Below are 272,060 nucleotides of genomic sequence, written 5' to 3' on the forward strand. Positions count from 1 at the left end.
AAATTAATTTTTGGCAAATATTTTTAATTCTCTGTTTCTGCAGCAGGCCGGGACATAAGAGAGGCTTACACAGTTAGAGGTTTTTCTCTTTTTCACCAATAATTTCTATTAAATCTGTTAAAAGTTATTACATTTATGTACAAGTCTTCCTTTGCTAATTTAAGGGGGAACACTTAAATCATAATAGCCAGAACACCGCCACTACCAGTCAAAGATATTAAACTGTAGTCACAAAAGAGGAATAGACTACTTCAAAAAGTTTCACCTCAGCCACTTTTAACATCTGTGCTAGAATGAAATAAATTTAAAAAAAAAGTTTCACCTCAGCCACTTTTAACACCTGTGCTAGAATGAAATAAATTTAAACTCCTATTTTTTAAACTCATAGTTCTTAATACAGAAATCAAACGTGGATTCATGAACAACTCTGTCATGAAAGCTAGAGTTTGATTCTTTTTATCCTTTTGAGAACATTGCACCAGCAATTGAATAACAACTCTAGCACCAACAAAGTGAGCCCTGGTCTTTCAGCCATTAGTTTTCCACAGGCGGTGTCCATTCCACTCATAAAATGTCAAAATGCACACAAGCCACAGTGCAAAACAGCTATACTGAAAAGCTATTATTCATCCTCTCTGGAAGTATAAGAACATGGACAGAGAGGAAGAGAAATAAATCTTTGTTGCATTTCTTATAATAACAGGCATGTGTTACCAGGGAAAAAAAAAAAAAAAAGGAACAAATCACAATATTGCATGTGGCCTAACAAGAAAATATGTATTTGTAGGGCATTTGTGGGACAGGAAGAGTTAAATAAATTAGCCTGGATGGCAGTAGCTTCCATTCTGTTTTCTTTTTCAAATAAAGTGGTGTCAGGAATGTCTCCCTACTTATTTCATTAATAAAATATATAAGCACTTGACTGTACTCGAATTTCAGTGGTTTGTAATTAAGGTCTGACAGTGAGAGTTAGAGCAGATAACCAGCACAAACACAGTTTGAAGTTTAAAAAATAAAAATAAAAAATTAAAAATGGCACTCAAGATAAACGTATACACATGGAAGATTTTACTGTCTGGACCTCCACCAGCTATTACATATTTACATATAAGCAATAAAAGTCTTAACAATAATTCCTTGTTAATACATAATTTCAGTTATATGCATTGGGTTTTGATGGCAAGGCTTCAGAGGCAGTGGGTCTACAGGCATGGCTTCTGTGAAAAGCTGGTAGAAGCTTCCCTGATGTCCAAATAGAGCCAGTTCCAGCCAACTCCAAGATGGAGCCATCAGTGGCCAAGGCTGAGCCCATCAGCAATGGTGGTAGCACCCTTAGGGTAACATATATAAGAAGGGGGGAAAGTTACAACTGGTGAGAGGATAAAGAATATGTCAGAGAAATAATCTGCAGATAGCAAGATCAATGCAGAAGGATGGTAGGAGGTGCTCCAGGTGCCAGAGCAGAGATTCCCCCACAGCTCATGGTGCAGACCATTGTAAGGCAGGCTGTGCCCCTGCAGCCCATGGAGGTCCACTGTGGAGCAGATACTCACTTGCAGCTCATAGAAGACCCCATGCTGGAGCAGTCTGCTCCTGAAGGACTGCACCCCATGAAAGGGACTCACAGTGGAGCAGTTCATGAAGAACTGCAGCCTATGGGAAGGACCTCTACAGTTCTCCAGAAAGTCTCCTGTGGGAGGGACAGCACACTGAGGCACGGAAAGAGTGTGAAGAGTCTTCCCCTTGAGGAGGAAGGAGTGGCAGAGACAACCTGTGATGAACTGACCACAACCCCATTCCCTGTTTTCCTGTGCCACTGGGGAGAGGAGACAGAGAAACTGGGAGCAAAGTTGAGCCTAGAAAGAAGGGAGGAGGGAGGGAAGGTGGTTTCAGGATTTGGTTTTATTTCTCATTATCCTCTTCTGATGTGATTAGCAATAAATTAAACTAATTTCCCCTAGCTGAGTCTCATTTTCCCATGGTGGTAATAGGCGAGTGATCTCTCCCCATCCTTATCTCAACCCACAAACATTTTGTAATACTTTCTCTCCACTGTCCAGTTGAGAAAGGGAGTGATAGAGCAGCTCTGGTGGGCACCTGGTATCCAGTGTCAACCCACTACATTATGATTTATATAAGCGTAGTCTAACACAATATATACCCATACCAACACATAGCTAATATGGATTGCGTGTTGAGATAACCTTGTCATTGATAACAGCATTTGGCCAGTTCCTGTCAAGAACATTTCCAACCACTCACCAATTTCATCCACGGAAAACCTGAGAGAGGACTCAAAAAGTCTAGGTCTCTAAAACCTTTTTGAAAACAGCTATGTTGCTTATAGTATCTTTATTGTTGCCTTCATTACACATCAAAGAACATGTGTGTGTGTGTCAGGGTACATTTAAATGTAATGTTATAAATTCCATAATAACAGTAAAAAACTTCAGAGTCCAAACACAAGGCATAAACCATTGGTAAGGAAGTTTGATGGAACTACTTATTTACTTTGGTAAATTACCAAATATTTTCTCATTCTTAATGGGAGATCAAGAAATTGTATTTTGGCTTTGAAACAAAAAGTAAGAATGATCAAAAGGCAGAGGAGAAAAACTGTAGAGGAGAAAAATTGTAATATAAACTGGGAAAGAGCTTGAAGAAGATTGACTTGAAAAGTAGGTTTACAAAGAGCCCAGGTTGAAGTAAAAATAGTGCTAGAGACATGGAGGGTGGGCAGGGCACCAGTGCTAGGCTGGTGAAAAGAATTATTGGGGCAGCAGCAGAAGAATCATCTTAAGGTGCTAAGGCAAAAATCTAAGAAGAGCTTTAGAAACATGGAGGGTGACTTTGTATTAGGTTTTGGAGTGAATACTTGCTGCGTTTTGTGGTCACATTTAATACAAGTACATGAAATGTAGAAACCAGCATTATTCTCACCCCAGTATCGACAGAAAACAATTTTGAAAACAGGCTACGTAGTAGTTTCACTAGTCATAGAATAAAACTTTACTTTGACAGTAGCCAGTGAGGTTTTTTCACACTACAAGGGGAAGATTTACGTGGGGCAGACGGAAATAAAACTATGATGCAAGATTTAGTGGTGTTGGATGCTTCAGGAACATCTCTGCCTGGAGGACAACAGATACTGGGACTGAAACATAAGTCATGAAAGAAATGGCGAAGAGGTTCAAGAGAACGCCACATTTACAGTGTGATGGTAAAGACACCTCGGGAACAAGAGAGAGGATTCTTGAGTTAACTATCTGCCTCTTGAAATACCTGGCAGAAAGAGGAAGACTGAAAGTTACATGTTAGCAATACTCTTGCATATACCCAAGGAAAAAGCTATACGTGATAATTTAGAAAAATCCATTTCTGTAATAATTTATTAATGAAATGAGAAAAAGTGATTATGGAAGCAACAGAAAGGCTGTTTCTTAACTGCAGCTAAACACAGGGAACTGAGACACTCTTATCTGCCTGATTTAGCATTTTCAAATTTTCTACTCTGCTTCTACAGACTATACAGGATTGTTCTTTGCTCTTTGTACACTAAATCACCAGTCATATTGTGAATGATGAAGATTTTCTCTGTGCCACAGTAGGTACTGTACACCTTGTTTTTACACAGCCTTCAAAGCTGAATAGTAATAGCAAAATTACTTATACAACTCATTAGTGTTCAAATACTCCCGTGAATCTCATTTCCTGTTTCCATCCTTTCCCCCCGCTCTCTTAATTTCCTAGGCAAGATAGTTATTATACATTGCCAAGAGATGGCACATCTTTTTGAACCTGTAAGTTATGAAATAGTCATGCTATCTCTTTGGAAAATGCTAAAAGCCCCTGATGTTTCTATGTCACATGTAGTCTCCTTTCCCAGTATTTAATAATCAATATTATTTCACTTTTACTAATTCAGTAGAAAACCATCTCTGGAATTAATTTCATCTTTAAGTCCAAAGCTGCTATGAAAAGTAATGCAATAACAGAAATCAGACTTTACTACCATTAAGATGTTAAGATTATACCATATCAACAGAGGGCAGTCTTTGATAACTTTCTATGCTTGGTGAAAAGTAAACTTCTGCTTGACTTACAAGGGAACTGAGTTGTGTGAGTGTCAATAAGTAATATAAATCTGTGATCCATCATCAAAAGCAGAAGGCAGATGCCCTCAGAAAGGGTTGCATTTAAAATAAGAATAAATTTGAAGTCATTTCTAAATAAACAAATGTCTTACAATACAGATTTATCATGATGAAAATCACAGGTAATTTATTTCAGAAGAAAAATTCATCACTAGATTTCCATAAGCACACATTTATTAATACTTTATTATATGAGCAGGTCTTCTTTGTTTTAAAGATTTCTCTTTCTGTTTAGACTCAGAAATATATAGTAGTAGTACAGCAGAGCTGCAAGGATATGCAGACTCTGTTTTTCCCCATGTCAAATACCAGTTACTTTATTCACCAAAAATTTATTTTAAAAGATCAATGGACTCCTTATTGGGCCCAATTCATATTTGTTACATTGAATTCAGAGACAATTGGTAGAAAAACGCTCTGGATTTACAGCTATGTCTCTAAATCAGAATTTAGCCAAGATGAATTTTCTGCAATTACAATCTGAACACAAATGTTGGCACAAGCCAACCAGTCAGAAACTCAAGGAAAATTTGATAAAAAATCTTAGCAGCTTTATAATCTGGAGCATTTTTAATTTTATGCTGCGCTGTGAAAAGAAAAAAACCCTACGTCTTGCACTTTGGACTTGGAGTGTGGCACAAGAGCTCATTGACTTGTTTGATAAGACAGCAACTGCCAAAAATAGAGGACTTCTGCTGTTTGTACCTGGAGATTTATTAATTGATGATGGTGATAACAGAGATCAAACAACCTGACCATGTATCTACCAAAACCAAGAAATTTCTGTTCTGTCAAACCCATCCCTTCAATACTATACTCTTGATCTTTTTTTCTTCCAGTTAAGAAGCTAAATATCTCAATAATTTATTTGTTCAAATACATGGCTTCATTCGCTTTCAACAGTTATTTCAAAAACTATTCCTTCCAGATTTCTACAACTCTCTTTACCAGTTGAAGAGATGTCCCAGGTATGATCTCTTGATAGACATCACAATAAATACTGGACTGACTTTAACAGAGGAGAGATCGCTCTGTTACGAACGTGGTTCAAAACACATCATCATTAGGGACAAAATATTTTAAAAGTACATGTTTACCTGCTATCTCTAACAGTCCAAGAATATAACAATCTTTTTTTTTCTGTTAGAACAACAAATTAAAAAAGCAGATATGATGTGTAACAGATGCGTTACCCTTTTTCACCAAGTCTCTCTACACACACGGATATTTGCATGTGCACACATGGTTTGAGTGTCAAACTCTGCAAAATGGAGTTTATTCTGAAAAAAAGAAAGATTTTCTCCCCTGAAGTGAATAAATATGAAGATTTGTCCTATTCTGGAATCAAGCTTAAATTGTATATGTTCCTTTAATAAGTTAAATTATGAGTCACCCCAATGGTACCTTCTAATCTCTGTGCTAGATCACTTGGTTTTGGTTGTTTTTTCCATTTTGGTTGGTTGGTTGGTTGGTAATAGAATCACTACCTCCTGCAGCAGCATCCAACTCGGTAATTCAGTATAGACATGTTTAACAAAATAGCTTTCTGCAGTTTTCCACAGTGTGTAGGCGAGCCTAACACGTGAGGTAAAGGTCCCTGGTGGCTCCCCATTTAGCTCCTCCCTGGAGAGTCCTGCTTTGGCTGCTCCCTAGAAGGTCCTGCTTTGGCTCCTACCCAGAGAGTTCCGCTTTAGAATTTCCCAGAAAAGTCTCGATCCTTGGAGACCTTTCTAGGTATTGTTGGCCACTTCTTCCGATGTAAGCTGGCCCCCTGCGTCAGAATGAGTGTGCATTTTTGTCAGTATAAAAGCCCAAGCCTCATGCGATGTGAGAATGCAGAACTTCATACCATCCAGGTCAACGTTGCCTCTGCAGGGACACCCGCCACAGTAGAGCCTGCCTCCTCACACTGCGATGATGATCCTCAGAGCTGGTTTCCTGATAGTCTTCACAGGGTCCTTGGGGTTGGTAAGGTATACACTCTTCGGAAATATCCTTTACTGTATCTGTTAAATTCTCTATATTTTCCTATATTAATAAACTAGTTGAGAGTTTTCTATTTGTCTCTCTTTTTCTCTTACCTGGAATCCTTGAACTCTGGAGCACACGGGTAAGTGAATAACAGAACAGAAAAGTAAGTCTTAAATTACAATAATCCAGTGTTGTGGAATAGATGTCCACCAACATTCCCCTCCTCTGAACCAAGCTGAATTATTCGTTGGAATGAATACTTATACATAAATGTGGTTGATTGTGCCCACACCTGAAATAGCGAATTTGGGATTTCCATACAGGAAACAAGATCACATGCCATAATGTTACTCTACCATCAAAGGACAATTTCATAGAATCACAGAATAATTAGGGTTGGAAAGGACCTTAAGATCATCTAGTTCCAAGCCCCCCTGCCGTGGACAGGGACACCTTATGCTAAATCATATCACCCAAGGCCTCGTCCAACCTGGTCTTGAACACTGCCAGGGATGGAGCATTCACAACCTCCCTGGGCAACCTACTCCAGTGCCTCACCACCCTAACAGGAAAGAATTTCTTCCTTATATCCAATCTAAACTTCCCCTGTTTAAGTTTTAACCCGTTACCCCTTGTCCTATCACTACAGTCTCTAATGAAGAGTCCCTCTTCAGCATTCCTATAGGCCCCCTTCAGATACTGGAAGGCTGCTATGAGGTCTCCACGCAGCCTTCTCTTCTCCAGGCTGAACAGCCCCAACTTCCTCAGCCTGTCTTCATACGGGAGGTGCTCCAGTCCCCTGATCATCCTCGTGGACTTGTTCCAACAGTTCTATGTCCTTTTTTCTTTATTAATTATTTTTATTTATTTATTTTATTTATTAATTTTTTTTGTTAATGAAATATGATCCACAACCTGCTTTAAACAGGTTCCTAACAATAGAAAAGCAAAAAATACTGAGAAGGAGCATACTCAAAGATGACCCAAGGCTGTTTGGAAATGACTGTGTAAATTTGTGATGCCTTCTTTTAAAATAATCTTTGAAATAGCAAAATCTTGGAGCAGATTCTCCTGGAAGGCATGCTAAGGCACATGAAAAACAACAAGGTGCTTGGTGACAGCCAGCATGGCTTCACTAAGGGGCAATCCTGCCTGACCAATTTGGTGGCCTTCTATGATGGGGCTACAGAACTGATGGATAGGGGTAGAGCAGTTGATGTCATCTACCTGGACTTGTGCAAAGCGTTTGACACTGTCCCACATAACATCCTTGTTATAAATTATAACATGTTGGATGTTATACATAAAGGATGTTATAATTATAAAATAACTAAAAAAAAAATAAAATAAATAAATAAAAATAATTAATAAAAAAAAAACAGGACATAGAACTGTTGGAACAAGTCCACAAGGATGACCAGGGGACTGAAGCACCTCCCATATGAAGACAGGCTGAGAAAGTTGGGGTGTCCCTGCCCATGGCAGGGGGGTTGGGACTAGATGATCTTAAGGTCCTTTCCAACCCTAATTATTCTATGATTCTAACAAGAAAGAATATTAGCAGTTGTGAGAGAAGACGAATAAAAAGTCAGAGCCTGCCATTAGGAACTCTAAAAGGCAATTAACTCCCGGAAACTTAAGCTGTTAGTACGCTTTTAACTGCAGAGAGAAGGTGGCAGACACGCTGTGAGGCTTTTATTCACTCACTGCTGCGACTACTCACGTTAGAGGAATAGAGCTGGGTACTAACTAGGGTGTTTTGCCCCGGAGCTATTTATCCCCTTTCTTTCTGGCTCAAAGACAGGAGGTGCCGGCAGCCGGGTCTCTCCCCGTCACCCGGAAGCAGCCCGCCGATCCGGCGTCAGCCCCTTCTCATTGCGTGACCGCCCCCGGTTGCCCTCAGGCACTTTCCTCCCTCCCCGGTAACCCGCCTCGGCTGTCGGACAACCCCGCTCTAACTGAAGGGGACCGGGTGCGTCAACCCGCTGCCACCGCCCCGTGCTCCTGTCCCCTGAAGGGAAAGGGAGCCCGAGCCACTCTAGTTCTGCCCCAGGGCGCCAAGGTTTAAAGCGACAGCGGGGAGCTTCGGTGCAGGGGGGGGGGGGGGGAGGGGAGGGGGGCAGGGGGGCGGCAGAGCGCTCCCGCTTTCGGCAGAGGTGTGCTTCTCCGCTGTGGGCAAGCAGTACCGCCCTCCTCAAGGCACGGCGCCCGCGGTGGCTGCCGGCAAAGCGATCGCGCCTCCCGCTTCCCCGTTCTCCCCACTCCCGCACACCCAGAGCTCTCCCCCGGTCCCCCTACCACCCTCTCCTCAGCAACCTGCTGAGGGCCACGCTAGAGACGAAGAGGCTGTCTCGCTGTAGCTTGCAAGATTGGCAAGCAGTTCTGTCCAATCGCGTCTGGCGGGCTCGCCCCCCGAGGCTGCCTACTGGCAGCTTGTAGGCGCAGGGCGGGTCTTCGCAGCTCGCGGAGCTCCCCTCCGGAGCGGAGCGCGCTCTACTCAGAGGGCCGCGTGTGCGTGACGGGAGTACCTGTGGACTGGCCGCGCCGGTGGCGGGAGCGGGGCTGCGACTCGGCACCTTTGGGAGCTCCCAGCGGTTCGCTGTGCCCACAGCAATGATGCAGGCTCTCCCCGCCGCGCTGCGGCGGCTGCTGGCCGGCTTGCTGCTGCTGACCATCTGCGTCTGGGTCGGGTTGTCGGAGCCGCCGCCAGGCAGTGCCGCAGTCGCCTTGCCCTGGGCGCCGGAGGCGGACCCCGTCGTGGTGGCCAACCGCGGGCTGCGGGTGCCCCTGGGCCGTTCTGCCTGGCTGGACCCCACGCGGGACCTGGTGCTGCAGGTGCAGCCAGGTGACCGGTGCCACCTCACCGTGCTGGACGAGGACCCGCTGTGGCAGCGCCCGGGCCGGCTGAGACCCCGGCGCTTCCCCTGCGACTTCGGGGCCCGTGAGGTACAGTACTCCCACCTGGGCGGCCGCAGCCCTCCGCGGGACCGCGTCCGCCTGCAGTTGCGCTACGACTCGCCGAGCCGCGCCCTGGTGCTGCCCCTGGTGCTGGAGGTGGAGGTGCTCTTCACCCAGCTGGAGATCGTCACCCGCAACCTGCCCCTCATCGTGGAGCGCCTGCGGGGCACCAGCAACCCGCTGGACGCCCGCAGCCTGGAGTTCGCCTTCGAGCCGGGCCGGCAGCGCTGCCGGGTGGGCCTGCTGCCGCCGCTGGCCGGGCTGCCCCGCTACGGAGAGATCCTCAACTACCCCCAGGCGGAGGTTCCGCCGGAGGCGGCCGCCGCGGGTGAGGAACCGGCGGCGGGCGGCCCCGTTCCCGCCTCGATGTGGGACTGCGAGGAGTTCCTGCGCCTGGGGCTGCGTTACCTCCACACGGCAGCTGGCGGCTCTCCCAACCGTGACCTGGTGCCGCTGGTGGCAGAGCTGCGGGAGGCGGCAGGTGGTGGGGCACTGCTGAAGCGTGAGTACTTCCAGGTGCTGGTGCGGATCCAGGCCGGGACTGAGAATGTGGCCCCCAGACCCAGCTTCTTTGCCATGCTCATGATGGAGGTTGACCAGTTTGTCCTCACTGCACTCACACCTGACATGCTGGCAGCTGAGGATGCTGAGTCACCACCAGACCTGTTGATCTTCAACATCACCTCTCCCTTTGGCCCTGGCCAGGGCCACATGGTCAGCACAGATGACAGGAGCCTGCCAGTTTTTTCTTTCAGTCAGAGAGATGTGAGGGAGCTACGCATTGCCTACCAGCCCCCCATGGAGGACTCAGATCAGGAACGGCTCTTTGAGCTTGAGCTGGAGGTATTGGACCCAGAGGGTGCTGCCTCAGAGCCCTTCACCTTTGTGATTGTGGTGAAGCCCATGAACACCCTGGCACCTGTGGTGACCCGCAACACTGGCCTTGTGCTCTATGAGGGGCAGTCACGGCCTCTTTCAGGCCCTGGTCCAAACCCCAATTTGGTGATCAGTGATGAGGATGACCTTGAGCAGGTGCAGGTGAGTGTGGTGGCAGGGCTGAAGCATGGCCACCTCACTCTCCTGGAGGACACTGCAGCACCTGCAGCCCCTCGTAAGCACTTCACAGTGGCTGAGCTGGCAGCAGGCCAGGTCATTTACCAGCATGACGGCAGTGAGTCTCCACTCAATGACAACTTGGTGCTGCGGCTGGAGGATGGTGGATCTCGCCATCGTGTTGAGTTCCTTTTCCCTATTACCCTGGTGCCCACTGATGACCAGCCACCCCTACTCAATGCTAACACAGGGCTGGCCATGGCTGAGGGTGAAACAATGCCCATCACCGCCCGTGCTCTTAGTGCCACTGACATTGACTCTCAGGATGCCATCCTGCTCTTCACAGTGGAGTCTGGCCCCACTGCAGGGCAGCTTCTCCTCCGTCAAGCACAACCACCTCCTGGCTGGGAAGAGGAGGAAGAAGATGAAGGATTTTCTTGGAGGAGGGTGCCAGGTTTAGGGGGGAGCTCTATAATCTATGAAAAGACAGTGAGAGAGTGGCTGCAGCAGGACATTACTGAAGGGCGTCTCTATTACCACCACTTGGGGCCTCACAGCCCTGGCCCTGGGGTTGTATTGGACCAGTTCATATTTAGAGTTCAGGATGACAATGACCCACCCAACCGCTCTGGACCACAGACTTTTGTGATCCGGGTTCAACCCATAGACAGATTAGCCCCTGAACTGCATAGCAGCAGCAGCCTGCACTTAATAGTTGCAGAGCAGCAGGTGACCCCCCTGCGGAGGAAGCACTTGTGTTACACAGATCAGGATTCAGGGGATCGTGAACTCCGCTACACAGTAACTCAGCCCCCCACTGACACTGACACTAACCATCCGCCAGATGGATATGGAGCCCGCCTTGGAGCCCTAGTGCTGACTGAGGATCACTCTGTGGAAGTTACCCACTTTACCCAAGCCCAGATCAATCATCACAAGATCTCATACCGTCCCCCACAGGAAGAACTGGGGGTGGCTCCTCATTTGATTCAGTTTCAGTATCAAGTGCAAGATGCAGCTGGCAATGCAGCTGAAGGGACTTTCACCATCTATCTGCAACCTGTGGATAACCAGCCTCCTGAAATCATTAATACTGGCTTCACTTTGCCTGAGGGAGGCAGCCATGTCCTTAGTCCAACTGAGCTGAATGCCAGTGACACGGACACTGAACTTACCCATCTCAGATTTATCCTGACCCAGGCGCCCCGTTATGGCCAGTTGCAACTTTCTGGATACAGTTTGATTCCAGGAGGTGTCTTTGGCCTGGATGATATCAGACAAGGGAGGGTGGTGTATGTGCACGGTGGAGCTGAGACCAACAGTGATACCTGTAGGCTTGATGTGAGTGATGGGGTTCATTTTGTGCCCATCACACTGAAAATGAACGTGCACCCAGTTGATGATGAGGTTCCTACACTACGGTTGCCCCCAGGCACTCTTGGTTCCTACCTGGATGTGCTGGAGAATGGTGCTGCAGAAATCACTGCTAATGTCATTCAGGGCACAGATGAGGATACAGATGACCTAATGCTGACTTTCATTGTAGAGGATCCTCCTCAACATGGAAACATCCTGGTCCAAGGAGTACCTGCAGAGAGATTTTCCCAGAGGGATCTGCTGGATGGTGTTGTGGTATATGCTCACACTGGTGGTGAAATAGGCCTTCTGCCCAAAGTAGATACCTTCAATCTTACCTTGTCTGACCTGTCTGAGAAGTGGAACGTCAGGGGCAATGTTGTTCAAGGAGTTTCGGTCTTGGTGACCATTCTTCCTGTTGACACTCAAGCCCCAGAGGTTTTTGTAGGAGAGCAGCTCATGGTAACAGAAGGTGACAAACGGGTCATTACTCCTGCTCACCTCAGGGCTGAAGATGTGGATACTCCTAATGATGATATACTTTGCACCATTGTTGCTCAGCCTGCATCTGGGTACGTAGAGAACATATCTCCAGCCCCAGGATCTGAAAAATCCAGAGCAGGTGTAGCTATAAGTGCTTTTACCTTGAAAGACCTCCGTCAAGGACATATTTTTTATGTCCAAAGTATACATAAGGGTGTTGAGCCTGTTGAAGACAGATTTGCTTTCCGCTGTTCTGATGGCATTAACTTTTCTGCAAAGCGTTTTTTCCCCATTGTTATTATGCCAGTCAATGATGAAGAGCCTGAAATATTTGTGCGAGAGTTTGTTGTGATGGAAGGCATGAGCCTGGTTGTTGATACTCCTATTCTCAATGCAGCTGATGCAGACATCCCTGCTGATGAATTAATGTTTGCAGTCGTCAGGCTTCCTAGGCATGGCCACATTGTGAACCAGCTGGTGAATAGAACTGTCCTAGTGGAGAGCTTCAGTTTGGATCAGATAACAGAGAGCTCCAACATACTCTATGAACATGATGACTCTGAGACAAAGGAGGACAGTTTTGAGGTGACACTCACAGATGGTAAATATACCATTAGGAAAACAGTACTCATCATGATTATTCCTGTAGATGATGAGACACCCAGAATGGCCATCAATGATGGTTTGGAGATTGAAATAGGAGAAACTAGAACTATTCATAACAGAATATTGAAGGCTACTGACCTGGATTCTGAAGACAAAACCTTGACATACATTATAAGATATGGGCCAGGACAAGGCCTCCTGCAGAAAATCAAGCCTTCAGGTGGAGTTGAGAATATCACCCTGGGGATGAATTTCACCCAAGATGAAGTGGATAGAAACTTAATTCAATATATGCATTTTGGCCAAGGAGGAGTTCGTGATCTTATCAAGTTTGATGTGACAGATGGAATAAATCCACTCATTGACCGCTACTTTTATGTCACGATAGGTAGCATTGATATTGTCTTCCCAGATGTAGTCAGCAAAGGGGTTTCTTTGAAAGAAGGAGGGAAGGTAACCCTAACTACTGATTTGCTTAGCACCAGTGACCTGAATAGTCCAGATGAGAACTTAGTTTTCACTATTACCAGAGCACCTGTTCGTGGTCATCTTGAATGCACAGATCAGCCTGGGGTACCTATCTCAACTTTTACTCAACTCTTATTAGCAGGCAATAAAGTCTATTACATTCACACTTCAGAAGATGAGGTGAAAATGGACAGCTTTGAGTTTGAGGTGACTGATGGCTATAACCCTGTATTTCGTACTTTCAGGATTTCTATCAGCGATGTGGACAATAAGAAACCTGTCGTCACAATCAACGACCTGGTGGTGAGTGAAAATGAATGCAAACTGATAACCCCATTTGAACTGACTGCAGAAGACAGAGATACACCTGATGCATTGCTAAAATTTATCATCACTCAAATACCAGTTCACGGTCAGATCGTGTTCAATAACTCCAAACCCGTCACCAGCTTCACTAAGCAAGATCTAAACGAAAATCTAATCAGCTACAAACATGATGGCACAGAATCAGTTGAGGATAGCTTCTCTTTCACTGTTACAGACAGCACTCATACTGATTTCTATGTCTTCCCCAACACTGTGTTTGAAACAAGGAAACCTCAGACTATGAAGATTCGAATAATGGCTGTGGACAACAGTGTACCTCAAATTGTAATAAATAAGGGTGCTCAGACTCTCCGTGCTCTGGCCACAGGTCACATCGGGTTTCTGATTACCAACAAAGTGCTCAAAGTGGAAGACAGGGACAGTTTACATGTTACTCTTAAGATCAGAATCACAGAGGGTCCACGCCATGGCTTCCTGATCCATCTGGGGAAAGGCAACCATAGCATCAGCCAGTTCACCCAAGGTATTACAATACTCCATGCTTTCTATAGATTGCTGGAAATGTTTTCATGCTAAACTCTAATAATTGATGGGAAAAACTTTTCAATAGTGAGCTTATTTATAATGGCTGCATTATTTTTCAGTTCTGTTTATTAGTTATTGTACCTGTGACAGCTTTAAACAGGAAAGAGTGTCTGCTGGATAAACATCAAATAAGGAGCATCTTTGTTTAGGAAAGCTTACAGCCCAAAGAACTGTGGTTTAGACTTTTTATCGATAGAATTTTGGATAACAGAATTGGGCTGCATGTGGTTTCAGATCTTTAGAGTCTGTGTGCCTTGTTTAAACAGTTTTATTTAGGGAATGCGATGGGACTGGCCAAGTTATTATTAACTAACGGTCATACCACAGCGAGGATATCAGTTGCTATACAGTCTGAATGCAGTTAACTGTAAAAGCAAAATCACTTCCCAAACATGGGGAAATAATGTATTACAAGTGCATTTGTTGACTTAATTACACAAATCTTAACCACAAAGTGTTTGTGGTAAATTAAAAGGTAATGTAAATGTTTTAAATTTATATCAGTGCTCCTTTGTATATGGAACTAAAATACTGAGTGGTATAAGTAGGATGAAAACAACATGTGCTGTATGTTCTAAAATAAAGCCTCAACACAAAGATATAATGTAACTCTAATTGAAAAGAGAACATTAGCTATTCTCCAGAGAATTTTCCATGTTACTTTGCAACAAGTTAATAGCAGGTTGATTAACAGTGAAATAAGGTTTCTTGGAGGCTTCTGCAGCTGTGGAGAGAGCAAACAGCAGAACAGTATGAGGACTCAAAACTAAAGGTGCCCAGACAGGCTGGCCTGTGTAGGTGGTAAGGCTGGAGATGAATACTTGTAGTTGACTGTATTTTTTCACAGAGCCCATACCAGTATGTATTCCATGTTACAGTCTTGGCTGTAGTGATGTCCTTGTCAGATACACCAAACCTTGCGAACAGGCATGATGAACTTCTGAATGGCTGGACTGCTGTAAGTTTTGCAGCATTAATGCTATGAAGAGGATGAGAAGGGACCAAACAATGTCTAAACTTTGGGAACCACCAAGGTTCCTTAAGTGTAAGGCTTCAGTAGGGAACTGCAGGTAGTATTAAGAGTGTTGTCAGAATATGTGAAAAACAGAAGAGAATGGGAGCGAGCAAATAAGCAGATTATCACTTTTTCAGTGGGTTTTCTCTTACATTGGAGGATGTAGAATTATTATTATTGAGTGGATGGTCCTTGAAAGCAGACCACTGCATAGCACAGTGATATTCCTATTTTTTTTTTTTTTTTTTTTTTGAAAGGGGGTCTCTCAGTAGAGGTACATGTTCCATTCTCTTTTTTGCCATGTGGCACCACTGAGGCTTTCAGTTGGCAGTCTGACTATGTGTCAGGCTCACTGGTCTCCACACAGGGTGTCTTAATATTCTGGGTATGCCTGAGCTGGATGAGAAGCTTGCAACCCTTAGGAAAGGAATGGTTTGAAAGCTAGTGAGGATCTCTATAAAGTGATACAGCTTCACAGGTCCTCTGACAGTACTGGCACAAGCGCTCTAATTAATGCTGAACTGAAGAGTGTTTTTAAGAAGTACACATTTCTTCAGTAATTTTGTCCTTTGGTCTCTATAAGCAAATACCTCCCGAGCATCTGTGTTATTTCTGTGAAATCTGTCTTCAACTTCCTGAATGCTTATGCTATACTAAGACAAATAATTAACTAACATTTAAGGCAGAAGTGAACAAGACCCTTTTTTGTAATATCCTTAATGATACTCATCCGCTTACAACCATTGCATATAAATCAGATTTTGTAGTCAGTCATGATTAATAGTATTGATTTTGGGATGCACCTATATTAGGACTTGCTGTTACACACTTGCTTTTTTTTGTTTTGATCTCCCAAGTTTTTAGGGGTTTCATCCTGCCACGTGGGGCAACCTCTTACAAAATGCTGAACAGCTCTAGTTTCATAAACATTGTTACAGTCCTCCAATTTATGTTGGAAGAGACCTCTGAAAGTTGTTTGATCCAGCCCCTACTCAAAACTTGGCAACTTTGGAGTTGGATGAAGCTGTTAAGGGTCACATGCAGGTGAATTCTGAAAGCTACTCAATAGCTGGGGAAGTCCATCCTAATACTTTTCCATCTCACATTCCCTGGGTTTGGGCTTGTGGTTGTACGAACAGGCAGCCGAATCATAGAATCATAGAACAGTCAGGGTTGGAAAGGACCTTAAGATCATCTAGTTCCAACCCCCCTGCCATGGGCAGGGACACTTTGAGTTAGGTTAACATTGATGAAATAAGATCCATTGTGTGCAAGCAGCTTGAGCAGTCTGGTTTTTCAGATTTGCCGTAGTGGAAAGAGTGGGCAGAGTGATTGTGTAGTAAACAGCTTTCTGCTTCATGCTTGAGATTGCTTTTCAGTATCTGTCCACAAAACATTATCAAGTGCTAGGAAGGAAGTCATCCTAGATTTGCAAGATGAGCTAAAAGCCTCCAGTCAAAATGTGGTTGTGCAGAATGTAGTATGTCCATGCGATTTTTTGTGTAGTTTGTTCAGGAACAATCAGTCTGGGTCTTCCTAATTAGCATGCATTAAATACTTATGCCACAAGTACAGTAGAAAATCTTTTGCTTCTGAGACTCCTAGAGTTAATTGGGATTGGTCAAAGGGGGTATTAGAGTGTGGAAGGATTAACTTCTTGATAAAAGGTCCCCAAATACTTCAAATAGTTGGTGCTTTTTATTTATTTTTATTTAATTGTTGAAATAATCTGAATGAGAAAGAGGCAGGCAAATGACAGTAACAAAATAAAATACTCTTAAAATATGTTAAGCAGTTCCTGAGATTATTCAATTCCTATCTGTCATTTCATGTTACATCTGAAAGCAGCAGTGTTAATTATTTCTTTGTGCTTTGTAGTTAGTAATAGTAAATGCAGAGAAAGCTTAAAGAAAAATGCTTGCCACATGGTAATTTCTTGTCTAATGCTGTCCTAGAACAAAGCAAACATACAAAGGATATTCTATGCATAATTGTACTGCAGTTGTCTCTGCAAGTCAGGGCTGGAATTTCCTCATAGCAGATATCCATTAAGATTAGATAATTTGTTTAAAAGTGAAGAGAGTCTGCTAAGGAACTGGCAAGTCTTTCACATTTGAAAAATTTAGTGGTATATAACAGATAGCTGATGTTTGTATGATGTTTTGAATGTATAAAGTGTGACGGACTGCTGAGCACTGTTTTGTGACTCCCAGGTCCCATGTGGGTAAGTTTGTGAGTAAGGGCCAGGTCACATCCCAGAGTTGTGCAGGTGTGCTGAGGAGCCGGGAAGAAATAGTGGAGAGTAAGCCTCTGCCTTGGCAATAATACAGCTTGGTCAATGTCTCAGCACTCATGTAGACTCCTGAGGCCAAAAATATCTAAATGGCTGCTTCAGCCAAATATGCAAAACTTTGCAAACAGTGATTTTATTCAGCATTCACCTTGATAATACTTTTTTTCTTGTTTTTCAGGCAGTTGTTTTCAGGGAGATGAGTGAATTATGTTGCAAAGTGCATTTGTTTCTTAAAGAATATGTGTAACCTTTAATAACCACATCAGTTTTGCAGGTTTTTCAAACAGGAAATCAGTGCCTTGATCCAGCGGAGATAAAATTATTTTTTTGATAGGAATTATGTTGGATGGATTTCAAAATTATGCTGGAAAATTTCAGTATCATATCAATATTTAGCAGGCACTGTAGTTATACAGCAATGAATTGTGCTTACAACTAGGCAAGCTCTAATATAACTTGTATAACCCGAATCAACCGTGGAAGGAAAGTGTAGAATTGCTCAAGTGACTGTGAACGTGTTCTTAGTGAACAGAAAATAGGTCATTCCTTTGAAATTCTTTTGACAAAATTTAGGTGTTTGGATGTCAAGTGGCTTTTTCTGATGTGGTGGTCCTGGTCTGCCAAACACTGGCTCAAGAGCGTTGAGCCAATATATCTTTATATGTATTGGAACCATAGATTTTGAGAAGGCTGCCCTCATCGGCAGAGCTGAGCACTTGTATGTTTGCAGGATGAAAGATTTATTTGCTCCGCTGACATGAAGAGGTATTTGTTGGCATCCTCTTTATAGCCCTGTGAATTTTTGATCTTTAACTGAAACATTTATGGAAGAGATTCTTCAGGGACATGTATTTGCTGATAATGCTCTTAACTTGTTTGCCCTGGAAGATGTCTGGCTGCTTTTGGAACTCAAGATTTTGAGGAGCTCTGACAAAAGTGCTTTTAGCTTCTTTTTACTAATGCATATGCCCTAACATGAGAGGAGAACTTGGATGGTACTTGAGTTCCACTTTAATGCTATTAATTTATAGCACTTTTTCTTTAAAAAACTATCAGACATGGATTTTTTCCGACAGCAGTCTTTCAAAGAAAATGTCAAAAAGTATTTTTTATGTATTACATGTTTCTTATCACTGTTCAAGGAAACCAGAAAGCACAATATTAAGAAATACTTTTTTACCTTTTACATACTTTTTTATGCAACTGATTATTCAGAATTGTGCATTGAATTGCTTCTTACTGAAGTCTTATCTGTCTACTTACATTGCATCTATTTGAATTCCTAAATCAGCCAATCACTGTGTCTGAGCACTATTTATGGCAGTTCATATAGATTATATGTCATATCCTTTGAAAACATGCTGATAGGAGGGATGGTCTGGTGGAGAGGGCATTTTTGTGGGGGACTAAAGACACTGAGAGCTCTCTTCTGCAGAATGTGTAAAGATATCCTATCCTAGGGGTAGAAAACATGCCAGAAGTAATCTAGTTTGGGGGTGGGGAAGTAGGGTGGTATGAGTGTGAACTAATTTGTCTTGCCTCTTGAATGAAGGGTAGAACTTCACATAGAAAATAGCCTGGGGTTTGCTCCTGTTTCAGCCACAGGTTTTATGTGGTCTCTACAGTACTACTCGGGATGAAGAATGACAGGATCAGTATCTTAGAGGACGTACACCTCTATTTACGAAAATACATCACTAAATTATGACATAGATCTGACTGTTGAGCCCACGTTTTTACACTTCCTTTCAGTTGCTTTTGTAAATACATCATGAAAGAGGGCACTGGGGAGGGGGAAGTAAAGGGAGGAAGAACAAATGGTATCCGTAAAACTTCAACACTGTTAATACTGAAATTCCTGAGCTCTGCTGGAAATCTTGACTTCTCTCTGTTGAAGATAAACAATTTAATACATGTTTGGTTTTTTTTTTAAACTAAAAACAGTTTCATGCCTTCAACATTTAAAATAAAATCTGTTTTTTTCCTCACGCTTTCTAGCTGATATTGATGACATGAAGATATGCTATGTTTTACGAGGGGGTGACAATGCCACCAGTGACATTTTTCATTTCATGGTTGAAGACGGAGGTGAGTACCTATAAGATCTGTGCTTTTGCTGCTCTTGAAAGAGAAGGAACTTAAGTATACTTTGGGAGTTTAAAAACATTGAATTTAATTGAGGAAAGTCCATGTTACATCCTGGAATGTTATTTTTGTTATGAATTTCTTATATTTTGAAGAATTTCTGGTGATTACAGAGGCCTGTTGATAAAATGGTAATTGCATCTAATGAAAAAACACTCAGCCTATTCTAGTGAGAAAGTGACATTCTAGAAGCTCACACAGATACCTGGGATCTCTGTATTTTTACTTTTGTATTCCTTGTCCAGGCTCTTGACGCGTAATTTCTCATAAGCCTTTTATCTTGAGATACTTCCTAAACTTTGATTTGCATGTATAGGTGCCTACACCTTTAAAGGTTCCAGGTAAGAGGCTATTCATGTGAATGCTTTGTCTAATGTACATATTTCATAGAAGTCAAGTTTAGACTCTACCTACTTAACAGGATCTTTAATGGTTTGTCAAAGATCTTTGTCAGGTGACTTATGAGAATTCTCCTACTGTTATTTTGTAGGATTGTGGAGTATGAACAAGGAAAGAATAAAACCAAATTGAAAATACTGGCATATACTCACTTAAGGAAAAATATATGTAGGGGTTTTTATTGTTGTTGTTTTTAAAGAACAACAGAAAAGAACAGTTTAAGGAGCTAAAACCCCACATTAACAGGCCTATTTTTTCCATCCAAAGTCTGTACTTAATGTGGATATTCCTGAGTGTAGATATTCCTCTGTGTGGTAACAGGTGGCAATATTATGTTATTTTAATACCTTTTTTAATATGTGATATATAGCTGTCTGAGTAATTGGAAATTAGTTTTATTAGTTGATTTAATAATAAACTTCTTAGAAAAAATGTTTCAAGTTAGTTTATTGTCGGCTTGTGTGCTGAGCTTCTGTTAGTGTTTCATAAGAAGCACACCTAATCAACAGTATTATGATCAGTGAACAGGGATTTGTCCTGTCTGTCACAGATTGAATAGTTTTGTCACCATCTACCGTTGCTGGGAGTGGGATATTAAAGCATGTTCTCCTTATAATTTTTTTGGACAAGAGCAGAAGAGAGAGTTCTTCTAGGGACTCCTGAGAATGTCTTTGCAAATCTTTGTTTCATTAGAGAAGTAGTGAGATAACAGTTTGTAACACTTGACTTACTTTCCTTAAATGTTTTATTTTAACCAAGATATAGGTTAGAGAAATTTAAAGCTAAGTAAAGGTAATGGATCACAAGGTGCTATGTTTTCTTAGTAATAACATAATTTTCTCATGGCAGGTGTCACGAAATGGTGACATTCATGATTTTCTGTTGTTCTTCTAGTAGGTGAACAAATACTCAGTCTTGATGTTTCAAGGTTTCATGTGATGGGAATAATAGAAGCTGAAGAAAGTTTGTTCTTTGTGAACTGATTAACGTCAGTTCTTAAAATTGAGTTGTTCCTTGAGAACCCAATATTTGTGAGACTTCTCTCCATGCTATTTGAACACTTTCTAGTGGCAAATGTGTATGTAGAGCAAATTGCACTTAATATATTCTGACTTCATACCAAGAAATTTGTCTTTCATTGGAAAGCTTACCTGCCACATCTGCTTCTGCTTGGCAGAGTTGTAACAGCCTGTCCATTGTAACAGCATGCTGTTTTTTGTAATGCAAAGAACCTTTGCAATAACAAGGTGCTTGCTGATTTTTTTAGAGCCTTTGGAACTTGCAATGTTATCATTTTGCAGACTACTTAGCTAGATGGTCTTTGCTTTCCTGAGGCTAACTGTTGACACTGTGAAAAATGAGCTGTATTGCATTACAGAGTATTTCTGATTTTCTGCTTGACTGAAGGTGGTAAAACTGCATTTAAAGGGATGAAATTATGATCAAAACATTAATATGAGCTCAAATTTCCTAGCATTGTCTTTAGCAATGGGTGAAAAATCCAGCAATATAATCTAGCTATATTTCCACCCTCTTCAGAAAGAAATCAAAGCTAGTGTTTTTCAGCTCAGGTGTATTTGGGCAGAATTTCAGTGGTATCAGGACTATTGTTTTTGTGGTTTTAAGTCTGATCATAATAGGAGATTGCACGCAAGATCTGACAGAAAGATGCAGCATAGACTACCAACATCCACAGTAGAATGGCACTCTTCAGACCTCTGTCTTGTGTATTGGGAACTTTGCAGTAGTTACAAGTTTGTAATGGCTTACCACGCAGTGCCTAATGCTGTAAATGAGATAAGTGGGCACTTAAGCTGAAGAATTGTTCCATAATCCATAAGTGATCCTGTTGAAATCAAAATTAAGAGGGGTTTCAGAATGTGATTCCATTAATGAATATGTGTTCATATTATTCAGCTGAAGTTATTTCCAACCAGTAAAAAACAAACAAAGAAAAAAAAACAAACCAACCCAAAGTACCCACTTATTTTATATCTTCCAGTCTTCTCATGCCTTAGAGAGGGGCAAATGCAACACCAGTCCCTGCTGTCTTCAAATAACATGAATTAGAATGTTGATTTTGCCCTATACCTCTAGTGTTGCCTGCAAAATACTTTTTTTTGTTTTTGGAATATTTGTTCATTGCCTATGAACTGCAAATAGGAGAAGAAGAGCATGGCTTTATCTCCATCTTCGGATACTCATTATACTGCCACTCTTGTAGGCCTCTTCTGTGGAATCACAGAATCATAGGATGATTTGGGTTGGAAAGGACCCTATGATCATCTAGTTCCAACCCCCATGCCATAGGCTTGGACGCCTTGCCCCAGACCATGTCACCTAAGGCTCTGTCCAACCTGGCCTTGAACACTGCCAGGGATGGAGCATTTACCATGTCTTTGGGCAAGCTGTTCCAGTGCCTCACCACCCTCACAGTAAAAAACTTCTTCCTCATATCTAACATAAACTTCTGTTTTAGTTTAAGCCCATTACCCCTTGTCCTATCACTACAGTCCCTGATTAAGAGTCCTTCTCCAGCACCCTTGTAGGCCGCCTTCAGATATTGGAAGGCTTCTAGAATATATAATATATATGATATATGATGATAGTCTAATTGGGGCCCAAGTCTGTTATCTCAGGCAATTGCCTGAAGATCAAGCTCAAAGAGTCATCAAACTGCATGGTGTGTATTTTGTTGTGGATCTAGAATTCTGTTTATTTTCTTATATGTAGATAGCATTTATGGTAAGCAAGTTAGGGCAACAGCCTACGAGGTGGGTAACATGAAAAGAAGCAAGTCAGTGCTCTGCCAGCTCTTGGCCCCTTGCCTGCTTGGTTTCTCACCATGGGAGTGAGTGTGCCATGCTGTGTACCAACCAACCAAATCATGAGCTGGGAAAGCATCGAATATGGTACTGGGACAAACTTGTTTACTTACTGGCCAAGGGAGAAGACTGCAGTCTAGACAAATGGAGAATAGCTCAGGGATTACAGCTGCCTTATGGTAACTTGCTGATTATAATTAAAGAGAATAGAAATGGGCTCAATACAAAGAGAAAGGAAGGCCATTTAAGAATAAAAGAAAGCACTTAGAACTGTAATTAACAAGTGAAAGCATATGCCTGCTGTATTCAAACCAAAATTGGAGATTTCACCAGATATACTGGTTGAGGTTTTAAACTCTGAGAGAGCCTTACTTTCAGGATCAGCATATGTATGGCTGTAGTACTTTTCTGGCTTTGAATGTCATATTTCATAAGAGTAATTAAAAGGTGAAATAAAGTGAACACAATTAAGCTGTTTATCACACAAATAATTTTTAAAGGTAGAAATGTTTTTTATTCCTCATGTTAAGGGATTTTGCCTCAAGATGACTCACTATAAAGTTGGGCGAGCTCTTGCATTTTTGTCATTCTTAGAACAAGAAGACACTATAGAATACTTGATGCTGCTGAGTTAGCTGTGTAATGTTTTGAAAGAAACTATTAACTTTTTGAAATTAACTATTTGAAACTTCATATTAACAATCTGCTTTCTTTATGTTTTGATTTTTGATCTTAAAATAATCCTGTGGAGATCTGTTGATACTGAAAAAGTGTTATGAGTCCATTTTAGCAAAACCTTGAAGAAAGTGTGGGATTTTCTTTTTCAGAAAGTTTGCAAAATCACATCAATAGAATCTCTTTCCTCAGAAGTGGACTCCACATTCCATTAACAAGGTGAAGAAAAAAAACATGCTTAGCAAGTGCAAGCATGTGATGCTGGTGAATCCTGATGTTTATATTGCTAACTTCTTAATGCAGTGGTCAGTAAAGGAACCAATACTATCAGAAGGCAGGGAAAATGGGATTTTTTTTTTTTTCCCCAGTGGCAAAGTAAAAAAAAACCCAAGGAAATCCAGGCTGATAGTTGAACTCCTGTGTATATTTATGATATGTAAATTTGTATATTATTGAGAAACTCACTAGACTGAAGAAAAAATCCAGCTGAAAATGATTTGGCCTTTTAATTAGTGAAAGGCTCACAGAATAACTTAAATCTGATAAACTTAATGAGAAGCTGCAATGTGTGTGGCCACCTTGTATTACAGAAAGCTTGAGGAAACTGGATATGTATGGCACTGCCAAATATATGCATAGAGTCGGTGCTTCAGCTATGCAAAATAGCATTAATCTGTGTGGAATGAAAGTTGACACAGAAATCAGCTCCAGTGTGTTAAGCTCTTGTGCCTGCTTCAGAAAACTGCATGCTACAATTTCATGCTTCATCCCTTGTGGTTTTTTTGAGGCATTTTTACTGCTTACATGAGAAACTAGCACTGAAAATGCAGTTAAAACTGAAGTCCGTCATTTACCTTCACTTTATGCTTTGCTTGGCTAAGATTTTTTTTAATGTCACTGTAGTAAGTCCTAATAATTGAATAATAATATGCATCCAAATGCACATTTGTCCGGTCTGTAGGAGGTATTTTCTCATGAATTGTGCTGCTTCAAATAACGTGAAACTGGTTGAACTGGTTTAAGGCAAATTTTTGGCCAGATTCTGCTGATTATATAGAGTAAAACAAACACACCCAAAAGCCAGCACTAACATGAAACCCCAGCGCAAACCCCATACCTCCAGAGTCAATATCAGAGTCCAGTATATTCCTTTGCCCAGCAACGGGTAGTGGGACTGGGGTAGGAGGTACTAGAGCAGTGTGCTGAATACCAGTTAAAAAAAGAAGAGCTTCTGTGCAAAGGATTGTTCTATTTTCATTTTTCTTCACACAAGAAAAATGGTTGTATTCAGGTGTTAGGGATAACTCTGAAATGTTCGAGTTCAGATTGTGTAAAGTCAGTGAAGGAATGTTTATCTCTTCTAAATAGTGATCTGCCCCCAGATATTTTTAAAATACAACCTTGCTTTTGACTTACTTGTTGCTTGGCTAATACTCTTATCCCAGTAGTCTGCCTTGCTTATTCTTCCTTCTCCCCTGTCTGTCTTCTGAAGCTTGGGAAACTGTCAACCAGGGTTGCAGCACCCATGGAACAAATTTGGTATGTGTTTCAGTATTTTTCTATTACAAGAGGCTGGCCCCATATTTATAGTGTTTTGCATTGGAGTCAGTTTTACTAAATTTTCCAGTTTCGAGGAGAAAAATGAGATAAGACTTAAAAACCCCCAAAATAATAAAAAAATTGTGTAATAAGGAAACATATTTCCTGTTCAACCTAAATTTGAACCATAATCTGTCCCTCCCTTACCTAACTGCCTTCTCTGCTCCAGTGCTTAACTGGAGTCCTCCAAACTGCTTCTTTAGGACTGCTAAGTGGTATCTTGCAGTATAGTGCCTCAAGGGTAGAATGCTTTCAAAGGGGAAGTAATGACAGATTCTCATGCCTGGTTTAGGAATGTGAGGATCACTAGGGAAGGAAAGAAACAGGATTTTGTTTTTTTTTTCCCCAGGTTATTTGGGCAGCTTTTCTGAGTTAAAGCCAAAGTGTTGCAAAGCCAAGTCTCACTGAAACTGGTGATTTACATCATTAGCTAAATCTCATTTAAATTTTTCATTACAGATCCCTAAATGCCTGCATTTTCCTGCACTAACATTTGGTTAAATCCCCACTGAAGCAAGAATCTTTGAAAAACAATTCCCTGATGTTAGCCTTTAAACCTAATTTCTGGGAAACATCATAGACTTTTCCCAAATATTTTTTTTTTTGCAATAGATTATGTTAAAGAGGCACTGTTCTACTGCTTAGAGAAAACTTCGAGTAAGTTTGTGAAATATAATTATTTCATCTGTCATCCTTCATTTTACTAAAAAAAAATATATATTTTTATGAATTTCACCATTTATTCATTTCTGAGAGAACAATATTACACTCCTGAGTATAATCATTAAATGATAACAGTTGTCAGTGCTGCTTTTCAAAGCCATAACACTGATGTATTTTCCTGGTGAGCTGTAATAATAGTGTAGGAACAGACATTTTGGACTTGATATGTGATGGTTCTTAAAGAAGCAGACTGCTAAAATATCATTGGGAATTATTTGCCGCATCCTTGTTTGACCTCACATATGGTATTTGGGCACACTAGTCTTGGCAAGAAACATCAGCTACATTTATCTTTGGCTTAAAAATGAGGGCATCACATGTTGACGGTACTTTTGCCATCATTTGCCAAGTACTGCATTGGATTCTGGTTTGTTGCCAGGCTTGTTGCTGCTGTTTTGATGTACTCTAGATTGGTGCCCAAACAATTTTTCATATGTCAAACTTCTTACTGTAAGTATTGTCAGGGGATTTAAATAGTAGTTTGACACTACAGTTTATAAAATCCCCCAAGCAAACTGAACAAAAAAAAAGCCTTTCAAAATAAACCTTTCTGTAAATAAAACAGACATTGTTGTATGTGGCTGCAAGGTCACAGCAAAGTTAATGTCTGTTAATGTATACAGGAGCAAGAGGTGATTATAGGGGACCTATAGAAAGTCTAGTACAAGCCATACTAATCTCAGTGGAAAGACTTTCAGTGTCTTTTGTACCAGTTCTATTTGTTTCTTTGTACTAGCATTTTAGACTGGCTACTGGAAATTATTGAATTTTCCATTTCTAACTTGCATATCACCTTATCCTCTAAATATGTCCATAGAAAAGGTCAGCTTTATCTAGATAAAACAAAATGGTTTCTGGAGAGGAAAAAAAGTAGTTGTTTAATTTGGCAAGAGAATTTTTGTTTCTTCTAAATCATTTGGGTGTAATGGTGATTTTAATGGTCCCGAAAGTAAAGCTTTTCTCTGCTCCTGAATTCATTTTTTTTAACAAAAGCAAAACAGCATAATTGAAGAGGGTGGATTTAGGTACTAGGGATCAGGAAAGGATCTAATTGCCTTTTATATAGAAGTTAGGGTACTTTGTCCAAATGTGAAAGTCTTGGATGTAATTCCTTCCTTCATTTGAACCCTCCTTCATTGTTCCCTCACTTATATTCTAGTTAGTTTTGTATTAATTTTCTGTTTGCTGTCCATGTATGCAAGTTCTTAATTACTCTTTGGAATATAGCCTGGAGTGCAATGTTCCACTTTCCAGCTAAGTACTGTTATCAACAAATCCTGTCTCATTTTTTGTGTGGGTTCCTCCTCCCTTCTTTCCTGTATATTTCTCCTTTTCTGCTAATACTTTTCATGTTCCGCAGAGTAAGATGGCTAGAACAGGCCAGTTAAGAGCAATATGTTCCAGAGTAACACTTAGGCCGATGGTTTAGATCAGGGTTAGGGCAGGGAGGTTTTGATTCCAATTCTCTTAGAGTCAGAGCCAATAGTCTTGTCTTCCATGCAGAAAAAACACCCTGACTACTGTATTGGTTTGATAGAAAGGAAATGTCTCCAACATCATAGATATTTTTCTACTTTTAAGCTGAGATCACTTGCTGAATAATCAAACTTTTACAGAACAGTGTATTCACAACAAAATTCACCAGCTCAGCACCTGGAGCTGAATCCTGCTTGCTTTACCAAGCTGAATAGTGTCATTGATTTTATTTGACCTGACCAGGTGAGAGGCAAGGAAGATAATGCTTAAGATAGCCCAGTAAGTACTTAGCAGCCCTTTTTTTACTTAAAAATAATCCATAATTTAGCTTTCATATTCTTATGATACAAAGTCAGGTGCCGCTAGCAGCAAAAGAGGCATGACTGAGTAGTAAAATTAGCTCAAAATGCAAGAAATAAAGAGATTAAGAGGACACACTAGGTATTGAGATCTTTCAGGAGTAACACTGATTGCCAGTGACATGAGAACCTGCAGAATGACACTAATTCCTAAAGTGAGCTATAATAAGTGTGTGAAATTATATTGGTTGTTGGTTGCAAATATTTTTGATTTGGACAGACTAAGGAGGGCTAGAGAAGAATGAAACGAGAGAAGGGACCCTGGCTGCTGTCAAAGAACCCTGGTTGCAGGGTTTGTTTTCCCTACCTGTTTACACAGAGGGGTTCTAAAGAGCCCTGAAGATGAGTTTAACATTTATCACTTCAGTTGCCAATTAACTGTAAAGTCTCTAGAATTCCCATAAAGGATCATCTGATCAGTGTATAAAATATATCTGGGAAGTTCCTAGATTTCTTTAAAAATTAGACTACTGTTTATACAAGAGGGATAAATACTTCTGAAACAAACTACAGATATGTGAAAACCAGTACTCTAACAAGAAAAGTTAGTGAGTCTTTACCTATGGAAATATATTAGGAATAAAGTTAAATTAGAAATGGAGGAAATATAATGATGGCATATATTGTAATAAAATTTTTGCAATTTGTGCTTCTTAATTTACAACATTCTTGCTATTGTAAGATTCTGTTTGCCTTGCTAAATCTTAGAATATAAGGACCACTCTTGCCCCATTAACCTCTGTATACTTTCTGGAAAAATGAAGATATTTGTTTTATTTCATAAGCCCAAATTGTGTTTGGATGCTGTTCAAATTTTCCCTGATATTATATGTCCTGTTCTTTATAATTGGCACTGCAGTATGCTAGGGAGTGTTTTGATTGTCTAGAGCTTGATGGTGGTGATGAAAAGATTGAGTGTTTATGGGTAAGAATCAGAGAGAAGGCTAACAAGGCAGATATCATGGTGGGAGTCTGTTATAGAACATCCAACCAGAATGAAGTGGCAGACAAAATATTCTATAAGCACCTGGGAGAAGTCTCACAATCTCCACCCTTTGTTTTCTTTGGGATTTCGTCTTAGTGGATGTCTTCTGGAGATACATCAGAGAGGGAACAGTCTAGGAGATTCCTGGAGTGTGTGGTAGATAACTTCCTGATACAGTTGCAGAGTGAGACAAGGGAAGGCATCCCACTGGATCTGTTGTTTGTGAACAGAGAAGGACTTATGGATGATGTGATGGTTGGAGGCCGACTTGGGACTTGGACGTAGTGATCATAAAATGGATGATAATAAAGTAATGGTAATAAAGGAGACAGGCAACAAAGGCTTTATTTATCTCTACAACTACCTGAAAGGAGGTTGTAAGGAGGTGGACATCGGCCTCTTCTCCCAAGTAGCAAGTGATAGGACAGGAGGAAATGGCCTCAAGTTGCACATGGAGGGATTTAGATTGGCTATTAGGAGAAATTTCTTCACCAAAAGGGTTGTCAAGCACTGGAAGAGGCTGCCCAGGGAAGTGGTGGAGTCACCATGCCTGGAGGTATTTGAAAGATGTGTAGATGTGGTGCTTAGGGACATAGCTTAGTGGTGGATTTGGCAGTGCTAGGTTAAGGGTTGGAATTGATGATCTTAAAGGTCTTTTCCAACCTAAGCAATTATATAAGTCTGTGAAGTTCAGAACCAGGAATAATACAAGAAGAGTAAAAATCCTGTTAAATTAATCAGTTAATTTGACTTGTATTTATTTTTGTTTGTGTTTGGCCAACATGAGAATTTCTAAAGTCAGAATGTTGTGGCTTGTTTTCTCTGGGTTTTTTTCATTTAATCTTTTGCAAATTTATCTAATTAGTTTTTGGTTTTAGAGTAGAATTTCATTTAGCAGTAGACCCTTAGGAAGCTTTTTGAAAAGACAGAATATATCTTTTTTTTTTTTTTTCCCTTTCTGAAGAAGGATTTTAGCTTGTTTAAGTTCAAGTCATTAGTAAAACATTAATTGAGCCAGTTTGATACAGCGCTGCCCTGAATGTTTGCCAGGATTTCAATCTCAGTAACTTTTAACTGAAGTACCAGTGTAGCACTTCTGTCACTCTGCTCTATAATGTGCATTTTCTTCAAGGCTGTAGGAATGCTGTTACCACACACCTTGCTGCCTCTTTAAAGCTTTGTAGTTAGGGTATAACACAATAATTAGAGAGGGAATTGTAAGGATGCCTTTAAAGAAATACTTGAAGCCTAATTCAAAGCCCAGTGCCTCCAGTGAGGCTTTTTGTGCCTAGAGGTTTGTGGTTTGATCCTGCGTTAGTGAAATCTGTGAGCATATTTTTTTTCACTTAGTACTACGATGTTGGAGAGCAGGTCATGCAAGATAAGATTTTCATAAATAAAAGCATGCTAGTATTCTCTGCCCCTAAAACTATTTTACCTTAAAAAGCTTTTAATTTAGGACCCTCAAAGTATTTGATTTCTTATTTTGATGCCTCCTCTTTAGGCAGAGCTTGTGAGCTCAAAGTCTGAGACACTGTAACCAGTTTAAAACCCACTGCACTACTTCGTGTAGTATTTTAAGACCTTCCTGGGCTTTGTGCTGAATTAATTCCCTGTCTACACTCTTTAATCTCAGTAATGCCCTTTTAAGATGACTTATCATTACAGTAGAGAATTTGTAGTACAGTGTGCTCAAATACATCCTTCCTGAGGGAACAACTGAGTCTTTTGGGCAGAGAGCCTAATGAATAGGAAAATAGTAATTACCAAGTTGTTTTTTCCTTTTCTTTTCTTTCTTTTTTTTTTTTTTTTTCTGGCAGATACACAAGAGCATCACTCTCAGCTTTCTCATCAGGGACAGGTCATGCATTTAAGATCCAAACTGCAGAATTTATCTGGTGGGACCTTTGAGTGAGATTATGTCCTGGATTCATCTTAATCAAGTGGAGGTCCCTAAAGTGCTAGATTTTTAGCCATAATCAATTTAGGTTCCTTCCATAACCAGTAACAAAATGAGAGACACCTTGAGGATGAGTAGATTTAGATGTGGCACAGGAGTGATTGCTCTGAATTCTAGTCCAGTTTTGCCCTTCACTTTTCATGTGTACTTAAAATTGCATAAAACGTACTAAGCGGGGCAGCCCTGGCAAGATTTACAGGTCAGTTGGTGAAGTGGGCATTTTCTAGCTTGTTGACTGATTTGGGCATTATGCTAAACAAATGAAACTTCATGAGATTGCCAGCTCACTTTTACTTACATAAGTCACTGCATGCTGTATTCACTGCTGATATTTGTGAACAATTTCCTCTGCTGCCCAAGGAAGCTTAAATAGATTCCTACACATCTGCTGTAGCCTTTAGGCTATAGGAAATGTGAGGTGAATTCCTCTCAGTGAAGCAGAGTAATTTTGTGTGGAATGAATAACTTCACTATCGAGCACAGATCAAGCTTCGTGTCCCACTGCACCGAAACCAGGTCCTTTTGGGCTGCTCCTCAACTCGTGAGTTCTGTGCTCTATCCAGCGGTGGAAAAGCCTCTTCTATTCCTTCATAATTTTTGCGTATGTGAAAGCCTAACTCCCTATTTATCCTGGACCCTAGGAGTTTCTGCTTATGCCTGTATGGGGTTTGTCCAGTTATGTTTTCAGTTCTCTGCCCTCCATCTCCATCCAATCAAACTTTTTTCCTTCCCCTTGGTTGTATCATAGCTTGGTTGTATCAAGAACCATTGACAACTAATCAGATGGTTATCAGATTGCTAGATCTGCTAGGGACAGAGGGCCTAGCAGGAACTGGGAAAAATTGAGTTAGCCTATGATCCTGTAGTCCTATTGTTTGCACACCAGTGGCAAGTTGGAACGAAATAGAGCAAAGCCTTGCTTTTGGCACTGTTTTGCCATCAATTAAAAACCATAGGCAAAATACAGAGAGCTGTGCCTGATCCTTTTGAACATATTCTGAAGGGACTGAATCTTTTACCCTTCAGAGAAGTTGGAATAGACAGACCTTAGGCATTACATTGAAGCTATGTGGACTGCAGTGACTGAGTTAGCCTGAAACTGAGAGATTTTAATCATGGCATTGGGAACTATCAGTCAGACAATATATTCTCATATAGCTCTTATTTTTTCCCCACTTAAAGGCAGGCATAAGATCATTTAGTCATATGTCATACAGGTATTATAGCCAACTGTATATACAAGTATTATAGCATAGAAGAGTCCTGTGTGTCAAGATGCACAATTTCTACATACTTTGTGCTTATTTTCAAATATACTGCTTCAGATCCATAGAAAGGTCACAACTGAGCTAGATTCAAATAAGCAGGACAATTTTCACCAGCAGTGGTTCAGCCTAAATCATCTAATGCATAATTCTTGGATTTCAGATTATGAAGAACAGAGGAACAGATCACAAATGATTTTTTTTTAAATTTTTGTTTATTTAAAGGAAAACAAAATGCAACTCCAAACAGTATTAATGCACTTGCTGCCTCTGAAGTACCTTACTCTGTGTACCTGTTCCAATTCAGTACATACATGCACAAACCTACAACTCTACTTCAAGCTAGTGACCCTGCAGTGGTTCCTGTGTCATGCCTCCGTCACCTTGAACAACGCTGCTATTTGAACTCCTTTTCTGCTCTGTTAGGTTCATAACACAAGTAGATTCAAGACGATATGATTTATTTGATAATTTATTGATATATTTATTTTGAAAATATGTCAGTGCCATGTTCCAGCTAATGACCAGCAAATGTTACTTACACTATAGGAAAGAGGATGAGCAAAAAAAGGGAAATTTTTTTTGTTAGTCTTTTTTTTTTTTTTCCTTGAATCTCCTCATGGCATTCCCTGAAACAGCCTAGATTTAAGTGATCCCTCTTTTCTGTCATCAGAGAGCTGCTCCTGAGAAGTACTTTTTGGTACTCTTGGAGTGCTTGCCAATTGAAAGAAGCCTCAAAGGTATCAACAGTTGAGAAGCACACATTTGTTAATTGAAATATTTAATTGAAATGTTTATTTTAATGTTGTTTGTAACTTCAATGTATTGAGTAATAAGTAATGTAGTTTTGGATTATTAGTCTTTATGTAGTTACTGCTACTATTTGTAGTAATTTAATAATCATCAGTCATAGGAATTCTGCTAGGAATCATATGATAAAATCGTGTCCTCCTCTTGTTTGCTACTATTACTGCCAATTAAAGCAAACAATTCTAAATATGCAGCTTCTGATTTTTCACAGTTCTTTACACTTCCCTCAATTACAAATGTAAATCAGACCTTATTAATTGTTTGGAAGTCCCAAATTCAACTAAATATCTGAGGAGTGTAGTTTAAGAGTACAGCCAGCCCTGAGACAATTTCAGATTACTGAATTGCTGAGTAATCTCAAGTGACTGTATTAACTTCTGGAGTTGCCTGCTTATAGGGTAGCCTCACTCATCTCAGGTACCTCAGAAATAGCTCTTATGTGTAATGAATCTGTTCTTTATTGAACAGTCTTCCCTTGGTTTCCACAACTGAAAGAGAGTAAATGAAGATTTTCAGTGGACTTGACTTATGTTTTTAGTAAGAGTGTGTGCAAATGTATGTTTGCTCTTTGGGACAGAGCTGCATTTCCTACCTGGGACATACTTTTGCAAATGCAGATGTACCCTGATTTGGCCACATATGGCTTTGCTTAATTATCCTCTCACCAAGAGGCAGTGTATTATTTTGGTAAAAAAAATAGCTTCTATGATGTTTTATCCTGCAGTACTTGTACTTTGTTCTTTGCATGGAATAGATGCATGTTGTAAGACATCTGCAGATTCCTTGGTTAAATGTCTTTTTTCATACCTTTTGAGTACTTTGAAAAGCAATAGTGTAATTTTTTCTTTATAGTATTAATTTTGACTTGTTGGGTTTTCACACAATGCTGTTCATGTAGCTTACTTCAGATTCATTCAGTGAACAGTTGCAAATACTTACAGCTAAAGTTCGCTTCTGCCTTTTTTTCTTTTTTTTTTTTTTTTTTCCCTGTTTGCTGACTCTGGAATGAGTAAAGCTATGGTGGGATTGAATATTAGGCATGAATATAATCACAAATACTTAATACAGGCTTTCTTTCACAGCATTTGATGTTGTAACACGTGACAAAGTAATTTTAAAAATTTAGACACCACAAAATTTGGACATTCATAAAATGACAAGTTTGGACAGCTTGAAATGTTTTTTTTAAGGGATCTTGTCAACTTTTACAGAAGCTGGGAAGTGCAATTTCCTGAGATGCCTTGTTTAATGAAATTTAACAGTAACGGTGATTTTGCTAAGCAGTCTAAGCTGCTTCTGGTCTACTGGCCATTTTTGAATGCTTGATTTCTATATTTCACCCATGGTAGGAAGTTGGCATAACAAGTGTCAGTGGTTGGAGGTTGAATGCATCACAATTCAGATTAGAGATGGGAATGTAGTCTTTAAGAGTGAATGCTCTGACCTGGTAGCAGATTTTCAAAGCAAGTGGTGAATTCCCTGATGTGTTCCGCAACAGCTAACTTATGGGAAAAACCCCTCACCTGTTAAGCTACATCCAACACAAAGTTACTGGATGGAATTTTATGTCCTCTTAATACAGAAGACCAAGTTAGTCATAAATGATGGCATTGGCCTTGAAATCTGTGCAGCAGGAATTTATAGAAACTCTCTACTATTACTGACTTTGCACGGAACTAGAGTCAGCAGCCGAGCTTGCCTGCAGTTCAGTGAGTTAAAATTGGAAAGAGACTATATGATTTGCAGGAAATTCTTATCAGTGCCATTCTTCCAAGTTGTATATTTAAGAAACAATTCTTACTCCTCTCCAATCTCCCTCCAAGATCCTTAAGGAAATTAAGAAGTGCAATTGTGAAAGCCATAGAAGAACCTTTAAATCACATAGCTGAGAAGCCAAGAATTTAAAGAAGATAAAATGAAAGCTGAATGGTACAGCCCTCAAAATCTGTGAATTGTTATGCCTTTTCATATAGTCACTAGTAACATTATTTGCTTAGTATTTCAACATACAATCTTATCTTTCTCCCACCCACATTCTTGTAAAATATATCTTGTTGATCTTAATGTTATCTTCACATTTTTTACCTCTGGGAAGTTTTTTACAAAAAATTCTAAAAGTAAGCAGCACTTAAAAAAAAACAAACAAAAAGAACACCCAGACGTAAATAACTTTACCAATCTTGGAGAATTTTAGAACTACCTTTTGTATTTAACAGTTAAAAAGCTGGCACCAAATTTTAGATATGTTTTTATGTTTAAAACCTCATAATGTGCCAGCTTTTCATAAAATAATATTATATATAAATGTGGGTGCAATATTTTTAGAATTGTATTGTTTATCCTGTTCTTCTTAGCTAGATCAGGGTTATTCTGACCTAATCAAGTGAAATAACTCTATCCTTATGTAATTGAAAGTAGCACAAGACTCATCAGCTCTCCACCCCCTACTGGACAAAATTATTCCCACAGAGTTATCCAACATACATTAGTATGTTGCTTGGAAGAATTTAAACAGATGAGAGTGGGATTTCATGTTCATCACACTGCTGGCTTTTTTATGGATGCGCTGTCACATGATACCAAATGTGGCAATATGAGTGTCCCTAGCAGATAAACCTCAGGTGTAAAGGGTGGGGCCAGTTCTGCGCATGTTGTGCCTCACCTAAAAAATCCACTGCGCAAGCCCGAAGGGTTTACTCACACTTGGAAAGCCCTGTAACGACAGGTGAGGGATGAAACAGCAGGTGATAAGGTGCACTGGAAGCCACAGACCCAACCCTGCATGCAGGCGATTCAGGACATTGGTTGCTTGAGATTGACCCAGGAGATAAAAGTCTTGTTCAGAAACATCCTGAATGACCAAGCAGCTTTTTCTCCAACTGGATTTGCTTATCCCTTTTAGTCCTCATCGCGCTTGTAGTAAGCGTGGGTAAAGCCCTTCCCAAATCTTCATTCACGAAGCCAAGCCATCATCATCATCAGATTGCATAACTGCCCACTCCTATAGCTGTCCAGTGGCCCAAACATAGTTACTTCACTTTTGTTTCACTATGCTGACTTACATGATTGCCTGTAAGGTAAATGTTTTATAGTCTACTATAAAAGGACTATATATGTGTGTGTGTGTGTGTGTGTGTATGTGTGTGCATCTATATATAAAAAGGATGGTATGTAGTCCTTAAACCATCTAGCCTCTTTGAATTTACATAACAAGTACATATTCTAATGGGGTATCTTTCTTTCCTGCTTCACTCCTTTTTTTTTCCCATGTTACACTGATTGCTTTGGTGAGTAACATAGTTCACAATTAAGGCTTGAACTTTGAATTCTTGACATGCCTGAACTGGCTTTCTACCTGAAGAAAAGCAAGTATTCCCCTTTCAGTGCTTAGCTTTGCATAAACAGGTCTTTACTCTGACCTTTGCTTATAGATATTGTTACCCAGTCAGCTAGTTACACTGGAATGAGACAGAGCATACTGTTTCAAGCAGCAGACAGATTTGAAATATATAAAAAATATATATTTCTTTTCCATAGGAAAGATTTCAGTTTTAATGAAAAATAATTATTTGGGGTCGGGGGAAGATGGTCAGGAGTTATTTTCACACTTCTACAGAATACTTTTTAGGCCAACTTTTAACTCTCGCTGTTCATAGTATCTGAAACGACAGCTCTCAGGCCCAACCCACCTTCCCAGTGTAGAGCTGATAAGATTGGTTAAGAAGCTGATAAACATAGTCAAGGATTAAGAGTAAAATGAAACATTTGGCGTGTGCTTTCAGTGCGGAGTGGTGTCCGTTAGTCAATTCAGATTATTTTGTTTTTACTTACATATTTTTAAGTAGCTCTTTCTCTGAGCGTCTTTTAAAAATCTTTAATTGCTTACTGTGCAGTTCAGTAGTCCTTGCCTTATTCCCTGCTAAGGTAAAAAAAATCACTTCTTTCACCCACCATAAATACATTCCCTCTGAGAATTTCCCTTTGGGCAGTGTTGTTCAGCTCCATTCCAGAATACAAGGCTGTGTGATAAATGTCATTGAATAGGATACACAGGAGGAAGAAAAGTATGATTAATTGTATGTGATGACATATTTGTTTTACTTCAAGCTGGCTGCATAGCTTAGAGTAGCAGAAGCCACAGCATGAATTCTAGCATATGGTAATCCAAGCACAAACTCTCTATACATTCTGGATATACATGCTAAATAAATTACAGACAATGATGAAACCCGCATTACAATCCCTTAATGACTAATGTTTCAGTGCTAACTAAATCAAGCTAGCACAGGTACACTGTCATGTAATTGTACTAGTATCTTAATTTTTATTTTAGATATGTGTTCTATTTAATAAGATTTGGCCAAGTTTGGAGGGGGCTGGTCGCATACTTTCTTGGGCAGCTTTGTTTGGTTGCATTTTTTTAACGGAAGGTCTAAAGAGGCAATATATTTTTGCAGTCTATTCATTTATGACATCAAAACAAAACATTTTTCTCTTCAATGTACAACCAGATTTCAAATTCAGAAAGAAAATAAAAACAACAGGAATTATTAGTTTCCAAATATATGGTTCCAAATCTAGTTATAATTTTGAGATCCTTTTATAGTTGAGTTGTTAATCTGATAAAGTAAGGGTGATTCATCTCTATCTAAGAGACAAGCTATTAGAGTAATTAAATTTCCCTCCTGGGGTGCTTATTTCTTCATATATGGTGAAGGGGGCCTGGAACAATTAGAAAGATATTAGGCATCTAAAGATGAAACAGGTGAATCTGGCTCCTAAAAGTTAAAACTATCCTTTTGTCACTGAAAGGCATATTGCTGTTCTTTATGTTCTCTGGGGGACGATGACTGGTAAAGCTTGCTCTAATATATATATATTATGGTTGAATCAGTAGTTAAAAATAGAGTATTTAAAACATCAGATGTTTTTATATAATAGTAATACAAATCAGCAGAAATTCCTTAATCCATGAGGATACTCCTGATATTAGAAAAGATAATGAATTTGTTAGGAGTCCAAATCAGGTATATCAAAATAAATCTTTCTCAAAGCCCTTCCCAAATGGTTGTTGCAGTAGGTAAATAGTCATTGTACATCAGTGAGGTAAGGTGGGTTTGTGCTTTAGATATGGGTTGGGCAACAGTAAAGATTAGTAGAGATTAACTTTTAATTACCTGTTTTGTATTTTGCCTTTGCTGGTGCTTGGAGTTGCTCATGCTTCCACTTTATTTCTCTATGAGCTTAATTACTGTAACATATGCAGTAGATACTGAGAACAGTTATAATGAGTTGATGGAATTAATAGGATTAAGACTGTTATCTTCACTGTAAATTTGGCAAACCACATTCATTTGCAGTGGCCATTGCTTTTATCTAAATAGTTGAGAAAGAATACAGAGATAATTTTTGGTGGAGTGAAATACCAAGAAGTCGTGATTCAGATAAAATGCTTAGAGATGCAAGTAACATTTTTATCTACTATTGATGGCTTGGCTTTGCGAGCAAAGTTTTGGGAAGGGCTTTAACCACGCTTACTACAAGCACAGTGATCCTTTAATACACCAAGCGATTAGAGAAAATATGGAATTGTTTAGAAAAGATTATACTGCAAACACTTCTTTATAAATATTTAACAAAATTTTTCTAAGTACTTGTGTGAGTATGGAGTGTCTTGATCATATTATGTTCATGTGCATGTGTATACAGGAAATGCAGTGGAACTATTAGCTGTGAAGTTAAGGAAATAAAGACATTATGTTTATATTGAATATTCTGAATATTCTCAGCTTTTAGGTTCAAATAAATAACATGATTAGAAAATAATCTACTACTTTCCTAGTATTTTTGTTTCTCTAAGTGGAGAAAGGATGTTTTTGAGGTGAAGTTGCTAAAATGGATTTTACACTTGGTATGTGACTTCATGCAAGCCATAGAATCAGAGAATAACAGTGTTTTTAAAGCGCCTCTGAAGATATGTAATCTGATACCCCTGTGAAGAGCAACAACTCTTCATTCCCAGGAATGAGCCCAATCAAGTTTTGAGTGTCTTCAAAAATGGAGACTCTACAACCTCTCTGGACAATCTGATGCAGAGCTTGAACATCCTTACAGTAAGGAAGTTTTTTCGCTTGTTTGAATGAATCTTGTAATTCAGTTTGTCCCCATGGTTTCATGTCCTGTTACTGAGCACTTATGAGAACAGTGTGCCTCCCTCTCATTACACCCTCCTTTCAGGTATTTATAGGCATTGATAAGTTTCCCACCTGAGTGTTTTTTTCAGGCTGAACAATCACAGCTCTCTATTTCTCCTTGTATGTTAGGTGCTCCAGTTCCTTAACTGTCTTTGTGAACTTCACTGGACTTGCTCCAGTATGTCCATGTCTCTCTTGTGTTGGGGAGCTCAGAACTGGGCCCAGTACTCTACATGTGTCTCACCAGTGCTGAGCTAGAAGTGAAGGATCTCCTATTTCAACCTACTGGCAGTCACCCTAATGTAGCCCAGGGCACTGCTGATGGTCATGCTATAATGTGTCAACCTAAATAAACCCTAGGCTTGTATAACGGCAGTAAGAAAAAACTCAATTCCATTATTTCATTCAGCTGTGAAAAAGCAAGACTATTTCAAGTGTACAAACTGTCATGAATGTGAGTGTCTTACAAGTTTTATCTGCAAGAAGCATTTCCAAATTAGTGTGAATCATTGATAGTTGAGTTAGGGCTAGAAACAGGTTTCCATATTCACCATGAAAATGGAGTATAGTTAGAAACTCATCTGTAAGAAGAAAGTACATCTCAGTAAGATTGTGGGGCAATCACATAAAAAGTTGCATAGGCAACTCCCAGGATTTATTACCTTGGCTTATGCTGAAGAACTTGCAAGCTGTTAATTTCTCTCTTCTCTCTTTATATGAGGTAAGTATTATACATTAAAGTATAGACAACCCTATCTACAATGGCTGGTAAAAGCAGAAAAAACACAGACACCAAAATATTCATGTGTTATGAAAGGGTATTCTGAACTATGATAAAAGTGTACTGCTTTGCAGCTCGAATTAAGTGATTATTTTGATGTCCCCCAACTTTAGAGAGTTAAATTGAAAGAAAAATGAACACTTTCAAGTTTTCCTCTTAACTCTGTGATTTTTCTACTTTTACCAGCCATTGTAGACAAAAAAAATTAGGTTAATGAATCAGATAGTGTTTGGCTGAGGGGAGCCGGAGGGAAAGAGAGAATCCATAATCCATGCTACCTAGATCTTAACACTTGTGAGCGATGCTTCCAAAGCTTTAGGAAATGTTGAAGGCATTTCAGGTTTTATGCAGTGTACCAAAAAAAAAAAAAAAAGTGCAGTAGCCCTCTGGAGTTACTTGATTCTCTCCATCATCTACAGAGTTTACAGGAGTTGGGTTCCTCCCTTAAAATGTAGTTCAATGATACAGTGAAATTGACTTGATGACCTGCTGCTGCCAAAAGAGAGCCCCTTTCCCTCCATCATCATTTCCTATCTCAACGCTAGTTTATAGCGTGCTAAGTTGATTCAACTAACTGTCCTGGCAGAAAGCCAGTAGCTTTTTAGGCAAAGTGAGTGATAAGGGCGTTGAGTTGGTTTAGCAGGCAGGTAGTGATGAGCAGCATAGAGACCACATAGCTAGGAATGGAGGGACCTGAGGAGGTGAAAGAAATGGGGCTTCCTGAGTTGAGGGCTTTGAGCTGTTGGATTGGTTCAGCTCAGTTGTCTAGTTATGCTGCTTCACGCTCAGTTCAGGTAGGGCTTCACAGACTGCCTGAGGTAACCTGAAACTGTGCTGCCTACCTAAGGGGAAGTCCCACCTCTTCTTCGCATCTGGCTGTATCTGTTCTCCTTGTGCTGGCACTAGTGGTGGTGCAGCCACACACAAAGGCATGGGTTGCCCATATCTACAGCATCCTATAATTAATCAGTTAAGCCCATCTTGCAAACATACTCTTGGGCTCTTCAGGCTAAGAAGATTAAATAGTTAAATAAATAAACAGCTCTCTAGCCCCCATTATAAATATATTATTATGGATTTTACCGACTGGTGGCTTAGCAGCAGAGAAAATATGATTTATAAAATAATATGAGTCCATTTAGTCTGTAGAATGGCATTCCATCCCATTAGCATGTAGACAAATTTTTCTTGAAGTTTTGAATATGCCATAGATATTGTACTTTTAAAACAATAATCTAAAATATAAAAAGGAGAAATAATGAGTAAAACAGGAAAAAAAGATGGAAAATGACATACATATCTCATATGAGAAAAAATCTTAATCCATACATAAGGAAAAAATATGTTGTGTGTAGCATTGCACACAAAATAACATGCATTATGTCTTAGAATTTGTAATGTTCTAATCACTTTTATTAATTTTTTAAATAATTTTAATTTTTCAATAAAGGAAACTTCTGATTTTCTTTAGAATGTTGCATCCATGTTGGTGATGGACTTGGCTTGGAATTGAGGTAACAAGTGATGAAAATATAGGTTAATTGGTCCTGTGTAAGGAACATCATGCTACGAATTCATTGTCACTAAACCAGAAGTGGATTAAACATCCAAAGTACATAACACAAGATGGTGATTTGTGTGCTGTAGGACATATGCAGTTTGATTATTGAAATGATAGGTCATGCACCTCTATGTTTTGGCTTTATAATCCTATGAAACTTGTGCAATAGAAAGATCCAGCTGGCTATGTCTTGTGTTCTACCATGATAAATGGCATCTCTTACATCAATTGTTTGATTATCAGGTTGAATGTGTCCCCCATACAATGAATACATCATTGAAACAGTATCTCTTTTGGAGACATCAAAACATACAAGGAGTGATGAACCAAAGGTCATCAGGCAAATGCTTCAGTGTTGGATTGAGTAAAGGCTACTGGAGAACTATAACATCATGGGATTTTTCAAAAGTTGGTTCATTGATTTTGTTTCTTCTTTTAAAAAGAAAGAAAAAAGTGCTTCTTCATTTTAAAAGGTCTTGTGAAGTCCAGAATGCTTACGTGTTCTTTCTGAATGGCTTTGAAACAGTGTGTAATTGTTGCTATTGTGCATGTCAAAGTAGCCTCCATCTAGTACTGAGTCAGCAGCTTTCTAATGCTGAGGATGAAGTCAGGAGTCCATACTCATAGGCTTGTGCTCTGGAAAAAGAAGGGCTTCTTCAGAAAGCAGCTGAGAGTACTTAGCTTCTGATCTGAGTTTGTGCTGAAGCGGCCTTTCTCTCCTTGCAGGAGCTTCAAGGGAAGTTAAAGAGATTCGTCTCCTAACCCAGATATCTTAACTTTGCTGCTCAAGTTGGGCTGAAACAGCCCCTCAGTGTGTGTGGGGGGTAGCCCTGTTTCAGACTTCCAGGTAATTTGGGTTAAGGGAATCAGTGTTACTCACATTTATCAAAGTATATTTTTAAATGAAGAATTCAGTAAGCAAGGAAAATGGTTAGTAGAAGCTCTGAGCAGTCTCATTTTGCACAAACTACTGTTCTGGTGTGACCTCCTTGTCAGTCAATAACTGTCCATTGCTGTTTCTGACTACTGGGAGAAATCCAGAGATGATGTTGTAGTAAAACAAGAAATTGCAGCATGTTTGTTCAGACATGCAGTGTCTGTAAAGATGCCAACTTATTCTGATATTTTACTGTTGTTTTGCGTAACAAAGAAAATGTTGCCTCTGGAGATTTCTTTCAGAAGACATCTCTGTTTAGAGCCAGTGCATGCAAATGCATGCCAAATTTCCTGTTTGTGTTTGCTCTTGGTGTTGCAATTTTTTAATCTAATGTAATCTCATACTGTACCACAAATCACTGTACTTTACATTTTCATATGTAGTAGGGATGAGGTGTTTCTAATTTCCCAAATAGTATAGTGATGAGCTATTTAATGGCTTAAGAGAGATGATTTTGATGAACAGAGGATCCAAAAATATTACGTCAGCATTGCAGTTAACCAGATAATTTTTGCATGGAAATAAAATGTAATCTTTTTGCACTTCTAGAGAAGGTGACATGGTAAGCTGACTTTGAAAACTATATTGTACATTCAGGATGACTCTGAGCTGCATCAAAGGAGACCTAAAGCTTCTATTCATAATTGGTTTTGTGTGTAAATCACAGCAGGCTAATTGTAAGGCAGAGTAATCACTGTAGAGTTACCTGAGCTGACTTTACTATCTGGAGCAGGTACCAATAATAATGTAGCTTCAACAGTTTGGGATTCAGCTTGACCTGCAAAAGCAGTCTGCAGTAGTAAGGTGCAGCTGTTCATGCTGAGTTATGCTTTGTCACTGCCATATACATTCTTTAACTAAGTTTAAAGCCAGGTGCCATGAACCTAAGTGCTGCAATTGCTTATTTGGATTGCAGACACAATGGCAATGCACGGTACGAAAAGTTGGGAATTGTGCTACCCTCACTTTCTTTGTGCTCAGAACAGGGTATGTTGTAGAAACTGCTGTTCCTCTGCAGCATGGGAGTGTTCTGCTCCAGTGGACTGACTGGGATATGAGAAAGGAAAATGAACCTTTGTGAGGGCAAAGATCTGGACATTATTTTGATGCATTGACCTCTTTTCTGGTTAAAAGCTTGCATTTTTGCTTTTAATCAAATGTATCTAAGTTTGCTAACACTACTTGCCACACCTTTTGTCCTTATGCTCTTCTTAAAGATAGTGGGAGGATTTCTGGAATAATAACCACATTGGAAAAAAGAAAAAAGTTTTTACTGTCATTTAATGAGGGAACAGGTGTGGTGGTTTAATATGTTACTATATCCCCCTCTGCCAGCGGTAGCTGCCTTTTTTCAGAGTCAGCAGAATGGTATGCATATGTTAGTAATGCCAGCGTTAGTTCAGCTCTGTAGCGCAGCTAAGATACTGAACTATGAATGAGTGTTTTAGGGGAAGGTACACATACTCTGCTTCACTAATGCTGTCACAGGCCTGCCAGTAATATAGGAAAGGGGTGGACAGCTGTGGAGGCAGTGTCTTAAAGCTGATATGGCAAGATTTGCCAGGGGTTGCCTGTCAGGTACGGACATGAGGTCAAGATTTGTATCAGAATGTACAGTATCATGCAATTCATTAATAACTTTTATTGGCTGCTGATTTGAAGTACATGTTGGTGTGTCTGGCATGTCTAAGTTTGTACCTGCTGCCTAGAAGCCTATCTTGATGTACACAGATTTAAAACACCCCATTGACTAATTGTCATCGAATGCACCACCCTCTTAATTGTACTATTTCTGTATTTTTATTGCAATTATGGGTATTTGCATGTTAGTACAATGCAGATCACAAATAACATGTTATGAAAAGCAATCCTGTGTTTTAATAAGCACTACACCAAAAATTTCAGGTTTTTAACTAGCTTTTAAAAATACATAGTTGTAACAAAGTAAAATAAGTTTAGGTTCACCTATGGGTGGGTTGTTTTCAATTCTGCCTTCTTTGGTCTCTGGGCTTTGTATATATTCAGATGGATGGCTGCTTAACCAGATCAGTTCCCCCAGACTGCCCTTTTGGTAGTGCTCTACCAAGTGATTACAGTATTAGGCATCCCTGGTACAAATAATCCATGATAATTATAAATTGTACATAAGGAAATAGATCTAACTGGAGCTTTCTGAGAATCTGCCATGAATGCTATTTTGCACTAGTCTGCCAAGAGCTGTGGCTGATCAGATTGTTATTGTCGAGTAAAACATAGGTGTTCTGTGTGGAGCTGGGGGCTTGGGAAGTGTTTGCTCTTTTGGATGCTGTGTTCTTTGGCATATGCTGAGTCACTGAGCATGAGGCCTAGAGCTTTTGTTACACAGTTGCAAGGGCAATTGCGTACTGATTTCTACGGCCACTACGGAGGTTAGGAAAGTACTGTTGTCATCACATAGTCTGATTCCAAGCAAGCAAAGGAAGTAACGAATGCTTTGCACTTCACATCTCTTCATGGCAGGAGGAAGAGAAGCTGCTGATCTGTGATGCTGTTAAAAATGTGGCCATTTAGATGCTTTTGTTTTTTTTTTTATGGGATTAGAAGAGATGATGATAATTCATAAAAATTTAGAATAAGATCTTGTTTCTTTTCCCATCTTATGTCCATATAATGAAGAAAAAAAATGCCCAGTAAATTTTGCTTCAAATAAAATGTTGTTGAAATTAGAAGTGCTGCACTGAAATTACGAAATCATGTAAACATAAAACCTGGGAATAGTGCAACCCCTTGCGAGACAGGTAGACTTCTTCATTGTCCTAGAAAGATAAATTATTTTTTTGCCTTCATACCACTTGAATTCTGCTACTGAAACAGTCATCTCTTCTGGGCTTGTCAGCTCTGTGCCTCATAAAGTGGAATTGACACTTTGCTGTATAAGATCTTGGTACTGATCTTCTAATCTCTTTGTACTGGAGATGCATGTGAAGTTTCACCAAAAAACAGTGGCTCCTGAGTCATTCAGATGTTTTTGAAAATGTTATCTAGTAAGGGAGAACTTCGGAGAGGAATTCAGGATTAATTATATAAGCAAACTCACAGTTATTTGTGGGCGGAACTAATTGCTTCCACCCTGTGCTAAACTTGACCCGATGCCCTACAGGGTTGTTTGCCTATCTGCACATCATCCTCCCCAGCATGTCTCATAATTCCTTTGTTTTTATTTTTCCCTTTTTTTCTGGGATTTCCCAGGCCCCTTAACCTTAACCCTGGATAATACAGAGTTAAGTGTAATTCTGTGTTGCTAGAACTGCACTTCAAAATTTACAGGAAAGAATATAATGCTGGTTTTACACAGTCCAAAGGCTTAAAATTTTATGCCATCTGATTTTAATCCTGGTGAAAGAAATGTCAGCAAACTGGTCTTTTGTCACAAGAGTGTATACAGTTACATCTGTTCTTTGTAGGACAGGATTTTTTCAGGGATCCAATTAAGGAGGCATTTAAAAATGCTTTTTTTCGTTTTAATAGAAAACTGCTTCTACTTTAAAAAACTGAAATCAAAGTGTGGTCGCAGAGACATGTATAAAAATATTCTGTTGTAAGCCTCTCCTCATCTCCTTCTGGCTTCTCTTCAGAAGATCTTTATCTGTTGTGCTTGAGGAAAAAATAGGGGTTGAACTGCACAACCCTTAGTCTTTCTGTAGCAGTTCACATTGGTAGGAAAAACCCTCTATCCCCTTTTCATTGTCGTTCTTCAGCCTACAACATCTTTAGACTGTCTTTCAAGGGAGGGATTTATTTCATCTAACATACATTTATTTTAGATACCTGTTTTGAGATGAGATGAATCCCTGACTAAAGACAGATCTTTGAAGAACTAAAGCATGATGTTTACCTGCAGATTTCTGCATTTGTTCTCACCCTTAAAATAGGTATGCTACAACATCCTGGTGTATCCAAGAATAAAATTACTTGGGTTTTAGAATATGGCTAATGAATACGTCACAAACAGAGACTGATAGCATCTATGCAAAACATATTTACATTGGTAAAAGATGAGCCTTTTCAGATTTTCTTGGACTTGCTGGATGTGTGGAATTGATTATTCAATCTAGTGTAATTCAGTGGGGGTAAACAAAAAACACCAAAAGTAATGATTGTAAAATATAGTATAATATTCCTCAGACTGCTTGCAGTGCTGTGCCTCACATACTGACTAGACTGACAAGTGTCTTGGACTTGTATCGTAAACTTGTGTACATAAAAATCATGGAGTTGCCAATACTGGTACGATCTGTGGGGAAAAAAAACAGTCAGATCAGATATGAGGTGCTGCAGGCTGGAAAGCTGCAATTTGTTATCTAGCAGTGGAAACAGAGTTGCTATGACAAACAGATGGGCTACCTGGAGGGGTTCAAAAAAGGTGACCAAAATGGAGTGAGCTGTGTGTAGAAGATCTGCAGAACGGTGCTTTACTGGATCTGGAGGGGAACACAGAAGGCATAGAGCCAGGGTAACCTCACCTTTGTACTCCTGCGCAGGACTGCCCTCAGGAACTGCATCAGGAATATATGAGTTTGATTTTTTTTAGTGGAACTCTTAAGGGCTGTGATGAACGTGGTTATACCTTTTATTACTGGCAGGTCTTGCAAAGGAATTCTCATTTTATTTGGAATCCAGGAGTGGTTTGGGGAATTGGTGGAGGGTTAATACCTGAAAAGCTACAAGGTATGTGAAGTGCTCACAATCCCTGCTCACAATCTAATACACAGTTTGCCAATGGTGTGTGTCATATCACTTGATGGGACATGCGAAGTCCTGTGATGAAAGCTGGGCTGTGACACTAAGATGTTGCTGAAGAACTTACATTTTTGCAGTGCTCTGATCACACGTCGCTTATAGGTTGTATATTTGTGGCTATATAGCAACCCCTCTCTTGCACTAACAAACAAGACAAACTTAGTTCTTGATTGCAGCTCACCTCCGGGACATGGTACTGCAAAGTGGACAAAGAGCCGGGGCACAGTACTGCAGGTGTGCAAGATACAGGCTCAGCCATGGGGATCATGGAATAAGATTTGCATGTATTTATTTGCTTCTCATTTGATAAGATATGCACTCACAATAAACCACACTTCCCAAAACAGCTAGGAAGCTCACAACAGCCTTCTGAAATGAGGTTACAGTGAAAAGAGATTGTGTTGGTTTTGCACCAGGTCTGGCACATTAACAGTATACTTTCGTATTGTCTCTCTCTCTCCCCATATTTTGTTTTATTTGGTGTGTTTGTCTGTGGCCACTGGAAAGGGAACTTTAAACTTACAGCGCTGTGCTGTGTTCAGAATCTAGTATGGGATGTTTCCTATATTTAGGACAGAGTTTTAAGCAACTAGGTAAAATGAAGGAGATAAGCACCCAATTTTTATAAACCTGAGCATTGCCACCTTTTTTTCTCAGAGTCGTAAATGTCAAATGAACATGGTAAAGCACTGAAACAGAAATTATATGAAAGTTTTTTGGCTTTGTAATAAAAATTATACTTAAATTCTCTTAGAAGCCACATTAACAATACTTTTTTTTTTTTCCCCTGGGTGATGGCATTAGCATAAGCATCAAAAATATTTGTTAGCAAACTGACATATTTTGTGATTAACACCATTTCACACATTTATTCTAGCGGATGTAGGTTAAACATAAAGCAAGGAGTGGTTTTAGTTCACTCTTTTTTTTTTTTTCTTTCTTTTTTTTTTCCCCTGCTCTTTCTGGCATAAAGTACATAAACCTTGAAAGATAATTTTTAACCTAGGAGTTACCGATTCATTAGGAGAGTTGAAAGCAGGATACATTAAGTAGCTGTTTCCTGACCTCAGAGAGAGCTGCCTGTGCGCTTTCAGATCTGTGTCCAATAATTGGTCCTACCTAGGGGGAAGAAAAGAAGAAAGAAACTACGCAGACTGACTGAATGATCACTGAAGGGTGCTTCCAGAGTAATAGCTGGCTTCTGGCAATGCTCCTGTTCATGTGACATAGGTTGAAACACCTTTTATGTTACCCAGGGATATCTCCTACCTTAAGCCTTTAAAAGGTCATTCTTGAAAAGGAGGAATATCAATTAGTTAGTGGACTGAATCTTTAATCTTAGTGTCTATGTTATGATCAAAAAAAATGTATGTTAAAGACTTTAAATAAATGAAAATGTGAGAAATGTGAGAGATTTAATTTTCTGAACTCTACAGGTATACCAAACTGCTAATAGCAAACTTCGCCCTTAAATTACATTACTTAAATACTTTTCCTGTGAGTTAGAACTCTAATTGTCTTTAGTGTGAATCTTCCCTATGTACAAAATCTGCTAAATCTGTCAGGTTAATGCTTTTACCTTGAGATGGCTGCCTTGGCAGGGGAGTCCATTCTAACTCCATTTAGTGCAGCTCATCAGCTACTAATATAATGCCTTTGCTCTGGAGACTCATTCCAGAGCGGCTTTGGTTTTGTCCATTTTCACTTAGCTTAAACTGACTTGAACAAGTGAACTCAATTATAATGTGAATGCTATGTAAAGGGAGAAAATAATCTTAACAACTATAAGGAATGATGCTTCTGGAAGGTTTAATATGTTATTTTAAAAGGGATGTTTGATCAATCCTTTGAATGACATTCATTGAATGTTGCTCCTGTGAAGTTAATAAACTCCAAGGTAAGTAGAAATCAGAGCATCTGACAAATCTAAGCTTTTTTCCTTTATGTAATTTGTTTGTATTTTACACTTCAAGTAGCTTGATTGGCAAAGCAAGACTTGGGTTTTTTGTGTCCTCTCTGTATAACTTTTTCAATTTCCCTACTCTCCTTGGTGTTATTTCTGAGTTTCTTCTGCTGTAGTGAAAATGCCAGGGTGAATGCTGTGAGCTTTAGCTCATACTACAGATAATGAACTCATGGAAATGTATTGAGAATTGGCATTCCACCTCCTTGGCAGTGTATCGTTATCATCACTGCTGAACTGATGGAGAGCAGGAATAAAGAGGGGCTGATATCTTATGTTCCAGCACACTCTGCAAGGTCAGTCAGCTGGCAAGGGGGTTACTGTCTTTCTGCATCCTGAACTGAGCCAGGGGTTGCACTATGTCTGTACCAAGACTGAGAGCAGGCTGTGCTCTTTCAGTCTTGGACTGGTAAAAGAGAAGAGAGCAGGTCTACCGCAATGGGCAAAGTTGAAGGGAACTGGGTTGTGGTGGCAAGAAGCAGTTTTTGTGCCAGAGTCACACAAGGACCGGGTATCCTGATGACACTTTAAATAAATCAGCTCTTTGGGGCCTTTAGTGCTGGTAGGAAGTGTGTGCTATGAAACATGTGCTGGGAATTAAGGTGAAAAGTGAGTTTGGGGTGGAGGACTGGCTAAGGAGGTCTAATTAGTTTAGTGAGTGAGGGCTTGGAAGAAAAAGAAACATGCAAGTGTGCTCTAAAACTGCCACATAAGAGGATAGTTTAGCTTCTACACATTTTGCAGATTAGAGATGGAAGTTAAGATGAAAGCATTCATGTAGAGAGGCAACCACAAGCATTCTAGAAAGGTTTCGTGCTTACAGAAGGGAAGGTAAGACTAAAGGAAAGCAAAGCTAGAAAGCTGCTATAGTAGTGAAATCTCTACCTGCAATACATTCCAAATACAGCTCAGCATATGTATCTGTTTTGCTTTTCTGTTCTATGGGAGAAGACAAGATACATAGTCAGAATAAGCATCAGCAGCAGAGGTAATGTTTGTCAATGGGTCCTTTTTTTCCTTGCTGTTTTAACCTCTTTCTGAGGTTAGATGTACGTTGTACCTAAAATGTTCAGGAATGGAAAATGTTGGAATGAGCTTCCCTACAGGTGAGTTGGTGCCTTTCTGGTTAGCCAGTAGATGTCATTGCAAGACTGAGCCTCTTTGTCCAGGAGCTGTGTAGCACCCTTCCCTAATCCTTCACATCCTTGCCAGCTCATGACTGGCAGAAACTACGTTGCAGCACTAGAGTGTGTATTTTCTGGCTGACAGGTCATGTAGGCTAACAAAGTGGTTCAGTCATTGTACAGAGGAAGTTCCACTTGCTAAAACACCTTTCCAATGAACCAATTCTTCTTGAGCTCTACTGGCAGCACTTAAGAAGTGTTTGAAAGACCTTTCAACAGAGGAAGGTAACAATCATGCCCATAGGAATTAGGAAATAGCAGGGACAATGTACTCAGTAACATAAAATTGTGCCTTATAAACAAGGCTGCAGATATTCCATATACCTTCAGCTGCAGTATCTAGCCTGTATATTATATTCCAGAATGGAAGGGTATGATCTGCAAAAGCATCCAGTATTAAACTAATTCTGTCCTTGCTGAATAGGAAAAGAAATTTAGCAATTGATCTTACCAGGGAGTGTCCTGGGATCAGGACAGGGAGAAAGAACTATTAAAAAAAAAATCAAAAAAAAAAAATCTTCTGAATTTTTAATTTTAAGAACTTATCCTTATCACCAAGAACAGTGTTTTAAGAATGAGTTCCTAAATGTATGTGTCTTATAATAGTGCAAGTAGGGTAGAGCCATGAGGTAGTCATCTGGCCTCTAGTTGCCCCTTCACAGCAATGCAGGTTTTCCATAGGTCCCAAATGATACCTGCCAGTCTGCACTGACATCTGGTTTCCATAACCATCTTAAATTGCACTAGATGCCAGTGCTTACCACATCAATATGGTATTTTTTTCTTCTGAAATCTGTAAGCATGCTGTAGCAGTTAGCATATGTCTGACCTTGCCCATGTATGCATCTCAGTAAGTTAACACTGAGGCCCTTTTAGACAATCATAACAGAAGCAGCTGTGGGGGTTTAAGATATCATTGTTCTTCAGCTGTTCATTACTAAACCTCTGCTGAAGGCTGCAATCTTACAGAAGAGACAACAGAACACCATCTTTCTCTGTTTCAGCAAAATGCTACCTGAGTTAATTTAACTTGCTGATGAAGGGGGTTTAAATTAAGCTGGCTAATTTAAACAGATGAGAGAGGTTCATGAGATCTATTCCTTTCCATTGCTAGAGGGATGACAGCCTCTAGCAGAGAAGAAACAAGCAGCCAAAGTATATTAGCTTATAATACCATTTAATTAGTTAATTTCTTGCTGCAGCCTAAACTTGAATATAACAGTTTTGTTAGCTGCAGTGATAGAGCTAATCTCCTTCATATGCTTGCTCAAGTAATTTAAAGTATTGCCCCCATCCAAGACTAACTAGACACCAAAATCTCTGGCTTGCCATTTGCTCATCTCAGGATTCCCAGCTGCTCCCGTCTGATAAATATGTGAACACTGGAGTGTTACTTCAGTGCCCTGAAACTGGAAATGCAGATGTAACATTAAATACTCTGCATTTTACATCATAGCTGTATAAAACAGGAATTGTATTGATTCTCACCAGAGTTTGCTTGAACTCGGGAAACTCTTCAAGACTTTTGACATGTAGCTGCATCTGGTGTGGAAGTTTCATCTGTCCGTAGTAATTCTGGACCTGCCTATAACATTTGAGTTCAGTTTCCTTTAGAGTGTGCAGTGTGAGCTTTTAGATGTGAGCTTTTGGAGATGGCAAAGAGAATGTGTTCCTGATAAAGCACAGAGCAGAGAAACAGTCCTACAGAACACGTTGGAACATGAGTGATGGTGTGGCTGTTCTCTTCTATGTTGGTTCTTACTGCACTCCCCCTACACCCTTCCTATAGTATCCAAACACCTTTCTGTAGTACATGAACAAACACGATTAGCATCTGTCACAAAATGTTCTTTCTTTCATCCTCTCCTTGGGGTAGAATTGTGTGTGCAGGGTAACCTAGCACTTTTTTTTTTTCTTTTTTAATGTATATGTTACTTGTTTGTTAAAGAGAAATCAAAGGTGTATGAGCTGACTCAGATTGGAAGATTAGTGATGGTTCTTCATTCCAGGGAGAGTTAATTTCATAACCTCAGCCTAGCTCCCAGGCAAGCTGTGTTTCTTGCTCAGACAAGCTTTACCTTCAGGAGAAAAAAAATAATCTATTATGCCTGAGGAGTATTGCATTGAAGTGGAGCTTTAAGCAGTGTTTTAAATATGCTCAGTCCACAATAATGAGCCCCTTGAAGGACTGATTTTTTGGTTTAAACTTAAGTCAGAGTTCAGTATAAAGTAATCAAAAAGAGTGTTTAGCAAAAGACTGGACAAACCCCTTAAAGTCTCTGTTGGTCAGATGGATGGAAGATTTGCTATTATTTGGCATTCACTGTGGGTTGAAGGCCACGTGTTAAAGATGGATCACATCGCTGTGACCATGAGAAAACTGACAAAAACAAGTATAACCATTTTTTTATGTAATTACAGATAAAAGCAATGCCTTGCTTAGTGACATAATCCTTCCTTTTGGCTTCAAACATAAACCAATCCAAGCTTTTTCTGGGGAAACCTATTCTCGATGCATCAATTACAACCAAAATTAAGTCTTGTGTACCTAAGTTACAATCATCAACATCAGAAGCAGGCCAAGCGCACATTCATTTTTCAAAGCTAGACATCTTAGACATGATAAAATTTAGATTCAGTCCTGGCCAACCATAATACCTAATTTAAAGCTTGCACTTACAGTGCAGCTTCTATGGTTAAAGCACTTGCTCCCAAATGTTCAATGCAAATTGCGCTTCCACTTTCTTTAGAGATGCCGCATCTTGTGCAATGATGCCTACAAACCGTGCTTCCTACCATCTGCCTGCTCATAATAATTCCCTGTTCCATTCCTTCAGCATGATAACCTGTCACCTGATTTAGAGGAATTTTTAAGACAGGTATGTTGTGTCACGTACTAAATATATCTGTCTCCAAAGAGAAGCTGGTTAGCATAGAGATTTAACTCTGAATTAGGTGAGGAGATTGCCATTCATGATTTCATAGTTATAAATGGCCAAATTTTCAGGCTTGACTGCTGTTGTCTGCTGATATCCATAAAATTAAGAAGGATGACATCAGATTACTTTCCACTCACTGAACATGCAAGGAGAGCTATTTTGCATATGCAGTCTGTTCTTAAAAAACAGATATTCAGGAACATAAACTAGATTTGAAAGTATACTCCAGAACATTTCAACTACAAAGCTTTTCACTTCTGTTAGACAACTGCAGTTTTGAGAGATGTCTGTTGTATTGCACAGAGGTAGGGCCTGCTTTAGCAGTGACAGTTTCTGCAGAAAAAAAAAGAAAAAGAGAAAGAAAAAAAAGTATTTTCTTTTGTCCTCTATTGATATCTAGGAGTCACAGGGATGTTACTGGAGAGAAATTTTGTATATCCTAAGTGGGAAAGCACAAAAGTTTTGACTAGCTGCTCGCCTTACTGTTCTGTTTGTTCCAGAACTGACATATCGCCTACAGTGCTTTTACATCGTCATGTTTCTTATTCATTAGTCTGCTTATCAATTAGTCAGTCAGCCCCCAACCTGTATTTTTGCCTGGGGTAATTCCTCTCCAGGGGCAGGACTTGGTTGAAATTTATTTGCTTTCTGTCAGCCTATTTCTCTAGCCTGTCAAAGTGCCTCTGAATAGCATCAACCGATCTGATAAATCAGCCACTCCTCCCAGTTCTGCATAATCTGCAAACTTGCTGAGGCTACAGTCTGTCCCAGCACCCAGGTCTTTAATTATCCAGGTTAGAGAGTATCTGCCCCAGTATTAATGTACCCTTGGGGTAAGCCATTTGTGACTGGACTTCGTGCAGCTGATCATAACTTTAAACCCAGTTATTCATCCAGTTTTATTGCCCACTTATCTAAGTCCGTAATTCTGCAAGCATCATTTCATCTTCATAACTCCATACTTATCCTCCCTGTCACCTGTCACCTTCTTGTCCTTCATGTGTTTGGAATAGGTTTCGAGGATTATTTATTCCATCACCTTCCTACTGACAAAAGAGAGGTTGACCTGCCTGCAGTTCCCCACGTCCTCCATTTTACCCTTCTTGAAGATAAGCATGATTTTCTCATGTAGACTGAAATTCTGCTTGAAAATGCATTAAAGCAAATTAGAAAATGATGCTAAGAAAGCAAACTGAAGCGAAGTTACTCAATACTGCTAATCCCTGAAAGCACTTAATGTCACTATAGCAAAAAATCTCTCACAACTTCTTTGTACCATTAGGTTAACACTCACCTGATCTTCTACAATAAAGTAACCCACCTGGTTGATGAGGGAAGGCCTGTGGACATAGCCTGTTTTTGTGGACATAGTCTGTTTGGCACTGTCTAACTTTCCTGGAGAAATTGGCTGCTCATGGCCTGGATAGGTAGATTCTTCGCTGAGTTGGAAACTGGCTGGATGGCCAAGCCCAAAGAGTGGTGTAAATGTCATCACATCTAGTTGGTGACTTGTCACTAGTGGTGTCCCTTGGGGCCAGTGTTGTTTAATATCTTCACTGATGATTTAGATGACAGGATAAATTGCACCCTCAGTAAATCTGTGGATGACACCAAGTTGGCTGGGAGTGCTGATCTGTTGGAGGATAGGAAGGCCCTGCAGGGGGTTCTGTACAGGCTGGGTTGATAGGCTGTGGCCAGTGATATGAGGCTCAACAAGACAAAGTGCTGTGTCCTACACTTGGGCCACAATAACCATATGCAATGCTCCAGGCTTGGGGAAGAGTGCGCTGGAAAGCTGCTCAGTGCAAAAGGACCCAGGTGTGCTGATTGATGGCTGAACATGAGTCAGCTTTTGCCCAGGCAGCCAAGAAGGCCAGTGCATCCTCTCCTGTATCAGGAATAGGGTGGCCAGCAGGGCCAGGGCAGTGATCATCCTCCTATACTTGGCAGTGGTGAGGCTGCACCTCGAATCCTGTGTTCAGTTCTGGGCCCCTCACTACAAGAAAGACACTGAGGTGCTGTAGCAGGTCCAGAAAAGGGCATCAAAGCTGGTGAAGGGTCTAGAGAATAAGTCCTGGGAGGAATGCCTGAGGAACTGGGGTTGTTTAATGGAGAAGGCTCAGGGGGTACCTCATCGCTCTCTACAACTACCTGAAAGAATTAGCTGGGTAGGAGTCAGTCTCTTCTCCCAGGTAACAAGGGGTAGGACAAGAGGTAATGAACTCAAGCTGTGCCAGGAGAGGTTTAGATTGGATATTAGGACAAATTACTTCACAGAGAGGGTGCTCAGGCATTGGAACAAGCTGCCCAGGGCAGTGGTGGAATCACCATCCCTGGAAGTGTTCAAAAACTGTGTAGATGAGGCCCTCAGTGACATGGTTTAGTGGTGGACTTGGCAGTCCTGGGGTAATGGGTGGCCTTTATGATTTTAAAGGTCTTCTACAACCTAGTTGATTCTATGATTCTATGTTACTGATTCTGATTTTGAAAGCTGCACTTTGCCTGCAGTTTTACATCTACATGCTACCTGCTTGATGGATATGATGTTAATTACATGAGACTACAGCACTTGGGCTTCTGGAAGTGAGGCATTTTCATTTTCTCTCCATCCTTGTTCAGGTGACAGCTGAGATTTTTACACTTGTATTCCCATCACAAGCCTGTTGTATAAGACAAGGAACATTCGTGTGGTCTGAAAATTGCCAAAAGCAAGTAAAAAATTACCCATTTAAAGAAGAAAGGGAACAAAAAGAAATCGTATTTAGAGAGGTTGTCCTTGTTAGCTTGTTAGTATTTTGTGTTTACTATTTGGATTACTAATATAAACCAGAAAACATTTCATAAGATTTCTTGTATTTACAAATAAACAATTTATTTTAGTATGTATGAAAGAAACCAAAATCAAAATATGGTACTGTAAGCTATGGTTTTACAAAATTTATCTGTATTTATGGAATAGAGAGACTGATAAATGCCTGATGAAGTTCTTGCAACTGAAAGAGCCAGTGGGATGCTAAAATAAGAAATCTGTTGGTCCAGGTGTTGATTATTGTGTTTCCTGTAGTAAGGCACTGAAATGCCATGCTGGAGCCCCTTATGTAGTGCATGAATACACCTCCTTCAGTTTTTTCATTATGGACCTATTTTTCTGTGTGTCTGGAATGATTACCATCACCTTTTGTATGCAGATTGCACATGTTTTAAAGATGGACTTTCATGTGTCCCTGCTGATACTGTGTGAGCAGGAAGCAAGCCTTGTTTTACTGTAGGCTCAGATTAATCTAAAAAACAGTGAAATTTAGTCAGATACAAGGTTCTTTGTATACTGTGATCTTCATGCAAGAGAATATGGTGATTATCTTGCATGCACTGTCATGTACTATTAAAACATCACCACATTTATAATGAACTTGAACGAACATGAAACATTGAGGTAGTTTAATTGGTGCCAGAGGTTAATGTGAAGTTTGTGTATGTGCGTATTAGTTACATTTACTGTAGTACGACCAAGAAGAACAAAAAATATTAAAGAACACATTGTTCAGATTCATTTTAACTGAGAGTGCATTTTCTTCACTGTTTTTGCTCTGGTGTCTGTTACAGTCAGGCAGATCTGTTTAATTCTCTAATATGCAAATAAACAATGAAAAAAAAGGATTTTTCAGCAAACATGTCATTGGCTCTGTTGTTCACATAGTTATCTATATGGATAGCTTTAATATCCATAAGATTACCAGATTTTAAAAATTCAGTTGTGTTTACAGGGCTAATACGTGTGGAAGGGGCACTCACTTGAAGTATTGCAGAAGGGAGCAACTAATATACAGATCTTAATTTTCAGATAAGAGCCATATTCTTCATCTTTCATTCTTTTGTGAGGTCAAGATGTTAAATGGCTTAGTAAAGAGAATATATGTTGGCATAATTCGTATATATATATATGTTAGTATACATTCAGAAGTGACTCCCTTAACACATTTCTCAAGATAATGAGGTCTGCAAAAGCAAGGGATATATTTTGTTTCATAATATGTATCTAGTTTTTTGTATTTAGCACATTGTTACAAGTGATGGGTATTAATCAGACAAATTCCTGAAATTCCTTTTCTTTATTTTTTTCCTTGGTCTTCTGCAGAGCAAACAAACCATGCTTCTGTCCATTTAGTTTCTTTTTCTAATCATACATTCACTTTGGAATTCATTCTTATGAGTGCTTTACATGCTGTATGTTTGCCTGTGGTAGGTGGGTATATATGTAAAGCGTAAGCTTAAGGGGATTTATTTTTAGACAGAATGTTTTTTTGTGTGAGCTTTTCCTGTAAATCTGTGTTTTGTGGAGTGACTTCTTACCTTGAAAGTGGATGCTGGTTGGCAGTTAGATGCAAGGTAATGTCTCACAAGTGATCAAAAGGAGCAAGCTGCAGCATTTCAAGAGACTGTGCTTTGTCACATTAGTGTCCTGGCCAATGGGTTTGATGGAAAAAAGCCTTAGCAGAAAGCCTTAGCAGAAAACTCTGTAGGCTTTTGTTTTTCTTGGGAAGCATACTAAGGCTGGACCTTCATGACCTCTTTAAATAGTTGCTACAACATCTCCTGGCTTCTATCAGGAATCATTTTCATGTTGTTAAAAGTGATGTGATTTGTGTCAGCATCAAAGTGTGTCTTCCTTGGTTATGCTCTACATTAGGTATAAGACTCGGGGATTAAGTTGTTTCTTAGTGGAAATAACACAGAAAACTCACTTTTCAGAATAATGGCCAGATTTACACTCTAATTTATACCAGCAAGGAATGACAGCATAAGGGTTTAATTTCATCATTGATGGCAGTGCTGCCCAGTGCAAGAGTCCTGTGCTCTCTCCAGCTCTGGTATTTGCCACTGTGCTGCTGCCTCCTTTACATTGGCACAAGCATTCTTACTGCTGTGCCATAAACTCTGGGTCAGGGAAACTGCCCAAATGAAAACTAATCTGTTTCTTTACGCATTTAGTTCTACTGCAGACCAGTTCCCTAGAGAGGTTCCTTAAATGGCCACACAATCACTTGCGCCAGGTCCAGGGACAGGATAAAGCAGAAGCTGAGACTGAGAACCAATGAGGTAACAGGGATTTGCTGATTTCTTAGGCAATGCTTGGTCTATACTTGCAGAATGCATACATGAGGCCATGGGTCAGGGATGCATTTTCAGTAAGTTTAAGCCAATCAGAGACCAAAACTGAAATGGATACTGTCTCCTTCACTTCATTGCTCCGTGTCATGTTCCTGTCCTACCCTGTTTGTGTATTGCTTCAGGCTGCCAGTTTGATGTGTGCAAGCATCCACACATTCATCTCAAAGATATAATGCCAAGAGGTAGGGTTTGCAAATCTTTCTTTTAGAAGTACAGTCAGCTGCCCCGTAACATGAGATTTGTTTTTCTATCTGCATACTCTCCTCCCTGAAAAAAAAAAGGTTTAAATATTATATGTGGAAGTTTGTACTAGACTTGAGACACACGGTTAAGTGTCTAAATGCAGGATTCTGAATGTGTCTAGTTGTCTCAGCTCCCATTGTGGTCCATGAAGCTCTACATGGTACAGTCTGTAATTACAAAACTATTCAGCTGATGCAAGTGTCTTCTTTAGGACTAGCTGAATAGCTCTGGGCACTGTTGGGCAGGATTCAGTTCCCTCAGCATAGGACTGAGCAACCTGCCTGACCTTTGTCCAACTCCAAATGGCATGAATTTCCTGTCAGTCCTGTGTTATATTTGCCAGACCTCTGCAGATGTCCGAGATACCTTAAAGTATCTCAGATGGCCCCTCAATACCTATCTTTAGGCAACAGAATTCTAATCCACTGACTAGACTTTCATTAGCTATAATGGATGCTTAGGATAGCTATCTTAGGATATAGATATCTAGTGTTCAAAGTTAGGTGAAACAAAACCCAATAAATGCTTTTCATAAAAACCTGTCTAATGTAACATGAGTGTAATTCAATGCAGCAATGTCTCCCTACACAGAAAGTCCTGGAGAGAAAGTGGAAGAGAGCTTCCAGCTGCTACTGGCAAGAACAGTAAAGGACCCGCAGCTACAGCCAGCGGGTCTAGTCATAGGTGGTCAATACCATTTGTAAAAGGGCAAGGATTTGACTGTGGTTATAACCGTGAGCTATGTGTACTCACCCAGCAAAGCCCTCTGCGGTGAGGCATAAATGTTCCAGTAAAGAGAATAGATAAAGGAATGCCGTAGGCATCAAGAAAATTTTTCTTCTTGGGATAACCATGACATTTTTTTTGCCAGAACATTGGGCCCCGCAATCTCTTTATTTATTGGGCTGTTTCTAGTGAGTCAACTGTGTGGAACAAGCAAGGGCTTAATAGTGTCCAACCCAAAGGCCTGATGCTGTCCAGGTGAATGTCTGAGTAATGGTAGATGACAGCTCAGTGTGTTATACCAACTTACATTGCTTTTTTGAAGGTAGAAGAGATTGCCTAATATTACTGTGCTGGGGACGGAAAGATAATCCGTCACTCAGAAGGGTTCCAGTCTTGATTTATTAGCAGAATGGCAAGTTTTAATCATGTGTTTTGGGAAACTGTATGAACTGATTTCTCTTGTGTGTGCTATGGGAGTCTGCTGCAGTCCTGCACATGTGAATTTATGTGGCATAGATTGGTTTGCACAGGAGGATCAGCGGTGGATTGCTCTCAGCCTGCCCAACTTGGTCATTCAGCTTTCATGGGTGGGCTCAAATATACAGCTTTCCAGAGGTGGCAAACAATGGCCCAACAATCAGTGACATCTTATATATTGCATAATTACCCATGTGAAGATTAATTCTTCTGCCGTCTCATCTTCTGATGTTAAATCAATTGACATCTGCACCTGTTCCGTCCTACAGAATAGAGGAAAAAATCCAGTCAGTGTAATTTATGCATCTAACCATTCATTAATCAATCCTGCTAAGTCCTTAACTTTCTTCTCTAATTTAGGTAAAAAGGGGAAAACAGTATCCTTGAAAGACATCCACGGGAGAGCTCATTTTCCTCAACAATAAGGCTTTCAGCAGAGCATCACTGCTTATTAGCTAGAGGTGTTTCAGCAACTGTATATACTTATTTGGCCGGAGGGCTACCCATGATGATTCAATCTGGGATGTACTATTAATCTCACTGAGCAGTATGTGAGCTTTGTCATACCACCTCTGCTGTATCCACTGTTCTTCACTGCCTTACAGTCTCTGAGTCTTCTCTGATGCTCATGGAATGGGCCTCACTCTCCAGCATGTCATTCCATAGAATCATAGACTAGTTTGGATTGGAAGGGACCGTAATGATCACCTAGTCCAAGCTGGCCTTCAACACTTCCAGGGATGGGGCAGCCACAGCTTCTCTGGGCAACCTCCTACAAGAAGTAGGGATCCTAACAGGTAGCAAGGGCACTGTCAGATTTGGTGAGGGAAAGAAAATAAATATTTTGAATAGCGATGAAATCAATTAAAAATAATGAGTTTGATACCCCCAGCCAAAAGGGGAGGAAGGCGATGACAGCTTGGCACTGTGTCATTAACATCATTTGGATTGCTGCAGGCTGAGGCAAAAGGAGCTTTCCCAGCAGCTTCCCAAGTGTCCCAAGTTGTGCTGCAGCCCGGGGATCCACTATGGTTTGTGTGTCAGCTATGTTATCAGCTGCAGTGGGTGACACACAGGAGGCTGAAGTCCTGTCCCAACAGGCGAGCGCTGTGCAGCTCCCTTTCAAGACATGGTGGGAAACACCTTTCTTTAAAATTAAAAAACATTTGTGATAGCTGGCATGTTAAAATTGCTGTGGTTGCACCTCCACACATTTCTATACAAACTCTATGGCAAAAAATGTAAACTTGAGCCCACAGATACCCAGGCCTTCACCTGCTCATGTGCGACAGCCAGCAGATTCAGTGGGAGCTGGACTTGATTTGACAAAAACATTGTTTCCCTGGCCCTTGGGAAAAAGCTGAAGGATTTTTATTTCCAAATATGTGTGGGAGAGCAATTATGGAAATCTTTATCAAGGATTTCTCAAAAGCCTGAGTGATGCCAAATCAAGTTCAACTTGACATGTCAAAAAGTACAGCTTAGTATTTGAAGGTCAATATGTATTTTTTGAAAAAAATCTTGCCAAGGCTATTATAAATAAAGGGAATTTATGTAAATATTCCTTTTTGCTTATCAAGACAGTGCTGTATTCTGCTAGTACATTAGGACAGGGAATTATATCTAAACCAGTAATCACTTTTCAAGCTGTGTAAAATGTGACACATACATGAATAAATTAATTGTTAAGATCTGTTGTGTGCTAAAACCATAAATATAAATTTAAAGATGCAATTTTTCTACTGATTATTTTAATTTAATTACTTATCTCAAAGCATAAGTGAAGATTACAGGCATATGCAGAGAAAAAGAGGGAGAGAGGAATAATGTGTTGGAAGCATTGTACTGTTGAGTTGTCATAATTTCACAGTCACTTCTGTCTCCTTTCCCTCTGCTTTATGTCTGCTGAGCTGTCTTGGGAAACTCACAGTGGTCATATGATTCTGGATTTTAAATTTTGCTTTTAATTTCAGTAGCAAATTTCCTCTACTTAATTTTGATATTTAAAGAGATTTCTCTCATCTGGACATGAATCTTTTAAGGAATGTTTGGCTTCTCCTGATTTATTTATTTATTTTTTATCTTGTAATTTATTTTGTGACTGAAGCATAAGAATTTGAGATAAAATAAGAATACAGGAATACAATTGCTGCTTTAGGAATATACAGCTCTGTTCCATAGGATAGGCCTCAAGTAACACTAAAAACCTTGACATGATATAAAAAGCCCACACAATTAATGAAGAAATATTTCTTCCCTCAGCAGAACTAATATCTTTGAATACCTCTTTACAAGGTTTATCTCAAGGCAAAGTTACAGTTATTTTAGAAAGGAACCCTACTTTGTCCTTGTCTATATCAACAATTTTGCATGCTTTATAGTTTTATACTCTGCCCTTCCTTAGCAGGACTAAATCACCTGCAAAAGGTTGTAGGTTTGGCATAGCTTAAAAAGGATCAAAGGAACCCCAAAGGAGTTTCTCAGGTAAGATAATATTAAAAGTTAAGTATTTTAGATTATCTGCTACAATTACTCTGAAATGAAATAAAAGTAAATGTTAAATGAACGTGCCTGACATTTGTTCTCCTCCAGTCAGTCAGGCATTTCATTTGTTGCATTGCCAGAACAGCAAAGAAACCAAAATTCAAGTCTGTGGAAGTGAATTCTTAATAAAGAAAAACAGTTCAATCACTTTTTTACATGGAAAAGAATAATTTTCTTATAAGTACTCAGTAAGTTACATCAAGTCCAGTTGATAAAATGGAAACTTCTGTTTAGTTTTAGCTGTTCCTTTTTGTTTAGAGTGGATTTTACAAATAACAACAACCTTTAATCCCTCTTGCATACATTTTCCTCTTCAGGCTATAAAATTTGAGATTTATGAGTTTGGATTGTCACTGAAATGGAGGGTAACTCTGCAAAGACAGTATTCAACAGTTAGAGTTAAAAAAGTTCACCTGCTTCTTCGAGGGAAATCTTCCAATTTGACACAAATACCATTCCAATTTCACTATGAAAAATTAGAGGCCTCAGTTTCAGATAGCACCCACTCATGTGTCCTGATTTTAAGCATGAGAATGATATTGCGAGCATTGAAATATTAGGCAAATATGAAGCAGTTTGCAGTAGTGGGTTGTGAATTAAAATGTTACTTAAAGAAATGGAAATCAATATATATTTTTCTCAGAATAAAGGCATTTCTTAAAATAGCACAAGACAATACTTTGACTGTATGTTCCTCCTGGCTCCTATTCTCCTGGAATGCCTTTCATTTGTGAGGTTGAAGTAACCTTTTCTGTTATTACTTATTAGTTTCAAAACTGAGACTGAGGATAGCCCAGGACCCTCAAATTTAACACGTTGCCTGGTTAGGCTTTAAATGACAGTCATTTTCTTACAGGCTGATATGTGTGTATCACTGCTTTAAAGATGTAATCCAGAAGAAAGTTCCACATGGGACAGTAACTATGTTAGGGGAGCTAAACCTGTTATTCTGTGAGACAAGGAAATGAACCTTGCTTCAGTTCAGTTGGAGCCTGGATTTGGGAGAAGTTATCTGGTGCCACAAAACGAATTAGTAAGCAGAGACCTGAAGACCACTAAGTTTATTTTAAGAATGTGTTGCCAGAGATCTAATAAATTTACTTACTGCTGCAGGCCATGCATGCATGAGACCTTACTAATCCAGGTGGTGTTTTTTTTCCCTCAGAGGGAGGTGCAGGGTGTGGATCCTTAGGAAAAAAGGTATTCTGCTTTAGGTAATATGGGCCTTATTTAATGATAGACATGACAGCTTGAGTGGTATGTTTGGGTTTTCTCTGTTATTACTCACAAGGAAGTTTAAATTATTTCTGATGCAACATTAGTTTGTGACTATGCAACGTGATAATTAGTTTAATGACAACATGGAAATAACTTTGTAATAACATAGTAATTAGTCTAAACCAAATAGATTTTTCTTTAAATAATCTGTATTTAAAATATTACTTTTAAATATTCTGAAGATTACTTTTAAAGTGTTTGAATTTACAAGTTTACTGTATTACAGTTCAGGATTAGTTGTATCTTTGAGTTTTCTCAGGACTCTTCTTCGTGCATGTGTGAAAATCATGTTACTGGACTTCTGTTTATCCATCTAGACTGGTGGGCTTAAAACTCTCTCATTGTATTCAATGAAGTGGGCCAAATCTTTCCAGAGGGTAATCCTGCTGTTCATATCAGATATACCTGCAGTTCTTCCCATTCATTGTACCTACACAGCTAGCCTAAATTCAACATACATCTATTACACGATAAAATTAGATTATATGAATCCTACCCTTAAGTAGCCTGTTTCTTGTCTTCACCTTTTGTGGAACAGGTGCCACAAGAGTTGATTATGTTCCTGTGCCCTGGGACCTGAGAAACATCATAGTGTTTTGTCAGTAGTGGTTATTCCCTGGAACTATTGAATTTGGATGATTTTTTTTTTTTTTTCTGCTGAGAAGCAGTGGTCAGTTTTTATCCAATAGGCAATAACATAAAGCATCGTTTCAATATATGGACATATCTCTACAATAACAATAAAGACTTCTGAGAACGAAGTGCTGCTAGGTGTAGTGGGACATACATAATAACTGTCAACTGTCTTCCTTCAAATGCTTCCTCTCCTGTCATTCCCCTTTGGTTTTGTCCTGCTTCTTTTGAATCTGATTATATGAATTAGCTCTGCAGAAGGAAGGGTAAGCTCCCAAGCTTTTTACTACTTTCACATAAAGGCTGTCAGCAGTGATTACTAGCTGCTGATTAGTTTAAAATAATTACTGGTAAGTGCCTAGCAAATAAGGCTGTACTAACCAAGAGGTATGTGGCACATGTATTTTGTTTAACTTGTTTTTTTTTGCCTGCTCATCACCTTATTGACAGGGCAAAATAAAGTAATTTGAGTGAGAAGAGGAATAATATGAATATTTTTTGCCCAGTGGTACTGTGTTCAGTCTTGCTAAGAACTTTTCAGGTAGCTCAATGTCTTTCTCTTCTGTTACAAACAACGATTCAGCAGCACACACGGGTATGTGCTTAAGCATTTACTCTGGATCCATTAAATTATTTACATATTCACTGTTGGAACTGTAAAAGTGGGAATCACTCAGTTCCTACAGAGCTAGTCCCTTGCTTGTAAAACAGAATCCCAAGCCAGAAAGTGGATCTTTTAGATTCTCTGGAATTCAGTTACAAAGCTAAACACTTCATATCTATAAAGGCTTTTAAACACATGTGGTGCTCCAGCGTGGGGTGTTTGTTTTTTTTTTTTTTTTTGATGATTCAAACTGCGTTTCTCTTTATCTGTTTTGCTTTTTCCTTTGGAAGTTCCCTGCATCTTGCTACAGCCAATAGAATGAAGGTGTCCTGGCATTTGGTGAACTGATTTGCACTGAGCTGATTTACACTGAGATTAAGTAAAGACTATGAATTGAAGTGACAGGAGAGACAGTGCAAATTTGCTTCCACAGTTTCTGTAAATGAAAATCTAGGTAATCTCTTAATCAGAATCTTTTAATCTCCTGAAAAAGAACTGGACATAGACTTGAATTGTCCATCATATTTGAAAAATCATGGCAGTCAGGTGAAGTTCTGATGACTGGAAAAAGGGACCTATAACCCCCATTTTCAAGAAGGGGAAAATGGATGACCCGGGGAATTACAGACCAGTCAGTCTCACCTCTGTGCCTGGCAAAATCTTGGAGCAGATTCTCCTGGAAGGCATGCTAAGGCACATGAAAATCAACAAGGTGCTTGGTGACAGCCAACACGGCTTCACTAAGAGGAAATCCTGCCTGACCAATTTGGTGGCCTTCTAGGATGGGGCTACAGAACTGATGGAGAGGGGTGGAGCAGTTGATGTCATCTACCTGGACTTGTGCAAAGCGTTCGATACTGTCCCACACAACATCCTTGTCTCCAAATTGGAGAGTCATCAATTTGATGGATGGACCACTCAGTGGATAAAGAACTGGCTGGGTGGCCCACATAAAGAGTTGTGGTCAATGGCTCAATGTCCAGCTGGAGACCAGTAACGAGTGGCGTCCCTCAGGGATCGGTGTTGGGACCGGTCTTGTTCAACATCTTCATCGCTGACATCGACAGTGGGATTGAGTGTGCTCTCAGCAAGTTTGCCGATGACACCAAGCTGTGTGGTTCGGTTGATACGCTGGAGGGAAGGAATGCCATCCAGAGGGACCTTAACATGCTTGTGAGGTGGGCTGATGCCAACCTCATGAAGTTTAACCATGCCAAGTGCAAGGTCCTACACCTGGGTCGGAGCAATCCCAGGCACAGCTACAGGTTGGGCAGAGAAGAGATTCAGAGCAGCCCTGTGGAGAAGGACTTGGGGGTGCTGGTTCATGAGAAAATGAACATGAGCCGGCTTCAGTGTGTGCTCGCAGCCCAGAAAGCCAACTGTGTCCTGGGCTGCATCAAAAGGAGCGTGACCAGCAGGTCGAAGGAGGTGATCCTGCCCCTCTACTCTGCTCTTGTGAGACCTCACCTGGAGTATTGTGTGCAGTTCTGGTGTCCTCAATGTAAAAAGGACATGGAACTGTTGGAACAAGTCCAGAGGAGGGCCATGAGGATGATCACGGGACTGGAGCACCTCCCATATGAAGACAGGCTGAGGAAGTTGGGGCTGTTCAGCCTGGAGAAGAGAAGGCTGCGTGGAGACCTCATAGCAGCCTTCCAGTATCTGAAGGGGGGCCTATAGGGATGCTGGGAAGGGACTCTTCATTAGCAACTGTAGTGATAGGACTAGGGGTAATGGGTTAAAACTTAAACAGGGGAAGTTTAGCTTGGATATAAGGAGGAAATTCTTTGCTGTTAGGGTGGTGAGGCACTGGAATGGGTTGCCCAGGGAGGTTGTGAATGCTCCATCCCTGGCAGTGTTCAAGGCCAGGTTGGGCAGAGCCTTGGGTGACATGATTTAGCATAAGGTGTCCCTGCCCGTGGCAGGTGGCTTGGAACTAGATGGTTTTAAGGTCCTTTCCAACCCTAACTGTTCTATGATTCTATGAATTGGCAATTGCTTAAGTTAACCCAGCATATATCTCCAGACTGTACTTGGAGACATCCTTAATTATGCTTAGTTGAATTTTACTGGGATCAAAATTTAATATGCAGTAGCTAGCCTTTACATCCATGTCTCTTTTCTCAGTTCCCCTCCTCATTTTGTAACAAAACAACTCTACAGTGTTCTTCAGATTTTTTTCCTGCTACATGACTTCAAACATTTGTCTGAGCCCTGGCAAATGGGGCCATTCCATCTTCTTTCTTGTGGGGAGACATAAAATAGAAGCAAAAAAGAATTACAGAAACTAGTGAAAGATGGAAACTGTCTACAGTTCATTGGATACCAGCAATTACACTCAAGGCAAGCAAAGTCCATAACGCTGGGAAGAGTGTGTTTTCTCATGAGAAGTCAGAGATAGCATTGTTTTAGTCCCTAATCACTAAGGGCTAGTTTAAGGGGTTGGTTTTGGTTGTTCTGCGAATATATTGTGTTACAGTGGGAGATAGAATGCAGAAGGGTGCAGAGTTCAGCAAGTTTAGTGATTGGAGTTCATTGTAGTACATTTTTAAAAGAGTTGATAAAGTGAAGCATTTTAATGGGTTTCTAATTGGATAAAATTATGAAGTTAGCTTATGCATCTTTGAAGTCAATTCAAAACATTCTAATGGTATATTTTACATACTGAGTTTACTTACACGTTTCACATCTGCAAATAATTTTTCTGTATTAAGTTAACACAGTTTTACAGGATATGCCTTTTCTGATGATCATAACAGAGGGAATAACGTATGATCATAGAATTATAGATAGCTAGTATTGGAAGGGATCTTTAAAGATCTAGTCCAATGCTGTGCTGCCCCAATGACTGAAGAACTTTTCTCATCTATATCATAGGTGGGGTTATGTTAATAGTTTGACAGTCAAAGCATTACTTGAGACCTTTGCCTTTTTAACCTGGAGGTAGAATGTCCTAGGACCATGACATACTATGACAAATCAGAGTTGTTGAAGCTATCCATCTTGAGTTAAACATGTAATATCTTCTCTGTATCTATTCTGACTATCAGAATTGTCTAAGATTGTCTCTTCCTTGTCTAGTCTGCCAAAAAAACGTTTATACAAACCAGGAATAACATTAGCAAATAGTGTGGGAAACAAAAAACTTGAGAAGTGCTAAGGTTGACAGGGAGCTTCCTGACTAAATAGGGAATAATGATGTTTGGGATGAAGATTTCTGCATTTCAGAACAGATTTTAGATCTACTAAAACTGCTGAAGTAACTTTATCCTGGTATAGATTAACTCGGTTTGGCACAGAAGAAGGCTGATCAGAGGATGAGAAAATAGGACAAATGTCTCAAACCAGATGATTCCCTTTTCTGTACTCTCTTGCTGTCTTTGTGTTCTCTGCAGGTTGTTCAGGAGTGGGTTTTCTTCTTCATATGCTTTATGTACCTGCTTCAGTGAGGAGATCTATAGCAAGGAGGGTAGAGTAGTCCGACTTCAGTAACCCTGCCTGAATGAGGCACCCAGTAGGGTCAAATATTCTGAACCAATAAAGAAAGACTGCAGCTCTTGCAGACATGGAAACAAATCAGCAAGTAGTAGCAGAACCTGGAAAGAACTGGAGGAAGAGAGAGGAAATTTTTGTTAAGATGTCTTGCTGTGGTTTTATTTATGCCATATGATGATTCCTGTACTATCACAGTTGATCTGATTCTCCTTTTTAACATCCTTTTGTAGTCTGTTTAGGAAGCAAGATAAGAATAGAAAGGAAAAAAGACCAAATTAAAAATATTAAGGAAACTGTTCGTTCTTAGTGCCTTATTTACCGCTGGGGGGGGGGGGGGGGGAGGGGAGGGGTGTGTTTTGGGTGTTTAGGATTTGTTTTTTTCTTCTCTTTCTTGTGTTTGTTTGTTGCCCTGGAAGAATTTATAGGTTGTGTTTTTTCCCATTAAAAAAAAACACTTAATGACTAAAGAGAGCAGATATGTTGCACCATAAAGCTGTACGAGACAGCTGTGTTTCTACAGCAATATCTTGTGGACACAGTGAGACTTCGTGGCTACATTTGTACAGGTTAGACACTCTTTAGCTGATTCATCTCTGACTGATTATGCCACAGATACCATGTAGGGAAGCCAGTATCTGTTATCAAGATACATCAACTTCTACTGTGTCAGTAAGTGAACACTCGTATAGTTGTATGCTTTTTTTTATGAATTAGGGTTCTGAGGTAGCTCCTAGGGACAGCAAAGCTACAATCAAATGTTCATCAGCATTATAATATGCCCTTCAGGTCAGTGCTCAAGAGACATGATTTAATGATAGAGATAGATGTAATGATAAAGATAGATTTTATAATGTCTTCACACAAACCAGTGATCTGTGGAGAGAACTGGAGCTAATTCTTTCCTTCTCCGAGCTCTTTGCATCATGATAGAAAGTTCTGACAATCTAATCTGAATTTCTCATGGAGGTTTTACATCTTTTAAAAGATATATGAACAGCATGGTTAGAAAGGTAAATGCTTAAATGAGAATATTCATTTTAGTATTTTTTCCCTCTAACCACCTTTTCTCACTAGATTAAAGAATAAGACATACGCTGTTACATTTGTCCCAGGAAACTAATGAGAAGACATAACATAAGGCTAACCTAAAGTACGTGCTGGTGTAGCTAACACTATACTTACTGGGTTTGTGCAGCTCATTAGTTTTTGGTATGCGTTTTTGTAGCCTTTGTCAGTAATAACAGAGATCAAAAGAGAAGAAAGAAGCAGAGGAAAGAGTGCAATGTGATGCTCAAGTATCCCTACTTTTGTTTACCCAAGACCATTGCCTTTATATGAGATCACACAAGTATGGTAGTTGTTTTTTTCTAACAGATGAGTCAATAAAGAAATAGAGAGGCTTACCTCTGGAGAAAAGTGGAAGCGTATGAAAGGGCTGCCTAATTTTTCAAATAATAGAATGGAAGAAACTGGAAGGGGAAAATAAACCTCCATTTAGTTCTTCTTCCAGTACTTAAGCCATGTGTGAACAGACATATTTAGATATGTTTCTCTGCTGCTCAGAGAAATTGCTTTATTCACTGGCTTGTGTACAGAAGTGTTAAGTTCTAAAGGAGGCTCCTGGCGCATTTCAGTCATTACCTGAGCAAACCTGGTTCAGTAGCAGCACCTTGTGGGAAGGAAATCAGACTACAGCCTCTCACACAAGCAAATGTTCCCAGAAGACAGTTGCTGAATGAGCATCTGCCTTCGATGAGCTGAACAGGTTATATGATTCTTGCTATGGAATTTAGAGAATTGTCCTAATAACAAACATATCCAATAGGATGATATACAGGACTTGATTTGTCAAGCTCTTTTATCTGTGGCATCCAGAATCCCTACATTGACAAGAAATGCCTTTTTACTGTGGAAAATCAGTGAACAGATGGCGGTAAACTGTACATGAGAAAGTAAAGCTATGCTATATTTTATCAGAAATGTGTTAATCTAACTGGAGATACTCAGTCTATTGTGCAGTCATTTGGTTTATAGTCAATGGAATGGATGCTAGCTCTTTTCAGCTGTTATCTTTCCAACTGAAAAAAAGTAGCATTTTTAAGTGGACCTTTGAGGGCCATCTGTTTGCAGTTGTTATTTCTGGCTTGCTTTTCTAGACCAAGAAATGCTCCATGAAGCCTGCCATTTCAAGAAATATTTCCTGTTTTGTTACAGTTGTGCAAATCCCATTAATAAATACATAAAAATAACTATGTAAAAAGAACTGTGAGGACATCTTTTGGTCTAGACTCTGAAAACTGATACTCAGTACACATCTCAGCAACTTACTCAGTTTGGGGCGTTCACCAAATTGTGAAGACAGATCGGTTGCAAAATACTTTAAGAGCATTCTAATAAGAATTTGTATCTCTCTAAATCTTCTTAGGTGACACAGGCAAACATACTCAACTCAAGATTTAAGTAACTTAAGAGTTAAGCTTAGGAGGCATAAGCATAGGTATAAACAGTAGCATGTATCAGGGATACTTAATCTTCTTGGAAGCATTTCCTAGGAAGATGTGAAAGCTGTTCCTGGAATCATGCAGTGCTGATGAATCAATTCTAAACCAATAAGAGCAGAAATTGTTAGATTTAATGAATAAAATATTGAGTTTTAGAAGCAGACTGCGTGGGTAAATGCAGACTAAAAGATAGTAGGTATCATCTCCAGTCTCTCTGAATACTGAGGGTCTTCCAGTGCTTCTGGCACTCTGACCATATCAAGGAAGTTCTGTGTGACGTCCTACCTTGTGTGTTATTTGGAAATACCAATATGGTTCTGCAGAAATTTGGATCATACACAATTTTTGTAATTTTCCCAAATATATTTCGATTAATTCTTGTTCTTTTCCCCTTGAACTAAAATAAAATATAAAATAAAATAAAATAAAATTAATATACTTGTTTATATGCATCTAAGATAAAATTTATTCCTATATGTTCCAAATTTATCATGGTTGGGTTCTTTACTTGTTATTTCTTAGTTTTAAATCTTTAAATCCTTTGGATTGCAATAGTCAGCTAAGATACACATCTTACCCAGCTTCTGTTAACCTCAGAAGAGAAAGTAGTATTTAACAAAAAAAGAAAAAATAATAAATATATTTTTATAATTTTGTTTTGCAGGAGGTAATAAGCTGAAGAATCAACATTTTCGCCTAAACTGGGCATGGATCTCCTTAGAAAAGGAGTATTATTTAGTAAATGAAGACTCCAAATATCTTGATGTTGTTCTTAAACGGAGAGGTTACCTGGGAGAAACGTCTTTTATAAGTAAGTGCTATTTTAGCCTTATTAATTGCTTCCATAAATCACTGGCCAGATAGCTGATAAAATGTATCAATACAGCTATATCCTTTTGCTAGTGTTTCATAATAAGCAAGCTAGATTCAAAGGAATATGTTCATTTATTAAAGGAAGTATCTTTTGTTATGGTGGATATGTGATTTCTTTAGTAATATAATGAAATTTTCATCTTTTCAGTCTTCTGCAATTTATTTTTGACTCAACAACCCAAGATTCAGTCCTTCTGCTTTTTATTTGATTGATGCCACTGTTGTGTTTGTTTCACAGAGTACAGTCTCTTTCCAGATTTTATTTTTTCCGGTAATGAGACAATACAGTTGTAGCAATTGGAAAAACAACAATAACCATAGATAATTTTCCAGGAAGGTTATTGTGAGCTGGTCTGATTAGCATGAACATTAGGCTCATTTTCTTCAGTCAGTCTTGGCAGTTGACTAAGGCTGATACAAGAGGTGTTGAAAGTTTTGCAGTGTCTGGAGAGTGAAAAGCTGAAAAAAGATTGTGTTATCGCAGTCTGCAACCTCACGCCTGTCTGTAGCTTCTGGATCTGTTCCCATCCTCTTCCCGGTGATGCATTTGGACCAGGGAGCATTATCCTTTTATAGTTTCATGTCAAACCTATTGTAAGCTTACAATGCTTAGAAAAGGCACTCAGTTTCAAGCTGGTTTTGCAGAGATATGTAAGTATTTACCTGGCATAGAGCACAAGCTCATGCTTATAAATCATGACTTCTGTTTAAGTCTCTTTCTGAATAAGAATCTGAGTTTCAGGTATTAAGATGTAGTTAGGGTACCTGTTTTGACATGAGATTTAAGGGATGTAAGTACTAGCTAAGCGAATCTAACTTAAAAGCGAATCTAACTTAAAAACCAAAACTTTGTTTTGGACAGTGGACTAACTTTGATAATATATTTCTTTTAAAGCAAGTGAAAGAACAAAAGAGGTTAATTAAATATAAAGTTACAGATATGTGGTTTAAATTAATTACTGGTACTGATTAACAGATACTGATTTTACTTCTGATTCTTGAAATAGCATTTACAAAGCTTTCTACCTATAGATCCAAGTTAAGTTTCTGGATTGAGCTGACTAAAAATCCAACAAAACCAGTTTGCATAAATAGCCTCTGACTGCCTTAATCCTGCAAAGTGGAATTACAGTGTTCGAAATACCATAAAAGATTTTGGTTAAGGTGCTTACTGGCCTTTCTGGTCCATGTGCAGCACCAAAGTGGCTGAAGGGTTGTAGGTTACGTAAAATGTTGGCTATGACTTAGGAGGAGGCCCAAGCAGGAAACAAGAAAGTCAAGGTTTGTAAGGAAAGGCAATACATTTTAATACACTAAAAAATACAGTTAGAAGAAACAGTCAGAGAAGGGGGAACTTTATGTTTTTTCTGAAAACCTCAGAGCTGTTCAAACAGAGGCCAAATGCATGAGGTGTAGATGGTTTTGAAGGACTCTCTAATTTCCATCAGGGGCTGTCAGACAGCCTGAAATTGTGAGGCAAATGCCAGTAAAAAGCCGTTTTCGGGCAGCCTAGGTACCAGGTTACAAGGCCTGTGCTGTATGTCATGGATTTTTTCCCATGACGTTGCAGTTTCAGCTTGACTTGAGTTTAGTGACTGTCATTACTCAAACACTGAAATAAGTGGATAACAATTTAAAACAATGATTACTGTAGTGGGAATGACCACACTCGTTCAGATTGGTTCATCTTTCATCTTATTCTGTATGTTTTACCCCTTCATGTCTTTATGTTTTCCTTACCATTTGAAGGCTGAACTTTTCAGGTGTTTTTTTATTTTCTTCTAAGAGAAATAAATATTTTTGAGGGTTTCAGGCAGCATGTTATTTAGATGTTCTGGAACAGAAGAGAACCCAGAATGTTAAAGAGGGGGGAAATCTGTTTGCCTTTCTTGAACTGAATCCATTCTTGAATTACAGAGAAATGGAAACTTGACTGTGACCTCTGAGAATATAAAGGTTTCCTAGTATTTAGTTTTGCTTTGACTAATTCTGTCCAAACTGTATTTCATAATGTTAATTAATGTACTTTCACCTCTATGTGTGACACCAGTATAAAATTGGTCAAGAGTAACAGAGCTGGCTTGAACACTCTCAGGTTGTGGAAAGTATATTTTTCTAAAAAGTCTTTTTTTTAAAGATGACATAATGAGAGAAAAATTGCAAGTGATGCTTTTAATTACCTGAATTCTTTTTGTTTGTTTGTTTTTTGTTTTGTTTTTTTTTTTGTCAGGTATTAGCACCAAAGATGGCACTGCCAAGAAAGATAGAGACTTCAGAGGAAAAGCTCAGAGACAGGTGCAGTTTAATCCTGGCCAAACCTTAGCTACATGGCGAGTACGGATTTTGAGTGATGGTGAACATGAACAGTCTGAATCCTTCCAAATTGTTCTTTCTGAGCCTGTCATGGCAGTTCTGGAATTTCCTGCTGTATCCACGGTGGAAATTATTGACCCAGGAGATGGTAAGAACCTTTCCAGAACTGTACTGCCAATATGGGCATATACCAAAAGGCAAGCTGCTGAGCAAATGCTGTGAGTAACATTGGATAGTAAAGCTTACCTTTCCTTAGATTATTTCTGAAGACAGACTTGGGCATTGGGTAGTTGTTTGTCCTCTACCCCTTTAAGTGATTCATGACTGTATGACTAAGGTAGCATTCTTTAATGAAATACCTACATTTTTCCTATATTATCTCTAGTTTGTTGCTTGTCTAGTTTTGTCTTCATTTTAGGTTTAACAGGTTTTCAGTTCAGTGTGTTTGCAAACAGAGTGTATCTGCATAGGTGTTTGATTTGATTTAATTTGCCATGATAATTCATGTGGGAGAGGATGGTACAGAAAATACAGGCTGATTGGTACCAACAAGTCTGGGTCTTGGAGCAAACTAGTTGTGTCTGTTAGGTCTTAAGCTGAGAAGCTCAGTAAGGGTTCACTAGACCAAGGACATCACAAACTACCAAGAAAAAAATAAAATTATGTTTAAATGTAAATGAAAAAAAATAGCTTATTAAAAAGAAGGAGAAAAAAAATTGAAGAAAGAAACTAGAATGTGCTCTGGTTGCGTTATTTTTTAACTGCATCCAGACACTTGAACTCTTGGGCCATGGTCACACCAAACTATCCTTAAGGAGTCTTTCACATACTGAGTGACAGTAACAGATTGTTTTAAATAGCCTTCCCTAATTAACATTTGAAGAGGACTGCAGGAAAATTGTCAGACATCCATATTTAGTCACTGAGATATGGAAATTACTTGAAAATGTGTTAAATCTATTTTTGTATGATCAGTGAGATAGCACAATTCGAGATAATCATCTGAGTTGTCTTAATGCAAACAATTTTTTTTCTATATTTTACATTAAGATAATTTTTAGTAATTATTCATAAAGTGGATTGCATAGGAGAAAATCAGTGCACAACTGCAAATCAAGGAATATCTACAGGAAAAACAGAGAAAGAACTCTGAGAGGAAGGATTGGGTTTCCTGATAATCTTTTAAAGTGCAGGTAATGAGAAGGTCAGATGCCAGCTAAAGAGGAACCATCAAAAGTTTTATTCTGCTTCCAGTGAAAATGATTTTAAAATTAATTGATTTTAATGGTGAAGTCTTAGCACCAAAATAGTGAGTTTGCTTGAAAAGCTGTACCAGCCCCTCAGTGTATGGGACATTAGTTAATGTTTTATTCCAAAAATAGCTTGCATAAAGGTGTGTTTTCTTGCACTAGCTGAGATGGTCTAGATCATTCTCCCCTGATCTTTTATGCTGTTCATAAGATCTGTTAAACTTTTATAGTGTCATTTTACTCCTAGTTGGATAATTATAAGAGAGACAGGAAAAAGAACAAATCAGATTCCTGCATTTTACTTCAAGGATAGAGTTTTTAATTTTGTCAAACTAATTCTAAATGGAGAAATAAAAGGAGTAAATTTGGGGGCTTTAGTGTTACCTTTTGGTTTACTTTAAAACAAGGTAGCGATTTGCTGCTTTTCGCATTTTTTTTTTTTTATTTCCTGGAATAGTGAATGTGTATAGATTTTATCAAACCTGAATTACAGCATTTTTAAGGCAAGCTTTTACCTTAAATCACGCTAGTAGTATTTTCCAGTTGGAGAAATCAAACATGGAACATGTTTTCAAAGAAGTCACCTGGCAATTTTCAGAACATTTTTGCCTAAGTATTCTGCAATAATGAAATTATTTGCTTTGTGCTGTCAGCTGGTACCACTTCATTTAATATTTTACAGAATTATATCCTGTTTGGATTGCAGTCATATTAATGAAACTAAAGGTTCTTGTATGCATAACCACCTTTTGTTCTTGAGGTTTTGAGAGGACAAGAACAAAGCTGAACCTGAATTCCAGTAACAACATAGAATTCAGTAATCTATTTATATGAGTATAAAATAATAAATGAGTTTAAAATGCATTTTAGTGGGGTTGTTTCCTTGAAAAAGAAGATCTGACATGTTTTGGTCCAATACCTTTTAGGGTGAGATTGCTCTCCAGACTTCACTGACTGTATTGGCTATGTCGCCTTTGAGTAAAACAGGAATGTAGACATGAAACCAACTTGAATCAAATGCCCAAGTCAAAGTGGGATAGCAAACGCTCAGTCTTGCGTCCCCTCAATACCAAATGATTTTTACTGTGAGCTTGATAGCATAAGTTAAACAGCAACTTTTCAGAACTGCTGCTTGTGTGTGAGCTATGCTATCGATGCTTCTGTTATTAAAAGTTAATAGTGAAATACCATGGAAATAATAAAAATATAGCCCTTTGTGGAAGATTTCTTCAAACAATGTCTTGCGCCATTACCCCTAGATAAGTTAATTGGTTATGTCAGAGACTGCTTAGCGAGTACTTCTGAATTCAGACCTAATGATCTGATTTTCAATTCTGAAAGACTAAGAAACTCTACGTCTCTCACCCTCCATATTTTTCTTAAAATTTATCCCCGTTGATGGTAAATATGAGTTATTTGTTGCACTTTAGATTATGCTAAAATGCTTCTGGCTAATTTACAGGTGACTTTATGAGGCCATAAATCTATGTAAACAGATGTGTCTGTTCTTTACAGAATCAACAGTCTTTCTTCCTCAGTCCACCTATACTATTAAAGAAGACGTTGGTGAATTATTTATTCCAGTCAGAAGAAGTGGAGACGTGAGCCAGGAACTGATGGTTATCTGCTACACACTACAAGGTAACAGAATTTACTGTAGGAGAAAAAAAAAAAAAAAGTAAAAAATGGAAAACAGGCAGAAAAGCAAAAAGAATTGCACTATCTATTGCATAATAGATTTGTTTATAACTGTTCATTACATTTTTCACCTAAATATCTTCAGTCGCAACTGGAAATGTATTCATCAATGCAATCAGTCTTAGAGTATTACTGAATAAGCTGAAAAATTATCATGTTCCAAATTTCTGCCATTTATTAGGAGGTGAAGAGGATCTGTGTTCTTTATGGTTTTGCAAATTTTTATATGCAGCCCGATGTATCTGAGAGTGGTGGGAACTGAAAGCACTGCAGTGATTGCCTAGGATATCCTTTACTTGTTTATATATGGAAGAAATTGGTATAAAATAATATTGCTTAATTGGCATACTTCTCCTTTCTCTATCTTTCAGTCTCCTATTAATTATATTCACACAGGGCATGGGTTCTCTACACCCCTGCTGTTATTATAATTTTTCATGTGGAGACATGAAGAAACATTTTTGGAGAGATGATCTGGAATAAGAATTTTTTTTTTTTCATCAAATTCTATCTGTTTTAATTCATTTCTGGTCCACTGAATATTCAGTGAATAAATTATACTAAAGGAGTTAACTTGTAACTCTCACAGGGTCTCCTCTGTCAGCCTGTGTCTCTTGTGGTAGACTACAATATTTCTTCTGACTTAAAACCTGCAAATGAATTTGAGGAGCCATGTGCTTGCATTGCATCAGATGCAGAACTAGTTTGTCCAGAGGCCTCAGAAATAAAACCTGTTCAGAGATTTCAGCCCATCTTTCACCTAAAAGTAAATAGAAATTAAAAGATAATAATGAAAATAAAATTCAGCTTCTGTGAGGGGATCATTAGAATATATATCACAGTATGTATAGTGACTGTTTTCCTTTTATGCCACAGGAACAGCAACTGGCACTGCCCCAACCTCTGTACTGTCTTACTCTGACTACATATCCAGGCCCGAGGATCACAACAGCATTCTGCGTTTTGACAAAGACGAACGAGAAAAAATGTGTCGGATTGTTATTATAGATGATTCCTTGTATGAAGAGGCTGAGACCTTTGATGTTATGCTGAGCATGCCAATGGGTGGAAGAATCGGTACAGAATTCCCAAGCACTCGAATTACCATTGTACCTGACAAGGATGATGGTAAGACATCATGTAATTGAGTGATATTCCCAGTTCTGGACAAATAACACTGCATTCACATCAGCACATAGAAACTGTTTTTTTGCACTTCTTCCTGGTGGTTAAAGTACATGCTACTTCCATCTTGAGATTTGAAAGTAGTACTGGAAAGCTGTGTGGATTTTTAAAGTATTTAGCATTGGTATTTTATGGTTTCAGAAAATCACATGAGCAGTGATTGAGAGTGAGGAGATGCACCTTTCCATTCTATCATGGTTAACAGGTATAATCCAATATGTCACCCTGTACAGTCACCTTAGTATGTGTGATTCTGAGGTGGTGTCCACAAAGCCTTGAGGCCCATTACATTATGCTCATAAGGGCCATATTACAGTTCCTGATGGACCAGAAACCATCTAGCAGCTGCTAGCAGGCAAGCTATATTCCTTTTGTCTAGAAGTGTCCATATATGCCTCCTTTGTCTTTTTAATGAAGCAAATAACCAAAAGATGTTGCTTTAGAAATCACCTTAGGGCATGCTAACAGAAGGATGTCCTTTGTTTGAGTGGTCAATAGTGTTGATATATATTGCACTGAAACGGGCATTTCTGGTGGTGATTAGAGAGAGGTCTATGACTAAGGAAGAGTAGAATCAGCAACTGTTAGCACCATTGTTATCACCATGTATTTGAAAATACTTGTAAATATTGTTGTGACCTCAAGCTTCTCCTTCAGTGTCCTTAGCATTGGTGTGGCAAGTCTTTTTCTAGGAGTGGTAGCAAAAAGGTTTCCTGGTACAATTTCCCTCCTTTATACAGGGAATTTGGTGGCTGACAGCTCAAGTGTAAATTCTGTGAAAGGAATACAGATAAGCTATTTCAGTCCTTTCTACGAGGCCATAAGCCATCTATTGTGACACTGTCATGTTTCCTAAAGACTGATGTGAGGAATTATATAGCACAGTACTCTTTGAAAGTCTGATGCCAAGATAGATTATTATCAGCACAGGATTTCTCCCTAGTTAAGGATATAAAAGGTGGCTCTTAAAGGCAGGAAGTTGACACCCACCTGATTGCAACCTAATTACTCAGTCTGCCTGAAATGTCTCATGTGTAATCCAGTGACAGAGGTGACTTTGTTTTCTCTGTAGAGCATTTGAGTAGTCATATAACATTAGTGATACAACAGTTTGAAATAATACTTCTTGCAAAGTAATAGATCATATATTGAATGAAAGCTGAAATATGTTTATCTGACTTTGCTGTGATAGCAAATGCAGGTTTATTTGTGTAGGTTTTTTGCAACAATTTTATTTTTTGAATAATTTTGATGAATTCATTAACTTTACAGTCTGTAGACAGCAAAGCATAGAATATTGGGAGAGTAGCTGTACAATGACACTGAATTAAAAATTAGGAAAGTTAACCAATCGCAATATAGTGTAGAATTTAACAATTTATGAAACTCCTACAATATATTAGGGAAGTTAAGAAGAAATCTCTTCTATTTTAACCTGCTATTAGAAAACATGAGAAGTAATTTGGTTTGTACACCACCATCCAGTTTTAAGTCTAATTTCCTGCATTTATAAGCACAACTTGCCTCAATGCTACAAACTTTTAAACAGGAACTATTTAACACAAATAATAATATTAAGGGATTTATTAAAAAAAGCTAGGGAAGTGTTTGAGACATTAGGGTAGAACATTTTCACCAGATAGGAAATGAAACATCTACATTTGCTGGTAAGAGTAAACAGTATTTTGGATATTGAAAGATAGGTTTGGATCATTTTTTATAAACACTCACTTGTCTTTTTGCACCCAAATATTGCATATGCCATCTTTGAAATGGTGTGACAGAAATACCTTTTTTGCTTTCTATATCAGTGTAAGTACTCCCACAATAAAGTCCAGAATGTTCAAAAACTTAGTGACAATTCACTTGCTAGTCAGGTTTTCTAGCACATGCTTATAATTTGCAAAAAGCTGTAATACAGAGTAGATAAATTATAAGCTGTACCTTACATATTTATCTATGTATTCACACACATATGTACATATGCTTATTTCAGATTGCGTGTATACACACATATTTCTGTTAACACGGGAGCAATTTAACACCCTGGCAATCACAATTGAAAGTCTACATACATAAGCAGGGGATTTTAAGTGGCTTTGGTTATTATTGTTTGCAGCAAATTTTAATAAATTAAAACAGTATGCTATGTGAAATAAAAACCATTTCTTTAGCTTTTAACAATAAAATATAATTGAGAAAATGCCTAAGATAGAGGTAGCTAAAAGTTTTACCATATATATAATAGTCTATGAGCTATAATAATGTTAGCATACTAAATTCTGTTTTCCACTTTAGCCTCTTTATTTCACATCTACTGATACATTTTTCTCATTGTTCGTTTAAATTCATCTTCTACCTACCAATGTTTCTTTGGATGAATGTCATAGAGCATGTCATATATTGTTATTTCTCCAAATACTGTGACTGGATTAACATTATGCATTGACTTCTTAAGATCAAAAGATACAAACAGCAAAGGTCAAAGTTTAATAATACTGCATGAGATCTTTCCTATGGAAGTCAAGTCAGCACTAGCACCTTTACCTTATCTCCTCTGGCATTCGAGGCAAGTTAATTAGGAAACATTCACCTTCAGTACCTATCATCAAAGCCTTTTCTTGTTCTTTTATTTCTAGAGAAGGCCCTTAGGGTCTAATTAAAATAGCTGAGTTGCTATACAATCATGACAATAAACAAAAATGTAAAAGAGGTGTGCTCACCTTTCTAGTGAACCAGAGTATATTAAAGAAATTCGTGGCAGCTGAATACTTTAATTGGGGATTATACAGTTGTACTGTGCTGCCAAAGCAAAATCTGAAAAAAAAAAAAAAATCACAGTAGATAGAATATGCACAGGTATATTTATGTATTGTGAAACGTGTTTTTAAAATCATTGCTGCTGTTGGGACATCTTTTAATTTAGAAAGGTCCTGAAGTTGGAGACAAATAAAAAGGAATAAAATTATTAAGGTAATGAAATACTCAGCAAATGAAATTTTGCATGAAATTCAAATTTACACGTGTCACTACAGTTTAAGCAGTAAAAAATGAAAATATAGATCTGTTGGAGTCCAAGGTTATAGTTGCAAACCATGAATCACTGGAAGGAAAGCATTTAGCTGAAAGCCCTATGCAAATTCACTTTTTTGAGTGGCAGCAATCTCACTTGATATTAGCTATCTATGCATTTAGACATCCCATCCTAGAAAGAGTATCTAAACTGTTGAGATCAATCACTGTGGGTACCTGCTGCATCTGAATACGTTGATTTCTGACAGCAGATATGAACCTTCCCTTAGAAATTTAATTTGCCATTCAACCTAAAGTTGTAAGCACTGTAAGACTGGGCATGAAGGAAGGAATTTTTTTCTGATACTTTGTTAAAACAGCTCCTACTATGAAACACCATTAAACACCAGAGAGATACATAGCTATTCCTGCTTCATAAAATAATTATGATTTCTAAAGAAAAATCTAAAAAAATATTCTTGGAATCTATAGAAACGAATGCTGAAGAGTGCTTCAATAGGTATTTAGATAATTCAAGACAAAATCCGAAACTAAACAAAAAACCTCAACCGTTTTCCATACAAATGTGAATATGTGTTAATAAATCTAGTCAAAATTGGTGGGCTGAACTACTTGTCTTCATGTATTGCAAGGATTTGGGGGATGAACCAAAATCCCTGAAGAATTTGAGGTCAGTTGATTGGCTCAGGACATACATATCCTGTGTAGAGAGTTCAGCATAAAGTTCATTTGGTGGAGGCCCTGTACATGAAAGATCAATATTATGCATCTAGGGAAAGATAGATAAGGTTGCTGTGCACTTTTCATTCCCCTCGGAGAGGGGAGTGCTGGAGTTTAGTCTCAGACCCTGAAAACACTCAGACCCCAGTCTTCCATGGAAATGCCTTAATCCCCAGGTACTTAGCAAATGAGCAAGATCAGCCTGGAAGCTGATCTATGTTTTTCCAACCGAAGCTGTGACTCTGGGACCACTTCCATAGAGAGAGAGAAAAAAATAAGATCAAACTTAGTATTCACTGGGGAGTGAGGAGCCTGTAATTTAGTTCCAACAGGAAGAGTGTTGCTGTGTTGTCTGCGACAAGTCTGATACAAATACTTCAGTCCTTGCAACAAGGCTTGCAGTCAAAACTCTGCCCTCTGGTAGTCAAATGTTTTGGGCTGCTGGTTTGGACTTTATTTTACTTACTCTGTTTTGTGTTGTAGGTAAATTTTAAAGAAGCGAAGAGGTGTGAGGCATGCAGACCTGAAAGTTTTCAGCTAAGAGAATGCTTACAATTATTTTGTTTGCTTCAAGTTTTTTGTCAGTGCTTGTCTTCACATGTGATTTTAATTCCATGCTACTGTATTTAGCGTTGCTATGAGAGCACACAGCCTTACAGCCAGGCTGACAAACAGTCGCCTTAGTGGAATTGTTGAAGCCTCATGCTGTTCACAGCATGAAGTACATTACATACGTTTGTTCCACTTCATTCAGGTTAAATGGGCAAGCAGAGATGACTTCTTCTTGACATTTCTACGTCAAGGCTGGGAAATCAAAGGATTCAGCTTTATGTCAGATGTTTGCTTACCATTTTCTTTATAACTGCTCAACTCAATAGATCAGTTGTATCATCGACATGAGAGAGGTTAACGCTGTTGGGGAATATTTTACAGCTGAGGAAACTGGATGATGGTATGATCATGGTTAATGCAGAAAGCCAATATAGAGGTCAAACTGAACAGATCAGTTCTTGAGTCTTCTGGAGATTTCTTAAAAACACTTGCTGTCACTCCCCCTACCATCAGTTAAACTTTGGAAATTCTTAGACCGTTTTCTGGAAACAAGTAGCCACTAGCACTTGTCGAGCTTGCTTGGAGTAGTAAAGACATTTTTATCAATCACCTGAAAAGAGGCAGAAAGTCAGCACTGCAATGCTACATTATAAATTTGTGCTTTGCATTGTCTTCCAGCAGGCATACAGTGTCAGCTAACTTTCAGTGTGTATACTGAGCCAAATTTTGATCTGATGATAATTAAATATTCAATTAGTAACACAGTTTGTCAGAGGGACATCCTTATCTCACAAGGGTATCTGAAATCTCCTTATTTCCACGGCCTCTGAGGCAAGCAATCATAGAATCATAGAATAGTTAGAGTTGGAAAGGACCTTAAGATCATCTAGTTTCAAACCCCGTGCCATGGGCAGGGACACCTTACACTATATCATACCACCCAAGGCCTCGTCCAACCTGGTCTTGAACACTGCCAGGGATGGAGCATTCACAACCTCCCTGGGCAACCCATTCCAGTGCCTCACCACCCTAACAGGAAAGAATTTCCTTCTTATATCCAATCTAAACTTCCCATGTTTAAGTTTTAACCCGTTACCCCTTGTCCTATCACTACTGTCTCTAATGAAGAGTCCCTCTTCAGCATCCCTGTAGGCCCCCTTCAGATACTGGAAGGGTGCTCTGAGGTCTCCACGCATCCTTCTCCTCTCCAGGCTGAACAGCCCCTACTTCCTCAGCCTGTCTTCATACGGGAGGTGCTCCAGTCCCCTGATCAAATGCAATCAAATGTGTCTTTTTCTTTTTGAAAATAGGTATGACATAACCTTAAACTGAATGGGTCATTTGTTGATCTTGGTAGTTAATATCTGCTGATATGTCTGTCCAGTTTTAGTTACAACCTGAACACTATAGGCAGAGCATGTCTGTATTACAGACTGGAGTCATGATTTGGCCAAGTATCCCTCACCATTCTCTGGAGATGACAAAAATAACTAACTAGTTGCTCTTTTTTCCTCTGTGCAACCATCTTTAACTACTTTCTCCCTTTTCTTTTTTTACAGTGCCTGTGGGTCTGATGCCTCTGACACTTCTGTGCTCTTTTTGTCTTCTTTTGTCTTTTCAGTAGGCAAAATCTTTGTGATCCCTCTCTTTTCCCCAGTCTGTGGTAACTAGTCAAGGGAAAAAGTGGAGAACAGTCAATTTATGACACGTTATACTCCCAGTTTTCTTTGTTTTTAGTTTCTTATTACCACCAGCTCAAAAGAGTGAAAAACATTCAATTGATGGTGATAGCCTTAAAGATTTTGGACAGTCCCAGTTTGCTGTCTATCACAAAAATAAATCAATGATGTCATATCTTACAGTAGGACATTCTACAGAGGCAACCAGGTGCACTTATAATTTGCTCTTCTAGCATTATCTGTCGCTGACAGTTTATTATATGTGTGTGTCTGCAGGTACACATTCACACATTATTTGTATATATTTATGTATATATATATATATATATATATATATGTATACTACACACGTTGGATTAATCTTCACTTAGCTGCTTCATATCTAGGTATATAGTCCAGCCTATAGATCTAGTCTGTCATAGATCTAGGCTCCTTTGATAGGTAAGGAGGACAGATCATGACCTCTAGACAGTACTTGGTCCATCTACTTCAAATGGCTCTTTTACCTCAGCTGCTGGAACAGCATACCTCTAAGCCTTCACTACTGCAGATTCTTAAATGGTTACCTTAAATACGCATTGTTACATTTCTTTATGAATTACAGCAGTATTTCTGGAAAAGTGTTGAAATATGGGAAACAGCTTTTGAGTTTTGTACTCAAAATAACCAAAATAGTTGATAAGCCGTAGGTGCAAAATTACATGAACTGCAGAAAATGGATCCTTTCTGTTAGACCTAGAATGAGTTAAATGAAATGGTGTTCTTATGTCTACTGATTTTTTTTTTTTCCAAACCTTAATGGATCATTATTTTATGACAGATCACTTGAGTACAATGAACATCTTCTTCTCTCCTCTATTCCTGCAGCATGTTGTATTTTTTATGGCTCTGGTCTTTGTACTGCAGATCTTATTTTTGTTATAAACTCTTTGAAAGTGTAATGAATGCCTAGCGAACCATTCTAAATTTATCATTTGTTTTTGTTGCTTGTGATTGTAGGGAGTGAATTTAATGACCAAGTGAGTGCTTTGTGTGTTTAGTATTTGGGTAATCAAGTTGGTAGGACATCTTGGTGCATTCCATTTTCCTAATGTTTCTTCAGATCATATTGTTTCCTCTGAAGCTCCATATACTGAGACTTGCCATTTTGATTGTCTGTCTTTGAACACCCAAAAGATACTGAGCAACAGAGTAACCACTGTACCCCACTGATTTTTAATGACATTGATTCTCCTTTTGAATGTCTAACCCCTCAAAGGATTAACTCAGTTATTGTCTCACATTACTGTTTGTCAAGAAACGCTTTACTCTTCCCTCCCATGTGAATAGGGTCAGAAGTCCAAAAGAGAGAATTCAAGAAATTTTAACATACAGCAGAGCATATTTTCTTTTATTAGAGCTCTGTTTTTTTGGTCTGGTAAATCTGGCTGTGGAGCTATTTTCACTTCTGTTCTTTCTTCTCTGCTGAGTCCCATCTTCAGCATTGGCTCCTCTAAAGGGAGCTTGGAAGTTCTCTTGTATATTTTTCTTCTCAGGCCTCAGTGAGCTAAACATGTTCTCATTGTATGTGAGCACAAAAGCCTGTAAAAAATCCTTTCTGCCAATTAGGCAGACTTGTGACTGAATAGTAAAAGTGCAAAAATGTAAAGTCAGAATTGGGGCAGTGTCTTTCTCCAATTCAAAAAAGTCTGTGTATACATATAGACAGAAGACAGATTTAATAACTCCACAAGAATGGGCAGAATCATAATTTTCTTTGTTGTACAGGCTGTGCCAGAAATTATATGCAAATACTAAAGGCTGCCTGCAAAATAAAGTATTTTACATTTCTTGATTATGCTATTCCTCTTTATGCAATATTTGTGGTAATAATAGTTACAAGAATAGCGCCTCCCTTCTTTATTTCTTCTTCAATGAAACCAAACACAATTTTTGCTTTGGAAAAATTCATATTTTTAATTCATTTGGTTAAAATTAATTTAACAGCCTTACCTCTGTGCCTGGTAAGATAGTGGAATGTGTCCTTCTAGAAGACATGTAGATGGAAGACAGGGACGTGATTAGAGACAGCCAACATGGCTTCATCAAGGGCAAATCATGGAGTGACTGCATCAATGGGCATAGGAGGTGCTACAGATGTCATCTACGTAGACTTCGTCAAGGCCTTTGATAGAGTACCCCCAACATTCTTACCTCTAAACTGGAGAGGTATGGGGTTGGTGGATGGACCATTAGATGGATGAGAAATTAGCTCTATGGCCACATACAAATATTCATATGCAATATTTCAATGTGCAAACAGGAACCACTAATGGGTAGTGTTCCTCAAGTGTCTCTACTGGTACCAATACTACTTAATACTTTTATCAGTGATATAGTGGGATTTAGTGCACCCTCAGCAACCTGGATGATGACACCAAGATGAGTGGTACATTTGATAGGCTCAAGGGAAGGGAAGCCATTCAGAGAGACTTGTCAGGTTTGAGGGTGGGCCAGTGCAAACCTAATGAAGTCTAATTACTTTCAACGCATAAGGATTTCACCCATTTTCAACATGTGTTTACTTTTATTAAGGTCCAGGATTTTTGTCTTTGCTTTTGAGACTTGACAATTTTTTTGCCATCTTCCTATCAGCTTTCATTACCAAACAACAAAATGCTTGTTTATCATTCAGAAACCCTACTAATACTAATTGGCAACCAATGGAAACCTCAGCTGGGGAGAAAACATAATTGTCATAACTATGACTTTGGGCTTTAAAATTTTAGAGCTCAAGGTCATGATTGAAGTGGATAATGTTACAAGGTATTATAAAGAAAAGATTCGTAGAATATGCTATTGCAATTTTGTGGTTGTGTTTTTTGATATGAGTGTAGGTGTGAGGAACATGATTTGGAAGAGAAAAATGAAAATACTTTTCTTGGAAAGCCTGGTTTTGCAAATATACTTGTTACACTCAGATCTTTTCTACAGTGATTTTTCTGCAATGCCCAGTAGTGAACTAATTACTCAGTTAAAATGTGAAAAACACATTTAGGAATGACTACATGCTATATCTTTATGTAGCCTAATTTCTAAAATGCTGCTCAGCTTCTCACACCATTTCTGTTTGTAGGATTCTTCATTTGTTATCTCATGTATGAATCACTAACTGTGAGCTCCTTCACACTTGGCCTCCTTGTGAGATACCTTGTGTAATACCTTTCGTGTGGTATATTTAAATACTGCTGACAAGCTTCCCTGTATATCTGCCTGCCTCTGTTTCATCAGTGCATTGAGAATTTGTTAGTGATGTATTTCCTGGGCCTCTTCCACAAAAATAATCTAATTCTTTATAAAACTAGAACATGTAGAAGACCATGTGAGAGGTCTTGCCAGGAGGAAAATGATATGTGAAAGTCAGATGTTTGCTGCAGGCAAAACTATCACATGTGGGTGTGTCCTTAAATTCCAAAGTGTTTGTTTCTTCAGCTATTGGCCTTTATATGTCTATTGACATTGGTAAATGAGGCAGTTATCTATATTATGGAATAGTTTGGGCAAGTGGTTGGAGCTTGATGTTCCTGTTTCAGGAAAAATCTTTTGGCCCTGTCCTCAGACTCTGAGCACAGGAAAAGCTCCTCTAATACCTGTGATAGTCCCAGTTGTCTGTAGGTTATATTTTGAGGGTGTGTGCCAGGATCAAAACAATACGACTTCTACTAATAAATATTTTCACATATATGTTATTTCCCATATATAGGAATTTTGTATTTTGGAAAGGTAACAATATTTTTCAACCAACCAAAAAGGTAAATGAATTGCTTCCGAGTGAACGTCACTTAATAATAGTCAACCTTATACATCAGCCTTTTTCCTGAAATGCCAGTTATAGCTGTAAGACAGCTTAAGACTGTTCATTACCAGCTTGTGCATAAGTTAAATGTTGAAAAATTAATCTTTAAAGCCACTCGAACAAGTTGAGCTACAGCATGACTTCATATACTCAGATGTCTTTACTGTCCATGTTTCAGGCTTACTCTGTAGCTCGTCTAGTTAATACTGAACCATTATGAACTGCAGCCTGTCATTAGATGAAATCAGAATTAGCTCAGTTCTTCAGGCTGCAAAGCATGCTGCAGGCTCTCCCTGCAGCAAAGACGGGGCTGACAGGAAGAGTAGGTGACCAGAGATGTGGAATCACTGTAGCCATCTTACTGCCATCCTCAGTCTTGCAGCTAAGGCTGTAGTCTACCTCCTTTATTGTGCTACTTTGCTCATATTTGAGTTTTAATTAGTCATGTAGCAGAGACGTTAGATGTGAATGCCAGGCCCTTGTGATGGTACTGTGCATAGAGAAACTAAAGCATGGATGCACTTTACTAGAAAAGACAAGTTAAAATGTAGAGGTCTATACTGAATTAGTATGTTTCTTAAATTAATCAAAGTAAATTTCATAGCAGTTATTGATCTCGATTCACGCTGTGTTACTCTACTGATATTATGGGGTTAAATGGCATAAAATGAGAGTAATTTAGTGATGAACAGTCCAGTCAATGTACAGGATTTCCTCTGTAGGGTAAAAAAAAAAAAAAAAAAGCATGTTTTTCTTACATAATAGAGCTGGGTTTGGTAATGGTTGCATTAGTTTGAGTCTGTCCTTTCATGTGTTACGTTTGCTGTATACTTTAAAAAAATCATTATAAGTTGGTAGACAGAAATGAGCAGTTGAGACAAATGGAAATACATACATTATTTGCTTGAGATAATGTGTGTGGCAATTTGGCTGCAACTAACAATTTCGATTCTGAGATGAATTTACTTTTTGTTTGCAAAAGTTCTGGCAACAGTGCTAAGATGGTGAAAGCTGTTAAGATTACAACATATGGATTTGAAAAGTAATCTGTTTCAACCACATCAAATAAAAAGCTATTGGCATTTCCACAATAGTACCTGCTCAAAAACTGAGCTCTGACTGAAATCTTGACCCCTGCTTCTACAGCATTCAGCAAAAATAAATAACTTGGCAAATTAAATGCCAAGCTTAGTTGCTTACATAGCTTCAGGTATGTATAAATAGCTGTCGAGTGGTGCTACCTGGTTTCATATATTAAAGTCCTCTTTGACAATATCATAATACATGTTTTTGTAATGGACGATTTTTCTGAGCCTTTCTTTTGCTCCCATTAACAAGTATATATGAGAGAACATACAGAAGTTGACCTTTACTGCTATTAAATAGGAAATGTCCATTCCTTCTCTTGTTTTTAACTGCCCTATTTATATCTCACCCACTTCACATATGGAAAGGTCAAGTCTCTTGTGTTATAGACTCAGCAGCTCAGTCATTTAATGCTAATTGTGATAGTGAGATGCAAGTAAGCATTGTGTAGGGATGTATGCATTGTGTGGGTATGAGCCAGGTGAGGTTCAGAGTAAATCTGCTGTGTTTGTTATGTACAAGCTAAGTAGCCATGTCAACCATAAGGGCTTATTATTTTGGTCTCAGCATTGCACTAGCATGTCTAGACTTTACCAGAACAGGCTAGTAGGCTTACAAAGCATTGTTTTGCACCCTCTGCATTACCAAAATGTTCACATCATAGCCTTTTTTGTACTGTGCATGGAAAGAAGGAAGACAAATCTTTTAGGAATAAACAGTTTGACACCCCTAGGAAAAGATCAATCATGATGAGTCTGGTTGTAATGACTGCTTCTCCTACTTCCATTATCTAAATGTCAGACTGACAGGTCTGTTTTCTTCTATTATTTCTCTATTCCTGAGAATATATACGTATATGTATGTATCTCTCACTGGAAGCATTTATCACTGAAAATCACTTTAGTATTAAGGCTTATCAGGGTTTCAACACAGAAGGGTCTGTTCTTTTGTGTTTGTCCTAACTATCCTGCCTTATGTATTACTTGCACTAGCAGCCCAAGCTGATTGTGCCCCTTGCATATCTTACAACCAACTTACTTGTTTGCTGTGTCCCTCTAAAGTAGACTACAGATATAATTTTGAAAACAAAATCTCCTTGGAAATAAACAGCTTTGTGCTATCTCATTTATTTTCTGATGTACGTTCCAAAATAGACCTATTTCTAACTGCATAAGGGGTGTGTTTTTTTTCCTGCTTGATGACTGACTAGTGCTGTAGTTGATATTCACCTGACTGTGTAAGTACAAAGGCAAGACAAACTTTAATTTCTGTGCCAAGAAACCTGGAACTAAAGCTCCTAACCTTTCTCCGCTGATTATTGTAACTTCATGCCAGTGAAATCTGTGGGTCTGAATAAAAAACTCTAAAAAAACCTTTCTTTTATTTCTGTAAAAGGAACCATTAAATTTGCAGTAGTCTCTCTTCAGAGTGATTACTAGATTAAAGATCTGCTGTAAGTGAGCCCGCAGTCATTGAGCAGAGTGTTTTCCAGCTATGACCTGAGAAAGACAATGCTTTCCCTGTTAGTGGCTTGGCTTTGCTACTTCCCCTGGGAAGCTACTAACACAGCTTACAGGAAATGAACTTGCAAAACATTTGTAAGGATTTGTTTCCTAGGATGGGTAATCATGTAGAATGTGTCTTTCATTGATGGTACATGCCTCAAAAAGTGTGAAAAACTTACTCTCGAATACTAGGCAACTGTAACTGAGGGTTTAGGCTTTTTTGTTTGGCTGTGACTACAGGAAAAACAGTGCATAAGGATTCTTCTCCAGCAGCTGTAAACCAAGCATTAAGATAACACTACAAGAAACGAACAACATTTTCTTTATCTTCCATCTGGTTTAAGGCAGATCATCTAAGTTCTGTGTGTAGTCAGTGAGTCAGATGTCCTCAGGTTTTTCTCACTGCAATGAGTGAGCTATTCCACCTCTCCTTCTGTATGCTCATTATGCTGGAAAACCTCCTGGAGTGGCCTACATTTGCCCTTGCAAACTGAGAGCAAGCAGGCTGTGATTGTGAGTATCTCTCACTTAAGTGCTTCAAATGTGGTGCAGCCAAGTCCAGATCTATTTCCAGAAATATTGGGACATCAGTATAAAGAGAACAGAATTATAAGAACAAGGTAGACTTGGGAAAGTGTGCTAAATTTTAAGAATACTTGTTCAAGAAATTACATGTGTTAGATTTGATAATATTTTTAACTGCCTTTATCTAACTGTTGGCACATTCATAACCATTTGGTCTTATAGGCATTCTGTATTTTTAAACCCTAAAGGCTGGGTGAGACTTTGAGAATTTTAGAGGATCATTGTATGTCTGAAATGTGACATTTCTTTGCAGATCTAATATCCAGTTCTGCAGTATCCTTTCATCAAAGTTAATAATAGTTATACAAAAAGGTCTGGAGAGAGTATCCTATTCACCTGTTAAAAAAATTTCAGATAAGAGTCCCAAATATAAACACAACTATTGACAACCCACTCACTATAGGCAAATAATATGAGACTGATGTGTGTCTACCTGTGCACACAAACAGACACACACTTACATACACATAATGATGACTAAATAAAATAAATAAATTTGCAATGAAAACCTTATCTACCAAAGTTACACATTGCCAAGTTTGTCTTTCATCCTGCTAAGGTTGATGAACTTGATAATGCTCAAGCAGATCTATGAATCTGCACTATTTTTCACTAAATGTATTCAGTTATGTCAATTTGTAACACTCCATGATATTAGTTTTAGCAAGTAAGAAGATAATCAGGTGCATTTGTTTCACTGATGTAGGATATTAAGAGATGTTTTTGCTTGGGTTTCAATTTTTTATTTTGTCAATTGTGAAATACAGGAAATATCTTGGAAGCAGAAGAGAAAAATCTTTTCTCCAAATCTTCCAATTTAACTTTTAAGTATAATTCCAAAATACTTATTAACTGATAGTTTCTCAGATGAAGTTTTGGCTTACTAATAACTGAGTAACTACATTATATTACTTCTGGTTAGTTTTAAATTCCTATTTTACATTGTTATTTTTTCTATCAAAATTAATAAGCTATCTCCACAGAGGAGATTGTTGCCATGCACTGTGTAGTCAGTCAGATTGTTCTCAAATACTTCAGAAAAACATAGGTATTTTGTCTGTCTGGTTATCCTACAAGTCCCTCCAAAACCTTCAAAATACTATCTCTTCGCAATATTTGGCTTTATTGAGCTCAGTTGTAGTCCAAAGCAGGTTCTTCAATTCCAGAACTTTTGTTCCATTGTAATAGAAGCCATGGGCTTTGCAACATACAAAAAATATACAGTAAATTTGACTGAATTATGGAAATTACTTATCATTATAAAGCATTTATGTCTCCTTCTTTAGGTATTTTGTACCTGTTCTGTGTGCTAGGCACAGATCTGTAGAACCATAATCTTTTCCAGTAATTTTCTTTGAATTATTTCTTTTTCTTTTCTTTTTATCTATTGATGAAGGGGAAACATTCCTAGTGCCACTGATAGAACGCTGATTGACTGCTATGATCTTTGTCAACTTAAGTTGGGCTGGTATTTTCAAGCACATTTGTGGTATTGTAACCTCATGATTATAATAAATTCTTACTAGGCAACATAAGAAAATTGTGATGAAATACAAAGAGAATTTGTGTAGGTGTTCAAATTACATCCCAAGTATTGGGGAAAGCAGGTAAGATTCATGATGCTCAGTGGGAAATACTGAGGCACTGACCGTGTGTGCTTACTCTCATATGTTAGAAACAGGAGTCGAAGCACTAGGAAAGGAAAGCTGATATACATGCAGGATGAAACTGGGCTATGTTTTTAAGCCCAGTTTCTTTGTGAAATTGCTGTGGGTAGAAAAACTGGAAAATGGAGGTAAAAATGAGGATAAACAATATGTCTGTTGAGTGAGATAACACTTAACCTCCTTTGCTTTTTGCTGTTCTTATAGACTGTGGAACTTAAATATTAACGTAAGAGACTATTCATATTCCAGTTTACATGAAATAAGATTGATTTTGTTTTAAATGCTAGATGTGGGGGAACTAAAATGAAGTATTTGCCACTTTGGTTAGCTAGAAAAAAATTCCAAAAGCAGCTCCAGAAATGTATCATGTTCCAGTCTGGTTTTACCAGCAGTAATCTATGAGAACATTCAAGTTAAGATTTCATTATCTATATTCACCTTTATCTGTTTGCACCAAAATGAAAAATGCAAGGAATTTTCTGGCTTGTGCACAGTACTCAGCTCAAATAAGTTTAATGAGATAACACATTTGATTGTGCACACAGATTCATACCTCTGCTGACACACAAAGTTGAAACTCTGGGAGGCAAGAAAAGGAGCACAGCGCTTGTGTAACAACAGCTGTCCCAACACAGGCAAACCAATACTTGACAAGAAACCAAAAATACCTAGGAAAAAATCTAAACCTAAAAAAAAAGCTTTATTTCACTTACTGAAAAGTGTGAAACTCTCTTCATTGTCTAGTGTGTATTTTATGCTCTCTTGTTACTGTCTATGTATGATAAAGAAACATTTATGGACATTATTCTTCTCTCACCAGAACCAGTATTCTACTTTGGAAATGATGAATATTACGTTGATGAGAGTGCTGGCTATATTGAGGTAAATGTCTGGAGGACTGGAACTGATCTGTCTAAAGCTGCCTCTGTTACAGTGAGGTCTCGCAAATCTGAACCAGTAACTGCAGAGGGTAAGTTACTGTTTTGCTTTAGCTTCATAATACCCCTCAACAACAAATGCTGGTATATTTGTTCTTGATACAGATTCACCTACATAAGACGAAATTTATATGTGTCTTGCTTTTAGCAGATCTTTCTTTTTAGAACAAATTAAGTAGTTATGGAATTTCTCTCGAAGTTAGTAGGAACAATTGTGAAGTAGAGCACTAAGAGAAATGGGGGGGGGGGGAGAATATATTTCCTTATAGTAAAAATCTTAATTCATTGTGCTAGGACTTCTAGTATTCAAAACTGGGAATGGCACAGCTCTTGGGCGCTCTAGTCTGTTGGCCACAGCCTGAAAGCTCTGACATGGCTGGCTGCCTGTAAAGCCATGAGCCTGGTTCTTGGTCTTACACAGTGCTGTGCTGGGCTGCCAGTCCTGACATCCTGCTTTAGAGGCTAAGCTCTGAGGTGTAGAAGAAGCAGGAACTCTAGGCAAGTGCTTTTCTGATGATGGCCTTTAGCCTTGGCAAATTCACAGAATTCCAAACCTTATTTCAATTTCAGTTTCAATGAAACTGTGTCCCCCAAAGCTTTGTTTTAACAGTTCTGCTCCTTATTCCTCCAACCCCCCCCCCCCCCCCCCCCAAACATTAAGTCCTAATCCTTTACTAAATTTCTAGATACCTTTAATGCTTTGGTTCCAAGATGAAGTGTCAGGTTTAGGTGGTATCTTGTTTTGTTAGCTTTCTTCTCACTGGTTTGTTATGGATTAGCTTGCTTTGGTTTAAATAGCAAATAACCAACCAACAACAATAACAACGAACATAAGAGCAAACCAAACCCAGATGCCAGATGAGTCTGTCTTTAACATTAAGTTGCCAGATCTCACCTGACATGGTCTGAGCAGAATTTATTTCTTTTGGTTTCCATTCATTCTGGTTTACACAACTCCTCTAAATAGGAGTTCTTCCTCACAATCAGCTCACTGGCTTTTTCTCCTTGCCTTTTTACATGAGTCTCAAAACTTCTACCTTTGTTACAGAACAATATTAAATTTCTTTCCAAAAGACTTTGCTTCATCTCCAGAGCTTTTTGCTTGCTTTAATTTCTTACTTAAGACACATTTTATTAGTTTTACTGGAATAACTGTTGGTTTACAACAGAACAGAATCAGCCCCATTTTGTGACTTGAATCACTATACAAAAAGTAGCTTAATATCGACTTGTTGTATTCTATAGTCCAACTTACGGATGGTCAATATTATTTAAAAAAATACATTCACCTACAATTGACTGCCTAATGATAGGTATTTTTATTTTTCGTTACATGTAATTCTGTTTATTAATTTGATATGGTTTACCTTTCTTCTGTTGGTAGCTGGAGTAGATTATGTAGGCATCAGTCGTAATTTGGATTTTTCCCCTGGAGTCAATATGCAGACATTTCGTGTGGTAATTCTGGATGACCTTGGACAGCCAGTGTTAGAAGGAACTGAGAAGTTTGAGCTTGTGCTAAGGATGCCCATGAATGCTGCCCTTGGAGAACCCAGCAAGGCCACCATCTTCATTAATGACTCAGTGTCTGACTGTGAGTAATCTTTTTTTTTTTTACCTTTTCACATTTATGCAGGGGATAGCACTTATCCGTTTGAATCACACTGAAGCCAGTGAGTCTACATGTTTCAGCTACAGTTGATGTGTTATGTAATTTGTTGTCTACCTGTTTATATTATATATCTAATGTGCTGTGGTTTACCTAAATTTGAAATAGTAGCAGGGAGATATAACTTTTTCAATTGTACTTTACACATGCTTTTTCATGTTTTTCTGCCCAGTACCTAAGATGCAGTTTAAAGAATCTGTATATATAGGCAATGAAAATGATGGACAGATTTCTGCCATGATATATAGGAGTGGGGACATCCGATACACATCCACTGTGAGATGCTATACAAGGCAAGGCTCAGCTCAAGTAATGATGGACTTTGAAGAACGTCCTAATACTGACAGTTCCATCATCACATTCCTTCCTGGTAAGCTTTTGGTCTGATTTTAGAAGCCTTTTGTCTACCATGTTTTGTTTCATTTTGCTTTGCTCTGTCTGTTTGTTTTGTTTTGTTTTAATTGTGTCTTCTTGTAAAGTCGTGGCAAAAGGACCACTCTGGAAAACCAAGCCTTTTCCATATACAATGGGCAGAGTGCACAAAAATGATGTCTCTTTTTGCTTCACGTCTGACCTAGAGGGATAACCAATAGGAACCAAAGGGACATATCTTCATATAGATTCAGCCTGAGTGCCAGGATCTTTTTGGTAGCAAAAGCAGGCTCACCGTAACACAATATCAGAAGCACAACCTGCTGTCAAAAAAGAAACTTCAGAAGCTCTGCTCTTTGTTAAGCAGATTTCTGGTAAATACATTTAACTCACACTGAAATAGAAACTTGTCTTAGAAAAGTCCCAAAATGGGGGATTCCACTTCAATGAGTTTCAGTGAAAAGGTAATGATTACTAATTCTGCTTTCACTATTGTTATTACTCATTAACTTATACAATGTCAAGGTAGATGCTTTCACCAGCAGAAGCAGCCTGTGGTTCCTTGAGTTTGGAGAGAAGTGCTGTAATAGAGCAAAGAACAGCTAGGTTCTGCATGATATTACCTTCAGAATTATTGCAGGTGAAACTGAGAAGCCTTGCACATTGGTGCTTGTGGATGATACTTTCCATGAAGAAGAGGAAGAACTACGTTTGGTTCTTGGCACTCCAAGAAGTGATTCTTCCTTTGGTGCCTCTATTGGTGAACAAAATGAGACGCTGATAAAGATTCAGGATGATGCAGACAGTAAGAATTTATTTTGTTATTACTGGCTTCTGGAAGTCTGTTTGTGCACTCTAAAAACATTTTTCTTCTACTTACAGAGGCTATTATTAAGTTTGGTGAGACCAAATTTAGTGTGAGTGAACCAAAGGACACAAGGCAAGTAGCAGTTGTAAAAATCCCAGTGCTTCGTCTGGGAGACACTTCAAAGGTTTCTGTTGTAAGAGTTCACACAAAGGATGGATCTGCTACTTCTGGAGAAGACTATCACCCTATATCAGAAGGTAGGATCATTCAGATGATTTTAACATCCTACCATTTGCTTTTATTCTATGACTATATATTCATGACTATAACAAAATATCTGAAAGATGAAATAACTATGAATAGAATACTTTGCAACTACATCCGTTTTGCCATACAAATTCAGTATGGGCATTATCCCATGTGGTACACCATGCCAAATTCCTCTTTGTATACTAGATATCAGTGAAGATATTTACAAAAGAATTGTGGCTCCTTTGAAAACATCTGCAGCTCAAGTAACTGTGGAAGAAATGTGTGAGTGCCATTGCAAAATGTAACACCATTACTCTGTAGAAGCATCCGCTCATAGGATATGATTGTGTAGTTGTTTCTCAAGCAGTTCATTAAGCAAATGGCTTTTGCTTTCTGTAGGAATTAATGTTTATTTCTTTTTATTTTTCTACTTTCATAATAATCAATTTTTCTTTATATATCTGCAGTTCACTACATGCTGCTTCTTACTACTAATGAATGCGGAGAAAAATTGTGTAACAGAATGAGAAATTTCTTAGCTGATAAACTTCTTTCCATTAAATAGCCCACCCAAATGGTTCAGTAAATGACTGAGTTTGTAGAACTGTGAATTTTTTTCATATGAAATTTGTGGTGATACATGATACTAATGTGTCTTTTAAGATTAATCATTAATTGCTGGAGTGTTTTCAGTCTTGGATAAACTATTTCTTCCTGGAAAGAATACAGGGATGCTGTCCAGGAAGCTAGGGACCAAGTTAGGAAAGCTAAGGCCCAGTTAGAATTAAACTTGGCTACGGATGTTAAAGATAACAGGAAGGGATTCTATAGGTACATAGGTACATAGAATCATAGAATAATTAGGGTTGGAAAGGACCTTAAGACCATCTAGTTCCAACCCCCCTGCCGTGGGCAGGGACAACTTACACTAAATCATATCACCCAAGGCCTCGTCCAGCCTGGTCTTGAACACTGCCAGGGATGGAGCATTCACAACCTCCCTGGGCAACCCATTCCAGTGCCTCACCACCCTAACAGGAAGGAATTTCCTTCTTATATCCAAGCTAAACTTCCCCTTTTTAAGTTTTAACCCATTACACCTTGTCCTATCATTGCAGTCTCTAATGAAGAGTCCCTCCCCTGCATCCCCATAGGACCCCTTCAGATACCGGAAAGCTGCTCTGAGGTCTCCATGCAGCCTTCTCTTCTCCAGGCTGAACAGCCCCAACTTTCTCAGCCTGTCTTCATACAGGAGGTGCTCCAGTCCCCGATCATCCTCATGGCCCTCCTCTGGACTTGTTCCAACAGTTCCATGTCCTTTTTATGTTGAGGACACCAGAACTGCACACAATACTCCAAGTGAGTTCTCACAAGAGCAGAGCAGATAAAACATAGCGGATAAAACATAGCAGATAAAAAACAGAGTAGGGACAATGTAGGCCCCCAAAGCGTTCAACACCGTCCCACATGACATCCTTGTCTCTAAATTGGAGAGACATCAATTTGATAGGTGGACCACTCAGTGGATAAAGATCTGGCTGGATGGCCGGACGCAAAGAGTTGTGGTCAATGGCTTAATGTCCGGCTGGAGACCAGTAACAAGTGGTGTCCCTCAGGGATCGGTGTTGGGACCGGTCTTGTTCAACATCTTCATCGCTGACATGGACAGTGGGATTGAGTGCACCGTCAGCAAGTTTGCCGATGACGCCAAGCTGTGTGGTTCGGTTGATGCGCTGGAGGGAAGGAATGCCATCCAGAGGGACCTTGACACACTTGTGAGGTGGGCTGATGCCAACCTCATGAAGTTTAACCATGCCAAGTGCAAGGTCCTACACCTGGGTCGGAGCAATCCCAGGCCCAGCTACAGGTTGGGCAGAGAAGAGATTGAGAGCAGCCCTGTGGAGAAAGACTTAGGGGTGTTGGTTGGTGAGGAAATGAACATGAGCCGGCTTCAGTGTGCGCTCACAGCCCAGAAAGCCAACCGTATCCTGGGCTGCATCAAAAGGAGCGTGACCAGCAGGTCGAAGGAGGTGATCCTGCCCCTCTACTCTGCTCTTGTGAGACCTCACTTGGAGTATTGTGTGCAGTTCTGGAGTCCTCAACATAAAAAGGACATGGAACTGTTGGAACAAGTCCAGAGAAGGGCCACGAGGATGATCAGGGGGCTTGAGCACCTCCCATATGAAGATAGGCTGAAAAAGTTGGGGCTCTTGAGCTTGGAGAAGAGAAGGCTGCGTGGAGACCTTGCAGCAGCCTTCCAGTATCTGAAGGGGGCCTATAGGGATGCAGACTCTTCGTTTGGGACTATAGTGATAGGATAAGGGGTAATACGTGCGAACTTAAAACAGGGAAAGTTCAGATTACGTATGAGGAAGAAGTTTTTTTCTGTGAGGGTGGTGAAGTACTGGAATGGGTTGCTCAGGGGAGCTGTGAATGCTCCATCCCTGGCAGTGTTCAAGTCCTTGTTGGGCAGAGCCTTGGGTGACATGGTTTAGTGTGAGGTGTCCCTGCCCATGGCAGGCAGGTCGGAACTAGATGATCTTAAGGTCCTGACTGTTCTGTGATTCTATGATTCTATTCTGGTGTCCAGTCCAACTGATAGGACTTATTTTTGAACATCCATCAACAACATTGGGCTATCTCCAAATTGCACAGAAGAAGAGTCATTTCCACTTAGCGATATTAGAAGAGAAAAATTGTTACCAATAAGAAAATTGTCAACCCAAAACTTGCTAATTTCAGTCACTTTGCCTCCTGCATTTGGGAGTTTTGCTCTTTCCTCCTGAAAAAAGCAGGAATTTTTAGTGCCAGCTAATACTTCTTCTATATATATTACCTATACGCATTGCCTTGCTTACGCTCTCCCTGCTGTGCACTGACAAGACATGGAGGCAGAGTTTTTAATGGAAACATGCTACTGCTGTAGAAGAGGCTCTAGGCCTGTGCCCAGAAGCCTTTGAGAAAGGTCTGTGATCTACTGGGTTTCCCCACAGATTTCAGAACATCTGTGGGTTCAGGCAGCCTGCCTATTCAGCCATGGGTACAAACTGGATTATCTGAAGGAAGTGGGACAAACTGAAATTCAGTAAAAGTCTTCGCTCTCCCATAGCATGCTTATTACCATAAGGAATATTTTCATGGCTTAATAACATTTAAGGCTAAAGGGTAATTAGATCACTTAATCAGACTCACTGTGGATTGCAAGTTTCTCCGAGTTTCCCCCATTTACTTCTGTACTGAACCAAATAACTTTTGGTTAGAGAATATATATCCTCCAGAAAGGGCATCCAGTCTTGGTTTGAAGGCACCAGAGAGGATGAGTGTTTCATAGCATTTTGCTTCACTTTTCTGTCCTTATTTCTCATATATAATTCAACTGTCATCCACTGCTGATTGTTTTACCTGTCCCTTTAAAGTGCAGAGCTCTTTTAGTACCTGGTATTTTTTGTTTATTATGGTGTTTCAATATACTAATCAGAACATAGCTTTCTGTAAGTCTGTTTTTTTCTTTCTTCTGGTCCTTAATTTCTGTTGGTCATTTTTGTGCCATCTTCAGTTAATTTCAAATCCTGTAAAAAAAAAAAAAATAGTAGAAATGTACCTACTATTTTAGGATCACTCTCATCCATTCCACACACAAATGTAAAATATTTTCTGTACTTCTTCCTTTAGTAAATGCATCAAAGAATGACAGTACTCTTCTAACTCTATCAGTGTGATGGGCTGACCTTGGCTGGATGCCAGGTGCTCACCAAGCCACTCTATCACTCCCCTTCTCATCTGGACAAGTGAGAGAAAATGTGATGAAAGGCTTATGAGTCAAGGCAAAGACAATGTGTCACTCAGCATTCGCCATCACAAGCAAAACAGACTCAACTTGGGAAAATAAATTTTACTTATTACCAATTGAATCAGAATAGGATAATGTGAAATAAAACCAGATTTTAAAACCCCTTCCCCCACCCCTCCCTTCTTCCCGGGATAAATTTCACTCCCAAATTCCTCTACCTCTTCCCCCTAAGCAGCACAGGGGGATGGGAAATGTGGGTTATGGTCAGTTCATCACATGCCTCTGACGCTCTTTCCCTCTCAGCGGTGGGTGCATCATGGAGCTGTCTGTCACTGGTCTGTCAGACATGGGAGAAGCTTCTAGCAGCTTCTCACAGAAGCCACCCCTACAGACTCCCCCAGTACCAAAACCTTGCCATGTAAACCCAAGAAGTCACCTGAGGTTGAACTTCTTGTTCGCCATGACCTCCAAAGTTTTTTTCAGAGAGTGCTTTTCAAAATACAGTACTTTTTGTGTAGCTCTAGCTTTGTGCCTTATTTTTGGCATATACCATTTATTAAAATGCATTTTCTTTGATTAAAACCTGGTAATACTTTTTATTTAGAATTCTTCGCTCTTTTGGTCATACACGTATGTTGCCAACATTTATGTAATAATTAGTCCCAGAGCATTTTCAAAATACTAAGTTGCTTTAGACTTAATCTTGGTCTTTTCAAATATCTTTTGATGATTATTATGCCTCATTTTCAGTGAGTTCAACATGTATCCACCACTATTCATTATTATTATTTTAGCATCAAATAGGTTAAACTAAATACATGAACATCTGTAATTTGAAAAGGAAGTATTAACTGCCATCTCTCCTGTCTAGGTCTAGAATTATAGCTTGTTATGAACAACAGATTTATTTTTTAAATGTCTCATTATGTTTTTAGAAATTGAGTTTAAGGAGGGTGAAACACAGCATTTTGTGGAGATTGAAGTTCTCTTTGATGGAGTGAGAGAGATGAGAGAAGCCTTCACTGTTCACCTGAAGCCTGATGAGAACATGGTTGCAGAAATACAGGTAACAAACTCATGCAAAGTACTCAACAGCAAAATTTTATAAACAATACTTCTTGGTTTCTGGACTATAGCTTTGCTCTTCTTTTAGGGTTTATACATGCCATCTTGGCTTGTATCTTAAAAGACAAAGAGGATCAGCACAGCTGATAGGGTAGCACCTACCCAAAAGAGTTTGTTGGCAAGGCATGATTCAAGAAAGCTGGGACCCAAGGTTAAAGGGTTTGGTATCTTCAGTGTTCTGAAAAGAAAGAAAGTAATTTTTACTCTTGCTTTTGTAGTCTGCTTTATGTTTTCCAGTGCCTCAATCCTTTCTCAATAGCTCATCCTATTGAGGTTTTAGAACTTCTTTTGGGACAATATTTTAAAGGTTACACCTGATCAAGGTCCATTTTGAATCCCTTTGTTTATTTAAATGTTCACAGAGAACCATTTCTGCCTTTTCATTGCCAGACAGCCAAGGCCATTGTTTACATTGAAGAAATAAACAGCATGGCAGATGTCACCTTTCCCTCTGTCCCTCAAGTTGCATCCCTTTTGATATATGATGATACTTCTAGAGCCAAAGACAAAACCAGTCCCATAGCCGGCTATCCTGTTGTCTGTATCACAGTGAGTATCTCTGTGGAAAGATGGAACAAATTTAGTATATGATTTTTGCTCAGTGGATTTTAGGCACCCAGTATCAGTCCATATTGTTGTGAGCCACAGGTGAGTTCAAGCTAGAACTGTCCCAAGAGCTAATCTAGTTTGTCTGGATAATTAATCAATTTTCAGTAGGACAAAAAGCACAGAAAGATATTTTGCTTCTTCATCACTAAGAACAGTTTGATGCTCACACTATGTCTATGATTGCATGATCTCACTATTACCTGCATTATCTTAATTTGCAGAGTTAAAATCACTAGAGATAACCAATAAGCCATTGATTTTAATAAGTGACACAGACTGGAAGATGAGTTGAAGTACCACAGGCTTCTTTCATTGTAATTTTGCAGCTGAAAGCTTTGCATGAAGAAGGTTTTGGTCCATCTGTGTCTTCAGCTTGTTTCTCACACCATTCCTTTCACACAGGAATGGATCATATGTTGAATGTATCTCCCAAATAGAAATCAATAACAACAACAACAAAAGAGAACTCTTGAAATGCAAAGTATATTTGCAGAATTAGACCAAAGGGCAAAATTCAAGTTAAAGCAGCATGTGGAACTGTAGTTTGTGCCTTCGTAACTCTGTTAGAATTTCACCCATAAACCATAATTTAAAACAGTATTTTTATTTCATTAAGAATAATTAGACCTGCCTTTTAATCTACCACAAGCAGGCTTAAAGTGTCAGTGTCAAAATAAAGTGATTTCTGAAGAGATTTACTGGGGTTGTCAGTTCTATGTTGTTGTTGAGCTTTGTGATCTTGATAAATTAAAATTCTTGTGCCATGAAAGCAGTAAATTGTTAACATATCTTGTTCTGCAGGCTTGTAATCCTAAATATGAAGACTTTGACAAGACTGGTTCTATATGTGCCAGTGAGAACATCAACAATACTCTGACACAATACCGGTGGCTTGTAAGTGCACCCACTGGTCCTGATGGTGTGACTAGCCCCATGAAGGAGATTGACTTTGATACCTTCTTTACTTCCTCCAAGATGATTACACTTGACTCCATTTACTTCCAAGCTGGTTCTCGAGTCCAGTGTGCGGCTCGTGCTGTGAATTCAGATGGGAATGAGGGTCTTGAGCTTATGAGCCCTATTGTAACTATAAGCACATCAGAAGGTAAGGCATCATTACCTATTGCAAAACCCCCAGACCTCTTTTTGATCCCAGATTCTGTCATAACAAAATTTGATTACATAACCAGCTGTTTTAACATTACCATCTCGGCTTTTCTTCTGTTGTCCATAGAGATTGTGCAAACACTTTCTTCTTAGCACGGTAGGGAATTGTAAAAAGAAAATGTTTTTTAACTTTGGTAGTTGCCCACATCCTTGAATTATTAACCACATAGCAAACTTGCATGTTCAGTAGAACAGTATATAATGTGCACTGGCATTAATGAAGCCTTGTTTCTCTTGAATTTTGAATTCAACTGTAGTAACCTTGCAGTACAATCTCAGCTCCTGTTAGACACTGGAGAACCCATGTGGGAGTGCTCTTGCGAATGCCTAGCCAGAAGAAAAGCTCCATTTGGCATTCAGGCCTCACTGGCCTCAGTCACTGGACGCCTGATACTCAGTGTCTTCCTTGGCTAAGGTGTGATGTCCGATAACAGGGCATAGACAAATCTTTTCATGGTTGAGGTATTCATAATATTTAGCCTTCTTTTTCTGATTCCATCTTTGTCTCTCTCTGATTGTCTGATACCAAATCACTACTGAATTGTTGCTGCATTCCCTCAGCCAGCAGTTACTGCAATTTGCTTCCTTTGCCCAGCCAACTCTTTTCATGAAACTCTTACTGAGTAATGTTGTGAAGCAGAGGTGAAGAACTGACATGCACAAAGTACAGTCTGATAGCATATGCTATTTTGTAGTAGAAGTCACAGATACTTTTGTTTATTGTATAACGTGGAGAATGAGTAATCAGCAATTACAGACCATTGTATTTTATTACCCTTTTGCTGCTGTTTTACATTCTTTGTGTCATCTCTGCTGCTTTTATATGTACGTTAAGTCTTCTGGGTTTTGTGAGATCTTGCAGTAGATAAATTACATGATTCTTCATCTGAAACATAATTTTAATTTCCTTGGCCTTTCCAACTAAATATTGTTAACATTTTATTTCCAACTAAGTTAGGGCTTTAATGAGCTTAATGGATGGATTTTCTATTTATTATATTCCTGTCCTTTATTCCACATTTTGACTGTAGACTCAAGTTGCCTTTTTTTGTGCTATCAGGAATCCTACAAGCCAAAAGGACAAGGCTAATTAACTCAGGCTCAGGACTTAATTGTCATGCATATATTGCTTCCAGTACCAAAGCTAACTTATGATGCGAAAGTCAACAACACTGAAGATCATGTACAATAAAAAGGAAATTATTAAATGCTATTTTGAAAAAAGTGCAATGCTCAAAGCAACCTGCCAAAATCCAGTATATTTTGAGCTTTGAAGATGCTTTACCTCCAGTGCATAGACCAAATTCTCAGAAGTCAGATTGTGCAAAAAAAAAAAAATGTATTTAGCCTCTTTAGTACATCTTTCTTGCATTTAAGAAAAACAAACAAACAAAGCTATTGTTTGCAGAATAGAATTTATTTTTCATCATGCCAGAAGTTTCCAACTTGAAGTGTTGAGACAGATGAGGCCCACCAAAACTGATAAATTCTCCAGGAGGAGAGCCCTGCATTCTCTTTCTTGTAATCCCTCACAGACTGGCAAAGAGCAGAACATGGGTGAAGGAAACTGGTGATTTTCCACATCTGCTGGTTTCTTTGGCCATCACATGTCAATGTGCTATGATTCTTGTGGCCAGAATGCAGATGCTTCTACATTGAACTACGCAACCAGAAGTTGCATATATATCAGATCATATTATTGCAAGCCTAATCTGGTCCTACAAACCAGGACTAATACTGGAACAGGTTGAAATAATACTGGAACAGGTTGAAATAACACTGGAAAGGATTGCCAAAATAAGTTATAAATTCTTCTTTCTTGGAGAAATTAAAAATTCAACTGAACAAGGCCTTGAGCAACTTGATTTGACTTTGAAGCTTTGAGTACGGTATTTCTAAACATCCTTTGACACAATTATTCTACAAAATTCTACATTTTGGTCACTAATGAAACAGGAGGCTCATGGATTTCTGTGAAGCTATGTATAGGTCCAAATCCCAATCCTGGGCCAAAACAAACTGAACACTGATCAGGTATCTTTTGTAAAGCTATGTATGTGCTTAAGAGGGTGGGAGGAATTAAAGTGTATGCCTCTGAGAATCTCTGTAAGAAAGTATGGCACTTGACACTGACTTTGCAAGCATGCTTGATACATGCAACTGAAAATGTACAGGTGCAGTATCATCACCTTTTTCTGAAAATGTGGTCCAGTTGATCTGGATGATTTCTATTTGAATCCTCTTTTGCATTAATTCCTTTTCAAACCTCTGGTAAATGCTGCTGAAAAGGGTTTACCTGTTGTTGAAGAAAATTCTCCTTGTTTTGGGAACTTGTACAGTGAGAAAAAGTACATCTAAAAATAGTGCAAAGGAAAGTATAGATTATAACCTCTGGACATAAAATAAAGTTATTTTCTCTTTTTTCCATCAGGTCTTTGTCAGCCTCGTGTGTCAGGAGTAGTTGGAGCAGAACCCTTCTCTGCCAAATTGCGGTATACTGGCCCAGAAGATCCTTATGCCAACTTTATCAAATTGACAGTCACAATGCCACATATTGATGGTATGATATAATCAGCTTATCAACTGTGGAGTTGAGAGAATTCATAAAACAAGCTGTTATTTGAGCTATTTTATTGGTCATGTTATTTTAAATAGCCATGTGGGACCAGAGAAGAGCTTGATGTATGTACAAGTGCAGTTTGCAACAAGGTGCATAACATACTGTGTTAATGCATAGTCTTTGATCTGAAGACTGTTTTCAGATTAATTGCATAGTTTACAGAAGTTTGGCTAAGTCTACACTTTATAAAACTCCTTTGAAACGCATACAGATATATCAAAGAAGAATTTATTTATGAAAAGACATAAAGCCATTTAATTACTATGTGTCTCTGAAAATTATCACAAATCCTGACTGAAAATTATGTTGCAGATTTAGAAATGTTATATTTGGCATTCATATTACAAAGACACAATTATTGTGGAGAAGTCTCATGCACACATAGCTTATCAACTTTCTATGAATTCTAAAGTCCGTTAATTGCTGTATGTGCAAAATACAGAATCACTGCATAGCTTGCTTAGTGTTTGACAAACTTTGGCTAAATTAAGCAGCTCTGAACAGTGAAATTTAGTTATAGTGCTACAAATTAATGTTTTTTAGGCATGCTGCCTGTTATTTCTACAAGAGAACTCTCCAACTTTGAGCTGACACTTAGCCCTGATGGAACTAGAGTTGGAAACCATAAATGCTCCAACCTGTTGGATTACACAGAAGTGAAGACCCACCATGGTTTCTTAACTGATGCTACCAAAAATCCAGATGTGATTGGAGAGACCATTCCGTATCAGTACAGCCCAATAATTAGAGGATTTAATACCTTACGCTTCTACCGCAATCTGAATCTGGAAGCCTGTTTATGGGAGTTTGTTAGCTATTATGACATGTCTGAGCTCCTCACAGATTGTGGAGGCACCATTGGAACAGATGGACAGGTATGAAGCTGTAACTTGATTTTTTACTATGTTCTTACAGTGAAACGTTTCCTTGATAATGTGTCTATGCCTATAGAAATAAGTGGGTTTAGAATTAATTTAGTTGAAAAGTAGTTGGTTTTTCTTTCTTGGACTTCCCCCAAAGTTAGTTTGTTTCTTAAAGCTATTAATATTCATTAAATATTAATAGGCTATATGTAAAATTTGTGTCTGATTGAAGTTAAGAGAATAATTTAGTCTGAAGGAAATTTGCTGTGATTTTCTCCCAATACAATTTTGAAGTATTTTAGGACAAATCAATCCAACATTTACTGTATAGTGAGCCACCTTAGTCTTTTCTTAGAATAAAAGCCTAAAGGATTGGTTTTACCATATTTATACTATTGGGATATATATATATATATATATACACACATATATATATAGATACAGAAATACACTGAATTACTATTAATCATGGTGTATCTTTAAAAAGAGTTTAAAAAAAATTGTGAAGACCCTTCTTGCTGATAACAACTGACTGCAATGTCCTACCAGGTGCTTGCCTCTGCTCAGCTCTTGCTCACTTGGTAACAAGACCAGTCAGTGCAGACAGCACAGTTGTCTCGCATTACTCAGCAAAAAATTCCTTGATCAGGAAGCAAAGAGAAACTGCCAATACAGAATGTCTGAAGAACAGACCTGTGAAAGTGGTTGGGAGTTAAAACAAAGAGACTGGGGACATCTTCAGGTGTCCTTTGGAGAATTATTTCTAGAAATCCATAATAATGTGGAAGCAAAAAGGTTTTCTTCTGGTGCAGTGATAGTGATGCTAATCCCTTATATTAACTACTGTCTGATCCCACTCAGGCTCTAAAGTACAAAAGCTATGAAGATCAATCCTCTATGACACACAAAAATCTTTTTTGGGAATAATCATACAGGCTGGAAGAAAGACTGGAAATTCAGTACCTCATTTCAGAGAAGTCTATCCATGGCATCATAGCTGTGTGGTAAAGATACATCACTTTCCTGGCTCTCTTTGAAGCCAGTGTGGAGAGGATGAGGCCACTGTGAAATGGCCATAATTTCTCAACTTTGTAACAGATGTTCATTTTGCCAAGGACCCTTCTTATCAGACCTCAGTAGACTTATATACACAAATTCTTATTTTTGTCAGTCCCAAATGATATGAGGCCTTAACAGATAAGAAAAGTGTGTCATTGTTGAAAGGAACCTGTGGGCATGTGCAACAGCAAAGCTATTCTACTGCTAAAAGCATAGGTGTCAAGGGACATATAGCTAGCTAATCAGATAAGTTTTTCTCTCTGTTTTTAAATTCTTTTTCTCTTTTATACTTACACACCTAAAGTCCACCTTCCTGTGTGAGTGTCCACAGGTGATCATGCTAGAAATTGCACCGGGCTCTCTTTAGACCTCGGTTAACTTCCTAACATTTTACCCCTTTAACTAGAGATTATATATTCTGTAAATTATAAGATGATAACAAAATGGAGCTTCTGTCCTTCTTAGATACAAAGTCTGGTGGATCTGTCATCTCAGTGCTCTATCATAAGTTCTGACTCCTGTTTGTTATAGTGACCGGTTCAAGATCTCTGTCTTGATTCTGGAAGCTCTCCATTGGTGCATCTGCTTGGGGTTGCCCCTCGGCTACAAGCAGATCCTCCTACAGGTGCATTCCACGGAAACCGTGTACCTCTCAGAGGGAAGGCATGCATGTGTGGGATGTAAACCTTACACATTCCCACAAGATAAAAATGACAGCAGTCTTCACTGTTCTAGAAATTATTTAATGTCTTCAACTCATCATTCCTTTTACTATCTCTTAATGCCCATGCAATATGCAGCCGTATATTATTTCCCACACACACAATCATAAGCATATAAGCACACACAGCTGCCAAGCAGCTGCAACTCCGATCCTGTGAGCTATGCAAGCCACTTCTGCCACAGTGAAAAGGAAGACTTGATATGAGCCCTTTCCATTTTATATACTTTTGCATCCTTTACAGAAAAGCTTGAATAAGCTTTTGCCTAAACCTTGGTTTAGGCAAATGTGTGTCTAAATAAAACCTAAATATGTCTATATGCATGTAAACAGAGGAGAAAATAAGCACTATTACTATATTTTAGTAAATAAAAAGACCTCATATTCGATTGTGAAGGACATGTATAAATGGTAATGTGACCAAGAAAGATAGTTCTACTTGCTTTAAGCTCTAGAAGTGTTATGTACTTTAAGTAAGAACATTTGTTTAAAAGCAGAAAGAGATGAACGTGAGCTATGAGAGCCATTAAACTGCAGCTGAAGTCATCCTTTAGTGCCTTGTAGGTTATGGCTAAAAGGTTACAGTGTGTTAAGTGAAATATCAAGCTGAATTACTTCTAGCAGCAAAGCATTGCCCTGAAGCCAGTATGCGCTTCACTGCCTTCCCTGTTTCCCCACCTCCATTTAATTCTTCTCCAGGTTTGGTCTTTATCTTCACATGACCCCCTCCAGCTGAGAGGGGAGGCAGTCAGTGCCCTGTCTCTGTGGTTGTCACCATTGTTGTTTTTTTCTCCTTCAGTGAACAATTAATAATCCTCCTCTGTGACAGTAAAGCTGGCAGCTATGGTTTTCACCATGGTTTTTTAGTATGCAAAGGAAGCTTAAGTTCTAATATACAGACAGAACAGATAGATTAAAAACCCCACTCTTATGACATCCTGCTACCATTGCAAATTTAATAGCTTTAATTTACCAGATATTTTGGCTAGATCTTTAAGCTCAAAATTATTTTTCTTGATTCTAAATCTCAGGTACCTGTATGGTCAAACAAAGACAGCACTGTCAACTCAGAGAAAGATATTTCACAAAAGAAACTGTCAATATATTGTGTGATGTGGACCTCCACTTTATGGGTGCTCTTCCTATGCTAGGGGAAGAGCTTCAGTCAACAAGAAGTGAGTTCAGAGACCTGCAGCTGGTGTAGCAGTGCTCATACTTTACTGCAAGCTGCAGCTGTCTTAGCCAGTTCCCATGAACTCATGAACTGTCATAATACATACAGAGAAGGTCTTAGTTATTGGTTGTTTTTTTTTTTTTTTGCTCCCTTTGAGGCCTTTTGCTTGTGACCCATTCTCTTTCTCAATTACTCTGTGCATGAGCAAATCCTGTGTGAGTTAGATGCAGCACTCTTTTCAGTATCCAGCTTGATGCTTTGTTCCTGGGGTCTGTCCTTATTCACCACATCTGAGAAATCAGGCACTTAGGTATCTAAATATGGATTTAGATGTGCAGCTTAAAGAATGTATATTTAAAAATAAAGACCTAGTCCTCTTTAAATTGAGTTAGTTCTTTTGTATTATAGTTCTGTTTTGGTTAAAGTAAGATTTTATAATTAGCAGCAACAGTTTTCTTTTGGCCAACCTGCAATAAGGCTAAATTTCAGTATCTGTCTTTAAAAATGTATATGTCTTAAAAATATGGAACTCACCTACCTGAGGGCTATCTTCCTGTATTTTCAGGTAATTAATAAAGGTTATTAGACTTTACTTCATGGGGACATGTCAAGTACTGCAGACATCTCAAGTTCTCAAGACACATGTGCTAGAACAATGCCAGATATTCATGAAACAGAATTAAAAAAGGCAATAGTGAAAACCAAGCAAACGACCATACCTTATTAAAGTATATATTGAAGTGTTGGCCTAGACTTATTTGATAGCGTGTTAAGTATCATTTGATCTCATTTCCTTCTGTTTTAACTGCTTTAGCCATACAATTTGGCACCTGAAGGCTTCTGTGTGGTTCTGGCCAAGTATCTATATGTGGATGTTGCTTTCTCTAGTCGCAGTCTCTTGCCAGACTTGGCATAGGGAAGTAAGGAAATTACCATTTAAAAACAAATTATTAACAACAACTAATTAAGCAATTCTTTGACAGAAACAAGAAGGTGAAGAACATATATTAAAATACTTAAATGTACAGCTCGAGACCTTGAAGCTACTTTATTTGAGTAGTTGATCAGTTTGGTTTGCTCTCTAATGAAAACGGTTATTTCTGGACACAGCTGAAAACATCATTCTTCCAATATGTTCAGTTCACATTTATGCTACACGTTACGGCACTGGATGTTTGAAAATCCCATTGGAAAGCAAATTTTTAAATTACCAGTGTGTTTCCACAGCTTCTACGAGGCAGCTCACAGTTTTTATTACACTGAAACAGTATCCTTCCAGCTTTAATAGTTCTAGTTTTACGAAAATCATACTTTAAGGGGAAAAGTCAGCTCTTCTGAAAATCTCACTAGATCTGTAAAATGGAAATAGACAGAAATGTCCATTTTCTTATTTTTATGTTCTGTTCAGCTGCCACAGTCAAGTTTAAGAGAACCCTGCAGCTTGTATTCCCTTGACATGGAAGCTCACTAATAGCCAAACCCTTTTTCTCCAGCTGCAAACACATGCATTTTGTGAGCACTGTGAAGAAAAAACTCCACTGTAAAGTTAATGCACCAGCTGTGTAGCAAAGTCAGACGTTAACTTTTTCAAGGAGCTGGCATTTCAAACCTGCATTGCATTCTCCTCTCCATTCAGACTTCTTTAAAGAAACCTGCTTTACGTTTCACCTGTGATCTACCTGGGGCCAGATCTTAGCTTTACCATATTGGTATTGTGTAAACAGTTAATTGATAACGTTGTTAATCTTGTGTGACTCAGATTCACAGGCAGAACAAGTAAATACAACAGAATATGAGGCTCAGGACAGTTTAGAAGGAAAAAGTACAATTTTTAGGATATTTCATTGGCATATACAATAGAAAACATGAACTTGTGTTATTTCTAGTTTCTGATTCTGGTTTTATCAGTACCTACATACAGTGTGCACATGCACAAAACTGCCAAACTCTGCCTTCTGGAAATGTAGGCCAGATAAACAAAACATAATATAAATGTAGAACAGAGTCCAGATCCCAAAGCCTTAACTGGAAATATTTTTTTTATGTTGTAAATATTCTTACGTGTTACATGACAGATTTTCAAATTAATTGGGGGCTTGGGGTTGTTACTTAATGAAGTTTGGCAGTTTGCATCAGAAAAGGGAACAAAAGAATACCTATAGAAACTACCATTAGTATTTCCTAAAGTCTGAAATGGGAATTGTCAACATTCAAAAACAGACCTAATGCTCTGTGATAATTTATCTTGCAAAGAAAATATATGAAACTCTACTTCTTATACCACTGTCCGGTGTAAATCGTGTTCTTTCCTCACACAAATGAATTTTGAGATGCACTTTGATTTGTGATCTACATTTTTTCCTACATTAACTGCAAGAATCTGCTCCCCGCTTGGAAGAATTTTTGTCTTCTGTTTTCCCAGATTCTCCAGGACTGGCACTGTTACAGAGTATTCGACAATTTCCCCATCTCAGCTGAGGTGTAGCTGTAGTCTGTATTTCTCTCCTGGTATCACAAGGCTAAAAGTCACACCCACTTATTATTGTTTAAAATCAATGAATATAATTTTGTCCATACAACTGTTAACATCTCCTGTGGATAGGATACGTAGATACATAATGCACCTGTTCTGTCTCTCCACAGCACTTAAACTGATCCTACACTTACACAGCTCTAAGTTACCACTTTGGTTTCATCATGTCATATTGAGATAGAATATGAACAGCTGGCTACTTCCAATAGGCTTTGCAGGCAGTGCTGTAAAATAAAGATAACTCAATGGAAAGAATGTTTTCTCATGTTCGCCTAAATGGCATTATTAAGAGGGCTAGAGAAGTAAGACTCCTCCATCTGCGTAACACATTCCATCAATTCATTTGTTGGAGGGTCTGCTCACTTACTGACTCAGTTTTCCTCTGCAGTTAATTTCTTCTTTATTTTTTTATTGTGTCAAAAAGATCCTCTGTATTTCATATAGCATATAGTCCTGTGATTTTTCCTTTCTACCTCCCAAAGTGTACTATTCTCCTTGTGGCATTTTCCTTCCCAGCAAGAAATGAGAGGGGTTTGTATGTTTTAATTTACTGTTAGGAGAGAGAAAACTATTCAGTGATTGTCTGGCTATCAGTATGGTAGGTTTTCCTCCACACCTGCAAATCCATGAGTGCCTGAAGAATGGTTTGTGTGCATAGAAACTCAATCAGCTGGTTTAGCAAGAACTCCTTTCTCTCCTTACATGCCATGAATCTCACATAAGGGAAGCTATACTGATGAAAGCATGTAGACTTTCATAAGTACACAAATAAATTCCCAGGATGGGGCAGTCAGCCTGTTGCCCACACATCTCTCATGGATTTTGCCAAAAGACAAGAACCTTCTAAATTCTAGGGTTCTAGAAACAGAGACAATTCTTTGGCACCATGGTTTCAGATTTACCTACAGAGCAGTGGTAATGTATGACAAAGCAGTGTTTCAGGCAGATCTGCCCCAGAAGGGATCCTACTGCTACATTTTCACCACTGCAAATGAGCTGATCTCACTAACACTATTCTGTCATTGAAAGGAGGCAAGAAAACCCTAGAAAGTGTCTTAGAAACCCCATTAATGAATTGCTTTATGTACAGTGTATGTGAAGAGGCCCTGATACCTTGTACTTGAAAATCAAGAAAAGCTTTGAAAGAAGTTTGTTTTCTTTTACTTGAGGTGGCAGACAATACTGAGCTGGAAGGGGGGTTGTGGATCACTGTCCTTAATACTCTATATAATGTGGTTCCAGCACTAGTAAACTTAACTGAAAAACTAATAGGATTTCATTGCCTCACTATTCTTTTTGAATGCCACCACACCAAGGGTTAGAAATTCTTCTGATTTTTAGGCTGTATTTGTTATGGCTGTTTGTTCCCATGTCAGCACCATCTATCATCATGAGTGGCCCTCCTCCGTTGTTGACCTCCTGATGTGTATAGACAGCATTCTTATTCCCTCTCACCCTTTTTTGTACCAGGCTAAACAACCCAGCTATTTTAGATTCCCTTCATCCAATAGTTTTGCCATTCCTGTGTTTACGTTGATTTCTTTTTCTACAGTCTACAATGCAAATCAGGCTTTTTCAAGCATGGATGATCAAAGCTGTTCTGGATAAGCTCTCACTAGTGCTCTGCATAATAGCATGCATGCTTCTAATTTCCACCCCATTCCTCAGTTTATCTTAGGATCATATCACATGGAGAGGGTAGGAAGGTCATAGTTGTGAGATGTGATCAACTTCGCATACCAAAATTTCTTTCCCTCTGTTGTTTCTAACTGATGTCTTTAATTTCTACCAGAAATCCCTAGTTGCCATTACCTTATACTTTATGCTATAAAATGTCACCTTATTTAAGTCCTGGTCTTCAAGGTCATTAAATTCTCTCTGTGTTAGATTCCAGTCCTCCTCTACATTGCCATGAAACATTATGTATGCTTCCTTTCAAGAGGATAATGGACATTTATTGAATTTTCTTTCATATACTTTTGTAACTTCCTCATAAGCAAACTGAATTTCAAATCTTTGATTTCAATGTCTACACATATGTGAATGACTTTTCAATAAGAACACATTTGTTACACTACCAAATGTATTCAGTTCTTGATCCTGTTCCAAGAAATTACAAATGTTCAAGGTTAATCCTGTATCAAAGGCAAACCATGGTGCGCTGTAGACTTCCACCATAGCTATATTTTTTCATAGAAGTGGGAATTCTATGTTATTACTTGGAACAATTTAGCAAATCCATGTCTGAAATAATTCCTCAGATATCATGCAGGTATCCCAAAGATAAACTTGCAACTTAAATAAGACTAAAGGACAATATTTTTGTCTAACTTCAATGTCTCATCCAATACATATGGAGAAGAAACCTCTCTTTTTTTGTTCCAAATAGAAGTTCTTAATTGTGTTTATATAAAACCAACAAAGAAGCATTCATATAAAATCATCTAAAACTGGAACATTTCATATTGTCTACCCGACTGCTTTACTGCATGATACTGTGTTTTTCCAGACAGTTTTCTGTCTAAATGATAGTACATTTGATGGAACAATGCAAACAATATAAGTGGAAACAGTTTTGGTAGCAGAGAGTGTAGCTCAAGGAGTGTCATGTGTTGTGGCAATTATAAACATTTGCCATTATGAACTTTTTAATTAGTTCAGAGTATTTAGTCAGGGCAAGCAGTATATTTGTGGTTTTATAGTATTACAGTTTCACAGTTTCACAGTATGCTAGAGATTGGAAGGGACCTCGAAAGATCATGTAGTCCAATCCACCTGCCGGAGCAGGAACACCTAGATAATGTTACACAGGAATGTGTCCAGGCGAGTTTTGAATGTCTCCAGGGAAGGAGACTCCACAACCTCCCTGGGCCGCCTGTTCCAGTGTTCTGTCACCCTCACTGAGAAGAAGTTTCTTCTCAAGTTTAAGTGGAACCTCTTGTGTTCCAGTTTGTACCCATTACCCCTTGTTTTATCATTGTTTGCCACTGAGTAGAGCCTGGCTCCATCCTCGTGACACTCCCCCTTTATATATTTATATACACTAATAAGGTCACCCCTCAGTCTCCTCTTCTCTAAACTATAGAGACCCAGCTCCCTCAGTCTTTCCTCATAAGGGAGATGCTGCACTCCCTTAATCATCTTCGTTGCCCTGCGCTGGACTCTCTCCAGCAGCTCCCTGTCCTTCTTGAACTGAGGGGCCCAGAACTGGACACAATATTCCAGATGCGGTCTCACCAGGGCAGAGTAGAGGGAAAGGAGAACCTCTCTCGACCTACTAACCACCGCCCTTCTAATACACCCCAGGATACCACTGGCCTTCTTGGCCACAAGGGCACAGTGTTGGCTCATGGTCATCCTGTCATCCACTAGGACCCCCAGGTCCCTCTCCCCTACACTGCTCTCTAACAGGTCGTTCCCCAACCTATACTGGAACCTGGGGTTGTTCCTGCCCAGATGCAGGACTCTACACTTTCCCTTGTTATATTTCATCAAGTTATTCCCTGCCCAACTCTCCAGCCTGTCCAGATCTCGCTGGATGGCAGCACAGCCTTCTGGCGTGTCAGCCACTCCTCCCAGCTTAGTGTCATCAGCAAACTTGCTGAGGGTACACTCAATTCCCTCATCTAAATCGTTGATGAATATATTAAATAATACCGGTCCCAGTACTGACCCTTGAGGCACTCCACTGGTTACAGGCCTCCAACTAGACTCAGCCCCATAGACTACAACTCTCTGGCTTCTCTCCTTCAGCCAGTTCACAGTCCACCTCACTACCTGATCATCCAGACCACACTTCCTCAATTTAGCTGTGAGGATGCTGTGGGAGACTGTGTCAAATGCTTTGCTGAAAAAAAAACCAACTAAAAGTTTTGTCTGGTATTTGGAAATGTAATGCATCGGTAAGGTAATGGACGTTCAGACTGCTGACATGCCACTGGGTGAACTCAAAAACAGTTTGATTTTTACACAGCTTGTAAAGTTCTTTGAATGTTGGGGGATTTTTTAATAGTGCAAAACACTTTTTAGAAGCTTGCAAGGTAATCACTCCAGGGAAATGCACAATCACTCCAGATGCACAAATTTACATATGGGATTTCTATTGGAAACAAATGAGAGTTCGACAGCATTTCTACCTTTGAAAAGTCTCCCACTGGGAGATGATCTCAATGCCTTTCCTTCCATCTCTTTTTAAAGAAATCCAGAATGTTCTAAAAGGATCTGGATTGCACATTTCTAATCAAAGAGATGTGAATGAAAAAGTATTTGTAACAGACAGACCGTAAATGCAAAGTCTCTTCAGAAAGGTTTGGATCCATACATTATGTAAGAGCTATCCTAAGAGGTGGCAGTTTATTGACACTGTTCTTGCCTTTTTCATCCAAATATATATGAAGAATATGCAATTCTCTGATAATAATTAAATACAGCGCTATTGTTTTGTACAATACATGCATAAGGGATATATTTTTAAATCTATATCAACTTGCACTTTAGTTCTTCCAGACAGTGACAAATGGTATGATTTGTGTGTTTGCATGAGTGTGTTAGCTACTATCCATGCACAAAGGAAGAAGTAGTTCCAGAAAAGCATAAGTACAGTCCAAGAACTGTCTTGCAATGACATCTGAGAAAATCAGGATCTTCCAGAAGAGCTTCTTAGAGGATAGTAGCATAAGAATGTAAGCAAAAGAATTGGTTAAGGCACAAAGATAGGACAAATGCAAAAGGATATTTGAAAAATTTCCAAAGTCTTCGTTCGTAGCCATGTTGATTAAGTACTTAAAAAGCCTGACCAAAAAAGGTAAGTCAAAATTGAGGGGTCCATGTTTTATTAGAAAACATATTCAGTTTGAAATACAAAATGGAACTTGAAGGGATGTAAGCTTAGCTGAAATGTGGTGGTGTTTGCTTCACCTGTAATTTGCAAAATGAGAAAATTTGATTCAGTCACAACATTTATTTCAAATTCTGTCTTCTTTTTCTTTTGCACTCAGATTACCAGTGCAATGCTGTCTTTCATGACCACTAACCTAATTAAATAATTTTCATTTTTATAGGTTCTCAATCTAGTACAGTCCTATGTCACGCTGAGAGTCCCTTTGTATGTCTCGTATGTTTTCCACTCCCCGGTGGGTGTAGGAGGCTGGCAGCATTTCGACTTGCAATCAGAGCTTCGGCTGACTTTTGTGTATGACACTGCCATCCTGTGGAAGGATGGGATCGGTAGCCCACCAGAAGCAGAGCTCCAAGGTGGGTTTTGGATTTCTTTTCATTGAACTCATAAGAGTTCTGTTATTAAGAGTATAATGTGCACACAGTAGGATGATTTTTTAATAATTCTAATACTAAAAATTAATGGTATATCACTTATTATCAGTTGCAAACACTCTGTCATATCTGAGCACTCACAGTTCTCTGCTGGGGGGTTTAGGTTAAAGTTGACACCTGTTTTGTTACAAAGAAAGATAATTGTCTTGTTGAAGTACACAGGCAAAAACTAATGACATTTATTTATACTCAGAACTTCAAGGTTCATTATGTATCTATATTCTGTTACCACACAAGATGCTTGCTCTTTAATGAAAAAAAGTCAAAAAAACTTTTCTGTGATATCATATTTTTCTGGCCATGAATGTACAGTTTCAGAAACTTTTTATATATTGAGCACATTAACTGTGAAACATTCAAAAGATATAGGAATAAGTAATGGTTATAATAGCCTATGTGTTAGAGTACTAAACTGGGAAGCATTCTTTAAATTTGATACTGTCAATAAGTGTTTGTGACTATAATTAGTCACAAATCAAACTCTGACATTACAGAATTTATCTTTCAAAAAATTATTTTATTTTTTTAAAAAGTAGAGACATACGGATGTCTGTGAAAATGTATATTTAAACCTATATGCTCCTTTGTTCTATTTAGGCAAATTCCTTTGGTACTCATCAACATTAAGCTTATGTGTTCCATACCTGTCTTGGCCTATGGTGGAATACAGGCATCACCTATAGTTATTTATATACGCTTACACAGTTTCAAGACTCCAGTGAGCATAAAACTATTCTTTGTTTCTACAAACCCTGTATATAAGCTACAGAAGTCATTGCTATGTGATTTCTCTCCTCATGTTGAGAACAGTAAATGAGGGTGGCAAGGGGAATCTATAGTGCATGATGAAGCACATGTCATGCCATGCCTAAAGAATAAGCCACATACCACAAATCATATGATGTAGTAGACACTGACTAGCAACCTCATTTAATCCTCAGCTATGTGGCACATCTGTGCCACTGTTTTCCTCTCTTTAATGCTTAATATTTTATTTCTCTGTTTAAGGAACTGATGGCCAGCTGTTTGGAGATGCTGAACACTGGCAGCTCTCTTTGACAACAGCTAGAACAAGACACATGATAAACATAGTGAGGAAGTGGAGTATAGACCCCCAACATATCCCAAAATGATTTGGGCAGTATTTTCTCATTCTGCAGCTTTGTACAATGAGCAGCTGTTTTTCTGGGCAGGAAGGGGTTAACTAGTCTCCAATTTATTTCCATGCCTCTGGATAGATATAGTTGTTCTACGTATATTCTGCATATGACTGTAAAGCAGTCAAGGTCTTCTAAAGCCATATTTCATACATGTATATATCTTTCTGATGTACCAATAAATATAATTGGTAGAGGTGTTTTTGTATGGGTGCTATACATTCACATTGGTGAGGGCGTTAGGTTTCTGACACGTTCATGGAGGAACATTCCTCTTTTCTTCTTGCTCCTGGAAAGCAGAATGGTGGCACATCACTGGCTGTAAAGGAGCACTGGAGGAAATGCCTGAACTCTGAAGCTTTGCAGAACTCTAGAGAAAAAAAAAAGACTTGGCTGCAAGCTACAGCAATAAACCTCTTCTGACATATAAACAAGACTTTGTAACCTGAAATTGGGAAACATTAGTCCCATGTCTTGGGCCAGATTCGTGCCAGAGATTGCGATGCAAAGTCTGTCAGAATGAGTTTCACAGATTCAAGCACCCTCAAACAGATTGCCATGGAAGCCACAACCAACAGCTGGTTGGGTGATACCTTGAGATAATAGATAGGAAGGCACTGATAAAAAGTATCTCTGGAGCAGCTTTCGTTGGTAGAAGTCAGCTTGAATACCTAGTGAAAATATAAGTATTCTTCCTTCTATAGAGCCTTCTGGCAGCTCACCATGCTATTACCCGAACACGAGCACAGACTGTGCTGTGGACTTTTGCCTACTGAAGCGGCTGTTTGGGTCCATGATAACATGTAAAACCATGACTTTGCAGGGAAGTTCAGTATGTGCTTTGGAAAGCTGAAGCATTGTGAAAACTCTAGGCCCCACTGTGTAAATTCTTGCTCAAGAAGAACCTTGAGTCAACCCAAAAGGTACCATTAGGCCGTCTCCCAGATAACTTACATGACAAGGGGAAATTAAAGAGTGGGGTTGGTGTTTCGCAGAAGTGTGATTTATTTACCATCTTCAAGTGGAATAAAAGTTGTAAATTGGTTTCTGCTGCCAGGTTCCCTGTACCCAACCAGCATGCGTGTTAGTGAAGAGGGGCGCTTGGTTGTCAACTTCAAGACTGAAGCCCGATTTCATGGTCTGTTTGTGATGTCCCATCCTGGTAAGCTTAATCTACACTTTAGCAGTACTATAAAAGCAAGGACACCCCTCCATATTCACTTTTCTTATTTCTGTTACTAATGTCTGATTTTTTTTTTATGTAATGTGCCCTTCAGATGGGATTTTTCCCATCTGAAAATGGAAAGTAAGGGATGACTGTATTCTGATTGTCTAACTTTAATGAAATATACATGAATCTGATGGAAAGAAGATCGTTCTGCTTGATGAAAAGCCTGGCTTATGAAAGATAAAGATCTAGGCCATTGTGTTCACTATGGATTTATAAGTGTATGTCTTTAATCCAAAAGCTATTATTAATTATTCACTTATGTTGCCCTAGGAATGTAGATAGCATTAAAATTTATTTGCTAACTTGAAACCATTCTAAGTTATTTAGACCTTTTTCAGAGAGTAAGAAAAAGTCTTGTATGAGCATTGTATCACTCTGTTAATAAAACATTCTCACTGTCATTCACTTAGTTGTTGCTGAGGACCTGATCCTGCAATTTAATGTTTAAACCCCACTACCTTTATTCAGAATACAGACATAAATCTGAGCATGAATGCCAGCTACAGAAAAGATTATCTAACTAAATTAAATCTGCTGAGCAATAATGAGAACTTAACAATAATAAGAAGGGACAAATTAATTTTAAGAAATCTCTTTTAGTTTAAGTCAGTTTTATTAACCTATGAAACTCCTTCATGGTGCTTCTACTTCTCAGCTGTCTTCTAGCATATTAGGTTTTGTCTTTCAGGCAGAGCTGAAAGAGTTACGTTGCTTAGAGAAATTATTTTTTGTTCCCTGAGCTGACATTCCAAGTTTTAAACAGGAGGGATTATAGATCTTTGCCATTCCTTTCTCACTGTTTTGCCTGTCTGTTAAATTTAATCTTCATACACTTCTGGTTGTGTAGCCCAAAAGCAACTGTTAATAGACACTTGAACAAGAATCAAGGGGGCCCAGCTGTGTTGACTGTAATTAATTTTGTTAGTTTCAGTTAACAGAACCCAGTGTCCTGTAAAGGTATTAACGTCAACCATGGCATTATGGTTTGTGAATTACTGGGAATGTTTTTCAGGCTCTGAGAGTTTGCAGTGAAACACTAAAGGTGACAAATCTGTCTCTTGACATGTTTCTAGCTTCATCTGTAACATCCATGGTTATGTCTGCTGATCACCCAGGCCTGACATTTAGCCTCAGCCTCATCCGAAGTGAGCCAACGTACAACCAGCCAGTACAGCAGTGGAGCTTTGTTTCAGATTTTGCGGTAAAACCTCAGCCTTCACTCTGTTTTCTGTTGCCCCAGCTTGTTAGGATGTTGGTGGAACACCTATTTCTCTCTCTCACTTCAGGTTCGAGACTATTCTGGAACATACACTGTGAAGCTGATAGCTTGTACCACTACTCCACATCAGGAGTACAGCCTACCAGTGATATGCAACCCTAGAGACCCTATCACATTTGATCTGGATATCCGATTCCAGCAGGTACCACCCCAGTGATTCCTTTGTCATGTTTTCTTTTTAGCTAGATCCCCAAATTGTCTTTGTGGCCTTGTAATAATAGTGCTAGAAATTGAATTTACTTGCTTATAAACAAACTGATTCCTAAATTGGTGGGACAGCACATACTCCTCCCCTGTAATGTAACCAGTTCTACCCAACTGGGAAAGGCTAATGTATTAGCCCATAGGAAGCTCATCGACATTGGTCTGGGGGACAGCGACTGTGATATGAACTAAACCGTGGGAATTCTGTACTTATCTCTTGGCTTTGGTATGATATAGATTTATCAGATAATTAGGAAAATATAAAACTATTATCAGAAGGTTTTCATCTGTTACAAAGATCAGAGCTAGATCTCTGGTATTAAAAGTTGAATCTCCAGAGGAGGATTCATTCAGTCCTAAGGTAAGCCTTCTTCACTGACTACAGAGGAAGTATAGGTGGCCAGCACTGGTCTCAGAAGTGACACAAATCCCACCCGTAGCAATATGGCTCACATGGCAACATGGGAACCAGCAAACAACATACCTTTCATGAAGCCCAGCTGTAAAGTTCTGTAGCTAAGAATGAAATATGGAGAAATGGATTATGCTGTAGAAATCGTTGACTAAAAAAAAAAATCTGGGGGTTAATGTTAGTTAACAGAACATAAATTGTCACTTTACAGTGTTATCAATAGGGTTAGAGTGATCTTGGGATGTGTAAGGAGTAAGTTTGGAGCCAATACAACTAACACTGGAACAGCATGGCTGTGGTTTCATGCTCATTAATAGTATAGATGTATGATATTAAATCATCTTACAGTGCAAATCCTATCCAGATCTGTCAGCGATACACAATCACTTTTCTGTTGAATTAGCCAGAGTACACAATGGAATGTATGCAGTCTTCATGCTTTGTTTTGGCATTATGCCAGCTATGGGTGAACAGATGATTCCTGACATGGCATTAAGTCCTAGTGAAGCAGAGAGATGATACCTGGTCTGACATGAAACCTGCCTTCTCACAGCTAACCAGCAAAACAGTTTGAAAAAATTTACATGGAGGTGAGGGGATTTAAACCAGTTCAGCACTTCAGCTTTTCTTTGGCATTTCTTATCTGCTTCTCGGAACTCTGAAGTAGTTCACAGCAATGCTAAACCGCAGCTTGTGTTTGGTCCTAGAATAAACAAGATGATGACAAAGAAAATTCAGAAAAACTGCAAAAATCATTGCAAAATGGGTGAGGTAGGAGAGACCTAACTCTTACCTGGAACTGACTAAAAATCTGTGGGACTGTTTAGGCTGTTCAATAGCCTGAACCCCAGACATTTAGAAGAAAGGATTCTAAGACAATGGAAATAATATTTTTTTAACCATTCTTTCTGTGAAAAGGCTGTGGGGGTACGGCTCCTCTTTCTAAAGAATTGCAATGGGTTTATAAAAGTATTTCAGCTATTCATTCTTCTTGCCAAATCCTGTTGCTTTGATAGTCTGGGGACTCTATTCTGAAAAAGAGATTTGAAGAATAAATGTGTCAGATGTAGAACTTGCAGAAGTATTTTCTGTTGGTATTGTTATATCTTATTACATCAGCCCCTTGTTCATGAGCCAGCAATAATGTTTTCTTTACTGTTTTCCTTCCTTCCTTTCCACACACATATACATATGTATTCATAAATACACATATGTATGGTAGCATTTTTTCATTTGTTTATCAGCCTCTTGCTCTTTTTTTCTATTTTTTTGGAATGTGTGTATCTTCTGTATTGTTTCCCCAGGTACACTGCATCATGTTGAACTTTGCTCTCCCCAATTCTGTTCACTATATTCTTTCCCTTTTGTTATGCCATGTCCCTGTATAGTTTGCCTTCCAGCTTGCTTTCTGGCCCAATGAGAACCTGCTGATGGTGGTATTGATTTATTTTGTTCTTGTAATGTAATCAAGGAAGAACTATAGATAACTGTGTCAAATGTTAAAGATAAATAATAGCATAAAAAGGTGTGCAAAGGGTTTGGTGCATTTTCACATACATGGTCTGATATCCTGCAGCACATCAGAAGAACTGATACTTGCAAATAAATTGTTATCAATTTGTACTTTCAAATAATTGGCAGAGGATCAGAAGCAGAGGTGGGACTTGGATGTAAGAATGAAAATGGGGTAAAGAAAACTGGCTGTGATGAGTCACAGCAGGCAAGTTACTGAGGGAAATATTTTCCTGATGTTACCCCCATACATAAGTCACCTTAGGCACCTCCTTGGCTGGGATTTGGAAAAATGTGGTGGGAATAAACAAACCTAGAATCCTATTAAATATCACAGAGGCAGGTAACCTGAAGGTTGTATGCATGTAAAATTTATAGCGATCTATGTCTAGTACAAAGAAATCTTTTTGGTTAAAGTATAATATTTCATGTAGATGTGGGGAGCTGCAAAATAAATGTACATTAAGAGAAGATCATGCTATGTTTTAAAAGTCATTAAAGAATCCTTGTTGAAGAGCTTTATGCTGTTGTGTTTTAGGTCAGTGACCCAGTGGCTGCCAAATTCAGTTTGAACACCCAGATGTTCCTTCTCTCCAAAAAGACACTGTGGCTATCTGATGGCTCAATGGGTTTTGGGCAAGAAAGTGATGTTGCTTTCTCAGAAGGTATAATTATGCACAGATCATATACATTTCATATGTGTTCCACGCTTTCAGGATCGTGTTTCAGTAAAAACAAGACAGGAGTAAGGATTTGGGCTTGCTGCTTGTATTCTTTTCCATTTGCCTTTCCTTAGCAAAACTGCACTGAAACTCTAATGTCTGAGGGTTACAGTACTGGTGCCACTTCTCATAATCTGAGCACTATGTAATCATTGTCTGATATTAAGAACACTACTAGTTGATAAGTGAATATTACACAGGTTTCTTTTTTTTCTGTGGGTGAGTGTACTGGGTATGGCTGGGATGGAGTTAACTTTCTTAATAGCAGCCACTATGGTGCTGTACTTTGCGTCTGTTTCCGGAACAGTATTAATAACATGCAAGTGTTTTGGCTGCTACTGAACACAGCTTGTACAGCATCAAGGCTTTGTCCCTTCTTCCTGTCCTCCACTGAGTAGGCTGGGGGGTGGGAAGATTGATTCACCTGACACATTTGTAAGTGGATCTACGTCAATCCTTTGCTTTCCTCCTGTGCCTCTTTTGCCTGTTTATTACTGTGCCAACACCTTGAATACATTAGTGTCTTTTGTGACTCTTTTCACAGCAGGTACCTGGTCTCTCCTTCTCAAAGTGCACAGTTGCTCCAAATTGTTGTAAAAGCAATGTGATGTTTCCCCTTTCCTACTCCAGATTTTCAACCTTCCTAACCACTTTCTGTCATATGTATCTGACTGCTGCACACAATATACTTTTCTTGCCTGCATAACAGTGGCCCAGGTTATTTGTACAGGTCTGGCAAGCATGCCTTAACTTAAACATTATTAGACAGCTGAAATACAATTGCATAGTAAGGAACCAAGTCTCAGATAATGTCTGTGTGACTTTTTGTAATGTTCATTTCACTTCTACAGTATGCCAGTCTGACCAAGTATAAGTAAAACCTTATACAGACTGAACAGGATTCTACCTGAACAGGATTCTACCTACGTCAAAAATGGCATCTCTTTAAGAAGTGCCAGAACTGTCAGAAGGCCAAAACCTACACTCTAGTTTGGTGCAGAGGAGTTTCTTTAAGTCACTTTTTGAGTGAAGAACACAGTATAGCCCAGAATTAAAACAGACCCTGAACTGGCTGAGGTTATAGCAAGAGCAGGTGACCTCCTACTGCTATTTTATGGCTCAGAGTACATGGAAGAGCATGCTCTCTGATCATGACCTTTGAAAGCACCCTACAGAAGAAGCTGGGTAGCAAGATGTCTTTGGATAAAGTCACATTACACTGCACTAAATTTTTTTACTTGGCTTATTAGCTTAGCCTCAGTACTGAGCCAAATGTTCCAGCATAATAGAATGTAAACTGTGTGCACTGTTCACAGGTGATATCATATATGGCCGGGTGATGGTGGATCCAGTGCAGAATTTGGGTGATTCCTTCTACTGTAGCATCGAGAAGGTTTTCCTATGCACAGGAGCTGATGGATATGTACCCAAATATAATCCATCCAACACTGAATATGGGTGCCTTGCTGATTCTCCATCCCTTCTGTACAGGTTTAAGATTGTGGTAAGTGTTCTAATTCTGGGAGGATGCACGTTTTTTTTTTTCCTAACTTATTTTTTATCCAAAACCAACTGTTCTTTAAAATGTTCTCCAGGGCACCATATTTTTGGCTCAAACTCCAGGATAACATGAACTGGTGGTGTATCTTGCCTTTCTCCCTCCTGGTTCTATTCTTTATCTTTCCGGGGACTCCTATCATTTAGAGTTTGACCTAAGTTAGAATCCCAAGATAGCTTTTTTCCCCACATTGTCTATACCTGTTGACCATAGAGGTAGTCTTAGGAGACATGCAAGTTAAGGGCTGGAATTTTTATCTTTAGCCATTAAAAATTTAATGTATAATTTAAAGTTAGTCATCCAATTTGCCTCTGTAATCAATAGGGAAAGAGAGATACCTCTAATGATGGCTTAGAATATCTGAGATTATTTCCCTTCTGAAAATAGAGTAAACCTAAATGACTACAGATCTGTTGCCCTACTTTTAGAAATTTAACTTGAAGTAAGATGATTGCCTAATTGTCTAAACTAATTTATATGAGTATCTGTTAATAGAAATGAAAGTTAGCTTCTTTAAACTGGGAAACAGACTTACTACTTTTTTTTTCAGACTACATGCATATATCTTTTTTATTTTACAAATGTTGCTAAGATTATTCTATAGTGTATCCCCTTGGATTTCAACAAAAAAAGCATTCAGGCAAAAGATTAAATAGAAGTTAGTACAAGTCAGGTGTGACAGCAGCTTCTCATGTCTTTTCTCTTGGTATTACAATGGATTGCATAAAACAATTTATACATTGTGTATAAATATTAGAACTGGAAAAGAAGAAATAAACTAGAATAAATAAATCCGTATTTTGCTAACTTTATTTTTTCCTCCATGGCTATGTAGGACAAAGCTCAGCCGGAGACACAAGCCACAAGCTTTGGAAATGTGCTTTTTAATGCAAAACTTGCAATAGATGATCCTGAAGCAATTCCACTAGTTAAACAGCCAGGCTCTGATGGATTTAAAGTAGACTCAACTCCTCTATTTCAGGTATGATTTCTGTAGCTTATTAGCAAGAGCACTGTACCAAGAAAGAAACACTCGCACAAGAACTGTTGTCAACAGTAAGTCATATTGAAGCCAATAGATTTATTCTGATTCCAATGACAGTCAAACAGGATTATAAATGCTTAAAAATTTCTAGATATAAAATCTGGAGCACTTACTAAGAGATTTCTGTGGGAATACTATGTTTTTCCCTTGCTTAACTCCACATTCTAACCAGAAATTATACAAATTATTCTTATGTATTTCTTCTAAGAACTTGAAAAATTTATTGTTACACAGCACTGTTTTATTGCTTCCAATCTCACGTGTCAAAGATAAAAAGGAAAAGAATCATAGGCATTTATAAATAATTGAATAAAAATGTAGCTATTACTCAGCATTTTCTATGTAATCTCTTCCTTGCAAATTTGCCCATTGTGAAACATCTAAGCACTGGAAATCCTAGAAACTGACAACTAAAGAGTAAAACTCTTTAATTAGATATAATCCTTCAGCTGTGTGCATTCATCTGTTTGATCAGTGTAAGCCAGTCAGGAATTACTTCTTCATTATTTGTCTCTTAGGTATTTGCAAAGGTACATGCAAAACTCAAGTGTATGAATTAGTATAAAAAATACTGAGACCTTATTTAGGCTAAATTAGACTTCAGGAGGCTTTAATGCTACTCCTGGCCACTTCAGAATTAAAGGTCCTGTTGCAAGCAATGAAATATTTAAGAGAACAATCTACTTAACAGTAGAAAAAGAGTTTTATAACCTGCCCCCATGAAAATTAAATCTCTTTTTTGTTATCTGAAGATTCCATTTCCAAATCCAGTAGTTTTTGGCCTTCATTCTGTCAAAAGAATGTAAATTTGAAGAAGCAACCATATATCCTGAAAAAGACTTGGAGAAAACAAGAGTAAAATAGAAAATGTGTTATTCATCACAATTATAGAACTTGGCTGCAGCCACTGAAATTATCAGACAATTGCTTTAAGACTGTATTCAGACAATCCTACTGGACCTTGTGGAAGCCAAATTTATTATGTATCCTGAAAAGAGAAAACAAATTTGAGAAAGAAAACATCATCTAATGCAGATCGCATGCAATCACAGAAAGATGAGGTTGTCAAGGGCCTCTGGAGATTCTCTGTTCTAACCTTCTGCTTAGAGCCAGTTGCCCAGGTCTGTGACCAGTTGGATTTTTAATAACTCCAAGGGTGAAGATTTCACAGTTTCCCTGTTGCAATGTTCGATCACCCTGACAGTTTAAAATTCTTTCTTATGTTTAAATGGAACTAGACACAGCCACGGCCTACCTAGTCAGCTAGCAATTAGGCCTGGGATGTTCTCTTTTGTGAACTGTCTACAGTTGAGGTTCTTTTGATGGCCATTGGTACTAACAGTACCAAAAAGATGCCAAGGCTACACCTCTTCATCTGCACCTGATAGCCATAGAGTCTGGCCATGGAGAGGAATGGAAACTACCCCCTCTAAAAATTTTGGCAGAAAACATGACTTCTCTGGTGTACATTGGCGCATAGTGCAGGGCTTGTATGTGTGTGACTTTGAAAGTACTTGTCCAGGCAATCAGTTCAGAACAGTGGTTGATTTCCTCTGTATATAGTGCTGTCTGATCGTGTATGCATGTATTAAATACAAAACATTTTGTCTTTCTAGGTGTCTTTGGGTAGGGAGTGGTATGTCCACACAATCTACACTGTACGTTCAAAAGAGAATGCTAACCGCGGAATTGGCAAAAGGAGTGTGGAGCATCAGTACCACTCGCTCTTGAGCCGTGGAACTTCAGGAATATCCACACATAGACGTCAAAAGAGGGGAGTTCAGCAGGATCGAGATCTTGCAAAGGACATTGGAGTAGAAAACAACCGAGGAACAAACATACAGCACATAGCACTAGATCGCACCAGCAAGAAACAGGTCCCTCAAAGGGAGGTTGCAGTCAATGGTGTTCTCCCCAGAGAACTGAATAACAAAAGTGCAGGGGTCAGTGTAGTCACAATCATTGGTGGAGTTGCTGCCATTTTCCTTGCCATCTGCTTAATTGCAATCATTGTTTTGCTGCTAAAATGGAAACAAAATTCTGAGAAGAAGGAAGCCAGAAAGGAGCCAGGTAGCAATGAACCAATGATGCTTCCGTACAATTACGCCAGCGACAGCTCAGAGGTTTGACTCCAAGATGGCAGGATTCAAGCCAAAGTCTCCAGAGTGCCTCAAAAAGAACTTGAACTGCACTTTGCTAGCAGCAGATTGTGGTAACTCATGAGGAATGAAGAGTTCATATGCTTCTAGGTGTACCTGAAATTTTTTATCCTGAACTCTTGCTGCCATCATCAGCAATAGAAGAATCTATACCAAACCTCCCACTATGCAAAAAGGGTCATCCTGACCTCCCTATATCATGCACTAATCTAAAGTAGCATTTCAAGGAGCTGCATTGTAAGGGAGAGATTTTTTGTTTTGTTTTTGTATTTTCTGACATTTCAGAACAGTAGATGAAGCTATCTAAAGGTGCTATATATCCTGTCTGCAATAAGAGAGGAAATCTGTTTCTTCGGAAACACAAAATACTTGAGAGGAGGAATCCTTATACTCTTCAGTTAAATTTTGTATTGTTTTTTACAAGGAACACAGTATCTACAATGAAAGGTGATGAAATGCCTCAGGCATGAATCCTCCCTCCTGTAAGTATTTGACTTCACTTAAGCTATACCAGTGATTTCTTTTTACTTTTTTTTTTACTTATATATAACTGAACCTTTTCAAAAGACAGTTAAATTAGACAGCATAATATTATAAGCATTGCATGTCGCAGGATGCAATGCATATTCTTTTCTGCAAATTCATATTCAGCTATTTAATCAAGATTTTTTTTTCCCCCGTATTTATGTTTGTATAAAGCCAAAGAATGCAACAGATCCAGAAAGAAAATGGTTTTTCACAGAAACTTGAAACATGTCCTTTTAAGTTTCTAATGGATCATGGAGGTATGGTAAGGTAAATTATATTTTTTAGTGCATATCCACTGCTGGGAAATGCAAGCATTAGTATTTCAGTACCTAGAGAAGGTGATAGAGTTAGATTCAAAATGCAGAGGACAAGGTTCTGCCTGAACTGAGCCTAGGAGTCATTATACTGAATCCAGCGTGTCGTTGCCAGTTGCCATATTAAATGGCAACAAAGCAAAGAAAAAAAAAAAAGCCACATTTGATTGAATCAAGTAATATTTATTACTGTATAATCATAGCACATCTTGACAAATATCCTGGGTCATTGTTGGGCATTTTTTAACAAGTGACTACTTTTGCAAGAGTAATTCTAATTTTCTCTCAGAGCTGTTGATGTAGGTAACATGACAGCATGATGATCCACAGAAGTTTGGATCAGAAGTGTCCCACGTCATTTCTTAGCCAGACAGGACCTATTCTGTCCCAGAGATAGTCTTCCAAATATTTGGCTATGAAAGCTATTTAACCCTTAGGACAGATTGTACCATTTGTCACAATAGTGTTATATATGAATAAGCCCTTTCAAATCAGAGAACCATAGAATGGGTTGGGTTCGAAGCGATCTTAAAGATCATGTAGTTCCAACCCCTTTGCCACAGGCAGGGACACCTCCCACTAGACCAGGTTGCTCAAAGCCCAGTCCAACCCAGCCTTGAACACTTCCAGGATATGACATCCACAAATTCTCTGGCAAACTGTTCCAGTGTCTCACCACCCTCACAGTAAAGAGCTTCGTAATATCTAATCTAAGTCTACCCTCTTCCAGTTTAAAGCCATTCCCCCCTTGTCCTTTCACTACATGTCCTTGTAAAAGTACCCTCTGCAGATTTCTTGTAGGCCCTCTTTAGGCACTGGAAAGCCCATGTTTTTCTTATGTTGGGGAGCCCAGAGGTGAACACTCTAGGTGGGGTCTCATGAGAGCCAAGTAGGGGGGGACCTCCCTCAACCTGCTGGTCACACTCCTTTTGATGCAGCCTGGGGTATGGTTGACTTTCTGGGCTGTGAGCACACAATGACAGGTCACATTCAGTTTCTTATCGACCAACATCCCCAGTGTCTTCTCCTCATGCATGCTCTCAGTGTACTCTCAGACCACCCTGTATTTGTGCTTGGGATTGCCCTGACCGAGGTGCAGGACCTTGCACTTGGCCTTGTTGAACTTCATGAGGTTAGCATTGGCAGACCTCTCAAGCATGTCAAGATCCATCTGGATGGCATCCCTTCCCTCCAGCATGTCAATCACACTGCACAACTTGGTGTCATCAGCAAACTTGCTGAGGGTGCTCAATCCCACTGTCCATGTCACTGCAAAGATGTTACAGTGCCCAAGTCAATGGAGTTGTCAAAGGAGTTAAACTATAGAAATGATACAAAATCTGAATCATGCTGTTGAGACTGTTGCTAAAATACCTGTTGCCTTTCACCACTTTGTGGTGGTTGGTGCAGACAGCCCCCAGACTATCTTCAGCTGCAATACACTTGGTCTTTGGTATTCTGGGGATTGTGCTGCAGAGATCTGAGCTAGCTGAGCAGGATCCAACTTAAAAGCAGCTTGCCTGCAAGCGCACAATGCTGCCTCTGAACTAAACAATCCATCCAAAAGGTTTTCTGTACTGGCTGTGGTGCTCTCTCAGCACGGATAGACCTAAACTAGCAATTCTGCACAATCGTCTTCTGAGCCATAAAGACTCAGAAACATTGAGGTCTACTAGCCTAGGAATATCTGTGCTAAGATTCATGGTACACTATGAATATGTCCACAGAGGGATTCATGCTGATACCTTTTTTTTGCTCATTTATATTGTTATGACTTCATTCATTTAACAAGATTTCATCAGGTTTTCACCAAATAAATCTGGTCAGGATCTGTCTTTTCTAAGTTTTCTGAAGGCTGTGATTCAGACTGCTTAATTGAAGGATGTTTGCAGCAACCTAAGGGTCAAACTCCATTACTAAAATCATCTTTTATTTTAATTAATCTGGGTTCTAGCCCAAAACAATTATCCTCAAAGATGTGTCCCATGCATTAAACCCTTTCCCCAGTCACCTGACCTTAATTTACTCCTGTAATGAAGTTCCTTGTGTTGTGATCTATGTGTTATGTGTGCAAGACTGATCAAAGATTTAGCCCACAGATGCATTTTCTATTTAAAGTTCACCACTAAGTTGTGAGTGTAACCTAAGGTCAAATTTGCCTTTGTGCCTATATGTGAAATCACTATGATAATGAGAAATGCAGAATTCATCTCCTAGGACATGCATGTTGAGGTAACAGCAGTCAATGATTCTACAGAAAATGGGACACATGTAAATAATAGAACATTTAAATATTTATAAAATGCCTGTTTTGTATAAGCAAAGAAGATCTTTTTAAAAATATATAGAGAAAATACAGCAATCAGGTGTTTATCAGTAGAGCTATTTTTCTGCTTTTGAATTTTAACAGACAAGTATCACTAAAGTTGCTTGCAGGCAAAATCTTTTTTTAATTATTATTTCTTTTAATAAAAATCCCATCAAAAACCATGTGTTCTACAAGCCAAATATTTAGCTTGGCAAACAACTTGATCACTGTTCTGTATAGCATTCAAGGACAACTCTATAAAATGTTTAGGCTGATGGGGATTATCAGACTAAAGTTTTTCTAACAGTATATAAAATAATAGAGCAAACTGGTAATAACAAAGAAAAACACAAAGAAAACACTGAAAAGCTGAACAAGCATGAGTAAGATTCGAGTCAGATATTGAAGTCCTTTGCCTGGGAAAAAATCCCAGTGTTTTCAGTGAGGCCTGCCAGATTTGTCCCATTCTTAAGGAAATGGATTTCTTACAATTCAGTGAACTACAAATACATCTATACCAGCATGCCTTTTTTATTATGGCTTCAAGGTTTTAGATTTCAGGAAGATGTTTTTGAGGATTATTGACATTTTCCCTTCTACCTAAAAAGTGGCCTTGTGTATACTAACCTGAATAAGTGCCTCATTCCCAGTTATGTGCACAAATATGTTAATATTTATCTATCCATGCAATAAACTGAGTATATTTTATATATATATATTTAATCTATTTCCAGATTATGTATTCAATCCTCTTATCCCTGGAGATGCTTATTCTGCTAGCAGTAATACCGTTTGTTAAGCCATTTATACAATAACTACTGTATTTAAATTTGTCAAAAATCTTTCCATACATATTTATTTGGAACATTCTTTTACTTATGTCTATGGCTGTGATATTTGGCATTTGTATCAGGAAAAAATAAAACTACATTTGTTTTGGTTACTGATGTAAGATTTGTGTGTGAAAATCACACTGTGGAAGGGGGTCAGTAATGCAGGGTTAACAAAAACTAAATTGTCTCAGCGATGGAAGAACATAAACTTACTACTATGTTTGTAATAAACCTCTCTGCTTTGCTCCTGAACTGGTTGTTTTCTGGTCATCAGGTGTTCAGGACAGGGGCTGGCTGTTTTTTAATCATTGTTGTTGCACTCATGGCTCAGAGAGGGATTTTTCTTTCAATTCCAGAACATCAGAAATCTCCTGACGTCTGCAAGTGCTTTGTAGGGTGGATTGCCACATTCCCGTGTGCTGGCAGGGTTTCTTGCACCAGACTCACTGACAAGTGAAGGTGAGCCTGCAGGAAACAGTTCTCTTGTTCCTGCAGTGCTGATGTTGCTGTCAATTTTTATTTCTCAGAGTACATTAGATTTTTTTTCATGGCAAATGGTACATAATGGTGAGAGAGCATTGCTGCTCAGGAGAGCCCAACAGCCTGTTCAGGAGGGCCCAATAGGTTGTTCAGGAGGGATAGGAAGGCCAGGAGAGGTGGAGGAGTTGCACTCTGTGCAAGGGAGGAGCTGGACTTCACAGCCCTTACTCTCAGGGGTGATGGATTGGAGAAGCTGATGGTGAGGATCTGGGGAATGGAAAATAAAGCAAATGTCCTTGTGGGTGTCTGCTAGCAATCACTACTTAGCAGGGTCTCCTGGGCATGAGCTTTTGAGGACTTAGGGGACCATGAGAACTGCTCACTTTTAAAGAACCACCTTTTGAAAGCACAGGAGCAGGAATCCCATCGTGTCAATAGGAGTCAAGCAGGTGTGGGAGAAGAGCAGCCTGGAAATCCTCCTGGAACTGGGCAGGAAAAGAAATTGTATCCCAGAAATGGTATGCTCCCTAGAAGCAAGGTCGAGCTTCCCAGGAAGACTACTGAGCTGGGTCTCACACATGGAGGGAGACGTCACGAAAGGCCAAAGCTCAACTAGAGATGAAACTGGTCAGTGTTCCGTCAGACAACAACAAAAGGCTTTTTAAAGGATGCTACTAACAAGCAGAGGCCTAAGGGAAGTCTCAGACTGATACTTTATGAAGATGGCCACTAAAAACTGGGGATGAAGAAAAGACAGAGGCATTTAATACTTTTGCTTTGCCTCACTGCATGGTAGACATGGGGCTCCCTGCTCCTGAGTCAGAAGACCACGGCTATGGGAGCCGTGACTTGGTGGACACTGCAGTGTATGGGAGCAGTCCCTGGGGCCAGGGCTGGACATGAGCATGCTGGGGAGAGCCCCAGTGCCCTGCCCCACCTGGGCCCCCGGGTTCCAGAGCTGATGTCACAATGGTGTTCCATTCTAACCCGGTGGTTGCCTGGCAAAAGCCCCAGTGCCTGCAGGGACGGTGCTGGGTGTAGCAGCACCAGCAGCACTGGGGGTGCTTTTCTCTTGCGGAGGAGCACTCCTGTCGAGCTTCACAAGCTTTCTATTTACAGGTCTTCTCCCGGCCCTATGAGGATGGGCCAGTGGTTCTGCTGCTGCTGGTCCGGGTGAGTTCCCCCACGGCTTGGGGACACGCCGGCACAGCTGCACCCCAAAGCAGCCGTAAGTAAGGTACAGCACAAATCACTATTGCTACCACCAATAATAATAATGATAAAGGAAATAACAAGGGAAGAGAATACAACACTTCACCACCGCCGACCGATAACTCGCACCACCCAGCAGTGATCTGGCCCTTCCGGGTAACTGCCCCCAGTTCTACATTCTGGGCATGACGTGCTGTGGTATGGAATACCTCTTTGGCTAATTTGGGTCAGGTGTCCTGCCTCTGCTTTCTCCCGGCTTCCCCTTCTCCCTGGCAGATCATGAGGCTCAGAAAGTCCTTGGTCAGACTAAAACATTACTAAGCAGCAACTGAAAACACCATTGTTATCAGCGCTGTTCCCAGGCTGAAAGTCAAAAACACAGCGTTGCACCATCTACTAAGAAGGAGAAAAAAGACTGCTACTGATGAACCCCGGACAAAACCCCAACCCTGAATCCTATTTTGAAAAAAAGAAAAAAAAAAGAATAAAATCCCTCAGATCCCTCTGCACTCAGGAAAGAGTAAGATCACCTCTCAAGATCTTAGGGTGATCTACCATAGATGTCTAGTGTCTACTAGCATACTTTATAGACAGAAGGCTATCTAAATGCCATTGGAAGTGATGGCAGGCATCCCAGACATCTGGAAAAGTAACACAACCAAATAATACAGGATGTTGAGAACAAAAGGTTGAATGAAAACTAAAGGACCAATGCACTTAGTCCAGTAAGGTGCAGCAAGACACGGGCAGCAAAGGACTTGAAACAAGTACCCTCATCCCTAGGGATATTTTCTACCTATTGGAACAAACTGGAGCTAACTGGCACGAATGATCTGGAGCACCCAAGCTGACCATGATGCCCTCTAGATGATCATCTTCAGGAGCTGGGATGTCTGAATTATGCTAAGAACCATGTGCCTTCTGTTTGCACTCATATTTATGAATTGTGTGATTCTGATTTTAGTTCTAAAAATCAGTACGTACTTGGTAAACATGACTCTCTGCTGTTTCTGTTGTCTCGAAATCCGTATTTGCTTCCCATGTGCTGGGAGAGGAGGCAAATCTGCGAAATGGATGCTCACAGTATCACAGTATACTTTATAAATTAAAAAGCTGTATGGAAGTGAGGCAGGTTAATTGTGTTGCCTGATTTCTGGTGTTTGCACATCCATCTAGCTTAACAGATCCACTCAACTGTTAAGAAGGAAATAGTATCTCAGGATTAATAGTATCTTAGACCAATAACTTATTGAAATGAGATCTAACAAATTGTAAAGTAGGGACTTGATAAACAGAAACAGCATAATGAGTGCAAGGTCAGAGCTGAAGCCCATCTAGACATCAAGTTTAAGCAGGACACGTGAAGAGGCTGGTTTGCCATTCATAAAATTACATTGGCCCCAGTTAATCTTTGTCTAGACTATTACTAAAACTAATTCGATCTTGTACCCTGACACCTCTTAGAAGCTTGAGTTTCCTCTATATGTTGAAGTATTCCTCCATTGCAATCTGCATTATGCCATATTGGAGCTAGTATATGTACTGGAAAATGCAGCAATATGCATCTCAACAGAACATAATTCATCCTGCTTCTGGGGTAATTGAGACAGTAGTCTCTGCTGCTACAGCTATAATGCTACTAGGCCTATAAGCTTTTTGACCATCCCTATGATACCTCATTGGCTGTAATGTAGGTATACCCAGAGAGTATAGTACAGACTGAGCATCAGAGTTAGAGGCAGAAGGAACTGCAGAAAAAAAATCCCACTGAGGATTAGTAGCCTGAGTCTGTTCCCTGCCGCAAGAACTGTATAACCTACAGGGAAAAGAAGTGTCAGAGGGAGTTGTTGTCACTCTTCAGTTGTGAAATAGAGGCAAGAACCACTTCCCAAGACATTTGCAAGCTAGTCTTTCACCCCCTGTGAACTGGATTTGTACGATTTCAGATTAGCACTCTTGCTCTCTTCCACTCTTGCTTTTTGCTCATTACTCCCCACGTATCACCTCAGCCCTCAGCAGCCTCTTCCCCAGACTGAGTAATACCGAAGGGACATTACAATGTCCTGGGTTCAGCAGTAGCAGTCATTTTTCTCCTTCTTGGTGCAGTGCAGTGTTTTGACTTTCAGCTCGGGAACAGAGCAGATAGCGATGTTTTGGTTTGGCCAAGGACTTTGTGAGCCTCATGCTCTGCCAGGGAGGAGGGGAAGCCGGGAGGAAGCAGAGACAGGACACCTGACCCAAGCTAGCCAAAGAGGTATTCCATACCACAACACGTCATGCCTGGGATGTAACTGGGAGTTAGCCGGAAGGGCTGGGAGACTGCGGGGTTGGAGGAGGTATGGGTCAGAGCTTGGTCGGGCTTGGGGGGCGAGTTATCGGTCGACTGGTGGTGAGATGTCGTATTCTCTTCCCTTGTTATTTCCTTTATCATTGTTATTATTGGAGGTAGCAGTAGTGATTTGTGTTATACCTTAGTTACTAAACTGTTCTTATCTCAACCCGTGGGAGTTGCATTCTTTTGATTCTCCTCTCCATCCCTCTGGGAGTAGGGGGAGGGAAAGAAGGGGGGGAGTGAGTGAATGAGTTACCTGACTGGGTTTAAACCACGACATACAGCTACATTCACTACTGAAATCTGTGTCCTTCATACTTCGGTATGTTTTGTCAATTATAAAAAATCAAAAGTTGTCGTGAATCCCCAAAGAAGTACCACATCTTAGACTAAATTACAAAGACTTACCGGAGGGGCAAATGCAATGAAATAAATGATTCAGCCCTCTTTTGCTATTATTGGGTGAATCTCAACAAGAGCCTGGGTCTGTGAAGCAGCTAGTCCAGAAAGTAACATCTTAAGTTTTATTTAATTTAATATCCTAGGTTAAATGTAGTCAAAATGAAGATGAAATAGCTCAGTTATCGCAAGGGTGTACAGCTAGATCATGCCCAACTAACTCCATAGGTTTGTAAACAGATGATTTTAGAAAGCACCTTCCAAAGAGCTAGCCAAATCTCAAGATTTCCACTTGGAATAAATGCATCCTTTAGTATCAGAGTGCTTCATAAAACGAAGATGTGAATGTTCTGTAAGAATACATACAGAATGAATTTCAAATAGCACTTTACTAAAATACTTGGATTCATAAGTGACACTGGCCTAACAAAATATGATGAGAAATTTTGAAAGTCAAATTCCCTGCCAGTGATTCACTCTGGGTATCATTATGATCTGGTCAAGTCAGCATACTCTAACCTGGGGAGACTTTCAACCATGTCTTCTCAAGGAAAAGAAAAATAAAAATTTTTATCTGTTTACACCAACCCATAGGACAAAGGAGAATGGCTCTGAGACATAGAGTCAAAATAATATGTCATGATATACGATAACATACCACAGTTGTTATGGAATGCTAAAGCAAACTTATTCCTTCCTGGTTACTCAGCTCCTGAATCCAGGCTTAGGAGCTGTGCTGCATACGCATATATGTGTTACCCATGAGATTTCAACACGCTGAGCATAGAATCATAGAATAATTAGGGTTGGAAAGGACCTTAAGATCACCTAGTTCCAAGCCCCCCTGCTGTGGGCAGGGACACCTTATGCTAAATCATATCACCCAAGGCCTCATCCAACCTGGCCTTGAACACTGCCAGGGATGGAGCATTCACAACCTCCCTGGGCAACCTATTCCAGTGCCTCACCACCCTAACAGGACAGAATTTCCTTCTTATATCCAACCTAAACTTCCCCTGTTTAAGTTTTAACCCATTACCCCTTGTCCTGTCACTACAGTCCCTAATTAGAGTCCCTCCCCAGCATCCCTATAGGCCCCCTTCAGATACTGGAAGGCTGCTATGAGGTCTCCACGCATCCTTCTCTTCTCCAGGCTGAACAGCCCCAACTTCCTCAGCCTGTCTTCATACGGGAGGTGCTCCAGTCCCCTGATCATCCTCATGGCCCTCCTCTGGACTTGTTCCAACAGTTCCATGTCCTTTTTACGTTGAGGACACCAGAACTGCACACAATACTCCAAGTGAGGTCTCACAAGAGCAGAGTAGAGGGGCAGGATCACCTCCTTCGACCTGCTGGTCACGCTCATTTCGATGCAGCCCAGGATACGGTTGGCTTTCTGGGCTGCAAGCGCACACTGAAGCCGGCCCATGTTCATTTTCTCATCAACCAGCACCCCCAAGTCCTTCTCCGCAGGGCTGCTCTGAATCTCTTCTCTGCCCAACCTGTAGCTGGGCCTGGGATTGCTCCGACCCAGGTGTAGGACCTTGCACTTGGCATGGTTAAACTTCATGAGGCTGGCATCAGCCTACCTCACAAGCATGTCAAGGTCCCTCTGGATGGCATTCCTTCCCTCCAGGGTATCAAGCGAACCACACAGCTTGGTGTCATCGGCAAACTTGCTGGGGGTGCACTCAATTGCACTGTCCATGTCAGCGATGAAGATGTTAAACAAGACCGGTCCCAACACCGATCCCTGAGGGACACCACTCGTTACTGGTCTCCAGATGGACACTGAGCCATTGACCACAACTCTTTACGTGCGGCCATCCAGCCAGTTCTTTATCCACTGAGTGGTCAATCCATCAAATTGATGTCTCTCCAATTTACAGACAAGGACGTCGTGTGGGACAGTGTCGAATGCTTGACAAGTTCAGGTAGATGACATCAACTGCTCTACCCCTCTCCATCAGTTCCATAGCCCCATCATAGAAGACCACCAAATTGGTCAGGCAGGATTTCCCCTTAGTGAAGCCATGCTGGCTGTCACCAAGCACCTTGTTGATTTTCATGTGCCTTGGCATGCCTTCCAGGAGAATCTGCTCCAAGATTTTGCCAGGCACAGAGGTGAGACTGACTGGTCTGTAATACCCCGGATCATCCATTTTCCCCTTCTTGAAAATGGGGGTTATATTTCCCTTTTTCCAGTCATCGGGAACTTCACCTCACTGCCATGATTTCTCAAATATGATGGCCAGTGGCTTAGCAACTTCATTTGCCAGCTCCTTCAGGACCTGCAAATGGATCTCATCAGGACCCATGCACTTGTGCACGTTCAGATTTTTAAGATGGTCTCGAACCAGTTCCTCCCCTACAGTGGGCCCAACATCCTCATTCTCACAGTCCCCACGTCTGCCTTCCAAGACTTGGGTGCTGTGGTCAGAGCCTTTGGCAGTGAAGACCGAGGCAAAGAAGTCATTCAGAACCTCAGCCTTCTCCAAACCCTGTGTAGCCAGTTCTCCTGAGAGCTTCTTGAGGGGGCCTACATTCTCCCTAGTCTGTTTTTTATTTGCTATGTACCTGTAGAATCCCTTCCTGTTATCCTTAATACCTCTAGCTAAGTTTAATTCTAACTGGGCCTTAGCTTTCCTAACCTGGTCCCTAGCTTCCCGGACAACATCCCTGTACTCTTCCCATGCCACCTGTCCTTGCTTCCACTTATTATAAGCCTCTTTTTTCATTTGAATTTTCTTCAGGAGCTCCTTATCCATCCAAGGAGGTCTCCTGGCCCTCCTGCTGCACTTCCTGCTGCACTCCTGCTGCGCTGTCCAATCATAAATAGAGACAGCGCAGATCAAAACCTCTTACTCTGCCTTTGAGCAGCCATGCACACATGGTGCACTCAAGGAAGGACAAGCTAAATCCCAGAAGATCTTTAGTGATACAGTCTCAGTCTAAAGGCTGAGATGTCAGTTAAACTCTTCAATGGGAACAGAGCCACCTAACATGGTGGCACAGGACAGACTTGCAGCAATTCAGAAAACTCTGTGCTGAAACATGTATTTATGCCATAAACTGTTAAAGGACATTTCTTTACAAAAGAAACAAAGCCAAGACAAAAAGAATGTTCTTTTTACTCACTTTTAAAATAGTCAATCCATCTGATAATAAGAGAGTTAATGAAACATGCTGCTTTGGTATTGTCTCCTTCAGTAATATTCTGGCTTTATATGTGTGCATGAAGGCTCAATGTCACCCTTTAATTGGATTTTGCAGAAATCAGAGTACATCTGTATTACCACTAGATAAACCGTTTTGCTGTCTTTTGTTTGTTGCTGTTTGTAGTTATTGGTGAATTTTCCCATTTGCTACATTTCATACCCACTCTCACTGCTTTCCAAACAGGACTAACGAACAGGATGATTAGCAATCTAGCTTTCTGTTCAGAAGTGTGCTTCTTGGGTGGTTTTAGGCAGGTCTTTTGTATTAATGAAGGGCTTTTGCACAGAAAAAAAAGAAAAATGTGGTAAAATACAGGTTCTGAAGATACAAAAGAAATAGAACACTTAAGAATTGAAATCTGTTTTATATGAAATATTACTTATAAGCAGTAGGTACACAGGACCCACTATATACATGGAGTTAGACTCATTAGCAAAAGAGTTTTGTTATTTTTTTTCCTTCAAGTTCTAAATACGTTTATCCGCATCAATGTTTCTCACTGAGAAAACAACACCAGAGACAGGAAAGTAAACAAAGGTTTCCTAATCTTGCTAGGCTTCTGTGCAAACATGTGGTTCAAGCTGTATTCCAGAACTACTGTTTAAAGTTCTTATATGCGTATTTTAGCAATCCTTGCTAAACTCTTGCATTACATGCCAACTAAACAATGACATGCTGCTTTTTGGCTAGAGGAGGTCATGGGCTGACCTGGAGTCCTTCTAGGGCTGTACTGACTTACTTCCCTGTAAAGCATCCAAAATGTGCCCAATATTTTGATAAAAAGCATAAATTTGGGTTTGGTTGTTTGGGTTTTTTTTGCCTGGTTACACACCAGCCCTACCATACATTTGCTCATGTCACAAGACTGATCATTTTGGTACTCAGAAAAGAGGATTGCAGTTCATTTCATCTCCATGGTTAAGGAAAAGAGTGTGTCCAGGGAAGAAGTGATAGCCTAAATAGAATATTTTCTTTGCTGAACCTCAACTTGGTAATAAACTCCTCCTTGTGCCTTGAGTTTGAGCAAAAAGACATATTGTTCCTAGAAGAATCTCATAAACTAGAGTCAGCATGATCAGTAGACCACAGGGCTCAGGAAGAATTGGTTAAACTCCTCTTAATCCCTTTCACCCAAAGGCACCCACATAAAAATATCCCCCTCTGCCAATTTGATCTATTTTTATTTCAAGCAATAAATTCTGCCCTAGCAAGCAGTCGGAGTGATTCTTGATATCTGAGGCTGATCAGACCACCCTCAGTTGTCTCACGGATGTGTTTGTTAGATGTTGATAGTACTTGTGTAGCATGTCATGCTGGTAGTATATGACCTCTCAGTAAATGTTGATATAAATCTAGTTTACTGTTAAAAATAAATTAAGTAAAAGTGCTGGGAAACCAGCTATTTAGCATTTCATAACTTGACTTCGTTTCCCCTCTCCTCCAGACTTCTTTGGTTAGAGACCTTGAGAGTGATTCAAGTGCATAGGTGTTTACCTACGGTTCTGTCTTCTTGGTATGGTTCTACCCATGGTTCTACCTACGGTTCTACCTTCTGTGGTTCTAACTTCTACATAGTTCTACCTTAGGTGCTACATGGTATCTGAGACATCATACTGGGCTAGTAAATATGACATAGAGCAGCTGCAGCCTTATAGAGCAGAGGCAAGATAAAAAACACAAAGGCACTCAGAAAGATGCTCCTGGGCATGTTTAGGCATCGCAATTCCACCCTCCATATTATCTCATATCCTTCTTTCCTGTGTCAAATACGTCACCTATTAGCAGCCCCCCCCCTAAACACACAAATGTCATTCTTTGGTGGTGAACATTCATTAGCAAATCCCAGGCCAGGGACTGAACTTATTTATTACTATCATATTCAGGAGTCAGCAGCATCAGCTACTACCATCTGATCCCTCCTGCCTCAGTTTAATACAAAAACCATAACACTTGTTGCTCTCACAGTCTTACTCTTCTTTGTGTCCTTTGCTCTTATATCATTACAGGCTTCGGCTGTTCTGCTTCACCTCAAGCATAGCAAACTAAGAGCTGCAAGCACTACCAGCTGCAAGAAGCAGAAAAGTGAGCAGCCCTGGCCCTCCTGCTGCACTTCCTTCTAGTTTAGATGCAACACTCCTGAGCTTGTAGCAGGTGATCCTTGAATACCAACCAACAGTCTTGGGCCCCTCTGCCCTCTAGGGCTGTATCCCATGGAACCTTACTAAGCAGGTTCCTGAAGAGGCCAAAATCTGCTCTGTTGAAGTCCAGGGCAGTGAGCTTGCTGCACGCTCTTCTCACTGTCCTGAGGATCTCAAATTCGAGCATCTCGTGATCGCTGCATCCAAGGCTGCCCTGGAGGGTCTCATTTCCAAACAGCCCTTCCCTGTTGGTGAGCACGAGGTCAAGCATGGCATCTCTCCTTGTTCGCTCCTCTATTACTTGCAGAAGGAAATTGTCTTCCACACAATCGAGGAACCTCCTGGGTTGCTTGTGCCGGGCCGTACTGTCCTTCCAACAGATGTCAGGGTGGTTGAAGTCACCCATGAGAACAAGGGCCTGCGAGCGTGAGGCTTTTCCTATCTGTCTATGGAGTGCTTCATCCACAGGTTCTCCTTGATCAGGCGGTCTGTAACAGATCCCTACAGTAATGTCTCCCATGGCTATATTCCCTTTAACCCTGACCCACAAACTCTCTGTCGACTGCTCACCTGTCCCCAGACAGAGTTCCATACTCTCCAGCCTATCCCTAACATAAAGGGCAACTCCCCCTCCCCGCCTGCCAGGCCTGTCTTTCCTAAAGAGCCTGTAACCTTCCACTCCAACACTCCAGTCATAGGAGCCATCCCACCATGTTTCTGTGATACCTATTATATCATACCCCTGTAGACGTGCACACATCTCTAATTCCTCTTGTTTGTTCCCCATGCTACGGGCATTTGTATAGAGGCATCTGAGCCGAGCTCCAAATGAAGCCGGCTCATTGCCTGGAGCGGCTGGGATATCTCTACAGTGCTCCAAGCATTTATTATAGGTTCTGGCAACTGACTGGGTGTGTTAGGATGGAGTGATGCCCCCCTCCCCCAACACATCTAGTTTAAAGCATCCTTGACCAGCCTGGTAAACCTCCTACCAAAACTGCTCTTTCCCTTCTTTATCAGACCAGCTCCACCAGCCCCCACTAGACCTGGCCTACAAGCTTGGGTCCCGTGTTCAAGGCACCCAAACCCCTGACTATGACACCACCCTTCTAACCATTTATTAACCTGTCCAATCCTCCTAGCTTTTTTTAGGTCCTCCCCTGTATCCTGGAGATTTGACAAAAAGGCTATCTGGGCTCCAGAGCCCCTAACCACCTCCCCCAGGGCTCTGTAGTCCTTCTTTATGTTCCCCAGGCTACTGCTATCTATACCCCTAGCACCCACATGTATCACCAGGAGTGGGTAATAGTCCATGGGACTTACTAGAGCAGGCAGCCTCTCTGCCACATCCCTGATCCGTGCCCCCAGTAGGCAGCACACCTCCCTTGAGACGGGGGCTGGCCGGCAGATGAGTGCTTCTGTCCCTTTCAGTGTAGAGTCCCCTACTTCTCTGTTACTGGGTTCATGAATGACCTTTTTCTGCACTTTCAGATTTTATTCATCTTCCTGATAATTTACGCTAATTAAAAATGTGAATTAATGAACAGAAGTTATCTAACTGAAGGTAGGTGTTTGCATTTGCGAGTCATTTTGGGTTCTCTTCAGAAACAATGCAATAAATATTCCTAGAATTTGCTTAATTTAATCCTGAAGTTGAATCTAAGCCAGGTCAAATTGAATTTAAAATGCTCACTTTTCTTCATTAATTGCAGTGAGAATGTAGGTACCTGAGCTGCAGAGACCTAAAGACAACTGTTTAAGCCCACCCAGTGCACTCATTTTCCTTAAAATGATTTTAAAATTGTCTTAAGGCTCCATACAATACCACTTTAGTTCTGGAAATATGTCTGCTTTATACTCCTATAAGTAAGATCAAATTTGAGCCCTAAGCTTGAATAAAGAAATTGAAGCCTTGTTATATGTGTATTTGACATAAATATTTAACAGGAGAAAATGCTCAGAAATTAGATCTCAAAGATCTCAACATGAGACAGCCCTGGACACTTTTAAATTAGTTAAAAGTTATTTTTAAATATACATTAAAAATGCACTGTAGCTTTTCTGAATAACTGAAAGTTGAATATTTAAAATACAGATAGTTTCTGACTTAGTGTATTTCAATAGTTTAAATATTGTCTAGAACATTTACTTCAATCCCTCTAAATGATCAGATCTTCATAATAAATACATTTACTTTTTTTGTGCTATAGCTTCTTTGGTAAGGACTTTACTTGCAGAGCATAGAGACTTAGAACTGTGACTGAGGATGTGAAGTGATATTGGGAGGGCTCAGTTTCAAGGACTGGCAGCAGTTCAAAGTATGCTAATTCACTGTTATAGCAGTATTCAATCTGACATCAGTCCATCAGGAAATTTTCCCTATTTTTGAATCAACAGTAAAGAAAACCCAGCGGTTTGTTAACTCCTTTAATAGTATTCTGTAGAAATGTGATCATTCAAGTAGCTTGCTGCCAGACATAACTCTGATAATGTACACATTAAACTGCAGCTGTAATATTCATATGATGACAGTGTTTGAAAGGCAAATTTCTTGGCAGCAAGTGCTATTCAGGAAAGATTGTCTTCCTCTGCACAATATGTGGTCCAACCTCACCTTAGATAATCAAGTTTTCTGCATCCTTTTGCAAGTTATGGCATCATTTTACCAAAAGGACAAGGACAAAATAAAGGGAATTCTAATAGTGACAGCTAGAGTTATAGGATATATGAAATGATTTACTGGAAAGTAGTAGAAGAACAAATAATATATCTTCTGACAAGCTTTGAAATAATGGGCTAAAACACAGAATATGTATTTTAGAACAGGGAAAAAGGAGGGTTAGTTATTAAAAATAAATATAGTTTGAAAACCTGAAAGAAGAGGTCCTAATTATGACACATTTTCTGTGAAATAATCTATCAATATGTAGGGTGTGATGGCCACTGCTTGGGTTATTAAAAGGATTACATTCTAAACCTGGAAAAGGGGAAAACTGCTAAATAGTACAGACGAATGAATAGCTATAAGCAGAAAAGCTAGAGATACTTAATGCAAGCATTTATGATATTTAAGCTAAAGGGAATAATATGTCATTTAGTCTATTCACTGTTCCTGGCCATCCAGACAGGACAGGTGGTAGTGATGGCTAAGTTGGTACCTGCAACAGGTAGTTTGTGTAACTTGGGCAGCATGAATACTTCAGTAGTAACCGATCTTTTTGTTTCAGTAAAAGGTGGGTCAATCATGACATAGAGACTATGTACTGATGGATTTGAAAAACTGTCAAAGAATGGACACCTTTAGGAAAATAATCTTGCAGAAGTATTAGGAGACTTGAGGGATCCTAAAATTAGGTTATTTTTTGTCTCTATGTCTCTTTTTTACCCAGGATAAAGCAACATTTACAGAATGGTCTACAGAAGTATTTAGGATCTCAGTTTCCATAGAAATAAATGAACTTTAAGCTTCTAAATACATTTACAGGTTCAGTCTTGGTTCTCATCTTTTTCCACTGCCTGACCTTGTGAAGAGCCCTGCAGCCTACTTATCAGAAAAGAATCAGAAAATTGTAGGAAAAAATAGGGCTAAAAAGGATGTCAGGTGGTCAAGTAGTTCACCAGCCCCAGGGTGGGATTAACTCAACCTAGACCAAATACCTATTTGTCTAATCCAACAAATGAGATTGCCAGGGGAGGCCAGGCAATCTCTGCTAGTCAATCATAAATAGAGACAGCGCAGATCAAAACCTCTTACTCTGCCTTTGAGCAGCCATGCACACATGGTGCACTCAAGGAAGGACAAGCTAAATCCCAGAAGATCTTTAGTGATACAGTCTCAGTCTAAAGGCTGAGATGTCAGTTAAACTCTTCAATGGGAACAGAGCCACCTAACATGGTGGCACAGGACAGACTTGCAGCAATTCAGAAAACTCTGTGCTGAAACATGTATTTATGCCATAAACTGTTAAAGGACATTTCTTTACAAAAGAAACAAAGCCAAGACAAAAAGAATGTTCTTTTTACTCACTTTTAAAATAGTCAATCCATCTGATAATAAAAGAGTTAATGAAACATGCTGCTTTGGTATTGTCTCCTTCAGTAATATTCTGGCTTTATATGTGTGCATGAAGGCTCAATGTCACCCTTTAATTGGATTTTGCAGAAATCAGAGTACATCTGTATTACCACTAGATAAACCGTTTTGCTGTCTTTTGTTTGTTGCTGTTTGTAGTTATTGGTGAATTTTCCCATTTGCTACATTTCATACCCACTCTCACTGCTTTCCAAACAGGACTAACGAACAGGATGATTAGCAATCTAGCTTTCTGTTCAGAAGTGTGCTTCTTGGGTGGTTTTAGGCAGGTCTTTTGTATTAATGAAGGGCTTTTGCACAGAAAAAAAAGAAAAATGTGGTAAAATACAGGTTCTGAAGATACAAAAGAAATAGAACACTTAAGAATTGAAATCTGTTTTATATGAAATATTACTTATAAGCAGTAGGTACACAGGACCCACTATATACATGGAGTTAGACTCATTAGCAAAAGAGTTTTGTTATTTTTTTTCCTTCAAGTTCTAAATACGTTTATCCGCATCAATGTTTCTCACTGAGAAAACAACACCAGAGACAGGAAAGTAAACAAAGGTTTCCTAATCTTGCTAGGCTTCTGTGCAAACATGTGGTTCAAGCTGTATTCCAGAACTACTGTTTAAAGTTCTTATATGCGTATTTTAGCAATCCTTGCTAAACTCTTGCATTACATGCCAACTAAACAATGACATGCTGCTTTTTGGCTAGAGGAGGTCATGGGCTGACCTGGAGTCCTTCTAGGGCTGTACTGACTTACTTCCCTGTAAAGCATCCAAAATGTGCCCAATATTTTGATAAAAAGCATAAATTTGGGTTTGGTTGTTTGGGTTTTTTTTGCCTGGTTACACACCAGCCCTACCATACATTTGCTCATGTCACAAGACTGATCATTTTGGTACTCAGAAAAGAGGATTGCAGTTCATTTCATCTCCATGGTTAAGGAAAAGAGTGTGTCCAGGGAAGAAGTGATAGCCTAAATAGAATATTTTCTTTGCTGAACCTCAACTTGGTAATAAACTCCTCCTTGTGCCTTGAGTTTGAGCAAAAAGACATATTGTTCCTAGAAGAATCTCATAAACTAGAGTCAGCATGATCAGTAGACCACAGGGCTCAGGAAGAATTGGTTAAACTCCTCTTAATCCCTTTCACCCAAAGGCACCCACATAAAAATATCCCCCTCTGCCAATTTGATCTATTTTTATTTCAAGCAATAAATTCTGCCCTAGCAAGCAGTCGGAGTGACTCTTGATATCTGAGGCTGATCAGACCACCCTCAGTTGTCTCACGGATGTGTTTGTTAGATGTTGATAGTACTTGTGTAGCATGTCATGCTGGTAGTATATGACCTCTCAGTAAATGTTGATATAAATCTAGTTTACTGTTAAAAATAAATTAAGTAAAAGTGCTGGGAAACCAGCTATTTAGCATTTCATAACTTGACTTCGTTTCCCCTCTCCTCCAGACTTCTTTGGTTAGAGACCTTGAGAGTGATTCAAGTGCATAGGTGTTTACCTACGGTTCTGTCTTCTTGGTATGGTTCTACCCATGGTTCTACCTACGGTTCTACCTTCTGTGGTTCTAACTTCTACATAGTTCTACCTTAGGTGCTACATGGTATCTGAGACATCATACTGGGCTAGTAAATATGACATAGAGCAGCTGCAGCCTTATAGAGCAGAGGCAAGATAAAAAACACAAAGGCACTCAGAAAGATGCTCCTGGGCATGTTTAGGCATCGCAATTCCACCCTCCATATTATCTCATATCCTTCTTTCCTGTGTCAAATACGTCACCTATTAGCAGCCCCCCCCCTAAACACACAAATGTCATTCTTTGGTGGTGAACATTCATTAGCAAATCCCAGGCCAGGGACTGAACTTATTTATTACTATCATATTCAGGAGTCAGCAGCATCAGCTACTACCATCTGATCCCTCCTGCCTCAGTTTAATACAAAAACCATAACACTTGTTGCTCTCACAGTCTTACTCTTCTTTGTGTCCTTTGCTCTTATATCATTACAGGCTTCGGCTGTTCTGCTTCACCTCAAGCATAGCAAACTAAGAGCTGCAAGCACTACCAGCTGCAAGAAGCAGAAAAGTGAGCAGCGCAGGCATTTCCATACTCAGTCCAGCTTGAGCCTGATCCTTGGGGTCTGACACCTGAGCTGTCATTTCAGGAGGACACAAAGGAGCCCTTCTTACATGGGAAGCAGTCCGAATGTGGAATTCACTCTGCAGTTTTAGGGTAAGTTTGTTTGTGCCTGATGAAGATCAGAAAATAGTAGAGAAGTAGTGTAGGTAATTTCAGTAGGGTCTAGGATTTGGTAATGCCAGGAATGACTGAAGATGCCTGACACTTTATCAGAAACAGCTGGAAAGAGTTGAAATAACTCGTATAGATTTGACTGAATTATGGTCTTATGATCAATCACACAGATGCATGCTCAGCAGAGATGACCAGGGATTCTGAAGACTGCCAAGCAAGGACTGTAAAACATAGATCTGAGCTTTGTTTGAAGAAAGTAATCTCTTCAGAACTACAAGACAGGCATGAGGGAAGGAAAGGTTATTTAGTAAACTGCTGCTTTCAGGGAATAAGGGCCTCAGGTCTGCGTGAGCAGAATGAATGGGAGGAGGTGGAGGGTTAAACAGCAGGGCAGGTGGATGGATAAGGCAGAAGTCAGGGTTGGGCACTCTAGATGTTCATCTCTCATGGCTCTTTAGTCTTATCTATGAAATGTTGAAAGTTCTTTAAACTGGGTGGACACACACACCATCAGAGAATAGCTCTCTTCCTGAAAAAGAAGTTGCAATGTAGGCAATATGAAATTACAAGCTGAATCATCAATGACTGTTTGTGTATGCAGATCCTGCTTTTTATATTTGGCTTGTTCTTTTTTTTTGTGGGGGTGTGTTGTATTAAGTTAAAGAGGTCTATTTTAGAATGAGTCTTGCCAGCAGAGGGCTTAAAAATAGCAGTTACATTTAAAACTCACTGGGATTATTTTATGTCTATTTTTTTGTCAGTTTTGAGTTTGTTTGTTTTTTTTTTTAATGCAAGAATGACTACAGCTATTACAGTTGGTCACTAAAGCTGAAGGCTTGCATTTTCTTTTAGATTTGCTGGCCAAGCAAAGACAACAGCTTAATTTTCACATTCAATTCGACAGAGCGAGCATTAGTGATATTAGTGTGGTTTGTTGCTTTAAACCAATTTGGGGAAATGGTTTGGCTGTTCTTTAATAGTTGGGATTGTACAGTAACTAAAAATTACAGTCTATTTATAGGTATAAGAACAAGTGGAAGGACTGATAACCTAAGCAGTGACTTCACAGTAGAGTGAATCTCTGTTCTTTCTCATATGCATACACATCATGGCTTGCAGCCATCCCTAAATATGTCAGCATTTTCATATGCATGCACTCAAATATCTAGTGACACTGACAACAGTGAACTGAGATAGGCTTCCAGAGTTTTTAATTCCATTTGGAGAGGAGACAGCGTTCAGATAGCCATCTGATTGTGATCATATAGGCATTAAAAAGGCATTGTAATCCTTTCTATCATCTCTAAAATATTATTCTCAGGAAATACAGCTGCAGCACTTGAGAAGCTTGTTATTTTAGACAAATATATTAATATTTTTGATTTGCCAAGTCTCATGTTACTAAAGAGTTTCTGAATAAGCTAGTTTGTAACTTATTTGCATGCTATTTCTATTTTAAAATTCAGAAGTATTAACTCTGGAGCAATCCAGTTTACATACATTTCATTTAACATGCGATAAGCTTTGTCTGCAGTAGACCAGCACCACAAAGGAAAATAGAGATCCAACTCACCATATGCTATCTAGTGGAACTGCTCTATAGAGAGCTTCCTTCCTTTACCCTGGACATGCTGAGAAGTCAGGGAACTGGCAGATTCTTGGTTTCTGATGTGTGGCACCATTGCCTATGCATGGCATGCGCCATCAAGAACCGCATCAGTTTGGTTTATCCCATTCCTGGAACTACAAAGAAACTGGGAGGATATCGCAATTCTCAATATATATCTAAAGAATGCAGCAGGGACTGATAAAGAGCTGCTTCCACCATTGCAAAAAAAGCAATGTAACAAGCTGACACAGGTAGTGTCCTTATGGTCACTGTCCTGTCTGTCATTATGCAGAGTTAATTCTCTCAGCTGGATAGTGAACTTTATTCTGCCTTGCCACAGTAAAACACTAATGGTGCTTGTGGAGCTGAGCTGGCATGTCCACAGGTCTTTGTGTTATACACCAGCATGCTCTGGCCATGATTTATTCCACCAAAATTGACATTTACTTGAGACGATTAAATTAAGAATGCAATCATCCTAAACTTTCTGCTTAATGAAAAAAGATTGATCCCTCTAGAGGGCAATATATTCTACCTGTTTTCAAAACTTAGGATGTGACTAATTGCTTATCAAAAGAATCTGTCTTTCTCTATTAGCTATGTAGGAACCTGTGTACTTAGCTTACATGGGAAATTCAAGTTTTTAAAATGCTGAAGTTTGATGAAAAGGATTATAATTCTTTTCAAACAAGTTTCTGCAGGTAAGTTAAGACAGGTGCCTGTCTTCACTTGCCTTGAGGTGGAGAGCAACAATTGCATACAGAAAGAAATTCACATTTTAACTGCATTGATTTGGTCTTCAGAAATCCCTACCTCACAAAATTGCTTATGGAGAGACCAAATGAAGTTAATTCTCTTAGTTTAGATGCCTATGTTAAGTCCCTTAAATTAGGAAATATCAATACAAACTACATTGATGAATCAAGGACCTCTGTCCTTTGCAGTGGTGTGTACCATATCCTCCCTCAGATACCACCTTTCTTCTCAGCCATGCCAGCACTACTGTGCTATTTCACCAGTGCTATGAGCTAGAAATCCTACTGCTAACAGGGAAAAGAGTAGTTGGACTGATATAAAATGTGTGGCTTTTTCATTCGGTGATAAGTTTCACACAAAGGTGTGTGCTGCAGAGCTCCATGGCTGTGGGGACCTTCCAGCTGCCTGCAGGACCATGATGCTGTCTATCATGGGGTACAAGATAAGGTGTAGAGGTAAAGGATAAGGTCAATATTCTTGTAGAAAGTTACAACACTCCTTGGCTTAATGGTGAAGGAGGAAGAGGACAGAAGTGTGCCAGGTAGAGGGAGGTGATTCTTCCCCTCTACTCCTGTCTTGTGAGACCTCACTGCGTTCAGATCTGGGGCTCCCAACATAAGAAGGACATGGACCTGTTGCAGTGAGTCCAGAGGAGGGCCATGAAGACAGTCAGAGGGCTGGAGCACCATTCCTATGAAGACAGGCTGAGAAAATTAGGTTTGTTCAGCCTGGAGAAGAGAAGGCTGCATGGGTACCTTAGAACAGCCTTCTAGTGCCTAAAGAGGCCGATGAGAAAGCTGGAGAGGAGCTTTATATAGGAGCAAGTAGTGATAGGACAAGGAGGGATGGCTTTAAACTGGAAGAGGGTAGATTTAGATTAGATATTAGGAAGAAATCTTCCCTGTGAGGGTGGTGAGGCACTGGAACATGTTGCCCAAAGAAGTTGTGGCAGTGTTCAAGGCCACATTGGATGGGGATCAGAGCAACTTGGTCTGTTGGAAGGCATCTCTGCCCTGGATGACAGAGACTCTCACAAGATCGTGAACTGATCCAAGCTTGCTCTGCAAATCATTCCCTGACTGCTTAAGGCCCTTGTCACACCAAAGCCATGAAAAGACTGTCCCTCTTGCTTTTAGCTGAAAAAAAGCAGAAAAGCGACTAAGGTAGAAAGTAGTGAGGGCTGAGAGGAAAGCAAGTATTGCCTAAAATGATAGAATAAAATCATAGTGTGCAAAGAACAACGGCTTCCATCCTATATGACAAGGAAGGAAATGGAGCAAAAATGTGGTTGTGGTCAGAAGGGCCTCTAGCAAATGGAGCTTGGAATTAATTCAGAATTTATGAGCCACTTCTATTGTCAGCTTTAAACAGTGCTGGCAAAACATGCCTGTCTTCCTTCCGCTTGATTTATGCAGAAGTTGACAAATGTGCCATTATTAACTCCAAAGGACCCAAAGAGCTAACCTCTGATGATGAACCTTACTGGTCACTATAATGGTACACAATGGATTTCCTGAAGGAGGTCAGTTTCCTTTTTTTAAAAAACCTGAGATCTTCCATTAACATTCCCTCTCTCCTCCCTTTACTCCTTCTTCTGCTAGATTACTGGATGAATAAATCTGCAAAGTCAAACATTCACGAGTAAGTAAATGCCAAGATAAAGGTAATTTTCGCAGGAGAGGAGAAGAAACCTCAGCTGATCTTGCCACCTGCCCATGTACTCAAAGGCAGACAGTTTACTTGTTCCCCTAAGCAGTGAGAAACAGCTGTGGCCAGCCCCTATGCGATCCATATGGAAGGCTGCCCTTACTCCCACAGAACATCCTTGTGTACAGGCCAGTCACAGATTCATCCAAGATAACAAGGCAAAATAAAATGTTTACAGCCCAAGTAATCTCTCTGTTTCAGCTTTTTCTTCTTTCCTTCCATTTTCCTCAGAATTATCCTTGGATGAATCCAGTAACTCCAAAGTATATTGCTGTGCTCTTTGATAGACATTTTTTAATACTTGAAAATACTGGTCAAACTCTCCGAAGTCACTTTCTGAAAGTGATGGCAAACAAAGCCTCTTCCTTTTTGCTTTCTTTATGTCTGGTTTTCTAGTACATCATGTTAAGTATGTTATGGCATCAGGTTATAGATTTCTGAAAAGGACAAAGTTAAAATGCAGCATAAGACGGATGGGATCCATATCTATGTGTGAGAGGGAGCCTTTTTGTACCTTTGTGAATATACAAACTGGCTTTACAGATGTATGGTACAAATTTCTCAAGCAGGACTGCAGGCTCAAATAAACTTTCCGCTCTCTGATCTCAAATAGAGTGTTTAGTGTGGCATTACGTGTTCCTAATTCATGACTAAATATCTAACAAATTCATAAATTGGGAGGACTTATTTCCTGACAGAAGGATGTTACTCCTATCCAAAGTTTCTAAGTCACTGAAGCAAGTTTGATATAATAGTTTGGTATAACTGGCCTGTGAACAGCTTGATGCTTTCAGTCTAGGTTTACAAGCATTTAAGTCAAATGCCTTCTGGGAAAGATTTAACATGTACAGTCTTCACTGAAGAGATAGTGGGAAGTGCTGAGTCTCTCAGAAGTGGGAATTAACAATTTGAGGGACTGGATCTTTATCTTTCAATAAAACTATGAGTTATTTTCACTGGCTACTTTTGTGGACTTCCTTAATTTAATCCCAAAATGAAACTATCTGTACCCAGAAGTTTTTTTCCCTGCTCTCACCACCAAACAATTAAATTACCTGTGGATCTGGAAACAGTTGATTGGTACTCAGAAAATAAGGGGGTTTGTAGTATAGCATATGTTGTTCTTCACTGGGGATGTTCATATAAGTAGCAAAAGTAAATGCATTAATACATTAAAGGTTTGACTTGTCCTGTTCAAATGTAGATTTCATCAGTACAAATAGCAGCATCCAGACCAGCTGTGCAAGTTTCTTTAATGGTCACAGGAGGAAATTAAGCCAATTTATGAAGCTGAGGATGAAATTCATTTGAGTAAATGAATGTCATTTAAATGGTTAGATCTCCACTGACTGTGTCAGGAACTTAAATGTGTCAGTTATAGACACCAATAATCAGTTAGATGGATCCCAAGTATGCTGTCTTTAAAACATGGTCCTACGTAAGTGGTATCCCGGGACTTTCTCTTTCTCAGAAGACACTGCCGAATCAAGGCTTTATGGATATGAAAAAGTATACGTTATTGATGAAGAGAATTACAGAAGCTTCCCACTATGTCTGGGTGTATCTAAAGACAGAAGGGAGGCTGCATCTTGCCCATTTTTACCTGTCTAGGAAATAGCACCTAGGGATTATGGAATACCTTGCTTCAGTGGAAAGAGACACTCACAGAGGGTAATTTAGCCTTTCTCCTTTAGCACTTCTTCTAAGATAAGATGAATGTAGACAACTTGCCTAGACTGCATATACAGCTCCTAGGTGATCAACATCATATGAGATATATCCCACCTACAAATCCTGTTGTATCACCTATTTGCACATTGTGGCGTTTCAAAGTCACCACCTGTGCACCTCCTGTAGATGTTTTACAAGGATTACGGTCTTCACTGCAGTCTTTACAGCTTTTATTCCTACTGTATTGTCTCTTTAGTACCTGCTCAAGAGTTCTTGCTTTGTTTAGTTGCTCTTTGCTTGCAACTACACTTTCATATTAACAATCTTACTATGATATATATGATCTTATGTATACAAATCTGCCTGAATTTTCCTGAAAACCTAACAAAGCATCTTTTTGCTATATATTTTACTGCATCTATTTGGCTTATAATAATAATATCAACTGCTGTTTAATTTTAACATGATTCTGAGGGAAAAAAGAGTATGCACACTACAACAAATGATGAGGTTTATCACGCAATAGAAGTGCAAGTAAGAGAAAATAAACTGAGTGGTGGAAGGGGACCTCTTCTGGTAAATCGGTGTATGAGAACAGAAGACCCTTAAGTGGGAATGAAGGATTGTATTCCCAAGATTTTGAGTTAGGCAAATGTAAAATGCAATGTTCTGAACCTTGGTGCTCTTATTTTGACCTTTATAATTGCTTTCTTTAGACTGGAGGGGTAGATAATTATGTTGCCTAACCTTAAAGAAGCCTTACATACTTCAGAACTCTTCAGAAGTTCATAATATGATATGATTAGCAAACATTTTTTCAACTGCCTCGCTGCATGTACCACACACACAGAGTCTGCTCTCAGGCCCACAGAGCAATTCTAGAAAACGAACTCCAGCACAATTTTTTAAAAGAAATTCAAATGATAAAATAAGATTACTCTCTGGCAAAACATTATAAAATGCATTTTCTATGATCAAAGAAAGATGAAAAAATAATGTCAGCTCTAAAGATCAAAACTCCTTCTACTGATTGGCATACCAGGAATCAGAAAATCATAGAATGGATTGGGTTGGAAGAGACCTTAAAGATCACCTATTTCCAACCCCTTTGCCACGGGCATGGACAGTTTGCATTAGACCAGGTTGCTCAAAGACCCATCCAGTCTGGCCTTGAACACTTCCAGGAATGGGACAGCCACAACTTCTCTGAGCATCCTGTTCCAGTGTCTCACCACCCTCACAGGAAATAATTTCTTCCTAGAATACTTGATCATGCAAATGTAGGTAAGCTGATTTATCATGTAGAACAATTCATATGTCCAAACATTACTTTTCAGATGTTAAAATACATAATCTAATCCATACTAGTTACATGAATTATAATCTATTTGGTTTAATAATGTTTCTTCTCTGGGCCAAGGGAAGCTCTAAGAAAGCCTGTCCAGGATTGCTTTATTTAGATGACATACAGGTATGTATTCTGAGCACAACTGCTGTTTCTCTCTTACTGATTATTTCCACACACCCCCCAACCAGGGATCCATTTATTCTAGGCAAAATTAGAAACAATTCAAGGCCTTCTTATTTTTTATAAGTGCATTCACAAACTCTTCATACTCACCTGTTTTTGCTTCTCTTGGCACATTCCCACAATGACTAGGTTGTAATTTATGTTCATGCCTATCACCTTTCTTCCCCCCCCCCATTTTTATATGTCTATTTCTCTTTTGAACTGTGTTCCATTTTATCCCTGAAGCTGGCTTATTTATTTTATTTAATTTTAATTTAATTTAATTTAATTTAATTTAATTTTATTTTATTTTATTTTATTTTATTTTATTTTAAATAGGGTTGTAAACATTTTTTCCAAGTACTATTTCTTCCCACTCCTACACCTCATTCATTCAGCTCATGCTCATTCTTTGATATGTGAATAGGATTAATCATTGTGGCTTTACTGTTTTCACAGCAGTAAATAACCAAGCAATGCTCACTTTCACTGGGTGACTGCTAGATCAGTGCCTCCTTATCTGTTGTGAAGAGCTCTCACTCAGCATTTGACCTTCTCAGGTCTAGGACTTTGGAATTAGGAGTCTCTTGTCTCCACAGTTTGAAAATTCCAAGGCTGCTTTAATATTAGAAGCATAAGGACCTTCAGCTTGAAGTCCCTCACAATGCCATGACAGATAGATGCTACAATACTCAACAAAATAAACAAGCAAAATAATCACAACAACAAAAATTAGGCTTGTTCTCCTGTCTGACTTGCATGCACATGATGGGACCATAGACACCTGTGCATTTGTTAGAGCTATGGTTTGGGGTATATATAAATATACCCCAATTAAAGACTTGGGGTAACTTGGTCCTCAGTACTCTTTGCCTCAGAAAAGGTAATTCTACTTTTTACATGATCTGCTACCTCTGCTCCCACATTGTAATCACTGGATCTTTCACTGAACAGATCTTAGATATTGTCCGTAACGTTCAAACAAAAAAATCCAAAACAAAAATACCCCCAACTTGCTCTGTTCTATTATTGCTAACAAGATTCACTTTTATTAATAACTCAGCTACTTCAGTTCTTCTTCTTCATCACCTAGATTTCCCAGCAGACAGGAAAAAAGATTTTAATTTTAATTTTAGTTCTATGTATGTTTATGTTTGCAACGGTTTTTCTAGTATCCGAAACTCTTACTATATCTTCTAAAAAACCCCAGAGTTGCATTCTGACTTTCAGATAGATTCTGCGATCTCTGCTATCAGAACCACATGATGATAACCATCTACCCCTCCCCTTCCCCAGCAGAGACCTGCAAGCACACTCAAACATCTTTTTCCTTATATACGTTTAGTAAAGCAATGAGATTTTCTATGTAAGTACAGCACTTTGAAGCACCCGAGCTTAGTTCGTTTCAAGGCATTTGCTTGCTTAGGGCAAGAATAGTTAGGCTATATTTAAATTCTTCATCTGAATAGCAACTCCTACCATGGATATGTTTTCACATTATACCCCCACTGAACTCTACAGAAGAGTAAAGATGCTATCTGGGAAAGAAAAAAGTAAGCCAGCTGCCCAAATGCTCTCAGCTAAATAGAGAAGCCGATGAGTGTTTTTTGTCATATGCTATTTTGAGAATTACAATTTAGAGTAAACGAGAAGATAAATAGAAGAGATATGACAGTGCTGCCAGGAATGCCGGTCCTGACAAGAGGTGTCCCTAAAGAATGTCATTATTGCTATCATTCTCTATGAAATTCTGTAACAGTAAGCTATGATTTGTCATTTTCAAGAGAAATTGCAATCATCTGGGAAACAAAAGCATTCAGAAGTTTGATGGTATAATAATATTACTTTTGTTTTAGAAATTGAAAGGTTAAGAACCCTCAGTCAAAGCTTATGAAAAGCTTAATCTGGAAGGATAAGTATTTCAAGAATGGCCAGTTGAACATTACTTAAGCAGATTTTAATTGCAGCATGTTTGTACTTACAGATTGTCCACGGTAAACAGTAAACAAGGGGCACAATGTTGGCATTGACAGTTTTGTCACACAAGGAAGGCAATGTAGTGGCAGGACAGAAGGCAGTCTTTGCTGCACACTGGTCAAGTATGAGTTACGGTGCCAGAAGCCCTAACTCCAGTTCGGCAGTTCCATTATTTCTCTGAGGAGATTTGATCCAGTTACCATCCCTTTAAACTCTCCATATTGGTTTCCTTTTCCGTGAAAAAGTAGGGATTTCACCTCTTCCTTAAACTGGCTGAAGAGTTCATGACACACTGATGAACTGTGCTTTGAAAGTGCAAAGTACTGCTACTTTTCAACATCTCATGACTAGCAGAGGAAAAGTCCGTCTGCCTTGGTGATTTCATGGGGTGCCTGTGACCCACAGAGCCACAGTAAGATGTCTGTACCTGTTACATGAGCCATAGCACACTTTAATTAGAGTTTGATGATAAGCATATGCTACACTCTCTGAAATCTTTTGAAGGTTGTCAATGTTTGAGATTCAAAATTGCCTAGGACAGGAATGTTTACAGAGACAGGAGAATGCAGAGGTTGTACCTACCTTTGTCCTGTATAGTTTTGGAATTTGCACAGGATTTCACAACAGTAACTTGTTAGTTAGACATGGATGATGACACACACTGCATTTCTGAAGTGGAAATTAGGGGAAAAATGAACAGAAAACAGTGTAAAGAGTATGTAGGAGTTGCAAGCGCACATGCGTCATTCCTGAATCACGTCTTAGTATGTCTTTGAGGGCATTTCATTGTCACACAGAGATCATACATGTGCTTTTTTTTCCCCACCAGTTCTTTACAGATTTTGGAAAGTTTACAAAAGGAGGTGCAGTTTTCTAAAGAAATAGCTGCCACATGATGTGAGAAACCACATGGATTCCCTAAAATATAAATAAACTGATTAACACATTTGAAATAATCTCTGTGCTGTAATCAGAGGAACAAAAAAATCTAACTATTAACTTTGAAAGCTTCCAGTTAGAGATATTGCTGAGATAAAATAAACCAGAGTACTCTGAAGATGTAAAAGCACTCAATTTTAAACCCTCAGCAATGTGGCTATCTCAAAGAGTACCTTTGATATATCTTAAGCTTTGAGAAAAGTTCTTTTCTAGGGTAAATTCACACACAAAACTGAAGGTGTACTGAATAATCACACCTAATTTTGCAAGCATCAGGAAAGCCTGATAATGAAAAAAAACCACATCCTTAATGAAAGGAAGACCACATGTTCTACAACATGTAGTCTGTGCCTCAGATACTCAAAGTGTTTAAAAATATCTAGGACATAACCATGCAGAAAATAAAATTTGATGAGTCATTCTGATTTTTCTATCCTCCCTTTCTATCCCCTACCTTCTGCTTCCCTCCTGTAAAATTTAGATTTAACCATAGCAGGTCTACCTCAGATTTTCGATTCCAGAATTTAATTGGAGAAGAATTTCTCGTGGTCAATCTTTAAAGCATGAGACAATCCATCCAATTTCTGGTCATGGGACTGTCCTGTACCCCTCATGGAAGAAAGATCCTGATTCCATCTCTGTCTGGTCCTTCACTGTGGCTGCACAATAAAAGGGTCATCGCCTGTATAGTTCTCCCCATTACTGGGAGTATCTGGTTTAAGAGTGTGCAAACTGAGAGAGTGTTCTACAAGGCATTCTGCCTTCCTACACTCCTCAGGACTCCCAGGGTCCTAAGGAAATTAGGAAGAGAATGCAGTGTGATTCCTGCATGAACAGTCACCAAATTCAGCTGGCCAGGCAGTGACCTGTTCAGCCAGACTATAGGTTTTTATCAGACATTTGACACTTATGAAGAGGAGCAGCTTCTTCTACTTCCCACAGATGACAGTGCCTTCATTTTAATTTAAGGTCTAACCCACTCTGCTTCACTAAGATCCTATAAATTTCTCCTCCACACACATAGATGACTTAGAGAAGTTTGTTTAGTCTAGGAAGTGAAGAATATAGGAAGACATGAGAACTATTTTCAAACATATAACAGGATATCACAAAAAAAAGAATGGAATAAATAATTCTCCTTATCCTACAGGAAGATAAGAGTTAATGGGCCTATTTTGCAGCTGCGGAGACACAGACATAAGGGGAAAAAACTGTTAGCACAGAGAAGCAGAGAAATAGATTGTTAAAGAGAGTCTCTATCATGGTTTTAAAAGCAGGATAGATAAATATATGTCAGAAACAACACAGGCGTATTTCTCGAGGCTGGGGCTGGGACTACACCATCTTTCAGTGTCACTTCCAGATCAGCCATCTACAAATCTAAAAATGATTTTAAAAGAGCAGTAAATATTCTGAAAAATAAGCTCTCTTGCAAAGTTTCACAGATACATCAGTGAGACAGTGAGACATTTTCTTCCTTAGAAAGTTATGCAGGTTCACAGAGGACCAAATTCAGTCTTTCTTGTGTCCATTGTGTAGATAATGCTGCTATGAATTGAGGATTAGAAAGTAAACTTGGATTAGAAAGTAAACGTTTTGGCCACATTCTTTGCTTGTACATATTGGCCTGGCTCCAGTTACCCTCTGTGGACTCATGCTGGGTTTTATTTACTGTCTGGTCATTTGACTTTGAGTCTCCTCTTGACTTCCCTAGCCTTTGAATCTAGTCCTTTAGCAAGCCTGACTCTCGACTCAGAGGGTGTAGGATCCACACAAACAAGCCAAAGTTCTTCAAGATGGCTTGAACTGTGGGAGCATTCATGGCTGTGTCTAATTAAGCAAATACAGGGAGAGAGAAAAAAATAGGCAAGAGCAGTTAAATCCAGGAAGAGGTCAACCCTGCTGGTAATTAGCAGGATAATGGATCAAAGAAGTCCACTTAGCACAGGAAATATTGAGCACCTCGTCTTTATAGCTGAATCTGATAAAACTTGGGTTATACATTTTCTACTAAATGAACCAGAGGCAGGTACAAACAGAAGGCTATTGTTCAACCTCTGTGGGAATTTCAGTTGGGTTATTGCATGCTTGATGTGCTACAGAAGACCAGCTCTTAGGCCACATACTGACGTAGGTCTAATGATCTCTTATCTTCACATAGTGGTTACTCCAAAAGCAAATAAAAATTAAAGCCTTTCAAATGTCTTTACCTCTAAAAAACCGGGGCTTTTGTTTGCCTAGTGGATTTTTTCTGTTGTTGTTTTTTTTTTTCTTTTCAGTTTACAAATAAATATATCCAGTGGTTTATTTTAACAGGTTTCTTGTTCCAGTGGAGTAATGTACTGGTTTTGTGTTACACCCTTCAAAAGCTTAACCAGAAAACTCTGTTCAGACAGAAAGGTCAGCAGTAAAAGTGAAAAGAGGAAAGGTCTTCTGTACCATTGTTGCATTAATCCCTAAAAATTACCTTTTAGCAAATACTGCACTGCTCCAGGCCTGTCCCTACTGATAATGGAATTTCAGTTCTTTGCAACAGCTTAATTAAGGGAATAACACACATGTTGTATGTGCTGGAGTCCGTTTGAACTATGTTACCCTTTGGGTTTATGCATTGAAGTAATAAAGAAAAAAATGACAGCCAAATATCGAGTGTTCATCATAAAGCTTTTTGTTTGCAGACAAATGTTGTTCAATAGATGGAACATTATGTATTTTTCACTGCTGACTGTAGGTGAAAAAAACCTGCTTTTACATTTCTCCCTATAGACACTGCTGGGTTTATCCTTTTTGGTGCCTACAACATAAATTCTCTGCACTCATTTCAGAGTCAATGGATGTGGATAGTTCTTCTCTGGGTAAGTAAGAACAACTAAAGGTAGGCTCCTCCTCTGACCTTTTCTGGGAAGAGACTATCTTTATCCAGGGACTGTAAAAAGTAATGTTTTCTTTTCAGACACAAGCAGCCTTTCATTATTGTCTCCAGTGTGTGGCTTGGATCAGGAACCACCTGAATCTTGGATCTAGCATCAACAGCAACTTCACTGTAGAAGACATGATTTTCTCTTGCAGTTCCCTCATCCTTATAGGACCACCACTGAAAGCTGCCTTCTTGAGTATGTAGCATACTGCATTCTGGATACTGGGAAAGGGTATGGGGATCCAATCTCAGTTTCAGATAACTGCTATGGAGTATTTCCATTATCTATTGAAGCTGGACTTGCTTTAGGCCTTAGCATGGTCAGAGCGAAGGTAATGCTGCAGCATTGTTCTGACCATACATACATGGTAAATTACAAGTCCTTGTACTACCCTAAAGCTCTGATTTTTCACTGTGAAATAAAGGCTTTCTATGTTTCATGGGTATTAAAGTGGAGTAGAGAAGTTTCTAATCAATGATTGCAAAAAAGAGAAGGGGGAGAAAGGAAGGATCACAAAAGCCAATTACTACCAAAACCTCCATGGCAACTAAACTGACTATTTCTTTTCTTTTAAGCCTCCTTATACATGCCGTAATCACAAAGCATCCAGGCCTCCCTGCAGCTCATTGGTGCCAAATGGATTAGGCTGGCAGAGTCTGTGCTGGTTTAATCCCCTTTAATGCCTCGCACCTTCAGTCCACTGAGCAGCCCGGCCCTTTCTCCAGCTCATCAGTGATAATGACTTATCATTACCATCATCAATAGGAGAGGGATTTTTCCTGTGCTCCAAGCCTTCATCTAGTTTACAAGAAGAAAAATACAAGCCTTTACTGAAATTTCCCTATTCCTGACATCTCAGCTGTAAGTTGCCTAGAGAAGTGTAGTCGCATTTATGCACATTGCCCCTGGAAAGTGCAAACAAAAACTTGACTATGAAAGGCCAATTCCTAGCAAGTCTTTGAAGAATACTTTGCACACAGCAGCCAGATGGCATTCATTCACATCTGAAGTGTATTCCACTGGAATATAACATCAAGCAGTATTTCACAGGCTTTTCTGTACTCAGGGTAGTGTGGGTTAGATCATACTTGTGCTCTTGGAAGTACCAGGAGAGAAGGGGTGTTATTCAGGCTAGAAGGGTGGGGTTCTTTGGGTTCACCCACACAGCATGACCTGGCCACACACCACAAAAGCCACTTCCATGGGACTTTTTATTCCTATTAGTGGGGCAGAAACAGAAATGGCAAATCACATGAAGAAATACTGGTCAATCTGTACACCTATCCTCCACCCAGAGAGTCAGAAAGTGCAGAAGCATAACACTAAGTCTAATCCGGGTAAAGGGCTAAGCTCTGTTTACCAGACAGCTGGACTTCTGCAAACCACATTTCTTAAGTACTTCAATTCACAATTTGTTTGTACTTTTGTATGCCAGGGCATGTATTGGTGTGTTGGAGTACGACATCCACTGTAATGTGCAGTAACCACCATCACTCCTGCTGGTCACCAGGTCTTCCATGTACAGTTAACGTTTTTGTTTTGGTATAAACTGATGCTCCAAGAGGATGCACAGTTCATGCCTCATAGATGGCAACAACCGGTAAAATAATTTCCACAGACAAAGCATTAGGAGCCCCTTATCCCAAGCTCTGTCTCACAGTACTTCTCTGAGGGAGCCCAGCCTACAGTTGTCCTCCTACTCTTACTGTCAGCTATGGAGAGGAAAGCATGAAAGCAAAAGTGCAAAACAGACAGAAGTATTCAGGTAAAACCTGGCTGCACAGAGTGGGAATGGGATGAATTTAGCTTCTTATTTTAAATTGTCCTATTATCAACATGAAACAAAGCTGTCTTTAACAAGATCCATACAAAAGAACTATAGACAACTTGAAGAAGTTATGGATGACTCAAACCAAAAAGAAATATTTGTACATTTCATGAGAAAAGACTAGCTTTTAAACAGATGAACCTCAAGTCATTTTAAAACACATTTGAATGTCTTAATTCCTTAGGCCTTATTTTTCCCTGGTGTTATATCAGCCTTTTCACATGTACCTGTGAAAACTAAGTTTGTTGGTGTCTCATCATGATATGAAAAGGAAAATTTTTTTCTTTGATATTTGTTATCAGACATTGTTTGATATTAGTTATAAGAAGAAATTAGTAAATCTTTAATATCATAAAAGAGGCCGAGAACCTCTCCAGTATGTGTAAAATTCAGCACGCCAAAATCCTGTTCTTTCTTCTAACAGTAGCTACACCACTCTGACTGAGCAAATTTGAGGACTACAATTTCAAACAGTATTGGTGTGACAGGGATATCTAGCAGATGAATATCAGGACTGGCTTTTGTTATTTCTTTCAAAGTCATTACTGTTTTTGACAATCCTCAAAACTGAATTTGAGACCAAGCATAACACTGGTTCGTAACATTCACCTGCTGGATATCTCTGTAGTGCTGGCAATGCTTAAAATCCCTGTCAATTCTTTGCTATTTAGAAATATTACCATGTTGCTTATATATTACCATTAAATCTTTGCTACGGTACTTGCTGATGAATTCAAATATAAACCACAGCTTATTTCTTGCTTGTATTGCTTGTGGATCACATGTAACTTTGTCCAAACTTAGGCTGAAATGCCAGAAACAGTACAGCATAGCAACGTTGTGAATCAGATGTATTATTTGTTAGCATGAAGCAGAAGAAAGCTTCACTATTATAATACACAGATTTTGTTTGTTTGTTTTTGTATTTTACATGGGAAAGACTCTGAGAAAGTACACTGATAATCAGTTACAAAAATTTTGTGCCAATAGCTGAGCTTCTGGATGCCAAGGGCTGTCAGCTTTGCCTGGGTGATCCTGTTCATGTGTGCTGTTTGGCTGACCACACAACACTAATCATAACTGCTGCTAAAAGCAGCGTGGAAGGAGTTGGTTGGCAGGGTAGAAGTGGGATGAAATGGAGACCAGGCTCTTTCAGAGTGAAAAAATCTTAGAAGTGCTCTGCTAGGCTCTGGGGTAGGGCAATGTGGCAGCTGTACTGCATACCAGCCTCACTCATGCCAGAGAATTTTGTGTTGCCCTGTGATTGTGCTGACAGCAAGGGACAGAGCTGTAGTAAACTTGGCTTCATGTGAGCAGGCAAGTTGCCAGCTGACAGGGGAAATTACGCTGGTAGCAAAGCAGCCCCACGGAGTTCGTAGGCTGTTGTCTTTAGGCGGTGTTTTCCTTAGTTCTGCATGCTCCCAGGCATCTAATTTTCAAAACTTCCACAAATATTTGTCATTAGGATTCAGTCCACCTACCTGTAGATTTTCAAAAATCAGTTGTCTAGCCTAAGCCATGACTATGTTTCTTCACAGACATAGTGGTACATCTGCTTTGGTTTGGGTTTAAACCTTCTGGTTTTAAGGAAAAATGAGTTAACCTCAAGACAAACTTCTCTATGTTTACAAGAGAAAAAGCCAGGAATACTAGTAAAGACTATGAATGAGACCAGCTCATAGGCCAAAACACCTGTATTTTGGTGTCTATGTAATTTCTTACATGTGCCAGGAGGCTAAGCTCCCTTCATAGTCAATGACAATCTAGTCAATACAGTCACCGAAGCCTTGAGAACATGTAGATTCATCCTGAAGTAGTGCCTGCTCAGCTGAATCACTGTCTAGGTTGCACTGATGATAACAATCAGGTCTCCTGTACCTGTAAGGAGAGTTTGGACACACTAACCTCTTGCAGGCACTTACGTATCCTATTCTGTGAACTCATTACCACCACAGAGGATTTAACTTACAGGCAGCCAAACTCATAGTACTTGAATCCCATTTCAGGCATTTGTATTGCACTAATCAAAGCATATGAAGAGAAATGCAGGAAGTTTCCATCTTCTCATGTGCATTCATTGACTTGAGTGAAGTTACTCTGATTCACCCATGTGGAATTCCTCATTTACTAAGTTGCACTGTCACCACTATGTGTTTGGGAGTGAGGGACACTTGCCTGATCACATGATGGTGTCCTTGATTCTCAGAATGAGAAACAGCAAGGCCACTCAGGTTCCCTTAGTCTGAAATAAATTTCCCACATGGAGACTCAGTGTCTTCTATAACATGACACAAGCAAACACCCAGCAGAGGAGAAATCCTATTAACTTCAAACAACTGTGGATGAGATTCCCAGTTTGTATGTGTGACCTATGGAAAACGAAAGTGTTTGTCATCTCAGCAGTTCAGATAAATTTCTAAGACAGGTCTGAAGGAAGATGTCTGTCAGAAGGACAAATTATCTTACATCAGCTTAATTTTTCTGGATGAAAAATTTCTGCCCCACAGGACCTTTGGCCATAAAACAAGAAGAAAGACATTAAACATGAAATGGATGTCTCTGTGTCTTTATTGAAACATGATCACTTTGTTAATAAATCTCTCTTTTGAATGGGAACTGAGACATGCTGTGTGGTCTATAATTACCATGCTCAGGCAGTTTCCAATCTTCCACAAAGCTAGGGATTTATCTGTGGAGGCATTTTTTGCTGATATCTCTGTGCTTAATTTGAAGGTCAAATTCAGCAACTTTGGGTATGGGTGCAAGTGTATGAGCTTCAGCTCTATATTTGGGCATTTGACTCTGAGCCTGTATAGCATAACTCTTTCCTTGGCTTAGAGCAAAAATAAAATTACTTTATGGCTTCTTTGCAAATCACACGTCTGCTCCATGGTTTGCTTCATACGAAGAGCTTAGGGAATGAAGATCTGTTTTTACCGAAAAAAAGTTATGATTTGGAATCAATGTAAACTCTTTAAAATTGCTGAGGGCAAAAATAAATGTGGATTTTATATCTCTAAACTGATTAAAATATTTGCCATAATTGCATTTACGTTAATATTGTATGAATTGTATTAATACGCTTCAACACATTTGTGGGTTGCCAACTGAGAAGTCAGAGCACATAAATCAGGTACCGAGTCCTTTTTTCTGATGACTAGGATAGCACGGTTGTGGGTCAGAAAACACAGGGCACTTCAGGCATATTTCCTCATTTGACTAAAGATTGCAACAGGCTGCAACAAATAAACCAGGACATTTAGAGTTGTTGTGAAACAAGATTTGATCAGAGAGAGGCACAGATCTCTTGTTAAGGCATTTCAATCAGTTTCATTCTGCATTTGTAGCTGTCATTAGGTCCTGTAGGCTGGGTGCCATTTTTAAAGAACAGGAGGCTGTTCACTGCTGTGGTCCTTTGAATACTAAAGGGGTTAAGCAACGTCTCAGAGCTGCTGGGTCCAGCACAACACTGAAGCTCCTTTGCCTTTCTTCATAGCCACCACATCAGACAAGGGCTGCTAAATTAAGCAATCTGCCGCACAGCTGCAGCTGTGGCCTGGGGGCACCAAGCAATATCAAGGCTATGAACTAATGTAGGACTGCACAAACACAACGGATAGCCCAGGCTGTGGGGGAGGTGGGAACAGGAATTAATTGTGAATCTTGAGCTCAGTGTGCATGCATGAATGCTCAGACCTGAATGACTTGCACAGCTGCATTTCAGAACGTGTCAAGTGAGAAAGGAAAGACTTTTCCTCCCCAGTTTTCAATATACTGCAATGGTTTTATTATCATCTGACAGCTCAGTTACAGTTTGCCACTGAAAATCTTTGTGTTGCATTACAGAGAGCTGGCACCTAAATGTAACAATTAACCTTATTCAGTAAAATACCTACGTTCCACAGAATCACAGAGAAGTCACAAACAAAACCTATCAGTAGTTTCAATCACATTATTCATGTTTCTAGGCTGTTTTTGCAGATAAATCTCTCCTGAAAAAGATTCTTCTGCAAGAAAAGAGTGTGTTAAAGTGGAGACAGTAAATGAAAAGACATGTGTTGAAGCAGGCTCTCTCATTCATTTATTTGTTGCCAGACTTTTCTTTTTCTTTTTTCCTTAAATAAATGTTTCAGTAAGTGTTTCAGAAAAAAAGAATGCTTAAAAAAGGCTACTTTTCCAGTACCCACAGAAAGGAAGCCAGAAAAAAAATCTCCCTGGCTCTAGAAATCCATTCATAAAATTATTACTTTGTCCACTCACACTCTACTTTTGGCAAAGATTTATATTTGCTTATGAATTCATAGAGGCACAGAGGTGAGGAAGGTGGTAAGCACTCTGTGTTAGGTCAATCTTCAGACACTTTGTATAAAGTTTGTATTTTAGAAAAATGCCTCTTGTGCTTCCCAAACTTCCATTTATCAGGGTACATTTTAAAAATAGCTCCCTGAGCTGTGTTAAATATTTAACTATTTGAAAAAAAAAGAAGCTCTTAACTGCATAGGCTGTGCACTGAACTGTGGGATATGGGTTGGCATATGGCGCCATACTTGTGGGTAATCAACAGTCAGGAGCTGTAAGTATAAGATGTTAACTATGTGTCTTATATACCTGCTGGTCCCCATTACTAGCAGCACTTGAGCAAACTAAACTTAATAATTTACATAAAAGGTAAAAACTCCCAGAGAACCACAAAATCCACTGTACTGCAGGCAGTTAAGAGAGTAGCATAACAATGAAAGCTTTACCTCAAGCTAACCTGCACAGTAGCATAGTCCGTACAAGGATGATGGACTCAAGAAGTATTGATAACTTTTCTGCTTGCAGAAATGTGTTAGTGTAAATGGAACCAATTTACTGGAAGAATGGGTTTTTCTGTGCCAATGGGGTACATCAGCAAGGAAATTCTGTATAATCTGTTTTCCTTTGCAGTGTGCGATAGCTGAGTAGTATGATATATTCTCAATTGTGAGAGAATATTTCTGTCCTACGTGCATATTGTACTCATTTCTGTGTTAGCTCCCACTATTACAAGGTAGTACAAGTCACTGAGTGACACCAGTAGGCTTGAATGAGACTTTAACCCAGTGGTGGCAAAATCTTTCATATCACATGAAACGCCATGTTCTGGCATGCATGCTAGCTGTGACACAGGTAACACCAGTTTGCCTTCCCTTAGATCTCTGTGATATAAAAAAGGTGAAAGGTTAAAACTAGCTAGAAGAGGATAGACCAGAATAAGGAAGCTGAATTTCTTGGTAGACGAAGGTAAAGCTTGTGTATCAACTAGGAATATTATACATACATTTATATAGAATGTTTCCTGCTTCTGTGATGCTTCCTGTGTAATACTAGTCAATGATTTTACAGTTTCAGAACATTTCCTTTGTAGGTGGAGAGAAAATCTTGACAGTGTGGGAGAAGAATACCCTAAAGGCATTATTAAAGTGAAAAGATAATACAAATTTAAAATGTTTTAATAAGAAGCTGCTGAGTATTACATGTATTTTTCAGTTGAGAGCCACCTCAAAGTGGTTTTGACTGCTTATTGTTGCCAGTACTGGATATGTTTGCTCTTAGGCTGTTAACTGATTGCACAGCTACTACAAAATTAATCTAATTTGATGTTGCAAAAGTGCCTGGATTGATGTGAGCTCTGCTATTATAAAAATTATGAGTTTGTCTCTCTGTATTTCACGCACTTGTACTTTAGGCAACCTAAGGCATTGTTCTGCATTGGTTTCTAGAAGTCCCATGTAGGTAGGAGGCTGGGTCCTGAGTTTTATTCTGTGCTAAAAAATATGGCAACCTTGAAGAGCATCAGCACGCGGCATAGGGTGGGGAAACAGATCCTTTTATTTTACCTTAGGGCATGGACACTCATGGTCTAGTCCAGAAGTGAAAGTTTATCCATCCCATGAGCTTCAAGTACCCTGAGAGAGAAAGGTGCCAAGCCCAAGCTCTCGAATATATGGCTCTGTTCCTCCAAACAGCAGCCTGGCTCTGCATGTTCAAGCTATCAGAACCAAGGCAGGGCACCCCCATCCCATCAAGCACTAAGGGTCTCTGAATTCTTGTAGGAGGTTACTTGCATACAGTGGTCATGCCTCTACCCCCGATAAACTGTCTTCCTTGTGGATAAAGAAGTAATTGACATCTCGTATTGCTTTTGTAGCTTTCCTATTCTCTTCAGAGGATTGAATAGGTGGGCAAACAGCCATCGTGGAAGGAAGCGAATTAATTAGAAAGGCTGGCCTAGGAGAAAAGGAGGAAAAGCGAAAGGAGGGAAAAGGTTGAATAGCTGAAGAATACAGACACATGAATTTTCTAATTGTCAGATTATTTGAGAGAAAGCAGTGCTTTTGTCCTACCCTCAAACCTGCTTATGGAAGTTTGCCATACAAAATCAACATTCTCTCTCTCGTCACACCACACATTCAATGAGGCTTTAAGCAAAAGTCCATAGACCTACACGGCCTGTGTTTCCATCTCTATTTCTGTATGCTACTGTGCTTGCTTGGGAGAGGATGAGGGGTGGGAGAGGATGAGGGGTAGAAGAGGATGGGGGCAGGACCCTTTGCACCCCAGGGTGAACAATGGACTCAGACACTGAAAGTCTACATTCAAATGCTTTCATGTGTCTAAAGAGCTGATATGTAAACATTTGATTCAGGGGAATGCAGCAATGGAAAACATGACAGCCAGAGGTGGGCTTGCAGCACACGCAGACATTCTTCAGCTTGCTTTCATGCAGCAATTATTCTATATCAATCTGGAATCAACACAGATGTCAACCTGGACTAACTGTATGAGGAAAAGTCCAGGACTCTTCTCAAACATGCTTTTATGAAAGACAGATGAAGGCAGAATTGTAATATTTGTTGCAGGAATAAAGTGTTCAGTAAAAAAAACAATAGGCATGATCACACCAATTCCAGTAATTTGTCAACCCAGTGTAAATCTTAATCTGATGCTACTGTAAGGTTTGCAGATTTATTTAAGGGACTTTCAAAAAATACAGGATTAGTTTGTACATCTCAGCATACCGAGTTGCCGACATAACTCACCTAAGACTGCCAAATGCTATTAACTATTCATCATTGCTCAGTTAGATGAATTAGACCCCAATACTTGTGTACCAGCAAGCTTCACAGATGCCAAGAAGCTTCAGCCCAGAATCCCTGAAATGGCTGAAAAAGTCCCATTGTTACAAGAAAAAATGTTCTTCTCCCTCAGGATGCTCAAATTTGAGGGAGAGGAATATCAAGGCCTGGGAAGAAAGGAAGTGGATGTATGTCAACAACTTCATTATAATCAATTATTTGCACTTCAGACCCTATCACATTCTTTCACCCCTAGTAATTAATGTGCTGTATGATCCATGTTTCAACCTTTCTCCTCTGTCCATGGATCTTGATATCTCAGTTCATCTTGTAATAGGGTGCCATTACTTCCTTTTGAAGATAAAATGATCACATTGACAAGCACTGGGCAGAAGTGAACTATGTAACAAAAGGTTCCTGTATTGTCTACAGTGATGGCTTCAAAGCAGATCCATAAAAACAAAATGCAAGGCATGTTTCTGCATCTAATATGCACTGGTTTATAATGTGTCATTCTCAGGAGGCAACATTAATTTCTTAAAGTTATCTTCTTGTTTTTCTTTTTTTTTTTTTTTTCTTGACCTTCTCTATCCCCCCCCTCTTTTCTGATTTCCTACAGTTTTTGATTTTTTGGGGCTGATCACAGATTTTCTCACAGGTCCCAACAGCCCAGATTTTTAGCACATAAGCTGGCTTTCCTGGTTGTTTCAATAATACTGATGAAGTTAATCTACTTAAATGGGTTAATCAACCTCAAAGAAAGTAATTCCCTCTTTCTGAAGAATTAAGTGATGAGATTACTTTACAGAGTGTCAGCAATTTGAGGGCCTTCACCTTTGCTCTGTTTCTGTTCTTTATGTTAGAAATAAAGTGAATTTCTGCCTGTATTCTTTTTTTTTTTAAAAAAAGACTCAAATATTTACAGGTGGCATTTAAATGACTTAAATTTGTCTGTGTAGAGGTCAAGTTCTCAGTCTAAACTAATTGTCCAAAAGTCAACAGAGAGATAGACCAGCTGCAAAGATTTATCCTATTAATCTTAAATGTTTATCTTAACATAGGATAAATGGCTCTACAGAAATATGTCTCTGTTAACTGCAGAGGCTAATTTAATGATTAGTTTAGACTAGATGGCTAATCTCAGTTGAAGTTCAGAGAAATAACAGAGCATCTCCCTGTGTGTCTTTTTGCCTCCTGCCCCCTGCACACTGGACTGCATTATTAAAATGCATCATGGTATTTTCAGAGAAAAACTTTTCAACAGTGTGCTGGGTTTGCGTGGCAATGTTTTGGTAGCAGGGAAGGCTGTAGGGGTGGCTTCTGTGAGAAAACACCAGAAGGTTCCCCCATGTCAGACAGAGCCATCTCCTAAAAGGATCTGCCATTGTTCAAGGCCGAGCCCCTCAGCAACAGTGTTAGCACCTCTGGGGTAACATGTTTCAGAAAGTGGAGTTCTGCAGGTAATGAAAATAGTTGACCTTTACTGATGTTATTCCTAAGATCTTTGTGAAATAACAGGAAAATTTAAAAAATACCCAGTAAGGTCAGTGGGTTGCCTTTTGCTGACAAGCGATTTCAGAAAACTACAACGCAGTGGAGAAAGCTGTTAATCAAGAGAGACCTGTTATGAAAGAGCTGAACTGAATGCTTCTTTTAGACAGTATCAGCAAACTCAGACTTTTAACACTAAATTTGACAATACCACTCCTTCAGTTTTTCTTCAAAGACTTCCAAATGATTGCTTCACAGCCCGTATTCTATTTCACTACCTCATCATGTGATTGTAGTTCTGAAATAATTGCAAAAAAAAGCACACTTTACCATATATTATTATCTGATAATATACTTAATAACTGACATGCAAGCGTGCTGCCTAATGCAGGGTAAGCAGGTACTTGCCTGAACAAGATTTCTCCAAGTCCTGCTGGAGAATGGAATGCAAATGGCCCTTTGCTTCTTTCTAGACATGCTGCAGCTCTGTAATCCTTGCATTTCATCTCTTTACAGGGATGCAAACAAGACAGAGCAGGCAAAATACACTGCCTAAAGTAACCATGCGTTTAATACCACAAAATCCCAGAATTACGAACCTCGGTTCCTGAACATCATATTGCTATAAAGATACTAAGCAGCTAAAGACTGGTCAGAAGAGCAATATAAAAATGCTGAAGAGAGATAGCTGGTTTATGACGGAACACTAGGAGAAATCTGAGTAGTTTGGCTAAGCAATGACTGAGAGTGGGACATGATAAACAACTCCAAATATCTAAATGCTATTAATATCAAAGAAGGTAGAAGGATTAGTATGGTGGTATAGAGAATAACTGATGAACTTAAAGGATGAACTTAAAAAAAGGAACAGGTAGGCAGCCAGGTTTAATATTCCTGTCAGTAAGTTGTGCTCAGATATGCACCAGTCTTCAAAAGCCACAAAATTAGAGTGAAAAACACACCCTAGAAACTGTATTAAATTTTTAATTTTTTTAGTTGGTAAAATACCCTAAGAAGAAAAATTAAATGAACTTGGAAATTGTAAAACTTAAATATATACTACACACCTTATACCATACCCAGCTTTCTGTTCAAGTTTTATGAAACGTTGTTAGTACAATTTCAAAAATTCAGACAATAAATCAGACAGCAGATGAACATAGCATGGAGACATAGGGTATATCTAAGAGCAGTATGGAAGATCTGAATTTCAGAGAAGTTATAATATGATGGATGATGCTTTATCATAGAAGAATTAGGTTATTTATTTTCTGAATTTTTGTGGAGAAAGAAGAAGCAAACACTGTAGCTTGGAAGTCCACAATAGACAAAAGAAGAAGAAAAAAGAAGCTATCACTGGATTGTTTAAGGTGGTACATCGGATGTAGATTAAAATTCATTTATACTGTATTTGAATTCAGTGAGGTGACAACACAACTGTGCACAAGACTTTGAAGATGAGAGGGAAGTTTTGTTCATAAAGGCAGATTTAGGATTAATTGTGACTGGTAGCATGGTGTTGAGGAAATAGATTGCTTCAAAGAAAAATCAGAGGAAGATCGTTAATAGTGGTTTAACTAATTTTGCTGAAAATATGAGTACTTTTATTGGCTAATAGAAAATCATCTGGTCTGCCAGTATAAATACTTTGAACAAAGCGTCAGACGTTATTTGCCAACACTGCAGTGAAGTTTTCTAGTCAAGAATATTATCTCAATGGTTAGATGATATGAACAAAGCATTTCAATACAGAAAGCAGTTGAATATAAAAATTGAAAGCTGCCATATTCTTAAAAAAATGAACATAATATATTTTACTGTGCAGACTATCACTTTTGGAAATGTTATTTTTGTAGAAAAAAATCTGAGCATTGTATCAATTTTAGATTGATACATAACTGACAACTATACATTCTGCACACTAACGACACTGACCTTGACAAACAAAATTAACCAGTTTTCATCTGTCTCCCTTCATTTCTGTTCTCTCTCGGTGGCATATGTAAGCAAGGCATTCCACCATCCTCACCTCATGTGTTTCTCCTCCTTCCCAATTCTCTAAATTTTGGCAGCATGAGGAAGATTATTATTGCTTTCCACAAACCCAGTCCATTCAGTTTATTTCTAGTACAGCTCATCATAATAAGTTTTACTGGGTGCTATGATATTAGGAAAGGATTATACATTTATGAAACCCAAATAAGCTGATTTATTCATAATGATTCATGAAAAATAATTTATCTGGGTTGAGTGAGTCATAATGCTTTAGATCCTATCTCTGCACAGATTTCCAGAAGTCTGCCTAACCCATATTCCTAAGACTAGTAAAGGGGCAATGAGTCCCCACACTTAACAGCATTTTATCTGTTAACAAAAATAAGGTTTCCAGCTGTGCTTTCAGTCCTTTCTGTCAGTGTTAGACAGTCTTTGATGCCACCTTCTGGTTTTAGTAAGTATGTGCAGCTCTACACAAGCTGAGCCACAAACTACAGCTGTCAAACTGACACATACACTAATCTTGCTGAATTTCCATGTTTGCTGTGAATATACTTGTTCTGTTTGGTTTTGTTGTCCCTGGTCCCCAGGGTAAAAAGCATTCTTTTCACATAGCAAACACAGAGAGAAAACCCCCATGACTAAATCTCAGCAATGAATTCAGAATATATGAAGATTTAAAACTTTTCTAAGCTCCGAAATGCACCTGCATGACAAAAAAATCGGTGGCTATTCTTGCAGATGAGCATTTACATGTATTAGAAACAAACAACCATGCTCTTCTTGCATGCCTATACATAAGCAAGGGTTCCATAATATGGACTTTATTTTGAAGATAATATTTAAGCAGAAAAGATAAAAATGGTGTATATAATCAACTGTAAACCCCAGAGGCAGTCACCTCTAAATGTCATATGAAAGAGGGGAATAACATATTACGGGGGCATCTCACAACTCTCTAATTTACTGAACTGGATACTAGCCAGTTGCTACACTTACAATTCCTGTTACATGAATAAATATTGTATGTAGCGCATGCATTTTAAAGGACTTTTTTTAAATTGCTCTCACTTTACTTTACTCCAAAACATTTATTTCTAGTAAAAAAACCCAGAACTTCTGTTTTTAGGTGAAGAATATATTTTTGCACTAGCAAATGGTGTTTTTTTCTAACTGAAACTGTCTCTGATCTGAACAGTGATAGCAGCTCGTAGCCAGCACACTTGAAGCTTGGGCTTCTGATCCTGGTTCTCTGGCTTATGCTGTGCTGGAGGAGTGGAAGCAGAGCCCTACTCACTACATCAGACTCTACAAAGCAAATTGCTACTTTTGTCCATCTGGGCTTTCTCTAAACAGTGCAGCTAATACAGTGCAGCTAATACTTCCACTTCTTAGAAACACTGTGGAGTCTTCAGTGTTATAACACTGCAGCATATTATGTAAATAATGGTTTTACATTTTTCTGGTTTTAGAGGATTGCCTGTTATGCACAGCATAAGCACAGAACAAATTCTCCAGGTCTCACACAATATGAATGAAAATAACCATTTCTTAGAGATAAGTGTGTGGGATTCAAGAAACATACTATGGAACTATAAAACAAGGTAGATAAGAGTTTTAAAATTCTTGCATGTCACTAGAGTTTGTGTACACACAGAATTCAGTTCATCTCATCTAACCCCAATTGTCTTAAAGTTAGGTATCTGGTCAAAGTTGAAAGCCTGATCTTTAGTTCAGTGTGAGATAGAAATCTCCAGACAGAGGTTACCTCAAATACATATATTCAGGAAACAAGGCATCCCACATGTTTATGTCTACAAGCTAGTGCAGAAGACCATGTAGCAAGCCTACTCTAGGCACCTAGTTTTTGTATGGTTAGAGGAAAAGGATATGAAACCTGTGCTGAAATTTATTACATTTTTCATTTAAGGGCTGATGATGCTTCTTTATAAACAGGGATTTCTTTGCTTTGTGCCCTTAAACTATACAAACTTTATTTTCAAATGGAGAACACGTTACTTTCTGTGTCAGGATTATACATAATGTTGCTGCTACAGGTTAATATACTTACCTGCACTATAGGTTTCCTTATATGTGGTGAGAAAATATATGTGTGGTGAGTCAGAACAAAGCCATAGTCCTAGAGCTATCAGGTGTCTGCCTTCCTCTGCTTTGGCCTTGGTGCTACCACAGTGCTGTGCCTTGCTCTCATTTTATTCCTGATACAGGTTCATTCCTTGTATCAAGAGGATTATGTTAGCCATGTGCTGACTCTTAAATTAGCTCAGACTTGGTTTGTGGAAGTCATTAGAATACAGGACTAGAAGGAGGAATGAAAAGGTTATGGAATATAACTTCTAAAAACAACGTGGGAGTTCCTTTTATCCCATGGCTTTCCAAAACTCAGTTGTTGGAAGGCTGTAGTTTATCTGATACACTCTCCGCACATAAGGAGATAGTTCTGTGTCAGAAAAAAAATAGTTTGATACTATGTAACTTTACAAAATCATCATAGAAATCTACAAAGAAAATGCACTTAAATTGTCTTCCTTTATGTTCAGTCATGTCATACCAAAAATACCTGTCACGTTACTAAGAAGCTGTGAGTAACATAGGCCTTTTTGTGTTTGTTTCTGCATACTTTTCCAAGACTGTCAAACTGAGTTTCTTTTCTTGTACGCCACAGCCTAATCCTTGAGAAGAGAGGACTTTGAGAGCTGTCTAGGGCTTATGCTGTTCTTTCCCTATTACAACATGCTCTTTTTCTAACAGCATGAGTCAAAAAACGATTCCACAGAGACATCAGGGATTGGTGTTGGGACCAGTCTTGTTCAACATCTCTGCTGGTGACGTGAACAGTGGGATTGAGTGCCCTCAGTAAGTTTGCTGATGACACCAAGCTGTGTGGTTCGGTTGATACCCTGGAGGGAAGGAATGCCATCCAGAGGGACCTTGACACGCTTGTGAGGTGGGCTGATGCCAACCTCATGAAGTTTAACCATGCCAAGTGCAAGGTCCTACACCTGGGTCGGAGCAATCCCAGGCACAGCTACAGGTTGGGCAGAGAAGAGATTCAGAGCAGCCCTGCAGAGAAGGACTTCGGGGTGTTGGTTGATGAGAAAATGAACATGAGCCGGCTTCAGTGTGCACTTGAAGCCCAGAAAGCCAACCATATCCTGGGCTGCATCAAAAGGAGCGTGACCAGCAGGTCCAGGGAGGTGATCCTGCCCCTCTACTCTACTCTCGTGAGACCTCACCTGGAGTATTGTGTGCAGTTCTGGTGTCCCCAACATAAAAAGGACATAGAACTGTTGGAACAAGTCCACGAGGATGATCAGGGGACTGGAGTACCTCCCGTATGAAGACAGGCTGAGAAAGTTGGGGCTGTTCAGCCTGGAGAAGAGAAGGCTGCATGGAGACCTCATAGCAGCCTTCCAGTATCTGAAGGGGGCTTCTAAGGATGCTGGGGAGGGACTCTTCATTAGGGACTGTAGTGACAGGACAAGGGGTAACGGGTTAAAACTTAAACAGGGGAAGCTTAGATTGGATATAAGGAAGAAATTCTTTCCTGTTAGGGTGGTGAGGCACTGGAATGGGTTGCCCAGGGAGGTTGTGAATGCTCCATCCCTGGCAGTGTTTAAGTCCAGGTTGGACAGAGCCTTGGGTAACATGGTTTAGTGTGAGGTGTCCCTGCCCATGGCAGGAGGGTTGGAACTAGATGATCTTAAGGTCCTTTCCAACTCTAACTATTCTATGATTCTATGATCATGCAGTATAATACATTATATATCTGATACTGTTAGATGACTTGAGTTACAATGGATGATTGATGAAGGTTTCTAATGATACCCTCATGAGAAACGAAGAGCTAGAAATCCATACAGCAGTGTCTCAGTAAATTCTTGTCTAGGAACTTAATGTCTGAACACACCGAGCTGGAAGAAATTCAGTGCGAGTGTGTGGCCACAAATGCCTATATGAGCTTCTTTACCTACAGAGAAAATGTAAAAAACCCACTGATTACTAGTTATAGGGCTAAGACATGTCTGAGGAAAGAGAAGTCAGAAATAAGGATGGTAAGTAAGAGATAGATGGTTCATCATTTCACTAGCCAAGTGCACTATTCAGTTGACTTCTTGGGACAGAAGTGAAACCCACCCAAAAGTAGGTTCCAGCTGGAAAATTTCCACAGCTAAAGAGATTTCAGTAACATATACAGAAGCTGAATATCTGTTTAGTTTGGGTTGGTTTTCCCTTTCTCTTTTGGGGCCCAGCTAAGCCTTCATGTCAGTCTTTAAGAGGGAGGTAAGTCAACATGAAAGGAAGGGCAAGTTGAGCTTTTGCAGTCTTGCTACACCAGGAGTGGAAAGGAGCCTAAAAATTTGAAATTATTTGCTAATATTAATATTTTTGTTAGTAAGGCATGAATTTGTATCCATTCTTTGGGGATAAGAAAGTTGAAGAGAAAAACTGAAAAAAGTTCTCTCTTTGAAAGGAAAACTTTTCCCCACAATTTTGGCTCCTACTTTAAATAATTCCCTCAATTTAAGCTAATTGCTTATCCATCCCTAAGTGATAACCCTAAATGAGTCAGTTTCTAACTTGTTCAACAGGAACAAAGCAATGTTACATGATTTTTTGAAAATATATATACTTAAGGATACAATTCTATTGCGAGTTTCACCCTGTGAACCCAGCTCTAAGATTGTAGAGTGAGTGTAAAAGGCTTCACAATCGGAAATAGGCTTTTAGAGAGTAAATGCAAGTTCCAGGTTGCCAGAGAAACATGTCCCGGAAATGCTGTCTTAAAGAGCAGACATGCAGATTGCTGACATCTACAAAAGGAAATGTGCTAGGCACTTAGAGCTATACATCATACTGAAGTGTGCAGACTAATATGAGATGTCTTTTCCTGCTAATCTTTTTGTCCTTTTGGATCTTGTGATGTTCCTCAAAGGTGTTTGCCTGAGAGCACTTTGCATTCCTGAGCATCAGACACAGAAGCAGGAGGAACTTAAAGAAATGCTCAGAAGATAAAGAAGTATTTCACTGTTGGTGCTTCTTCAAAAACACCTGCTTAATAACAAAATACCAAAGAAACTCTAGTGTTATGGGAGTCACCAGCTACGCAGCAAATTGTCAAATGTTTCACTTGGCTTTCAGTCCCTTTGATTTTTCCAGGCATTCTGTGGGAGGGAAGGGGAATAGTTCCAGAAGCCTGAATTCTTGGCTGAATATGGCTGAAGAGAGGTCAGAACATGATAACATAAATGTAAATTGTTAGTGCAAATTTTTCATTGCTTTTCACCCATTTAGGACTTTAAAATCTAGACTTGAAATGTAATATATGCTTACCATCCAAATAAAATCGAGATCAAGAAATCTAACAGCAGAGGGATTTAATGCATTACTTCAGGAAAAAACCATGATAACTCACATAAGAAAAGATTATTTTTTTATCACACAACCATGTCATTAGCTGAAACTAATTTTTTAAATTTTTCGATTTTTCAATTTTTGAGTCAGGACTACCATGAAATGTGTGCTTTTCTTAGACAAAACTCTTATAAAAGGCATATGTGTTTAAATTTCCTTATTTTGAACTTACTTTAAAAACATCTGCAGTACATATACCAACTTCCTTAACGGGTTAGTGAGAGCAAAGATATACTGACAAAATCCTATGAACTGAAATTTGAATATAAATTTCATGACCTAATTTCTGTACTGTTGAAGGGTCAAACATACCCTTAGAACCAATGGAGTTGGGCCAACTTGAACCAGCAATAGCTGGGTACCGTTCCTCTAGTCAGGTAAAGAGATACGTTAGGTTTGTTAAAGAGCAGTAATGTGGAAAGAGGGAGTATGATGCTGTTGGCATTGTTTTAGTTGTCTGCTATAGCTACTGATGCTCTGGTTGCAGAACCATGTCTCAACATAGGGCTTGTACCAGATTATGGCAAAACATAGCTTGAACATGGTCTAATTCTTCTCCTATTACTGTAGCATATGAAACTGCCATTTGCTTTTCATTTTTCAAGGATCTTTTTAAGATTAAACCCCAACACTCTAATCCTTCTTCTGCTGTATTACAACTCTCAGGTCTGACTTGAATGCTTGGTGTGAGCAGACGCAAACTCTGCACCGCTCCATGCTGGATGGGCATTGATATTGATGTCCACATTAGCAAGCAGAAGAATCCAAGCAAAGCACACTAAGCAAGCTATTTGCAGCAGTGGATTGGTTTTGGTAATCTATGACCATCACTTCCCAGACTATTCTGAAGGTGCCAGAGCCTTGCAGATTTGGGCTGGGTGCTATTAAGTTTGGCTGTAAAATGTGCTGCAAGTGACATGCTACATGTGGGCCCCATACTGTTCAGTGGGGAATCCCTCAGCCGTTACTCTTGCCATTTGCTTTATCCCATTGACGGTCCCAGACTTTTATTCTTGAGGAAGCAACATTTGTTTTCCCCTATCTTATTTGAAGCTTTCAGATGGCTACAGCTGTGCCCAGCTAGTGAACCTTGCAGAGTTGCTGAGATTACTAGCAGAGACCCAGTGGTGAAAGAACTCAGAGAGAATTGGATTTTATTTAGGCAGCTAAGAGCATGGACAGAACAACCTTCCTTCTCTGCCCAACTCTGTAGGAAAACCTCATGTTCTACCTCTGTGACTAGAAAGAAATATTCAAATGAAGGGTAGGATGGAGGCAGAAGGGAAGAAAGAACGAAGGAGAGCAACACAGCAGGATGAAGGATTCTTGTGGAAAAGATAACAAACAAGACATAGGAGAAATCAGGAGAAAATTTCTCAGGATTTAAAGACAAAATCCAATCTAGAGGATAAGAAAGAGACACTGGAAATTTGACTTGCATCTGAGGCAGTCACTGCTGAAGAAGGAAAACATGGATAGAAGAAAGAGGACATAAAAGTGGATGGGAACAAATTTTTTTGGAAAGAGAATTGTGTAGATGGAAGCTTTCATGCTCGTATGTCTTAGAAAAAAAGACAACACTTACCTGTACCCTTTCAATTTATTTATTTTTTTTAAACATAATTATCTAATATATTTGGGGTTTGTACACACAAATCCCCATGAGATCAATGTGAATTTAGGTACCTAAATGTCCCTACATCTGGTCTTGCATACCTATTGGAAAGAAACAATTTCTATCTTACCATAAACCAATGATTACAATCTGATTTGACACATTTCTAGGCATTATTGCTTTGCAAATGAATGACAAAATTACTTGAAACCCATGAAGAAATATTTCTCAGACTGATAGACTGGTGAGGAAATAACACCCTGAATGGATATTGGTAGTATAGGGTGTGGTAGCACCACAAGAACAGTTATTAGTTATGCAAGTCATCTAGAACAAATCACATTAAAGCCCTAAACCCAGTCTCAGATCCCAATCTGAAGTGCTTCCACATTTGTGAAACATCAAATGTTGAGTGGAATGTAAGGACAAATGAAACAAGTTGTGATTACAGAGAAACAAACTTTTCATAGCTAGGTTTAACCAGTGATCAAACAGGCTTTACATTTTATTTGAATATGGCATTATAAGAGTAACAATTGGTTATATCAAGGCCTATTTCAGTCCTCAACTCCAGTGCTCACAAAGGAAACACTCCATTCCTTATTCCTCTGTATCCAATAAATCTGAGGAACACGTGATATCTCAGAAGTTACGTGCTTCTTGAAGGAAACAATAACTTTTTTAAAAATGGTATATGCTTTGACAGAAAAAGGAATGTCAACATATGGAAAATGGATTCTGCAAAACTGGAAAAGCTTGCAACCATTGTCCCTTTCTTCTAACAGTCTTTGCCCAAAAATAGAATGGGTTACAGTGAAGGGTTATGGAAGTGTTTGACAGCTACAGCAGTGATAAAAGATCTCATTTATATTCTGTCAAATAATGAACATTTTTGTCAATTAATGTGGTAACTGAATAATTCCACTAGAAACATCAGTAATCAAAGAGTAACTCATTTTGACTATACTTCTAAAACAATAAATGCCTTGGACATTACTGTGTATGTAAAGTATGAATAATTGCAACAGAGTCACACATCTAGTGTAACCCAATGTATATCTTGAAATAAATGTAGGCTGAAACCAGAATACAATCTTGGCACCTTGGCAAGATGTTAATTTACTCAGATACATAAAGTTCTGTGAAGTGTTTATTTTACATTTTTGCTCATTTTACAATGAAATCTTTGATGTGTCCATCTTTATGTAATTCTACCTTTTAAAAAACATTTTGGTAAATTTAGAGGAAAGGAAAAGCGTTAAATGCTGTAAGTGGCTTTTAGTAGCAATTCAATACACGCTATTACACTAAACTGATTCAAAGACTTAATACGCTTTGCAGTGGTATGAACTGGTCTCACTTAAACAATTTCAGAGAAGCTGGTACTGCTACACTAAGTTAAACAAGGAGCTTTTGAAAAAGGCCACGCTTTTCCTGAAGTCCTGAAAAAGACTGAGTACAGGGACCCTACACATGATAAAGAAGAATTGTTGCATGCAGCTATTCAATAGCTCAGTAATCTTGGTAACAAAATTATGAGCTTACTTCTAATCCCCGTGTCACATTTTTACTTAGTCACTGGGCATCAGTGTTGAGAATGATGACCACTATGATGTGATCATTTATGAGAATAACTGCAGTGTCTTGGAGGATTTTCTTCTTGCTGCAATTGATGTTAAGACATCATTGGCAAGGGTTTGCCTCATATTGGTGTAAATTATCAGAGCGTTACAATATCTTCTTTGCAAATAGGTCTGTGGCGGTGATTAACAGGCTTTTACTCACTGGAGGTGTCTCGTCCTATAATTTAGCAGTTTTCAGAGGAAGAAATAATTCTGAGCTGAACTATAGACACACATGTTGAGAGTCAGGATGCAGGTTCATGAACAGTGTAAGCCAAAGACTACAAGGCAACCAAAAGGGTCATTTTCCTCTCCTCCTTCGGTTTTGGTGTTTCTGCACCTCTTATCTCTAGCTGTAGCAGTGCCTGGCTGCAGAACCAGTGTATCAGCTCGCTTTCCTCTCTTTTTTAACCAGATCTGTGATCTGGTCCAGCTGATCACATGGCAACATCATCATTAATGTTAACAGAAAGGAGTCAACAGGGGTTTGTAAGATAGGGCTGGACAGCTTCTTGCAGCAACAGCATAGTTTTCATTTTCAGATATTCAAAGGAACTAATGTAGTCTGACATTTCCAAACTTACAGTGCTTTATTCTTAAGATCTAGGTTTAGAAAAGCACTGAAGACTATGGTAGCAATGAATATGCATGTATAAAATGCCATAGAGAGGAGTGCTACATGTCAGAGAAATGGCATAAACTGTAATTTAGGATGAACTTCTTCCACACTGCTGTCTGTCAATGCCTATCACTGACACAAGCATCCCAGTGTGACTAAGTTAGAAAAATACCGTATCTGCTTCCAGTGGCCTAGCCAAACCCTATGATCTTATCACCAGTCCGCTGTTTGCAAAGGTAGAATTAAATCCAGATATGCAAAGCCCCTCATCCCCTTTTAATTCAAGTATAGATGAAAGCAAGTTACATGGAGAGAGCTTATAACAGAGGCAAAGCACAAAGATTACATTTTAGTTTAGGGATGAACAGTTATTTACAGCACAGATATATATCATAGAAAATTTCTGGCTTACCAAATGAAAGTCTAATATGAAAGAAATTTTTTCTCCTTGTTATATATGGTGAAAGAACAGATTTCAAGGCTCACATACCTGAACTCATTCCCAGACCCTGGAAGAGCTCTGAAATATGGCTTGCTGTACTCTCCTGTTAAACCTTCTCTGACTAGAATGTTTAAGGTGCAGAAAACACCAAGTTATCCCACCTTGTAGCAGTCTCTAGCTACTGCAGTAGGGAACGTGACCACCATGCTCTCCCCTGGTGATATGGTGTCAGATTCAGGTTCCATAACCTGAATAAATTGGTCTCTTCCTTTGCTGTGGAAATCTCTGTGTCTTGGATAACAGAGTGCCCAGGGCTGCAGACTAGCTTAGAGTACTCTTTCCTCCTGCACATGAATGCCCCACTTATCTTCCAGAAAAGCAGCTTCACAGTTTCCACTTCAAAACAAATGCAACTCTCGAACAACATTCTTCTACAAACTATTTCAATGAAGGATAAGTTATGCATCTCAGGAGCAGAAATAGCACTTCAAATAGAGGAGAACAATCTTTTGCAGATATATTGAATGATAGAGTCTGTGAGCTATCTAGCAATTGCCCAGTAAACCTTACAGTGGGAAATTTTTAAAGAATTCAAGAGAAAATAATGTTGTGTTTGATGCAAGTGCCTTCTTCAGAATCAACAATCATTTTCCTAGTATAAGATTTGCTTTAGATGAAAGCTGTTTCTCTTCCTTCTCTTCTGATAAGGTCATCTGTGTGCAGTTAGGCTTACTGGTGATCACACACACCAGCTGCACTCTGTCACGGGGCTTCTCATGAAGAAATTTCTGACATTTCACCTCTGCAGCACCCAGCTAGGATGTGACTTATGGCTTCATGTTTGGCATGAACTAAAATCAAAAACTACTGTCCACACACTTTATTTTGCTTTACTGAAAATATTCCTTCTTAGAAAATAGAGACTTTTGTTCATGGTCTCAAACATGAATGGAAGATTTGCATCAGTGACTATAGCTTTAAGCAAGTGTTAAAATACAGTTTTTTAATTGCACAACATTTTTTGTTACAGACATTGGTGAAATCTGTGCTATATTAATTTATCTGGCTGAATTTGTTAGGGAAAAATCAAACCACTGAGAGGTGATGGATTTTTCTTCCTAGGAAGGCAAGTTCTTAACGGCAGGAACGCAGCAGTCTGTTCTGAGTCTCTGGTACAATGATTAAAATCATTGTATACGACAAAATTAATGTTCTGCAAGTACACAGCAGGGAGCCATAATTTTGTGTAATGTTCCTATTTGCGCTGGCAGTAAAATTCTGGACCATGACTGTACAGAGGCAAACAAGTACCAGTGGCTCAGAATACCTTTGCTGCCAATTATCCCTAACTACTTAAATGATCTATCTTTTTTTCTGTCATGACCTCAATTATGGCTGTTCAATGCTTTCCTGTTTGTACAGATATGCACGCTAATTTTGCTCTAGTTCCCTTATGCGCAGTGCCTGTACCCCTGTAGGTCTATTGGTTATGCCACCTTAGGTATAGCCTTGTGAAAAGGCTTTGTTTAAATCACAAACAGAAGAGGTGATGTGCTCCAAGGCAGATACACTGACTTCTCTCTGAAACACAGCTAGGACCACTTTAGAAGCTCTTATCTATTAATCCCCTATCTTTGGATCTCATCTTCTCTGACGAGAAGGATCCTCTCATGAGGATCTCATCTTCTCTTCTGAGACATGACCTCCTTTGTGACCTAGTAAAATTGTCCATAAATCAGAGAAGTAGCAAAGCATTTGAAACCAACTCTTAAGACAGAAAAGCGCACCTTTTATCAAAAGAAGCGGAACAGTTAGATCTAGCTGTGATAAACCATCACATCCCAGTTTTCAGATAGAGAGTGTGTAAATACCCTGTCGTCTACAGAACAAAGACAGTGTTACTGATAGTAATACATGGCTGAAATCCAACACTGTGGAGGGTTTTTTTCTCCTCCTTATTCTCCCCAGCACTGATTAGTTGGTGTGCATTCCTGTACAATCTATTTGGAAGATTTAAATTACACAGTGTTTGCTAAACCTGACGCTTAGCCAAAGTACTTAACAGAACTACTACAAGGACTAGTGATCAAATGACAGAGTCTTGGAAAAGTGTCATTACCTATTTGATGAGTGACAATTTAAGCCCCAGTTTGCTGCTGCTCCCTTTTGAAGAACTGAGGCTGCAAAACCATAGTTCATAACTTGACCATATCCTAACAGCTGTTAATTAATTGTTCATGTAGGCATGGGATTTTAAAATATCACTCCCCTTCAAGTTAAGTGCAAAAAGAGACTCCATTCCCTTGATGCAAGGAAGTCTGTGGCTCACAGAGAAAGATAATGTTGCAATTACACAGCGATAAGGAAAGGTCACCAGTGCAAACTCTGTGTAATGTGTAGGAACCTTTACTGGAAATAAACATTCTGATCCTGAAGAAAAGATTTGCCGTGGCTGGCAAATCTGGCGCTGTAATACAGCACTTTGTTATGTCTTCAACAACAGAAGAAGGATTAATTCATGATCACTCAAGATGTAGGAGGAATCTGTACATTTCTGCCATTCTCTCTCAGTGATTAGTGCCTGCCTTTCGGCAGCTGACTTCCAATCATAGGATATTGCTGTATGTGTAGAAGCAAAGAGTACTTGTCTTCTGACTCTGGCCATTCAAAAGTTTTCTAGCCTAAAAATCACACACAGTGCTAGAATTAAGCCAGCACAAGCATAACTGAGTTTTGCTAGCAGGTTTCCTGCTAAGCTGCAGCAGGATCAAAACCTGGCTGTTCCATAACCAGTACCCTCCCTTCTGAGTCACTGTTAAAAGTAAACCAGGGCTTGTGCTTAGCAGGTTGGTTTGTTGTTTGATTCGGGGTTCTCTGGGGTTGGTTGTTTTATTTTGGTTCATTTGTTGGGTTTTTGTTATTTGTTTTTTTGTTTGGTTTTTTGTTTGTTTTTTTTTTTGTAACTTGTCATTTCAAAACAGCAATTAGGAGTCTTGGAAAAATATTTGTCAAGTTAAAGGTAACACTTGGACCAAATTCCAGCTACTTCCCCTTTTATCTGGATGAGGAAAAACAGAGAGCTAGGAGAAGAGGTATAGAAAATCTCCAGTTAAAATAAAAATACGCCTTTCTTAAAGCCCTACAAATGGTAACATGACAAACTTGCAGTGTACATTGCTTCTTATATCTGCGGTACTACTTCAGTACATCTCAGTTGTTGAAATCTGCCATTGCTCTGATCATCCTGGAAATGCTGAGAACAGGCTGAGGAACTGCCCCCATCACCTCCTTTCATCACCACTGTTTTGTAGACATCCATCTGCCTATCAAGGTTCTGTCTTCATCTTGTATGCAAGACAGACAGCTGCGGTGAATATAACAGGTTGTTATGCCCCTGCAGTGCCAAACCTAATTGGGTCCCAGTCTTTGAGCAGTGTTTCCAAGAATGCTGGTGCTGAGGAGAAATACTTGTGACATCCCAAGCCACAATGAAGTTTTCATTTCTTTTAACTGAACTCTGCAGCCAGGACATGAAGCTCATCCTCAACTTGCCTGAGGAAGGCAAATGCTATAGGCAAGGCTAAGAAAAGACAACCACATGAATGTATATCACTGCAGCCTGAGGAGCAGCTTTGCCTTCCTCCCTTTTACGTTCTTCCAGCACCACTCCTGACCAAAGAAATGCACTGTCACACAAGACAGATGAATTTCGAATTTTTCTCATCATCTCCCACAGCTATTTGAGTGAGCTGCACAAAACCCAGTGCAGCCAGCAGATTTCTTATTTGACTTTATAACCCTTTTTTCCCTCAGGAAGTATTTTGACTGTGCTACTTTGTGACATTTTAAAGATGCCACATGTGAACCTAAAATAACATGATGTTCTGTCTCCACATTGCCCAATTGCAGAGCACAGGTAAACACTACAGAAGGTCTTTCATATTGTTTTCTTAATTTCACTTCAGAGGTGCAGTACCTATTTTCAAGGCACAAGCTCAGGCCATCCCTACTTGATAAGGGGCCACGAGCTCAAAACACAGAGGGATACTTCCCTCTGCTGGTCATGTTTATAGAATGGTGTCCTCTTAAGCAAAAAAATATGCTAAAAAAATGAATAGATGTGTAAAAATAAACCAATTATCTTTATTCTGGGTTTGACCCTGCAGAGTGAAGGTAAATATCACAGAATTTATCTTTGTGAATCTAAATGCAGATGTTCCATGTGCCCCTGGAAGCATCTACCTTTCTCCAATGGCTACATTAGGAGCCTGGCTCTGTAACACTAGTTGGATACCTCATGTAAGTACTACAAGCACCATCCTATAGCTCCCAAATACTTTAGCTGGTAGTCAGCATAATCAGATATTTTAAGCCCATACAAATATCACTGAACAATTTTATCGGTTTACAACATTATTTGAAAATGTAAGGCTTGCCTCAGAAAACTAATCCTCTGTGCTCAAGATTACTATAGTAAGGGAATGTCCTGGGTTCAGCAGTAGCAGTAATTTTTATCCTTCTTAATAGCTGGTGCAGTGCTGTGGTTTTGACTTTCAGCCTGGGAACAGCACTGATAACACTGATGTTTTTAGTCGTTGCTAAGTAATGATTACTCCAATCAAGGACTTTCTCAGTCTCATGCTCTGCCAGGGAAACACTGTGAAACTGGGCCATGATTTCTAGCCCATATCATCAGGTTATGAGGAAGATGTGTTGCTAGGTTGTATTTTGGACTATATGCAACTCATTGGGAAACGATATCAAAGTTTCCTCTCTGAACCTCCAGTTTACTTCGTAAGCAATTGTTTCACATGTTATGTTGTTATGGTATGTTAGTTATGTTATGTTATGCTATGCTCGTTATGTTTATTATGTTGTATGTTATGTTATGTTGTTATGTTATGTTATGTTATGTTATGTTATGTTATGTTATGTTATGTTATGAAGGGCTAGATCAGCATTTTAGTCGGGTGTTGAGTATGGATATTTTCTTGGATGACAGTTATTGTTATGCTGAGGGAAAACTGTGAAGAGAGACAAAAAGTATTTGCAAACAAGCAGCTGGTTAAGAATTGAGTTTTCAGGCTGCTGTATTTTGTCATATTTTTTCAGTAGAATAATTTGCAATATTTAGATGATCTAGCATTTTTAAAGCTAAGATTCACTGTATTTTTTCATATTTGATGCATATTTTCCTTTTTTTATGACAGTTTACTTCATAAAGGTTATATTATCTAGGCTGACTGGAGATTTTGATATAGCATAAGGATTTAAATTTTTATAAGAGTTCAAGGACTTTTATTGCTAGAGAAGCTGAATTCATGGTATGCTTCAGCAATTTATATTGGGGTCCACAGATGGAAGAAATATTTGGGCAATAGAAGGGAATCAGACTACACATTTGGTGTTGATTATCCAGACAGTCCAACGTCCCAGCAACCTCCTACTATCCAGGTGGATTTGTTTATGACCATTGCTTCACAAATTCAAGCATTATCCTAAACCAGCATAGCTGTTTATCCCCTCTGTTTCTTTTGCATTTATTGCAACATCATCTAGGGGTTCTGCTGAAGAAAAATTGTGATTCTGTTTTATTGTATTATACCTACAATTTAGGCTTTGTTTTATTATTATGCTACACCCAGGAAAACCATTATCCCTACTGTTTTTAGAAAGCTATTTCTCATTTAATTATCGCCCCAGTTCTCAAGTTCCTAAAAAGATTTGTTGTGGTTTAAACCCAGTCAGGTAATTCGTTCGCTCACTTCCCCCTCTTTCTTGCCCTCCCCCTGCTTCCGGAGGGACAGAGAGGAGAATCGAAAAAAATGCAACTCCCACGGGTTGAGATAAGAACAGTTTAGTAACTAAGGTATAACACAGATCACTACTGCTACCACCAATAATAACAATGATAAAGGAAATAACAAGGGAAGAGAATACAACACCTCAGCACCAGCCGACCGATAACTTGCCCCCCTCAGCCCGACCAAGCTCCGACCGATACCTCCTCCAACCCTGCAGTCTCACAGCCCTTCCGGCTAACTCCCAGTTACCTCCTGGGCATGACGTGCTGTGGTATGGAATACCTCTTTGGTCAGTTTGGGTCAGGTGTCCTGTCTCTGCTTCCTCCTGGCTTCCCCTCCTCCCTGGCAGAGCATGAGGCTCACAAAGTCCTTGGCCAAACCAAAACATCGCTATCAGCTCTGTTCCCGAGCTGAAAGTCAAAACACTGCACTGCACCAGCTACCAAGAAGGAGAAACATGACTGCTACTGCTGAACCCAGGACAAGATTGAACTGCATTTCTGCTGGATTGTATTGGTTTTCTTCCACACAGATTGCTTTAATTCATGAACCCCAATTCTTTAACACAATATTATTAAAAAGCAGACTCCCTCTACATCTTGGACACTAATACATTGACCTTGTTCTTCTGTCTCTATTGACAATTGCAGAGTTTCCCATCTTTAGCTGTCTATAATTATAATCAAGCTGAGATAATAAAATTATATTTATAAAATATATGATATTTATGATATATAATATATAATATTTATATATAATACGTATTTATAAATTTATATTTATAGATTTATAAATATAAATCTGAAATGCTACTTAAGTAGAGTGAATAATTAAATAGTCTAGGCTTAGCTAGTAGCTCTTGTGTGGTGTATGACGTATCCTCTGTGAATATCAGAAGACTTAAAATATATGATACCTAAACTATTGGAGAAAAATGTGTTTCTTGAGAACATGATCGGGTAGAAGAAGAAGAGATCAGTTCACAAAAGCATCTTCACAACAGCTGAAAGAAGCTTGTGGGGTAATGTTTGGAGTTGGCCTTAGAATAAAACCTGCAGATTAAGGAATTGTGATTGCAAGTTGCTATTTATTCTCTCCCATTCTATCCCTAACCAAATTTCTTATCAATCCCTGCTTCTCCAGCTGATCATTTTATGACTGTCATCTTTGTAATAGATTATCTGCCCGTAAAACCGTTCCAAAAAATGAAAAATACACCAGAATAAAATCAAATCCACATGCTAATGCTTGACTTGTTAGTATCAACACCCTAACACATTCTTTGATTTTTTTTAGCAAATAATATTGGATTATGTATTAATGATTTTTTAATGTCCTTTCATTCAGTTGCTTCTCAGCTCTCTCTGTTTTCAGGTGAGTCACAGTGGGAGCATTTAATTCTGACTAGACTCTGCTCAGCACATCAGAGACAAACACAGGAAAGCAATTTCTTCTAAATCCTCCTCTGCTTCCCCATATCCTTGCACACAACAGATCCTCATCATCAAGGTTTTAAATGTATTCTCTTTTAATGTGCTATATTGAGACCTAGGAATCTGTAAAAGAAAGAAAACCAAAAATCAAAAAGCTTTACTGAGAGGTACCCAAATGTATTGTAATTTTCCTTTCAGCAATAGCTTGAAACTGCAATTAATACAAATCAGCAATTACCTATCATCACACACTGCAAAAAGGCAGATTCCTTCTCTTGCTGAACAGTAATAATCTCTCTACTCTTGTGAAATTTATAAGATTTGATTAAGTTAATCACCTTACCTTCAATTTCCAAACTACTCAGAAGGATAATATAACTAAAATATATCTTAAGTGTCCAGGAACAAATACAAACTGGTAGAAAGAATGAATTGAATTAGCCCTCAGAATTCAAGTATATTCTATGTCGTTCTATAGAAGACCTTCTAGAATACCTATCAACATGTTAACAGAAATTAGAAAAGTTGAAAGAATTTTGCACCAATAATGAATTAAATCAACACTCCAGAATTCTGTACAAAAAATTGCAAGACTTGCAGAAAGTTAATTTTTGTGTGGTTTTTCAAATTAATTTGTTGCGGTTTATCCCACTGATTAACTCCCATTCAGTCTGGCAGATCTTTCCTAGGAAGGCAAAGCTCTCGTTTCATCCCTTGAGTGATGGCATTACACAAGATTAGATTAGACTTTTGATTCCAGTACCCTATTCTTACAATGTGGAGGGCTGCATTAAGCAGATTTTTGTTTCATCATGGGGTTATCTCGTACGTCTCATGACAGCATGCAGTGCATAGGCATGGGTTCTGCTCCTCCTCTTAGATACAAACCAGTTTCCCAGTGGTAGAGCAAGTTAAACAGGAAAACAGTCTTTTAAAAAATCACATCATAAACTTCACCTAATTTAAATATCTTTAAAGACACTGAGACATTACTTGAAATAATATCTTTAAAGTGAGGCATAGATACCAGATAAATTGGATGGTTACGATGCAGACAGAGAGGTTTCTTCAGATTTCTTGCTTGAATAGCAACTTTAGCTTACCTCAGACAGACTAATGTTTGCTGTCTGTTGAACAGCAATGCTAGGATATTTATACATTCCTGTCACTTTTCAAGAAAAGCAAACATTTTTAATACAAATAAGATATAGCTCAGAGGCTGAAGTTCCAGATGAAGAAAAAGTAGAAGAGATTTTTGTTTGAGCACACTAATACCTAATAAAATTTTGTTTCCTGACACAAAGCCCTAGTTCTGAACTTTAAGATTGTTGAAGCAGTCCAGATGGGCTCAGCGTAACACCAAAGAGGTGTCGGAAAACTAATTATCTGGGAAGACCTAACCCACCATACACAGCCAGAGCCTGCCTAGCACACCTTGACCAGACCTTTTCACAAAAATGCCAGCTGGAGGATTTGCCACACTTTCCCGTTCAACCCCCTCTACAGGATTTTGGGGGGATTTCAGATCCCTTATGAATAGCAAATGGATCCACATGGAGGCATTCTCCTCATCACACAAGGGGTGCTAGAGACAGAAAATAAGGTGTCACCATCACTATTTTCTTTACTATAGAGCTGTCTGCTTTGCAGTGGACTTTAGAAGCACTTTTAGGTCTCAAAAGACTTAAGAGATCTTACAAAAGGTTAAGATTTGTGGAGTTATGTGATATGGAGTCATCTTATTGACTGATGTAGAAAAACAAGAATGTAAACTAAAAGGAAGTTCTATGGTATGTCACAATTGAAACTAATGCAACTGTCATTATTAAGTGTGGATTTTTAGACATTTACCAATCTAGCTGCCAAAGTCAGCAAACTTTTTGTTAAATAATCTCAATTCAATCATATTACTTCTGAGTTAATCATTCTGAGATGTTGTATTGTGCTGAAAAAATCTCCAGCTCTGATACAGGGAAAAAAACATATCTCTTTGTGTAGCTGAAAACAAATAAAACACTCCAGCAGACAGGTGTCTATTGATTGCTTTTGTTTCACACACTGAATAATTACCTTTTTCATTTTTTTCAAATAGCACCTGATCCGAACTGTGGAGACTGATATGATCTCAGTAAAACTGTTTGTCTCCAGAAGGCCTAGAAAAGTAATTTTGCTACCTGGATTAAATATTACATCCATTCCTAACATACAGAATAATAACTTTACTGTTGAAAAGACTCAGGTTCATGTTTTACATGTTATTTGTAAACTTTTGGATAAAGGTTCAAGACTGCAATTAGCTAGATCGTAGCTTTACTTGTATTTGTTTAAAACACACAATTTTGCATTTCTATCCTAAAAAAGTATATTGACATTTCCGTTTCAGGAACTGGTTTTAGTTAATGAAAGCAAAAAGGCATTACAGAACAAGATAAGGCAGTGTTCAAAATAAATAAAGATTGCACATGACAAGAACAACTTTGGAAACTGAATTTTCAATTTACCTATCACATACTATCACACTTCATTATAGCATATCGAGACCACTCTCTGCCTTGTTCTTTTTTGTGTCTTGGGAAGAACATATAAAGAAAGCAGAGATCAGATTTAATTATTGCCTTTTCATGTTAGAAGTGATTAGCATTTGCACATTTCCATTAGATTCTGCCTTGTAACAGAAACATTTGAGCTATAATAACAACATAGAGGTTGAAGGGCTTTTAAACAAGTCTAAATGAAAATTAATTATAATTGCCTTTTTTTCTGTTTTAAGCTGTTGACATTTATAAGCTGGGAAATTAGTATTAAATATTCAAATTATGAAAGCACATCTACATTGCTATTAATTTGGAATTTTACACCAAAAATACTATTGAGTAGTAATTGTGGGTGAATGATGAGAGCTTTTAAAGAATTTTCTTTGTTAATAGTGAAGAAGTAGTTCTGGTTTCCCTGTAGAGCTTGTCAGGGAGCTGCAATTGAGGAGCTGCTCTGTACGGGAAGATGAGGCTGGAGACAAAGGGCAACAAAACTGGCAGGACAAAGACCCTCAGCCAAGGACCTTGTCCCATGGTGCTCAAGCAAGTGGAGCAGAGTAGGGGGGGATCACTTACTAAGAGCAGACAATATTCCTGATTGCTAGACAAGTCCATAGTGATAAGACAGGTCCAAGGCCAATCCAGGAAGGCAACTCAGACAGTCAGCATAGCACAAGGCTGGACACAGGCACCTCTACAATGCAGCTCAGACAAGGACCATGGGCCAGGATGAGCTCAAATGCAGCTCCTGAGCCCAGGGGAGGCCCTAGTGAAGCTTCACCCTGCTCTTTCTCCACAGTTCTTTCCCAGCAGCCAGATCCAAGGTTACAGTCACACTGTGAATCCAGAGCGGGTCTTGAGCACCCACAGCCAAACCTGGATGAGAGGTGAGTCTGCAGAACCTGTTGGTGCACTCAGGGTCTGATAGAGCTTTCCTCAGTCCCCCCTAAATGCCTTGCATGTGTGTGTGAACTTCCTGAAATGCGTGTAAAAAGGAGTAGATGGGATCTACTCTATTACTTAGTCCTACATCCTGATACCACAAGTAACATTTGAATGATCTACGAAAGGGATTCAGTCCCCTTTCATAGATCAGAATCAAGCTCTCTCTCAGTAGGACCCTAATTATTTGTACTTTTCATAACAGAAAGAATACGAGTGACTCTGAGTTCAGGCACTGTAACTATGCAGTTTTAATATAACTTCCACAAAACCAGTGAAGTAACATTCTCAGAAGAAGACAGCTCTATTCCTGGTATTTTCTAATGGTGCATTATAGACATATGTTCTTGCCATACATCAGGAAGTGCAAGTAGGCATCTTTATCTTAATTTTTTGAAAGAGACTGATCTGGTCCCATAGTCACATATCTATCTGAGTGTCCAGTGCTAAGAATGGCTGAGAATCTCAAGAGAAAGCCAGCGCCTTGCTCTGTCTAATGGTGAGGAATCACTTTCAGTGTCTCACAGTGGCCAGTTAAAGTATCTCCCTGAACAAAAACATTTTTGTGAATGGTGTGATCAGCTTTCCTGAGCAAATAGTAAAATTTGGAATATAGAGGCAACAAACTGGCCTTGTGGTGGTTGAATTGTATGTGACTGGCATCAGTACATGCAAAAGATGTTCAGCGTCAAAGGCTGGGGGAAAGGTTTCTGCATTCATCTGTTACTGCTCTACCAGAAGTAGATGTTGGGATGCTGGGTCACAATCACTTTGTGGATTTATGCTTCTGTTTATCAATTCATAGAAAGTTAGCATTAAATCATCCTGGTTTTGAATGTCAATATCCATCTTCCACTGATATAATACCATTTGATTTCAGGAAGTATCTTCATGTTGAGTCTCAAGGCATTTTTTCAAACATTAATAAAGACAAGCATGAACTCCTAAACCTTGAATATCTATGTAGGCAGTATATTTCAGAATTTAAATGTTTGATCCCCTGAGGCTTCAATATGTCTTCAAATCCAAATCCTGCTAGTTGTATATGGGAATAAATGCTCTCCATGTAGTGGCAATTTCACAGCATTACTGATTAGAGAAGTCACTAGGTCATGCATATACTCCACGGCCTGTGAATGTGTATTAAAACTACAGCCTTGTTTTCATCCTAGAAGCAGCTTTTCTCAGGTTGAAATTTGTGCTTGGGTTTCAACTCCATGCTTATTCCAGATACAGAATCCTAATCTGTGGATACAGAGACTCAGTGATGACATCTTACTATAGTAAGATACAAGAACAGGAAATACTTGTAAGGGCCAAGATTTAGTAGCATGAATCATAATTTTCTTATCTACTGTTTAGGTGCTAGATACAAGTTTTATCCAAAGGGGTTTGATTTTCAAAGGGGAAGAAGGAATACTGCAGAAGTTCCCTTGAAAGAAGTCTTTGAAAATGTTGGCAGACTTGTAAATATAAGTAAAAGGGAAGACATGTTAAGACTGCAGACAGGTGTATCAGAAGTCAGTCAATACCTTAATTTCTCCTTACAATTTCCTCTAATGACATTGTGAATTTTAACCATTTTAACCAGAAACACATGCAAATGAATCTAAATAGAGAGTAAAAGGTTTACTGTATAATAGGTTAGCATTGCAGTAGTCACATACTTTAAAAACTGCCTTCTAAAAATAATTATAATAAAAATAGCCTGAGTATTTCTGAAAGGTAACAGGATGAAAAGGGAGCATCAACAGATCTCTGTTCCTTCCAGATTAACAATACACTTTTAAAGATCAGTCCCATAGAATTCAGGATTTTCAGCATTGTTGACTGCTGCAAGTATTTTCTCACATGATCTTTTGTGGGTCCCAGCAATGCTTTCTACTTCTGTCTAATATTTGCATTAATATTCAGGAGTACTCATCTGCACCCAGTTTTACAAAGGTTTATAAAATGCTTCCCAAAATAATCCCACTTCATTATTTATTCTTCTGCTCCACCCTTACATTACAGTTTGCTTTCTGAATATATTCCTAAGGGTCCATCCCCCACAAGGCTTAAATCAATTATCCGCAGTTTCTAAACTCTGGATTGTGCTACAGCTGAATAGTAGACATTTTTTATCTCCACACTGCTGTAATTTAGGTCAGCTTTCCAACCACAATAATTCACCGATCCGTTGCTGCATCATGTCTTCTAGTTGATGGCTTTTTATCATCATTTATCATTCTGGTGGTGACTTTTCACCACCAGAACAACCTGATGGCTTAGCTGAATTGTATTTTATTACATAATTGGGCAACAGCCTTTACTGTCATAAGTGGTGTATAAAAGCATCCATTACTGAAATGAAAAGAATTCTCAGGGGGACATTTCCTGCACTGAACAAAGGTGCAAAGTTTTTGTCAGAGCTGCAGGTAAAGCAGACCTGTGTGTGTAAGAGTATAGGCACTTCAGGTGAATACCCTGTCATGATGATTTCCCAGAAAAGATGTGCAACTTTCACCCACAGCACTGTCCCCTTGTCATTTCCTTATCTGTATGCATAGGAGGCACTGTGAGGCAAAAATTTAGCCCATTTGAAGATTACATTACTCTCTCACAGGTTCCAATGAACAGAAAAGGCTGGTTTCCTTAACTAACATTTCTGCTTCTAGTCAACTTTTCTATTCTTGGAAATATTTTTTAAAATGTGTTTTGAGGTATTTCCAAGTTAATATACTTTCTCCCATGTGTTAGAATTTCCAAAGAAGCACCCTGTAAAAATCAAAATGAATTTTAAAATGTTCACATGCTACAGTATTTTCATGTAGCCTATGGTCATTCAATAATTTTTACAAAGCTCAAAGTATTTTACAGTGAGAATCCTGCCAGAAATAGAAACAATAGGGTTTTTTTTTAAATAAAGTAATAAATAATAAAACTCTGTACAACTCTATACTTGTTTTACTGATTTTATATCTTTTCATGGATATGTAAGACCATAAGTCAATAAGAAGTGAATATATAAATGAGAAGCTGTATAATTCCTGGAAAAAAGTCTAAGTTTAGTAGACTTATTGTGGTTTAGTAACTCCACCCCAATGAACACACTCTTCCACTTCATTAGTAGAACATTCATTCAAAAATTGGGAATGGTTCAGCGCTCTGCAATATGCCTCTGTGCCTCTCTCCATCAAGTCCCCATGTCACCCGGCTTTGGACTATCCTATGATTTCACTTTGATTAAAGTGATTTCACTTTGATTAAAGATTTCACTTTGATTAAATGATTAAAGTGGCAGGGGTGCTTCTCTACATTGTTTTCATATATTGGTTTAGTGTCTTATAAAGATTAATATATGATTGATTATTTGCTGTTTAAAATTAAAAGAAACACAAAACAATGACTGTTCTGCCATGTCTGCTTAGAATGAATCCAGTTCCTGCTGAGGGGGTAAAAACATTTATTGAGTGAACACAGTGAATAATCCATGCCTTTTAAGGAACAGTTTGAACTGTTGTACATCTCTCCTAAGCTACCAAACTTAGCACAGACAGTAATTTTCATAACAATTTCTCTTTCAGGGCAAAAATGTGAATCCTTCTTTCCCTTTTTTATTTCAGAGAAAATGACCAGCACTATAAATGTGCATATGCAATCCACATTAAGAATGAATGAAAATGTTAATTTTCCAAGAATGAGATAAAAATTCTTAAGCAGTATGCTATGACTTTGAACAAAACTAATACATTTCAAGTAAAAATCCATGAAAATTATTTTTCTTTGAACGGACTAGAAAGTATGTTATTTTTTAAAATCAAACTAGAATTACTGGAGATCACAACCCTTATCTAACTGCATAAGTGGTTGTACAAGCTATAAAAGAAATATGTTTTGGAAGTTATATGAAAGAACTTTCCTGTGTCTTTCCCTAGAATCCTTTATTTTCAGGAAAAAATTACTGGGTTTTGTAGATTAAGGAAAACAGAAGTGTCCATGGCAGAGAGACAGATAGGGCAGCTTATGCCATCTTTTTGATTCTGACTCAAAGCATCACAGGGAGGCAGACTCTGCAAACATTTTAAAATGAAGTGAGTCTACAGCAAAACTTTACCAGCCCCTCTGTGTAACAAAAGTCTCAGCCTCAGAAAGAGCAGGGAGAACTGAATGCAAGACTAATTTCCCCCCTTATAAAAATTACTGTGTAATAGGATTGTGAGTGTCTATCAGGACACAATTCACAGATACAGCTCTAGTCTGTCTCTGTCAGGGGGGAGGACTATATAGAGCTGGGAGTTCATATGTGACAGAGGGCAAGGTAGTTTTAAAATACATCCTGTACTGATTTAAAACATATAAGAAGCCCAGTAGTTATATACTTTACTCTTAAATGTGCAGTGGTGACGATAGTCATTGATCCCACAGAACATCTGCTAGAACAGGAATAAATATCTCTAGACTAAACTAAAATGAAAGTTACTGAGCATCGGTTCCTCTTCACTTTCTTCGAGCCTAAAAATACATCCCAGTCTGACCATTCATCACATCTTGCACTGTGTTCTTCTGCATCTGCTTTATATGTCTCTTCTTACTGTTTTCTTTTTTCTTTTTTTTTTCTTTTAATTGACAAGCTGTCTTCTGCAAAGGCAATTATGCCTGAACCTCAGGTTGATGAGGGAGATGTTCTTGTGCTACCACGATCTCTGCTGAGAAGCATGTTAACTTCTATATTTATAGCGCTAAAAGGCAAAAAATACCCTTTTGAGACAGGTTTCTGAGCATCCCCTCAGGAATGAGAGTTGAGGTTTTTTCCTTTCCTGGAAAACAAAGAAGGCTGGATGCCTGATGGGGGCCTGATTCCTCCCTCATGTCCTGATTGCTGTACAAGTACGTGCTCACAGATTATGCTGAGTCTCACACCATCCCCCATTATGGGTCCAGTCCCACGGTTCAATTGATCTTTGACAGAGTGCAGTGAACTCCATTAACTGTTTATCATTTGAATGCTGGACAAACACAGGATACTCGGAACTGGAGAAACGCTTTCTTTGTGATAGGGAGCAGACCAGCCCGCTAAGTGAAATAAAATATAATTTAAGAGTTCAAATAAACCAGGACAGAATAAATGGCAGGGGGGTTGGAACTAGATGATCTTAAGGTCCTTTCCAACCCTAACTATTCTATGATTCTATGAAATGAAGTTTGAAACAGAATGCAGTAAATATTTAACCAGCTGTAATAAGATCAGGGAGTAGCTGCGTGATACTCAGGTTCTGTCTTGCCCACACAGACTGGGTCTCATTCTTTCAATCCAGGTCCACAAAAATATATGAGATAACCACTAATGAAGACAATATTTATAATTATCTTAGCAAAATGTAAATGAGTATAGCTCTATTGCAGCAAGGTTGTGCTAGGTCATATTGGTTACAGTCCTGGATGACAATAGTACATCATGTACAATACAGTACTCAAATTTAAGGAAATACATTGGATTTGACATTAAATTATTAAATAATCCTGATTTAAATATCTGAAGAAAAAAAAAAGTCTCTACTCATTACTGGTTTCTAACTGTATTAATTGTTGAGGCTAAAGTGCTTAAGAAACATACATGCTGGAAATCTTTCTCAAACTGGGTTAAATTTAAGTAAACCCAGTGATAATCAAAGGCACTGCAATTACAGTATGCAAAGTACATTTAAAGCTACATGTATTGCAATATCAATGTCTAATTTAGTACACTTTTGAGTGTTACTGGTTGCTTGTAATTCCATTAAGGCCCTGTAAGAGTGTCAGTGCATGATGAACATTAATCCTATTATTATTCAGCAAAACATTAGCATTTGCAGTGCTTTAGATACTAATTCAGAGAGGCTGTTATTTGAAGTCTGAGTGGTCCCACAGAAGCAGTCTGAAACCTGAAAACTGGGCATGACCTCACTGGGACCACTTGGAAATTAACCAGGACAAACTGGGCCTTCATAGGGTAGCCTTTTGTGTCTGAACATTCCCCGTTACCATTTCCTTCTATCAGGGGAAGATGTGGAAGATACTGGGAGGATGTTTAGGCTGGATATAAGGAAGAAATTCTTTCCTGTTAGGGTGGTGAGTACTGGAATGGGTTACCCAGGGAGGTTGTGAATGCTCCAGCCCTGGCAGTGTTCAAGGCCAGGTTGGACAGAGCCTTGAGTGACATGGTTTAGTGGGAGGTGTCCCTGCCTACAACAAAGGGATTGGAACTAGATGATCTTGAGGTCCTTTCCAACCCTAATTATTCTATGATTCTATGATTCTATAATTAGATCAGTGATCAGCCTCTGTAACATGCATATTTCCACAGGTCAGACTTCCAGAAAAAGGGAATGCTTCTTATAGCAAACCTTCTTTTTCAGTAGCTTAGAGCATCTTGTGAAAAGCATTTGTCACTATAGAGAAACTAACAAGGAATTTGAAATGAAACGACTCATTTGTGCTCCTTTGTTGTTTTTTGGTTTGTTTGGTGTTTGTTTTTTTTTTTGACATTCTTGGCAGTGTGACTTGGCTACCATTGAAAATGCTCTTTTTTATGTCTTTGCTCCAAATAGCAATCCACATATTATTTCTGCTATAATACTGTAGGAGTTTGGATTCAGAAACTTATCTCTTGTAATATATTTAATTTGAGGACTGGTATAAACTGATCTGAAAAAGATTGCTTGGTTTTTCTTGTGAACAGAAGTTTCAAGTCTTTTAAACAATGCAACCATTTAATGTGCACAGCCATTATCAGAGCAATCCAACAGAGTGTGCTGTGAGAGCTGAAGCTGTGTATAGTTTGTACAGAGGTTTCTTCTGTATCTGAAGCTGTTCTTCCTTTTTAAAATTTATTAACTGCAAAAGCTCCATTCCCTGTCAAGTTTTACAATGACATATTATATCTCCAGAAGAAACAAGCATCATCTTACATAATTAAAGAGCGGAAGAGAGGGAATTCTAGATGAGGACAGTGGGAGTAAAACATTCATACAGAAAGTTAGGATTTAACAGTGATAGCACAGATCCACCAAGCTTTTTCTGTGTTAGTAAAAAGTATTGGACCATGTCCTGGTGATTAAGCCCAGGGTCAGCTTGTGCACGGAGCTGTACTTGTAAGGAAAAGATCTCGTATGGGGCTGGAGGGACTTCAGGAGTCTTGGGGAATGGCAGAGCTGAAATGGATTCTCCTGTCATGGGATGCAAATTCTGCTTGATAACTGTTGTGATGTTCAGAAGGTGGTGTAGCCATGATCATTTTTTTCCCAATTAGAACTGCATTTGTGCAAATGTAGGATGGATCCCCGAAGACTATAGACAGCATTCAGCACTGGAGACAGCACAAGAACTGCGTGCAAATGTATAGCCATAAACATATGAGGAGCATAATGAATCTTCTTCCAATAAAGCTGGAGCTATTTCATATCATTAAAAAATCCCATTCTGTTTATAGAATCAATTTGAAACCATGACATTGAAATCTGTTCTCTGAACAAAAATAATAAAATAAAGATCCTCTCAATATAGGCAGGAATATGACAGGTTTTGATGTGATGCATCACACGTTTGTGTCCTTGAAGCCTGAATATTTTGTACAGGAAAATGAAGACACAGGTATTTGAAAGCCAGTGTTGCATAGCATGGAAGAGGGACACTGTAAGAGATCACAGAAATTGAACTTTGCTACCTCAGTTGTCTAGTGTAAAATTATAACTCAGACCAAAAAACAGGATGCCATTGGATAGCAAGTCAATTTACATTTCTAAAGTTTGGTGCTTTAGCCCACAGCAAAAGCAAGGGGCTTAGATAAATCTGAAGTGCATGAAACAGCTCAGAGTGCTGATTTTGTGAAGGGTTGTTGTACTGTTACTCCCTTGGGGAAGTAATTTATTCTGTGCCTTAAAGCCCACACCCTAAATTCAGAGTATTACTGTTGCTCTGAAGGTTGTCAATGGATAAAGTTCACCTGGTTAAAATTAGCAGTCATGTCATCACTGTCTTCACTACCACAGCAGTACTGCTTAATAAAATCATATTTGAGAGGAATCGGGTGTCTAGATCTGAAAAGGTAATCCCAAAATCTCCTCAGTTGGCAGCTTCTCAGTTCTGCCTAAACCATAGCTGCACACATTCTGTTTCACTTGAAGAATCCCCAAAGACCTAAATCTAAGTGTTCTTGCAAAAGTATTCTGCATACCAATCTCCTGCCAGTATTCTCTTGCAATATGATGGCACAGTGTGACCTCCCTGCAGGTGAAATCTGGCAAAATGCTTGCAACATTCCATGCTACACATATCATGTGAGACTCAACCCTGAGGATTAGCCTGCTTTGCCTTTTTTTCTCCACAGTCACAATCTTTCTTCCCTGCTCTAGGCTTTAGACTACTTTACTGCATTTCAATTTGGCAAGACTGAGCAATTTATAACAACTAAAAATGATACTTAAGAGCATTTAAAAACATATTTTAATGCAAGAGCTAGAGATCTTGCAAGATCGTACTACCTCATGTGGTTAATTTTGGAGTCCATCAGCATTAAAAACAAATTCCTGCTTTAGATATTGACATTCTGCATCAATTATAATCAAGTGTCTTAGACATTCCTTGTTATAAATCGCAGAAGACATGTCTGGGGCAGTACTAGCATAAATATCTTTGAAAAAAAAAAAAAAGTCTGTTAACATTGAAAGATTTAATCAAAATTTACTTAAGAATCCCCCATCATTCCCATATTATTATGATTGTAAGAATATAGGGGATGAGATGCATTTCTCAGTTTCTGAGTCTTTGACTCCTTGTCAGCACAGCTTCCAGCTCAGCTTACATTCTTAAAATGAACAATGGTTTGATATGTCTTGGTGTTTGCCTAGTCATAGATGCCTTTGAAAAGCAGGCCACATAGAAACTGCTTATTGCTTCCCTCAGAAAAAAACTGTTCAAAAACTGAAAAGACATTGCAAAAGCCTAGGACTTGTGACCTAAGGGTTAAAAACTGTATAGGAGCTGATTTGCTAGAAGAATTACTGGTCTCCTGTACCTACATGCACATTTAGGGATGAAACAAAAAAAAAAGCACAAATTCCTGGGATTCGCATCCTAAAGTTGCATTACTCTGTGGCTTCCCTAACAGCAGGAGCTCAGCAAATACCACATTCATGCAGGGTGATGAGTAGTTGCCCCAGTTGTCTTTTTTTTTTCCTCTATATTTAAGCTTGTGTAGACTCAACAAACAGTAATAAAACTATGTAACAGTAATAGTCAGTTAGTCATAAGCTTTTTGTACATTAAAAGCATCTTTATTTCTATAACCAGACAGGGAGTGAGTTCATGTGTTAACACTGTTGTCACTGCGGCAACAGGTTATGTCTCAAGGATCCGTTCATAATGCAGGCTGCAAACCTGTCTGATTGATGAAGCAGTTGCTGTCTTCAGAAGCAGATCCTGTCAGGCATATTCATCTGGCCATACTGTGACAGAAAGAGCAGATTATGCCTTTTAGACCAACAATCAAGTATTAAACTCTCTGGTTTCTCATCAGAGATTACAATGATGCTAGGGGAAGAAGAGGCCATTTGCTTTCATTGGTCTCACAAATGATAGCTCATGTTTAGACATCTGGGAAAATTGTTTCTAAAATTAAGACACTCAAAATAACACTTGTTTGTCTAAAATCAGCTTTTTTCTTCAATATTTAATTCAATACTGGCAGTATCTCTGATAGTTCAATGGTGAGAAAATTTAGCTCTCACTAAAATGTTCAAAGTTATTGCTGCTAAAAGAAAAAGTTTAGAATTCATTTTGTCCTGGGTTCAGCAGTAGCAGTAAATTTTTTTCCTTCTTGGTAGCTGGGGCAGCATTGTGTTTTGACTTCAGCCTAGGAACAGTGCTGATAACACCGATGTTTTCAGTTGTTGCTAAGTAATGTTTACCCTGACCAAGAACTTTGTGAGGCTCATGCTCTGCCAGGGAGGAGGGGAAGCCAGGAGGAAGCAGAGACAGGACACCTGACCCAAGCTAGCCAAAGAGATATTCCATACCACAGCACGTCATGCCTGGGGCGGGGGTAACTGGGGGTTACCCGGAAGGACACAGGGTCTTCTGAGTCAGACTGGTTTCTCGGCGGGTGGTATCGTATTCCCTTACCTTGTTATTTTTTCTTATCATTGTTGTCGTTGGTGGTAGCGGTGGTGATTTGTGTTGTACATTGGTTGCTGGACTGTTCTTGTCTCAACCTGTGGGAGTTGCATTCTTTCCATTCTCCTCCCCATCCCTCTGGGAACAGGGAAGTGGGGGGGGGGAAGGAAAGAAAGAGGGAGGAAAAGGTAGGGGAGTGAGTGAACGCGCTGTCTGGCTGGGTTTAAACCATAAAACACTTTCAGGCGAATTTAAAGAAAAAAAAAGGAATAAAGCTGAAAATGAATAAACCACATTGTAACTAAAAGGGTTCTTCAAAGACATAGGATACAGAAAAACGAGAGACTTCCCACTGAAGGTCAAATTGAACTGAACTAAGAGAAATGAGGAACACAGACAGCATGGCAAATATGTAGGAAATACCTTTGTGCCTGTAAAATCATGCAAAATATATCAAAGGGCAACAATTAGACCCTGACAGAGATGGGCAGTCTGCACTGGTAGTAATTATCAATTAAGAATCACAGTCTTACTAATTAATAATCAGAAAGACTTCGGAAATCACAAAGCATAAATTATTTTCTGTGATCTAATTTTACTAACAATTATTAGATCCAGTTCTATCAGCACCTCAGCAGTTCTCATCTGCATGAGTTGTAGAAGGAAGTTTACTTAAAATGAGATAAAACTGAAAAGCTTTTAAATTTCATTTCATTTTGCAAAGGCTGGTTGCCAAAAAGCTCTTCTCACCATTGCTCAGTCATTGGTGGGCAATTTGTTCCAGGCTCTTCTATCTTCTGTGGAAGGAATCTTCATGTCAGCTGTTTCCCCAGTAAGTATGGAAAAAAAAAATGATAAAAAAAATAGGGAGAAATGTTTCCTTTCACTCTAAAGGCTCTTACAGTTCTCTGACATACAGAAGTTCCCACATGTTCAGGTTGGGCAAAAAATTTAGAAGAGGCAGATGCATGATAGCCTCTCCCTATATAGTTGCTCATATGTTCCCTGTGACTGAATTATGCACATGTGTGTCTGCATAAGCAGAAGAGCCTAAAGAAGTAACCTCTTATTTCACACTTTTTCAATATCTAGGACTCTGAATGCATAAATGCCATAAGCTACTGCTGCTGTCCTCATTAGTATTTCTGCCTGCAAAGTTAAGCATTTGAGGAGGTGGGTAGTAGCTGGTCTTGCCAGAAATCTGGACTAAACTTTCTATCCATGTTGGTGGACTCACCAGCAGGGTAATTGAGACATGTCTTTATCTGTAAAGATAAATACAGAAAGGTACCTTACCAGTTTCAAGGGATAGATACTGAAAAATCACCCCTACCAGATATGGATTGCTTCTTCACCACCAGCTCTTAGAAAATAAAATTCAACATTAGGGTCTTGGCTAGTCTGACAACACCCTGTCCTCTCAGTCTGTCATATGGCACTGCTGTACCAGCCGTTGGGGTAGACCTTTTCTCCCACACTGGTAAGTGCCTTTGAATGCTCACAGAAAGTACAAAGCCATACCAAGACCCGTGAACCAAGCTCCCATTCAGTATAGCTAGTAGGTCTCTCTGATGCAGTGAGCAAAAATATCCTGGGCAACAGTGCAGCAGCAATTTTAACTGCATAAAGATATTTTAGCACAAGTTCATAAAAATACACAGAATGCATCCTAGCTATGCTTAGCAAATAGAACTAAAGGAACAGAAAATTAATCAACACTTGCTGTGAGATGGTGCAGCCTGAACCCCCCCTGTATCCTGACTCCCCTTGTCCCCATCTGAGAAACGCTGCTTCCCTTTGTGGCTCTGCCAGCCTTGGCGGCAGGTTTGGTCCAGAGTAAGAGCCAAGCAGGGTTCCCAGTGTGGCTTAAATCACCTTCTCAAACACAATGTGGATATAAGCCTGCAGTGATGTCAGGGCCCTGAGGGCACCACCAGCCCTTCCTGACCCTGCCTGCCCCCCCACTACATCTCTCACTACCCTGCCCATGTCCCAGGACCCCATGGCAGTCCCCTGGAGCCATCAGCTTCTGCCAGTGACATTGCAGGGCACAGGAGTACTAGCTGTGATCCAGAGGAAACCCAGTGCCAAGTCCTTTGTAGAATGGGTATGGCCAGTCTACTCCAGAAGGGAGACAACCATCCTCAGCACTTATGACCAGTAATCACTTACTAAAGTGGATTAAGTAATTTTGCATCATGGACGCAGCCATTAATTCTGTGGTCCTAGTCATTCCCTTGTCTCTGGATGCTGGATACAGCAGGTGGACAGACCATGGTCCTCTTCTAGCACTTTGTAAGAAGCCACATACCAAGATACTCGTCCCTGGCCATCGTAAGTATTGGCAGGAGGTAAAATGCTCCTCTCCAGGGCCTGCAGAAACTTACCTCCCTGCAGCAAAAGGGAATATATGAGATGGAGATATGTGGCCCAAGCTGCACTTTACCAAGGACAAAAAGCACAATTCAGATTTAAATACTTCTTAGGAATTTCAAAGGACATGGAACTGTTGGAACAAGTCCAGAGGAGGGCCATGAGGATGATCAGGGGACTGGAGCACCTCCCGCATGAAGACAGGCTGAGGAAGTTGGGGCTGTTTAACCTGGAGAAGAGAAGGCTGCATGAAGACCTCAGAGCAGGCTTCCAGTATCTGAAGGGGGCCTACAAGGATGCTTGGGAGGGACTCTTCATTAGGGACTGTAGTGATAGGACAAGGGGTAACAGGTTAAAACTTAAACAGGGGAAGTTTAGGTTGGATATAAGGAAGAAGTTCTTTACTGTGAGGGTGGTGAGTCACTGGAATGGGTTGCCCAGGGAGGTTGTGAATGCTTCATCCCTGGCAGTGTTCAAGGACAGGCTGGACAAAGCCTTGAATGGCATGCTTTAGTGTGAGGTGTCCCTGCCCATGGCAGGGGGGTTGGAACTAGATGATCTTGAGGTCCTTTCCAACCCTAACTGTTCTATGATTCTATGATTCTATAACTCTGCTCTGCATTGGTAGACAAGCACAATTATTCAGCTGGTTGGTAACAAGCTCTGCCTCAGCAATACATAAGCAGTGGTCCAAAATAGCTATGTTTCTTTGCTCTGCCATTATCGAATTCTGCCGCCAAGGCTTGATTATTTTCTACTCTCCTAGGTGCTAATAGTTTCTGAACTCTGAACCGGTATTTGCTGGAGCAGAGCAAATGCCTGTGGTTTTGTGCTCAGGCTCAATGCCAGGCACAAATCTCTAATCACATTAAATCCTGCTATTCACTCTGCAGAGAAACTCAGACACCAGCAACACATTCAAAGGCTCTACTTATGTTTAGCAGCATTGCTCTGCCCATAGTCTCATCAATAACAACATTAAAGCCCATTTATATGCACAGCTGGATACTCTGAAAAACTGATTTGATCTAACAATCAACGGATGAGAACTCCGATCTTAATGCTATTAGATATTAGAACCCATTGATTTTTTCAAGTGAGAAAAAAAACCCTTTCCTTTGCTCGAACCACATATCTTTACAGAGTATACATTTTACATTAATATTGCTCCTTGAGGGGAAAAAAGAGAATCTATTTTTTTATTTTTATTTTTTATCCCTTATGTAGGCAAAGTCCCGTTTCCTGAGACTGTGAATCACTACTGACAGAGGGGACAGATGAAGTATAGATGGTCAAGACCAATGTCGGTTTGTTTAGATGAATGTGATACAGACCAGAGAAATCAATTAACTCATGTGTACATGTTCCTAGGTGCACAGTACAGGAGGGGCATATTTTGGTCCTGAAGAACAAAAAAAAAACAAAACAAAAAACGAGGTCATATAAGTCTAATGTAAAAGTAGCTATTTCAGAGAAATGGAAAAAAAAGCAATTTTATGAAAAAAACAATAAGGAATAAACCAACCACCTAACTAACCAACCAAGCAATGAACCAGTCAACCAGTATGTTAAAAAACAAGTAAAACTGACTTTGCACAACACTGTCTTTGTGTCATTCAAGCACTCAAAGGTCCCACTTAGAATCAGGTTCCTTGCCATCCTACAGAAGGATACATCATTCATGAGCCTTATATTCAAGGTGATCTGAGGAGCTAGAATACACCAATCCCTCAGGGGTCTGTACTGGGACCAGCAATATTTAATACCTTCATCAATGACACAGACAGCAGGGTTGAGTGCACCACCAGCAAATTTGCAGATGACACCCAGTTGGGTAGTGCAGTTGACAAACTGGAGGAAAGGGGTGACATCCAGAGGGACCTTCACAAATTCAGAAGTCAACCGATATGAACCCATGAAGTCAAACGAGGTCTTGTACCTGGGTTGAGGCAACCCCTGGTGTCAGTACAAGCTGAGAAATGAAGGGATTGAAAGCATCATGGCAGGGGGGTTGGAACTTGATGATCTTAAGGTCCTTTCCAACCCTAACTATTCTATGATTCTATTATTCTATGATCCCTGCTGAGAAGCACTTGGGGGTACAGGTGGATGAAAAGCTGGACATGAACTGGCAGTGTATACTCACAACCCAAAAAGTCAACCACAACCTAGAATGCATCAGAAGAAGCGTGACCAGCAGGTTGAGGGAGGTGATTCTGCAACTCGACTCCACTCTGGTAAGACCCCACCTAGAGTACTGTGTCCAGCTCTGGGGTCCTCAGCACAGGAAAGACATGGACATGTTGGAGAGGGTCCAGAAGGGAGACACAAAAATGATCAGAGGGATGGAACACCTCTCCTATGAGGAAAGGCTGAGAGATTTGGGAAAAGAGAAGGCTCCAGGGAGACCTTATTGCAGCATTTCAGTACTTAAAGGGAGCTTATGAGAAAGATGAGAACAGACTTTTTAGTACAGCCTGTTGCAACAGGACAAGGGGTAATGGTTTTGAACTAAAAAAGGGTAGATTTAGACTAGATATAAGGAAGAAATTTTTTTCAAGGAGGGTGGTGAAACACTGGAACAGGTTGCTCAAAGAGGTGGCAGATGCGTCATGCCTGGAAACATTCAAGGTCAGGTTGCATGGGGTTCTGAGTAACCTGATCTAGTTGAAGATGTCCCTGCTTATTTCAGGGAGGCTGGACTAGATGACCTTTAAAAGTCCCTTCCAACCCAAACTATTCTATAATTCTGTGATTGTATGCTTACACAGCAGTCTGCTTAGACTGTGCTCACTAGAAATCAAAATCTGTGAAAAATATACGTGTAACTCACAGTAATCATAATGAAGGATCAGTACAGGTTGCACTGTTACCAGACAGGCAAGTGACCCAGAAAGAAATTTCAGATGTTTTGGAAAGCTGAGAGTTTTCACTGCAATGTTTTTATTCACTACCAAGAATATACAAATATTTTATATAATAAAGTGACAGTTTTATTTATTTGGCCATAAACAAGTTCCTAATAGAGAGAGAGACACATACAGGTAGATAATGTTGAGTGATGGGAGTATGAACTTCAGTCAGCAACAGGGTTTCAGAGGTTATCTGTCAGCATCTGGAACATGAATACTGTAAGGACGTTTCTTTGAACAGTTTCTAAATACTTTCAACATCAGTTACGTAAAATATACAGTAAAATATGTAAAGAGACCTAGCACATGTACTTAGACCTAGAACCACTCTGTTTGAAGATTCTTGAAGTTATTAGGAAACAATACCTGTTAGAAGGCAGCTGTGCATAGGTATGCCAGCTTCATCACTGTCTAGCACCTCAGGCTGTCACTTTCCTGAATGCAAACCCTACAGCCCAATGTATGGAACTGGAAATAATGATCTCAATCTGTTAATATCTTACAGCCACTTCAAACACATACAGATGACTACTCAAGCTGCAAGACAGAAAAGAAACAGGACAAATTCTTTTCATAAATAAAATATCTAATATGTCAGATTGACTTTTACATTCCTGCAACTTTACTATAGCTGTGGGGTTTTTTGCTACCTGTTAAAGTAGACATTGTCTCCATATGTGTGATAGATGGTACATCTATCAGAAGGAATCCATCAGAAAAAATGTGTTTACTTTTAGTATCATCATAACAGCTTGGAATATTATCATTTGTTGTATACGTTAGTTTAACAGAATACTGAATGCATAAATAGGAGATTGTATTTCATAGCTTTAGATGTCACAGATTTTCAGTGTCTTGTCAGAAAAGGAGACTAGCAAGTTAAACAGTATAATAAAAATTTAATCCATATGGGGAACTTCTGTAAAATATGTTCCAATAGTTTTTATACATCAGAAGTATTTCGCTTTGCTTCACTTAATTTTCTTTCTCTCCTTCCCCATAGCACATTTCTGCTTTCTTTCATGCAGTTCCATAGAGTTATAACAAAGATTAAATGTATCATTTATTCTAAAGTCATATTTGACCCTTATATTCTAATATAATAAAATATTGCTGTGCTTAAGATTTAGTAATACTGTGTTATACTTTGATGGCTAAGCCCGTTCCCCCCAGCCTGTCGCAAACATAAACAATGAAATGTTCCCCTGGTGATTTTCACTGGAATTATATGTAATGTTATGTCTAATTTAAACCAGAAGATATTAAATATTTGCCAAGAGAGACTGGGTAACTGGTTTTTTAAATGTGCAAATTTTATAAAGAAAATAGTATAATTCTACCATACTTTCCATTTGAGAGTATAATCCTACTATTTTAAAAGAGACATCGTTTTATTAAAAAAAAAAAACAAAAAACAAAAAACAAAAAACCCCACAAAAGAACCCCAACAAACAACAAGGAAACCCCAACAAAATATAAATATCTGTAGTAACAAAAAGGATCTGGAGGTCCAGCATATCAGACATGACTTTACATGTGATGTAATCACAAATTATATGCATTTCCAAATATTTTCTGATGCAGCACTTTGAATTTCTGTGTAATGTTTCACTTTGAAGCATTTACCCTCTCCTAATATAACATAAAGTGAAATTTCAGGTTTTGTCCCTAATTTTGATTAGAATGTGATTTTGATCATTGGTGAAAATTGGGGCCTTATGATCCACCAACATAAAAAAACCACCTTTGCCCTGAAATCAAGGTTAATTAATTGGAGTTTCAGTCAGTGAAGGGGAAAATAAAGTGTCAAGTACAGGTAGCTAGGATAACCAGGAACTATGGGATAAATATTTGAAGTACAGTTATGAAAAGGAAAGGAATTATCTTCCTTGCACAGTGCTGCAAGCAAGAGCAAAAAGAAAAATTCAGGAAACAAGAGTTTTGAAAAAAAATGCAGAAAAAATAGCCTGTCAGATCTTGAAGGATATGAGAAACAGTCAAGAGACATATTTTTTGCCTCATGGTTTTAAAATCAATTTGATAAATAATGACGTTAGAAAGCATACTCTTAAGGAAATGCTTAGGGTATAAGGCACATATTTTACTTCTTTACTTCTTACAAGACTCGTTCTCCCAGTGTCTGTGAATGATGCTCCATCACCTTTGAAGTCAAGGGCATACCATTTACTGAGGTCAAGAATTCACTTCCTGTTCCTAGGATTTAAAGCGCTCATCTGCAAGAGCTGTTAAAAAGAAAACTACTTCTGAAACTTTTGAAGTTGGATATTTTCATTTGATACTGACATGATCTACCCGGACTTGTGCAAAGCATTTGACACTGTCCTGCACATCATTAAGTTGGACACTGATTTGGTGGATGACCTACTCAGTCAAGAAGGAATTGGCTGGATGGCCACACTCAGAAAGTTGTAGTCAATGGCTCTATGTCCAAGTGGACGTAAGTGAAGAGTGGTGTCCCTCAGGGGTCAGCACTGGGACTGTTTAATATCTTTGTCAGTGACTTGAACAGTGGGATTGAGTGCACCTTAAGCAAGTTTGCTGACACCAATCTGTGTGGTGTGGTTGACACACTGGAGGAAAGGGGTGAGATCCAGAGGGACCTTGACAGGCTTGGCAGTTGGGCCAATGCAAATCCCATGAAGTTCAACAAGGCCAAGTGCAAAGTTCTGCACCTGGGTCGGATGATTCCAAACACAAATACTGCAGAACTGCAAAACAGAGAAAGGTTAAATGTGCCATTTCTGAGCTGTGGGTCACAGTAGATGGACACTTATCTCATGCCTCTGGCATGTTAGGGCCATTTCTGAGAATGGGCAGCTCTTCCTAGCATTATCACAGAGTGCATGTTCTCCCACCTTTTCCATGAGAATAAAGTTTCAAATTTTCACTTAATTTTCCATAGACCCTATGGCACAGTAAATTTTGCTGGTTTTATTCAGAGTAAAAAACAGGCTAGGGTGGTTTTATTTGCTATTTTTCTCCCACAGAATAATACAGGACATGTATAAGAAGAGAGCAGCAGAGAACACACATTGCTCTTAGAAACCAGGAGTCCATGAAGGACACACGTATGTATTGCTTCCTTTGATTTGTCCCGATTATGACAGTCAGCGGAAAGGAAGTGCCAGGATACAGACATTTTTGCCTATACAGGACTGAAAGATAGTGTAATACTTTGCTTCCAAGATTGAAAAGCACACATCAGACATGACATGATAAGATAGTGGCAGGTAAGGTAAGGTCCTGTCTCTCTCTAATTTATCTGGCCACTGTCCTTTAGCTGACAAAGCATTTATCAGATTACTAACCAGCCAGCCGCCTATCTGGCACCCGATTAATGCAGCTGCAAAATCTGGGAAAAGCTCATTCCCAGCAAATGCCACCCACACAGGCCAAAACCAATTATGGCCAACAGATATTAATGCACTTTAGCATGAAAGAAGTTTTATTGCATATAAGGAAGAAGTTCTTTACTGCAAGGGTGGTGAGGCACTGGAATGTGTTGCCCAGGGAAGTTGTGAATGCTCCATCCCCGGCTGTGTTCAAGGTTAGGTTGGACAGAGCTTTGGGGTGGCATGATTTAGTGTGAGGTGTCCCTGCCCATGACAAGGGGGTTGGAACTACATGATCTTAAGGTCCTTTCCAACCCAAACTATTCTATGTTTCTATGATACTATTGGTATAAGGTTATGTAATGCATAATATATGCCTAAGCATATGCCCACTGACCAGTCATGATGTATTTCAGATTAGGAAAAAGGCCATAGTTGTTTGAATTAAGTAATAAAAGGCATTTTAAACCTTTATGGAAACTACAGAGAATGCCAAACAGATGGAACTGAAAGTCCTTCTTTGTTCACATCCCATTCAGGATAAATTGCATCAATTTTTCAGAATTCACCCAGTCTTTTACTGATATCTGAGATGATACAGCTGACCCAAGTATCCTGTGCATTTTCTGTGTTGTGGGATAAGTTATGCATAACTTACTAACCAAGAGCACTGGTTTAAAGAAGCAAATTGTTTGACCATCAATACAAGGTATCGACCTAGTGTTAAAAAAGTACTACTATTACAATATTAAAAAAATTGAAGATGTCGAGATGGAGACAATTTTAACATAATATTAGGAAATCCCTCCTGGTAAATTCCTCTGAATTTAGGAAGAGTAACTGAAAACGTCTGACTGCTGTCAGGTCACCTAACTTGCAAGGGAAATACATTAATTAACTAGGATCTTAGATGCCACAATATTAAAATGCATATTCTACAACAGTGGCATACTTACTAAGACAGCTAAGATTTAAAAAAAATGAAGAAAATAAAAATTTAAAATGTTGCCCACTGTGGTATGCTGCCAGTTGAATTCAGATTTGATTTTCTAGTATATTATTGTATATGTTGCTATTAATGCAAAAGTGACAGCTAACCTACTTTTTGGAAGAGTAAGTTTATTCTTATGGTTGTGAGTGTGTGATGCTACTCTTCTGGAAGGCCAAAAAGAAGCCCTGTTAGTAGTACAGACAAAGCTAAAAATAAGGACATTGGGTGCAACTAACATCTGAATTATGGATTCCAAGAGCTTTTGAGGTGATGCCTGCAGCTGTGCTGTGCTGATGAAGGAACACGACCAAACATAATTTTGCATGGTTGGCAGATGAAGGCACTCAAAAAAGGCAGGAGGAGAGCAATACCTTTTATTTCAGCCTTGGGGGAAATAAGGGGAGGGGGGGATTCCTGTATTTTTCTACTGGTGTATTCATGGTTCCTGGACAAAAGCGAAACAATTACATATGCAAAAAAAGTATTTATTAATTCAGATTTATGCAGTATCCCATCATCAAAAGATCTTTTTGAATATGAATTATTTAAAACTTGATAGCATAATGAAGAGAGAAAATTCACTGTGGTCTCCATAGGAGCATTACCAGACTTGCCAGGGAAATGAGCACTCCATTTTTCAGTCCTCCAGAAACAAAAGCAATGGTTAACAGAGGAGTATATTGGGGCAGTGAGTGTCACTTCCAGTGAGAGCGGTAAGGGCTTGCCTACAGCTAATTAGACCAACAGGAGTCTTTCTGGATCAAGGCCAAAAAGGAATATAACCCCAGATCCCTGTCAGGGCACACAAATGTGAGACAGCAAAGCTTCACATGACCTTGAGGAAGTCTGTGTATGAAGCAGAGGTGCTTTCCTCGACAGGGATGCTATGTGGACATCTTCCCGGAGGGTAGGGATACTTTGGTCACAGTGCACTGCTCTCCTACTAATCAGAAAACTGCTGCTCTTCCCCCTCTTTTCTCTAGCATGTTTGAAATAAATCTACTCTCTAGCTCAGAGCTGATCTCAACATTTTCAGTCTTCTCTCTTTTAATGGGGAGAGGTTAGGCAGGTTTTTCAACATTTTTACCCCTATTAATTCTTATGTCCCCTGAACGACAGCAAATGAGAATATTAGTCCTGCAATGCCACAGTGCAAAGCTACACAGGTCTTTTGGTGATTTGGAGAGGGTTATTATGTTCACTAGAGAGACTTTTGTGTCTTAAGCAACAGTGAATGCAGTTTGGAAAATGGTTTTTAAAACCTTGGTCTGTATTACAGGAATACCTCTCAAATGTCCTTTCCACAAGGTTCAGAAGTGCATTTCAGTTCACTTGTAATGACCTTTCGCTGCTTGTTCAAGGTTGTTTTTTTATATTTCTACATAAATTTTAACAGTAAAAGGTATGAAGCAGCATGAACTTGGCTGTCTCCTGAACCTTACTGCTGTGATCTGACAGATCTTTCAATCTATTGATTTCATAAGCCATAAGGACTATTTCAGTAAGAGTACACATTTTCATATTATCACCTATCAAAAGTCTCTACACATCTTCCCAAATATAACTATGACAACCGAAGTGAGTGGAACCAAAAAGATTTTGTAAAATCCATTTTAATTTTTAAAAAGTATATATAGCTTATTAAAAGATACTATATTACTACACTGGGGCAATGGATCCTTTTCTTCAAAGACCAGATTTTAAACTGAAGAGAGAAAGTAATGATGCTACTCTTGAGGTATAACACAAGCAGTATCTTTAGATTTTAAGGCAGATTCTCTGTGGAGTGATTCCAGCGAAGGCCATGGAGTTTTGCAGATTATGTCTACTAAGGATATGTCTGAAAGCGGCGAGTGACTGAAGAGACAGTCATCTCAGAAAAAGAAGAAAATACGATGATCAAAACCCATCTAACACGTATTCAGGAGGGATTGTTAAAAAATAAAAGGGCAATAATTAATGTCCTATACTGGAAACAGGGAAGAATGATGCAAGCAAGAGAGAGGAAGAAGAAAACAAAAATTGCAGTCGATGAGAAATTGCAGAGGAAGATGATAAAGGCAGCAAACTGTCAAGCTGGGATGAGGCCAGCTGAATGATGCATCAAGAATGTAGCCTGCTTATAAAGCAAGAAAAAATTACAATACTGAAAATAAAGTCATTAATTGAAGCCTGTTGTGTGAGGGTCTAAATACTCACGTGCAGTTTTGATACCCACTTTGTCCCCAGACAAAGCTGCTTTGAGCCACTCTGTCAGGGCCAAATTTTTACTGCAGTTGATTGGCACCTGTAGTTAGTCTGAAGTACTGCACTTGATAAATACGGTTTTCCATAGGAATAATTTTTTCTTCTTTTTGAAATGTTCTATTTCTGTAGAGGTTTACAATTCAAAAACATTAAAAAATACTTCATGGAAGTTAATAGTTTTCTGTTTTTTTTTCCCAGTGAAAAATCTGACACTTTTTACATTTGATATCACACCTAACTTAATTGGTACTTGTGCTGATAAAAACCAAAGGAAGAGAGAAAGAAAAACAGAAAAAAAAAAGTTATTAAATTAACCAAAAAATAAAGAAAAAAAATACCCTTTTTTTTTTTGTTGTTTCCTAGAATCACCCCTTAACAATGAGCTCAAGAAAAGGAGATACTAGTACCATTATGTGGATTGTGGAACTTCTTCTCATTACCTACCTGTTTTGTTTAAATCACTAGAAATAATCCAATCAGAAGAAAAACTGAGTTACTGAGATAAGCTCACATACTGACTTGTAGGTAAATACCAGATATAGGTCTGGACCTAAACTGCGTCAGCATAAATAGAATATGTGTCAACAGAGCAGCCTTGAGCCAAAGTGACATCATTTCACTAACCTTTGAAGAATGAGCCTGTAAAGTTCCTCATGTCAGACCTATGCCAACATGACAGCAAATACAAGACTTGTCAGAACTAATAATTGTGTCTATTATCATTTTCCCAACGGTATAGTGCAGACTGTGTCTTATAGACCAGATGTGGTTTGGGAGCACTCAGATACAGTGACCTCTGTTGTGGACCTTATCTTTCCCTCAGCTTTATGAAGGGATTAATTTTCTTATTGCAGCTCAGTCTTTGTTTTTATCACACTTATTATTTTGAAAAGCAGGGGAAATTCCCCCTTGATCCCTGCTTTCCCCTCTTTGAAGCACTGATTACAAACTCAGCTTTTTCCAAGGTTTCTCCTTGTCATCAGTCTTGCAGTTTCTGTCTTGCCTCTCAGCTCTGATCCTTTGACATACTCTGAAGTCAGCCTGTTATTTTTATATGTTGCTGTATACCAGACTGAAACCTTTGTGCCATGATCTTATCAATCCATTTCATTGGTTTTGCTATTTTTATCTTCTAGGCTAGTTGCACCTCTTTTGGGTTTTGTTTAATATTGTCAACACTATAGCAGCATATATAAAAGGCATGGATGGTAGATACATGTGAATATAGCACAAGAGACTATAGCCTACTGTCCTGGGTTCAGCAGTAGCAGTCATGTTTTTCCTTTGTGTTAACTGGTGCAGTGCTGTGTTTTGACTTCTAGTTTGAGAGCAGCGTTGGTGAAGCCGATGTTTTCGGTTGTTGCTAAGTGATGTTTACCTTGACCAAGGACTCTGTGAGGCTCATGCTCTGCCAGGGAGGAGGGGAAGCTGTGAGGAGGCAGAGACGGGGCGCCTGACCCGGGCTAGCCGGGGAGGTATTCCATACCACAGCACGTCATGCCCGGGGTGGGGGGTAACTGGGAGTTACCCGGAAGGACAGGGGCTTCCGGGTGGAACTCGTTTTCTTGGCCGGTGGTATCGTATTCTCTTCCCTTGTTATTTTCCCTTATCATTGTTTTAGCTGATAGTAGCGGTGGTGATTTGTTGCTGGACTGTTCTTGTCTCAACCCGTGGGAGTTGCACTCTCTCGATCCTCCTCCCCGTTCCTCCGGGAGCGGGGAAGGGGAGAGCCCCGGTGCAGGGAGGGGGGGGAGACGAACACGGACCTTGATTGTTGTCAGCTCGGCACCACTCACTGGGAGTGAGTGAACAAGTTACCTGACTGGGTTTAAACCACGACAGTTCTTTTTTGGCGCCCAACGTGGGGCTCGAAGGGGTTGAGATAAGAACAGATCTGACTGGATTGATAGTCACTCGTCACAATGCTGATTTATTGGCTCTCAAGGTTTTTCCTCTTGATCTCACAGTTTCAGTATACCATATCTTACGTCCATCCGGTATTGGCTGTATTAGTGTTTTTCAAGTGTGGGGCTTGGGCTAAGGTTTTTATCCCATTGTACTTTATGGTAATGACTTGTAATACAATAGAATCGTTGATCATGAAACTGATCTGGTTTATGTTCCCAGTGTGGTCACCACCTTTATACTTTGGGAGGTATATGATGGAGGTGCTTAGCAATTACACATCTTTTTTCTCCTTCTCAGGTGCTCAACCTGTGAAGGAGACATCCTTTTACCCTCCTAGTCGTCCCCCCAGACCATTTACATTTGAGAGTTTTGAATTTTTTAAATGGCCTTTTAATGCTCTTGAGACTTGTTTACTGATGGTGATGGGAATCACCATGCTAACACGCATACAGAGTGTGTTTTGCCCACTACTGATTTCAAGAATTAAGCAGATTCAGGTTTGGGTCTTGTCTGGGGTCAAACGACGATGTAGGAGGACCGAGAGATTTTCCCAGAGGCTGGACAGCCATGAGTGGCAGGGTGTGTGGGATAGTATGGGCAAGTATCTAGGTCAGTGGGCCCCTCCAGTATTTTGGAATTTCACTACCGAACAACTGCAAAATCCAGAAGAATTAGTAAAACACTTAAATGAGGTGTGTGGTCATTCTGGCCATACCAGAGATGGACAAATCACGGCAACGTGCTGGGGCTTGGCCTATGCTTACAGGGCCTTGTTCAACACTATCCAGCACCTTCAAAAGGAAAAGAATGTCGGCGGATTTGAGGGCAAAGTGACAGTCGCTACTCAAACTTTGGCTGCAATGAACTGCGCAGCTACCCCAGTGGCAAGTACAGCAGCTGCTCAAACTTCAACTGCAACAGACAGCGCGGTTACCCCAGCTCCAAGCACAGTAGCTACACCACCCCCAGCAACAAGTACAGTCGCCACTCAAACCACAGTGATAATCACTGCAGCCAAACCAGAGGACCAATTCGTACCAATATCAGTTGCCCCTGTACGGAAGAGAACAAGCAAAAAGGAGGCAAAAAGGGTGAAGCGAGATGAAGAACCAATGAATTCACCACCCGGTCCAGAATCTGATCAGGAGTCATCCTCACATGACGAAGAAGAAGAAGAAGAGGTAACTTCTCGACCTCGGACCTCAACCGAGCTGCGGAATATGCGAAAAGATTTTACCCGTCAACCAGGGGAGCACATCATCACCTGGTTACTCCGATGCTGGGACAATGGGGCCGATGGTCACGAACTAGAAGGTACAGAAGCCAAGCAGCTGGGATCACTTGCTAGAGAAGGGGGAATTGACAAAGCAATTGCAAGAGAGAAAAAGTCCCTCAGCCTTTGGAGGAGGCTCTTGGCAGCTGTGAAAGAAAGGTTTCCGTACAAGGACGATGTTACGAGTCGTTCGGCCAAGTGGACTACTATAGACAAAGGCATCCAGTCTCTGAGGGAATCGGCCATCGTAGAGATGATCTATCACATCAAGCCGAATAACGGGGATACACCTATAGATCCAGATGAAGTTGAATGTACACGACCCATGTGGCGAAAACTTACACGGAATGCACCGTCATCATATGCCCATTCATTGGCAACAGTGACCTGGAATGACATAGTACCACTAACAGTGGATGAAATGGTTCATAAACTCCGAGAGTTCGAAGACAATCTCACTCCTTCCATCATCTCAGCTGTGAAAAAACTGTCCCAGGACCTCGACAAATTGAGGGACGATGTATCTGATTTATCCAGCTCCTCACGTGTACCAACACGCGTCTCAGCTATTAACAAAAGACGTCCTATTGTTCAAGAGAGGAGATACAGAAGGTATACGCCACGGGGTACCCTATGGTTTTACCTGCTGGATCACGGAGAAGACATGACAAAGTGGGATGGAAAACCTACTTCAGCTTTGGAGGAACGGGTGAGTGAACTGAAGAGGGGAGCAAGGGCCAAGACTGATCGTCCCATGAGAGCTACGGCTTCAGTCTCTGGTGAGCAGTTTCCCAGATGGAGTGGAAGAGCTGATTTTACTCCAGCTCCTGTGATAAGGAAGAATAATCCCTTTCAACACGACTTAAGTGTCCAATGCTGTGACGACCATTAGAGGGGCCCTGCCTCCAGCCAGGTGGAGGTAGGGGACAATCGGATTTACTGGACTGTGTGGATCAGATGGCCTGGCACATCAGTCCCACAGAAGTATAAGGCTCTAGTAGATACCGGTGCACAGTGTACCCTGATGCCATCAAGCTGTCAAGGGGTGGAACCCATCTATATTTCTGGAGTAACAGGAGGATCCCAAGAGTTGACTGTGCTGGAGGCTGAAATCAGCCTGACTGGGAGGGAGTGGCAAAAGCACCCTATTGTGACTGGTCCAGAGGCTCCATGCATCCTCGGCATAGACTACCTCAAGAGAGGGTACTTCAAAGACCCAAAAGGGTACCGGTGGGCTTTTGGTATTGCTGCTTTGGAGACTGAGGAAATTGAGCAGCTGTCCACCTTGCCTGGTCTCTCAGAAGATCCCTCTGCTGTGGGGTTGCTGAAAGTTGAAGAACAACAAGTGCCAATCGCGACCACAACAGTGCACCGGCGGCAATATCGCACCAACCGAGACTCCCTGATTCCCATCCATCAGCTGATCCGTAGACTGGAGAGTCAGGGGGTGATCAGCAGGACCCGCTCACCCTTCAATAGCCCCATATGGCCAGTGCGAAAGTCTAATGGAGAATGGAGACTAACAGTAGACTATCGTGGCCTGAATGAAGTCACACCACCATTGAGTGCTGCCGTACCGGACATGCTAGAACTTCAGTATGAACTAGAGTCAAAGGCAGCCAAGTGGTATGCCACGATTGATATTGCCAATGCATTTTTCTCCATTCCTTTGGCAGCAGAGTGCAGGCCACAGTTTGCTTTTACTTGGAGGGGTGTCCAGTTCACTTGGAACCGACTGCCCCAGGGGTGGAAACACAGCCCTACCATTTGCCATGGACTGATCCAGACTGCACTGGAACAGGGGCAAGCTCCAGAACACCTGCAATACATTGATGACATTATTGTGTGGGGCGATACAGCGGAAGAAGTCTTTGAGAAAGGGAGGAAAATAATCCAAATCCTGCTGAAAGCCGGTTTTGCCATAAAACGGAGTAAGGTCAAGGGACCTGCACAGGAGATTCAATTTTTGGGAATAAAATGGCAAGATGGACGTAGACAGATCCCCACAGATGTGATCAACAAGATAACAGCAATGTCTCCACCAACTAATAAGAAAGAAACGCAAGCTTTCTTGGGTGCAGTGGGGTTCTGGAGAATGCACATCCCAAATTACAGTTCGATTGTAAGCCCTCTCTATCATGTGACCCGGAAGAAGAATGATTTTAAATGGGGCCCTGAGCAGCAACAAGCCTTTGAGCAAATTAAACGCGAGATAGTTCATGCAGTAGCCCTTGGACCTGTCCGGACCGGGCCAGATGTAAAAAATGTGCTGTACACTGCAGCTGGGGAGAACGGTCCTACCTGGAGCCTCTGGCAGAAAGCTCCAGGGGAGACTCGAGGTCGACCCCTCGGCTTTTGGAGTCGGGGATACAAAGGATCTGAGGCCAGCTATACCCCAACTGAGAAAGAGATACTGGCAGCCTATGAAGGGGTTCGAGCTGCTTCGGAAGTGATTGGCACTGAAGCACAGCTCCTCCTGGCACCCCGGCTGCCCGTGCTGGGCTGGATGTTCAAAGGCAGGGTCTCCTCTACACATCATGCAACTGATGCTACATGGAGTAAATGGGCTGCACTAATTACACAACGAACTCGAATAGGAAATCCCAGTCGTCCAGGCATTCTAGAAGTCATCATGGACTGGCCAGAGGGCAAAGATTTCGGAATGTCACCAGAGGAGGAGGTGGTGCGTGCTGAAGAGGCCCCACCATATAATAAACTGTCAGAAAGTGAAAAGCAGTATGCCTTGTTTACTGATGGCTCTTGCCGTATTGTGGGAAAGCATCGGAGATGGAAGGCAGCTGTATGGAGTCCTGGACGACAAGTTGCAGAAACTGCTGAAGGAGAGGGTGAATCGAGTCAATTTGCCGAGGTGAAAGCCATCCAGCTGGCCCTGGACATTGCTGAACGAGAAAAGTGGCCAGTACTTTATCTCTATACTGACTCATGGATGGTGGCAAATGCCCTGTGGGGGTGGTTGAAGCAATGGAAGCAGAGCAACTGGCAACGCAGAGGTAAACCCATCTGGGCTGCTGCACTGTGGAAAGATATTGCTGCCCGGGTGCAGAACCTGGTGGTGAAGGTACGTCATGTAGATGCCCATGTACCCAAGAGTCGGGCCACTGAGGAACACCAGAACAACCAACAAGTGGATAAAGCGGCTAAGATTGAAGTGGCTCAGATGGACTTAGATTGGCAACATAAAGGTGAATTATTTCTGGCCCGGTGGGCCCATGACACTTCAGGCCATCAGGGCAGAGATGCAACATACAGATGGGCCCGTGACCGAGGGGTGGACTTAACAATGGACACTATTGCCCAGGTTATTCATGAGTGTGAAACATGTGCTGCAATTAAACAAGCCAAGCGGTTAAAGCCTCTTTGGTATGGAGGACGATGGTTGAAGTATAAATATGGGGAGGCCTGGCAGATTGACTATATCACACTGCCACCAACCCGCCAAGGCAAGCGCCATGTGCTTACCATGGTGGAAGCAACCACCGGGTGGCTGGAAACATACGCTGTGCCCCATGCCACTGCCCGGAACACTATCCTGGGACTTGAGAAACAGATTTTGTGGCGACACGGCACCCCAGAGAGAATTGAATCAGACAATGGGACTCATTTCCGGAATAACCTTATAGATATTTGGGCCAAAGAGCATGGCATTGAGTGGGTATATCACATCCCCTACCATGCACCAGCCTCTGGGAAAATCGAACGGTACAATGGGCTGTTAAAAACTACACTGAGAGCAATGGGTGGGGGAACTTTCAAGCATTGGGATACACATTTACCAAAGGCCACCTGGTTGGTCAACACCAGAGGATCTGCCAACAGGGCTGGCCCAGCCCAGTCAGAACTTTTACATATTGTAGAGGGGGACAAAGTTCCTGTGGTGCATATGAAGAATTTGCTGGGGAAGACAGTCTGGGTTATTCCTGCTTCAGGTAAAGGCAAACCCACTCGTGGGATTGCTTTTGCTCAGGGACCTGGATATACTTGGTGGGTAATGCGGGAAGATGGGGAAGTCCGATGTATACCTCAAGGGGATTTGATTTTAGGGGAAAACAGCCAGTGAACTCAATTGTATACTGTTGCCTGCTGTGTAATGCTTTTATAGCCCATCAACTAGATGTCTCCAGGTCACCAGCGACTGGCCCTGACTTCCTTCCAGCCATCATCCCAACAGAGAATGAACTTGGAACATCATGGACCGAATGGACTCGGCAGCATTATAGGGATTGGTCCATGCACTAAGAAAATGATTTTTTTTCCTCTTGGTCTGTATGTATATGGATGTATATATGTGGGAGAGCGATGGTGTATTGAAAATGTGGGATCTGAGCACGACGTGAATGGTATGGAATAAGGGGTGGATAATGTCCTGGGTTCAGCAGTAGCAGTCATGTTTTTCCTTTGTGTTAACTGGTGCAGTGCTGTGTTTTGACTTCTAGTTTGAGAGCAGCGTTGGTGAAGCCGATGTTTTCGGTTGTTGCTAAGTGATGTTTACCTTGACCAAGGACTCTGTGAGGCTCATGCTCTGCCAGGGAGGAGGGGAAGCTGTGAGGAGGCAGAGACGGGGCGCCTGACCCGGGCTAGCCGGGGAGGTATTCCATACCACAGCACGTCATGCCCGGGGTGGGGGGTAACTGGGAGTTACCCGGAAGGACAGGGGCTTCCGGGTGGAACTCGTTTTCTTGGCCGGTGGTATCGTATTCTCTTCCCTTGTTATTTTCCCTTATCATTGTTTTAGCTGATAGTAGCGGTGGTGATTTGTTGCTGGACTGTTCTTGTCTCAACCCGTGGGAGTTGCACTCTCTCGATCCTCCTCCCCGTTCCTCCGGGAGCGGGGAAGGGGAGAGCCCCGGTGCAGGGAGGGGGGGGAGACGAACACGGACCTTGATTGTTGTCAGCTCGGCACCACTCACTGGGAGTGAGTGAACAAGTTACCTGACTGGGTTTAAACCACGACACCTACCTAACACTTTGCAGTTCTGACCTGGCCTCTCACATATATATGTATGCTTTCAATTTGTCCTAGAAACTTGAAAAACTGAGTGGGATTAGTTCTAGTCCTGAACCTCAAAGAACACAAACAGAATCTGTGTGTTCCTATGGAACCGGCCTGCAAACAAAAGGATTTTATTAGATCCTTTGTCTTAGAAACCAACATTGGTGTCAGGACCTACACTTTAATTCAATATTAGATTGTGAATTTCAATGACTAATGAACTTTATTTTGTAAGTCCTGATGAAATCTGAATATTCCAAGTTTTACTGTGTTTCTTTTTGAAGGAAAGAAAAATTTTTTTTTATTTTTTCCCCAAGGGTTTTGTAAAAGAGTTTTCTAAAAGGTCTATCTAAATCTTCCTCATTCAGTTGTTGCAAGGTAAAACATAGTTACGTATATGGGACTTCAGCTGATGCATAGCATGTACATGAAATATGAAATAAGCTGGATAATTTAAGTGTACTCTTTCCAAAGTCTGATAAAATATGGTTAGCTGGAGTTTCCTTTTAATACTGCACCTGTTATGCGCCCTGACACACCTGACACGTATTTATTTCAGTTTGTTGAATCAACCTATTTTGCCACGTCTGTATTTTTTTCCACTGCGTGTGCACTCTGACATGGGACATGGGAAATTTTGTAGTTTTCAGTTAACAGTCTCTTGGGGAAGCCAACTTTTCAATTCATGGAAAAATATACCCTTTTAGGGGAGTTCGAAGCCACAGATTTTCAAACCACTGTTTTAAACCCATAGGATATCGTTTGAAACAATTTTTTGTTTTTCATTTTTTTATGCCTTATTATTTTATGTAACTCTAGTGAACTAGTAAAGCAGCATGACCATCAAACTTAAGCCAAGCAGCACAGAATAAAACTTCCAAAATCTGTATTTGGAGCAGGGTAAAAAAGCTTTCAAAAATTCATTCAAAGCTGGAACAAGCCCTGGAAAAACCTGTGCAGATGGTACTTATTTACTGGAACCAGCTCCGCAGCCATATACCGGAGCTGGCTGGGGAACTCGAAACACAGCATCTCTGAAAATAAAATTCTTCCCAAGGATGTATCAATCACAGTGAAAGATAGTTATTCTGCATTAGACTAGTCAAGTGCAACACTGTGATGGGAACTTAAGAGACCCAGGTAAAGTCCTTCTGCCTGAATCTGGAATAAGGTTTAACCTTTTCATTTCCATATTCCTTATGAATAACCAACAGTGGTTGCCAACCACAGTTAAGAAGGTCTCAGTCCTTCTGCTTCCTGCTATTTTCCTCTAGCCCTTGCTAGAGTCTCCTTTGCCCCATGCTGAGTTTCCTGCACTCTCTAGCAGGCCTGCTGCCATGTGTTGCTCAAGCCATGGCACTGCCTTCTTGGACTGACTTCCCCACATCCCAAGCACTGCTTCCTCTCAGTGCTGCCTCCTCACTTTCTTTTGATCTCTGCTACTTTTGCACCTCCCTGGGCTACACCATGGGACACCAGTGCTGCCTTCTCTCAGCAACTCTGGCTTTGACTGGGGGTGGAACTTATGACCTTGGCAAAGCTGCGTAAGCTCAGCTTTGTTCCTTATCTCTGTGACTCCTTACTGGAGTGTGACCCACAGGTTGGAAAACACTGCTTGAAACAGCAGCAGTGCATCAAAAGTATCTTTCTCTCTCTCTCTCTCTGAAGTGAAAACAAATACCAAAGCTGTTTGAAATGATGTTCAGGAGGAAGATGGGAGAAATGAAACTGACTTAAGTTTTAGGTTCCTTTCAATTGAAAGTGAAATGCAGAACAAGCACAGCTACCTCCAGGCAGAAGTGCCAAAACTTCTACCTTTGCAACAGCTTTTTCCACAAATTTTCTGCTGTGTAATATTTAAAAGGGTACCTGGACAGGTATTCATTTCTGCCAAACCATAGTGCTGCCATTAATCACACACATACACACAAAGGCAAAAATAAGAGGTTATTCTGAGTCTGGAAGCTGGGAATTTTCAGGATCCTTTTCATGCTTCCAACTCGAAAGCTGGAGGGATCCTGGTCCTAATTTGTCTAATCAGACAAATTTAGTGAAATTAAGGAACTGAACACTTTTAAGTATGAAAAATAATCCTCATGCGGTTTAAATGGACACTGTGTTGTGATACTCAGAATGTTACAACAGTTTACATTTAATCTAGGTAAATATTTTACTGGAATAATAATAACGATTAAATGGTGTGTCAGTAGCAACATTCACAAAGCTCAAGGAGGGAAGATGAAGTAATATGAGAATTGTTTTGCCTGGTAGAGACATATTTGTCTTTCCTCTGTTGTTAGTCTTCTAACCCCAAATTTCTTAAGTACACTTGTTAAAGGGAGAGATACAAAAAGAAAACAAAGCAGCTGGAAATCATTGAGAGGTATAAATATCTCTTGGCCATGTAATTTCAAAGATTTTGATTGTGTAAGTCAGAACTATTACATCCATATATGACAAATATATAATAATATATACAAATATCTATATAAACACATAACTCTATGAGACCTTATCAAGTTTGTTTTTTCTCAGTCTTTAACAGTACCTCAGAAGTTTGTCTTGCTGATCCATGATTCGCACAAAAGAAGTCTGTATTAAAAAATAAAAAAATGCAATTTTTTAAATATTGCATGCTAAGAGGAAGGAAACAATTACATTGTATTTGGGAATAGGAATTTGTTGGGTTTTTTATTTCTAGTCAAACTTTTCCATTTAGCAAGAAAGAACAGCACTTCATTAAAGAGTCTATGAACAAAGAGAACTACACTTTTTTAAAACAAACCTGATATTGTGGGAAAAACACATTCCTTCCTACTATTCCTTAAATTTTATACTGGAGAAAAATTCCTGTACAGCTTAATTATATGTATGATGCAATTCCTGCAGGGGAAATGTCTGAAAGTGGTACAGAAATTCATCTCCAATTCACTCTAGCTAAAAAGTTGGCGCATCACTCTTCCTGTGCAATGCTCTGCTGGTTTTCAGAAGAAATTCAATGCTGCTGGCACTGTGAAGATTTATAAGAAGATTCAGTAATCACTGAATAATCATGCTGTTCATGCAGCCTTGAGCATTCAAAGTCTCTTGCTCGCCAATATTTTATGTTCTTATTCAGTATTATTCACCATTATTTTCTGCCCTTCAGACTTAAGTTTTCTGGTACTTTTTAGCATAGCGCATTATTTTTTGTAGATTTTATGTTCTTGCCCCACTGTCACCACACTATCCTGTTCTACTTATTAAATGTAACACTCCCATTATTATAAGTCATCTTGGGCAAGTATGGCTGTATCTGTGTGTTCGTTATTTTCCATATTATGCATGTTTAATTACTGCAACAGGAAGGATATCTTGTAAATATTTTTAGTAGACTCATAGGACACTTGGCTTAGATCGGACAGTTGTATTTAAATCATTATGGACATAGCGCCTTGAGAATCATTCTCCTCATAGCACATTTATTTGGTTTTGTTTCCGGTTTAGAGTAAAAGGAAATTTTTTTAAGTTGGTCCATGTTTACCCATCTTTGCACAGAGATGAACTTCACTGAAATGAAGAAGAGCCAGATTTGAGCCACACTGGAAAAGATCTGAAGTGGAACATGGATAGTACATGGTCTGTGCATATTTCTCCCCATTAACAGGTCAAGTTATACCTTTAAGCAGCAACTGTAAAATTCTCACCCAGATAAACTAGGCAATGAAAAATGAACAGAGCTAAAAGGTCTCTCTTCTTTCTCCCTCAGCCACAGTAGGGTTTTATTTTACAATTTTTCCTACTCTGAAGTAGATGTGGCTTTATTTGTCCTAAACACAGAGGACCACCATGGACATGGTCACTTCCACCAAGAGCCAAATCTATGCACAAAGCATTGGTGAGGAAAAGAAGAAAGCAAAGAAACCTTGGAAAGACAATCTCTGTGTTTCACTCTAGCTGCACCTTTGCTTTTTATAAGACCTACTAGTGAGTGCAAATATTTCGTTCTTTAGTAATTTCAATATGATTTTGAAATATTCCCCTCCTTTTGAAGTAAAATACCCATTTTTTTTGCATGGAGGAATGGCAATGTGTTGAGTTTCTGGGCAAGCCATACATTATCAACATTATTGCACAGAGGCTCTTATTCCATAGAGTTGGTCAGCTCTAAATGAACGTTGCAGGTGCTTTCCAGATAATAGATCTGGATGGGTCTTCACAGTTCTTTCCAGCATGTCTGTTTTCCTGAATAGAATTGCCTATGCTGACATGAACTAACATTAGCCTCTAGCTTGTCTGCTTTTGATCTTATCTTCCTCCATTACCTATTAAGATCTGAACTGTGAATCTAATATTAAGGAGCACTTAATTTCCTCTCAAAAGAGATGCTCAGGCTGTCCTTAATGGCCTGAAACACAAGCCACAAGGAAGAATAGGCTCTGCATATTTATACTGCCTTGTGAGCAGTCTAAACTTATCGTAAGACTAAATCCCACCTGCTTCTGCAGCATTTACCAGAGAGGAGCTGCTAGGCAGCACTCTGATCCTATAATCATGGCTGCTGAGTGTCTGGAACACATTGTTAGCCCAGAGGGGCCAGACGGAGATTTTTTGCCAGGCAGCAGGGTGTAACATGTAGCCCACGGTGGTGAGATGCACCTTTCCTTGTGTACTGTGTCACAATCAGCACTAGAGGTTTCCTTGCAGTGTTTACCCAGAGCCAGCCCTGAGGCTTCTGCTACAGCCAGAGATAAAACAGAAAATTCATCTCTGGTCCCTAGTTGGGGCCACTCCATAACAGCATTGCAGGCAGAACTAGTGAATCCAGACTTGCTCCCAGTGTGGTGTAGCGGTCGCCTGAAGTGAGCATTTCACAGCCTGACCCTCTCTTACTGGGCACCTACATGCACTATCTGTAATAAGATGTTACTATTCTCATTATAATTCTGTGCTACATTTCTTTTTCTGCTCTGCAAAACAGACCACCTGCTTCTGTTCAAATGCCATTCTAACTATTGTGACTACAAATGAAGTCTTATTTGAAAGAATTTCGGTGGATAAAGAACTGGCTGGATGGCCGCACACAAAGAGTTGTGGTCAATGGCTCAATGTCCAGCTGGAGACCAGTAACGAGTGGGGTCCCTCAGGGATCAGTGTTGGGACCGGTCTTGTTCAACATCTTTGTCACTGACACAGACAGTGGGATTGAGTGCGCCCTCAGCAAGTTTGCCGATGATACCAAGCTGTGTGGTTCGGTTGATACGCTGGAGGGAAGGAATGCCATCCAGAGGGACCTTGACATGCTTGTGAGGTGGGCTGATGCCAGCCTCATGAAGTTTAACCATGCCAAGTGCAAGGTCCTACACCTGGGTCGGAGCAATCCCAGGCACAGCTACAGGTTGGGCAGAGAAGAGATTCAGAGCAGCCCTGAGGAGAAGGACTTGAGGGTGTTGGTCAATGAGAAAATGAACATGAGCAGGCAGTGTGCGTTTGCAGCCCAGAAAGCCAACCGTATGCTGGGCTGCTTTAAAAGGAGCATGACCAGCAGGTCGAAGGAAGTGATCCTGCCCCTCTGCTCTCGTGAAACCTCATTTGGAGTATTGTGTGCAGTTCTGGGGTCCTCAAAATAAAAAGGACATGGAACTGTTGGAACAAGTCCAGAGGAGGGCCACAGGGATGATCAGGGGACTGGAGCACCTCCTGTATGAAGATAGGCTGAGAAAGGTGGGGCTGTTCAGCCTGGAGAAGAGAAGGCTGCATGGATACCTCAGAGCAGCCTTCCATTATCTGAAGGGGGGCTACAGGGATGCATGGGATGGACTCTTCATTAGCAACTGTAGTGGTAGGACAAGGGGTAACGGGTTAAAACTTAAACAGGGGAAGTTTAGGTTGGATATAAGGAAGAAATTCTTTATTGTGAAGGTGGTGAGGCACTGGAAGAGGTTGCCCAGGGAAGTTGTGAATGCTTCATCCCTGGTGGTGCTCAAGGCCAGGTTGGACAGAGCCTTGGGTGCCACGGTTTAGTGAGAGGTGTCCCTGCCCATGGCAGGGGAGTTGGAACTAGATGATCCTAAGGTCATTTCCAACCCTAACTGTTCTATTAGTATTGATAAAGACAGATTTGCAATCAGGTATGTAATTATTACTGTGAATCCTATCTTTCTGTTCAAGGAAAAATTTCATTTGATTCTTTTGATGTTCATTGTATTAAACCTGAAATACGAAGAGAAATTTTAGGTGAAGGCATTTGATAAAAGTTTTTAAATTCCTATTGAAGAACTTCACAGCGTAGAGCTGCATTACATTCATCATAAATTATACTTGCAGGCATATGGTGATATGGCATAACTTAAGGTCCTTTCCAACCCTAACTACTCTATGAGTCTATTATTCTAACAATGGTGGAGCTGTAGCTACCTATCACCAGTCTTACCTTTTTAAGAATTCAGAGAAAAAGCTTAAAAAAATTCAAGCTTAGGTTGAGTTGTTAATCATGAATACAGGGTGCTGTTTTAGAAAGTGGAGGTTTGCTAATTCGAACAGCAAGAAAGACCAGCATGAATGCTATGTGAATAGCAGCAAACTCAAAGTAATTGAATGCAATATTCAGGGTTGATGCAGTTATTTATAGTTTTGAAAACCATTTAAATTCAATGAGAAATGCAGATTTAGAGAGGCAGAGAATTCCAGAATTGTCATTTACGACAGAGATCAAATGACAGGGAAATTGTATGTGCGTGATAAAGCTATATGTGGGCCTAATTTGTGTCAGTATGGATGCACATCGGTAATTGTTTGCACACAGCCAGGAAAATATGAACTGTTAAGGCAGTACTAAGTATTGCTATGATGAAAATGTATGAGGAGCTGGTCAATACACTGAAATAGAATTCTGAAAAAAGAAGTGGAAAACACATTTTCAAAGGCTCCAGGATTATTATTTTTGTTACTTGTATTCATTTAGACTTTTGGCAACAAGTTGTTAAAGCTTGCTATATAGACCTATCATGCTATATAGACCTATCATACCAGTTCAGTCTCATCAGCTAGTCATGACCAGATCTTACCTCTTCCTTTCTGTGATATGCATCTCTAGTTTAATACAGAGAGTAAAGCATAGTGTAAAATGCAGGACTTGCTTAATATGCCCATGAAGGCTGGGAGACACTGTTTCTGCCAAACATGTTTTACCTTAAAATTTCGGATGCAAACATGCCAAAATTATATTCCTTGTTTAGGGACTAGAATTAGACAGACCATATCTGTCTTATTTTAACAAACACATTGACCTCCACCCCCAAACCCTTTTTTTTTACTGCTAAAACTGCATATCTAAATTGAGGTTACATACCTCATAATTTAGGAAGGAATCTGGCTTTGTCATCTCTAAATGCAGATGATGCAACTGAAGTTGAGTTCTTGCTTCTGCAGAATATTTAAGTATGTGGTTACCAATGAAATGCTATTTAGTTGTGCTGAAGTCACTACAAGAGGACTTGGGACAAGTCAGTAAGTGGGGCTGAATATTCACTAGTGTGCCTTTAAATCTGCTTCTAATTACATCTATGATGATACAGAGAAGCAGCATTTTATTTAGTGCCTTAGCAGAGAGCTCAATTTGAAGATCGAGAGCTAATTTTAAAAATAAATTCAGTGTGCTCTCTTAGTTAAATTCTGTTTATAAAAATTCACAGACTTCAAGTAATATACTAAACCACAGACTTAGTGTTCCTCTTGTATATACACCTTATATATGCCTTTCCAAACTGGGTTCCTTAGTATATTCACACTTTGTGTGATGAGGAGCCATTGACACTTCCCAAAGCGCACCTGAATTCCAGGCCAATAACATCCCCAACGACACTGGCAGAGTAATAGTTTGAGATCCTCAGATACATCTTATTCAGCAGCTTGGTGTAAATCCCTATCAACTAATAATTGTAATAAATCTGATCTGTATTCACAACAGAGATATAAATTAGCCCCAAACTAGGTTGTAAAAACTTCCATTTCACCTGCTTCTGCTAATTATCCACACCTTGATAGGTGTGGATAGCACACCTTGTCCCTATCAAGTTGGAGAAATATTACCTTTAAACAAAACCCTCCAGTTAACACAAGGATACACAGGCTTTTGGGTACATGATCAAGGAAGAGTCTGCATACCTTAGAGCTTATCTTTTCTTCCTATTGTGTTAAGTTTTGAAAATATGTTGGAGCACCTGCTAAACCTTGCCTTAGGCAAATATCAGTAAAGCCTCCCTGGAAAGGCAGGTAAGAGCAAGGAAAAGGAAGGGAAAAGATGGAGTAAGAATGGTGTGACAAGGGTCGTTGCAGAAGTGACAGAAGTTCAGATCTTACACATCTACTCAATGTCCTTGCTTTGCACATATTTTTCTGAAGATACTATCTTCTTTTTCAAAAGAGGATACACTGTACTTTCTAAGTAGAAACTACAAGTACATTTTGTCTGTGCTTTTAATCTCTCTGACCTGCTGCACTGCCTTTGTGGCACAGCAGGCAGTGTCCTACAGAACCCCAATATGAAGGGATATTTCCCACTTTCTTCTACTGATTCTTCTGCACAGCTCTAGGAAATCTCAGTGGTTGTGATATTCAGTAATGGAGTTTTAATTTCTACAGTATTTCTTCAGAAGTGTAATTTGGGGAACTATAAAGTGATTTTTTTAAGCACTCTGTTTCCCTGACTTCTAGTAACCTGTAGTCCAAAACACTGAGGGGAGGATGACATTTTGATGAACTGAGCTGAGTGTTTTTTCTAAAACTGCCGGGTGGAGTGCAAGTGCCTGAAATTCCAAGATAGGGATTAAAAGCAGCCTCTTTCAAAAGTGGCAATGGAGGTTTCAGCCCTGAAGGGAGTTTTCATCTCCCTGAAGCCATTAGGGTTGTAAATATGTAATTTAGGGCAGGAGCTGACTGACAAGTGTAAGAACATTGAGCATCTTGAAGACAGCTGGCAGAGTACATATAAACAATGTCTGGGCTCTGGTATGGTGTGTAGAAGCACTGCATGCACTTCCAAAAATAACAAAAAAAGCACTTGTTTATTCAGGAAACCTACATGCTACTGAAACACAGCTGACACGGCTTGTAAACTTCCAGGAGAGTATCTCCATGGCACTTCTTAAAAGAATACCTGACTAATGTTCAGTTTATGGAACAATAAATTCTAATGTGACTTAAAATCAAAGATTTTGTCGTTACCTTCTTGTAGATTATGCTGTAGAAGTACGGTTGCATATCCATTGCCTGTTGTCCTAGTTTTGTCTGGGATAGAGTTAATTTTCTTCTTAGTAGCTGGTACAATGCTGTTTTTTGGACTTAGTATGGAAATAATGTTAATAACACACTGATGTTTTAGTTGTTGCTAAGTAGTGCTTACCCTAAGTCAAGGACTTTCCAATGCTCTACTAACTCAAGCAGTTTCCCATGCTCTGCCAATGATGAGGTACACAAGAAGCTGGGAGGAAGCAGAAACAGGACAGATGGCCCAAACTAGTCAAAGGGACATTCTATACCTTAGAATGCCATGTTCAGTATATGAACTAGAGGGAGTTGGCTGGGAACTGCCAATCTGCTCGAGGACCAGCTGGGCATCGGTCAGTGCATGGTGAGCAATTGTATTGTGCATCACAGTTTTTCTTGGGTGGGGGTTGTTATTCCTCTCTCTTTCTCTCTCGTTGTCATTACTACTACTACTACTATTATTATTATTATTGTTGTTATATTTTCCTTTATTTCAGTTATTTAACTGTTCTTTTCTCAGCCCATGGATTTTACATCTTCTGATTCTCTTCCCCATCCCACTGGGACAGAGAGTGAATGAATGTCCACATGGTACATAGTTGCAAGCTGGGTTTAAACCACAACATCTGTTAACATTTGAGGCCAATGATGAACAGAGATCCTAGTGATACTTAATAATGCCCGAAGTGGGCCCATGTGAACCTCATGATGTGACCATGAGGCCAAGGGCAAGGTCCTGCACATAGGGAGGGGCAACCCAAAGGGATGAGAAAAGCACTGCAGGGCTGAAAGGACTTGGGGATCTTGGTCGATGAAAAACTGTAAATGAACTGGCAATGTGTGCTGTCAGCCAAGAGAGCTAACTGCACCCTCAGCTGCAGCAGCAGAAGAGTGGTGAGAAGGTTGAGGGAAGTTATTCTGCCCCTCTACTCTGCTCTGGTGAGACCATACCTGGATTACTGCATCCAGGTCTGGAATCTTTAGGCAGGAAAGACAAGGATGTGCTGCAGTGGGTCCAGAGCAGGGCCACAAAAATGGACAGAGGGATGGAATACCTCTTCGACGAGGAAAGACTGAGAGAGTTGAAGTTGTTCAGCTTGCAGAAGAGAAGGCTCTGGGAGACATTATCGTGGTCTCTCAATACTTATAGAGGGCTTATAAGAAAGAAGTGGACAGAACTTTTAGCAGGTCTTTAGTGATAGGACAACTGGTAGTGGTTTTGAAATAAAAGAGGGTAGGTTTAAACTAGATAAAAGGAAGAGCATTTTTATGATGAGGGTGGTGAAACACTGGAACAGGTTGCCCAGAGATTCTGTAGATGCCCCATCCCTGGAAACAATAAAGGTCAGGTTGGATGGGACTGAGCAACCTGATGTCCCTGCTCATTGAAGGAGGGTTGGACTAGCTGACCTTTTAAGGTGCCTTTCAATTCAAACCATTCTATGGTCCATACTGACCTTCAATACACACAGAAATATATCCACTAAAGAACTTTTTATTCAAAGATTCACATCTTTCTCTGCAGTATATATGAGTAGTTATTTGTAAGAAACACCAAATTCCTCATCAGCCTCCATGCTTTGGAGTCAAAGAATTTTACAATAATTAAGTAGCATATTTGTTGTAGATGACCTGAACAAATGAATCAAGCACCCTAAGGAGAAAACAACTTTGAATTCAGGTCTGTTACATCTCAAACCAATAATTTAATAACCTGACCATCTTTTCTTCAAATATGATTACTAGGTGAAAATCAAAATCTTCTGAAGTACCTCACAGTGGGCACCCAAAATCAAAATTTGTAGTTGTTCTGTAACCCACAAACAAATACTGATCTCTTTGCTCATTACAGAGTATTAATTGAGTAGAACAGCAACTGGTCCAAGGAATTTTAGTAGACTTTAGATCTTGCCCTAAAACTGTGAAAGTTACTGAATATAAATTAAAACAAATTATAAGGCTCTGACACCATGCTAAGCAATGGTTACACTCAGGAAGTATTTGCATTTGTTATTTTTTTTCTCTGTAAGTACTGCAGTGTTCTGGGAGATTTCAGAGTTTACTGGAATAATGCTGCTTTTTCTCCATCAATCAGCTGCATTTATAATTCTGTTGTTTCTCTGAGGCAAAATAGGCAGCCAAGCTTACTCTTGTTACTAATATTGTAACAACAATAGAAAAGTAAGGGCATTTTTTTCAAAATTAAGCCCACTGGAAATAATCCATTTTTGCAAGCAGAGAAAGATAACAGGATCAAGCTGGCTGCAACCATAGTCAGTTTACAGTCCTTAGAAAGCTCACAGAATATGCAGCAGTTGTCAACTAACTTCTTTCTTAGAAGTCAGTCAGTCTTCTTCTAGGGTATGTTAAACAGAGTGGCCTCATTAAAAACTTTAACAACTAGAACCCCTGGTATACCCACCATCTTCAGTAAGCAGATTAATATGACCCAAAGTCCCTTTGCTGATATCTTTCTATGTATTGAAGACAGTGTTATGTTCAGCAAAATGCATGGTATTTCTTCTTGATTTAGAACACAATTTTATGAAAACTGAATTCAAATTTCTGACTCTCTAAGTGCTTACAAACATGGGCATCTGTTAGATTTTTCAAAACCATCCACATACTTATATACATAATTTGAATATCTTGCCCCAGGTTTTTTTATTTTGTGATTTTTTTTTTTCAATATGGAAGTTGGTAGCTACTGAAAGAGTCTGAAATGAGATAAGTAAGGAGCATTTACCCCAGACCTTCTTTGTACCTTATTAAGTGCTGTTTTATCATTATGCTGTTTACTAAAGCTTTAAACAAAGAATGGGACAAAGAAAGGGATTTCAAGGTGCATTCACAGAGGCTAATATTAACCTTCAGAAGCTAATCTACCTATATTTCTTCCAAAGTGAAGAAACAGGGAAGAAAGAAGAGGGAAAGAGGCTTAACAGATCATAGGAGAGAAATGGAGTTGAAATTTGACTTACCCTCTGGAGTAAGCATATCTTACTTCAGTAAATCATGAGAAGAGTTTAGGAAGATTAGTTCAGGTCTCTGAATTCAGTTATATATGAATTTAAACTCTGAAAAAGCAAAGTAGGAGGACACAAGTTTAAATCCATGACTCTGTAATTTTTGCTTAGCTTGATCAATTCACACCTAATATTACTTGCAAGTAAAAAATTATGCAAGTACCTTTGAATGTTGTCTCTTGACAGATCCTGAAACAGTGCTCAGTACTTATGAACAAAACTAGTGCATGTCCTGCATCAGTAGAACTGTGGGTAGAATTAGTCATGCTGGTTGACAGAGTTACTTGAAATTCAGTCTTTTTCTCTTTCAGTGAGTTACTGATTGATTTTGCTTTTACAAGTCTAAATTATTAATGGAAGAATCTATGAAAAGAAATTTCAGCCACTTGGTTATTTATGAAATGTCCACTGTGATAGTGTGAATCTTGTGATTAATTATTGGAATAGCTTTTATTATTTCCCAAAATAGCCATTGCAAACTTTTCAAGCAGGAGGATAATGACAGTACAATGCAACTTCAAACATCACTTGGAGCTGTTGAGGGAAGATATAAGCTGATTTTCACTGGTAGGATTCCTTATATATGTAAGTACAGAAAAAAAATATCACTGTGTTTCTAGTGGAAATGTATGTGCAAACTTAAGAGCTTATTGACCAGATCTTAGGTGAGACCTGTTGAAAATTTGACTCACTCCAGACTGAGAAGCCAGAGAAATTTATAAACAAATAAAAAAACAATGAAGGATGAGCTGTCATTAACACAGCAAGAAGCACAAAAATATTCAGCTGCAACTAGGAATCAATTTGAAGCTCAGATCAACTGCTGATTAAAAAAAAAAGAAAGAACAAGTCAAGAAATCATCTTTGAGTTCAGACAAAGGGGTTCTCATCGCATTGCCCAAGTTCAAAATAAAGTTTACCTTAATCCATGCAGTCTGTCTTGTTCATTCTAAGGGAATTTTTCACATGCTTGAGAAGAATTTCTAGATACAGGAACTGACGTAAATTCAAAAATTTATTGGCCAACACATACCAGCTTATTTTTTCTTAAATATAATAGCATTTATTAAATTTAGGTTGCTTTCTCAGAGGCAACTTGATAGAGAATAAAAAACTTGATGCTGGTATCTAGCCCTTGAGCTAAAAAATCTGTTTAGACTTTAAGCATCCTACCATCCTCTTATTTTAGGTTAGGCACATGCTTACCTTTCAGTGATACCATACATGTAACAATATGGGTAAATTAATTGCTTAGAGCTCCTCCTGTACTAGGGCTACAGATTTTGTGTTATGATATTGTAGGGCATAAAAGACTGAAAAATACCAAGGATGCATCAAAAAATTTACAGATATCCTAGCAAGAATGAATTGCCAAATGCTATGTAGCCTGAGCTGCTTTTCAGCAGATGGCACTGTAAGAGCATTTGAATTGAATTCCCAAATATATTTTGTATATTATATTGTAGGCATAAATTAGTCCTTACTATTGAAATTTGACATTTCAAGATAAACGTCTCTTTTTTAGTGATTTGGGGTTTTTTTAAATCAGTGGAGAGAGGGTAGCAACTAAAAGAGAATGTAATATGACAGTGGTTTGGGATATTTTTGATCACTCCATGTGTATCAAATGATTATTTTAAATTAAATTAAATGCAAGCCAGCCTTTTTAATGTATCCATATCATTTATATTTTAGAGTAATTTGTCCTGATGCTTAAATATATGTTACGCATTTCATGGGAAGAGAGATTGCCAAACTAGGGATTACATTTTCTCTCTGGATATTTGACCAGAGTGCAAAGTCTAGTGCAAAAGTGAGAACAGTATTGAGCCAGCCTATCTATCATTCTCTAGTAAGCATTTCTCAGAAGCTTGTTGCTATACTGTCTAAAGCATTTACACATTGATAAACACAGTGGATATGGATATTTGGCTTTGGATCAATATTTAGCTTTGATCTCAATTTTTCAAATACTAATTTAAAGCTGAATACAAGGGCATTTAACTCCATCCTCCAAACACCAACTCAACAGCCAGCTCAGCCACTTTCTACCGCTCCTTCATGTCAGTGTCTGATCTCCTTACTGATTCATTTGTTACACCTCTTGTTCCTTTCTCAGCAATCAGTTCTCCAGTTGGTTTGTCTTAAACTAGGTGTTTTTTCCATTGTTAATTCTCAGGGAGCTCCGTTTCCACCTCCATCATCTGTTACTTTGCTGTTTGCTTGTTACGAGGTACATGGGAACTAAAGCACTGGGTGCTGTCAGGGGACCCTCACCCATTCTGACACTCCTTGGGGAACCAAAGGTGCTGAGTGAAAAGCAGTACATGTCAGAGTTAAAAGTGAAGTGAAAGAGCCATCATGCACAATATTACAGTCATGGTACAACTGAGTATGGGGTGTTTGAAAGAAATACAAGTTCTGAGAAAAGCTGAGAAGATGCATGGTCTTTTTGAATCTTTAACTAATTCAATTGTTACAGTGTATGGATTTAATTAGTGAAATTTCTGTCCTTGATGACAGGGATTTTTGACAACTCAAAATTTGAAAACACTTATTTTCCACATGAAAAAGCAAATGTTCAGAGTAATATATTTATTCAAACCTCAGAAACAGTCTTAAACTTTCAAAGTTCTCTCTCTCTCCCCATAGCATTCTTCTTTCCAGTAAAAAAAGGAATAAAAACTTGAAGCAGATGAGAATTCAATACCAGCATCACTAGGTTTACAATTATATATAGCATATTTGAAAGCGGGTATATTGAGAAAAAGGTCACATAGAATCATGGAATAGTTAGGGTTGGAAGATCATCTAGTTCCAACCCCCCTGCCGTGGGCAGGGACATCTCACACTAAACCATGTCACCCAAACACTAAACCATGTCATCCAAGTTACATTCACATTATGTCACATTATGGTTACTGCTTTGAGGCAGGTTTTCCTGTTATGCTCATTGGCTTTTGGAATGTGAAGATAACATTGGCTCCAATGTTAGCTGATAGAATAGTGGGAACTCCTTAAAGAGGAAAGTAGGCAGATAATGAGTAGAAAGAGTGACTGTCAAAGACCTGTGTCATAGAATCATAGAATGGTTAGGGTTGGAAAGGACCTTAAGATCATCTAGTCCCACCCCCCCTGCCGTGGGCAGGGACACCTTACTTGGGAATTAAATACTTTGCTATAAAGTATTTAAGTTTTCATTTAATTAACATACTATCTATGGCTCTGATTCAGAACTGCATTTGGCTACTTTCTGTGTGCTTTTACTGAGATCAATAAAAAGACAAACGTGCTTGAAGTTAGTGAATCACAGCAACGCTGAATTGTCTTCTGTTCTGCATGGAGCCCACTGCAACTCAGAATGCAGTGCCTGAATGATGAAGCCTGAGTCTGAATCTGAGGAAATATGAGTCTGAGACCTAGACATTTTTGAAGAAAGAAGACAGCTGAACATATTTCAAGTCAAGGGACAAACCATGCAACCACATGAATAGATTGTGGGTGGGTGTAGGAGAGGGAATAGAAGACTGTGAAGTGGTATAAGAATTATGGCTGCTAACACATAAACCTATTTGCTTCATGAGTAGATGGCATGACAGGGACAGACCAGCTAACTGCCCAGCATGGCCATAGCTGAATACAGAATGTTGAACGGAGAGTATATTGAAACGCCTAAGAGCTCTTTGTGTGAATAACCAAAAACAGTAGTGTATACTGCTTACAGAGAAGTCATATTCTGAAGATTGATCACAAACACTATTCAGTTTGGCCGTTAAAAAAAATATATAAAAGAGTTATAGTGGTATATCATGCCTGATAAATTACTTATAATTTCAGTTGGCTTCCATAAGGCATCTTTAAAACCTCTTAGTCATCTAAGAAAGTCTGGGAATTCTCTCACTAACTGTGCTTGAATAAGCTTCTTTATAATGCAAAGAAACAAACTAGCTCTCATTTCAGATTTGTGTAACTTTCGTAATTTACCTAAGCAATGTCATGAGAAAGACGCTATCCCTTTCCTTGTCAGAGAAAATAATTTTTTATTAAAATCTCTCCACATTTTTCATATATGTGCATCAACCCTAATGTTAGTAATACTGAAAGCACAAAAATCAGATCAGTCCAGACTTCTGTCTCAGGTCAGATATCCTGAGATATCCTCTACTTCTGAGAAAAAGTCTCCTTAAATCTAAATAAATCAGATATGGTTTTGTCCTGGGCTAAAAAAAGATGAATCACATAGGAAATAAAGGCAATATTACATTGTTTTTTTCAGAAGTCATTAAAAGTACAACATTGCTTTAGCTTTTTACCAAGGAAATAATATATGTGCAGTCATGCTATGTAACTGTCTACTGGTTTCTAACCAATAACTCCCTAAATTGTTGGCAAATTTTAGCCAAATTTGAGCAATGTGAAGGGTGGTATGGGATAAAGAGTTCACATGTTTCATGAGATAAACAGAGGGGCAGAAGACAAAGACTTTGGCTTCCTGAAAGAAGCATGCAGTGTCACATCAGCTGTATTATTAGATGTTAGAAACCTCAGGAAAGAGACCTTGCAACTCACACAGTACCAAGAATAGTCTGGCCTGGAATTTGTATTTAAAGGGTACTGCCTATTACAACCATGGGTCTCTAAAACTCAGGAAACCAGGCTTCAGTTCCCCTCCCCACAGGACTAGCTGCTTTTCAGAGCCTTTTCTTATTTTTCTCTCCTCTGTATTTACCCTCCTTTGAAGATATACCCTCTCTTACACACTTGAGAAGCCCAGACTTTTGGAATCAAGGTTATCTAAATATACAATTATAATGGGAAATCTGTGTTTGCAAGGTTCAAAACTGGTCTCACCTCTTTGGTTTTTTTGCAAACAGTTTATATTCCTTTGGCACATACTTGTAAACCAACAGATTTAATACTGAAGCCCTGTACTTAATTTAGTTATCTCTTTATAATGGTGTGCAATTAGCTGTTAACAGTGACAAATGGCCTATTAGTTACTAGAGTAGGTGAGTGAAAGGTTATGCTCAGATGACTGTGCACATTTCTTTAAACTTTTCATAGAAGAAATATAAAAGAATAACTGTGCTGCAGCTCTTATGCAAAGATTTCTGTTCCTGAGCAAGCCTGCAGTGGGATTATGCGGCAGAAGGAATCTCTAGAGACACTGTGACTGACTCACATTAGCAGCAGCTAAAAAGGCTGCATATTTCCCTTTAAACAGAAAAAAATTAATTCAGATTAATAAGAAAATTAGAGGCATTTTTTTTTCCTTGGGAGAATTACTGTGCAGTCAGAGATACTGCTTTAACGCAGCTGTCAGATTTTTAAATTTTATTATCTGTGCAGCATTTTACTGACAACAGAAATCCATGTGTTCCTCTCTCCCCCTGCAGCTCTTTTTCCTTATTCCTTCCTGCTTCCAAAATGTCTTTTGAAGGTAATGTCCATTCTTCTTTTTCTGCCTTTATTGTTGCATCCTTATCTGGGAACATAAGCTTTTTTTCAGATAATTCTATTTGCTTGTCCTGAGAAAAGAATCACCCCCAAACACACTGCCCAAAGTAGTAGCTGTAACTCTAGTAGCAGTAACTTAAATAATTTTTTTATTTCCAATGCATTTTAGCCACATTATGGTAATTTCTTATTGATCACTTGATTTGCAGACATTCTCACATTTAATAGGGCATGAACAAAATTAAGTGTTATCATCATCCTGAAAATGTATTAGGTGATTCTGATAGTTATGTGAGGAAAGTTGTCCCTTTTCTGCAGTAGGTGCTTTAGCACAAATCTAAAAATTGTCATAAAATTTCAGTTCAGTGTTATTGCCTAGTTTTTTCAGCCACTCACCTCTTCCTTTACAAGTGAAAGCAAATAGCTTCGAGCTTTAAAAGATAGGGACAACTGGAAAAAAATCCCAGATATCAAAACATGTCAGAGCTGAGGCATTGTAGAAAGTGGAGATTTAGGGGTAGCAATGTGGCTTCTTAGGCATCTTGACGCCCTATGAAACATCAGCTGTTAAATGTCCCAGGGAAATTTTTACTATCAATCCTTCTTCTTCCAGATACTGTTTACCTGGTAGTAAAGTCCTATATAGGCCTATCTAAACAAATTAAACATTAATTAAGCTTCACATATGTCCAGCATCCAGGACTTTTTACTGTGATTCAGCCTCTTTCCAAGTAGAGGAAGAATTTTGGCATTAACAGTTCTCTGCCTCTTTGCCAGCAGAACTCCTATGTAGAAGCAAAAGGGTTAAACATGGACAAATATGTACGACACACTGCAAGAAAACATTGTGGGGTTAAATTTGTAAGAATAGATACCACACATTTTAAGAAAACAAACTCATAGGAGGAAAAAAGAAGCAAAGTAAAAAGCCTGTAATCACAAAATCATAGAACGGTTTGGGTTGGAAGGTACTTGAAAGGTCATAGAATCATAGAATCAACTAGGTTGGAAAAGATCTGTAAGATCATCAAGGTTAACCACTACCCCAGGACTGCCAAGTCCACCACTAAACCATGTCACTGAGGGCCTCATCTACACAGTTTTTGAACACTTCCAGGGATGGTGATTCCACCACTGCCCTGCGCAGCCTGTTCCAATGCCTGAGCACCCTCTCTGTGAAGAAATTTTTCCTAATATCCAGTCTAAACCTCCTCTCACACAGGTTGAGGACATTTCCTCTTGCCCTGTCACTCAGGAGAAGAGACCAACCCCCACCTCAATGGAACCTCCTTTCATGTATTTCCAACCCTAAACTTGCTGATGGTGCACTTGATCCCGCTGTCCATGTTGCTTACAAAGACGTTAAACAGTTCCAGTCTCAACACTGACCCCTGCAGCTGTCTGGGCAGGCCATTGATTCACCGCTGCGAAACTGTGCTGCCTGCAGGAATCCTCCCCCACTGCAAGCAAGATGGAGACCAGCATGGTGGAAAGTTCAGGAGGGCTTGGTGAGGGCAGTGCAACCGGCAGGCACTGCCTCACTGCTTGGCTATGTACAAAGCTCTGCCCTAAGAAAAGTGGGAGAAAGGAAGGGTGAAAATCAGCTCCTCTCCTGACCACCTTAGGTTTGAAGCGTCAGGCTACCAGCAATGCTGCAATGGAGCTGCTTCCAATGCTGCTGCCATTGCTGCCTGGAGGCTTGAAATCAAATATTGCAACTGATTTTTAGGGCAGTCAGAGACCTTTGCCTGTGAGGATATGCATTTTATGGAATTACATGAAGACTGACAGGTCAGACTACCTGTATTTATGCAATTTCTCTCAATTTCAAATTTATCTCTATTTCAATGGAATACACAGAGGTGTGTAAAGATATACAGAAATCTGCAGGTTTGGGTCTTGTTTAAATTTCAGCTTTGTAAGAAAACTGTAAATGAGATAATTTTTATGAGTCACAAAATTTTTTAAGCTCTTTTTAGAAGAGAGAGATTTCTGTGTGCATATGGAGAGGGAGCTCTGTAAAGAATGGGTAGAAGTATTATTACCAATATGCTTTTAGGAAGCAGGGTCAGTTATCTTTGGGATATTACGGGGTTTTATTTGCCTTACCCCTGCTAACACCACTTGCTCCAGTGTCTGGTCATGTAATGGCAGAGAAGCTGCATTGTTACAGATCCATCACATTCTTTTCATAGCTTGCAGACCTGGCAAACCAGTGTGGGTCATTGCAAATAGTTTGTTTCTTGACCCAGAATCATATGGAAGTGCAGCTCTCCATATGGTGTTTATTTGAGAGAAATGCCCAAAAGCTATTTTTATCAGTTGAAGACAAATTTGATTTGGGTGTGCGCTGGAATGTTAGCTCCAAGTACCTTTACATTTTTGTTAAGAGCTGGATTCAATGTCCGTTGGGTCATTGACATAAGACAAATTTGTCAAAGGTTTGTAGGGCTGAACCAAGCTTAAGATACCTAAAGTTGTGCTTTTAAAATTAAACATGGACTGTTTAGCAAGCTTATCCATTTTTTAATAAATGCAGGATACTGACTTCTTTGGAGGAGCAACTCTCAGTGTATATTCAGAAATAGCTTGCTTCAGGACTCCTTTTTTTAATCCTTCTCGGTTCCTTAGCCTGCTCTCAAGTGCCTGGACTTCTCCCCTTCAGCCTCCACTGTCAAATATCTCTGACTGCTGCCAGAAACTTGTGAACTTGTGGCTCGCTTTTATTTTAACAAGGTAATGTCATTTTGCAGTCACTGATGTTTTTCTTGACCTTTTCTTCTTTCCTTAGGACGGATTAACATGTTCCTCTACACAAAAAGAAAAAAAAAAAAAAAAAGAGTGAATGGAAGGTGGAATCAAATAACTATAAAGCATGTAATGCGTCATATAGTTTATTCAGCATGGTGTGCTTTCAGAATTAATTGTAGCTAACTAAGACTGATGGGGTTCATGTGTGGGACTGAAGCTAACAGATATAAAAGCAATGGTTTCTCAGTGACCTGAAATTTTAGTACCATGACTTATTTGAGAATAATATCTAAAACCCCCCAGAAGGAACAAAGTTGAATGCCATTAATTTGAAGAAATTATGCCTTTGGCTGCTTTTTTTTGGAACATTTTTATGTGCCATTATATATCACTATTTTCTTTCAGAAATGGGATAATATAGGATTTTTATTTCCTATTTGTGTGTGGGTTATATGGAAAGATTCAGTATGAGCTGCAATTCACATTATTAAGCCTCTTTTGTATCTAGGATACCAGTACATCCTGAATATTTGTGATTGAAATTATTCACTATCCTGAACAAGATTCAGTTAATAATTTTTGTGGGTATACCATTGATTTCAGTTAGCTTCATTGGACTATTCAAAATCTAGCTTGCAAGTAATGAGTGTAGTGTTTTACATGATGTGTAGAAAGGATGGGCCAAAAACATTACTATTACATGCAAAATAACATGTTTCTTCAGAACTAAAGGTATTTCTAACAGACTCAGTAAGATTTAAAGATGTATCTAGCTAGCTAGCTGTCTATCTCAGCAATGTGTGCTGTTTGCTAAAGACTACTGTAAATTAGTGAAGGGAGATACTTTTTAAAGCAGGCAGCCTAAATCATGCAGCTGGACTGAGAAAAGCCAGCTATACCTCCTTTGTAAAATATAGTGACTTGAAGTAGATGAGACTAACCAACAAGAGTAATACAAATTCTTAATACAAATAATACAAAAATAGCATTCTTTGCTTACAGACTGTGACGAGCATCCCTGGCTCCTGGATTCATAGCCCACTCTCCAGCTTGCCTAGGTTAGTGAAGCCAACAAAGTCAGCAGAGGCTGCTGCAAGTCTCATGTTTTGCCTCCAGCCAACTTGACCTACAGCTGCCAAGTCAGGGAAATTTTACCCACCTGCAACCCTGCAAATTCATGGCACAGAATAGGATGCAATAAACCCAAAACAGATATAGAGAGAAAAGTTTGAGGTGAATTTCAATATTTGGGCCCAGGTAATGCCTTATATATATATATATATATATATCTCTTAAATATATCTCAGCCAAATGCTAGAGGCATCTGTGCTATGCTTCAGTGTTCCTGTGGGGCTGCAGTTCTGTTCAGAACTGCCCCATCTGAGCACCTCAGTCCTAGCTCACTCACAAACCAAATCCTCCTATTTGTAATGTTTTATCCACCTGAATATTTCCAAAGACTTTTTACATGGAATAGCAGGGTCTGCAGTGAACACAGCAGCGGATTCTTTTTTCTTTTAAAATGTATGTGAGACACAAACGTCACCATTTATGTCACAGTCTTGACCCAAGCACTGGGAGACTTGAGTTGAAATCATAATACAGTTAATAATTCAGAACTACCCTTTTGAACTTCAAATTAAATGAAAGGTGACTTGAGTTGCACTCAAGTTTGAGCACTCACCTGAGAGATAAAATCATGATTTTGTTTTTCTAATCACATTATACATTATAAATTAAAGCACAATGACATTAAAAATGGAGAATGGGTAATGCTCACAAGTTTGTACATGCATTTGAACTAAGAGAAAAAACCCCAAACCATAAAAAAAAAACAAAATCAATCCAGCCAACAATGTTCTTGAACTTTTATTTACCAGAGAACACTTATCCTGGAAGGACAGAACTATATTCCCCCAAAGAACTGACCACTCATTCAGTCAACAAAGAGAGGGTGATCTGGTCTGCGTGAGTGCTCTTTATTCCTCTTTGTCTCTTACTGAAACCATGTCCTAAGATGACATAAAATTCCTGCGTGTCATCATATGAAAACAGAGGCTTCATACTAAGTATCTATTCTTAGATACTTAGTCTATTGTCTTAGCAGCTGAAACTGCAGAACAAAAAAACCCAAACCCCACATCAAAAGAACAAGATCAGAATCAGAAAGCTGAGTATTCAAAAGCAGGGAAGTAACAGAATGAAGACTGCCAGAATTTTCTTTTCAGCAATTTTGTCTGTAAGTGTATGACTGCACATTATTGAAAGGTCACCAGCCTTCATTTCTTGCACAAGAGTGAATAGTTACTATATTCAAATTAATGAGTAATTATGCTTATTTTCTTCTTATTGTTGAGTAAATAGCTCCATGCCCTAATACAATACATTTTGAAAGCTTCAGAGCCATAAAAGGTGATATAAACTTCAGTTTTATGGCTCTGGAACTAAGGTATGAAGAGAATAAGATCTGATGTTTTCACTAATCTCAAATGACAATTTGGAAATAATCAGAAGTTATTTTTAAGAGCACATGAGCTCGTACAACACATTTATATAAGTGACATGATTTCATTTGCAATTGCCATTGACATAAGCTTTCTGAAAATAAGACTTTAGTGTCTCACACTGGATACACAGAAAGTGAGAAGCATGCAGTTTTCAGCTTTCTGTGAAAAGTTTGGGTGAAATGACTTTCCCAGAACTTCTCATGCACATTATGGAAAAGCCAAGAATGATATCACATTTCAAGGGTAGAACCAGGAAGGTCTGGTTAATGCCAGGAGTAATTAAGCTATAGAATGTATCCTTTGGAGATTTAACTACTAAAATAAATCAGTTTCTTCTGTTCATGTGCTAACTGTGATTTTCATAACGTAAAAAAAACCATGTCTTTACCAAAAAAATCCCCCATCTGCCAGTGCTACAAAGATTGTGGTGGCTGGAAAACTTCTCACCGTATTGTTAATGGGCACCATTCAGCTTTGCCTCTCAACATTCATAGAATAGAATAGAATGGTTAAGGTTGGAAAGGACCTTAAAGATGACATAGTTCCAAACCCTCTGACATGGGCAGGGACACCTTCCACTGGATCAGGTGAAACATTTCTGAAAGATTCTCTCCCCCATCCTATTGAGAGGAGAATGAGCAAGCAGCTCTTTGGTGCTTAGTTGCCAGTTGGGCTTAAAGCATGACTGTCCTTTTTGATGCACAGGATGGGGCTCAAAGAGCTTGAGATAAGAACAGATTTGATTGGAATGTGCTAGATAGATAGAACTTATATCTGGTTTTGCTGCTCAGCTATTAATTGACACTCACACTCAATTACTCACCTCACTGTATATTTGAATCTAGAACTCATTAGTGGCTGCTTTTTGTTCACTGCTTGTTGTAGTGCTGCGCTGCTTAGCATCTTACGCTGCTGTATCTGGGAACATTTTGGTAATAGCAGTGGTGATGTGCCTGGGCTGGCAAATGGACAAGGCATCACTGCTGTTTCTGTGCTATGTTACTGGACAGGCTGGAAACTCCAGTGTGAACTTCAGTCAAGTGACCTGTGGATGAGTCTATGGGAGAGCAGTGCATCCTGAATCATCGCTGGCCAAGGATAAGGCCAGGCAAGAGCAGGTACACCTCAAAGTATCTCTGGCCATGGTTGTCTGGCCCTGGTTATCTGTGCCACAGCAGGTACACCTCTGAAGTGACTGTGCCCCAAGGACAAGTCCACACTGGAGAAGAAATGCCTTGAGGTATCTGTGGGTATGGTTAAGTCCATGCTGCAGTAGGCACACCTTGAAGTATCAGCAGCTGTGCACGAAGTCATGTTGGATCACATCAAAGCATGTGGCCATGGAAAAGCCCATGACAGAGCAGGTACACCCCTGGAGGGACTGTAGCCATGTAAGGTCATGTTGGAACAAGTTTACTTCTGAAAGGAATGTAGCTATAGGTAAGGCCAGGCTGGAGCAGGTATATCTCTGAAACCATTGTGGTCCACAGAGAAGGCCACACTGGAACAGGTGCACCTCTAAGTGACTGTGGGTAAGTCTATGCCACATCAGATAAAGCCATGGAGACACTGCGGCTCATAGACAAGGCTCTGCATAAAGCAGGTCACCCCTAAGGGACTGCAGTGTATGGATAAGTCCAAGCAGGAGCAGAGGCAAGGGGAAGAGTTCAGTGTTAAACCCCGTGGTCTGGTTCAAAGGGACCAAGGTGGAGATTGTAATGGAATTACCTTTTAACTGTTGTAACCCGTGATTTGAGTTGCATATTATAGGAATTACAATAGCAGAAACCACCTGAACCAATGGAGGACAAGCCTTAGAAAAAGGAGTGCAAGTGCAGCAGCGACCTCACCTGAGCGGGCTGTCATGCCCAATAACTCCATGCAACACACCTTCTCTCCTGTCCTGAATGAACACCATAACAGATGGACCCTGAAATCATGGATTAAATGAACTCAATAGACATTTTGTGGACAATATGGATATTTTATGGGCATTTTATAGACATTTTACAGGGGTGGTCCATAGTCCATGGACTAAGGAAATGATATATGTGTATTATATTGAAGGATAGGAAGGATAGTGGTGGGTAATGAGAAAGTATTGGATAGTGTGGTACTGGATCGTGATATAAATGGTATGGAAAAAAAGAGTGGAGAATGTGCTGGGTTTGGCTGTGATAGCTTAAATTTTCTTCATAGTAGCTCATATGAAGCTATGTTTTGTATTTGAGCTGAAAACAGTGTTGATAACACAGGGATGAACAAGAAATTGGGAGGGAACACAGCTGGGACAGCTGACCCCAACTGACCAAGTGATATTTCATACCATTTGACATCACACTAAGCAATTAAAGCTGGGGAAGAAAGGAAGGCGGGGCTGGGAATGTTCAGGGTTATGGTGCTTGTCTTCCCAAGTAACTGTTACACATGATGGAACCCTGCTTTCCTGGAGATGGCTGAACCTGCCCACCAATGGGAAGTAGTGAACGAATTCCTTATTTCGCTTTGCTTGCTCATGTGGCTCTTGCTTTACCTGTTAAATTGTTTTTATCTCCACCCCTGAGTTTTCTCACTTTTACCCTTCCAATTTTGAACCCCATACCCGCTGGGGTTGAGTGATCGAGGGGCTGTGTGGTGCTTATTTGCCAGCTGGGGTTAAAACATTAGATATTCATCAAAGAGCAAAGTTTTCTAGTAACATTTTCATTTTATGCACATAGGGTGTGAAATTATGCTAATTATACAGAGAGAAATCTGCATCCAACAAAAAAGATTGGCTACAAATTTTCTTTTTTCTTAAAGGGGGACATAATTTTCCCATTACATTTCTAATACTGAAAGTAACCTTTAAAATAATAATTTCTACATAAAGTAGAAATTGCTGTTCTCTTTTTTTTTAATTGGGTTAAAAAAGGATCATGTGGCCATGTGGCACTTAGTAATTTTGTCTCAGGGTAGGAAACTGGAATCCCTTGTGATAAAGCACATGTGAGAGAAATACAGAAGATACAGAAAGCAATTGCACCACTTCTGGCCTCCTTATGTTGTTCCCATTTTACACTGTTGCAACTGAACTTAATTTGAAGATGGAGCTATTCCATGTTGACATATATGAAAGTAAGAGGAGAACTGAGATGCTCCTCCATGGTTTCATTCTCTGCTTCCAGAAAATAATGGATATGAACATCAGAAGCACATTAACTGTAAAAGTCAGTTTACCAAGAAAATATTAAATAATTTAAAAATCAAGAGGTTTGTTGTTTTGCTTTGTTTTGTTTTTGTCACAACAAAGCAGCTATTAGTGTAGTCAGATCACTCATGCAGGCCTGAGAGAGTGCATGCACTATCTGGTGATGGTAAATGTATTATTAATGCATACAGCTTTCCTGAGTATGTAGTAGCTGTCACCTTGTATTTAATCTGTGTCATCAGTAGACAAAACCCCACACTGCTTTTGAAACAGCTAATTCAGGTTAGCTTCCACTGTGGAAAACTGTAGTGAGGCAAAAAAAAAAAAAATCAATTTTACCTCCATGTCAGTAAACATAGTGAAGCTGAAAGTCTTCCCTGGTATGCTCTCACAGCTCCTTTATCAGCTGGTGATGCAGGCCTACCCAGTGTGCTAGTTTCATCTCCAGATTTATGGTAATTCAAGAGCACCTGTTTAGCTAAAAGATACAACCTTTTGTCTTGATAGAAGAGCACCTAAGTCCTGAAACAACACTGGAAATCATATATATGCTGACTGAATCCTTGACACGTTTTCTTCCAACATGCTGAAGTTTCGCTAAAGGCATCTCATTCTAGTCCTGGTGGGAATGTGCAACAAAGATCTTAGGTGTTTACCATGTACAAGACTGTATCTATCTGAGCTAGTCACTACAAATTACTTGTATAATTACAGAAATAAAAATGCATTGCTATAGTGTCATTTTTTTCTCTACTAACAAAGGTAACCTAGGGAAAAAAAATTGAGTTATTATATGTTGTACATGGTTAAAGCTAGAGAACTTGAATCCCACTCACAGGAACGAGACGCTGTAAAGAAATCATTCATGTATGACAAAAGATTTTTATATTCAGATTACATGAAAAACACAGGACATAATTTTCCAAGTTAATAAGATTATCCAAGATGAGAAAAAGCACCATAAAAGTCAGCCGTAGATTTAACAAGTGTACAACTCTCTCTTATTTTTCTTACGCATGCAAATCTATTGATCATTTCAATCATGAACTTCTCAAATGTGCTTTTGGAAAATAAATAGTAATTTGACTTACTGAATAATAAGAAATGGTAGTATTTTATCATACTGATGACTCTCACAGTTGTATAATCTTGCAAATGATGTCTACCTGGACAGTATCATGACACAAATACAATCCTGAAAGCAGTGGCACCCTTCTTAATTTTCTCAAAATATCTGCAATTGCTGGTCATCTGGGTTTGAAGCTACAGAATATTGCAAGAATTTTCTAAAAATAAGATTTCTGTTGGTATAGACCTGAGCTCTGACCACATGCACTGATCATGAAGCTTTTCATATATCACCTTCCTTAGTACCTTATGGTGCGTTTGTATAACTAAAGGTGGATACCCATCAGCAAACATATTAGTAAGCCTTCGGTAGCCAGGTACTAGCTGTCCATGCCATCACTGTATAACATGATGATAATATTATCAAAGTCCAGTTCTTTGAACAGTGGACAGGTTATAAGTTTTCAGATCCCTCAGAAAAAAACCCACAGTCCTCTGCTTATCAATAAAACAATAAAACAAATTATAACCAGGATAAAGTAGTAACAGGAATACCCTATTATATCACAACTCTATTATCTATTATTTATTATTTCTTTATTATCAGAAATACTCTATTATCTTTCTTTATTATCTATAACCTTATTTTTCTATTACCTGCTGTTTTATTGCATAATATAAATAAAGAAAACCAGCTTTTAAAATTCATTCTTCTTGTGTTGGCACAGAATATAAACTAGGTGGTAGGATGCAGGTGTGGAGATGCTTTGGGGAATGAGGCAAAATGTTAGGAAATGAAATCAGTAGCAATACTTATTAATACTTAAGCAATACTTAGCAATACTTATACAACACAATAAAATCATTCTCTGGGTAAGAGAGACCTAGCTGATCCATGTCTAAGATCTAAATCTTATAGATCAGAGTCACAGAAAAAATAAAAAGATTGCAGAAATAGTGACTAGAATAACTCTTACAGAACTTACTTATCGTTCTTTCTGTCTCATCTATAAATATAGTGGTGTCATGACAGTAACCAGGATCATACTTATGGGCATTATGGTATATGGAACTATGTTGGCATTTTTACATCTCATTTCTGATATCCTGAGAATCATAGAATCATCTAGGTTGGAAAAGACCTTTAAGAACATCAAATTCAATCTTTACTCCAAGACTGCCAAGTCTACCACTAAACCATGTCACTGAGGGCATCTACGTGTTTTTCACACTTCCAGGGACGGTGATTCCACCACTTCCTTGGGGAGCCTGTTCCAATGCCTGAGCACCTTTTCAGTGAGGAAATTTTTCCTAATATCCAGTCTAAACCTCCCATGGTGCAGCTTGAGGCTGTACAAGAACTCTATAAGCATGTATTCACCTTAGTACCTCCAAGCCCCAGAGTGGTGAGAGGAAACAGAAATGTATTTGGCGGAAAAGCAGAGATACATTGTTCTTTCATCCTGTCTCAGCCTTAATATGAAAATGTTTCTCATCTGTGAGATTTCAGCCAAACTTTGAAAAAAGTCACCTGCGAGCCTGGCTGATCAGGTCTATATTTGTACCTCATTATCACAGAATCATAGAGTCATAGAATCACAGAATAGTTTGGGTTGAAAGGGACCTTAAAGTTCATCTAATTCCAGCCCCCCTATCATGAGCAGGGACACCTTCCACTAGACCAGGTTGCTCAAACCCCCATCCAACCTGTCACTGAACACTTGCATGTATCTATTTCCTGTGTTCAGTGTCTCCTGTGCTTGATATACTTGTATGATACTTTTATCACTGAAATATCACTGATCAAGCAGCTGGAATCAGACTTCTGGTTATATCTTACTCATGATGTTTCTATTGAACCAAATGTATAAAATAGGGAGTTCTAAATTACATAAACTAACATAAAAAACAAGTAATTCTGGATCACTAGAAATGATGGCAGAGAAAAGTCTAAATAACATTTCCTTGAAATTAAGTCTTTTGGTTTATGGAAATCTCCCAAAATAAATTATTAAAGTCCCCTCTCCTTGTGATATTTCATACCAGGTTAGGTGAAACCTCCAAACCCAGCAAAACCAATCCATTTACAAGAGACAGAAACTGGTAATTTGGCAAGTCTATATAAGACTCCTCCTCTATACAAATAAGCGCTGGCACTAGGTCTGACTCTTCAGTGTTGCGTGCTTTTTTTATTACTTGATTTTTACTCTGTCCACTCTATTACTTGAATTTTACTCTATGTATTACGTTTGTTTTACTTATGGCTACATGTATCCTATTTTTAAAGCAGATTGTTGATCATCTTTCACTCTTTTTCTGCAATATCTAAAGTCTTCTGCAGTTTGTTTGAACTTCAATCTTCATTCTGAACAGTAACTGGTTTCACAATTAGACTGACTTTCTCTTTTAACATTTACAATAACTAATTTTAGGAGGAATTTGACTGCCTATTTTTTCCTCTCAGGAGTCAATAATGCAAGAACAGTTTTAATAACATGACGGTAGCTGTTACAAAAGGTGTGTTTTACAGCTGAATAAGATAGTGGCTATGTAGACAATTCTAATCTACTGATCTCACAGCACTTTACAAAGAAAGCATAATTTCCATTCTATGTTTTAACATACCCACTTGGTTTTTCTCTTGCTTTTAATACATTCTTGCTTCTTTAAGCAAATGTTTTTCCAGTTCTGACCTCCAGGTCTCATCTGATTCATAGGAACACTTTAACGTTTGAGGGCACAGATATGTTTGGCCTCCAAGATATTTTTGGAAAGACTCATATTAACATACGTTATTGCCAAACTGCTCCAAGGAGACCACTGCACAGGATGCAGCACTTCCCATAGCTGTCCCTAGAACACAACTTTTCCTATTCTCAGCATGCTCACATTGCAGCATCTGCTCAGTTTGCAACACCTTACAGGTTTTCCGTTACAGTTAAATTCCCAGGATTTGATCCAGAACTAGCCCACATTGCATGAAGACACAGGAAAACAGCCTCAACCTCAGGCTCCTCCAATAGCAGATGCACCACCCCCCCTGGACAGCTCTGTCAGTTGCTCCATCCCTCTAGTACCCGAGTAAAGGAAAGCAAGAAGAGATGGTGGAGAAGAAGGAAGGTAGAGCAAGGGAGGCAGGACGGCCAGTGTGGCCTAAGGGAGCCACGGGATGCAGGTTGAAAAAGGATGGGAGCAGAAGCAGGACCAGTAGAGAAAGGAAGAGGAAGAAAAAAATGATGACAGAGGAGCTGTGAAGGGCTATGAATGATTTCACAGGACTAACTAACCAGGTAACTAACTCTCCTCTTCATTTCTTCTTCACTAATTACAATATAAATTGCTTCCTTCAAGGATATTTTTATTATCCTTTTGGCCTCCTTCTGGGAGATTTAATTGATCTATCTTGTTCTTAATTTCTGTAGTAAAGCCCAGCAGTGACATTTTTATCATTTTAGTGGTTTACTAATATTATATGTGAATATAAACTGCTGGGTGTCAATTCTCCCTACAGCTCTTTTTCAATAACACATTTCTCTTCTTTTTATCATATTCTTTCAATAACACTGAAAAATGTTTCTTTGTAATTCACTCATCTCCCACCTTTCTCCCAATATACATAAATAAATGAATCACCCCCAAAATACAAATAGAACCCCTCAACAAAGCAGAATCCAAGAAAAGCATAATATTTTGAATAGCTTTTAAAGACTGCAAACCAGCACTTCTCAGAAGCGTTTACAAATTGGCCTGGACTTTCCAAGTGTTTTATTAAAAATTCAAGCTGGTAAGAGAGAAGAGGCTTTAATAACTTGTAGTGCTTAATGTTATCTGTAGATTATCTTGAAACATCTTCAGCCCTTTCCAATCTGTCTTTCACTTGACAAGACAGGTTGAGCCAAAGCACAAAGAAAGAGAGCACTTAGCAAAAACCCATGAACATAAAATACACCATTTATAAGTACCTGTGAAACCTAACACAGGACCTTGGATCAAAAAGTTCTTTTGTTTTTCATCCCCTCAGACCGTGGAGGAGAAAACACATACCTCATGGTGTTCAGCACAGACCAATGCCTCCTTACTCCTCAGTTTCCACTCCCTGCATCTGCAGTCATTTTTCTTTACTGTGAAAACATGAAACCACCCATTGTTTATGATGCTGAAGACCACAGAAGATCTTTCTTAGCTAATAGCTGAAACAGTGTGGATTTTTGCCTAAAATGATTAATTTCTTGAAGAGAGGGGCATGGGCATAGCTGGGAAGGTTTTGGCAGCAGGAGGCTGTGGAGGACCCTTTGTCGAAGATGGCCATGAACAGCCCTAGGCTGATCACAGCCACTTCTAGTCAGCTTCTTGTTGCAAGAAACAAGAAGAGACAAGAAAATGGGCAGCACTGACATGAGTCATTTAGGGGACTAAAAACGAATAAGATACTAAAATTTTAGGTAAATGTATCGAGTATATATCTTAGATGTTACACTGAGGATTGTCCAGTTCAGGCTCAGCAATGAATACAAACAGTTTCTGGAGACTGCTCAAGACACTTCTGAAGACCATGGACTGTTGCAGAGGCAAGAAATTGTTTGGGAAGCATATGGTTGGGAATTGCGGTTGTTATTTTGAAGCTTTATAGCTACTGAAAAGGGATATGAAAATTTCTTTGAATCTGTTGTTACTTCTAGCCTGCATGTCCTGCTAATCATATTTGAATTCATTTTTCTTTCCAAATTGTAGAATTACATCAGGTGATCATAATGCTGCTCCTACAAATATCACAGTACAAAAAGAAATGCAGGTATGTGGTTGAAATTAGCTTTATGATTAAATAGATTTTCTTTCCCAAGAAAATTGAAGCAGGGTGCTAGAAGCATGATGTTATTTCTCTAGTTTATAGCCAAGCAGTCTGTGTGCAATATAAAACCCAATTGTGTGAGGAATCATATTTAACTACAGTGATCAAGAAACATCATCTATCCATTATGAACAGTACATCAAAACAGACTGCAGAAAGCAGGAGGCTCTACTCCCTCTTGTGTGATTATTATGCAAACACTAACTAGTAATGATTTTCCAGCTCCAGGCCATAACACGAAGAATAACAAAAGCAAAACATAACAATTATTCTTGATAATAATACAGTCATACATTTAGGTCATGACAGGAAATACATAGTGTTGTGCATGATCAGCTCTAGGTTCTTGGAATTGCAGCCCTCATGCTGGGTATGTACGACAGTAGAGTTACTGGTTTGGGACCAATCTGCTGGTGTGAGACTGTATTCTTTCTTTCCCCAAAAAACCCTTTGTACTTCACTGTTGAACTTAATGAGGTTCCTACTGGGCCATTTCTCCATTCTGATGTGCATGGCAGCACAAGCCTCTGGCTCATCAGCTCTCTCCCAGTCTAGTGCTGTGTCTGTGAACATCCAGATGATTAATGAAGATGTTAAAAGGGACTGGACACAGTATTGATTCCTGGGGTACAGCACTAGTCACTGGCCTCCAACTAGACTTCGTGTCACTGATCACCACACTCTGGGCATGGCCATTAAGCCAGTTGTCAATCCACTTCATTGTCTGCACATCCATCCCATACTTCATCAACTTCTCTATTAAAATCTTATGGAAGACAATGCAGAAAACCTTTCTGAAATCAGTATAGACAACATCCACTGCTCTCTCCTGATCTACCAAGCCAGTCACTTCATTGTGGAAGGTTATCAGGATTTCAGGGACCCAAGTGGAAATTTTCCTTGCCCACAAATGATACTGAAAGAATGAGCTGCAACTATTTTAATCACTAATTAAAAAATATAACCAGCATAAAAACTAGTTGGATGTGGATTCATAATTAATTATGGTACTTTCTGCACCAGCTAGATATCCAGCAGGAAACTGACTGAACTAATATTTATGATTAAACTATTAATTTTATAAAATATTCATTGAATTACTATAGTGCTATCAATAGAAATACTAAAGTTGTATTGATTTAAATCCCTTAAATTTAAAATCCCTTAAATTATAAATCTGCAGCCTGACCTAAGAAGTATGTTAAGTCAATAGGATTCTATACCAGTATAAACTAACTTACTTATGATTTTTTTCAATTAGATTTGACAGAAGTATCACTCTGTGGAGCACGCTTTAACTTGTGCAGATTTTGTCAGGGAGCAGTAAGGGCTAAGTGGCTCCCCAAGGGAAGGAGAGCCAGGAACTTGGGATGGCTCCCCCAGGGAGGACCTAGCCCTCAGCATCGGTCACCTCCCCAGGGGAATGGGCCAAGCCTGGGCCATGCTTGGGAAGCTGGAGACCAGCCCTGCTGTGGCATCACTAGGGCAGGGACTGATGGCCCTGTGGGGCTGACATGGGGTCCTGGGCAAGCGGGAGGGAGCCCCAGGAGGACCAGGCAGGGGCAGGCAGAGCTGGCACAGCCTCAGAGCCCCAACAGATTTTGTGTACACAATCCTAATCACAAATGAAATTCCATTTTTTGAAGGGATTGCTCATTGGAGTAAGGCATAAAAGTTTATGGGGTAGGAATTGGATTTTAAAACTGGACTTTCTACAGTGCATATCTTGTACAGGAAACAGGAGTCTGAAATCTGCCCTGGGGTCAGATTCCCAGACAAGTGTGGTGATGTCCCAGTTTTTTATCAGACTGCATCCAGAGGATTCCCTTTATTTCCCTTAATTTCAGTCCTTCACACCCAAATGTATGTATTCAAACAAGCAGTATGTTTTTTTGTTTTTTTTTGATCTGTGCACTTTTTTCAATTGCACAATGGAAGCTGTAAGCAGTTTGCAAACAGTAGGTATAGTGGCAAAATAGTACATAATTTAGTCAAAAAGGGTGAGATTCACATTCCCTAAAGAAGAGATACTTGTACCTGAACTAGCCATTCAGGCCCACTCTGCTGACAATGAAGAAGAATCATTCTTACTCCTCACTCCTGCTCCTCATACTAAACCTTTGCGATCTTAGATAATGTCCCATCACAGAGGACAGGTGAGCAGTCCACAGAGAGTTTGTGGGTCAGGGTTAAAGGGAATATAGCTATGGGAGACATTACTGTGGGGATCTGTTACAGACCACCTGATCAAGGAGAACCTGCAGATGAAGCACTCCATAGACAGATAGGAAAAGCCTCATGCTCACAGGCCCTTGTTCTCATGGGTGACTTCAACCACCCTGACATCTGTTGGAAGGATGGTACGGCCCGGCACAAGGCACACGAAAATCAACAAGGTGCTTGGTGACAGCCAGCATGGCTGCACTAAGGGGAAATCCTGCCTGACCAATTTGGTGGCCTTCTATGATGGGGCTGCAGAACTGATGGACAGGGGTAGAGCAGTTGATGCCATCTACCTGGACTTGTGCAAGGCATTCGACACTGTCCCACATGACATCCTTGTCTCTAAATTGAAGAGACATCAATTTGATGGATGGACCACTCAGTGGATAAAGAACTGGCTGGATGGCTGCACGCAGAGTTGTGGTCAATGGCTCAGTGTCCAGCTGGAGACCAGTAACGAGTGGTGTCCCTCAGGGATCGGTGTTGGGACCGGTCTTGTTCAACATCTTCATCGCTGACATGGACAGTGGGATTGAGTGCGCCCTCAGCAAGTTTGCCGATGACACCAAGCTGTGTGGTTCGGTTGATACCCTGGAGGGAAGGAATGCCATCCAGAGGGACCTTGACACGCTGTGAGGTGGGCTGATGCCAACCTCATGAAGTTTAACCATGCCAAGTGCAAGGTCCTACACCTGGGGCGGAGCAATCCCAGGCACAGCTACAGGTTGGGCAGAGAAGAGATTGAGAGCAGCCCTGTGGAGAAGGACTTGGGGGTGCTGGTCGATGAGAAAACATGAGCCGGCTTCAGTGTGCACTTGCAGCCCAGAAAGCCAACCGTATCCTGGGCTGCATCAAAAGGAGCGTGACCAGCAGGTCGAAGGAGGTGATCCTGCCCCTCTACTCTGCTCTTGTGAGACCTCACCTGGAGTATTGTGTGCAGTTCTGGTGTCCTCAACATAAAAAGGACATGGAACTGTTGGAACAAGTCCAGAGAAAGGCCACGAGGATGATCAGGGGACTGCAGCACCTACCGTATGAAGACAGGCTGAGAAAGTTGGGTCTGTTCAGCCTGGAGAAGAGAAGGCTGCTTGGAGACCTCATAGCAGCCTTCCATTATCTGAAGGGGGCCTATAGGGATGCTGGAGAGGGACTCTTCATTAGAGACTGTAGTGATAGGACAAGGGGTAACGGGTTAAAACTTAAACAGGGGAAGTTTAGGTTGGATATAAGAAGGAAATTCTTTCCTGTGAGGGTGGTGAGGCACTGGAATGGGTTGCCCAGGGAGGCTGAGAATGCTCCATCCCTGGCAGCATTCAAGGCCAGGTTGGACGAGGCCTTGGGTGATATGATTTAGTGTGAGGTGTCCCTGCCCATGGCAGGGGGGTTGGAACTAGATGATCTTAAGGTCCTTTCCAACCCTAACGATTCTATGATTCTATGATTCTATGATTTGTTTTTTCTTGCTTTCTCTAATTCTGTCTGGATGCCACTATACATCTGTGTCGGACTGATCTGTTTAAGGCAGTTTCTCAGAAGTATTGCAGAGAGATCTCCTGGCCTGTGTGAATGAATCATTTAATATACCAAAGGTAACAGAAGAAGTTTGTCATTGCTTATCTCATGGACTATCACACAGCAGACATACAAGATGAGGCCTTGGTTAAACAATCATGACACCCTGTTGCCTGTGGATGCTGGCAGAGAACCCCCTCCACAGCATTAAGAAAAGTCTTTTCCATGTTTAATGCTTCTGCCAGTAAGAGTCTGTATGATCTCAGTGCTTTTAACATCTTCAGGAATTAATTTTTATAAACAGGAATTTATTCTATTATTTCTAGATAGAAATTAAATTTCCCAGGCAGCTTTAACAAACAGTATTGTATCAGAAAGTTTTGCTTGGTCCTTCTTATATACACATTTTGTAATTTTTGCAATGTCTGCCTTGCTTAGAACTGTTATTTTACATAGTGCCAAAATGTGAAATTTATGTTTTTAAGAGACAAATGAAGCAGCAGAGGTATACCGAGTTTGTGGCCATTTAAGGCATTTTCCTTCACAGAAAGCTACAGAATGAAGCATTCATTTAAACTCTCACCTTCCCTCTGCTACTTGAAGAACTATACGCAGAAAGCAGGCTTAATAAATCAATAAGGTTTGATTAATTAAATTCTTCTGTCTTCCTTTTTCTTAGGAACGTAGTGAATGCACTTTTCTTCTGGAGTCATAGATCTGTATAAATAAATCTTAATATTTCCAGAGGAATAAAGGAAATTCTTCCTCAGCTACTTTCCATCTTATGATAACATGTCATATCTTCCATACACATCAGTGCAGACATACCAGGTTTTGTCATTTGAAGCATTTAATTACTGGGTGATACCAAGACTGCTCACAAATCTTACCTTAAAAGTGTATGAGCCAACAGGAAGTGCTGACTGAGGAATTATAAACTGAATATTACTGTAGTATTGTTGACTGATGTACACGTTGCATCAGAATGTCAATTTATATTGGGTTCTTGTGTACACTGCTCTGTATGGTTTTTCACCTGTATGTCAATTACATGTATGCTTCCATTACTGCAGGCTCTCCTACTTGATAGTATTACCTACTTTCTACAATTGTATTTCCCAATGGAACAAGTTCATAGGGCTTCTGCTACTGGCAATAGACATTTTTCCAAAATAATTTAGCTCTCATTTCTAGAACAAAAGTATCTGGCTGTTGCTCCATTCAGTCCTTGGGGGGAAACATGCAAAGAAAGAACAGGAAATCTTCCAGCGCTACTATATCTTCAGAGACAGAGAGCCCTTATACCACATTTATCCCATTTTCTGGGGAAGCACATATTCTTTTGGGGGTGGGAGGAAGTTTTACATTTTACAGTCCTTCCTCTGTGATGTGCAGAAGGGACCTCCTGCATTGGGAATATTAGAGATGAAAGGAACAGAGTTAGAAAAGAAACAGCTCTAATGTCTGCCTTCCCTACCTTCCCTCGTCTCACTACATGGATGTGGTTTATGCACAAGACAAGGGCAAGTGTTCTAAGTGCAGCAGATGCAAAGCAACCATAACTAAAGAGAAAGCTTGTGTATTAATTCACTTTCCTGTAAGTTGGATCAAAATGTTAACATTTCTTAGCAGCAGTTTAATTGCTAGGGAGCTTCCTGCAACAAGTCAGTCGCTTTCAGTTTGAGCTAGTCAGCCACAAAGCTAAAAGTTCATACTGTCACAGGCTGCTTTCCACAATCCACTAATAAGAGGAATGCTGCTACTCAACAAACTACACAGCTTTGCAGAGTGTTTTGTTTAAGAATAATGTTCTGCTAAGCGGCAAGGTCAAACACAAGAAGAAGCCAGCAATTTGTGCACCCCAGCAAGGTGCACTCTGGATGAAAAGCATGGGCTGCACCCTCCAAGCAGTACAAACCCTGCATTAGCTTCCAGAGTTTCAAAGGGAAGGCAGATTTGCATTGTATTTGAGGTGACATGGTGCCAATCTACCAGATTCTGCTCCTCTTAGTCAAGATCAGAGGAACTTTACCCAGCAATTAGTAGATGGGATGCTAATTGGCAAGAAAAAAGGCAGTGCATGGGGTGTGGGGACAGTAGCAAGAATGTCAGGAGTTGATGCACACAAGTTGAGAGGTATCAGTATCCTATTTCGAGACCCATAGACACTTTTACAATGATCTTGCTCCCCCAGAAAGATTTTAACCTCCTCCTTTTTCCTAAATCAGTTGATTTTACCCAGCCCTTGTCCTATTTACAATCAAAGACATTCATGTGATCCTCCTTCTCTCCTGGGAAGAGGGTAGTTCTGTGCATCTCTCAAGAGAAGCCCCTTAGTGCTTGAGAAAACCCTTCTTTATAGCCTCCATTAACAAAAAATCCTGCCACCTAATTGAGTAGACTTATTTACCTGAACTAATTCCCCAACCAACATAATTTGTATAGCACTTTGCTGCATCTAGGCTTATTTTGAAATGACTGAAACAGTTTCTCATGCTCCATTATCCTTCTCATCACTCTGCATGACAGTTGGCCATACCATCAGCTGGGGTAGCTAGCAAGGAAATAATAATGTATGGTGGATTTGTAGGATAATGGGTTTAAAGCATATTTTAAGAGCTACTCAAAAAAAAAGGGGGAAAAAAAGAAAAAAAAAAAAAAGAAAAAAAATAACCAGATCAAAAAGTTAAAAATAAAGAAATAAGGAAACTACAGAAGGAAAATAAGGCACAAATGCAGTTTATGGCTTGCTCAACGTTACCCAAATCCACTCAAAGTAGCACTAGATGCCAGTTTATGGTTTACTCAAAATAGCTTAAAACCAGATTAAAGAATCAGAGAATTCCTGAATTACCTGAGAGTTAGTGTTCTGGCCAAGAGGGACAACTATTCCTTTGTCTCCCTGTTAGCTATCTATCTGAAGCATTCTTGTTCTGTACCATATTAATGCCTAAACAACAAAAGAGCCCATCTTGGAGTTTTATAAGCAGCAAGCAAATGTAGTTGAATATATACTTTATTTTTTTTTTTCCAGAAAAATAAAAGTACACTTCATTATGGATGTAAACATAATGTTCACCAGTAAATGTAAACAGTGATTAGAAGAATACATATTTTCCCAGACCTCTGGTGTAAGGTAAGCAGTGGGTAATCAATGACCTGACGCAACAGGATTCTCAAGAAAGCAAACAGTAAACCATCCCGCAGTGGGATGGAAACCTCACTTTGGGTTGTTTGCCAGGTACTCAAAGGTAAGCCTTTTTACCCCAAACTGTTTTCCTGCCTCACAAAACTGCCTTTCAGCTCTGAATCTCTGAAATAACACAAACTTAGTTCTACTGAAGCAATGTGGAGAATATGAAAAAGCAGGACAAAGACAAAGCTAATTTCATGACTGAGTTGTCCAGACTGATACGTTATGTTTCCAGAATACTGGAGCATGTGATCTGCATTTCAGATTTTTATTTTTAATTCATTTTTTATTTTACTGTGAAACTCTGGCATAGAGGTGACTTCTGCAGCTATATATATTAGCATTCCAGCACCTCCTCACACACCAAACTAGCCCTGGGATCAGGAGAGAAAAAAAGTACAGACTGGAGATTAAGAAAGCAAAACAGGCAGGAGGGTTGTTCAGCAATTCAGAACAAGCCAGCAACATAGACCACTTTAACTGCGCTACATTAAATAACAGAAATGAAGACTGTGGAAAGCTCTTAGGAAAAAAAGGAAAAAACGGAATTCACTGAGCTGAGATGGAACAAGGTTAAAGCTAATGATAGACAATCTGGATTGAAACAAAGGAAGAAGGAAATTATAGAAAAGTAGATGGGAAGAGAAATCAGGGGAAAAAACCCAAAGAATAATGAAGTGTGAAAAATGGCAGCATTAACTAGAGTGAAAAGGGCACCTTAGTGAAGAAAGATTAATATCTTTAAATGTATGATGCAAGAAATTAATTGAATTGACAGAGCTATTTAGAATCATGGACTAGAACCATAGAATAGTTTGGGTTGTAAGATTCCAAATTAATTTATTGCCTGAATACCTCTGACAGGAGTTTAATTAAAGCAGAATCTTTGAGGGGAGGGCTGGGTAGTGGAGGAGGTGTTCAACTTAGTTTCAAACTGTTTCTTAAGCTGCCTAAGTTTATGTCCAGCAATACTGTGGGTAACTAGGAAGCCAACAAAAACAATGATGTGCAGAGAACAGGAACCATCATCTCCCACATCTGCAATGTTCATTAGGTTTGTTTTCTGTAAAAGCCTCCCTGACTGGAATCCATCTTACCTGTGCTAGTAGTCCACTTAGCCTAAATTTATTAACTAGGCTTCTCCTATATTCTGTAGGAATATTTACCTGCAGTCGTTGGTCTCTTCAGTTGTTCTAAATATACACTGGGAAAAGAGGGAGAAGAAGCAGGCTTAATTTTCACAAATTAAAATGGACTTTGGGAAAAACCTTCTAAATATAAGTGTAGTAAAACTCTGCACTAGAAAACCTCCAGAGACTGCGGCATTTTTATTTCCAGTATTTTAAAAGAAGAACATGTTTGCAGAAACACTTTCTAGCACAGTTGCACTTGTTCCTGCCTTACACTTTAACTATTGCAGCACTAATAGTTAGATCAATTTTGTTCAGCCTTTTTCAAATTTAGACCCCCAAAATTTTCCAGAAGAGTTGTAGATCTCTTTGGAAATTCCATCACTATAGAATGCATATGATTTATGCAAGCCTGTTGACAACAGAAATAATGGAAGAATTATTGTATTAAATGAATTACAAAACTTTGTGTTTACAGTCTTCTACATTAAATCAAATAGAATAGTGCTGACAGTAGTTTTGGCAAGCAAAAATGAAGCAGAGTCAGTGCATTTCAGTTGCAGATCTTCCCCATCCAGTTTAGAACAATATTCAATTTTTCATACTAAAAGTTTACATGAATACATATTATCGATATTGTAACTACTTATTTGCCACCTCACAGTTTGTTCCTCTCTTTTTATGGACAGAAATGGCATTTAAGTTCACCATCACTGGATAATGGATGTACCCTTTTGTCTTCATTTAGCTTTTACACTGGAACATGAATTGAAATACAATGCAGAAGATACAATATGCAGTGATATCCCTCACTCATACAAGGGAAGCATTACTAAAGCTAATACTTCAGCACTAATTATTTTGCATTTAGCACTATCAAATACCAAATCTTCAGACAAAAGCTGTCAAGGGTTTACTTATAATCATTTTCACTAACTAGACAATCCTGAGTTAAAGCTTCTTTACAAACATCTTGAGCTTGTGATGAACACGGGAAGCAGTTACAGCCTTTCCTCGTCATTCTGATTTGAGGTCATCAAGCAGTGCAAGCATATCACAGCAGAAATTTAATAAAGCTTTCTTTTCCAGGTGATCTCACCATTCAAACTGAAAACAAAATTTGCATTTAAGGCACAATATGAACAACTGAATACGTACTTCATTTTGATAGCTGCCACTCAGTATAAAATAGTAAAGCTACAGGCTTTCTTCTCATTTTATTTCAGAGAGCTAAAAATACCTGGTAACTTTAACTCTTTTTAGAGTGAGGCCCAAGACACTTTATGCATTTGCCATGTTTCCTTAGCTGTGAGGGCTTCCCAGTGTAAACTGCATTACTTTAATCAATTAGAGGTAAAATACTCTACACTGATTACAAAAGATATGATGTATTCTACAAAAATAGCAGAGATGGACAGATGACCGTCCCGAATGGTCAAGCCCAAAGAAGTAATGAAAGTCTTCTTAGAGATGCCTGGAGATGAATTGCCTCTTCATATTTAGAAGTGTTTGGAACCGTGGCAATGGAATAACCACATGGCTGTGGTCACCAGTGAAAATTTGGAGAGAACTGCAAAAACAAAATGGGATATCAAGTTTCATCAGTCCCTACAATACCCGAGTGCTCTCTTTTAAAATATCCTCTAGAAATCCCCCCTCACCCCTCCCGAACTTTTTTCATGGCTGCAAATTTTTCTGATATTATTAAGTTCCTCTGGCATGTCAGCAGGACCGAAGAAATGCAAAAGTCACAAGCTAATTCATAAAAGCACATGGCTAAAATTGTTTTCATCTGTCATTTGCAGATGTTTAGATATGGCACTTAAATCTTTAGTGATCCCTGACCATGAAGGTTGAAAATCAATGAAAGATCTCCATCCTAAGTTTCTATGGCCACAAGTTTACAATTAAAAATTAAATGGGTAAACTTTAGCTTTTAAATGAGATTCATGGACCTGAGGCCACATGGCACTGACTGTCCTGCAACCTCTGGAACAGTTCTCCCTTGGAAAGAGTTGGAGTTGGTCAAAACAGAGCCATGAAATAAGAATAATCACTATCTGAGCTCACTCTGGCCACTCTTACTTTCTGCTACAAGCACATTCATCTGGAACAGTATTTATTTAGTCAAGGAGTGGGAATTAAATGAATTTGACATAAATAATTGCACCATTTTGATTTCATTGTCACCTATAAAGGATAACATCAACTACTGCATAGTTGGCAAGATGTGCTGTGCTCTTGGTCATGTACTAATAATCTGCTCTGCATGGGTGGTGCTTACTGACATTGAGTATTTGTATGATCTTTTGCCATTCATGCTGGGGGTAAAGATGCCTAACTGCTACTATCCTTAGCCAGTATTATTTGTATCCTACTCAAGAGCCCATAGCAATAGAACAGAATGCCGTCACAAGTTAATGGGTCTCTACTGCTAAATGGAAATGTCAATCTAAAAATAAATTGAAAGATGTTAATTTTTCAAGCAACATGGATCCTCTGACAGCATTTTATTACAGCAATGTTATTTACATTTCTTTCCCTGCTTACATGAGGAAAATATGGTTTAGAATGCTACCGCATTAAACAGCTGATTAGCTACATCCAACATTGTCTTTGCTTTCAATTTAAACATAAAAATGTAATCTATAAAATGACTGATATTAACATCACAATGAATACACACATGTATTTATATTTCATCTATCAGACTCCAAACTTCTCATGCAACTGTCACAGCATCACAGCTTGTACACAACAGCAGAGGACACTACGAGTTTAACTGTTCCCTCCAGCAGGAGGTCAAAAGACTGTAACCCCTTTTACAGGTATTCTGAGAAAGCACAGGTTCAAAAAGTGGTCAAGCAGGAAGAGCTGTGGCTCTGCCATGTCTCTACTATCTGGGCAGATACCCAAACTAAAGAAAGATGTGGTCAGTCTGCATGCATACATAAACAACTGCAAAGAAAGGTTCACTCATTGGAGATAAAAGGAGCAAACACATATACGTGTTTGTATTTGGAGCTCACTCTCTCCAGATCTACCTTAGCTAGTCAGTGTTCTTCCCTCTCTACTCACGATCTCTCCCTTATTTTAGCTGCTGGCTGTGGGTGTACAACACAGACACCATTCTCAGAACATGGGCTGGAATCCTCCTCTGTTTGGTTCAGGGCACTGAGTTGTCAACCCAGATGTTCTGGATTTCCTCATCATGCAGGAAGCCATAAAGACAATACAGAAAAAAAATACTCTCATATGGAATTCACAGGTTTAGCAAAAAAAAAAAAAACAAACCCTAAACCAAATTTGAGTTACGAATCTGGTCCCATACACAAAACTGTGCAGTTGTTAGGACCAGTCTCTTCTACTGCAACAGCAGTCCCCTTTGTTTCAGTAGCATTTTCCCTGTGATATGGTTCTATGTCAGGCATATTAAAGCAGCATGCCACATTACCTGGATTTAATTTTAATGCTTTCTGAAGAATTACCAACTGAAGATCGGTAACTTACAAGCAGACAACATCCAAAGGTATCTGAATAAACTCCACAGAGGGGAACCTCGCTTCTCTGGAAGTCACTAACCTGAACAGGTCAGTCAGCCCAATGATGACTGCTTCTACTGAATTAGTAGCAGCTGTAAGAATATGTGCTTAACATAACTATGTGGCAGTGTCAGTAACCTGAAGAGTCAGGTAAAGCAATGAATCAAGGACAAGAAATCAGCACACTTTTGTGAGAGCTTTGAAATAGCTCTTTGGCCTAGCTCTATGGAATCAAAATGCCCCAAGAAAACTAAATTAGCAGCAGACACATTTGAGTGGCTACAAGAACCATTGAAACCACCCTTGCACAGCAACCTGCAGATGGTATTTGCTTCATCTGAGTAGTCTGTACTGTATGTTCGCAGAATTCTCTGTTCATTCCCCAAGACAGACAGTGAACAACCTCACTGCCTTCTTCATTGGCTTGTAGTATTTGCCCAACAGTTAGTTTTGAAACAGGCTTAAAAATTATTTTGCGCCAGGACACAAAATCAAGTCTACATTATCAAAAGATAGGATAATCGATGATACTTCTGACCTCGTTTTGGTAAGCCAGCAGGAAACGGGTGCTGCACTTCTCTTTACCATAATGCAAAGCTTCTCTTTACCATAGGCAGAGGCAAACTATCAGGGAAAACAACGAACAACTCTGTATGCAATTAATTTGAATAGAAAACAATTAACATTTGCTCCTTTTCAACTCCTGTAATTAGACCTCAAGTCATATGTAATACCCAGGAAACAGATCTAAATCTTTTAAAGCAGCACTCATGAAGAACTGATAAAATGGCTGAAACCTGCAGAAGGCTCAAGGGACACATTAGAGCAACCTTCCAGTACCTAAAGGAGGCCTACAAGAAAACCGGAATGGGACTCTACAAGGACATGTAGGGATAGGACAACTGAAAGAAGGTAGATTTAGATTAGACATTAAGGAATTCTTCACTATGAGGTGATGCAGAGGAACAGGCTGCCCAAGTTGTGGGTACCCCATCCCTGGAAGTGTTCAAGGCAGGTTGGACAGGTGTTTGAGCAACCTGGTCCAGTGGAAGGTGTCCCTGCGCACGGCAGAGGGGTTGGAACTAGATGATCTTTCAGGTCCCTTGCAACCTAGACCACTCTGTGATTCTTTTTCAGGAGAAAAAGTTGGTTAGCACAGTGCTTGTGGATATTCTGAGTCTGATCATACCACTTCTACCTTGGTGAGAAGTCCCTTCAGGCAAACACTTCCAAAATAACTTGTATAACAGGGATGCATGACAGGGCCCTTAAGATTAGCCCTGACTTTCGCTCTGCCTTGAAAAAGAAGTGGGACAACAATGTTATTGTCCAGAAAGACTCACAAAGACTCCGTATAGTTTTATAGTTTCTCTATTTTTAAAGGAATTTGCCATTATTACTGAAATTCAGCCACAACTCACCACTCCATACTCCACCGCAGCTCTTAATTCTGATTAACTAGTGAAGGTATCAAGGTCCTGCTTCCTCTAGAAAGTGTGAAAGCAAGGTAATGTACATACACATGTATTTAAGGTCTCCATAAACCAAGCTTGGTGCAGAAGAAGCATTTCCATTTCTATAGTCTGCAAAAGACATAGCAGTAAGTTTGGCACACAGTAAAAACTAACAGCACTCTGGCAAAGCTAGCACACAATCCGACGTATTACAAACTGCTTTAGAGAAAACGGACACAAAAAGCAGTTCAAAGTAATGCCTGATGTTTATAAAGCATTAGGAGCATGAATCAATATTAATACTGAGCTATTTCTGATCATCCATAGCAAGAATGTTCACTCGATCTGGATGATGTGCTTCAGAGGTACATTTCCCTCGCATTTACTGTCTTATCAATAGCCCAGTTCTGTAGTTGAATTTCTAAGATGTTTGTGATAGCAAACAGATTAGTCCACAGCTACTAAAATCTTGTGGCTTTAGCGATGAGAAGACATTCCTTGTGAGCCTGTAATTGCACAATTATCACATTCCACAGGTAAGAGAAAACCTATTTCCACCCCCCACACCCCCCGCCTTTTTGCTTCTTTTTAAAACTTTTCACCAGACAGCAATGAACCTTTATCACAACTGAATTTTCAGAAGATAAATACGTTGTACTTTTGAGCTGGCACTTTACCTTTAAAACAGAATTCCACAGGGAAAAATCCTGAACCTTTTTTAATGCCCAGACTGTCCCTGACTTACTTCTTGTCAAATTTCAGGAGCAGTGAAAGGGATTGTGGATAGCCATTTTCTCACTCACATCACAAAGACTACTTTCAAGGCCTATAAATAGGACTTAACTGTAAGACAAACTTTATCCATTGTTCAAAATCAGAGTGATCTTCTCCATTGAAATGATCAAAAGCCTCTGAGGTTGGTACAGTTCTTACACACAACACCTGGTATTGCTCATCAGTGAAAGACCCTGACAGTTCCCTGACTCAGCTTCAGGATTTTCTTCATAGTAATAAATAGGAACACCTGCACCTGGTCCTTCTATTAGTGGCTATTTGAATGCATTCCAAACTCTTTAAAACCTGATTTCCAGGCATTTAACCTCCACAGGAAGATAAAGGGATCAATTCTATACTCTGAGAAAGTGAAGAAGAATCTTTTGTTTTCTTTATTGGTACACGAATTTTATTCTTTCTTTGTAGACAGAACTAATTTTAACCTGACAAAGCTTTCTGTAAAGAACAATAAACCTTTCCCCACATTCCCACCAAGGCTGCTGTAAAAAGAAAACAAAAAAAAACAAAAAACCCAGAGCATTTAACTAATTATATTACATTTAAAAGCAGGTCTGTTTTCATACAAACAAGTTCTTGTAATCTGGGTTTTTAACAAGTCCTTGGCAGCTTCATACCATGAGCTAAACTTTAAGATCAAACAACAGCGAGTAGGTAGTACAGTACTACAATATGTAATATTGATGACAGGGGGAAGTGCCTGTTAGGGAAGGTATTCACAAAGGTTAACATTAGCCTTTGCAGGCTAATACCTCAGTGGCTTTCTCTATGCAGTAAAGACAGGCTCCTGCAGAGGATGATTCAGAACTGAAGATTCATTTAGCTACTCTGAATCTCTCTCTGGAGGACTCCCACTTCCATTAACTTCAAAAATAGTTTGCAGAGATTAGCCACCAAAAGACCACGCTAGCCTTTGTAAATACTCCCCAGTATTCACCTGCCATCAGTAGGAACAGTGGCTGAAACTCACTACCGAGATGTACAGTCAGGTATACTGTATTTAAATCTGAACATTATGTATTGCACAAGGACTGAATTTTATCCAGCTGGAGCTTACAGCTCC

At 39.4% G+C, this 272,060-nt stretch overlaps 1 protein-coding gene across 4 annotated transcripts; it reads left to right on the forward strand.

The window, feature by feature from the left end:
* Positions 1 to 8,705: 8,705 nt before the first annotated feature.
* FREM2 (FRAS1 related extracellular matrix 2) lies at positions 8,706 to 133,024 on the forward strand. 4 transcript variants are annotated; one of them, XM_061457457.1, is made up of 24 exons: positions 8,706 to 13,899; positions 19,268 to 19,357; positions 71,163 to 71,309; positions 73,602 to 73,832; positions 76,450 to 76,575; positions 77,509 to 77,760; positions 93,300 to 93,449; positions 94,802 to 95,011; positions 95,259 to 95,456; positions 96,099 to 96,263; positions 96,341 to 96,523; positions 101,244 to 101,374; positions 101,824 to 101,982; positions 102,844 to 103,147; positions 105,641 to 105,769; positions 106,373 to 106,704; positions 117,240 to 117,432; positions 119,725 to 119,829; positions 120,972 to 121,099; positions 121,185 to 121,319; positions 123,844 to 123,970; positions 125,344 to 125,531; positions 126,421 to 126,567; positions 128,247 to 133,024. In XM_061457457.1, exons 1-24 carry the CDS (start codon positions 8,739 to 8,741, stop codon positions 128,757 to 128,759), a joined length of 9,504 nt encoding a protein of 3,167 aa, XP_061313441.1. In that variant the 5' UTR covers positions 8,706 to 8,738; the 3' UTR covers positions 128,760 to 133,024. The 4 variants fall into 4 exon arrangements, with proteins under 4 accessions (XP_061313441.1, XP_061313442.1, XP_061313443.1 ...); XM_061457458.1 differs by lacking the exons at positions 119,725 to 119,829; positions 120,972 to 121,099; positions 121,185 to 121,319; ... (2 more) ...; positions 126,421 to 126,567; positions 128,247 to 133,024 and adding an exon at positions 119,372 to 119,654; XM_061457459.1 differs by lacking the exons at positions 102,844 to 103,147; positions 105,641 to 105,769; positions 106,373 to 106,704; ... (6 more) ...; positions 126,421 to 126,567; positions 128,247 to 133,024 and adding an exon at positions 102,369 to 102,486.
* Positions 133,025 to 272,060: the final 139,036 nt, after the last annotated feature.

Source organism: Pezoporus flaviventris, unplaced genomic scaffold, assembly GCF_033815535.1.
Source record: "Pezoporus flaviventris isolate CSIRO_AGI_PZ_B2104156 unplaced genomic scaffold, CSIRO_AGI_Pfla_v1 ptg000025l, whole genome shotgun sequence".
NCBI lineage: Eukaryota > Metazoa > Chordata > Aves > Psittaciformes > Psittacidae > Pezoporus > Pezoporus flaviventris.

Coding starts and splice junctions, on each gene's coding strand:
- FREM2 (XM_061457457.1), top strand. CDS start 8,739: ATGATGCAGGCTCTCCCCGCCGCGCTGCGGCGGCTGCTGGCCGGCTTG. Junction 101,375..101,823: donor ACATGGTTGCAGAAATACAG/GTAACAAACTCA, acceptor TTTCATTGCCAG/ACAGCCAAGGCCATTGTTTA. Junction 103,148..105,640: donor AACTATAAGCACATCAGAAG/GTAAGGCATCAT, acceptor TTTTTCCATCAG/GTCTTTGTCAGCCTCGTGTG.